Source organism: Mirounga angustirostris, unplaced genomic scaffold (genome assembly GCF_029215605.1).
Source record: "Mirounga angustirostris isolate CCGP_5_RB_7025 unplaced genomic scaffold, mMirAng1.0.hap1 SCAF_14, whole genome shotgun sequence".
NCBI lineage: Eukaryota > Metazoa > Chordata > Mammalia > Carnivora > Phocidae > Mirounga > Mirounga angustirostris.
In genome coordinates, this window is record NW_026991722.1 from 14,482,569 (window position 1) to 14,770,926 (window position 288,358).

Below are 288,358 nucleotides of genomic sequence, written 5' to 3' on the forward strand. Positions count from 1 at the left end.
AATCTACAAAAATAAACTCAAAATGGATCTTAGACATTAAAACCTAAAACCATAAAACTCTAAAATAAAACATGGAAGAAAATCTTTCTGACCTTGGGTAGGCCAAGATTTCTTAGAGATGACACCCAAGCACAATCTATAAGAGAATAAATTGATGAATTGAGTTTTATTAAAATCAAAAACTCCTGCCCTTCAAAAGACATTGTTAAGAGAATGAAAAGCCACAGACTGGGAGAAAATCTTTGCAAAGCATGTACCTGGTAAAGGACTTACATCTAGCAAATATAAGGAAATCTCAAAACTCAACAATAATGGAACAAACAACTCAATCAAAAATGAGCAAGTACATCTGGATACTCCACTAAAGAGGATATATGGATAGTGAAAAAGTGCACGAAAAGATGTTCAACATTATGAGTCACTAGGGTATCAGAAACTAGAACCACAGTGAGATACTATAATACTCCTATTGTAATGACTAAAATGACAAAAACTGACCATGCCAAGGGGCGGTGAGCATGTGGAGGAAATAGGAACTCTCATATACTGCTCTTGGGAATGTAAAATGATAAAAAGACTGGAAAACAGTTTGGCAGTTAAACATCACAAAACGTATACCCTCATGATTCCAGCCATTCCATTTCTATGTATTTATCTATGAGAAGAAAAAATATTTATCTGTACAAAGACTCGTAAGCAAATATTCACACAGCTTAACTTGTAATGGCCCAAAGCTGCAAACAATGCAAATGTGCATCAACACGTGACTTGCTATGGCTTGAATTGTGTCTCCCCCAAATTTGTATGTTGAAAGCCCTCATGCTTAATGTGACTGTATTTGGAGTAAAGAGGTCATTAAGGTTAAATGAGGTCATAAGGGTGGGGCACTAATCTGATAGGGTTAGTGTCTATGAGAAGAGAGGCTGGAGAGCTCACTTGCTCTCTCCACCATGTGAGGACACAGTGAGAAAGCAGTCATCAGCAAACTAGAAAGAGGGTCCTCCATCAGAACCTAACCATGCTGGCACCCTGATCTCGTACTTCCAGCTTCCAGAACTGTGAGAAAATTAATTTCTGTCGTTTAAGCCACCCACTTTATGGTATTTATGGCAGCCCAAGGAGACTGATAGATGAACAAAAAAAACAGGTTGTAGTGTATCTATAAATAGAATACTGCTCAGCAACAAAAAGCAATGGACTACCTGATACACACAGTGACCTGGATGAATCTCAAAAAATGCTGAGTGAAAGAATCCAGATCTCCCCCACGCCCACACAAAAAAGTACACACTGTATGATTTCATTTATATAAAACCCTAGAAAATGCAAACTAATCCATAGAAAGCACAACAGTGGTTGATTGGAGTTGCAGGGGAGAGGCAGGTGCAGGAAGGATGTATTATGAAAGGGTGTGAGAAAACCTTTGGGGGTGACAGATATACTCACTATCTTGATTGTAGTCATGGCTTCATGGGTATATATGTATGTCAACACTTATTAAATTATATACCTTAAATATTTTTATTGTATGTTAATTATACCTCAATAAAAATATATGCTTGTTATATGTTGGATATTTTGCTAGCTGTTTTCATGGAATGTTCACTTACTTCTTAGAGTACTGTGTGGTAGGGATACGACTTAATTTCAAAGAAGAATAATATAACCATAGAACAAAAATGTAGTCTATAGAGAAGAAGAGGAGTAGAAGAGAGAAAGGGAATAGTGACTAGAACCAAAAATGATTCCTGGGATTCAGGGAGGAGGCAGGCGGAAAAAGGGGAAGGACAACGTGGCTGATCACTCTTTCCAACAGTGGGCATATTATTTCTTCTTGCAATGTAGCCCTGACATTCTTCCCGTTGAGAGGTGGAGTTCATGTTTCCTCATTTTCAACATGGGGAGTCTTGTCACTACTGTGGAAGTAACGTTATGTGACTTCTGGTCATAAAAGATGATTCAGTTTCTGCCTTTTCTTGGGACGTTCACTCCTGGAATTCAGCACTGTGATGTGGGAAAGCCCAAGGAGCCATGAGGAGGTCTTGTTGGCAGCCCGGTCAGGTCTGGATAGCCAGCACCAACCCCCAGACATATGGAGGAGGTTGATGAGTCACCTCCAGCCTTTGGTCACCCCAGCTAAAGTCCTGACATTGTGGAGCAGAGAGGAGTTGTCCTTGGTGGATCCTTCCTGAATTTCCACCTGCAGAGTCTGTGAGCATGATAAAGTCATTGTCTTTTTACACCACTTAGTTTGGAGGGTCTTTTTATGCACCAATAGTCACAAAACAGGGATTCGGGAGGAAGGGGAAGACATGGAAATAATAAAAGAGAAGCTAGGATTCAGCCTTTCTGAAAAATTAGAAGAGATTCATAGGTAGTTTTAATGGCTTTTGAGAGTCGATACTCCCAAGAAGTGTCCCAAGGCTTTCTGGGATGGGAAGTAACCCTTGTCATCATTTGTACCAGAAAGGCAGCCGCAGTAGCAAAAGTACTGGGGTGGAAGAAACACCCTCATCATCAGCCCTCTGACAATCCTTTCAAAACCAAAAGTGTAGCCAAACACATGGGGTAGGATTTGCAAGCTTCCTGTCTCAGGAATAAAGATTTTAGAAAAATTTTGTTTGGGGCTAATGTTATCGTTTATTTTTCTTAATTTAATTAATTAATTAATTGATTAATTAATTAATTAATTTATTTATATTTGTCAGAGAGAGAGAGAAAGAGCTAGCACAAGCAGGGGGAGCGGCAGGCAGAGGGAGAGGTAGGCTCCCCGCTGAGCAAGGAGCCCGATGCGGGGCTCGATCCCAGGACCCTGGGATCATGACCTGAGCTGAAGGCAGACGATTAACTGACGGAGCCACCCAGGCATCCCATTAATGTTATAGTTAATTGCACATACTGTAAGTTAGTACTCACGGTTTTTGCAAAACACGAATCACAAGAGACAGGTATGTGTCATTAGTAGATCATTTTAAAAAGAAGATTCCTTGATGTAATTTTGTCCACTCCCAATATCAGAACTTTGACCCTTAGAATTAAACAAAAGCTTCCTAAATCCAGGCTCGTAGAGTGTATCCCATGTTAATGTAGTCCTACCACTATGAAGAATATATTATGAGTTCTGACATCAAGGTCCAGTTCTGCATCACTAGTGAACTAGTAACAAGCTGTAATCAATGTGCCTGCACTGATTTTGGCTTGTCTGAATTTTGATTCCAGGATTTATAGACTTTTTTGTGTGTGAACCATTCCATCTTTGTCTTTGCCATCTGCCATGTTGGGATAGTCTGTTTGTTTCAGAAAATTCATTGATCATTTTTATTTGCTTGTGTTCTTGTTCCAGAATGGTTTCAGGCTGTCTTACTGATTCCTACCGATGCTCCTGTTTCCCCCCAACATGTAAGTTATACACTAGCTCCTTTACCTGTTAACAAAGCAATGGCTGAATAATTTTACAGCTCTCTTGCCTAACCTGATCACATTCTGCCTTCCATCTGGTGGTGATAATGTTTTCTTTTCAGAGGGACCAGCATCTCTGGTAAACTGTGGCAGTGGAAAGGAAATTTTAAAACTCATTTGGAGGAAGAGTCTCTTTCAGCTTAGAGTGTGAGCTGAAATGGATCTCTTATTCTGTGCTTCTCTCACACTTCCTGTATCACACCATTAAACATCCTCCCAGGGACCAGAAGCTCCAGGAGATTGTTTAATCACTGCAAGCCCAGTATCATGGGTACCACATTTGCAGGATGTGGGGCATGATAACCTCCTGTGGTTAGGATAACAGCTGTTCCCAGTCCTTAACACATGCAATACAAAGTGAAATAGTCACAAAATTATCCTCAGGGCTAGTGACAGAAAGGAAAAATGTTATAGGGGTTAATTTGCTCACATTCAAATAACTGGTATGTTGTAGAGGCTGGTTTGGACTCAAGTTCATGCTTGCTTTCTTTCTTTGCTAAGTTTATTTATTTTTATATCACACCTTACCCTCATAGCAGATGTGTGAGAGCTGCCTTTCATGGGAAGAAAGGGTTAGTCTACTGAAGTTTGATGATAAGAATTTGCTTGGCTGTTAGTGTACCATGTAATAGACCATCTGGCTCCTGGACCCTCTTCAGCCTTCTCACACACTTCTGCCAAACTGTCCTTTATACTGGGGGAAAAAAATCATAGATTCTACGGATGGGACGGGCTCCAGTGCGAGCGGGCTGATAATCTAATCTTCCTGTGTTTGAGAGAGAGTGGCCCATACAACAGAGGTTCTCAAAGTCTGATTCCTGGACCAGTGGCATTATCACCACCTAGAAACTTGTTAGAAATGCAAAATGCCCCAGATCAAATGAACTGGAAACTCCAGGGTGGTAGCGCCCAACAAGCTATTGTTTAACAAGTGTTCTAGGAGATTCTGACACCCATCAACATTTGAGAACCATTTTTATAAACAAGACCCACAGAAAACTATCTTGTTCACAATCAATTATGGGGCAAGGAAAGATGAATAAAATATGGTCCCAGCCTTCTGTGAACTCGCCCAGTGTCGGTGAGCTGTACAGATTTCGTATATATTTGTACACATGTTTGTACATATTTGATTTGCCAATAGAGATAAAAGTAGCATAGTGGCCTGTCTTTTGGTGGCTATGTGGAAAACCCTCTCACAAAATGAAAAATATGGCACAATTCACCATTATATCATTGATATCATCAAACCATCCTTTACTCTTTTCAGAGATGGGGGGATGAAGACGGTTCATGAAAAGCTTAACAGCTGGAACCACAACATTCGTGTGTTCAGCGACTGGAAAAGAATGCACAGCGTCATACTTCTCTGCAGCCGCCTTTGCCTTATGAATCAGCTCCAGCCCCAGGAACCTGAGGCTAGGTCAAGATCACAAGGCCATCTTTGTGCTCCGCAATTAAACAAATGTGCAATAGACTTTCCCTTCTATTTAACTTTTATTAAAAGAAGTGCTAGGGTACTGAGATGCAGTACATCATATTTATTACCAAAATTATTAACAAATATACAAAACTTATACATGTAATTTTCTTACATCCATTTATTCTCTATAATACCGATTTTTGTTCAAGTAGGTTATCTACAGTATGTAAACATCCCTTGGATTGACCTCACACAGATTAGGAAAGCCCTCTAACCCATGCTTTTATCAGATACTTCTTTTTATTTGGCTTTCGTTTGTAGCATCTAATCTTCACATTTGGCACATGGAAGAGACATCTACAGTGCAAAAGAGGCAGATTTTCTGGTTTCGTTCTGAACAATTTTGCAGGGGCACAGTTAAAGAGCCAAGAGAACAGAGCACTCTAACTTGATGGAGTTGGATTCGTTGTAATGCCAACAACTCTTGGTTCAGCCATTAAACTTGAGCACAAAGTCAATGCCTCTTCCTTCTCCCACCCCCACCCCCCAGTCATGCAAGGCCGATTCGCCTTAACCTTGTCTCAAAAGGGTTAAAAGAAATTCCATCCATCCCAGGACAAGTAGGTTAATTTCACAGAGTAACAATTTTTCAGTGTTCTTTTGTGTGGGTTGGTTGTGCGGTTTGATGAGCCAGCAAAACACTTAAATGGAGAAAAAAAAAAAAGGGAGGTAAAAAGAAAAAGGATGCGAGAGTCAAACTTCCCTTCAGTTGCCACCCGTGTGTGTAAGGCCAGAAACTCTTCAGGGGTGGCCAAGTGACAAAGTGACAAAGGCCTTGACGAATGGGAGAGAAAAGCCAAGCTCGCCGTAACTTCACCTTGGACTCCAAGCCCTTGAATGCAGAGTCACAGAAATTAAAAAAGACAAAAGGAAAGAAAGGTGATTGGAGTGTCTGCCCCCCTCTTCCTGCGTTTCCTTTCGATTACCGAACTTAATGGAACCAAGTAAAGCTGATCCAGAGAGAGCTCTCCTCGCCGCTCACCCCCTTCTCGCTCTCCAGCACAGTAGTGCTCATGCGGTTGGCCGCACCGACCGCGAGCCTGGCGAGCGTCCGCCGAGAACGTCTGCGTTTGGACGCGCGCCTGCCTCCAGGCTTCCGTCACCACAGGGGCGCCGGCCCCTCCGACGCCCCGTAGAGCTCCGCCAGCTTCCGGAAGCGGGGCCCCCAGTCCGTCAAGAAGTCGAAGCTCTGCTCCGAGTCCGACGTGGCCGACTGCAGGGAGCTCAGCGACCCGGCCACGGAGCCGTCCCCCTCGAACATGTACGTCTGGAGGGAGTCGAAGGGCGGGGCCCACACGTCCATGTCGGCCTCGTAGAGCTTGGCCAGCACGTAGCTGTGGACCGTGCTGTTCACGGCGCACGTCTGAGGCACGTAGCGGGAGAGGCTCTCGATCTCGGGCAGCATGTCCTGCCGCGTCTTGGGGGCGCCTCCCCCCTGCGCCTCCCGGGGGTTCCACATGGCCGCGATGTCAAAGGCCTCGGTGTCCTCCTCTCCGCCGCCCTCGTCATCGTAGCGGACGATGTTCTCGTGGATGTTCTCCTCGTCGTCGATGATGTACGGCTGTTTCCGGTGCCGCCTCATGGACAGAATGAGCAGCACTAGCACTGCGGGAAACAGAGAGGACAGGCTCTTTACCCGGGAGACCTGGCTGTGTGTGCCCTGACTTGAAGGAGCGGTGATTAACCAGGTATGGGAAGAGTTCTTTGAGTGCTGAGCTCAGAGACAGCATTTGGGTATTTTATTTTATTTTTTTTAAGATTTTATTTATTTATTTGAGAGAGAGAATGAGACAGAGAGAGAGAGCATGAGACGGGGGAGGGTCAGAGGAAGAAGCAGACTCCCCGCCGAGCAGGGAGCCCGATGCGGGACTCGATCCCGGGACTCCAGGATCACGACCTGAGCCGAAGGCAGTCGCTTAACCGACTGAGCCACCCAGGCGCCCCTTATCTTTTTTTTTTAAATATTTTATTTATTTACTTGAGAGAGAGAATGAGATAGAGAGAGAGAGCATGAGACGGGGGAGGGTCAGAGGGAGAAGCAGGCTCCCTGCCGAGCGGGGAGCCCGATGCGGGACTCGATCCCGGGACTCCAGGATCACGACCTGAGCCGAAGGCAGTCGCTTAACCGACTGAGCCACCCAGGCGCCCCTTATCTTTTTTTTTTAAATATTTTATTTATTTACTTGAGAGAGAGAATGAGATAGAGAGAGAGAGCATGAGACGGGGGAGGGTCAGAGGGAGAAGCAGGCTCCCTGCCGAGCGGGGAGCCCGATGCGGGACTCGATCCCGGGACTCCAGGATCGTGACCTGAGCCGAAGGCAGTCGCTTAACCGACTGAGCCACCCAGGCGCCCAGCATTTGGATATTTTAAACCACAGGGTCCACCTCGTTCTTACTCATTCTGCGCGGTCAGATTGAGAGTTTGTAGGCAAATGAAGCCCTGTATTTTTTCCAGGTGGTTCAGTTAGAAGAAGCTGCATATAAGGTCTCTTTGCATCAGCTTGCTGCTTTAAAATTGCGTGGGTGTATGTGTACACCCACCCAGACCCCCCCAAATCAAATCCCATTTAACTAAGCGCAGAGCACTGCGGCCTGCCATGGAGTCTATGCTGAGCATCAGACAATGTCTCCTGACCATATAAGGACGAGTATACATTTCTGATTATGTGGAAATCTTGTTACGTAGGTGGAATCCTACTTTTTTTACATTAGTATCTTAGTAGGATTCGACTCTGTAAATACAACCACATATTAATACATACGCATAGAGACATACAGGCTAAGTATGAATCAGAGTCTTAGTCTTTCTATACCTCTTTCAAAAAATAAGAGAGTATAAGTGATCGCCGTTTTCCAATAAACTCCGATTCCTCAGAAAGCCTTCTGTTAGAGGGGTGGTTGTGACTCTCTGGATCCAGTGATGTTCATGGAAGGGAGGGAATGAGCAGGGACATTTTATGTAATTCACCATGTTATCAAAGAAGCACCACACTGTTAGATGTGCCCTTGCAGGCTTGGATAAAATTTTATCCCAACAAATTTATTTTTTCCCCAGGATGTGTTCACTGGGGTTTAAAGGAGAGGTAGAGATAATCCCGTTGAACTGTTTATCTCTGTGACTGAAAATGTTTTCCAGGAAGTGTGTTGAGGTTTTAGCTGTAGAACTGCTATTGATTTTTTTTCTTTGATGTGCTTTGTTACACCTAGTGAACAGTAACAACTTGACACAACTACGAAATGAAACTGCAGTTTACCAAGGGGAGAAAAATGGAGTTCAGTCTTACGCCTAGTAAAATTATGAACGGACTTAAAAAATTCACAGTAATGATTTAAAAAATTTGAACGTAGAATGTGCTTTTTGTAAATTGCAGTTAATGATGTTAATACCTAGTATTTTTCCCAAATAGCTAGGGTGACAAAACGCACACACAGGAAGCAGTTGTATACTCTCGTATATTTTCTCTGTGTGCCAAAATACGACCCATGAACTGCCTGATTGTGGGATTTCAGAGAAGTGGACTAACAGGGCTCTAAGGAAGTTGGGGGCTTAAACTGGGTGTGGGAGGCTGGGGTGTGATGCAGGCTGGACAAATGGGATTTTAAGTGAACATGCTGTGTTTGTGGGGTTCAATAAACAGTTACTAAACTCAAATATTTTTAGGCACTATGCAAAACAGGAGAGAATATTGAATATGACATGATTTTTGGTCTTATAAACTTGTAATCTAAGGAGATTATAGACTGATGATTAATACAAGTCAGGCAGTGATAAGGGCTATCCTAGGGTTATAAGTGTTGCAAAGAGAATACAGAGGCAGGGCTGGGTAATTCTTCCTAGGGGAGAATGAAAAACCTTCACACAGATGATATTAGAATGGTAGGGGTGGTATTTAAGAAAATGCTATGAAGCAAAATTAGAAAAGTCTTTGGATATCTGCTGGGAAGAATTCTGATGATAGAATTAGGCAGTTTATAGAACTGGTCCATCTTAACATTTATCTTACAAATACCTTACATATATCTTGTTTTTTAGATAATCTGATTTAAATAACAAGTATTGGGTAATGCCCCGAAAATCAGATTCTGGGAAACATGGTCCTGTTCAACTGAAAGTCTTCCCTGACAGAAAAGAATCCGTTTTAGGGGTGTTTGTTCTTTAGGTATTACGGGCACAGTTCATAGGGCCTATGAGATTTTCTAGGAACTAGATATATACTAAAGACATGAAAAAAAAAAAAAACCCTATAAAGTCAAAATTAGTATGTTTATTTAATTGTCCACAAAATGTAGTATTTTGTTGGCGAATCAGCTATAATTCAATCTTATGCAGTTTTATGAATTATATTTTATTTGGGATGTGCATTCTTAGAAATAAGAGAGCCTAAAACTATGAGGATTTTATATAAAGTTGCATATAAAGCTCTGCTCGGTTTAGCTCCTGAAAATTGTCTATTTATTCTGTGCAATTCAAAAGATAAGACATAATGGGTTTGGGAGGCACAATATAAATTGCCCCTTGCACACCATTTCTAGCTTGAGAGCCTCTCTGTGCCAGTCTTTTAAAATCAATCTTTCTGTAATGATGGCTTTTTTTTCTCTTTGTGGGCAAGGGTGAACTTATAATGTAGACATTTTCCAAAGATAGAAGTAGGAACAGCCAGGCTGGAAATTTCTTCAAGGAGCTAGTTTCGTTAGAGGCTGCTTGTCGTTTATCCGGTTTTGCACTCAAGGACTCCCGACGCCATCTTATGGACATTCAGGGAATTGCAGAGGGTGTTACTTGTTAATGTAGACAGGGACCAGAAAGCATAACAATTCTCTGATCCAGGGATCTGAGGATTTAGAAAAGTTACTTATTTATATTACTTCTCTCTTCATATAGCATTGAACTAAAACAACAAAATCAAACCACATGTGATATTTGTAAATATTTTTTGAAAGGCATATTTTACAGACCTACCTAGAAATTCAATCAAGTGCTGACATTTTACAGTCGGGACCTTTCTTTCTTTGGTCTGACTCAGTCTCCTGGTGCATAGGTAAACCTGGGATCAAGGGGTTCTGTGGATATCTGCATGTCTATTCTAATTTAAATCCCCAGGGCTGTATTCTTTTCCTTCATAGAATGCTAGGACTTCTTCCATATTGAATGATATCACTATCTTAAGTCTGCTTTTTTCTAAGCAAAATATGTGTGCAGTGAATGAATTCAATCAGAAGAGTTGGGATATGTGTACAGATATTTTTGGTGGTTTCCAGAGTTAGTTTAGGTGTTTCATTGTTTTTGAGTGTTGAGTTCAAAAACGATTGCTCCAATAGCCTTATGTACAAGGGAGGTGGGTGGCTGCCTTGCTGTATGATTTGAGCAGAGGACTAAAGGATCCTTTCCCTCACTAATGCTCTCCCACCAGCCTGTCAGCACATCTTTTTATGTCACCAGCAGTAGGACACCAGCCCTGTGTAGTCACTGCTCCTTGTTAGATGGCCACAGGACCTCGGAGGGGTGCTAATGCCCCCAAATAGCTTATTCCCCCAGATAGCCACGGGGTTCACTCTGTCACTTCTTTCAGGTCTCTGCTCAAAGGTCTCCTTATCAGGGAGGCCTTCCCTGACCACCTTGTTTAAAATGGCACCTACCCTTGTCTCCTGTCCCTTCGGGATACCCTGTCCTTCTTCTCGTCTCTGTAACACCTACCACCTCCAGAATTTGGGGGATGAACATTTAGGAGAAGAGCCTTACCACTCAGATACAGGGATGCACAGTGTAGGCTCTGCCTGCATTTCACTTCTGGCTCTGCCTCTGACACTTGGCTTTGGGCCTGTCACTCTGTCTTTGTGATTTAGCTACTACTTATCTGAAATGAAGGGGTTAGAAGAGGTGTTTATCATATCCTGCCCCAAATTGTCATGTTGATTCTGTGGTGTCAAAATGAACTTGCTTTGCTTGAAGTAAGCTTCGTGAAGGCTGGGACGTGTCTGTCTTATTAATCCCAGCACCTCGAATGGTACCCCGGCCCGTAATAGATGCTTGATAAATATATTTGCTTTGGTCTGGCCAAAGAGGCCATGAGTTCCTTGAAGGAAGGGACTATCGTCAGTTTCTGTGTTCTTTCCCCGCCTTACTCTGCCACCTTTTCCATAAGCATGGTGTAGAAAACCGGTTCTGAGCAGCCGTGTTAGAATGGTAGCTATGTAAGCACTTGCGGGGCCCCACAGAAGAGAAGGGAGGCACCTGCTCACCTAAGAGGACAAAGATGCAGGCCAGGATGGCGATGAGAGCGCCCCGGCTCAAACTGACGGGGAGCATGTAGGCCTCGGGGCTGCAGGACAGGACGTGGCCGAAGTCGTCACAGCTGCACACCTGGATGGTCAGCGTGCCCGTGCTGCTCAGCGCCGGCTGCCCGCTGTCTGCTATCAGGATGGGCAGGTAAAAGACGCTCTGCTCCTGCTGCCGGAAGCCAGACCTCCTGGTGAGAATCCGGGCAGTGTTATCTGAAGAAGACAGGGATTCCAGGGTTGAAAAAAGGGAGAGGAAAAGTGGGAGGGAAGAAGAAAATGGAAGAACCCACAAGTGAATTAATTTCTTGGGCTGAGGAGAGCAAGAGGGCAGGGATGAGAGGTGGGAAGGACGGAGAGGGACCGTCAAACGTTCCCCGGAGGCGGTCAGCTACAGCCAGCCGCCTCTGCTCTGTCTGGATCAGCATTTGAATTCAGAAACCATGGATTTTTGATTTTTGCTCGCTTCTAGGCAAAACCCTGAGGCCTAGGAGAGAAACCCTTTATGAGAGTCTGTTTTACCCTTTGTGACATAAAGTGCCCAGGGCGAACTGTTAGACTTCAGATCTAACTGAAATGTTCCTGTGAAAGCTTGATAGGAATGAGCAATCACTGGCCACTTGTGGTCCCTGTTTGTTCCCTGCTCATCAGCTTTCCAAGGCCCTGGGGCTGCTTTGTGCCTCCAGGAAAAGAATGCTGAGGAGCCCACTTGGCTGTGGCAGATTGCTTATTTTTGCCACTTTGGCTGGAATTCACGGCTTTTGCTGTTTTCTTTTATTCCTCTCAAACGCAGTCACCAACTCCTGTGCTTTCTGAAGGACCTGCTCATTTAGCAGAAGCTTATTTGAAATCCCCTAATCACGTGATACACCCTGTTATTTCCCCCTACTTGTGGTCTGAGATGACACAGTAAGAACTTGGAGAAATTCATTCCTGATCAGCAATACTAGTTTTTTGGGTTTTTTTTTTTTCCCTCCAGCTTTAAAGGGAGTAGCAAAATTATTTGATGTGTTTCCACAAAGGTGGGGTGTGTGTGTGTGTGTGTGTATTTATATTTGTATTTGCCTAATGTAATGTTCTGGGATCTTTTATTTTTTTAATTTGTGTTTTCAGGTGTCTTCCAGTGGGTTTGAATAATAAGTCATATTTTTTGCACAGTTCAGATCATTTTCAGTAGAGGAAAAGGTTGGGAGATGTGATAGGACATGCAAGCAGTGACTCTCAGAGCTAACATCAACATGGAAGGTCCTCTGGATGTGGTTTACATTTCACAAGGAAGAGTCTAGAACTTCACAAAAACTTCTGAGAGCCTAACCAAAGTAAACATTATTAATTATCAGTATTTCTGGTTCTCTTTCCCTTCTTGGACATAATAAAGGATTATACTTTTCTACCCTCTTGAATTTTGGCGTGTCCGTATGATTTGCTTTTCATCATGAAAAATGAGCAAAAGCGATTTGTGTCACTTCCAGGCAGAAGCATGTAACAGCTGGTATGTGTTTCTCTGTGTTCTCTTGCCTTGGTGTGATACTGTACAAGAACGTTTAAGAAGGAGAACCAGGCAGCCTGGGACACTGAGCTACATGGACGGACACCAGCTGTCCTTGTTGCTCAGACCTGCGGTTGGTTTTATGTGAGCAAAGAAACTTATTTTAGTTGTGTTAAGCCACTGGAATTTTGGAGTCATTTGTCCCGCAGCATCGGCTAGCCTGTTCTGATGAATATGTTATTCCTTCATTTGCTTTTCCACTTTCTCCTTGCCCTGCCTTTTCACAATTAGCAATGATTGTTTACTGAGTGCTTATGTGCACAGCAGCTCATTTAATTTTCACATTTGATGAGAGAGTGATAATCTGACCCTTTTACAGGGGGTAAGTTAAGCCCTAGAGAAATGATATAATTTGTTCAAAGTTACTAACTTAGTAGCAGAGCTGAGATTTGAACTCTGGTGTCTCTGACTCCCAAGTATACATTTCTTCCATTTTGCTGTGTAAACTGCTTATTTAGTGTAGTGATATTAACTCTTGAAAATTATCCAGCCAATGGAAATCCTCTCTTGCTTTGGTACGGGCCCCTTCTTGTATTTGCTTCTCTGTGGAGGAAGATAGCAACAGGTTGCCGACCTGAGGATTATATTAATATTTCTACCTACTGTACGACCCACCTGTTTTTCCAGATTTAGTAGCTAAGTACTATTAATTCTGTTCCACAGTGTTAATTTTGCTTTTCCAGAAACCAAGTTTTTCTCAAACAAAAATCTGTGTTATTTTTTATTTTTCAGTTTAATTGAGGCCAGGTTGTAAGACTTTTAGAAAGCTTGACCAGAGCTGAATTGCATAAAAGTATTACATCATGTTTTTTGATCTCAGAATTATTTAAGGTTAAAGAAAAAGAGAAAAGATCAGAGCATTGCCTTGCTGATTTCTTCTTAGAAGGGTTCTGGCCACTTGCAGAATAGCCACTTGCAGAGTTTTTGTTGAATGTGATGAGTAGGGCTTTAGTAACCCATTTGGAAACAACATTTGTTTCCAAGATGAGACAAAACTTCTTTCTTTTGTGTATGTGTGTGTGTGTGTGTGTGTGTGTGGCTAAAACAGGCTCCATCTTCTAGTCCCAGCATTAATGCTTACTCACTTTCTGATTGTGGGCCATTTGCTTTCTTTCCTTATCTATCAAGCGAGACAGTGAGAATCAGAGGGGTTAGTAACTTCCTCAAAACCCTAGAGGGTTATTATAAATATCAAATAAAGCAAAGTGTGGGAAAATGTGTTTGAAACTGCAAAATGCTTATATACACACAATCCTTTTAATAATGCTTCGGGGATTAAAAAAAAAAAAAGAAACACTCTGCTTGAGATAGTGCCTTGTTGTGTTCATAAAAGGATATCATGTTTTGGGCATGGGAGTTGGGGTCCTGATAGTAGATCCACCAAATCAGATGTTGGTCAGTTTTTTAATGAGCCTCCACAGAAAATACTCATGGGATAAATTGTCATGAGGAGATTAAGGGTTCATTCTTCTATTGAAGATGTGCTGACTTTCGTTTTGGAAAACCTTCCCAGAAATGAGTCGTTTCTTTTTATAGTATCATGTTCCAGTGGCCCATCTTTTTAAAGCATTGGCTCCATGAATTGGTGTCCAAAGTCATCTTTAATAAATTTGCAGCATTTTGCTGCATATTGTTTCTGTGTTGATTCTGACAAATATCAGAGTGAAGGAATAGAGTGACACTTGACTAAAAATTTGAAGAAACAGTATAATGTATTATCCCCCCGACCCCCCACACCCTTGGTTTCCACTGTAAAACCAGTCCTGAGGGGGGCTGAAACCACTTTTTGTAGGAAGGATTGCCCTGTGAAGCAGATAAATGAATAGTTCAAAATTTGACCCAATAAAAAGATCGGGTTGTTTAATTGTAGTACTTCTGTTGTTATGATTTATATTACCCTCCCTTCTAGAATTAGCAGAGTGATTTTATGATGACATGTAGAAGGTTAAAGGAAAGACTTGGAGGAATGTTTTCCATTGAAAAGAGAACAGGTTTAATAGTCTCAAGTGTTAATGGCAGGATATCATGTGGGGTGAAATTAATACCTTAAGTCTCAAATAATTGATGTTTGAGACTAAGACCAGGCAGGCCTAATCATGACTTTTTGTTACCCTTTGTTTAGATTGTTACACAGTGACAATTAGTATTTTAGAATTGGAATAAGAATGAGGCTAGTAGAGCCCAGAGAAGTGATGACCTCTCTCCCCAAGGTCAGACAGCAAGTAGCAGAGTTAGCAACAGAGGGGGGTTCACTTAGCAGATTTAAATGATTTTTTTCTGATCTTTCTTTGAAAATTATTTGATGCGAGAACAGAAGTCCCTCCTTTTGCCATCTCTGCCCAGTGAAGAGTATGCTAGGTCTATACATTTCTTAGCCAATCAGAATGCTTATTGGAAAAGAGGGGTCTAGAATTCCATTCCAGCAAAGTGGTAGTGGGGAGTGCTTTCTGGAATAGGGAACCCCACCTGGCTCTGTCTTTTTAAAATCATTCTAAAGTGATAAAGTTGTTTCAGTGCCAAAGCTACACTTTGTGATCCTGTGTTTGTCCTTTGTCATCGTAGCCTTTCTCTCCCTTTTGTTCTGCTAGCTTTTCACTGTTATCCCCTTTGATGCTTGCTCAGAAATGTTCCCTCAGGTTTTTCTCTTTATCTAGTTCAATTTCTGTCATTTTTCTCAGATTCTTCCGATAGTTACAGAGCATACAGGCATGGCTGTTATCTGTGGGAGTGAAGGAAGGCTTTTGCCTGTGTGCCTGGCATGCCGTCTCCCACAGAGCCAACTCCAAAACGTTTGTGAACTGATTAACTGAAAGTTTCAGAATCAGCAGAGGACATTCTTTGTCTTTGATCTGTTGAAACAAAACTTTTAAAGACATTACAAATAAGCATTAATGTCTTCACTGCTACTACAGAGCAGGTGACCTTTGACACCGTTTGCATGGTGTAGTAACCAAAAGTATCTGGCCCAAGCTATAGAAAAGCACTGGTAGTCGCCTCTCCACCTGATTACCTTGGTTGTCCCTAACGGTGAAGTTGGGGTTGTTAGCAGCGTCCGGAGCCAAGCTGTAGTAGAAGTGCTGACCACTGTGTGGGTCATCTTGGTCCACTGCACTCACTGTCTGGATCAGCTGTGGGAGTGACATGAAATCATGTGAATCGGAGTTGAAAGAAAAATCCTCAGGGCCTGGTGAGATCCTAAACCCTGAAATCCAATAATGGATTGTTTTCCCTAATGAGAAGGACATCCTGAAACTTACTGGAAAGTACCGTGCCATCACGCAACTCAGGGTTGAATTTTGGTCTTTATTGCTGGGCCTGAATACATTGACAGGCACATGGTGAATGTTACCTGAATACCTCAGGGGTTAAGCCATAACATAACAAATTCCCACACCAACACCAGTCATTTTTAAGCAACCTAAATAGAAGATTGGCTAAAAGAACTGTGGGATGCCACAAGGTCCTGCTTGTCTCGCAGTTTTTCCTTCTCTCACCTCAGCCACTTAACCTCATCATTTGGGTTAATGTTTTCAGGGTCAGTTTGCTATCTTTGAGAAGCCTCTATTTAAAAATGACCAATACCTAGAAGAGAGATAGACACATCAACATCTACTGTGTCAGGTTAATGGAACACAGATGGGAGGGCTTGGGTCACAGGCTGTTGCTTTTTGTTGCCTGGAAGGGGAGCTAGGAAAGGTACAGAGCTCAAGACCTGTGGTGGGATATATGAAACAGACTAGAGTCAGAAGCAGAGCTTGAGGTTTAGGAGAACAAAAGAAGGGATGGCTTTCTCTTAAGCTCTTTGGCCCAAACTTTGCCTTTTCCACAGTGCTTTTCAAAGTTAAGTGTCCTGACTCTTGATTTCAGCTCAGGTCATGATCTCAGGGTCATGAGATAGGAGCCCCATGTCGGGCTCCACGCTGAGCATGGAGCCTGCTTAAGATTCTCTCTCTCTCTCCCCCTCTGCCCCACTTCTGCATGTGTGTGTGTTCTCTCTCTCTCTCAAAAAAAAAAAAAAAAAAAGCTGCTAAAGAAAGCAGTGCAAAATACACAATTTGAAAAATTAGTAGGCCAGCTGGGAGGGATATAGAAAAAGTGATGAGTGGGTGGTCACCTTCCTGTGTGTTTCCTCCTCTACCAACCAATAGCATGGACACCTCCTACCCCTCTTGGGCCTGGCCCTGTAGACTTGACATTCCTGCCAGAACATCAAGGATCAGCTGGAGGGCCTAGGTGAGCTTGCTTAGTCTTTATTTCTTCATCTGTAAATTAAGGGAGGTAATGCTACCGCTCAGTATACCAAAGGTTAAATAACAGAGAGGGAGACTCCCAGCTAGGGGCCTTCTGGTGGACACTGTGTTGCTCAGATCCCTGTTCTGTGAAGGACTTGATGCCCCAACCTTCACTCATCTCTTTGAGTATTGCCTCATTTGCTGAGAGTTACCTACCCACATTTACCACATCCTTTCAGGGCAATCCACATCCAGTGACTGTGATGTAATTGTATAAAGGCCTGGCCATCGCATCTTAACTTGGGAAAACCCTAGTTCTAGAGCTCTCTGACATCATCCAAGGCTTATTAGTGGGTCTGCATCATAGCTGGACTTCTCATTTTACCTAGTCCTGCAAAAGTCCTTCTGTTCTACAAGCATTGGGTCCCAAGGGCATTCCTTAATAAACATCTTATACCAGAACTCCACCTCCGGGTGTGCCTCCTGGTGAACCCAGCTGGCAGCTGGCTTCTGTTGAATCTAAAAGCTGGGAGAGGGTGCCTGGGTGGCTCAGTCGTTAAGCGTTTGCCTTTGGCTCAGGTCATGATCCCAGGGTCCTGGGATCAAGTCCCACATCCGGCTCCCTGCTCGGCGGGAAGCCTGCTTCTCCATCTCCCACTCCCCCTGCTTGTGTTCCTGCTCTCGCTATCTCTCTCTCTGTCAAATAAATAAATAAAATCTTTAAAAAAAAAAATAAAATCTGGGAGAATGGAGTTGCATAAAGGAGAGGGGTTGGTAGAACACTGAAGATGAACTTGTCCCACAGCCTAGCCTAGTGTTGGCACTGCTCACACATGAGGGCCACCCTACCACCCCATCCCTGCTGAGACAAATCCTGCACTTTCCATCTTGCCCATAGTGCCATACCCATAAAGACAAAACATATTTTTTTTTAAAATTTTTAAAAAGATTTTATTTATTTAACAGAGAGCCAGAGTGAGAGCATAAGCAAGGGGAGCGGCAGGCAGAGGGAGAGGGAGAAGCAGGCTCCCCACTCAGCAGGGAGCCCAATGCGGGGCTTAATCCCAGGACCCTGGGATCATGACCTGAGCCGAAGGCAGACGCTTAACTGACTGAGCCACCCAGGCGCCCTGACAGAACACATTTCTTGATGAATGTTATAAATAGGTGATTATGTATAATGAGGCAATCATAGTTGGGGAAGTCATTTCAGAATATCTGACCTGTGAAATCACATATGTATTGGTGAGATGGGGGCTTGAGGCATAGGACTGGTTGGTTACAGGACTTTTAAAGAATGAGTGAGCAAAGACACTGCCTTGCTGGGTTAGTTTCTGGGGTCTGAATTTTTTTGATGGCATATTTGGTTGCAGCAGTTGGGAACACCATGGCCTGCCCTCCTGCCCTGCACTCTCCTGGCAGGTCAGATACCATTCTCAGTCCCACTTTCCATGCAATATTCTGCTCAGCTGGTTTCATTCTGCTTTCAGCCACCGCCAGGTATGTCATCTGATTTCTTTATGGGCCTCCTTCGTGGCTGCTTGCTAGGAGGAAAGCACATATCCCGACTTGGCAGACACAGCTGACGACAGTATCTGACACATCTAACACAAGGAGGCCTGCTGCGTTATAAACCAGACATGCCTACTGAGCCTGTGTGCTTTTGAAAATCTTTAAAACATATCCCAGAGCCAAAATCAAGGGGTAGGATTTTTAGTATCTTGGGCTAAAGATGATAAATGTGACAGACTTGGGGCGCAGGACCTGAACTTTAAGTCACAAATAAACCGTGCTCCAAAGGACCGCCTGATAAGCCATTAGCAGGTGTATTTAGAGAGGCGCCTGCGTAGCTCAGTCGGTTAAGCATCAGACTCAGTCTTGGGGTCTTGGGATCAAGCCTTGTGTTGGGCTCTGCTCTCAGTGCAGAGTCTGCGTGTCCCTTCCCCTCCCCTTCTGCTTCCTTCCCCCTGCCCCCGTCCGCTCATGCTCTGTTTCTCTCAAATGAATGAATAAAATTAAAAAAAAAAAAAAAAAAGATGTATTTAGAAATGTAGAAATGGGAGGGGGAAAGATGGCGTAGGAGTAGGGGACCCTATTTCAACTGGTCCCCGGAATTGAGCTGGATAACTACCAGACCACTCTGAGCACCCACGAAACCAGCCTGAGATGTAAGAAGATCTGGATCTCTACAAACAGAATATCGCAGGCAGTTGGTTTTGAGGTACGAAGCGGAGAGCCATGATTCTGAGGGCAGATATCAGAGGATAAACGGCGGCGGGAGGGTGCCTGGCCGTGGGGATCCTACACCGCCGGTGAGTGACAGCCGCAGCGCGCGACTTGAAGCGGCCACAGACTCAAAGACCGGTAGCGTTGGGAAAGGACTTTAGGGCAGCCCCCAGGGTGGAAAACCAGATCGGCGGGGTCGCGCGCACGCGAACTGCAGCCCCCCTGAACAGAAACCGGAGCGACGGTCGCGCGCACGCAAACTGCAGCCTCCAGGTCGGAAACCCGGTGCGCCGGGGTCGTGCCGGTGAACTGCAACCCCCGGGGGTGGAAACCCTGAGCGGCTGAGTCACATGCACGCGAACTGGGAGCGGCTGGCGGTTTTAGAAGCACAAAGGGCAGAGATGCGCTCTGACCTGGAGGCAGGACTGGGGGCGCTGCGGAGGGGCGCACAACCCAGGATGCTGCAGTTTATAGCAGCACGGACAGAAATGGAGACAGTGTGGCCTGGAGAGCTCACTGAAGAACAGACTGAGGTCTTTCTGCTCTGAGGCAGAGGGTTGGAAACGGTCTCTTCTGCTCTGACTCGCGGAAGAGACACAGAAAGCCGCCAGGGAAAGGCGCCAGAGAACAAAAGCCCCAAAGACTGATTCCCACTGAGCCCATCCCCTGCCACAGGGGCGCAGGGCAACTCTGCCCAAACAGGGTTGCCTGAGTAACAGTGCAGCAGGCCCCTCCTGCAGAAGACAGGCTGGGAAAACAAGAGGCCAGCAACCCTAAGGTCCCAAGAAAACAGGTGCATCTTGCTTGGGTTCTGGTCAATAATTTGGACTCTAAACATTCCCTCAACCACCCATCAACAGAATGACTAGGAGGAGGAGCCCCCAAAATAGAGAAGACTCAGAGATTATGACTTATGCTGCAGATTTACAAATGGATGCAGACATAACCAAGATGTCAGAGATGGAATTCAGGCTAGCAATTGTGAAGACAATGGCTAAAATGGAGAAATCAATGGCAACATAGAGTCTCTAAGGGCAGAAATAAAAGGGGAATTGGCAGAACTTAAAAATGCTATCAATGAGATCCAATCCAATCTAGATAATCTAACAGCTAGGGTAACTGAGACAGAAGAGAAAATAAGCGACCTGGAAGACAATGTAATAGATAAAAAGGGAAAAGAGGAGGCCAGGGAAAAACAACTCAGAGTCCATGAAAACAGAATCAGAGAAATAAGTGACACCATGAGGCGTTCCAATGTCAGAATAATTGGAATCCCGGAGGGAGTGGAGAGAGAGAGGGCTAGATGATGTATTTGAGCAAATCGTAGCTGAGAACTTCCCTAATCTGGGGAATGAAACAAACATTCGAGTCCTAGAAGCAGAGAGGACCCCTCCTGAGATCAAGGAAAACAGGCCAATACCCCGGCATGTAATAGTAAAACTTGCAAATCTTAGAACCAAGGAAACCATCTTAAGGGCAGTTAGGGGGAAGAGATTCCTTACAGAGGGAGGAACATCAGAATAACATCAGACCTATCCACAGAGACCTGGCAAGCCAGAAAGGCCTGACAAGACATATTCAGAGTACTAAATGAGAAGAACATGCAGCCAAGAATACTTTATCCGGCAAGGCTTTCATTTAGAATGGATGGAGAGATGCAGAGCTTCCACGACCAGCAGAAGTTGAAAGAATATGTGACCACTAAGCCAGCCCTGCAAGAAATATTAAGGGGGGTTCTATAAAAGGAGAAAGACCCCAAGAGTGATCTACAACAGAAATTTACAGGGACAATTTATAAAGACAACGTCTTCACAGGCAACATGATGACAATTAATTCATATCTTTCAATAATCACTCTCAACGTGAATGGCCTAAACGCTCCCATAAAACGGCACAGGGTTGCAGATTGGATAAAAAGACAGGACCCATCCATATGCTGTCTACAAGAGACTCATTTTGAACCTAAAGATACATCCAGACTGAAAGTGAAGGGATGGAGATCCATCTTCCATGCCAGCGGACCTCAAAAGAAAGCTGGGGTAGCAATTCTTATATCAGACAAATTAGATTTTAAACTAAAGTCTGTAATAAGAGACACAGAAGGACACTATATCATTCTTAAAGGGTCTATCCAACAAGAAGATCTAGCCATTGTAAATATCTATGCCCCCAACATGGGAGCAGCCATCTACATAAGCCAACTGTTAACCAAAATAAAGAGTCATATTGATAACAATACGTTAATTGTAGGAGACCTCAATACTCCACCTTCAGCAATGGACAGATCATCTAAGCAGAAAATCAACAAGGAAACAAGAGCTTTGAATGATACATTGGACCAGATGGACCTCATAGATATTTACAGAACATTCCACCCTAAAACAACAGAATACTCATTCTTCTCGAGTGCACATGGAACTTTCTCCAGAATAGACCATATACTGGGTCACAAATCAGGTCTCAACTGATACCAAAAGATTGAGATTATTCCCTGCATATTCTCAGACCACAATGCTCTAAAACTGGAACTCAATCACAAGAAAAAATTTGGCAGAAATTCAAACACTTGGAAGCTAAAGACCACTCTGCTCAAGAATGTTTGGGTCAACCAAGAAATCAAAGAAGAACTTAAACAATTCATGGAAATCAATGAGAACGAAAACACATCGGTCCAAAACCTATGGGATACTGCAAAGGCGGTCCTAAGGGGGAAATACATAGCCATCCAAGCCTCACTCAAAAAATAGAAAAATCCCGAATTCACCAACTAACTCTACACCTTAAAGAACTAGAGAAAAAGCAACAAACGACGCCTAAGCCACGCATTAGAAGAGAAATAATTAAAAGTAGAGCAGAAATCAATGAATTAGAAACCAGAAACACAGTAGATCAGATCAACGAAACTAGAAGTTGGTTCTTTGAAAGAATTAATAAGATTGATAAACCACTGGCCAGACTTATCCAAAAGAAGAGAGAAAGGACCCAAATTAATAAAATTATGAATGAAAGGGGAGAGATCACGACTAACACCAAGGAAATAGAAACAATTATTAGAAATTATTATCAACAACTATATGCCAATAAACTGAGCAATCTGGATGAAATGGAGGCCCTCCTGGAAACCTATAAGCTGCCAAGACTGAAACAGGAAGAAATTGACAACCTGAATAGGCCAATAACCAGTAACGAGATTGAAGCAGTGATCAAAAACCTCCCAAAAAACAAGAGTCCAGGGCCTGATGGATTCCCTGGGGAATTCTACCAAACATTCAAAGAAGAAATAATACCTATTCTACTGAAGCTGTTTCAAAAAATAGAAACAGAAGGAAAACTTCCAGACTCATTCTATGAGGCCAGCATTACCTTAATCCCCAAACCAGGCAAAGACCCCATCAAAAAGGAGAATTTCAGACCGATATCCCTGATGAATATGGATTCCAAAATCCTCAACAAAATCCTAGCTAATAGGATCCAACAATACATTAAAAGGATCACCCACCACGACCAAGTGGGATTTATCCCCGGGATGCAAGGGTGGTTCAACATTCACAAATCAATCAATGTGATAGAACACATTAATAAGAGGAGGGAGAAGAGCCATATGGTCCTCTCAATTGATGCAGAAAAAGCATTTGACAAAATACAATATCCTTTCCTGATTAAAACTCTCCAGAGTATAGGGATAGAGGGAACATTCCTCAATTTCATAAAATCCATCTATGAAAAACCCACAGCGAATATCATCCTCAATGGGGAAAAGCTGAGAGCCTTTCCCTTAAGATCAGGAACACGTCGAGGGTGCCCACTCTCACCACTGTTGTTCAACATAGTACTAGAAGTCCTAGCAACAGCAATCAGACAACAAAAAGAAATAAAAGGTATTCAAATTGGCAAAGAAGAAGTCAAACTCTCTCTTTTTGCAGACGACCTGATACTTTATGTGGAAAACCCAAAAGACTCCACCCCCAAATTACTAGAACTCATCCAGCAATTCAGTAATGTGGCAGGATACAAAATCAATGCACAGAAATCAGTTGCTTTCTTATACACTAACAACGCAACTGTAGAAAGAGAAATTAAAGAAACGATTCCATTTACAATAGCACCAAAAACCATAAGATACCTCGGAATAAACCTAACCAAAGAGGTAAAGGATCTATACTCTAGGAACTACAAAACACTCATGAAAGAAATTGAAGAAGACACAAAAAGATGGAAAAATATTCCATGCTTATGGATCGGAAGAATAAACATTGTTAAAATGACTATGCTACCCAGAGCAATCTATACCTTCAATGCTATCCCGATCAAAATTCCAATGACATTTTTCAAAGTGCTGGAACAAACAATCCTAAAATTTGTATGGAATCAGAAAAGGCCCCGAATCGCCAAGGAGATGTTGAAAAAGAAAAACAAAGCTGGGGGCATTACATTGCCCGATTTCAAGCTATATTACAAATCAGTGATCACCAAGACAGCATGGTACTGGCACAAAAACAGACATACAGACCAATGGAACAGAATAGAGAACCCAGATATGGACCCTCAACTCTGTGGTCAAATAATCTTTGACAAAGCAGGAAAAACATGCAATGGAAAAAAGACAGTCTCTTCAATAAATGGTGCTGGGAAAATTGGACAGCCATATGCAGAAGAATGAAACTCGACCATTCTCTAACACCACTCACAAAGATAAACTCAAAGTGGATGAAAGACTTCAGTGTGAGACAGGAATCCATCAAAATCCTAGAGGAGAACATAGGCAGTAACCTCTTTGACATCGGCGACAGCACCTTCTTTCAAGATACATCTCCAAAAGCTAGTGAAACAAAAGCAAAAATGAACTTTTGGGACTTCATCAAGATAAAAAGCTGCACAGCAAAGGAAACAGTCAACAAAACAAAGAGGCAACCCACAGAATGGGAGAAGATATTTGCAAATGACACTACAGATAAAGGGCTGGTATCCAAAATCTATAAAGAACTTCTCAAACTCAACACCCAAAAAACAAATAATCAAGTCAAAAAGTGGGCAGAAGAGATGAACAGACACTTCTCTGAAGAAGACATACAAATGGCTAACAGACACATGAAAAAATGTTCATCATCATTAGCCATCAGGGAAATCCAAATCAAAACCACACTGAGATACCACCTTACACCAGTTAGAATGGCCAAAATGGACAGGGAAAGAAACAACAAATGTTGAAGAGGTTGCGGAGAAAGGGGAACCCTCTTACACTGTTGGTGGGAATGCAAGTTGGTACAGCCACTTTGGAAAACAGTGTGGAGGTTCCTCAAAAATTTAAAAATAGAGCTACCTATGACCCAGCAATTGCACTCCTGGGTATTTACCCCAAAGACACAGATGTAGTGAAAAGAAGGGCCATATGCACCCCGATGTTCATAGCAGCAATGTCCGCAATAGCCAAACTGTGGAAAGAGCCCAGATGCCCTTTCAACAGATGAATGGTTAAAGAAGATGTGGTCCATATATACAATGGAATATTACTCAGCCATCAGAAAAGATGAATACCCAACTTTTACATCAACATGGATGGGACTGGAGGAGATTATGCTAAGCGAAATAAATCAAGCAGAGAAAGTCAATTATCATATGGTTTCACTTATTTGTGGAACATAAGGAATAGCATGGAGGACATTAGGAGAAGGAAGGGAAAAATGGGGGGGGGAATTGGAGGGAGAGATCAACCATGAGAGTATGGACCTGAGAAACAAACAGGGTTCTAGAGGGGAGGGGGGAGGGGGGATTGGTTAGCCCGGTGATGGGTATTAAGGAGGGCACGTAGTGCATGGAGCACTGGGTGTTATACGAAAACAATGGATCGTGGATCAGTACATCAAAAACTAATGATGTTTTGTATGGTGACTAACATAATATAATAAAATTAAAAACTAAAAAAAAAAAAAAAAAAGAAAAAAACCAAAAAGAAATGTAGAAATGGGAGATGTGTGTGTGTGCTCCCAAAACAAGAGAGGTATTTAGGGGTGACTGGGTGGCTCAGTTGGTTGAGTGTCTGATTCTTGGTTTTGGCTCAGGTCGTGATCTTCGGGTCATGAGATTGAGCGCTGCATTAGGCTCTGTGCTCAGTGGGGGGTCGCCTTGAGAATTCTCTCTCACCTTTACCCCCTCCTCCCACTCGCATGTGCTGGCTGCACTCTCTTTCTAAATAATAAATAAATGAATACTTAAAAAAAACCACACCCAAACCCAAGATTGCTAGTTAAAGTGCTCTTCACCTGTCAGAATGCAACTTCTACTCTGAGGACCTTTAAGAAAGTAAGTGCTTCATTTTCTGGGGGAGAGGAGCTTTAATTAATGTGCTGCTTATCACCTTCTTTATAATGTAGATTGATAATTATTAGCTTCACTATATATATTATAATAAGATCTTATAAAACAAAATATTGTTATACTTTATGTAATATATATGCAATTGTTATAATATAAAACAAAAATTATTAAAATAAAGGTCCAAACCCCTCACTCAAAACTCAACTACCATAGCACAATAACTATTGCTGTTTTTGCATCCTATCCCCTATATGTCTTAGTTCACATGTAGGCATAATTTTATGTAACTGCAAGCATGTACATGTAATTTTTATATCTTCTTTCTTTACGTATAATAACACAGATCATTTCTTACACCATAAAGTCAGCATTGTAACTTTTATTAGCTGCATGTTTCAGGTCTTCCTAGAAATTCAATAGATGTGGAAGTAGAATTATTCCAGACTTGTTGAAAAAATTTTAGGAGTGCTATAGACCATTGTGCTGAGTTTCAAAAATCCATGGATGAGAGGATTTAGATGAGAATCATCATAGGACATTTTTTTCCCCCTGTGGCAGATGTGAATCACTTTTTCTTTTGACTGAGTTAGAAAGGTGAAGATGTGTTGACTTAATCTTTGGTGAATACAGGATGCTAATATAAGTTTTGATTGTATAAACTAGTCTCTGTGCAGCAAGATGCCATGTTCCAGGTGAGTAAGAGAAGTGAAAGCAAAATCTGCCTGCATTACCAAAGCATGAATCATTGCCTTATAGATACGCACTTCACAGACTCATAACTTTCATATTAAAACTATCCTGACCCATTTGCCTTACCACCAGAATCCACAGGACCACAGAATATACTTTGGGGGAAGAAATTAGGATTGTTAGGGGATCTGTTGGGTCACAGGCAGAGAAGAAAGCATCTTACAAAAGCAGGAGCAGAAACAGGACATGGCGTATGCTCTGAGGTATGGAAGGGTGGGTACAGGGTGGGCAGCAGCCCAAAGCATGCATGAATACATGGCCACTCCAAGCAGAGTTCTGGATGTTTCTCAGTTATACCACTTGGGATTTGATCAGCCAAATTATTCATTTACATTTAAAAGTATACTTTAAAAAATACACAAATATGTCTTTGCAGATTATAGAACTGTGGTTATTTCAAATTAGTAGAAATTTGTGTCTTCAAATTACTTTCTTCTCAAAATTGACCTGACAGGAGCAACATTATGAAAATGGTGTTTTAATTGAGGGAGGAGATAGTAGGTATTCTAGGTTAACAAAGCATTCTGAGAATAGGGCAGGTAGTCCCTGAACAAGGTATCTGTTGTCAGAAGTTAAGAAAGGGAGGTGGGAAGATACAAAAAAATAAAGCTTCCCTACTGCAAGTATTTTCAGGTATTAGTGCTAAAAAAGAGTTTTCTGATCTTCATGGTCCCTTGCTCCTCAGACCCAGAGCACATAAGACTGCAGTGGTACTCTATATACAGTTTAGTTACAAGATGGGTAGATAACTTCATGTCAGCCTGTGAAGCAAGCTACCATCAAAGCATTGTTGAGATCATAAAATGTTATGGGGACTCAACATGCTTGTCCTAACAAACTGTTACAACATGATGCACGGAAGTCGGGGACCCTTTCGTGAGCTGTTAGTTTCTGTAGTCTAAATTTCTTTGATGGCAAATTTGGTTATCTGTAGCAGTCATTTATGTTGGAGGTGAACCAACGTGCACATTTCACAGACTGCCTTACCTGCCCTGCTTTGGCATTTTCACACACAAAAGCTTCATAGAATCTGGGGAATTCTGGAGCATTGTCATTCACATCTAAGACTTTGATTGTGACGGAAACACTTCCAACCTGGGAAGGATTGTCTAAAGAGAACACAGAGAAAACCAAAAGGTGAGGGTTCAGTAGTACAAGAAAGCAGCTCTTTGCTGGAAAAGGTATTTACCTTGTCAGTTTGGTTTTTTAAAGGAATGGATAAAGAACTTGGAAATGGCGAGAGAAACATAGGATGCGTGTGCTGCCTAGTAAGAGTGCGGTCAGCACACAAGATGCGTGGGCGGACTGCGGTGTGTGTCTGAGGGAGTGTGTGATGTCAGGAGGATGAAGAGAAGAGTAGGACTCTGAGGCGGGTGGGGGGGCAGGTATCATACAATGCAGCTTAAAAAGGTTTGAATCTCTCACTTGGCTCACGCTTCAGTTTCTGAAATTAAAGACAGGTCAGTTCCGTATTCTGGGCTTGAAAACAGCCCATTTCGGACTGGATGCCTACTGCGTGGCATTGCTTGGCTTTATTCTTGTGGAATAATCAGTTCTTTGAATTATATTTCAGAAGGTTTCAAGTTATTCCTGGGAATACAGATAACACTGCACATTTATTTCTGCTTAGGGACTAAGGGGTTATTCTAGGATCAAACACACACCAAATCTGTATCTTTGGCTGGGGCAGGAGAAGTTATTCATAGTCACTCATGGGGAAATGTGTCTTTTGGTCTGTCTTTTGCTTGGCATTGCCACACAAGGACAATTTCACAGCCGCAGGATTGCCCCTCCTGTCCTTTTTTGTTTTGGCCACATCCGAAGAAGATAAAATAGAAATTAACAGATTATTCTTAGTAAATAATTTTATAAAATCTCAGAATGTCTTATTCTTCTGATTTATTTTTTCTTTTCTTTCCCCCAAATATCTATGCTCTCCTATGTTATCCACTTAAATATTTCTGTTGCCTGGTTATCAAAAGTACTGACCTATTTAAATTTTTTTTTCCATTATAACAGTGGTACTAGTTTATGGAAGGAATAATGAAAATCCCCCAGATTTTCAGGTACATATGATCTCTAATCCTACCCCAGAGATATCCATTATATAATATATGTAATATTACATGTGTCCAAAAATATGGAGAGACACACACACATACACTGCAATTAAGCAAAATTAAAAAGTGGGATTTAAAACTTTTAGGGCAATATTGTCCTGTGTCATTGAAATATACTTGAAAACATGTATATTAATATCTGTTTGATAGTCTCATTTCATTGTATGGTTGTACCATAGTTTACTTAGACCCCTATTACTAGACTTTTAGGTAATTCCCATTTTTTCTCCTATGTTAAAATAACACTGCAGGAGACATTTTGGTACATGGGTCTTTGTTGGTATCTGTGATTATTTCCTTAAGATAGTTATTAGAAGTAGAACTCTTGGGAAAAAGACTGAATATTTTGGAGAATCTTAATACAAAAGCTTAGTTGCCTAATTGCCCCCCTCTCCCTGAATGATTGTACATAGTTCTGCCAGTACATTAGGGTCTGCATTTCCCTGAAACTTTACCATCACTAAGTGTTATGAAAAAAAATTGAATGTAGTAGTAAATAATCTAATTTTTGTAAAGTTTGTAATAAATATGGTAATCTAGTTTTTAGTAGTTTTTCATTCTATTTTTATGTTCATAAATCTGCTTTTTAGTGTTAGATGCCTCAAAATTTTGTATCCATGTTTCTGTGTATGTATGTGTGTGGTAGGGGTGATATGTTGTAAATGTTTTCTTTCATCCAGTAATAATATCTTATACTAGAGGGGTTCAGGACAGCTCCCCCACCCCCAAGTACCACTTTGGCATGTGGATTATTCTGAGCTGAAGGCACTTGAGGCCCTGAGGGTTCAAGAGAAACTTTTGTCACTCCCTTAACCCACAGAGAAAAATCTAAATTGAGTTTTTTTTCCCCCAGAATAAGGGTTATTAACAGATAAATTTTATCTGAGTGACCCATCTGTACAGTAGGGCAAACTTCTGATTACCAAATATCTGCTCTTATCGTCCTATGAAATGCATTCCTTTCCTTTGGAATCCCAAACTCCTACCCCCTTCTTCATAGTTCACAATGACATATATACCTCATTTTGTCTGTCTTTGTAATTTTTATGTCTGTGTGCATTCCTCATATGTATGCATATTAAATTTGATTTTCTTTTGTTAATCTGTCTCATGTCAATTTGATTCTTAGTCCAGCTAGAAGGACCCTTGAAGGGGACAGGAATTCTTGGCTCCCTGACAATACTATTTGTGCATTCCCAAGCTTATTAAAGATTGAAAACCTCGGGGTGCCTGGTGGCTCAGTTGGTTAAGCGACTGCCTTCGGCTTAGGTCATGATCCTGGAGTCCTGGGATCGAGTCCCGCATCAGGCTCCCTGCTCGGCGGGGAGTCTGCTTTTCCCTCTGACCCTCTCATGCTCTCTCTATCTCATTCTCTCTCTCAAATAAATAAATGAAATCTTAAAAAAAAAAAAAGATTGAAAACCTCTTAGGTTTCTCAGGAATTGTCCCTTTCCTCAGATAAAAGTCTAGCTCCTTGATTTAAGGGTGCTATTTTTGGTACTGCTTTTGCATAGTGTTTTTTTTTTTTAATCTCTAGCACAGAACTAGGTATATAGGAGATAGTAAGTATTTGAACTGAATGCATTCACTCACTTGCATAAACCATAATTTCTTCCTGTAAAGAATATAACAAGCTCTGGAAGCTTTCACATTCTACAATGCTTATATTTTGTCATGTTATGGAGACTAGTTTATTGTGTTACTTACTCATTTCCATAGCAAGGACAGTGATATTATGCCAAGAAAACTCCTCCCGATCAAGGGGTCTTGCAGTCATTAGGGCACCTGTTGTAATGTCAACATAGAAGAATCTTCCAGGGTCACTGCTTCTGTCAATGGAATATCTGCAAAAACACAGATTAAATACACTGTTTTATTTGAATAAATATACTATAGCATATTACTTGAGAGAACTGAGTGCATACTATGTGAAATATGGCTCAGCCAGTTCTGAGTTGTAGACACTTGGAAGACCGCATTTGCTGTTTTATCATGTCCAGAAACAGTCCCCCACCAAAACCCCCTTAAAAACATAACCAACGACAAACTATTACTGCTTGAATTTCCACATTCATAAAATGAAATAAAAAAGAGTGTCAAAGCCTTAGGGCAGTTTTAGCCAATTAAAGATCAACTTCAGCTATTTAAAGCTTAATACTGCCTTAAGGCTTTTGGGACATTCTGAGAAGCAACCCCTGAGTGTCTTAGTTCAAAACAAATTTTATTCACATAAGTTTTGAAATGCTAGATTGGAACTGGAAAAGGTATAGTTCAGTAGTTCCAATCCCTGTAATTAGTATCACCTATTGAGAAGGGAAGATTTCCATGAGGTCCTTTATAAACATGCTAATGACTGACCTGCTGGCAAACACAGTAGTAAGTCCTTATCTATGGAATATTTTCAGCAGGATGAACCAGGTTTGACTACATTGCTTAATGTAAATAAACCTGGGATTTATGAATTTATGGGGCACAGCTTGCTGGAAAATATCATGTGAGCTATGTAATTAATGGGGTATAAAAAGCAGATGTTCCATAACCAAAATGGCTTCTTTTTTGTTCGGACAGTGCACTTCATTGCTTATATCTTTCATGTTCGGTATGGACCAACATGCATCCTTACACAGGAAAAGAAGGATATTTACCTCACGGTTTCAGAACTCTCCAAGGACAGACTGCTTGCCTCATATTTTGCTTTTGTCTCTATCCTTCGAGTCATTATTTATTTTGGGTACTAGGTAAGAGCCACAGTTCCTGTTGAACCTGATTTGGCAATCTAACTCTCTGTGTTCTCTCACCTGGTTCCCATTTTGGGAGATTCAGTAAGTGTGGAGGGAGATTCAGGCATCTGTATATTTAAAATCTTCCATGATATATAGCCATGATTGAGAATCACTTTTTTTTTTTTTTTTTAAAGATTTTATTTGTCAGAGAGAGCATGAGTGCACACACAAGCAGGGAGCAGAGGCAGAGGGAGAAGCAGGCTCCCCGCTGAGCAGGGAGCCCGATGCGGGGCTCGATCCCAGGACCCTGGGATCATGACCTGAGCCGAAGGCAGATGCTTAACTGACTGAGCCACCCATGTGTCCCTTGAGAACCACTCTTGAGAATCTGTGTAGTCCTTGGTAACAGCCAGTAATTATAATAGGTGCCACTTATGGAATACCACATATTTTATAGCTTCTTTTTAAATTTTTATAAAAATTCTAGAAGGTAGGTGTTACCTCAGTTAGCAGAAAAGAAAACTAAGAGAAGTTACTTTCATACAGTTAAACAGCTAATAATTTGCAGAGGTAATATCAAACTACTGTTCAAAATTCTATTTAAAGTTGCCAGTGATTGCAACCATGTCTTAAAGTTGTTGAAACTAAGGAAACTGCCATTTTGATGGGAGTAAGAAGTTTCTTTAGTGCATTATTTTTCAAAATGCAGGTTAGTGAAATCAATAGGCTGGTTATGACTAGTGTTGAAAGAAAATGCAATAGAACATATGCATGCCAGACTGTCACATGCAATAAGGGTAAATATTGATGGTACAACTTTTGTTTCAAATAGGTACAGGTGTGTAGGTATATATCCATCCATCCATCCATCCACACACACACACATAGTATATGCATGTGTATGTATTATCGGGTAAAATATTTGTTCCAGATAGGTATTTTTTTCCTGTAGGGATTCTAGTTGGCTGTTCAGAGAGGAATTAAAGGAAAAAGTGATCACTAAGGGCTGGAGAAATGGAATCATTTCAGTTATAATTCTCCAAGAGTTGTGAAATTTAAGGAAGTACATTAATGCTTTTCTCTGTGACCCTATTTAATGAATACTTACTGTAGCCAGGCACTGCTTCCTACACCTTACATATATTGGTTCATATATTCCTTACAGTATCCCTAGGAGGGTAGGTACTGTTATCTTGGTTTTACAGGTGAGGACACTGAGGCCTGGATTGGTTAAGTCACTGTCCCAAGATTGGAATCAAGCCTAAGCAGTTTGGGTTTAGGTTCCTGCTCCTAACTGCCACTCCGTGCTGCCTTATTGCGCATGGAATGTATGCAACTGTTTAAGGAAACAAAGCCTTATCTCTTCTTGAAATAGACGAAGCCATGATGGCAAACCATTGACTTCTTAGTAAAGAACAAACACATGCCTACAAAGTTCATTTAAAATTAATTGGAGCATTTTTTTTATAGGTATAATTAGCGATTTAGTTTTGAAGTTCACTGGCTATTTTAAGAGTTGAATTTGTCTTTGGGAAAAAATGCAGTCTTTTCTTTCAGCCAGCCATTCAGCGCATGGAGCCATAACCCCGATGGCAGCTCTCCAAGCTGTAGGCATAGTGCCGAGGGGAGAGGCAGCCCGCAGCCTCTATGATGAACCAGCTTTTCACACTCAGACCTACCGCACCATAGCAAATGTCACAGATGCGAGATGGGAGATGGGGTGATAGAAATAGGCAGAGCCCATGACGGTACTGCCTGGTGCCACAGCGAGAGGAAACTCTGCAAGCTTGCCTCCAAGCAACCGTCCTCAGCAAGTGGAATCCCCTTCTGATTTCCCAAATCAGAAGTTCCTGAATTGAGGCAGTCACGGCATTCACTACTCTGAATGAGACACGGGGCTAGTTTTCAGGAGGCAGGAGAACAAATTAAAGGTGTAGATACAGATGGAAAATGAGGAAATTGGGACACACTAGTGAATTATGTAGGTGGTTTTCCTTTCTCTAACCATAATATTCTCACCTATTATGGGAAGAATAGGCATGATATGCACATACAAAACTGCCTTCAGGGAACGATAGCTAGTGTTTGTTGGGCTCCCTGCTTACTTGCTTGGCTGAGGACATACTCTGAATTTGGGAGCGATTTGAAGGTAGGGCGTCATGGGCAGGCTTGCTAAATCCACACACATACACTCTAGGAAGGCACAGGAAAGCAGGCTGTTTCCATACCAGCAGAAGCCTATTTCATTTGCCAAATGGTTTAGTTTCCTGCTTGCCAGAAGTGCCTTGGGCATTTATTAAAAATTTAGGAGATCCTAAATTGTTTAGGAGATACTACACATCGTATTTTTCATGTATATGTAACTAAATCTGGAGATTTAGTTTTGGGATTTACTAGTAAATCATGGCCAGCTTATATGCCTGAACATGCCATAAAGTTTCTAGAAAGGAGATGATGAAAGTCCTTATAATCTTTTTAAAAAGTTAAGTGGCCTTTTATCCATAACATCTTAACTTCAGGTGATATATTGATTTTGGGGCAATTTAAGATGTGTGGTTTTTTTTTAGGAATATAAATCTCATTTATTTCTAATAAAAATGCAGAAGATGAATTAGATAGCCAAGCAGCATGTAACTTGCAGATTATTTTAAAAGAAAATAACTTTTATAGGAAACATAAGGATAAAATGAGCAATTTGGGGAAAGATAACATAGGACAGTAATTTCCAAATGGGTTTATTAAATGATAGCCAAGGATTTGCCCTTTATGTGCTTTTCCCTGTGAGAATTCAGGACTCCTGATGTTCTACTTGAGTCTAGGGACCATTCTTCATTCCTGTCAGACAGTACAAAGAGTCAGGAACCCTCTATCTTGGCAATATGAATTCTCCTTTGCAACCAAAAGGCAGAGGGAGAATTGTCCCCAGGTCTGATAAGTGGAATTCTTTGCCCCCTCTGTCTGAATGCTTATCTTGTTATCTCCAGGCCTGTGGCTGTCACCCTGTTCTTGCCAGTTTCTCTCTCAGGACCTAGAGTTCTGCCCCAGGATAAGCAAGGGGACCTTGCTCCCTGCCTCTGGACTGTTCACTGGTGGATTCCTCCTGACTGGGGTCTGTTGGAATAGAAAGCCTCTCTATTGTGTACCTCCCTGATGCTGGCAACTGATGATTTTCAAAGGCCAGGCATCTGAAGCAGCATTTTCTGTTAGCCAGACAGGATTCTTTATTTTGTGTACCTCATTTTGCTCCATGGCAAGAGTGGATGTGGGCCTGTTGGTGTTTTGCTTTCATTTCGGCATGTGTTTTGAGATAATTAATGACTTTAGTCTTGAATACTGCACATACACTCTAGGAGCGTGTGTGTGTGTGTGTGTGTGTGTTTTCTGACTGCAGTCTCTTTTGCTTGTCATTTAGCAGTGTGACTCCTAACAACTGTATTTCCAGTGCTTACCATGTGGAAATCCAGATTCAGAATCGGGAAAGAAGATGTAGAAGTATCCACTGGATATTTGATTGACTATTTTAGAAATGGTCTCTAATTTTTTCAAGCTTATGCCTGTTTTATTTCTCTCCCTCCATAAAATTTTCCCCACAGTATCTTTTCCAACATGAACAGATTAGCTAATTGATCAGAAGATACATATATTTTTTTCTTGGCTTCTGAAAATATGAATTTATAGAATCTGTTTCATTTATCTTATGGTTGTTCTGGGGATAATATGGTTTCACTTCTTCCCTCCTATTATACATTTGAAAAGCTTAAGGTTGAAATATCATTTCTATAAAGTTGGTATAATTCATACTAGAAAGATTAGTTGACTTCTAAAAATCAAATATCAGAATTCAAACACAATCATTTTAGCCATTTTAATGCCTTCAAATGTGAAATGTTTACTAGTTGGTTAGATGAAGCAGATTCCCCCAGTATAGTTATTCTCAGGAGAGAAGCATCCTTGTTAAACTGAAAAAGCACATTTTCATTAAATGCAAACACTAGGTGAGGGAAGTACCAGTTGATGGGAAAGGCATTTGATAAATTGGGGTGCATTTAAGATGTGTTATATGCACTAAAGCCCCAGATCCATTTTGCCATGTGACTTTCAACAATTAATGTGACAGATGGCCTCAAACAGCCTTGGAATCCTGATGTTTTGTGTCAAGCTTCAGAGGCTTGGCAGTTGCTCTAGAAGGTTGAGGTGTCAACCTGTCCACCAGCTGTTTGCACTTTGGTTCTAGAATTGAGGGGAGGAAATGGCCATGGCTATAAGAGCAGCTCTCCTCCCTGCCTTGATGGGGAAGCATCTTGATTGGAATCTTTAAGTTCAAAACACACTTTGGAAAGACTCATATGTAGGCTTGAAATAGAAAGCCCTATCAGGCCATTCTACATGGCATCGAAGCCATTGACAGCAGGAGTAGTTACCATGTTCTTTTGTAGTATATGGAAATATATATAATAGAAAAATCAAAGGTTCATAAAAATTGAAAGAATGTGCATTGATCACTTTTGTATTCATCACTGAGATTTGACTTTTTTTTTTTTTTTTTTAAGTAGGCTTCATGCCCAGCATGGAACCCACTGTGGGTCTTGAACTCACAACGCTGAGATCAAGACCTGAGCTGAGACCAAAAGTCAGATGCTTAACTGACTGAGCTACCCAGGTGCCCCAAGATTTGACAGTTTTTAACTTTTTGGTGTCATGTGTCTATGCTTTATCTGAATTGGTAGTTGTCAACTGGGGATGATTTTGATCCCCCCATCCCTTCCTCCTCCTGAGACATTTGGCAATATGTGGGACACTTTAAGTTGTTACAACTCAGGGTGCTACTGACATTTAGTGGGTTGAGGCCAGAGATGCTGTTAAACATTGTACAATGCACAGGACAGCCTGTCACAATAAAGAATCCATCCCCAAAATGTCGATAGGGCTATGATTGAAAACTAAGGTAGGGGTGTGTGTGTGTATGTGCGCGCATATGCGCATGTGTGTGTTTTTTCGCTAAACAAATTGACAGTGAGTTGCAGACATAATGATAACTTTACTTCTAAATAACGTGAAAAGGCCATCTTATTTAAACAAGAAGAACTGAAGAGGAGAGTCTTCAGAGAGGGAAGAAACAAAGGGAAAAAGTGCTAGAAAATTAGATACCAGGGAAGGGAAGATTCTAAGGTATAAGAAAGGTGAAATCTGTGGAAAAACCTGATTGAGTTGTTGGTCACATCTGGGTCCTTGGCAGAAATGATCTGTATGGTTGTTCCAATCGCCACATCCTCAGGAACCTCCACAAAATAAAAGCCCGGCTCAAATATGGGGGGCTCATCCACATCTTCCACACTGATGTGCACTGTTGTTGTGTCCTGAAATGGGCCTAGGTTCAGAAAACGCATCTCTAGGTGAGGATTGGCTCCTTCCACTTTTAAGGTGTAACTTTTCTTGCTTTCAAAACTCAGGGGCTGAAAAGTAATGACAGGAAAATTGATTAGCAATGAGCGTATATGTCAAGGTTTTAAAGGCTAGGGGGTACACTTCCAACTTCATTAAAATGGTGGAAAAGAGGCAAAGGGAAAAGCAAGGAGAATTTTTCCTTTGTTCGTAGTTCTTGGTCTTAAGGTCATTTTCAACAAATGGGGTAAAGAAAGTAAGGAAGATCTGGACACTTCAGAGAGGGTGAAGGCAGCCAGTGTACTGATCAGGGAATCCACTGTTACTCTGGGCAGGCTGTACTTTAACCTGCCTACTCTTCAATCAACCTGGTCCCCTTATCTTTAAAGCTGCTTGTTTATCTGAAAAAATGTCATGAGAACTAGGCGTTTCAGAATATCCATATAACTGAGGCCTTGTCTTTTCCATTTTCTTCTTTTAAAAAAATTTTTTTAGATTTTGTTTATTCATTTGAGGGAGAGAGAGAGAGACAGAGAAGCAGGGGGAGAGGCAGAAGCCGACTCCCCACTGAGCTGGGATCCGACATGGGGCTCGATCCCAGGACCTGGAAATCATGACCTAAGCCGAAGGCAGATGCTTAACCATCTGAGCCACCTAGGCACCCCCACAAAAATTCTTCAGTACAAAGGCAATAGTCATTTTTTTTTTTTAAGAAACTACCATAAGCACCTTACAAGGGTTCTCAGAGTACTGTGTCAGATCAATGTTTGTGTAAAGTTTACCATAGATGCTGTCCTTTAAAAATCTCTTTTAAAGACCTAATCCAATGCCTCATTTTGTAGTTGAAGAGACTGAGACAGAAGGCTTGGAATACTGGGTGAAGCAGACATGGTTACATAGTGTTAAAGTAGAAATGCTCATCTAGATTTTTAAATTCTTCATTCAGAGGTCATCTACAAATCTTTAACTTTTTCTAGTAAAATTCCGTGTCATACATAAAATTTTGTGGTTGCTCCTTTTTTTTTAAATCTATTCCTACCTTAAAAATGTTTTATGCCAAAATAAATACAACATTTTAGGGTAGAAAGTGAACTTGAATGTATCTCTTAAGAACAATCCATTTATTTTTTTAAGCTGACAAAATGTCTAAGTGTTTTGAGCAACAGTTACCTCAGAACATCATCAATAATAAAAAAAAATCATGGAAAGTTAGTCCTTTAAGATAATTATAGTGGATAGCAAAGCAGTTATTAAAGCTTAAAAGTCACATATCTACTTGGTAGTGAACTAAATATTCACTGTTGCTTTTTTTCATAAAATAAGCTGAATGTCAGCACATTTTATGTTAGAAAGAGGCATGTTTCCATTTAATAAACTGCTTTGCTTTTGAGAAAAACAGCAGTAGAAGTTGCTTTAACTAAATTAGGTATTTTCAAATCTAACAAAGTGTTTTGTGTTGTTGCTGTTTGGTTATTACTTGTTTTGCATGGTTAGACCCTACATTGTATTCCTTGTTTTGTGGAGTCAGCCATTCCCATTTAAACTAAGCAGCCATTTTACCAGCTTGACTGTCTCCCTAGTTTTTAGTCAAAAGGCAAGGTTTTAGGGACGCCTAGCTGGCTCAGACGGTAGAGCATGTGACTCTTAGTCTCAGGATTCTGAGTTTGAGCCCCACATTGGGTGTAGAGATTACTTACAAAAATAAATTAAAAAATAATTTTAAAAAGCAATTTTTATTAACAGGGAAGTCTGCCACTCAGATTATGATACTCTTGAAGGAATAGTTTTACCAATTTATTTTATTTATACTTACTCTCTAAATCTAGACATCCACTGTGTCCTGGTAAATTACATAATGTTTTCTTGAAATTTTTCCTTAAATATGGGTAACCCAAAGTGGGCACTGTTGTTTATGTTAGGTTTGAGCTAGGTAAAGTTTATTTTCCCCTTAATTTTAAGTCTTTTTTCTAATTTGGTGTAAATTTTGTATTTTTTTTTTAAATTAAGGTATAATTTACATTAAAATTCATCTTTTTTAGTATAAAGTTTTGAAAGTTTTGACAGATTATATAGTCATGTTTCCACCATGATAAGATATAGAACAGTTCTATCACTGCCATTACCCCTTGCCCTGTGTCCCTTTGTGGTCAGCCCCTCCCCACGGCAACCACTGATCTATGCTCTGCCCGATTATAAGAATGTCATATAAATGGAACCATTCAGTATATACTTTTACAAATCTGGTTTTTTACTTGGCATGATGCATTTGAAATTCATCCATGTTGCTTTGTGAATGAATAGTTTGTCCTTTTTTATTGCCAAGTACTATTTATTGTATGGGTGTACCACAGTTTATTTATCCATTCTCTACTAGAGATACAGTTGGGTTGTTTCCAGTTTCTGATGGTTATGAATAAAGCTACCATGAACATTTGCATACAGGTTTTTCTGTGACATAGATTTTTATTTAACTTGGGTAAAAACCTAGGAATGGGATTGCAGGATTGTATTGTTAAGTATATTTTTAACTTTATAAGAAACTTCCAAACCAATTTTTAAAGTGGTTATACCACTTTGCATTCCCACCGGGAATGTATGAAAGTTCTGGTTGTTTAACATCCTTGTCATTATTTGATTTCATCAGTTTTTCTGATTTTAGCTGTCCTAGTGGGTATGAAGTAGTATCTCATTGTGGTTTTGATTTGCATTTCCCTAATGCCAAATGATGTTTAACATTTTTATGTATCTTCTTGAAGAGTTGGTTACGTGTTCTATATTTGAGTCCTTTATCAGACATGTGTTTGCAAATATTTATTCCCAATCTGTGATTTGTTTTAACAGTGCTTTTGAAGAGAAGAAACTCTTAATTTTGGTGAAATCGTATTTATCACTTTCTTATTGGGATTTTGGTGTCATATCTAAGAAATCTTTGCCTAGTAACGGTCACAAAGATTTTCTTTCATGTTTTCTTCTAGAAATTTTATGGTTTTAGTTTATTACATTTAGGAAGGTAGATGATCCATTTTGAACTTACTTTTATAGTGAGGTATGAAGTGGTTTTTTCCACATATGGATATCCAGTTATTCCAACACTATCTGTTGGAGAGACTAAAACGAGTTTTTAATTAAAGTTTTTTTAAAAATAAGTTACCTAGTGATGATTACATTAAGATTATTGTCTCTCTCACTTAAATAATTGTATTATTTAAAATTGAAAGAAGACATTGTCCTTAATACTCTAAGCTTTGAGTTGCTCACAAATGAAATACGAGTTTAACTTTTCTCTCAGGAAAAGTTTTTGTACTTATTTTTTAAAATCAAAGAATTATTTCCATAGTCATAATAGTAAATCCAAGAATAGTAATCTCAAAACCTAAGTTCCAAATTCAAGAAATTTCCTAGAGTTAGAGCACATAATAATGAAGAGGCATTATAGCCTTGAAAATTGAGTCACAAAAATTGTGGCACAAAATAGTAATGCAGCTTTTTTAGGCAGGATTATTTATTCCTTCCTCTGTTCCCATAGCGCTTTTGTCATACTTACATTATGGTTCTTTTTTATTTTGTTTTACAAATGTTTCTTTGCTTGTTGGTCCCTTTCACAGACTCAAGGGCAAAGGCTATGAATTAGATTTTTATTTCCCAGTGCCTAGCAAGGGTCTAAAACCCGAAAGGCCGCAAAAAAAATGTTACATTGAGTAGCGCAAAAAAGCTTTTCAGTGCAAGTATTAACAAGTACTGGTTAGGTGATAATATATACAGATTTTATGTTACAGTATTTCAGTGATTTTAAGGTGTGCATCTTTTCATATTTTGACATTTTGGAAATAGGGTTGCTTCTCCAATTGATGGCATCTTACAATTGCTTTACACCCAATAGGAGACAGGATGCATGCATTTCAGTTGAGTTCTGCACATTGTGGATACTACATGTGTTGAACTTCACTGCCTTCTAAAATGTCTTTAGAAAGATTGTACTGTGATACGACATTGAAACAAGAATTGTTATATGGGCAGAATGGCATGGAAACAACAGCAGGGAGTAAATCTGGTATTAGTGAAGCACTTATGTCTGTGTCAACAAGAGCTTTTTCAAAAACTATAAACTAAGGCAGAAGAAGGCATTGTATCAATTAAATTGCAAGAGGTTTTTTTTTTCTTTTTTAAGGTAGTATCTAAAACCGTGATGTAATTTACATTTCATGGGCATCTTAGATTTGATGAACTATAGAAGTGTTGCTCTGTGGACTAAGAGGAAAATGGAGTCAAACCAGTTGCTTTTATTGTATGCTGGGAGATGGAAGACATGCTGAAGACTGGAATATGGCATAACGGCATGCTCATCTAGAGTAAAGAGCAATCTGCAAAATATGTATTTCAAGTTATCTTTCAAGTATTTGACTTAAGAGACTGAAAATCAATTGATTGATTACTTAAAAGCCAAAAAGACTCAAGGTACTGGGTAGTAATCAGTGTGGTTTTATGAAGACCCAATTCTATCAATTTAACTTAATTTTTCTTTTTGAAAAAGCATGTGCTTTTTAGACAAATAATAGGGCTTAGGGAAATAAATCAAAAACAGAACTTCTGTTTCAATTTTATACGACATTATTAATGACAAAGTAGAAGATGGGTGTGGATCAGGCATCTGAGTGAATGTTGTTCCAAAAGTACAGACTGAGCAGTCAATAGCCTCTAAAGTATTTATTATATTTGACTTGTCCATCTACCCAACTTATTGACCTCTTTTTTAATTCCATTTTCTGTCACCTCCTAAGTTCAGAAGAGAAATCCAGATGACCTTGCCCAAACTGATGTCTGTTTTGATTAAACAGGGATATAGTTTTAGTAATGACAATGAAAGACAGCGTTGTATCTTATGAGGTTTAATCTTTTCTCCACTTAAGGGAGCTGGAGAAAACAGCATGTCGAATTTCCTTTCAGATACAAAATTATAATGGTTAATATTTTAAAAAAAGGAATGGCTTGTAATAAGGTATAAGCTATATTCTAATAATCTGACATAAATTAATATTATTTAGCATTATCTTGTATATTAAGATACAGAATAACATTTAAAATATATTGAGAATCCCAAAAACTCTTTTTCTGATTGCTTAATTGTTTTAAAGAAAATTTTTGCATTAAAGAATCAGTAATTATCTGAAGCTTTGAGCATTTATCTTGTTTACAGTTAAGGCATACCACATAGTAGGGGAATGTTCTTAATCCTATGTCATATACCAAATTTGTATTATTATTTCTAGTCATCTTTTATACTTCTAACATGTTATTAACTCTAAAGGGATGAGAATAAAATAAAAAACTGTAATATTTAAATTATATTCAGATTTATTTGATGATTGTGAAGTTAGTATCAGCATTTTACACTGTTTTGAGGTCATTGGGTGCTGGTTGTAAAGATTTTGGGTTGGTGGAATGCTGAATATATCTGTTCTTTTGCTGTATTTGTATATTGCTTAAGTGAATACAGGACAAATATGTGAACTCTTCCCTTCTAAAGTAGTGTTAATTCAACTCTGTGGAACAGCATATAGTAAAGTTGTTATTAAACACATTAACTTGTGCCCCATTCTAAGTTATGACCGTTGCTTTCATCAAGGTCATTAATGGTCTCCATATTCCTGAAGTCTGCGGTCAGTTTTCAGTGTTCTTACATGAATTTCAGTAGCCTTTGTCTTTCCCTTCTCCTGGAGATGGTTTTTCATGCCTTCCAGAACACCACACTCCCTTGATTTTCTTCCTATTTCCCTGATCTCTCCTTAGTCTCCTTGCTTATCTTTGCTCTTCTCTCTGACCTCTTCATGTTGGGGTGCTGTGGGGCTCATGTCACTAGCATCTCCATCTATGCTCAAGCCCCTGGAATGTCATTTTCTTGTATTTGCTTTACGTACCATTTATATGCTTGTGATCCCCAAATTTGTATTTCTAGCTCAAAACTCTTCTCCAACTCCACACTCCTATAACCAGCAGCTACTACACATCTCTACTTGGGTAACATGTCCAGAACTTAATCCCAATATTTGCCGCCACCTGCCACCTTTTTTACCTGCAGACTCCCCCGTCTCAGAGGCAGCTCTGTTCTTGTTGCTCATTTGACTTCTGTCTTTCTTTCATGTCCTCATCCAGTCTGTTAGGAAATCCTCTTGACTCTACTTTCAAAATTTATCTGGGTTCTGTTTGCTTCTCACTGTCTCCATTCCTACTACCCTAGGCCAGGCTACCATCATCTACCTAGATTATTGCAGTAGTCTCTCAGCTGGTGTGCCTGTTCCCATCCTTGCTCCCCTTTTATGGTCTTTTCTCAACACAGCCGACAGAGTAATTATTTTATAATGAAAGTCCAGTTATGCCATGTATGTTTTATTTTTTATTTATTTTTTAAAGATTTATTTATTTATTTTATGGAGAGAGTGCAAGAGCATGAGTGGGGGGAGGGGCAGAGGGCGAGCGAAAGAAACAGACTCCCTGCTGAGTGTGGAGCCCAGTATGGGGCTTAATCTCACGACCTTGAGATCATGACCTGAGCCCACATCAAGAGCTCGACGCTTAACTGACTGAGCCAGCCAGGTGCCCCACATCATACGTGGTTTAAAGCCCTCCAGTTGTTCCCTGCTTTATTGAGAGGAAGAAGTACTTACAGCAGCCTATAGGGTCCTATGCAGTTTGGCTCCTTTGTTACTTTTCTGACTTTTTTCATCTATTGGTCTTCCCCTCCAACTCAGCCTTATCAAACCCTTTGCTGCTTTTGAAACAAACTAGGCAGAGACCCGTCTCTGGGCCTTGGCACCGGTTGTCCCTTTGCCTGGAACACTTTTCCGCAGTCACCATGCCCATTCCCTTGTCTCCAGGGCTGCATGTGCAGTTCTCACGGAAAGTCATTTGTAAAGCACCTCCTGGGGTTGTGCACTGTCAGCCTGCCCAGCTCTGTGCTGTGACTACCCACGTTAAATCTTTGTATAAATGTCACTTCTTTGTGAAGCCAATCCCAAGCACCCAGTTTAAAATTCGAAGTCATGTTGGCTTTTCTGATATCACTTTTGTTCTGTTTTACTCCTCCCCACCATAGCACTTACCACTTTCTAGTATATTACTTTGTTGGTTTACTTGGTATTTTGATTGTCTTCTTCCCTTTATTAGAATGTAGGCTCCATGAAGGCAGATATTTTTGGTTATTTTATTTACTCTGTATATTAAATGCCTAGAATAATACCTGGCACATAGGGAGAAGCTCAACAAATATTTGTTGAATAAATAATTTAAGATACCTTGGGTTTTTAGATGTATTTAAAATGGAGGAGAAAGAAGATTAAATCAATGAGTTTTTAAATTTCATCACATATATTTACTAGGATATTAAAACTTCAATTTTTTAAGGTTTTATCTTCCACCCCAATATAGCCATATGTGCTTTATGCTACAGAAAAACTTGATAGCTTACATTCAGAAAACTTGGTAATTTATGAAGCAAAGGAGTTGCAAGTGATAATACCACTCAGCAGCTATGTTTGACAAAGCTTTTCCAAGTCTAATTAGCATCTATGAGATCTTTTAGTAGCAATTAAAAAATCTCTGTGTGTTATTTATTGATTCATAAATAATATCATGGCTTGGTTTATTGTTATTTATGGTACAATAATAGTAAAAAATGAACATTATTCAACTGAAAATATTGATCAACTCATTAACATCATTAGTGAATTAAACTACAATAACTTTTTTTAGTGGTTAAGTAGTGAGCTAGGAGAAAGGAAGTATTTATAATATATTTTTATCATGACATGGTACCCTCTCTGTAAAATGATCACACAGCCAGTGTTTACATGTAAGCAAAAGGAGTAAGAGGTTTGTTTTTTTTTTTAAGAAGTGGAAAGAATGTTTATCAAAGGATTTGAAGCAATATGTATTAATAGCCCAACAGCCCTTACTAACATCTCATATATATTCAAAGCCTCCATTAACATGATTTGGAAAGAGGAGTTGGATTACCTTCTTCACAGTTATGATGCCAACTTGGAAATTGGGATCTGTGTTAATGTCAAAGGCATCTGCACCATCTCCATCCACAATGGTGTATTTCATCTCTGCATTGATTCCTTCGTCCAAGTCCTTGGCAAACACTCTGCCCACAGTGGAGCTAACTGGAGCTGATTCCAGCACACTCATCTGATAATGTTCTGTGAAGAAAGGTCAGAACATGCATTCTTGTAATCTGTTGCTATAAAAAATGCCTTGGCAGTATAATCATATCATATCAGGCATGCTGGAAAAGATGTCTTTCTCTTGCTTGGTTCAAGAATTAAAACTTGAGTTTTACAGAAGAAAAACTGAGATCCAAAGAGGCTGAGCCGACAGTAGGTCGTCTTAGCTTATACTGGATGTTTGATAAGGAGGGGCCAAAATAGCTTGACCTAATCCTAAGAATACGACAGAATAAAAACAAAAATATTTCTTATCTCAGTGAATCCACCTTCAGAGTGGAAGGAATTACCTTGCTTTCCAATCTTTCAGTCCCTCCTCATGAACTATCTCCCCAAATGTTAATTCCTTCTGAGAAAGAAAAAAACATTGTGATTGCAAAGTACATATTTATTCTGTTCAAACTTGAAATGCCCACATTTTCCTTTGTGGCCAAGCCAGTGTATGGAGTTTCCATCTCTGTGGCCACCTGCCCAAATTGAACGGCCATCAGTGATCTGTAAAGGAGGAATAGCCACAGAGAACAAGCTCCCGCCAGCTCCATGTGTCCATCAATGTGTCCTTGCACTTGGTTCTGCCCAGTGGAAATCTCTGTTGTTTCTTGTTCTCTTGTTCCAGAATAGAATATGCCAAAAGTTCTCACAAATGTAAGAATCTCAGGGTTGGTAATGTTCTCCTTCTCAGCTTCACAATTAAATTTAGGTCCTTTTCATCTCCACAGAGTTGTGTCTTCGCTCACTTACCTTCTCTGGGGCCCAACTTTTTGACATTCTTCATTATTTTGTCAGTCAAAATGTGACTGACTAAATAGCAAAGAAAATCACACAATCACATTTTCAATATGTTCATGGTCTCTTTTATTCTAATATGTATTGCAAGCTACAGGGAAGCCTGGGATGTGAGGGCTTGATTTGGGGAGGTTGACAGCACCCAACCAGCTCACAGCACCCTCCCTTGCACAGGAGGAGAAGAAATAATGCCTGTTCTTTGCAAATACGAGCCAGGAAATTGCTAATGTCTGTAGTCAGCTGGCAGGCACTTGGATTTCATGATCTCTTTCCATTCTCTTCCAAAATTGTTGATGGATTAGACTTTGCTATTGCAGAACTTTTAGGAAAAATAAACAAGTATTTTTCCCACACCAGGAAAGCTTTGTGTTCTGTGTTTAAAAAAGCATATACATAAAATTTCTACATGTGATGCATTATATTAGAAATAAATAGCCTGAGATCTTGATATTCCATTAAATTTGGTTCAGTTAAAGGTAACTAAGCTTGTTCAATATAAAATAGTAGGAGTGTCATTTTGCCAACATCCCATGATCAGTTATGGTAAGATTTATAACAAGGAAGGAAAATTGAATTTTTAAAATGAGTAATTAGAAGATTAGTAAGGCAGAGAGTTTATCCAAGGCAGGTTTATGGAATAGTGAGATCATTTAAACTTTGTTTTAGCAGACAGATGGGGAGATATTTAATGGTGAGATAAAGGCAATTTTTTAAAAGTCCAAAAATAATTACGGTTTTAGAGGAAGCAGAGATGATGCACAAAGAATACTTGCAGGCAGATTACTTTTATACATTTACATTTCATCTTCTCTGCAACACAGTCCTTGCTTCTGCTCTATGCTAGATTCCCCATTATCTTGAAAAAGTGGTAACTCGAAATGTTTGCTTTAGAATGGGTGTTAAGATGTTGGTTTGTGGGGCAGGACTAAAACTTACCTGGTTATCATTGTGTTGTGTTATGCTGTTGTAAAGTTGTCATGTTTGGGGTGATTTGACTTTCCTGCAGTTTGTCTAAATCCACATACTTACGAGCTCTGTAATAACTTGCTGCTTTTGCTCTTTCTGTCTTCATCAGAGATACTGTCGAGTGTCAAATTTAAAAAGCCGAATAGGGTAGTTCAAGGATATAGTCTATAATGTATGCAATGTGAGCCATTCATGAAGTGATAAAGATAGAACCCACACAAAGTAAGAAGCCAGTCCATATGGCATTTCACAAACTGTTCCATGATGCACTGTATTGTAGAACTGAACAGCTTAGTAGCCTACTTGGTTGCACCACTTGTGAAATACTTACCTAGTATTCTGCCTTTTTGTTTGATGAAATATCATGGGGTCTTTGTGTATACCAGTTGTATGAGAATATTTGAATTCCCTTCCTGTCTTTACGTAGATAAAAGAGATGACTCACTTGGTCTGGCTGACTCAGAAATTAGCTGTTCAGCTGATAATCTGGTTTGACTCTGTGTTTAGTTTCTTTTCTTTTTCTTTTTTTTTTAACCTGATTTTCCTGGTCAGGTCTTTCACGTGGAATTGTGTCTACTATTCTCATTTCTCCAACTGCTCCTTGTAGGCATCTGATTCTCAAATTCACTTCTCCATTCCTGGGCTCCATCCCACAGGTATAGCTCTGTATTTCCACCTTCCTTAAGGACATTCAGTCAGATTGTCCTGCTGTCACTTCATATTCAAATGTGAATTTGTCTTCCTCCTTCCCTGCCACTGGTTCCATTATGCATCCTCTATTTCTATCAGTACTACAATTCTATCCCTGTCACCCAGACTTAAAACATCATAGTCATCTTTGACTCCACCCTCTGTTGTGGTTCCTTCAGCCAAGAAATCAGGAGGCAGAAATCTATGTTTTCTTATTTGTCCCACTGCACTCTTTCTGCTGTTTCCTTAAGTGCTTATCAGTTCAAATCCCAACCATTCTAAAAGCCTCCCTGATGGATTCCCCAGCTTCTAGTCTCCACTCCTGCCAACACATCCTGTACATGGCTATCAGATTAGCTTTCCTTTAGGTTTCTGTCTTGCTCAGAAACTTTTCAGTGACTTCCTTTAGAAATAGAACACATTTAAAATATAGAAATATTTAGAAATATAACACATTTAAAATACTAAAGAGCAGGTCTCCATTTTTAGGGGGTCTTTGAACATAAAAATCACATTTGCTACTTTATTTCCAGGTCTTTATACTGTAGATACATATTTTTCCCTTACATTATATTTTCCCTTACATTCATGTTCTATGCGAATGAGTTCTAGGAGAGCAGACATTTTGTTTTGTACACTGCTCTATATGCCATACCTAGATGGTGCCCGAAACAAATATTTTTTAAATGAATGAGAGGTTTCCCCCTTCTGGAATGTTTTTCTTTCTTCCTATTTAAATATTCTATATTTTTTAGTCCCCTGTGAAAGTATCATCCTTCGATGAAGCCTTCATTCATCTTAGTTTATTGTGAAAGTTTCATTCTGTACTAAAGTGGTACAGCAAATGCTACTTCTTGGTTAACTTTTGATGAGTGTGGAATATGTACTCCCCAGCTGGATTTTAAGCTTCACAGGGACAGGGACTAGGTTTCAAGAATCTTGTATCCCTCATGCCCAGTGCCATTAGAAAGCAGGTGGTTGGTACTCTTGTGAATTGACTGGTTAAGGTAGTCAGATGGGCCACTATGTGTTTACCTTCAGTTTGGCTTATTTTCTATGTGTGCGTTCTCAACAGGGCAGTATTTTATCCTAGGGGGCAAACATCAGTTTGGGGAAGGGAGAGATAGGAACATAAATCTTAGATGCTACAATGGTTTGTGGCTCTCTAAAGTTCAACCGTACCCAACAAAATCTTATTCCTTAGTATTTAATTTTATGGGGTGGGGTGCAGGGCGTGGAGATCAAGGGGAAAAAAAAAAAGTCTACAAGAGCTCCAGAGAGAGGTGATAATGAAGGAAGTGAGAAACACTGGCTCAGTGCTATGGGATGTTGGGACCCAGAAGGAAAATGGTGATGTGAGAATTGCATGATAAATGTAGGAAGGGAACCCATGAATAATTGAACTTAAAGAGGAACCCAGGCCTGCCTTTTTCTTTGTCTTCTGTAATAGGTGCATTCCTCTGGCTGGAGAGCTATACTCTCATTGGTTAGGTACTCACTCTGGGGAAAGCGGGGTGGGTTATCATTGACATCCAAGAGGGTGATGTTGACTGTTGTGGTCCCAGCTAATCCTCCAAGCTGCCCTCCCATGTCCTTGGCTTGGATAATCACTTCATAGTATTCTTTGGCTTCTCGGTCCATGTTCATGAGTGCTGTCCTAATTACACCTGCAGGATAGAAAAGACTTTTTTAAGAACAAATCCACCAATTCAGTGTTTAAGATCAGCTTCTAGGTTTCTCCCTTGTGCATTGCTAATATCTAGAGTCGAGATGCAAATCATTTATATTTTATTAAACTTGAGGTCAGAATTCTAGCTTCAAAACAGTACTGTGCTTAAACAAATGGTGAGTAAACACTGTTCCAGCAGGAAGAGCTGAGGGCCCATTTCCTTTGGCGACATTACCGAGAGAGAACAGGAGGTGGCAGCAGTGGTTCCCCAACAGAGTTTGGGACTCGCAGTCCAGGCCAATTTCAAGGGTCTCTCTTGTACCAAAGAAAACTGGGGCTTCGGGTCCCGGAGAACAAAACCTCGTATGTCTGCAAATCTATGATTTTAGATAATTCTCTTTCAGCCCGCTCTTTCTTTAGCCCCTAGGGCCCTTGTAGCGTGAATGACTTTTCTTGAGGCAGCTCACTGCTAGGCTGCTTGTCCCTGCCTCCTCAATACCTGTAAGCAGGGTTGCAATTCTGATTTGATTTTCCTTTTGTTATATATTCTTTCAATTTTGTTACGTTCTGCTTACCTCTGTGCTTCACTGATTTCCGTGAGCTGGGACATGAAAGATGCTCTGTTGAGTTGTTCATTTTTAACATGCATAAGGGCTGAACTCCCCCAGACAGTAAGTAGCAGTATCACAGTGTGATGATACAGTTTCATTTGAGAAGAGGCGTCTAAGTCAAAAGCCAGTGAACTGCGCTGTGTTGATCCTGCCAAGGATGTGCTGTAATGTTTTATCCCCCTTTTAGCCCTGCTACGTAGAAAAGTTGGCTTCTCTACACTCTAGGCAAAGATTAAAGGCTTATTTACTGCAAGTTTACAGCATGACCCTTGGCTAAATAGACCTTTTGCATGCAAAGAGAAGAGACTGGGAACCACAAACCTGTCTCCAGTTTACTCCTACAGTGTATATATTGCATTATAGTCATAACATTCTAAAGTGAAATATGCAGCATTTTCCTTTTTTAAATGCACAGCAATAACTATCTTTTCATGTATTTTTGACCTTAACACTAAAGATGCCCCCTGGGAGCTGTCAAAATAATGTAAGGTTCCTCTTAGGATATAAAGGACACATTACCCTCTTCCTGTCTGTATTTGTCTTCCCTGTGGGCATCCCCCCCCCCCCCCCGCTTTCCCTCCCCCTCCCCCTCTGTAGAATTGTTAAAGTTACTGTTTTATAGAAGTCCCTCACTGCAACCTTTTTTCTTTACTCCTAATAATTTACACTCCCTCACTTTCTGATTTTATGATATAATTTTCTGAATGCCTGGTTCCCCTTAGGACTTTTGGAAAAAAAAATTCTATCAGGTTGCTAATAGAAATGTATTTTTTCTCTTTCAAATGGAGAGGTGACTTTGAGTGTTAACCATTTACTTTACCTCTGTGGCTGTAAGTTTCTTTACTCAAGTTCCTTGTTAATTACCCTTAGGTCTTCAATTTTCCTGTATGGAAATGGGAGTAACAGTCCTCCCGTGTATTTCACAGGTTCACAAGAATAATGGGAGGCTCAAATATGGTAATGTCTGTGAAAGTATTTTAAAAGGAAGAAAGCTTGGCACAAGTGCAGGATAATCATGATAAAACATAAATTCTGTAGTCAAAGCTCTCAGGTAAAACTGAAAGAAGCAAAAAAACACAACCAAACTTCTTTCGATTTGTCCTTTTTTGTCACATTCCTTTTTACCCATCCAGTTCTTTATGCTTTCCTCCCTGTGAGAGCTTCCCACTCAGCACCTGCTTTTTGGGGGGGGCACATCCCATGCTGTGAACTCTTTACCCCCTCAACAAAATCTGTGTGTCCCAGCATCCATTTATTCTGGCCGTGTTCTCTATTTAGTACAGGGTGGTTCAATGGGAAGAACATCAGACCAAAAGTCAGGGGACACATCTACAAATAGAAGCACTTTATTAGGCCTCAATTCCCAATTTCCTTATTTGTTAAGTGACCGGTAATGGACTGGATGATTCCCTTAAGGCTCTTCATAGTTTCAAACAAAATCAATGATCTTAGTTCTCTAGTGAGCGAGCCCAGGTTAATGTGTCAATCCTCTCAGGTCTTCTTGGAGTGATAAAAGACAATCCCTGGGAATAAATTCAACTGTAGGAGTTATTGAAGGCTGGTGAGGATGTCCCTTTGTGTAGGCAGGCCTTTTGGCCTCTCCAGTCAGACTCTGGGCAATGTCTAGACATAGTGCTGCTCTTACCCACCAGGGCAGTGCTGGTTTGCTGTCTTAATCCTAACACCTGTAACAGTCTTCTTTCGTTAATACAGTCCCTAGAGAGTCCTTGAAAAGGAGAGTTGGGTTTGTCATAAGTACCAGTTTTGAATTAGTAGGGCATAAAGCAACCACCTCTGACGATGTGCATCACATACCTGTTTTGGAGTCCACAGAAAAATATGGCTGTCCCTGGAGAATGCTGTATACTACCCGGGCACTGTTGCCGTAGGTCGGATCATCAGCATCTGTGGCTGTCACCTGGATGACAGAGGTCCCTGAGGAAGAGAGATGGTGGAAACCTGTTCAAGTTGAATTGGTAACGGCTTGGAAGCAATGCTGAATAGGCAGTCGTAATGCATTTGCAATTGTTATGTTTGGGAGAACCCCTTTTGAGGTCAAGCTTCCATAGCTCCTAACTTGTGCCTCTCTAGTGAGACAGGAGTTATTTGTGTTTTAAATTCTTAGTAACCAGTGAGAACAACACAGCCTTTGGGTTCTTCATTGCTCTTTTATAATACCAAAATGCTTCTCCCTTATGAATCATTTATCTATCTGTCTATCCTCTATCTTTTAAGAATCAGAACTGAATAACAATGCTAAGCTTATTATTACTATTATTTTTTACTATGGCTGATTTCATTGTCTAGTTTCCTGCCTAGGGACTTGGTTGTCATTTTCGGTCCAGGTTTATAATTTGTGAGCTGTCCTGCACATTCTCTCTTTCTTTGCATATAGAGAGGAGGACCTTCTGTAGAAGAACTGCTGTCTGTGAGAATCAGTGACTCTCCACCTTACCCACTGGTGACATTTCTGGCACAGTGGCGACATAAGGTCCATCCAGGAACTTGGGCTCATTGTCATTGATGTCTTGGATTTTGATGATGAACTCTGACTCTGGCTCCATTGGTCTGCCGGTCCGCCTGTCTAGGGCTTGAGCCCTTAAAGTGTACTGGGCCCTTTCCTCTCGATCAAGCCTCTGAATGGCATGGATGTCTCCCGTGGTGTCGTCAATGGTAAACACGACACCTGCACCTTCTCCTGAGAGGATGTATTTGATGGATCCATCTCCCCTGTCCATGTCTGAATGAAGCTAGGAAAAAAAACAAACCCGGAAAGCTCATGGATATGAACAGGTGTGGGAAATAAATTGATTTTCACTTTGGTCCAAACTTAAGACCTTCTTTCAAATAGGAAGAATTTTTTTTCACTCAAACGTTTTAAAATGTTGGTCTACAAAGAATTAATATATATTGAACATGATTGTATCAAAGACCAAATATAGATTGATGAATAAGTAAAATTTTTTCACATCACATTCAGTATCCTGAACTTACTACTGTATTTTTAGGTGCCTTTCCCTGAGAAGTATAGAAAACAGGAGTTCTGGGAAGTATAGGCCCCCACCCAACATGAGAATAGGAGCAAGTCTAATAAGGAGGAACCTAGCATTTCCACTTAAGAAAAAAAAAATGGACAAACCTAACCTTTTAAAATAAGTATTTGACATAAACTGAGTTTTAGAGTTTCAAAAACCTTGTGATGATTCAAGTTGCCTGAAAAACTGATGAACTGATGAATAAATAGGCTATGGCCACTGTCCTGGAAACTGTAAATGACCTCCAGGGACTCCTGCAACTCTCTGATTCTGTGGTCCCAATTCAGTAATTTCATTCAGTAGGACTATGTATGCGTGCCTCTGTTTCGGGTGTCAGAATGGATTTCACGGCCAGTTGTTGGTATTTGCATCAGTGTATCTCTCTTTGGTGGGACCAGTTCCTGGGCTTGTAATTGAATCACTCAAATCTATATGTGGATGGCTGAGTTAGGGGCATGCTTTTATCTGCCCATCCAACTATGTTATCTCCTGGATTACTTTGTAATGAATGATAAGCACTCTCAAAAGGAGTCCAGGGCACTATTTTCATATTACGCCTGGAAATACTTTTTTGCATCTCTAATTACAGATAATGTTTTATGGCAGGAATCCTGAAATTTTGTGTTATCATATAAGTAACAGTCTCTCTCTAAAGTGGGTTTTAGCACTTTGCATAGTTCAGAGATTTAGTTTATAAAATGGGCAACCAGTGTTAGCCTTAGACTAGTGGGGGCAGACGTATCTGGCCTAAAACATGATGTCAGTTGTAAGTCGAGGGCCTTTGACAAAGATTTGAACATTTATTACTCTCAAATATTTAATATTATAAATGTGGAGAACACCATTAATACTTTGAAAGGTTGTTGGGATCATTAGAAATTAATGTATGTAAAGCACCGAGCACAGCGTCTTTCCCATAATAGGAATGCTATAAATGGGGCTGATTATGATGATGATAATAATGACGGTGATATGCATAGAGAAAAGGGTATTAGCATGCCCAGCTCTTCTCTGCTCCCTTCAAGCTTTCGGGAATGTAGCAGAGACTATACAAACAACCTGTTGGCTTTTTTATTATGCATAGTCTAACGGGGAAAGTGCTGCCTGAAGCGTTGCTAGGACAGTGTTACTCTGAGGATTAAATGGCAGAGACACCAAGAGGACACCTGAAAATGTATTCACAACATCCTCAGACAAGGATGGATTTGGAAGTTGTGGCTGGCTTTGAGTTGATCTCAGATTGACTCATGGCCAAATCATGCAGGCAGCGATTTTGCCGCCTAAAGGAATTCAGCTGTGTTGTACCTAGAGAGGGGAAATAAGAGAATAACATTGACCAAAAAAATTGCTAGTGGATTTTTTTTTCTACTTAAAGAATTCTATTTAGAATACGAAATTCTCACATTTCCTCATTCCATATACAGTATTATTATTTTTTGCGATCCGAATCTTTTATTTATGCAGTTAAAAAAACCAGAGGTGCCCAACTCTTACTGTGTAGAATAGAAAGCCATTTTATTGGGACCCAGTCATAAAGAAATGAAAATCCATTCCATCTGGAACTGTTTCCAGGCAAAGGAATGGGATTGGGAGGAGGAGGAGAGGAATCTCAGGATTTTTTTTTCTTTTTAAGATTTATTGATTTATTTGAGAGAGAGAGGTAGTGTGTGCACAGTGCAGAGGGGGGACAGAGGGAGAGAATCTCAAGCTGACTCCTCGCTGAGCTTGGAGCCAGCAGGACTTGGTCTCACGACCCCTGAGATCACAACCTGAGCCAAAGCCAAGTCAGACACTCAACCAACTGAGCCACCCAGGGTGCCCTAGGGTTTTTTTAATATAAAAAAAAAATGCTGTGTATTTATATATGTAAGACATGTAATCCTAAGGCATGTGGCATAGAACTTTTACTTATAATGAAATAGGTTCATTTAGGGCATGGCAGATTATTTAGGGGGAAGAAAACAGAATAGAAGCTGACATAAAGTACCCAGGACTGTTTTGAGGTGTTCTATTTATTATCTAAAAAGTTTTGTCCTGTGGTCCTTAAAAAAACTAAGCGTACTTGCTGTTATCACAGGCCAAACTTAAGTGAGTATTGTGCCTATGGAGAGTGCTTAATAAGTAATAGAAGGCTCAAATTGTTGCTGCTGCAGAGGTCCTGGTTCCTTAGGAGCCATTCAGCTGACTGATGTTAGTAGAGTGTGGGCTGAACATCAGATCTGTTATCTTTTGTTTTTGTCTGTATTGGGAGAAGAATTTGAGAAATTCTCTGGATGGTAAGTTCCTTGAAGGCAGGAACCATGTGGCTTTCATCTTCATGTGGATTTTCACATGTAGCAAATGCTCAATAAAATTGTATGGGATGAGTGACATAGGGTATAGGATTAGGGTTAAAGCTTTTTGTGAAGTGTTACCTTTGTTTAAAAAGAGCTAGCAAGCATCTTTCAGATAGCTTCTGTGTGTGTGTGTGTTTGTGAGCTCGTGTGTAAGAAGGAGAGAAGGGAGGGAGGAGGGGGCGAGAGGACATCCACAGAGAAGCATGATGAGCCTTTTATGAACAGGGACAAATGGGGACCAGCTATGACAGGGACCAGAATCTGCTTACACAGAACTGTTTCCTGAGGAATATAATTGTATCATTTCAGGGTCCAGTCAGGGAACAAAACCTAAACCAGTTATTTTAGCAGAGCAAATTTAATATGGAGAATTGGAAAGGCAAAAAGGGAACACTGAAGTTTTGGAGGGTTAGAAACTCCAGGAAACAGCTAGTGTCCCTCAGGCTGGGGGCAGAAGGCAGCAGTTGGGGCTCCTGGAATCTAGATGTTTGGAGGAGGCTGGGCCTGAGGCCTCCGAAGAGGGAGTGCTGTCGCCTGGGGCTGCGGCTTCAGGAGCTTGGAGGAGGTGCCCCCAGCACCCACTTCTCTCAGACTTCAGACCCAGATTTCTGAGAAGGGGCTGCCATCCAGTTGTGCTGATCCTTCTGTGGGGGTGTGATGAGGCTGGTGCTGGGAGTGTGGGGAAGATCCAGGACCTGGAACCACCTGTTGGCTAGGTAATAGGAACAAGTCCCTTCTCCCTCCTCCTGCCTCTAGTTCTCTCTCTAGTACACTCTGCTGTCTGAACCCAACGGGGAGCTGGTCGGAAAAGGAGAAACTGGCTCGCAGAGTCCTAGCCCTAACTGACATCACTACGGGGAGTATGGGAGGGTGAATACAGAGCTGAGAGACTCTAGCTTAATAACCAGCATGGTAATGTGCATTTAATATTAGGGTTTACCAGCAGTAGAATACACATTTGGTTACGACAATTGCAAATGCGAGGCATTGATAACTTTCCCTTAAGTCACTCAGCAAATTGGCAGTGTAATAAAATGTTTTATAATTTATCCATATTTAATTCAGCTCATGTTGACTGAGTACCAGCTCTTCAGAGGAAGGGAAGGAGCTTCTGGAATGGAGCTGGCAGCACATGGTTATGTACATCTTGGGAAAACATTCTTCCTCCCAAAATCTAAACAGAGTAAGATAAGTGGATATCCTACTTATCCTAATAATGCTTTAGTTTATAAGATCTTCAGCCAAAGGAGTAGTGAAAGATGGAAAGTCCAGGTAGTTTATGAAAAATCTTAGTTGATTTAATATCTTAAAAACAAGGGTGATTTTCACTCTTTTTGTCATCTTTCATAGTGCCTTGTACAATTCCAGGAGCACAGTAGTGCTTATACTTTGTGGTTAGACAGCTTCTGTGTAGCTGTTAACCTCAGCATGCCTTGGAACCACTGCTTCGTGCCCAAGCACAAGCTCTCTGCATCCCACTCTTTGCATATGTCAATATAATCTAGCTTTAACTCGACACTGCCTTGTCCCTGGAAAGCCCAGTGTGGATTTTATAAGGCCATACCAATTACAGCTGATAATTGTTGCCATACGCCTCTGATATAAGCAAATACTCAGGCAGGCTCTCTAAAAAGACATCTTCCAGAGCTCAAGGTGACAAGCTAAATGCCCCTGGGAGAGAGGGAATGAAAGGTGGATGAATTCTCTTTCAAAACAAAGTAAGGGGGGGAAAGTGCCTGGGTAAGTGAATATATAACGTGGAGTAACACCCCACTTCACTGGCTGCTCAGTGTTGGCTGGATGAGATGGCTGTCGAGATGCCCAGGGTGTTCTGTGTCCTGGGTTGGGGTGCTTAGGAAAGAGTGGGCTCTGATCATGAGTACTGGAGAGAGGGTGCTAGACAGCTAAGTTCCCAACGTCGGGAAGCAGTTGGGCTTGGTTGGATTCCTGGTGCCCTAACACCCTTGACTCTTCACTGTATTTTTCAGGGCCAAGTCTCAGGGCAATGGAAAGGGAAGCCTGTGGCTGCAGTGTCAGATTTTCTGTTACCTTCTTTGTAACTTGGGGCAATAAGCGTAGCCTCTCCGAGCCGTGTTCCACAGGCTAATTATCTGAAAGTGGTGAGTCACACTTACCTCACAGCACCGTTGTGATGATTAAATGATCTGCTCTTTGTGACTGTGACTGCCACATAGTCCTGTGGTAGCCCAGTAAAATGTTAGATACCTTCGCCTTTCTGTAGGGTCGTATGTCCAGCCTTGTGCTGGGTACTCAGTGTTGGGGAAGTGTAGGGAAGGCTAAGGATGGAATCTCAGCTTCTACCCCTGGGAGAAGTGAAGAGGGCTCTAGATTGTACAAGTACACAAAGCCATTACTGAATACAAATAAATGTATTTTCTTAAACTTATTTTAGCAGTAGCCATGTATGTCTAGTTGGAAGAAAGATTTTACAAATAACGAGTAGCTAGAAGTCTGTGGAACTCTGAGCAGATAGAAGATGTGTTCATGATGGAAATGGCTTTTAAGCTAAGGCCCTGAGCAACTGGAATGTGATTGAACAGAGAGGTGGTGACAGTGTGTCCTGGTCAGGGCAGTAGCATGAGTACATGTCTGTGGTGGGGACAAACGTGGTATGTGTATCAGGGCCAGTGAGGACACCAGCATGACTGGGATCAGGACTAGATTTGTGAAATCGTAGGGGAGGGCTGGATAAGGGAGGAAGACTCATGTTCTGCAAGTCCTTGAACTGAGCCAAGAGCTCTGATAAGCATTGGAGCTCCCACGCGTTCTTAATCAGAGGAGTGACGTGATGGAAAGTGTGCTTTGAGGAGATGAATGTCCTGAGTCCTAGGGAGTGGGGACGATTCTCTACCGGGAGACGGGCAGTGGCTGCTTAGTTAATCTAATCATGAAGAGCAGAGGGACCACGGTAATGACAGAGCCTGGAGAGGATGAGGTGAATCTGAGAGAAACTGGCAAGGAGATTTTGACAGGATGTGGTGACTGGTTGTACATGAGGGAGGGAGAGAAGGAAAGGAAGAAGTCAAAGCGAAGTCACAGATTTTGAGACTAGGAGATTTGTGGCTGCATTAGGTTACACACATTACTGAGCTGCTGAGTTCCCACAGCAAAATCCCTATCTACCACTATTACTCCCACTATCACTACTATGCTTACAGAGTAATGATCATTAAGATCTTACTCTTGGACCAAGTCCTGTGCTAAGCACTTTACATATGTTAGCTTATTTAATCCTTATGACACCAGGAAGTATTAAATATCTTTTTAAAGCACCTTCTATGTGACAGGTACTGTGTTAGGCCTTGGGGATAAAATGGGAGCTTATAGTCTAGTCCAAGGCTTCAGACAGTACTCATGTAAATAAACAAATGAATTAGATATTGTAGGTTGTGATGAGAGCTCTGAAAGAAATAATGGCCGTGAGAGAGTCTAACAGAGGGGCCTACCTTAGGGAATGGTCAAGGAAGACCTTGATTCAAAATGAGCCCTGAAGAGTGAGGAGAGGCCAACCACAAAAGAAGCCAGAGGAAGAATATTTTATTTTGGGGGAAAAATCAGGCAAAGCTTGGCAAGTTGTAGGAAGTGCCAGAAGGCTATGTCCCTGGAACACGAGACGAAGGGAAAGAAAGTGTGGCTTGCGATGTGGTGGGAGGACAGGGGGGAGCCTGGGTCAGAGAGGAATGGTGTTGGGAGCTGTGGGGAGGAGTCTGGGTGATTCAAAGTACAGTGGGAGGACATTGATGTAAGCAGAGTGACATGGTCTGATGCTCATGTGTGGAGAATGGATTGGAAGAAAGTGTGGGTAGAAGTGTGGAAACTGGTTGGGAGTCCAGGTGTTTGCCCAGGTGAGAGATATCAGTGGAAATGGAGGTGGGAAAAATGAAGGATTTGGGATGTATTTTGGCAGAGGACTGACAATTTGCAGGTGGAGAGAATGTGGGGGCAAGAGAAAGGGAAGAATGACCACCTTGTATCTGGTTTTAGAAAGTGAGTGATGGCAGTGCTAAAAGACTGGGGGCAGACCTGGTTTGGGAGAAAAACCAAGAATTCCTTACCAGATATGCTACATTTGGGACGGCTTTGAGTCATAAATGTGGAGCTGTCACATATGCGTTAGGGTTTATGAGTCTGAAGCCCAGACAAGTGGCCTGAGCCAGAGATGGAGGCTTTGGTTTAGAGGTGGTGTTTAAAACCATGGGGATGGCAAATCCATCCAGAGAATGAATGTGGGTAGAGAAGAGGCCCAGGGCAAAGTTGACAAGCTGGACCTCTAATGGATGGGGTCATGTGGAGGGAGATGGCCAGCAAAGGGGCTGAGAAGGAAGGAGGGAAAGACGGGATTGTGAAGGTCATGAGGCAGAGAGAAGAAAGTGAGTCAAGAAGGAGGGACTGGTCAGCAGCATCTGAGGTGGTCGGTTCCATAAAATGAAACATCAAATTTGGTAGTAGGGAGGTCCTTGGGAGCACTGAAAACACGACTTTAATGCAGGGGACAGAAGTCAGATCTGAATTCAGAAGTGGGTAGGAGTTGAGGAAAGAGCTTATGCAGACAACTCTTTGAGAAGTTGTAGTTCTCTTGTTATTCCCATTTGATGTTTGAGGAGACAAGGCTAATGCGGCTTCAGTGCCCTGTCCAGAGTCGTTCTGGAAGCAATTGGCAAAGCTGGGTTTTGAACCCATGTGTGTTTGACTCTGAAACCCACATTCTTAGCCTCTGTGCTAAATAAGCGTTTAAGTTATCATTTGAATGAGTTATTTATTTTCTAATTAGGTCCTTGTTTCCCATTTTCTCTCACTTGGTTGCTTTCACAAAATGGTCTCTGATTAACATCCAAATAAAGTAAACACCGGAGAAAGCCTGGATTAAAAATGAAATGATGATAGATAAATCAAGGGAATTCGAGTGTAAAGTTTATAAATATATTCATTGATTGTCTCGAACTATTCTAAAGCACATGCTAGGATCTTCTAGAATGAAGAATGTTTTATTCTTTGTTTTTCCCCCCATTAAATTTAGGCCCCAGGCAATACCTGTGGAAATGCTTTGGGGGAAAAAAAAAACCCAAGCAAAACAAAGGGAAAAACCCCTCTACTTTCTCCTTTGCATTTTCTGGTTTTTTTCTTCCCCATTCTGTTATTCCCCAAAGCTGCTGCCGCTGCCTCTCATGGGACTCTAATGGCTCTTGCAGGGTCCCAGGCTTTTTCTCCAAAATCCCAATTCCTTGTTTTCTCCCACTTTAGAACAGAGGCTTGAACAAGGGGATAAATCTTTCCTTTTCTGACTGGTATCTGACAAAGCCAAAATTAGATTTCAACTAGCTGTTAAGTAACATACCACTAGTTATAATTGTTCTCAGGACTCCCAACACAGGCTAGGCGACCTCTCTTATTCAGTTCATATTTGTATTCCCTTTCAATATTTGATACCCTGATAATTAGTCTGTGTGGCCATTCTTACCTTGCCGACATACAAAGGGTCAGTTCCAGTATACTCTTCCAGAACAAAAAACTGGTTCCAAACCCAGCTCCTCTTTGTCCGCGAGTGTGACTGTGGCTTGTCTGACAGGAGTGCTTCTAATTTGCCTGGTGGTGTTGGTGTGCCCGAGAGAACGGCGGTCGTAAGGTCCATCAGTCCCCAGAAGTACAAGGACATGCCAAGTCCCAGCCAGCTCTTTGCATTGCTCATTCTACCCGAAGTCCACATGGGATTGCCAGGTTTTCAGAAAGTAAAGTACAGGATGGTAAAGCCACTGGAACTTGAGTATTTTCCAATGCAGTAAAAAAATACCAATGCAGTTTACCGGACACTTACGCTTCTCAAAGGAGATCTCGATTCAAGTCAATCTGCTTGAAGTTGACTTCCTGTCAAGTTAAGGAGAACACACTGTGATGATGTCAAATCCTCTCCTGTGGGCTTATAGCAAGTTCTCAAGAAATGTCAGTAAATATTCAGTTCTCTACTCAACGAATTAAAGAGTCATAACATGTTATTGCTTTAGAAATGTTTGAGTAACAAATAATATTTTAATAAAAAGAAGACAACCTATCTTGCTATAATCAATCCCAAACCTTTGGATATGGATTTCAGTGGGAATAAAACTGGTGAATAAATTTCTTCTCATTGGTAACATGGCTGGAGGGTTATGCTGTATTATTGATTGGCTTGAATTAATAGTGTGTTCTTTGAAATATTTATGATCAGACAGCCTTCTAAACTTTTAAAAACAGCATTCATTTCCAAAGTTTACAGCTAATAACTAATATTTTCATTAGCCCAACTGTTTTTCTTGGCTCATTAAAAAGCCCAAAGCAAATCTAACTACCTTTTTTTGCTACCCACAATTATCTTATGTCTATCCCATGTTATTGATAATGTTAGGGATCTCGGACTTCATTTATAAGCAGCCACAGATCACTTCTGACTTAATCATTTTCTGAGCTCCTGGTAGAATTTGAGTTTCACACTCTACTGCTTTGGCTCTGAAGCACTGAGAGGGGCTGCTACTGTGACCTTTCTAGGGTTTGAATGGTCAGTTAATCATTATATCACTCACAACAGACTTTAAAGTGCTCTTAGTCACATGCTACTCTGGGCATGTTAAGAGAGGCTAGCCAACACATTTTTTTTTCCTGATCTGAAAGACTCATTTAGACAAAGGGATGTTGACTTCTACCCTAGGGACACCTTTTCATCAGTCAAACTTCTTTTGTTGCTATGAAGGCAGATTAGCTGGTGACCTCACTCCTGGACTGTGACCTCATCCACCTTTTCTTCCTTTACTTTGGCTGGGCGCAATGAAATGGCATGGTGCTCCCACCACTCTGTCAAAACAACCAAAATGACTTCTGTGGGGTTGATATTTTCACTGTGAACCTGGAGAACTGTCATCGTCTCAGAACAGATGTGTATATTTGGGGATTTCAGACCCATGCAACTAAATAATGCTCCGTTTCTATAAGTGGTTTAAAATGAATGCGTTGATGGCATCTCAGTTACCACCTTCTACCTGTCACCATCAGAACTCGTTTTAGTGTCCTCGCCAATAGTCACTGTTGAGATGCACAAAAGAATTAAAAAATATATAATCATTTCACACAATACGCCGTTTCATTTCTGTGTGAGAAATCACTTCAATGAGGGCGCCTGGGTGGCTCAGTTGGTTAAGCGACTGCCTTCGGCTCAGGTCATGATCCTGGAGTCACAGGATCGAGTCCCGCATCAGGCTCCCTGCTCAGCAGGGAGTCTGCTTCTCCCTCTGACCCTCCCCCCTCTCATGTACTCGCTCTCTCTCATTCTCTCTCTCTCAAATAAATAAATAAAATCTTTAAAAAAAAAAAAGAAATCACTTCAATGAGAACTGGGGGACAAGCTGGGGCAGGCTAAAGAATTTCTGTAACCGAAGGGATGGCTGTGCCTCAAGTTCTAGCTCTTAAACTCAGATTGACTGTTAAGTAAAAGCAAGCTAGGTGTGCCTTATTTAGGGTGACGTGTTTGTTAATAAAGAACAATAGTGTGCTAGAAGGTCAGTTACCAAGTATTGGCGGTTTTCCTCTTTGGACTGATAGACAGAAACCCAGCTCATGTTTCTCTCATGCTTGTCCAAGAAGAGATGGTCTGAAAGAAGGAGTCTTAACCTTCTTTTTCATTAATCCATGCAACTAAATAATGCTCCGTTTCTACAAGATTAATGAAAAAGATTGGTAAGAAACAGCTATGCTGTTTTACGGACTTAGAAGATGGACTAAAGGGCATGACCCCAAATCTATCACCAGAATACTGTGATGGATGGTCATAAGGGAATATTCCATGTGTTGCAAGGCACAAACCTATCTGTAACTTCCCCAAAGAGCACTAGGCTGAGTGTCCCACAGTTTGTCCCCTTGGTTCTATTTTCATTACCTCTTACTTGTTCATTCTATAAACTTCTGTTCCTCCTGGTAAGTAGGGACTGATAATTCTCCTGCCTACTTCACAGGACTACCTGAGGATCTCTCTGCTAGGATAATGTGGGTGAACATACTCTGTAAATGACTGAGGTGCCAGCCAAGCAACCATGGAAGGAGAAGTTACTTGGGTTGTGTGTTAAAAATGGTGAAGCTGAGCCTGAACCACATTTCGTGGGCACTTTTTGAACGAACATTCTGAAAGGGCTTAATGAATATATATTATTTCACAGATTTCTACATCTGGGTTAAGTACTTGGGGTATTAGAGTCTGGCCTAGCCTAATTCTGTAATAACCACAATTATTTTTTTCCCTATAAGGGAACTTAATGAAGGACTAGCTGTTAGAAAACTGTAGAATAGAGAAAAATTCTTTTTTTGGATTGCATTTATCAAAGCTAGAACTCAATATATATACTTTTTAAAATATATTTCATGTCCGTGTTTCACATGTGTACATTTTGCCTGAGCATTATTTTTTTTAAGATTTTATTTATTTATTTGAGAGAGAGAGAGTGAAAGAGAGAGCACGAGTGAGGGGCAGAAGGAGAAGCAGACTCCCTGATGCAGGGCTCAATCCTGGGACTCCGGGATCATGACCTGAGCCGAAGGTAGATGCTTAACTGTCTGAGCCACCCAGGTGCCCCACCTAAGCATTATTTTTGACTATTTTGTGTTTTCTCTGGCTGATTTCAGCATCTTGCTTTTGGATTCTAAGTGCTCAGGTGCAGGCGTGTTTGTGCGTGGGGGTGTGCAGATATCCCCTTTCCTGCTTGTACTGGCTAAATTTTCTGGACAGAATGAGATTTGAGGAAATTTTGTGGGATTTTAAATACTGTCCCTTATATTCTCTCATCTCTTACAAACTAGACATGCATTCTTGCCAATTAAAAGCCCCTGTCTTCACCTCGGTGTGATCTGAAGAGCTCAAGAAAAAAAAAAGGTGTTCTTTGGAATCTTTGTGATGAATATTTTGTAGGCAGTGCGGCTGCCTGAGCTTTCATCTGTCTCTTCTGCCCACTTTGGCCTCCTACACATGAGTGCAAAGCCCTCATGTTCTTCCCTTTCGCTGAACACGTACGAGAATGGCTTTAGATGTTTAGGACCTGTGGAGCCCTCGGTGACCCTGTGAAAGCCCAGGTGGTCCGGGTGCCCCACTCATATTCCCCCTTACACACATCAAATATCAAAGCCCGCAGCGCCTGTAAACTCTTTTTGTGTTAAATAACTTGATAGCTACAGTTGATGGAAAGCACTTTATTCCTGCTTCCTCAGGGCAGAATGCATGAAAAATACTCCCTGCCTAACTTTTCACAAAGTAAAATCTGGGTTATACAAAAGTTACATTATTCTTTTCACAATTAGAGCCATTTATACAAGCGAAGGGAAGTCAGTTCTATCAGAAATACTAACCAGTTTTCAGCTGTTGTAAAAAATACGGTTCTCATGTTCATGTTTTTCCTACGGGATAATAGTAGTGATGATCTGTTTGAAGGTAGGCTAATTCTGTTCTTGTAAAGGAAGAAGCTAATATATGTATATTTGCGTGTATAGATCTGCTTTGGAAGACCACATACACCACACAAAGAATACATTAGTGGAAATTGACTTCTGTGTTAAATGAGTCTTTTAAAAGTTTTTCCCCCATCCTGCCTGAAGAAAGCAAACAGCTTGGTAATGAACACAGTAGGAAGAAATTAAAGTTGTGGATAAAGTGTGCTCTTGGTGAATTGTTTATTTCATTACTTAAATTCGTTGTGATATTTAAAATGTAGGGGGAAGGGAATGTTACCGCTTTCTCCTTGAAATGAACTGGGCTTTTATGGTCTCTCTCTGATTTCTTTCTTCATTATTCCAGTTTTCCTGAGCTTTTCATGGTTAATGGAAGTACTGCTCAGTAAAGCTCAAATGACATCTCTGTAGAAGCAGAAAGTCAGTTGCCTCTGCTGCTGACTCCCCCTTTAGAGGGAAGGTGTTTTAATTTTCTGATGCGGCCTCATGCCTTTAAGAGGTTAGTATAGACAGTGGTGGTGTGGTTTTGGGTAGCTAAACTTCTTAAGTTATCACTTTTACTTATAGAAAGAGCCTTAAAAATGTACTTAAAAAGAAAAAAGAAACCTTGTGAAGATCCTAGATATGGCAGGGGGATGTGACTGCGTACCGGGACACATGGCAGCATTCAGTCAGAATGCATCTCAGCGTCACCATGCTATCCTGCCTCTCAATCAAAGGTCTCACCTGAGAAATAGGAGCAAACACATTTTACTTAGGAATCACAATTCTTCAGTATAGAATATAGAACCCCTAGAGAACAGAGCAGGTGGTTGTGGTATAAATTGGAGTGAAAAATTCATATGATGGTAGTATCTTTGAATATGTACATTTCACAAACAACAAGATACCCATTGTGGAATCCTATAAAGAAAATATTTTCATTGCTCCTATGAACAGACTTGCAGCATTCCTGAATCTGGACGTGTATGTCTATACTACTGATGACCAGAGTCCACCACTGGGGATGTGTTTCGGGAAGGGTGTTTACTATGGTTTTGTATGCTGGAAGATGAGACACTTCTCTGACCTGAAGTCTTTTCCATTTACTACAGATGTGCCATCTTCAGTTTCCTCCTGGGCAGTCTGTCATTAAGTGAGTAGAAGCTTCATCTCTCTTTTGTGGCCATCAACATACCAGCCTACGCAAAGCTACCCATCTGTGGAGGCGACTGACCCTTGGCAGAGCCAGAAGAGGTTGTCCAGGTACTAGATTTCTTGGATTTGGGTTGTGCTCTCACTTCCACTCCCCTACTCCACGCTTTACCTGCCTCATGATACTGTCCCCAACCCCAAAGTTAGCATTTGTGAAATGGATATGGCTTAGAGTCAGTGTGTACATTTAATGTGGTCATATTTCTTTCCTCTACCCCTCAAAGAGGCTGTTTATAAATTGATGGTGTCTAGAATTGAGGAATTATGGTATTGCCTTTTTTTTTTAATTGAGCAGAAGAAAAACAAAGCATACTTAATTTCCATGAGATTTCTTAGAAAAGGTGGTCATTATTCTTGCTTATTCTAATTTTGCTCACCTATATTTCTGTGAATTCGCACTTCTCCAGGTTCCTCAAAAACTGGAAATTCTGAGCCTAACGGTTCAGTTGTTAAAATGTTCACTCCTCTGTTATCGTCTCTGAAATTGTCATTTTCTCACCACTTATTCTTTCTCCTCTCCTTTTCTTTCCCACAACCAAACTAGTTTATGAGAGGGAGTGCTTTTAAGAAGCTCAAAAATGGAAGCGTGGGGCTGACGTAGCTGAGGGGGAGGTATAGGGTGGTTAAACCAAAGAGTTTAGGAACAGTATCTGGTTTTATATGAGGGTGTGTGCATGTGTATGTGTGTGCGTGTGTGTATGTTTGTGTCCGTCCATCTTTCCATCCACGTGTGGGTGAGAGGAGTAGAACAAAAAAAATGGGAGAAAGTATGAATTATGTAATTAGGAGCTGGCTCTGAAAAGCCTGACTAGGCCCATAATAAAAACCGCCTTGTGCATCCTACATATATGCTGATCCTCTAGCTATAAACTCCCTAGCTCAGGTCACAAATAAAGGCATTTCTACTTTAGAAATCCTTTCACTAGAGTTCATGCCCAATTCCTCCTTACTTTCATTCCTATTATAATTATTTTTTCCATTTGAGGATGCCCGGTATTTCTTTCCGTATCTTCCAAGAATGGCAAATACATTCTTACGGATCTTTTCACGCATACTTAGTATCTAGTACATGTCTTAATCCTAACGGAGTCAGGAAGTTTTTGACCTACTTTATGCTTCCTCTAGTTTTCACTTTTAATCAAGCTAATGAAAGTACAGTTCAGTCCATGGGCAATTTCTTTGACTACAGTTAGACAAGAATGATCAGTTTGGATTTTTCAGAGTTGTCTCACATGCTCACTAATTTTTCTAGTCTTATGTGGCATTTATAATTGCACTAAATTGGTGCTTGTTCATTTTAAAAAAGCATGTGTTTTAAATTAGGTAATTCTCTGGCTAAAGTTCTTCTTTGAAAGAAGTTGCAAATAATTGCTACTTACTGTTTTTTCTTTAATTTTGCCTTTGCACAGAACGTTAGGAAAGCAGGACAATTCTGTAGTCTTTCCTGGACCATAAAGGTTAATCCATAGGAAGAAGCGTTTTGGCAAAAGTCCGTTTGCTGTCTAAAATTAAGACTTAACTTATTAATTTGATAAGTATTTGAGCATCAAATATGCTTGATCAATAGTGGTTTGTGAAGCCAAACGAAATGGAGTTTCAGTTTTAGCCCTACCACTTCTTACCTGTGCTGTCTTGAGCAAGTGACTTAAACTCTTTGAGTCTGTTACTGACTCTCATGGGGTGATTGTCAGAATTAAGTGAAAAATGTACATGAAGCTCTTAGCACGGTATTCGGCGGATGGTTAAAGCCTTGTGTTGGAAAAACAGTAGGTGCTTAATAAATGTTAGTCCTCTCTCCCTCCTTCAAGGAGTTTACAGTTTAGTGGGGGAGTGGTAATGGTAGTGGTAATGGGAGTAGGAGTGGGGCGTCGCTCGTGGCAGTGATGATGGTGGTGTAGCAGCAGGAATCGCAGAAGCAGCGACAGCAGGAGCATCCGGCGTGGCGTGTTCACCTCATGCCAGGCTGTGTTAAGTCCTGTACCTCTACTTTGTCATTTAGTCTTTGCAAGAAGTCTATGAAAAGGTATCCTTTCCCCATTTTACACAGGGACAAACCAGTAGTGGGTGGTGTGCTGGGATGGCTCCTAGGCTCTCACCAGCTCGCACGAGAGCTGATTTGCACGTCTCTTTGCAGCTCCTTCAACTGGCCCTGGTGTGAGTGTTGACACTGGTGTGAGTGTTGGTGTAGGCAAATGCTGTGGGGAGAGTGAGCGGGTCAGCTTGGATTCTTCCTCTGGAGCGACTACACCACGCGTTGCGTATGTGACTGACTATGACACGGATCTGTTTGTGATATGGGCCGCCAGACCCCTACAGACAGTGCTGGGCCAGGTTAGCAGAGATGACAGATGATTTCTGTCAGGGAGGGAAAGTTTAAGGTAGCCTGTGAACTAGACCTTGAAGGATGGAGAGGAGGGAAAAAAGTGAAAGCAAATGCAAGTGCCAAGGTGCAGAGGCAGGATGCAGATGCCTGTCAGAATAGTACTTGAATTCGCTTGGAGAACGGGGCCTGTTCAAGAGAGTAATGAGAGATGGGGCAGGGGAGACAGGAAAAAAACAGTAGCTAGGAGCTGTGAACATTGCTGGACTGAAGTGTTTTGAATCCGTAGTTGTTTAGAATCCGTAGATTAAAGGTTTCTGAGCATGCAAACGAGCCATTCCCATCACTGTTCAGGAGTGTTGCTGGAGAGGGGCGGAGAGCAGGTGCGAGAGTCCGTCTAGAGTCCAGGGGAACCTGTAAGGGGAACTTCAACCAGGAATCCCGGGGTAGGAAAAGGATCGGGGAGGAGTCTGAACCCTTGAAGAGGCAGAGTGTCCATCACTGGGAAACTGAATCCATGTGAAGGGATGTGGGTACGGGGGTGGGGGAGCTAATGAAACAATGACAGGAAGGTTCTGTGCTTAGGTTACAGATGGAAATTGGGAGGAGGCATTCGTTAGAGGCAAGGTAATAAATTTGGTTTTAGACTTAGGGATAAAAAATTCATCCTTCTATGCCTGATTATTTAAAGAAGCAAGAACTTTCCTTCTCTTTTTAGTCCAAAACCTCAAAGCAGCTTTGGACATAAAGAATGTGAGCTCCTTCCTCTCCCTGAGAGTGGTTCTGGCTGGCCGCTTCCAGAGCACACACTGCATGCAGGCCCCCTGCTCCTGACCCAGGGCTGGACCTGCTCTAGGTGCCTTCCTGTGGCCGACTTGGTGAAGCTGATCCGGGGCTTCAGCTCAGCTAGGGACCTTTTGACCTGTCAGCTCCCAGATGTTGTCCCCTTTACACAATACCCACTCTCACGTTGGGAGTCATGCGTGTTTTATCTTTCATTTTTCTAATGTGTAAGGAATGTGTACATAGAGGACAACTGGATACTCTGTTCAAGGAAAAGAAAAATTCCTGGTAAAACAAAAATCACACTGATATTTATTATTTCTCCTGTTAAAAGAAAAGAGAAACTTATCTTCTAAAATCTGTTTTCAAAAAAATACCTCTCTTTTGGAAAATGATGCATAATTTGGACTCAGGACATCTTGGCTTAAGACTTTCTAGCTCTGCCCTTCCATGTGTGATGCTGGGTGTTTGCTTAACCTTGTTGAGGCTCAAATATCTTCTTTCAAGGGCTTAAAGGTTTAAAGGTTGTCGAAGATTATCTTGACCTGATATAATACTATAGATCAAGTTCTGTTTTATTTTATTTTTTGACTTCTTCTGTGTTTCCCATCTCATCTCTCTTCTCAGAGTGCCTCATGCATTTCCCATTGGCTCTTCCTTATTCGATATTGTAATTATTTACTTGTCTTTCTCTTCCCCATATTGTAAGCTCCTTGAAGACACAGATAGTGTCTTTTATCCCTATAGACTTGATACCTAGTGCGGTATTTGACACATCCCAGGTGTTTAGTAAATATTAACTGAGTGCCGATGTGTTTTTATTTTTTTATTTTATTGTTTTTTAAAAATTTTATTTATTCATTTGAGAGGAGAGTGAGAGAGAGAGATCACGAGCGGGGTGGGGGAGAAGCAGACTCCCTGTTGAACAGGGAGCCCGATGGGGGGACTCGGTGACCTGAGCCAAAGGCAGACATTAAACCGACTGAGCCACCCAGGTGCCCCATGAAATATCTATTTTAGATATTAGCAGTTGATTTCCCAGTAGGATAGTTGAGGATTTCGTTCTCTTTAAATATATTCCCACTCATTCTCCCCTCCCTCACCCTCTTAACACAGTTCTTTCTCAATTTTCGCTAAAAGAATAGTCAAAATTTACTGTTTTATGAATGAACGTTGTTTCCTATCAAGCAAAGTTGTACGTTAAGAGTCTAATTCCTGTTTTCTAGAACAGTTTTGTTTTTCTGGATTAACAACTGCCTAGTATTTTCTTTTGTCCTCTTCTTTATGTATGTGTCACTATTACTTTTTTCAAATGTTCCAAAGATCTGTTTCATGCTTATCGATAATTTTTCCAAATACTGCAAGAATTTCTCAAACCCTCTAATACCAGTTTCATTTCCGCCCCCTCCCCCAGGACCCTCCCTCCCTGGCCTGGCTTCTGTGTCTAGGCCTAGTATATAACTGTTACTCTAGGGCTTCTCCTCATGAGTCCCCTGTGCTGGATCTCCTTTCTCTAGGATCACATATCTTTTTCTTATTTTCCTCTATCATTTTGCTAAAATACATGAAATTTCTCAATGGTAATACCGAGTTCTAGAAGACAGTAGAGCAATTTTCATCATAGACTTCTATTCATAACCAAACTAGACAGAATAAAAATATTTTAAAAGGAAATGTAAAGGAATGAAATCTTGCCATTTGCAATGACGTGGATGGAACTGGAGAGTATTATGCTGAGCGAAATAAGTCAATCAGAGAAAGACATGTATCATATGACCTCACTGATAAGAGGAATTCTTAATCTCAGGAAACAAACTGAGGGTTGCTGGAGTGGTGGGGGGTGGGAGGGGTGGGGTGGCTGGGTGATAGACATTGGGGAGGGTATGTGCTATGGTGAGCGCTGTGAATTGTGTAAGACTGTTGAATCACAGACCTGTACCTCTGAAACAAATAATACATTATATGTTAAAAAAAGAAGAAGAATAGGGCGCCTGGGTGGCTCAGTTGGTTAAGCGACTGCCTTCGGCTCAGGTCATGATCCTGGAGTCCCGGGATCGAGTCCCGCATCGGGCTCCCTGCTCGGCAGGGAGTCTGCTTCTCCTTCTGACCCTCCTCCCTCTCATGCTCTCTGTCTCTCATTCTCTCTCTCTCAAATAAATAAAATAAAATCTTAAAAAAAAAAAAAGAAGAATATAGCAGGAAGGGAAAAATGAAGGGGGGGGGAGTCGGAGGGGGAGACGAACCATGAGAGACGATGGACTCTGAGACACAAACTGAGGGTTCTAGAGGGGAGGTGGGTGGGTGGGGGGGATAGGTTAGCCTGGTGATGGGTATTAAAGAAGGCACGTACTGCATGGAGCACTGGGTGTTAATACACAAACAATGAATCATGGAACACTACATCAAAAACTAATGATGTAATGTATGGTGATTAACATAACATAATAAAAAAAAGAAAAAAATATAGTCATATGGTGAAGACTGGACTAAAAGAGGGTCTAGATTCAAGAAAGAAGGGACTGTCAAAGTAATAGGTATATACCCTTTCCCCTGAATTAAAGACATAAAATGCTAAACTACCAGAGATAACTTCATGGTTATATCCCTTTAACTAGACAACTAAAAAATACCCCAGAATTTTAGACCACTGTAATTTTTTAAACCCCAATTCCCTCATAAGGTTTCCTAGCATCTCTACAAAGGATGCTAACTTCATATTACAACAAATGATGCCAAAGTCTAGAGCATTTCTGACATATCAGGGTTTATTTTATCTGCTGTCCAAGAACAAAACTATCACGTGTAAAAACTCATTGTTTTCTGGACTTTTTTGCCTCTGTACTGTCTGATTATACATGCCTCTTAATACGTTGGTGGATATTAAGTATGAGAAAATATTAAATAAAATTAAAAGACTGAAGGCAGAAAGAATAATAATATCCAAACTGTTAAATACTTTTTTACAGATTAAAAATACATGGGCAAGTACTTGGAGAAAGAACTTCTGGGGTTGCCTTTGGGGATTGGGTTTTGGAGGGGGGCAAGGAACTGCTCTTTCTTTTAAGCTTTCCAGTACTGTCTTGTTTTCTTTTGACCAACGCATATATTTTACTTTTAATAAAATAAAGACTGATTTAAAATTTAAAAGCATTTTAAAATAAACAAAATAAATATTGAGGAACTAAATAGAAAAGAAAGCCTCCAAACAGACCTAATGAATATATTTTGTGTTTTTTTAGGACTTTTAAAAAACTTTTAAGTGTTTCTGAGATCAGAATGTATCTTACAACAATTAAAGTTATTAGTATTTACATTATTACCACTTATGTGTTAGTACCTTTCTCCCCCAACCAAAACTTGTAACTATTATATTTCTGGCACCTTTTGATTATGTTTTCATAGGATCAAGGAAGTGGAAATCCTTAAGTATAGGATTTTTCAGAACTCTGCTCTTCTAGGCACTAGAAGTTCTGAAGCTTTTTCAAGGTGAAATTGCTAGGCTCTGCCTTCCTCTTAGTTCTCCTTTTCTTTATTTCTATATCCTCTTTACGAAGCTCCATCTTAATCTACATTATATATTTGGCAAGGTAGACTTCTTCAGTAAGTTGGTTAACTGTGGTTGGAAAAACTATATCCTGTCCTTCACCATCCACCATCCACCACTCTTTATTTCACTGGAGAGTCAAATGGGAAAAATCAAACTAGGCAGGTTAGTAGAACATTTAAAAAAAGTAAAAAAAAACTAAGAGAAGATAATAGGTGAATATTGTTTTTACAGTACTGGGTTGAAGAAGCCTTCTCAAAGTACCATCCAAGGTAGTGAAGGATAATGTTAATAGATTGAACTAAATAATTACTAGAAATTGTTATATTTTTAGTATAAAAATCAAGCAACATACATGAGAAAACCCTGACCATATTAAAGAGTCTTTATGCTCATTGTTAAAAGAGGTGATCAAATGACAACAAGAGAAATTCATAAAAAAGGAAATAAAATGACCTATAATATATGATAAACATTTTACTTTTGCGAATAGCTGAAGAAAATGAGTTATTTCTAGCCTCTTAAATTGGAAAACATTACAAAATAAGCTAACCCATGTTGCTGAGAATGTGGGGAACTAGACATTTTCATATACTTCAGATAGAAGTGTAGGTTGACAAAAGCTTTCTTGAAAGCAATTTTGCAGTATGTGTCATGTCTTTAAAATGAATATGTAATTGGTCCTAAGGAAATAATTTTGATACATATTTTATTTGAATTTAAATCTATTTATATTTATTATGGTATTCTTATTGTAGCAAAAGACAAGATTAATCCAGATTTCCAACAATAGGTGATTTTAAAAACTATGATATACCCATTCAAAGGAATATCATGCGGCTCTGTCTTTGAGGGAAGGTCGAGAATTGGTTTTAAAGCTGTTCTCAAAAAAAGCATTTATTGTCAACTTCTAACACATTTTTGCCACATATGCTTCAATTGGAGAAACAGAGTTTATGTACTTCACAGTTTTATCAGAAAGTGGGAAATCTACTCCAGAAATACCTCAAAATGAATTAATACTGTGAGTCAAGTTATGTTAGAATTAGCTGATCCTGGGCTGGTATTGTCCATTATTTATAGATCCCAGTTACCTTTATAGGAGGTAATTGTAGAAGGCATTGCCTTTAAGCCTGAGATTCAATATTCTCTACTCCTCCTTGATACCACTGACTCTTAGCTGTCCCCAATAGAGCATGCCCAGCCATGCTCAGACAGCCATGTGCATGTGACAAGAGTGCTTATTTGATCTGCAGGCTGTAGCAGCAGCTTCCTTCTAATTATATCATAGTGATACAATCATGAGGCAGAGATTGGTTCAATATCCTCACTTTCTGGGCTGTGTTTATTCCCTGATGGTTCTTTGGTAGTGTTTTCTGGCTCAGTAATGGAACCACCTTTCAAGCAAATGTGTGGTGTCTTAATTTGAACCCTGAATGGACTCCCCTTGCTTCCCAAAAATCTAGTCCAGTTTGATGGTTCTAATGATTCTAATAGAATCATTGAACATATACTTAAGTTTATGTTCTTCTTAAGGACATTTACCATGTTAACAAGGGATATATAAAAAAGGAGATTCCTAAGTGGCCCAAGCGAAACAAATTGGTTTAAAACTAGCGAAGTGGAGCCATGATGGGTTCCAGAAGTGACCAGTGGGGTCATGAGGAGTGAGAACTGTTCTCAAGCTAGGATCTTCTAGTTATTTCAGGGTCATCAGAATCCAGTTTAATGTTGGTATCAAGGTCACTAACTAGCTTCAGGCCTGGATCAAGAGGCACAAATGTAGCCTCACACAATGAGGTAAGGGGAACTTACCCACTGATCCTCCATATCTGACTTTGTACTGGATCATTTGGCACTAATTCCTATTTTCTGGCTAGCTATTGCTATGAAGCAAATCAGCTCAAAATGTAGTAGCTTAAAACAGCAATTATTTTATTAATTTTTGTGGTGTCTGTAGGTCAGGAATTTGGATGCGTTTTGGCTGGATGATTCTGGCATGGGGTTTCTCAGGCATCCGCAGTCAGATGGTGGCTGGACTGGGACGGCAGGGGTCTGGTGCCGCCGGAGCCCCTTGGGCGTCTCTGTTCCTTCACATAGTCTCATTTAGTATGTTCACATGCGATTTACACATGGACTAATTTGGGCTTCCTCAGCATGGTGGCTTCCATGAGAGCATTTGGACTATGTACGTGGTCAGGGCTCGCAGGTGAGCACATCCATTCTCAAAGCAGACAGTGCATTAGCTTTTATGACCCAACCTCAGAATCCTCTCAAGCTTCCCTTCTGCCATATTCTGTTGGTTATGAGCCACTTCCAAGTCCACACACTCAAGGGAACGGAATTAGACTCTACCTCTCGAAGGGGAGTGGCAAGGCTCCAGGAGAGCCTGTGGGATGGCACATATTATTGTGACCATCGTTAGAAAATACACTTTGTCGCACCTGGCCCATCAGTCAAGCTCTCCAGGGCCACTGAGTTCAGTGTGGAAGAGCTTTTGTAATCTCAGATAAGCAAAGGCAAGTTTTTGTATTTGGAAGGGGATTTGGGGAGCGTGGGGGATAGTCATTCTTTGATTAAAAAAAAAACATATATAGAGAGCAAGTTCTGTTTGGCCTAATTTCCATGTTTGCTGTGATAGAGATGGGTGTATGTAAAGGACAGGTGTATCTATATAAGCGATACCTGCACAACTTATGATTACTCCTGCTCAGGCTTAACAAATAAAGAAATGTGGTTCTGACTCTTTATTACTGAGTGACTAGAGAATTGTTATCAATGGATCATTTTCAACTTTAGTACAGTGACAAGTAGTATTTTTAAAGGAGTAAGTTCTGTATCAACTGTTTAATATTCATATTTTAAGGATATCTAAAGTCATGATCACTAAGCATTGAGATTTTACCGAAGTGGAACAAAAGTAAAGTGAAATAATGAATAAAATAAAATCTAGTGATATCTGGAAATAAGAGCTCACTGAACAAATACAAGATTGGTGGGTCATAGTGGATATCATTTCCTCCCAGTTTGACTCCTAATTGTTTTCTCTGTTGGGTCTCTTGCTCTGCTTACTCTAGCCATGGAACAAATGGCACTTCCAGCCATCAAAGTAGGAATCCAGAAATTAATGGAAGATTCCTTCTGTCTCCAACTCCCCCAGTAACTTCCACACCTTCACCACTGTAGCTGCTTCCTAAATGGTGTCCCTGTTCTAATCTATTCTCTTGTCAGCCAGAGAGATCTTACCAGGTCACTCTGGTAAAAGGTCTCTTAACGGCTCTTTGGCTCTTCGTTTCTTAACTGATAAAATCTGAACTCCTTGACAAGGTACTCAGGGACCTACATGATCTGGTCCTGCCTACCAGGCATTTCCTGTCCCTTCTCCTCTCATATTTTTTGGTCCATTAAAATAAACTACAGACCCTTTATTTTAACACCTTCATGCTTTTGTTCAAACAGGAATGCTTTTTCTAGGCCCTTTGCTTGGCAACCTCTCTTCCAGGAAGCGTTTGTTAATTACGAGACCTGTCTTCTGTGCCCCCATGCCACTCTGTCCATCATACCAGCCAGCCCACATGGTCTGCTTTCCCCACTACCCTTTGAATTCTCTGAGGGCAGCGACTGTCACCCTGTGTCTTCAGAATTAGCACAGTGTCAGCAGCAAGCAGGAATTTAATAAAACTTGGAATAGAATAAAATTAAACAAAAAGTGAACAATGAATGGTTCAGCAATATGACATTCTCATTTCAGTGAGAGTTGTGGTACTTGTATAGCAGCAGTATTAAAAGAGTAGGATCCTGAGGATCTGCCAGGTGGGACTGGGTTCCTCACCAGAGCTTTCTTGGTTTCTGAGAGCTGCAACCCAAAGGGGGCTGCAACCCAAAGGGGGCTGTGAAGTGAGGGTGGAAGCTTGGATCAGGTTCAGAGGAGTCCTCAAGGCTCTAAAGATGAAACCTACAGTGTCCAAGGAAAGGAAATTTTTTTTAAAAAGATTTATTTATTTATTTATTAGAGAGGGAGAAGAGAGCACGTGCACCAGTGAGAGGCAGAGGGAGAAGCAGACCCCACCCCTGAGCAGGGAGCCCAATGCGGGACTCGATCTCAGGACCCTGAGATCATGACCTGAGCTGAAGACAGGTGCTTAACCAAGACTGAGCCACCCAGGCAACCCTTAAAGATTTATTTTTTATTTTTTTTATTTTTAAGTAACCTCTACACTCAACGTGGGGCTTGAACTTACAACCCCGAGATCATGAGTTGCACGCTCTACCGACTGAGCCAGCCAGGTGCCCAGGAAAGGATATCTTTTTTTTTTTTTTTAAGATTTTGTTTATTTATTTGACAGAGAGAGATACAGCAAGAGAGCGAACACAAGCAGGGGGAGTGGGAGACGGAGAAGCAGGCTTCCCGTGGAGCAGGGAGCCCGATGTGGGGCTCAATCCCAGGACCCTGGTATCATGACCTGAGCCAAAGGCAGATGTTCAATGACTGAGCCACCCAGGCGCCACCAGGAAAGGATATCTTAAGGCTAGAGAAGAAAAAGTCAATGTAGCTTGATAATGGCATCCAAATTTTAAAAATTCATCTTCACTGAAGACGGGCATCTCCTAGGGATCAGGGGCATGGACCATGGCCTTAATCAGTAGAGGAAGAGATTTAAACAAAGATTTCCTGACAGTGAAGCTTATAAAGTGGGGCAGATGGCTTATGGAAATTAAGAAATCTGCCCTTTTTTGAGCAGGGGAAGACAGGAGCAGGAGACTAAAGGGTGGGAGGAAGCTTCCACAAACTCAAGTAGGTCTGTCAAACGTGGGAATGGCTTTTTGCAAATCCCATAAATCAGTGATTTTTCAAATGCTGACTTTACATCATAGTACAACATTTACAACATTTCACTCATTTTTGCCTAGAAGAAATGCTGAATTTATGAGCATACAGTGAAAAGAACCTTCTCTAAAGTGCAGTCAGTTGGTGATGATGCTTGATACTAGCTATTTCTACTTTTACTTGCTGTAAAGGATCTGTTAAAGAAAGGAAAAAACTTTTTTTTTTTTTTTTAATAACTTGCTGATTGATCTTAGGTAACACTTGTGGCAAGATAGGATTGTTAGCTCTGCTGTCTGGAAAAATTGTGTGTCTCTGTTCGTTGCTTTTATGCTGGCACTTTCTAATATTTAAATACCATATAGCAGCACCACAAAGATGTTCAAATGTTACTAGTGGAAACTGCATTAGCAGTTAAAATTACTGTATATTTCTTTTCTATGTCAGTAAAAGGAATTGGGTTTCTTTGGAATGGAAAATGCTCTTATGTATCTTTTGCAAAATTTAATTTATTAGCTCTTTGTCTTATAGTCCCTTTCATTTTTTTTTCTTATATAGTAAAGAATCATTAAAAGAAACACATATAAACTCTTCAAGGTTTTGTTCTTATACTGTAAGGCTAAGAATAGTTTAAGGGGAGCCAATCCACATGCTTTAATCCATATGAGGGAAAAAGATTTTGTAAATGTTTCTCTTCAAAGTACTAAAAGTAAATGAAAGTTAAAGGGGGAGGCTAAAAAGAAAGCCTTATTAATGGGAAATACATTCTGATAAATCAAACTGATTCCAATCTTAATAGTCAGTTTAAATAATAGAATTGATTAATAGTATCAAATTAGGATTAAAGAAAGGGATAAAAATCTATTTCCACAAGTTGTTTCAAAACAAGGCATTCACTGGCTGATGCCATATGATATCAGTCTGATTATACTGTACACAATAAAGCATGCCCTACAATAAAATCCTGCTGGGAGGTGTGTTTAATCAGATGCCTTTGATATTATTTGAGCGAAAGCTACTGTGGGCTCAAAAGAATCAAAGAAAAAATCTTTAGCTCCCGCAATCAATCTTAATCCACTGTGGATGCTGGTGCTCTACACATACCCTATCCTAATCTACTCTCAAACATAAGCATGAGCTAACTGGTTGGGATTTCAGATTTGTCTTTTCAGAAGCCACAAACAGAAATTTGTTTTGCTTAATAACCATGTTCTACACTGACTGTTCATTCCTAAGCTTCTCACAAATCAAGTCAAGATAAAGATTTTCTGTTGGCAGGAATTTTAGTGGACACTGGTGAGTACAATTAACAGCCATCCAATAATAATTTAAAATTACTGTCTTAGCTAGCTTTGTTTGGCTCCCACAGGAACTAAATCAACACTTGCACTTCCCAAGACATTCTTTATGTGTCATTGCCCAATTTTAAACCAGATTTTGTGAAGCTATGTCCTGGAAATAACAGACGAAATGAAAAGTTTTATAACTTACTTTTCTCCTTCTTCCACGGAGTGCACTATATTTGCATTTTCCTGAGCTTGTCACTGTAGTTGTGGAGTTCACTTCAAGTTGCCAGCTTCCAGTGTATGTCAGAACAACTTAAAGTGGTCCTCCCTCTGCCAGTTTGAAATTGGTCCTTAAATTATAATCAGCTCCAACGGAGGCTGCTGGAGGTAGGGAATTTAGTTCAGTAACTTTGAGGGGAGAAGGCTGCTCCAGCTAAAGCTTTCTTTACCCCTCTGCCAGTGCCATGGGGTTGGAAGACATCTCGGGGGAGTAAGGCCCAGCCAGCCACCAAGTTGCTGATGCAACCTAAAGCTACTTGGGAAGGGAAGGAGAACAAAAGGCATCACTTATGTTAGGTGATTAGCGGCAAATGATGTATGGGGGTGGGAGGGAGCCTGGCGTACACAGGGGAGGGGGGCTGGCAGTTGCCCTTGTCTAGAAGGGGGAAGGACAAAGAATGCTGTCCCTGAGCATTGGAGGCCCTGGGGGATTTCTTAACAGAATCAAACGGCAGAGGACTATTAGCAGCCTGGTACAGTAAGAGCTCAAGTTCTTTGGACGTGTTGGCCTCACAGACAGCTGAAAATACCTAGTGGCAAATACCTATCAGCTACTTACGTATTTCAGAAACGAAAGATAATGGGAAGGTGAACAAATTGCACATCTTTTCCACTACCATTGCTCAGGGTTTCCAGTAAGTACAAGCAGTGTCTCAGCTGAGCTGCTCTTTCAAATTATTGTTAATTAAATAATACTCCCTAAGAAATCTGTCATTACAGGCAGCCAGGAATGGGTTTGTTTAGTTTGCTTGAGGCTATTAATGCTCCAGCAAACGGGCTCTTAATTGCCAGACGAGGTAATTTCATTGGGGGTTGTAGTTCACGTTTCCCAACAATTTTATGGTATATTTTATATCTTAAACTTTTCCTTTTTGTTTCTCTGTCTGGAGTTGAGTTCTCTAATGCTTCATCCATTGAATTAGCCATTCTCCGTAATGGAAAAAATGCATGTTACTGAATCTGTAATTTTCCCCCCTATTTCCATTATGACTAAAGAGAAGCAACTAATAACGGATTTTAAAATTAATTTTCCCCTGCTCATTTCATTACTTATCCTTTGAAATAAGTGACTTTTGCTGGGAGAAATGATTTCTGGGATGTCACAGATGCAACTCTGACATTCCTTCTTGTCAACTGTTTTCCTAGTAGACAGGAGTGTTGGATGGGTAGAACAATTATCATTAGACATAGTTGAAAGGGGGAAAGATGAGGGCATTCGGCTCCAGAGAAGAGATGTGCTGTGGCCTAGAATTTGAAGTGACCTTATCGTCAAACATTTTCTTTCTGTTCATAAGCAGAGAATAAGGACAAATATGAAGAAAAAGTCACCTTTTTTTCAGTGTTATAAAAGCCTCCATATGCCATTTCAAAAAGAAGTGCTTTTTCAGCCTTTTCTTAAATGACCTCTTTTCATCATAATATAATCTATTTTTTTCACCTTTTGACCAGTACTTTGGTTTTCTAATAAAACTATGTACTTGTTTCAGAGGAATTACACTTTAGAATGCATCTTGGTGGTATTTCATCCAAGTTTCATTTGGTTGAATTAATGTGCAGGAGAGAGAGCGGGGGGAGAGAGAGAGAGAATAGTAGAAGCGAGAGTCACATAATCCAACCTCCAGGCGTAACTTTCTTCAGTTTCATATTTCAGTATCATTAGAGTAACTTTTATCTGTGATAAAAGCATAATTTAGCTGGATAGTACTAAAACATATATATATCCACATTTTATCAGTGATTTACTGTCCTGTGGTCAAAATAGTTTGCTTTCTTCCTCTTCGCCAAGTTCACGTTTTGTTATCTGGTGTCACTTGATAATCTTTCCTTCTCCTGTTTCCACCCCCCCTAGGTTCTTGTCTCTCTCTTTTTCCCATTAAGATGTGAATGGGCAGGCATCTCAGCCAATATGTCTATACATGGCTGAATACACTTGGAGAAAAGCAGGGTCTCCTTTTGTCTGGACCCTGGATGGCTGCGTGTCATTCCGCACCAACGGGCAGGGCCTCCCTCACAGTAGGAATTTTGTAATAATTGCCAGAACAAATTGAGCTAGGCTTATCAGTTCCTTTCCTTTTTCAGTTGGAAAATGGAGGGAATGGGAGAACAAGGCCATTTTTGACCAATGACAATACAGCATAGAAATAGATTGGATACAGCTAGTGCCCAGTCGTGTTGTAGACAACAGTCATCCATGTACACAATATATTGTGTACAGAGATGATAAGATGTTACCCCCACAGTCATCAAGCTAACTGAGCCTTGTTTTCCCCACATGCTCTAGGCATTCTGCTATGTACGATCTGCATTTACCGCAGTAGGCAGGGGGAGTGAGTGGAATTTATATGCAGACAGTTGGCAGAGGCAAGCAAACACAGATGTGACTGGTTGGTGCTTGTGTTCTTTTTGCACATTGTATAGACCAACAGAGGTAATATAATACTCAAGTTGTTTTACAGTAGGGAGCAATAAGAAAAACAGTCTTTGGGAAGAAAGTTGAATATAGGGGAAAAAAATTCATTTAAAAGTCGATATATATTTTTTTCCTATACAAATTTTTTATCAGAATCTCTATGAACTATATATGATATGTGATACCGTCACCGTATCTAGATACACTGATATCTGATACCTGATATCATATATGAGATCTGCAATGTATCTAGATCCTTCTCTGTGTTTGCTGTGTATTTATGTGTGTGTGTTTGTGACTATGTGTTTTTATTCATTAATTCCACATATATGGATGTAGCTGGAAACTATAATGTACATATGGAGATGTAAATGCAAACATGCAATAGCAGAGATGATTTTAATTTTATATATATATCTATGTAAAAATATATGTATATTCATACTCCAAAGCTTGATTCTAAATCTACAAGTACCACGTGTTCCCTTCTGGAAATCTTTCCACCTTAACAAGAGACTGCATTGGGCTTGAGGGTATCCTGTGCACCCATGGCTCTGTATGGGGTTGTCACTACAGGTCGGTTGGGAGGCAGGGCCTTTGGTAAACTGGGCAGCCAGTCTGGTGTAGCTGAACTGCTAACGCAGCCAGGCCACCTGGCCGTGTGACAGCCCAGCCTATATTTTTAAAAATACTGCTATTTAAATAAATTGTGTGTGTGTGTGTGTGTGTGTGTGTATGAGAGAGAGAGAGAGAGAGAGAGAGAGAGAATGAGAATCCCCATTCAGTGGGGTTAAGCTTTGCTCAGCTGCTTCCAAAGCAACTGGAGGTAGACAAGACAAGGCGTCACAGCCAACTGAATGGCTTTCCATCTGCCCTCTGCTTTGCTTGGAAATAACCAGCCAGACCAACGGTTTTTGCTTTGTTCATTTTTTTCCTCTGGTCTGAAGCGGAGGCTGACATGAAACAAACATGGCATTTCCTTTTGAAAATTGGATTCTGAAATTGGCCTCATCTTTCCAGAAGCACAGTGCTATTGCAGTTTCTTCCCAGTTTTGTAAATGTCATAAACAATTTGTATATAAAGCTCCAAATTTGGAGGCAGTTACCACATGAGGTTTTTGCGATTTTTTCCGGGGAGGTGTTTGGTTTTTGGTGGTCATGAAGGGATACGGTGTAGCGGGATGCATGGAAGTGGTTTTCCCTGCACAGAGAGATGAAGAAAATGGGGTAACAAATTAATAATAAAGAACACATTTGCCGGGCTTTTATTAGCAGTTTTAAAGGAGACACGGTAAAATGTGAAGTCATGCAAATGTGGCTTCTTTAAGAACTTCATTAGCATCACCCAGAAGCTGTAGTTTACAATAAATGGCCACTGGGGCCCCCATAGGTCATGGCTCGTGGCCAGCTCACTGCAATCGAAGTGATGCTTACTGTAAGGCAAGTCCCCTGGACACGATGTATGAGGTACGGATGACAGTACATTATCTAAACCACTTGCACTGTAGTGATTTGAAATTGGAAGACTTTTAATGAAGCAAGCAGGGAAAAAAAAAGCTGCTAGAGGAATGCCATCTATTAAGGTCTCCTGGCAGAGACACCACATATGCTTATCTTTAAAAGGAGAGGTAAGGAAAAGAACGTTTTTAGATGAGAGTTACCAATATTCTTTAATACCTTGCTCTCCTCCTCCCCAAACACACACACACACACACACACACATACATGTGCACGCACATGCACCCCTGTACACAGAAGTGAAGAGATTTCCCTCACCCGTAACACCTTTAGTATGTCTTGATGTCTTGAATCTTTAGGGATTATAAGGAAAAAGAGCTGTTTTAGGGTGAAATAAGGGTGGGAGAATCCTGGTTACCAAGATTGTCATTTCCGTTCTCCACGCACGCAGTGAAAAGGCAAGCTATGCAATTTTAACTCTATTTTACTTTGAACTTGTGATGTAGTCATGGCTGGTCTCACAGACACAGTTAAGGCATATCGACTTAATAATGAGAGCAATCAGTAAGAAGGGCCATGTGCTATCTACAGGATCGGATTCTCCAGAGGAGGCAACTGGACGTGACGTGCAGCCGGATCACCTGGGTTCTAATCTCAGCTCCGCCATTTACAGGCTGTATGAATTTGGGCAAACACTAAACCTTTTTGTGTTTCCCTGTCCACACGTACGAAACAGAGCTGATGGTAGCTAGTTTATAAATCTGCTGCCTAAGTCATTGTAAGTGAAGTAAGGGAAAGGCCTTGGTACACTGTAAGTCCTAAATAAATACTAGTTATTAGTACTAGTGGGAGGAACACCATGGACTGTGGGATCAGGCAGAATCGGGTTTACATTTATCTCTGTGGGTTTTTTTTTTTTCCAAATTATTTCATCTTTCTGAGGCTCAGAGAGTTTTTCCAATCTGTAGAGTTGTAGGGTTGCCCTAAGGATTAAATCATCTCCTGTCTGCAACATGCGAAGCATAGTGTGTGGAACAAAACAGGTGCTCAATGAAAGTTTCTTTCCAAAAGTAGGAAAGACAACACTCCTGCGGTGCAAACTATAAAGCCTTTTCTCATAATTGCTTGCATCTTTTCCTGAGGTTTTTTTTGGGGGGCGGGCAATTAATCTGTCCAACTGCGGATTTCATATTACTTAGTCAGGAGTGGTGATTTCCCTAAAGGTATTGAAGTTGCAAATCCTATATTTGGTGGATAGGAGAAAATGGACACTTGTAGATAAGATGTAAAGTTCTACCTGGCTTGTCAAAAAGACACTCTATTCTTGATACATTTTTTGGGAAAAACAGACCAAAATACCCCAAAACATGCTTCTTCACTGTGACTATGTAGAAATTGTCAGATTCTCACGAGGCGAGGAAGGAAAATTATGCCACAAGTCTCTCCAAATATAGAAAAAATATGAAACATATTTTCCAGTGAAATAATTTGCACATAATTCTAACAGTAGAATCTGAAGGGGGTGTCTTAGCAGTATGTCTCCCAAATGGCAGACTCACCACTATGAATGGAGCCTCTTATTAGAGACTGTCCCAGATGCCTTTTGGGGTCCCTATGTAGCATATGTCTGTCTTGTTTAAGAACTGCTCCTGGGTCCCAAAGCCTGGGACCCTCCTGCGGCCTTGTTGATAACAAAAGACTATGTCCCTCTCCCAGGCTGAAACTGCTTAGAACAGGGTGGACATCTTGAGTCAAGGTGGGCCATACGGCTTCTCTTTCTTGGGAATGTGGACCTGGGATGTACAGGGATGGATGGGATGCTGTGTCCTGCAGAGGCTGTGCAAAGGAAGAATGGCAGAGAAGAGAGACACAAGGAAGGCACAAGACCTCTCTCTTCCCAGTTCCTGTCCCTTGGGAGGCTGAGCTGAACCTCCTGCTTTTGGATTCTGTGAGATACCTCTGTAACCATGCACTCACTCATTTCCCCCATTTCCTTAAAACTAGCTTGAGGAAACCAGTTTTGGTTATCTGAGACCAAAACTTTACTAGCAGGAATTATATCTGTCTCATGGAAAACTGTCCTCAAGTTGTGGGAAGAATAGTTCAAGATTTTCATAGAGTTAATCCTCTCTCCCACCCCCTCGATTGTTTTGAGCACCTTTATTACTAAGATGACCTGCAGAAGGTAGAGTCATAACAAGACGGCCTTGATAGAGATGGTGGTGATGTCATGAGCTACATATTCTGTAACTTTGCATGACTGGAACATCATGTCATGGAAAGATTTATGAATACTAATTTTTAAGAAATATACTATGATGCAGCATTTAAATAAAATAGTAAGTTTCTATTGTTAAATGTTAGATAATAAGTTTGAACATTTGTGAGATAACTAGGGTAGAATTTTTTTTTGTAAAAAGATGGGTAGACAATCACTCTCAGGGTTGTTTACGTGTTGTAAATCTTGTATTTGTATTTATTTCAAAAAGTGATTCATTACTCTTCAAACAGTGAAAAGAACTGCTTTGCAGTTCCTAGGGAATATGTCTTTATTCAGCTTTGTATTGTTTAGGTGATGAGTACACCTTCTTTTTAGGGCAGATCCTCATGTATGTGGGTGGGTTACTGAGATTTTCTGTAGAATTAGAATGAGGATAGTTTTTATTGACTTCGCACTCACAAACATCACCTTCCATTTGTTTTTTTTGGTGCTTTGATCTACTGTGCTGTTCAAACTTCTTGTTTCATTTCAATATTAATTTTTAAAATGAGCCATTAAAATTCACCTTAGTTGATGACAAAATTCCAAGCCATTAATTCTCTCTGAACATTAAGAATCGTTTTATTTCCAAAATATGAAAATTTAAAAATGCTTTGGAAATCTAATGTCAATTCAGTCTTGCAAACCTGGTAACTAAACGATCCAGGGTTCTTATTGCCATTTCTGTTTTATTTTCTTCATTATGATGGGAAATAATGTGCGTTACTAGCAAAAGGTCCACACAGAAAGTGGGGAGGGTGCCATTCTTTGTAGGAAGATGGCAGTTGTAATTATCAGATGCAAAGTTATGGTTGAGAGAAGCCCGAAGGCTAGAGGATGAGTACAGTTAATAGATTTGGTGCTTTTCTTTGCTTTTTATGCCTTGCTTTTTGGTAGCTGTAGGAGTATACATGTGGAGAGTAATGAGTGCCAGAGCCTGTTGACAATGACCCTATTTTCAGTTTCAATTTTAAAAAATACCAGGTGATGTTTTGGGCAGCCAGGCCAGCGAGCATCCTGACAAAATCTTCTCTCGGATTTACTTTGGAATTGATGTTGTCTTCTACGACAAGGCTGATTTTGAAATGATTGATCCCATTTGTGGATATTATCATTTCCTCAAGTTAGTTACAAATCAGAATTAGTGTGCTACAGTGGTAAATACTGTTGAGATTTTTCTAAATAGGTTCAGTGGTTCCATAGACGTTTTAGTAAGAATAATTCACATCCAGCCCGTGATGGAGGTTGCAGCTGCTTTCCCCTCAACCTCAACTTCAACTTCAGTTCTGTGCCTGGTTCATTAATGTCTGCTTGCAAATTGGAGGGCTCTGGCTATTTTTCACTCTGATGCTGATGTTTCCTCCTAGTCCCAGGTACTGGTAAATGGGTGTGGTGGCTTTCAGCTCCCATGTGGTGTCAAGTGACCGCCCACATTCATTCTCCACCAGTGTTTTGATCAGGGACCCAAGTGAAGATAGTTTTGACGGGTAACTGTCAGTTCCTGTGGCACGCTGTGCCCTGGCTGGTGTTCCCAAACTGCTAGGGTTGAACAGCGTATGAATTGAAGCATCCAGAACACACATGGAAGGGGATTGTCTGGTCTTTGCTGCAGTGTAATGAGGACAGAGGGAGGGGGTGTTGGTGGGGGGGTATCAGGGTTGAGGGGTGCAACTGGGTTAGCACAGGAAGAACAATGAGGAAAGTGATATTTCACACTTCAGGAAGATGTTAAACTTATTTTTTACCTTGTTAAACCACTAAACTGTTCTTCCCTCAGATGTTCCTTTGCATTTTTTTTTTTTTTTGAAAGTTAGGAATAGTTGACCATGCTGCATAAGCAGAAAACTCTGAGCTTATATAAAGCATATAATGATGTCATCAATAAAATTAAAAAAAACGAAATTGCCAGAGTGGTACATACTTAATTACGCACGCCTCTCGCTGTGCTCTATGGTAATAATGGCAAGCAAATCACAGAAACAGTGTAGCTGGTATTACTTTTAATAGGGAAGGGAACTAATATTTATTGAATTCCTAATATCTGCCGGGCTCCATGCTGGGTGCTTTACATATGTTATCTCATTTAATGTGTAGCTACACAAGGCATTTCCAGGGCCCAGTGTGCTTAGAGGAGGCAGAGGTTACACTTCCAGGCCCTTCGGAAGACCCATGATTCTCTTTCCTTTGGCAGAGGCACTTATTTTCCCAGTGGTCCAGGGTCCTTTTGCCTTCTCCCCGATTTGGGAGTTTGGACTTCCTGGGCCCTGGAATCTTAGCTCCAGGTGGATGCAGTGAGGAGGACACAGCTCCTTCCTTCCATACCGTATCTCACCTTCAAGTTTCACTAAGGGCTGGGTGTTGTGCTCCAGCCTCCAGATTGGAATTCTCTGTGAATACAAGGAAGCAGAACCCAAAGTAACTCGTTGCCTGAGTTTGAGGGAACGTGAATAGGAAACTCACTGCAGTCCCCAGCTCCGCTGTCTCTTCCTTTCCCGTGAACAGCTTCACAAAGTGAAAGGAAGAAGGCCAAGTTGTGTGCCTCAGGCGGAGGCCCCTCCACCCTTACCCCTCTGTTGCCCTTCCAAATAGGTTTATTAACAGTACCTGACATTTTACTACTTAAAGGGATTAGGGAATTCTTTGAAAGTCTGATAAACAATCTTGACTCCCCTTCCCAGAAAAATGTACCAGTGTTTATACTTCAAGTGAAAACTACTTGATTTAGATATTCACACAAACTGCCAAGGAAAACTTCTGAGAGGGTGGGGAGGGGAGGGGCGGTAGGGAGAGTGCATCATCCATTCATTCTTTAGTAGGATTATTTTATTCATTTGAGTACTTGAGATGTACTTAAGGCAACAGGAGCTGATGAGAGGAGGTGGGTAGTAGTGGTGAGAGATCATTTTGAAGTATGAGCCCTTGAGGGAGAAGGGAGGCCCAACTGGGGATGGTGGTAGGACTTATAGTGAAGGCCTTGGAGGGCCGTCCATCAGGGTGTACAGCCTTGCTGTGGGGGTCCATGGGCCAGTGGCTTGGTCATCACCCAGGGGCTTGTTAGGAATGCAGGATGGCAGACCCTTCGCCAGACATACTGAATCAGAATCTGCATTTTAACAAGATCCCACGTTCAAGTTTGAGAAGCATGGGTGTGTATCAAAGATACTAGGATAGAAGTCGGGAGCAGAGGTTGAGATGAGAGGAAGCTAGCAAGCAGGACTGGTGCTGAGAGGTTCCTGTGAGGGTGCCTATGAGTGCCTACAGGGTAGAGAAAAAAAGCTCACACAGGGGAAGAGCCAAGGGAAAGAGTCCTTAAGTAGTACTACAAGGGGAAGGTGGGAATATTCAAAGTCTGGGGAAGAAAGTCACATATTTAAATACTGTAACAACAAAAAGTCATTTACTATAATATGTTACATGATGAATGGTACATCATGACTTAGTGTGAATTATGTTTTCTGAACATTCAACTGGTATCAGAGATTTGTCATGCTAAATTATTTATGGAGTAAGTAACTTTAGGTAGTCTTCTATCTCTTCCCCTTGATGAATCTTTTGAACTTATCATTATCGTGTTTTCTTAAACCCTGTGTCACCCAGGGAGATGAGATCTCAAGGATCTTAAGTCATCAGCTCCTATCATTGGCACGGCCATCCCTGACATGCTTTGGATGCCCTTTTCTCTTTTCTAAGAGAACCTTTATCAAATACTTGTTGGACACATTACGTTAGCAACTGTTGCTTGATTTCTAACCGTTCCTTTGTTTTGTGAAGGCATGTGAAAAGAAGTTATAATTTTTGGAGCAGAGAGAGAGAATAATACTATGATTTTATGATTTAGAGGCTATATTCCATCACAGAAATGCTGGCCACATTTATGGGTTGAATTTTGTCCCCCTCCAAAAAAATATGCTGAAGTCCTAACCCCTGGTACCCGTGAATGTGGCCTTATTTGGACTTCTGGCTTCCAGAATTGTGAGACAATAAATTTCTGTTGTTTTAAGGCATCCAGTGTGTTATGGCAGCCTAGGAAGCTAATATACCATGCTGAACTATTTTTCTGTAATTAGTAATCATTTTGATCTAATTTTGAATGAGGTCATTAGTTTTGTATACTACTATTTGAGATGGAATAGTCATTAAAGAAACTAAAACATTTTCCCAATTAATAGTAAATTCAAATCCCCTACTTGTATAGGCACTTGTATAATTTTTATAAAATCCGTATATGCTGTGGTTCAAATTTACCTTTTCATGAAATGACAAAATTGCTATTTTTCTTTTAGAATTAAAAAACTCATTTGTGTATCTTAGTGGAAAAAATATAAGTAACAATGTCCTGCATCTTGGTAGCACTTACTACCTGAGATACTTTAAATAATTTTGATTAAAAAATATTGAAAGATGTATTTACTCCTAAATCAATAAATTATTTGAAAAAACTGAAAAACATTTAAATATTGTCTGATGTTAGCAGCTGGTGGTATCTAAGATATCATTACTTATTGAAAGAAGTGGCAAAACATGAGAAAAACACAAATGGCTAAGGAAAGAGGAAATTCAGCAAAACAGCTAATGCAATAATAGACTATATGGTCAAGGGCTGTCAAAAATCTCAAACTTACTCTGAGGCCAGAGGCAGTCTGACCCTGCAGATTACCTTTCAGGGAAGGCTGGTGTTGCTGCCCATGTCACTGTCATGGATGGCTGTCAAGTGGGAAGGCCAGGACTGTATCAGACTCAGAGGAAGCCAATTCTGAGACACCGTTAGCTGGGTAAGCACAGCCTTTGTGGTGGCGGTGGCCTGTTTACGTTATGACCTCCCTGTACTGTAGGAGTTTTCTGCGACCGGCTTCTCCTCTTAGATTAGATGTGGTCCGGATCCTACTACACCTCCCACTTTTGGTTGCTTGTCTGAGGGAAACTTAGCATAAATCTGTTGTTTTGAACTCAATGCCAGGAAGACTAGTGACAAAGGTACCCCGAGGAGCTTATTCCAAGATGGCTCTGAGATGTGAATATCATTGCAGAATTGTATCAAGGTCACTTGTATTTATATTTTTCCTGAACAGTTGCTTGACTTTAAAATGCCTTTGGAATTTCCAACTCAAAATTCTAATCCCTTTCAGTGAGCTCAGTCTCTATGCAAAACTTGCTTCCCGCCTGCCAAATTGAAAGCATCTGGATGGAATACTGAATTTAGGTCATTTTTTTTTTTTCCAATTTGTCCTTCTCTAGATGAAAGGAAATCAAATCCAATAACATCATGCAGAGAGGAAGGTAAGAGTTCCAACAAGAGCTTTTTCTTTCAACAGTTGGTTGGACTTAATTGTGTGACTCTTTCCTGCTTCCCTGTCTCTACCTCTCCCACCACCAGATTTCAATGGCTGATTTGATTTTTAAAGTGTTGCTGCTTTTTACTTTCCATTATCTCTGTAGCACCATTGTCTGCTGAGGGGAATGACTGGAATATTCCTAGTTAATTCCTGAGGCTAATCAGTGTGGACTTTTCCATCTTCTCCCTGGAGGCTCTGGGCCAGGTAGACGAGGCTTCTCAGACTTGCAAGTACATAGGATACGTAGGAGTCCTGCAGGGTCTGGTTAAGGTGCAGATGTTACTAGGGCAGCCTGGGTTGGGGCCTGAGCTTTTATGTTGCTGACAAGCTTGTAGGTGTAAACATGCTAATTGGTGGACTACATCTAGAGTAGCAAGGGGCTGCTCCCCCTTGGGGAATATCTAGCTTTACATGGCCCTGCCTCTCTAAGAACTTAGATTCTGGCCTTGATATGTTAAATGCATTCGGATTTAGCACATGGATGTAATTCCACCATTTCCCCTTTCTCCATTTTATTTCTCTCCCCGATTAAGTGCACAAATTGAGTTCAAAAAATCAGTGCACACAGAAACTTGCCATTATAGAGAAAACATTTTTAACTGCGTAGAGAGAGGGGAAACAAAGAAAGATGTCTATCTCCAATGAACTTGTATTCCATCATGAAAGAATTCAGAATATAATTGAATCCGAGGTGATAGAGTTTCATTAGTATTTACTTAGCACTAAGGTAAGTAATAGAATGATAGCAGATTGAGGCATATTTAATTTTTAGCTTTCCAAGTGCTCTAAATAAAAGAGATTATAATAATATGACCGAAGCTATTATATCCGCAGCAGCACTTAAGACTGATAGATATAATGTCCCACTTAGGAGCTCTCACGGTACAATTAACTGGATGGTATTAAAAAGAAGTTTCTTAAAACACTTAAAGTTGTAAAGCAATTCTGAAATAGATCTGTGCTTCTCTAGTAAATACAAACAAGGAATGGAGTCATTTTAGTGGCTAATAAAAGAAATCAACAAGCCCAATTCTAGCTCCCTGTGGATGAGATTTAAAGCAACAAATCTATGCTACTTTATGCAATTAACATAAAATATACTTAAATTTGGAAGATTTACTCTGCCATCACCTTCCTACACAACAAACACAAATCCCAGGCTAATTTGCCTTCATTAATTCACATACCATTGCAGGGCTGACTTCTGCTCTCAGATGTTTATGCACAATCTACCTTCAAGTTAAGTTACTGCATATGGGCCCTTTAGCTTCTGTTCAGATCCTGAAGGAATCACAGGTTATAGACATCATGAGCCTCTCAGCCTGATTCTCCAAGCCCGAGGGAGGCTCTATTGATGTATGCAAAATCAAAGACGTTTGTGGAGAACAATTTTTTGCCTATCGTCTGGCAGAGTTCAGACCCAGATGCTTTGCTCTGAAAGGGAAGGGGCTTTGGCAGGCCTCATGTGGGAAGAGATAATGTCCAAGATGCCTCTTTGACGGACTACTTTCCTGGCCCCCCCTTCCCCAAATATTGCAGGAATGGGCCCAATAAATCAGGATCCAGGGCTAAATAAATCATTGACAACCTAAGGTATTTTGGAATTCTTTTTGAAAATGGATATTTAGAATATTTCACTATTCTCCTCAACTAAGGAAAACCCTATTCTGAAATAGAGTAAATAATAGGTAAAATGTTGGTTCAATATTCTAACATAGTAAACTAAGAGCGTGGGGTGGGGGTGGGTGCGGATGACAAAGGGAGGAGATTTTAGAGAATGAGAAGGCAACCAGATGGAGAGGGTGTCATACCAACAACAGGGCAGACAGAAGGAAAAAGAGAAACAGACATGGAGAGAAGACGCAAAGAGGCAGAGCAGAAAGACACTCTGTTGTGTTTGTTTGAACACTTGTATTATGTTCTATGTGTGTTTTCTTTAAAAAGTGTTCAAAGGAAGTCTGGTTTCTTTGCTTGTGAAAAGAGTTGACTGAGAACCCAGATCATCCATTGGAGGATCTGCATATAAAATTAGATCTGTTATACAGAAGAGAGGCATCAGTGTGAGGCCAACCAGGAAATGGCAGTGGATTGCCATGCAGTGGGAGCTCTGGGCCTGACTGGATGGAAAGGGGGAAGGGGACAAAGGGACTGAAGAATCCTTAGCTTCCTGTTTTCAGTGTTCGTTTGGCTCTAGAAGGCACTCAGTTTCCACCCAAATAGTCAAGATCTTGCCACATATGTTATATATTCTGTATTCAGTATTTTTGTAACAGCCCCAAAGAAGGAAAAAAAAAACCCAAACACATTGCTTTGCCATCATATTTGATCTTTCCAACAAGTCTGTGAAGTAGATGGTACAGGCATTAATTCTGAGGCCATCTAGTCAAAAGGCAGATAAGGAAACAGACTGGGAATTTAATTACTTGGGGAAAGTGACCTCACAAGGAAGGATATGAGTAGTATTCATAGTAGCTGAATGTGGGGTAGCCCTTCCACTGTACTATTTTGGGTGAGTAATTTAACCTTTCTGTGCCTAAATTTCCTCTTCTGTAAAAGGGGGAGGATAATAGGAATACCTGATGTTCAAGATTGTTGTCAAGATTAAAGAAAATAGTACAACAAGCACTTTGAACAGTGTCTGACAAAACTCTCTAAGTGCTAGATAAATGCTAGCTATCATTATTATAATTATTAATGCTAGATAAGCTATTCAGACCAGATTTTCTGGATTCACAGCCACTGCTATTTCAGTAAGCTGTGGTTAGGCAACCACTGAAGCATCAGTGGATAATCAGAGGTCACCACCTCTTTTTAGATTCTGGGAATGCTTCACAGACAAGGCTGATGTTCTACAGTGGAAGCAAGAACAGAGTTTCAGAGAGAGCAAGGATCTGTTTAGGAGGATCTCTAATTGGAAGATGTTCTATCAGAAATGGCTTTATCAATCAGGGGTCTTTTTTAAATTAAAAAAGATTTTATTTATTTAGAGAGAGAGTACACACTTAAGAAGGGGGAGGGGCAGAGGGAGAGGGAGAGGGAGCATCGCAAGCAGATTCTCCGATGAACACAGAGCCTGACGTGGGGCTCCATCTCACCACCCTGAGATTATGACCTGAGCTGAAATCAAGGGTCAGATGCTTAACTGACTGAGCCACCCAGGTGCCCCTCAAAGGGCTCTTTTTTTAAAAAGATAAACTGTTTCCATTGTAAAATGTCTCCCACCCAAACCTTGTGGCTACAATTGTCTTGCTCTCAAGACATGTCCTCCCAAACCTTGGTTTTGTTTTTTAAATGTTATGTAATTACATAACTCTGTTTAGACATGAATAGTTTTTATATTTTAAACATAGAAACAGCTCTATTAAAATAGATTAGAAGTCTTTTAAGCATTGAAAGAGATTTGGTTTGCAAGTCTTAATACCAAACATGAAAAGTACATCATCTAGTGGTATTACCCATGAACAACAAATAACGACAGTAATAGGTCTGGGAAAACCTCAGAGAGGTATTCTGCAAATCCTATGGAGAACACAGAATACCAAGACCAAGTTATCCTTTGCATTTGATGACCAGAAAGATGGGAAGAAATAGTTTGAGCCTATTGCCAAAATTTATCATCTTGCAACTACTCAGATTCCACACCCACCTTCGAGCAAATAAGAGGAATGGGGCCACACAGGGCTTAGGATAGAGGATTGAGGTTAGCAACCTGCCATGGAAAGGGGCCAATCCAAGCTGTAAGCTTATTAAATGATAGGGTCATAAGAGTTCATTTTTTAGAACTCTGTGGGGGTAAATCTATAATGAAGAGGGGTCTAGCATTTAAACTCATGTCAGTGTGTTTAAACATTTTTCAGTAATTCATTAAAAACTCTAAGGGGTGCTCATCCTTGAGATGATGTTAACTGCCCAAATTATGTAACAAATGCTAATTTGAGATAAGATTAAAAATAAAATTAAAGGGCATCTTTGATGCCATTTAGCACAGAATTATATGATTTTTGTTCTTAAAGGTAAAGCTATGGGGTTGCTTTGTTTGCTTGTCTAACTCAAGTTCTCATAAACCACATTCCTGCATTTGACAAATAATTGTATACTTGTAGAATCTCCTAGAAGATGACTGTGTGGCCAGAAGAATATTAAGAGTATAATGTAACCTTCCATTGACATAATTAGGCATATCGAAGAAACCCAAAACATGGAATAAATTACTCAAAAGCTGCATCATTTTAAGATTATTTAATATGCATTTTCACACTTAAAAAGAAGGTTGACCTCTTTTTGAAAAAATTATTTCATTAATGGCTCCAGAACCTTTATCTTGCAAACTGTCCTATTAAAACTTTTACCCATCAATCATACTTTTTAATTAACTACAGACTTTATTTAGGTTTCCCCAATTTTTCCACTAATGTCCATTTTCTATTCCAGGATTTAATCCTGGATCCTACATTGCATTTAATTATCATGTCTCTTTAGTCTCCTTCAAGCTCTGACAGTTTCCTGAGCTTTCTTTGACTTTCATGATACACTTTTTGAAGAGTACTGCTTACATATTTTGTAGAAGGCCCATCAGTTTGGGTTTGCATGATGTTTTCTCAAATCATACTTTTTAAGTGAAATTCTCATACTTTTCTAATGGAAATAATAGAATTAGGACCTGGAAGAAACCTTAGGAGCCATGTTATTGATTAATCCAAATTCCTAATTTCATTGGCATCGAAAGCAAGTCCTCTGTGGTTTAAATGTCTTCCCCCAGATCAGCTACAGGGACAGGACTAGTACTCGGTTCTCTTACCACATACTGATCGTTTTTTAGGGCACCATGAAAATGATGCCTCTATTTTGCCCAATCAACACCTTAACACATGGAACCAACAAACCCTGGTGATGCTGTTTATGCTCCTGGGACAGCGTTCACATAGTATGGAGTTACGCAGTTCTGGTGGTACTGACGTGTCTACCTGGACTATTTATAAGATGTTTTGAGGTGGCTTATAACAAAAGAACAGAAAAAATACGAAATCCTACAAAATGGTTCTTTGGGTATAATGTGATTGGCAAATGTTCCTGGTGCTCTACCCACATATTGTTTTTAGAAGTTGGTGGCTGAAGGGCAGACATTTTTATTTTTTGAAGGGATGAGGTAGGAAGTGACTCCTTTCACTTGGGACTTTCTCATTTCAGGGTAGAGTGCATGTTGTTTTCTGCAGTAATCATTTTGTTTCCTACATGTCTAATAAATGAAAATACATTTTTCTTTCCCCACCTCCAGCTCCCCACCCACCGCCCCCAGTATTGGAAGGCTGACATGAAATTTACTGATTTGCATTAATCTTATAATTCACAACTCTGCATTTTATGTAATAGAACTTTTTGGATTTCCACTTACTGTGGGGTTTTGCTATAGTTACCAAAACAAAAGATAAGCCAACAGATTGGGAGAATTGATTTCGTAAACCACATCTCTGACAAAGGACTAGTATCTAGCATACATAAAGAATTCTCAAAACAAGACAGTAAAGAAAGCAAATAGTTAAATTAGAACATGGGTAAAAGACATGAAGAAACATTTCACCAATGTGGCAGATGGCAGATAAGCACCGTCATATGAAAAGATGTTCAACATCAGTATCCATCAGAGAAATGCAAATTAAAATCACAATACCATAGTACTATATTGCCCTTCAGAATGGCTAAAATAAAAAATTCTGGCAACACCGAATGCTGGTGACGATGTGGAGAAATTGAATTACTCATGCATTGCTGGTGGGAATGTAAAATGGTACAACCATTCTGGTAAAAACAAACAAACAAACAAAAAAACCCCAAAAAACTAACCATGCAACTATCATACTATCCAACACTTGTACTTCAGGGCATTTCTCCCAGAGAAATGAAGACTTATGTTCACACAAAAACCTATACACAAATGTTTATAGCAGCTTTATTCATAATAACCCCCAAATGGAAACAACCCAGATATCCTTAGTGGGTGAATGGTAACAAACTGGCACGTCTACACCATGGCATACCACTCAGCAATAAGAGAAAACCAGTGATATATGCAATACCCTGGATGAATCTCCAGAGAATTATGCTGAGTGAGAAAAGCCAATCCAAAAGTTTACACACTGCATGAATCAATTAATATAACATTCTTGAAATTCCAAAATTATAGACCTGGAGATTGGACTAATGGTTGTTAGGGGTTAAGGAATGGGTGGAGGCAGGAGGGAAGTTGATGTCCTGTAAGAGGGCAGCATAAGGAGTTCTTGTGTTGGTGGAAACTGTCTGTACTTTGTTTCAATTTCAGTACCCTGCTTGGGATCTTGTACTATAGTTACCAAGAAGTTACCATGGGGGATGATGGTGGAGGAACTGAGTGATACACAAGATCTCTCTGAACTATCTCTTACAACTTTATGTGAAACTATATTTATCTCAAAATAAAAAGTTTAATTTAAACTTAGACATAGCCAGCCATTAAAGAAGGAAGGGAAGTGTGTCTACTTTGTTCCCAAAATATTTTTGTTTGAATTTTTAAATCAGTAGATATTCATGCATTACTAGTGCATTAAAAATTACCAAAAGAGGGAGGGAAGGAGAATGTAAAATAGTGTGTGCATCTTAACTAAGAAACTGTTCAGACATAAAATTTGGCTTTGTGCTGCCTTTTAGTCATGGCCAAGAGGGAAACATGTTAAGTAGAAGAAAAATACAAGAAATTCAAGTGCTAGTACATTTGTAGGGCTAATATTATTTTCATATTCTACAGTATAGAAAGGGTGAATATTAGAGATGGCTTATTTATACCTATTTGTATATGACCATTCCTGGTGCAGGCAAAACATTCATGCTTTAATTGGTATTATGAATATTGGTTGGCATTCTAGAACTCCACTTCTAACAACTCATACTTTTCTTTCTATATGAAAGGAATTTTAAAGAAATAACCATAACCAGTTTCTTGAGAATTCCTGGAAGGATAGTAAAAAATGAACAATGATCCAGCCATCATCCTGTTGGAATTGGTTTGCGACAGTTCTTTTAAACTTAGTTTTTTGTGGAGGAGTTTTACAATAATTCTAACTAGTGGTATAACATCTGTGATAAATAACTTTTTTATTTCCATGTAATTTTTATTTCCATGTATGTGTCATTAACATACAGTATTATATTAGTTTCTGGTGTACAATATAGTGATTCAACAATTCTGTACATTACTCCATGCTCATGTGATAAGTAATTTCAAAAATATAAAAATCCCATGTATGAAGTACATAAAAACCAAAGATGTAAAATATATAGAATTATGAATACTAGAAATGTATAGGGTATATATGAAGCAAATGATAAGATCCTAACAATGAATATGAAATAAGAGTTGAATGAAAGGAGATATCACTGGTGTATTGTTGGAAGGTATTGTTGGAAAGAGTTTATTAAAGTTCTGGTATAGACAGCGGTGGAGAAAGTAGTGAGTGGATTTGCCCTTCCAGGTATTTAATGTGTTTTATTTATTTTTATTATTATTTTTAATTGAAGTACAGTTAGCACACAATATTGTATTAGTTTCAGGTATACAACATAGTCTAAATGCATTTTACGTCTAAATGTCTATCACAGTCTAAATGATTTAATCATTACAGTACTGAGACCATAAATACAGAAAGATCAGCTTCTCAGTATATGACCCTAAACAGTAATGTGCCATTAAATGTTTAACAACCAGCTCTTTGAAAAAAAGTATGTATATATATATGTACATATGCTTATTATAGATTTTACTAATATAAAGGATGCATAGCACACAACTTAAAAATAAAAATTTACAATTCTCTTTATTGTAAATAAGTGTAATTCCATATAGTCAATTGTTTTTCTCAGAATGCCTTTCTTGATTTTTTTTTCTAACTTTAAATCTGCAGTCATATTCAGCCATGATTTGACAAAGGGAGTTGCATCTCCATCTGCTCTTTTCCCAGTAGATTTATTGCCATTAAATCTGATATGTGGTTTATTGTTAAACTTCTTCTCACCCTCATATAAATTTTTAATTAAACTGAAAAGTCTTTCAACTTGAACACTAAATCAACCCTGATACATAGCACTTACTGATTTCCAAGGTAAATAACTCCTATCATGACCAATTTTAAGCTACCAACATAAAGTCACTGAACATGGATTTGGAAAGAGATTGGAGTAGTGCACACCACAATATATTATTTCCACCCTCCAGATATTGTGAAACGTGAAATAAAACGAAGTCACTTATGTCAGGGGGTTTTAGATTTTTTTTTTTTAATTTATTTATTTGAGAGAGAGAGAGAATGAGAGACAGAGAGCATGAGAGGGAGGAGGGTCAGAGGGAGAAGCAGACTCCCTGCCAAGCAGGGAGTCCGATGCGGGACTTGATCCCGGGACTCCAGGATCATGACCTGAGCCGAAGGCAGTCGCTTAACCGACTGAGCCACCCAGGCGCCCCCTGTCAGGGGGTTTTAAAATGGAGCTGAGGGGAGATGGGCTTTATGCATGTCTTCACTGGGTGAAAACATGAACTTCTGAACTGGGCCAAACATTCCAAGGACTCTGTAGGAACATCTGCAACTTGCTACAGTAACAGGCTTTTGCTTAGTGATAGTTTTAGCAACCAATTATGTTTAGCCAAGATTAATTTTCTGCTACAAACACCAATCAAAATTCTTTGTAAACAACATGTACAAGCATTCCCTTTTGTGTTAAAAAAAAAACAAAACAAAACCCTGACTTTTACTCCCTAGTGGGACACAGTTTAGGTTGCTACCTAAACCTGTGCTCCCTCAACTGTAATTCTGAGACCCTAAATGAATGCTTTTGTTTTATTTCAGTTCTGCCTCTTTTCTTGGTTGATAATACGATACTTACAACTTTGAGAGTGTAGATAATAGTAAAATATAGAAAAATAACTAGGAAGTAGTGCACTGGAGTATTTACTACCCTGTTTTATTTTTTTTTAATTTTTTAAAAGATTTTATTTATTTAGTTGTAAGAGAGCGACTGAGCACAGGCCAAGGGGGAGCGGCAGGCAGAGGGAAAGGGAGAAACAGACTCCCTGCTGAGCAAGGAGCCTTATGTGGGACTTGATCCTAGGACCCTGAGATCATGACCTGAGCCGAAGGCAGACGCTTAACCGACTGAGCCATCCAGGCATCCCATCTCTATTTTAAATATAAATTATTTAATTGTAAGTTTACATAGTTTTAAAATAATGGCTACATTTTATAACTGGTTCTCAAAATTTCTGAAAATTCACCAGTTGGCTTTCACAAGATGTTGGGCTCTCCTACACATCACTGTCCCTAAGACAGAACCACAAAGTAGAAGATTTGAAACTTCCTGAAATATTTAAACCATAAACAAAGTTAAAACAATAAGACATAAATAACAGAAGATGGATTAATTGCTTTCAAGGAGGTAATTTAGCTATACATATCAAAATATAAGATTTACCAGTTCTTTGGCCAAACCATTTCACTGTTCATTCGTCTATTAATTCAACAAATTTATTAAGAACCTATTATGTGCCAGGAACTTCTAAGAATTAATTTTATAAGAATAGAAAGATGTATAAGATAGGAAATTTGCCACAATGTTTTTATGGTAAAAAAACATAAATGTTCATCAACAAAGGATTGGTTAAGGAAATGATGGTTCATCGATACCATGGAGTACAATGTAAACATTAAGAATGAAGCTATAGATAAATGTTTATTGAAATGGAAATATGTCCATTGTACATTTAAAGAGCAAAATTAGTAGGTTTTAAGAGTGTATGTAGTATGATTCCATCTTGTAAAAAATAATTGTATCTCTATACATGTATATGTCTGAGTAGAGAAAGTCTAGAAGGATTTGCACAAGCTATTAATAGAGGCAAACTTTTCTGAATGAATGTCTTTTTAATCTTTTATTTTTTAAAGTTTTGTTGATAGATAATTAACATACAGTATTATATTAGTTTCAGGTGTACAATATAATGATTCAGCAATTTTATACATTACTTAGGGCTCATCATGATAAGTATATTTTTGACGCCCTTTATCTGTTTGACCCACCCCCACACGCCTCCCCTGTGGCAACCACTAATCTGTTCTGTGTATTAAGAGTCCATTTTTTTTGTCTTTTTTATTGTTGTTTGATTTGTTTCTTAAATTCCACATAGTGAAATCATATGTATTTGTCTTTCTCTCTCTGACTTATTTCACTTATCATTATACCCACCAGATAAATCCATGTTATTGCAGATGGCAAGATTTCATTCTTTTTTATGGCTGAGTAATATTCCATTGTGTGTACATACATATAAATAAATATATATATATCTCACATCTTTTTTATCCATTCATTCATTGATGAACACTTGGCTATTGTAAAATTGACAATTTTGGCTATTGTAAATAATGTTGTACTGAAAATAGGGGTGCATGTATCTTTTTGAATTAGTGTTTTTGTATTCTTTGAGTAAATAGTAGTGGAATTATTGGATCATATGATAATTCTGTTTTTAATTTTTTGAGGAACCTCCATACTATTTTCTTTTTTTTTAATAGAATTTTTTTTTTTTAATTTATTCATTTGAGACAGAGAGATACAGAGAGAGAGAGAGAGTAGGAGCAGTGGGGAGAGGCAGAGGGAGAGGGAGAAGCAGACTCCCCGCTGAGCAGGGAGCCTGATGCGGGGCTCGATCCCAGGACATGGAGATCATGACCTGAGCCGAAGGCAGACGCTTAACGACTGAGCCACCCAGGCACCCCCATACTATTTTCTATAGTAGCTGTACAGTTTGCATTCCTACCAACAGTCACAAGGGTTCCTTTTTCTCCACATCTTCACCAACACTTGTTATTTCATGTCTTTTTCGATGAATGGTTTTATAGTGAACATGTATTACCTTTAAAATTAAAAACAGCAGTGAAATTATTTCTATGAAAAATTGATGTGATAAATACTTCTATCTCATAAATGAAACATGTTCCAGGAAAAAAAAGGGCTTTAGACTTGGAACTAAAAGTCTTGTTTGGGGTTCATAATACCATTCTCTCTAGTTGAATGTCTATTTCAGTATCCTCATAATAAAAAGTTAAAAAAAAAAAGAGGGGTTTGAATTTTAGTTTGATTGCATTTCTGACTTTGATTGAGATAGTTGTCTATTCTGAGCCTTATTTTCCTTATTGAGAGGCAGAATCAACTGTCTTCACTGGTGATTTTGAGCCAGTTACTTAGATGTTCTGTTGTTTGGTTTCCCAATCTGAAAAATGGGGATGATGATGATGATGAAGATGCTACAATAAATTTTGAACATTTGTTGTGGGGATTAAATAAAATACTTGGCAACTAGTAGGTATTCCCCAAGTATGAGTTGCATCTGCACTGGAAGTGATACAACAAAAACACAGCCTGAGCTAAGTTTTCTTTGAGAGAATAGCCAATATAATTTGTCTCCTTTTGTAGCTAGAAAAGAGATAATGGAGGATTGAATGCAAGACTCTTGATTTTGACTCATTGAAGAAAATACCTCTTCTGTGTTCATTTATCTAACATATTTTCCTGTTTTAAAATTTGGGCTGTCATATTAAACAACACAAATATTTCTATATAATTTTATTTCCAGAAATCTCTATTGGATTATCGTAATTCTTTATTATTCCATTAACTCAAAACAGTTTGTACTGCCTTGCTTGATATTCTCTGTAAATGGAGGTGATACAATTATGGTATTTTAAGTAATTTGAAGACCATGTTCCCTACCACCTATCCATTTGTATGGTATATTATTCTGTATGCATGGCTATCGGACGCCAGCACACTGCCTGGTCTTTTAATAGCCATTAACCATGTGAGGATCAGAAGTGATGTATATATTAATGATATATTTTAATTTAACACATGACAGCAAGGGAAGGCTGAGTGACAGATCATATTTAGTTACAAATAAGGAAGAACTCATTGCTTAGGAGTGTTCAAGTCACAGGTGAATAGCACAAGGTTTTTATTCCTTCCCTGACAGAATAAATTTATCTCCTTAAAAGTCACCTTTATGCTTTCTACTTACCATCAGGAAGGCTGCATTCTGTATTTCAATTTTATGTGGACAAGACATTAATTTTAAGTGAAAGACATTGTTCTAGCTGGAATTAAATGAGGTCGTTATTGGTTTGAGTGGTAAAGGTGGGGGGTTCAGGCTCATGTTTGGCTTTAATGAGAGAAATCCTGTGTGAATATGGTCCTCTTGACTTTTTTGGCACTGAAAGCAAAATATAAATGGGGCAGTGGAATTGAAAGCCCATCAGGAGCCTCTCTAAGTACCTGGCATCAGGGTGCACATCTGATACCATCAGAAAGGGAGTATAGTGTAAGAATATATCAGTCCTTTCTCAGTGAAGAGATAGGTAGGGCTACTTAGAATTGATTTTAGATAGAGGAGCTTGAAGAAGAGCATTAACTTCTGCTTTTGAGAAAGGGACTTCAGAGGTCACCTAGTTTAAACCAAAGTTTAATCCTTTCAGCAATAACGTCTATCCATTTCTTAAACACCTCTAGAAAGAGAGAGATTTAGCCGCTCCTCCTGATAGAGAAATGTCATCAAATTGGCAGGATAGAGAGAGTTGGTGATTAGAAAAGGATGAATATTTAAAACAACCTTAACTTGTTGCATATCTGAGAGAAAATAAATGAGATTTTGTTCAAATAAGGCCAAGAAGACCAATTCAGCTCTATTTAGGGAAGGTTCAGGTGATTTTAGAGGAGCACAAGCTAATTAAAATTCAGTAGTGCCCAGTTCTGCTGCCGGCTGTGGCCACACTTCCTGAAAGGGAAGTTTATATAACTTTCATTTTCTCACTTCCCATTCACTTTGCAACTTACTGATATCTGGCTTTGCCTTCCCTAGTCAATTGAAATGGCTTTTGAAACTCACCCAAGGTGTTCTTGCCTAGTTGGCGGACACTTTTCAAGCTTATATGATTTGACCTCTCTCTTGTATTTGAGAGAGGAGGAAGGTTCTCACAAGTATTCCAAAATACACAGTTTCCTGTTACTCCCTTAAATGTTGTGATGGGGGAGGGCTGGGCTTTCTGTAGCTTCGGCCCCAAATCAAGGGAGGTTGAACTGTGCTAACCACATCTTAGTCTTCTTTTCCCTTTTTGTTTTGATATTTAACGAGCATTCGGCCAAGCATTGTGTTCTGTGCTTTACAATACATTTTCTGATTTAATGCCCTGTGATATCAGCAGGAGGGAGATAGCATCACTTTCAGTTTACAGATGAGAAAACTGAAGTTCATAGAGGAGGTTAAGTACTTGCTCAGAGTTACTTAGCTAGTGAGCAGTGGAGCCTGGATTTAAACCAGCACAGAGCCCTTGTCAGGTATAGAGTGACAGAGGACTCTGAGAAGGTACTCACGTGGGCAGGAATCGGCTGCTCAGGACCTATGTTGTGGTGGCAGGTATAAGCTGAGGTGGCAGAATATTACTGGGATGAACAGGTAGGTACCTCTGAAAGTTGGTGAGCTGGCTTCAGACTGGCTGTGTAGGGAAGCAGAGAACAGGAATAGAGTCCTGATGTGAACTTAGATGTAAACCTCTCTTCCCAAAAGAGCATTGTTGGTTTAGCTCATCACACTCAGGATGACTAATTAAATGTCTGTTCATCCCATAGGTCATGGACTTTGCTCACCTTTTTTACTGCTGAATCTTCAACCTATAAGACAAAGGCAATTATTGAATAGTTACTGAATGTTACACACCCCTTTCTTTTTGAAATTCTCTGACATCTATGAAAACCACTCTCTGTAGGTTTTCCCCTTAACTTATTGGCTGCTCCTCACCAGTCTCTTTGTGTGTTCTACTTTCTCTTGACCTTCTGTTGTTTCCCAGGAGTCTACTCCTAACATACATGTCAATCTACCATATTTATGTTGTAGGGGTTATGAACTCCACCCAGTGATGTTAGCTAGCCTGTATTTATTGCCTCCAAAATCTCTAGTTTAGTTTGAATTTCTTTCCTGAGCATGTAACTCTATGTCCAACTGTTTCCTAGTAAACTCCACTTTGGAGTCCCACGGGCACTTCAAATTCAATAAATATAATATGCCCCAAATGAACACACTAAGCCTCCTTATTCAAATATTTGTGTGTCTCTGTCTCTAGATATTTTTAGTCTAAGGGGAAGATCTAGAGCTTTCATTAGACAATATAAAAGTTCCATGGCTCAAGAAAAGTTTAGAGCCACTTTACATTCCTCCTTAAGATAGAACTCTTTCCTGTGAATCATGATCCCAGTGGTTGGGGCAGATACTTCTGTGCAGACTTACAAATCCTGGCCATTGCAATATTTTCATCTCAGTCTCATGCCCCTCGTGAGGATAACACAGTCACTTGGTTTACACATATGGCAGCTTGCTTTGCTGTGCTAGCATTCATCATATGCTTACCCTCGTTCTGCTTTTAGGACTGGCCTTCCTGTTAGTGTTTGGGCTCCTCTATTAAACTGAGATGAATTGAGGCAAGGCAAACGTATCGCAGGATACGAAAAAGGGAAAAACTTAAAGACAGAGTAGACAACCATATCAGGTGATGCAGAATTAGGAAGGAAAATGAGAGAAGAGAGCAGGTAATTAGGGGGATTAGGAGGTAATTGGTAATTTCTGAGTAAATAATTTGAGAGGAATTGTGGGAAAGGAAGACAGATGACAAGGTGATGGAAAGGGTGTAGATAATGAAGGAGATGTGAAGAATTATAAGATGCCAGAAGAGGCATCTTATGTGAAATTCCTGACTCTGGAGCCCAAATTGAGAGATGAAGGACTTGAAGAATGTGAAGAAAGGGATTAGAGTTCTTGATGAAAGTTAAGTTCAGGAGCAGTAAGGTAGTGGGAGAGAGTTGAGAGTAGGAAACAGTTTAAGAGTGTGAGCCCTAGAGTCAAAGTCTTGTGTTTGGTGCCTTCCTCAGCGATGCTGAGGTGGTTGAAGTGCATTATTCTCATGGCTAGTTTAGCAGAACAGAGATGAAATGGGTGAGAGGGTGGGGGGCAGTGTGTGTGGCGATTTTAAAACAGGTGTGCATGTTCTGTGATATTCTTCTCATAAGAGGCGCAGTTGAATACACTTCCCCTTAAATATGGGCTGGTCCCAGGGACTGGCTTCTAACGATGTGCTGGAAGTGATGCTGTGTAGCTTGTGCGACAAGGTCGCAAAAGGCAGTGTCACTTCCATCGGGCTCTCTTGAGAGATGCTTCTCTTTGGAACCCAGTGACTGTGCTCTGAGGAAGCCCGGGTCACATGGAAAGATCTATGGGGAGAGGCACTGACAGTGTGAGCCAGCTCTCAGCCCGGGCCGAGCTCCCAGCTAAAATCCAGCAGTACTCTGGCAGTCCCGAAAGGAACCTTCTGGGAAGCAGATCCTCAAGCCTTTGGTTGCACCATCCAGGCTGCTGCCATGTGGAGCAGAGAGGAGCCTTTCCTGCTGGTCCCTGCCCAAATTGTGGATTTGTGAGGAAAATGTGCGATTATTACTGTTTTAAGCCACTAAATCTGGGTGGTTTGTGTGCAGCAACAGAAAACGGGAGCAGGGTTTCAGCAAGGTCAACAGAGAGATGTTTCTGTATGTCAGTGTGGTCTGTCCAGAGAGCAAAAATGTTGGACACAGGGTGATCTGAGTTCAGATCTTTGACCACCTGTGTGACTTAGAATGTTTCTGAGCTCCATCTGTCCTGTCTTGAAAGTGTGGATGATATGGACTTCAGGGATTACTGTGCAATTTAGAAATAATTGGTATAAAGTCAGTCGCTGTCCTGTGATAGTCATTAGCAAATGGTAGCTCTTTTTTTTATTGTTGGGGAAGCCTGGGAGGAGCTTGGGCTGTGGCATCAGTTATATTTGTGTTTACCTTCTGGTTCCATTGGCTAACTAAATGTGTGGCTTTGGGCCAGTTATGGAACTGGTCTGAATCATGCATTCTTGTGTAAATGGAGGATGAAACCTACCTTGCAGGGTTGTTGGAGATTAGAATCTGTCTGTAAGACAGACTAGCACTAGCATAGTGATTGGCACATGGTAGGTACTCAACAAGTAGTAACATACTAATTATATTTGTGATCATTACTATGATACCCCTGAACTTACTATGGCTACTGGCAGGAGTAGGGCAGACTTAAAAATTCTGAGATAAGCACTGAAACCTTGGATGCAGTTAGAGGAAGGTTCTGGTAGAGATGGTGATGAAGTTTCAGGAAGGATGATATTAATAATTAATATAAGTTGCAATAGAAGAAACTTTTGAATGATGAGAGTAAGAAAAAGACTTCAAAAAAAAAACATTTAGAGCAACCCCTTTCTTCCACTAGTACTGAGAATAGGAGGAAATAGGCTTAGGAGATTAGAAAAATAATGAGTTTCTAAATATTAGAAAAGGCTACAAAACTCCACCATAATGGATTTGAAGTTGTGAGAGAACAAGGAAGGTAGAGAGACTGAAAGGGATGTAATATGATTGATAAGCAGGATTAGTTTTAGGAATTGCACTAAAGAAGGGGGAGATGAAAATCTCTCCATCATTCACATGAGCCGCACCCTTTGGCTTGCATAGACTTGTGGTCCTCCACTGGTCCTCCATCTTTGGGCTGAATCTCTCTCAAATTTCCTTAGATAGGAAATTATTCTTTTCTCAAAAGATTATCAATCAATCATTTACTAGCTCGATGTCTGGGAACCCGCATCCTGAATTCTTCCCATATCTACCAATGTCAGTCTTTTCAAGGATCTTGCCCTTTGAACATGTCCCATTCCATAATTAATGGCTACTGAGCATCTCTTTTGGCCTGGACATAATAACAAGGTATATACTTAACAGCTCCTTAGAAAGGTATATGTCAGCCTCTGGAAACTTTTTTTTTTTTAATTGTTTTACCTATCTAATTAGCATGATGTGTTCACCTGTCTTCTGTACCTTTGCTATAACATCAGTCATTCATTTGATATTTACAGAGTATCTACTATGTACTAGTCACTGGTCTAGACCCCCTATCTTCCTGGAGCTTATAATCTATGGTGGGGCCTGGGGAAGGGGTGGCAGTGATGAGGAGATAGACAATAAACAAATAGACAAGTCCCACTAGAAGGAGCATCCATGACATACAATATACCTTGACTAGATACAAGTGCAAAACTCTTATGTGCCTAAGAGAGTGCAGGTGTTGGGTATGTTAAGAGAGGGAAAGGGGAGCCTGGGAGGCTGAGACAGTTAAATGTCTGACTCTTGGTTTTGGCTCAGGTCATGATCTCAGGTTTGTGGGATCGAGCCCCACGTCAGGCTCCACGCTTAGGGCAGAGTCAGCTTGAGATTCCCTGCTTCTCCCTCTCTCCCAGCCCCTGCCCCTGCTTGTGCTCTCTCTGTCTCTCAAATAAATAAAGAAATAAAATCTTAAAAAAAAGGGTGGGGGGAGAGAGAGGGAAGAGCATAAGTGGCCTGGGAGGCTGCCCACCATCCTGCCTGCCCACACTGTACACTCAGCTCCACTGGAGAACAGGCGGGTCCTACTTGCCTGGCTTAGTCTTGCACCATCCATATGCAACTTCCCAGACCCTACTGGAGTTTTTGTCTCCCCTTTCTCCTTTCCATCCCTTACAGGGTACTGGGCTTTAGGGAGCCAAGATATGGGTCCATCCAAGTCTTTGAGACTGCACCATGATAAAGGTCCTTGAAAGTTTGTCCAGAGAGTAATGCTAGCAAAAATGCCACCTGCAATGAGATAAGGGGCTTGTGCCGGAATAGAATCAGTGCCCTGTGTCCTCTATAAAGAAAATCTCACTGTGGAAAGGATGTCAGCTGAACTATATGGTTTTCTTAGTGATTTACATGATTTACATTCTAGTGTTGGCTCCCTGTCTTGTCACAGATTGGGAACAAATAGTTCGTGGAGAGGTCTGTGGGTCACACTTTGAGTAGCTTGCTCTAAAGCGTAAATTGCAAATTAGGGAACCATCTTACTGTATCCAGCCTGCAGATATGTTTTCTTTGGCCTGCGCACTGTTGTCAACATTTTAAGTGGAAAGATTTTTGCATAAATTTCTACATTTCCAATACCTCTTAATCACGCCTTTGTTTTGTGTTCCTTCAACATCTGATGTCTTGAGGTCCCATATTCCTACATGGCAACACTCAGAGGGAACTGAGAAGTGACTATCCCTTTTATATTGGGCATATACCGTTAGGGAACCCAAGGGACCCATTTGGGCCCACTTTATTTATGTTGCCTACTGGCCCCTAGGGGCATTTGGTTTGATATCCCCTTAGAATCATGGGGGTCACTGAACAAGCATGATTGTAGCTCAGCCCTAGGAGGAAGAAGGACTGGTTGGGGTGTGATTAAGAATCCTCCTCCTTTTCTTTCCTTTATTCTTCCATCCATTCATGGAGTCTTCTCTTATATCCTCTCCCTCAAAAATCACTAAAAACTTGGTGTGTTGAACCTGCTGAGTGATGAGATTGGGAGAGGAGAGTGGAGGACAGGTGACTATGCCAAAGTTCTTTCATGCACAGCAAAGCCACAGTGCCAATCTGTCAGGCACTGTTTTTCCAGGAACCTGGGGAGCCATTAAATCTATAGACCTGAGAACAAACCAGCGAGGGGTAAGAGGGGTAAGAGGGTGTCTCAGAGGCCCAGCCCTGTGTACCACTGCTTACTGCTCAGAGATGAATTACCATTAACCTAATCCTGCTTTAGAAACTGCCTTTTGGTTTTCTAATGGTTCAGTGATCTTCTTGTTACAAAGATTCTCATTTCACTGCTCCCTCTAATCCTTACAAATTTTACAAAATGGTTTTTGATCTGACTTCTCGGAAAGCACACACTAGTCTCCAGTTTTAGTCAGATTTCTTGATGCCAGGTTTTCATTGGTTTAAAGCCTTGAATATATTGTGTTGTACAAAGTACACTAATTGAAATTGGGAATTATAAGACAGTACTTGTGATGCATAAGACTTGGTTTTGAGTAAGACTTCAGTTAGACAGACTTGGGTAAAGTTCTGGAAACCACTGTGATATTCTAAAACAGAAACCCTGCCTGGCAGATTCCCATGACCACATGACCAGGCCTTTGCTTGGTGCTTTCTGAGTTTTGTTTGCATTTTGCTTGGTTTTTATTTATTTACTTAGCATAAAATAGCATAAGATCTTATGGCTCTTGAGCTGAGAGAGATGGGATGCTGGTGTCCTCATTTCTTTAGTCTAAAGCCAGTTGAATTTAGAATTTTAAGCAAGGCATGATGGGTGAGAGAATATAAGAAGAACATAAGTGTATAAGTGAAAAATAAGGCATTTTTACTAAATGTAAAATATTCTACAGTATAAATAGAATATAGGAATGTTGAAGAATTCTGAAGGCAGAATCAAAGTTGGGTACTATTAAATACTTAAAAGGCCGTGGCTTTACTGAAGGTACTAGGTCCCATTCCTGTCAGCATGGCCATATTTTATGGGCACGAAGACCATTCAGTGTTTCTTTGTCTCACCAACTTCAGTGTAATTTATTGAACACCTGTGTCCAGTTTATATTTATTACTTATTTAGTTCACCTAATAAAAAGGATAGAGTACCTGGATGAGCCCAAGCCCTTAATTTGGTTCTTTCTAAAGTTCCACCCTTCCCTGTATCCATATCTTCGGTAATCTGACTGTAACTCCGCCCATTAAGAGGTGTAGTTTTCTTCCTCTACTTGGAATCCAGGTGACTTTATGATCTGCTTTGGTCAGTAGAAAGCAGCAGAAGTGAGAGCGGCCTCAAGCAGAAGTTCAAAGGCTGGGCCTTGTATGCTTTCTCTCTCTCTCTCTCTCTGAACTCAACTATACTGTGAGAACAAGCCTCGTCCGTTGGAGGGTGAGGGGCTTTGTGGGGTGGAGCTGAGTAAGCCCATCCCGGCAGCCAAGCTCCCAGATAAACTGAAGAGTCTAGCCAGGATTAGAAAGTGTTCCTAGCTGGCTTGAAGCTGACTACAGATGCATGAGTAAGTGTCATTGAACCCAGCTGAGGCTGGATCCATCCAGCTGATGTTAGTCTTATGAATAACAACAAATGGTCATTGTTTTCTCTGTTTTGTATTGCTTTGTTATAGAGCATAGTTGTAGCAATGGAAAGGTGATACAGAGGATATGTATGTTAGTCAGCTTTGGCTACAATAAAGCTTGTATAACAAACAATTCCCAACTCTTAATGGTTTACAATATTTCTTTTTTATTTTTATTTCCCTCACAGATAGGAGGTTGGCTCCTTCAGGCTGAGGGTAGGATTCAGGACTGTTCCAAGTGTCCCTCATTCTAGGGTCAAGGGCTACCCTGGACATGGCTTTCTCACAGCAGGTGGCAGAAACACAAGAGTCAAGCTAAAATATGTGAGCAGATTTAAAGTCTTTGTTCACATCATGTCCACCAATATTCTGTTCTGTAAAGGAAGTTGCGTGGCCAAGCCAAAAATCAGTGTGGTGGTGTGGAGTTGACCTAAACTGCTGGAGGCCCAGCAAAGTCCTAAGGCAAGGGAATGATGTGTAATCCTATTATAGGAAAGAAATGAAGAAATAGGAATAATATTTGACCACAGGGAGAGCTATTCAGAAGGCAAAATGGGGGAAACTCTTCTGAAATACTTGATGAAACTCATTAATGCAATGAAGAATTTGTTGCCGAAAAAAGCCCAAACAGCCTATTAAAGACTCGTGGCAATTGATATGCTGGGATGAATATGGAATTACTAATTTTTTCTTGAAACATACATTATTTGGAATAGGCATATGCTGAAAATGTTTTCATTTTTTTGTTCAGCTCACCTGTCCCTCTTTTTGTTCACTACATTTGGGGGTTATGTGATATTTCTCCTTCTCTTGGTTTTATAACTTTATCTACTTCCCTTTTAGTAGGGTTACCTTGGGTTTACAGTGTTGTAGAAATAGGAAAAAAACATTATAAAAATGGTTTTTAGTTTGAGCTGTAAAATGAGTTGAAACAACTAAACAAGAGAATAAATTAATTTTATTATAGAAATGCAGGACTCTGCTTGCACATAATAGGCTACACAGAAAAGTGTTCTAAACACCCTATTATATATGGTATGTCACCTGTGTCATATACATCACACCCTTCTCTGAGAGTTTTAGAATCTAGACATTGTTTTTTTGTGGTTGGTTGTTAACATAGCTCCTTTCTTTGATAGGTCTTCCCTTGAACACTGCCACTTTATTATTTAGGAAGTATGACAGTCACAGAATACTTTTTCTTTGTTAAAAATGAATATATACCACTCTCTCAGTATCTACAAGCACTTATCAGAAAAACTGATTTGAAATAACATACCAAAAAAATGTGAAATATGCTGAATAGTTTTGGTTGGCTTGCCCTATGGATTTGTCTGTTAAAGGTGACCTCTGCCTGCCTGTCTTCCTGTGTCAAGTGTGTTGAAGTCCCTCAAGCAGGAGCACACGTGCTTGGGGGAGGGCCAGGACCCTCTCCAGAATTATTCTCCACCTCCCTGTCTTCTCTGAATCAGCCCCTCTCTTTTTGCTGTCTCCATCTTCACATCTGAGCACATACAATGCCAGGGAATAAATCTGTTGTGTCCATTGGGAGCAGTCAATGTCAGCAGAGTCCAGGGGAAAGAAAGCAGGAGATCCAGGCGGAAGGGCACTCAAGGATGGAGCCGTAGTGCAGAGACCAGCGCCCAAGGGAGATGGAAGCAGGCCTAAGCACGTTTGAATATGGAGGAGCTAGAGACCTGCCAGCTGAGCTGAAATGCTCCTGTTGAGATACCACTGATGGGACTTTCTAGCTTCAGAATACTCATTCTTGGTCATCCACCGCACCTCACTCTCCTGCCCCGGTCTTCTGTGCTTGGTTGGGGCAAGTGTGCCAAGTGATAGCAATTTAGGCAGCTCTGCCTTGAGGTTCTTTGTGTTTAACATTTCATCAACCCTGTCCCAAAACACAGTGTGGATAAAATGAATAGAGAATCCACTGAAGGGAGAAAAGAGTAGTAGAAGTAAATTCTCCATTGAGTATCTTCTGTTAAAGAATGCCAGAGCTAAAAGGACCCTAGAAGCTGTACTGTCCAGCCTCTCATTTTATAGATGAGACTGAGGGCTAGAGAAGTAAAGTGACTTGCTCTAGGTAATGTGAATGCCAGAGCCAGTAGCGAACCCGGGCTCCTGACCCCAGGGCTGGTGCTCCTGACCCTGAACTTCCTTTCTGCCTGGCCCCTTTGAACCAGTTAACAATGATTTCTGTGCAAGGAGAAATCAAATGTCACAGTTACTGTCTGTGGCATCGGTGGGGTTAATGAATCCTTTCACCATGCAGTCATTTTCGTGTGCATATTCAGTTCTTCATTTAACAATATTTAATAATGTCTATTGTAAGTTCCGTATATGATACAGTAAGCACACAGGGCCAGTAATATTTTATGCATTCTCATCAAGAGTGAAATTGCAAGGGCCATAAATGGCCAGATGGAAGAGGATGATGGGCATGGCGGCTCACAAATCACGTTTACTTGGCTGAAAGAGCTGAGAGACTGTGGACGTGAGTTCTTGCTGTCCGACAGGCCCACAGGGAGCCACCTGCTGGCTGGGCAGGACATATAAAGACATCTACCATTCATGTCTCGTTCTGGTCAGAGCATGAGGGTAGCAAAGGAACGGTTGCCCTTGCTGCACATTAATCTTTATTGCTCGCACATATGGCGAATTAATGGTAACTGTTGAATACTTCCTAAGTGCAGGACACTGTGCTGAGTACTTTTCATTAATTAACTCAGTCATTCATTCCATTTTATTCACTGATTCATTCCCTCATTCATGCATTCAACTTTGAGTGCCTACTATGTGCCAGGTCCTGTTACTTTATTTATTTATTTTATTCCTCACAGTAACCTTAGGATGTAGGTACAGATGTGTATTCCTCATTTCCAGCAAAGGAAACAGTCTTAGAGAGATTAAGTAAAATGTCCCGAAGTCAGGAAGCTATGTAGTGTGTAAGTCAGGATTTAAACCCAACAGGCTGAGCTTTTAACCCCTAGCTATGCAGCCTTCCCCACCATCAGGAAGTCTCTAAACATAACACAACACAGGAAAAGCCTGATTATAATTTGTTTAGATGAGGCTAGTCTTGGGTGTGAGTAGAGTTAGTAGTTATCCATTGTGGTACAATTTGTAATTCTTGGGAGAATCCCATGTCCCATATAGTTTCCACTTAATACCATAGTGCCTGAGTCCCACAAACAAAAATGCTTTCTTTTACATTATTACACTGATGACTTCCAAGAGTAAATACGGCATCTATCTTCAATTCAGACTTTCTACTAAACTTAAAGCTGCATTTCCAGAAGTTTTCTAGATGTTTCATAGGCGTCTCACATTCAAGGTGTCTAAAACCAAACTTCATCATTCATTTGTAAATGCAAATCAAAGCAGTGAGATAGCTAGCACTTCAGCCTACCAGGATGTCTAGAATAAAAAAGACAGACAATAACAAGTGTTGGTGAGGATATGGAGAAATTAGAACCCCCCGTACATTGCTGGGGGATGGAAAATGCTGCAGCTACTTTGGAAATGAATATGGCATTTCCAAAAAAGGTTAAATGTAGCGTTGTCCTGTACCCCAACAATTCCACTCCTAGGCATAGTCTCAAGAGAATTTAAAACCTATGTCCACACAAAAACCTGTACATGAATGTTCATGTTCATAACAGTATTATTCATAATAGCCAAAAGGTGGAAACAGCTCAACTGTTGGTCAGCTGATGGTGGGGCAAAAATGTGATATATCCATACAATGGAATGTTACTCAGCAGTAAGATGGTATGAAGTACTAATACAGGCTACAACATGGGTGAACCTTGAAAACATTATGCTAAGAGACACACAAAAGACTGCATATTATATGATTCCATTTATGTAAAGTGTCCAGAATAGGCAAGTCTATGGATACAGAAGGTAGGTTAGCAGTTGCTCAGGGCTGGTGTAGGAGGTGCGTGGGAATGGGGAGTGTTGGCTAATGTGTACGGAATTTCTTTGGGAGGTGTTTAAAATGTCCTAAAATTCACTGTGGTGATGGTTGCACAGCTCTGTGAATATGCTAAAAAGCACTGAACTGTGTACTTTAAATGGGTGAATTACATGGTATGTGAATATATCTCAATAAAGCTGTTAGATAGATCTTAAAAAACTGACCTTTTTCCACCTATCCCCCAATGTAGGATAATAGTATCCTTGCTGCTTTCCCTGGCTCTACTGTGGATTCTTTGCAAGGGCCAGTTTCCTATTCTTATTTGTCCACCTGCATCCAGCATCATACCTCAACCATATTTGACCCACTTTACGTGGTGAATTATCCTGGGGAGGGCAGTGGCATTTTCCTGCCTGCCAAGGAGAACCTGGACAGAAGGAGACCCCTGGGAACCTGGGAGAAATGGGAACGTTGAAAGGAGGAAAAAGAGCGGGGTTTGGACTAACGGGAGGCACTGAAGGCATCACGCCCACATCACAGTTTTGTTTGTGACTGGCCGGGGTGTGGTAGCACACAAGAGGCAGGATGGTATCTTGGGCAGAATGATAGCTTTGCTTGAGGTCCCAGAGATAGTAAATGATGAGGCCAGGCTCTGAACCCAGCTGGGGGATTTGAATAATTATCTGTCCTCTGTGAGTCTCTCAATTTCCTGATCTGTAGAAAAAAGATAGTAACACTTCTAAGAATTGTAAAAATATAATGAGAATGTATATAAAGTTGTCTAATATGGTAAGAGAGTGCTTCGTTGTTGTTTTTATATTACTGTTTTGACTTTTAGTCCCGTCCTCAGCCCCTATCTCAGTAAAGGGGTAAACATAGGACCTCAGTTGTGTTTTCTTTCTCAGTCCTTATTGTGGACACCTAAGAGAAAGTATTAGTGAAAGAACTGTGGAATTATACAAACACTGGGATGAATTCAGTAACTGTTTACTTTATGGGTCAAAATGGCCTCATATGTCATGATTTTCATTTGTGTTACATTAATCCTTTTCATCAGTCTTAGCTCAGTAACTAGTGAACTGCAGGAAGAAATGGCATGACACTGAAGACTGAGAAGGCAGGGTCTGATCCTGGTGCTTGGGCTGCCCAGCGATTGTCCACAGACAGCGCCAGGCCAAGTCCTGCAGCAGAGACAAGTGGCCGAGGGTGGGGCTTTCATGCCAGTCTGCCACTTGCTTGCTGTGTGGGCCCTTGATCGGTGATGTAACTTCTCCAGGCCTCAGTTTCCCTGTGTGTGAGACTCACGTCATCATAATAGCTCCCTCACGGGTGTCTGGGGGATGAAGTGAGGACAGCGTGTGAACCACTTTGAACAGTGTCTGGTGCTTAGTAAGCCCTTCATAGATGTGCTTCATGCTGAGGGATCCTTTGAAGACCCTTTCTCCACATGACTTGTAACTGAATATAGAGTTTCATACCATATTTTATAGCAATTTACCTTCAAATCCCAGTTCAACAGGTCTTTATCATTGCCTAGAACACCAGGGACTCTGTTAGGTGTCGCTTTTGGGGACTTCTTCTAACAGATGAAATGGACCAGTTAACTGATAGGAGGATTTATATCATCAAGGCCCCTTTAATTGATTCATACACTTTTTTAATACATAGAATGCGATATGAAAAATATATTCAGAAACATACAGACTACTTATGAAATGTATTGTATGTCGTAGTGCAGAGGGCTGTTACTATTATGTTGGAACCCTGAAAGAATACACATACATATCTGTGTCCCCAAATAATTAGCCTGCCCAGACTTTTCTCTAAGGAAAATCTAGTCAAATACTGAGGAACTCAATACCTTCTCTTTGTGTTGTATTGATTCCACTCCTGAATTTGTTTCCAAGGTTCCATTTTCTAAGAGTAACCAGAAATTACATTTCTCTACTGTTTTCTGGTTTCTTATTTCTCAATTATGAGAAATAGGCCAAACCCCTGCTCTTGGACAACACAAACAAAAACAGCAAGGGCAACAAAAAACCACACTTTCCCAGACAGAACAGCAAAAGCAGAAGAGACAGTTGTTCAAATCAAATTACAAAGACCACCTTAAATTCTTACTTTGGTGATCGATACTGGCTCTGGTTGTTCTTTGGAGCTCATTTGGCCTCTAGCTCAGTCCTGGCCCTGAGGTGCATCTGGTTTGGAAGGGCTGTTGCTCACAAGAGCAAGAGGCTACCAAGGACACCGCTGACCCCGCCTTTCTACCCTGTGAAGTGGCTCTGTTTTCCTGTGAGACGGAAGTGAGAGAAAGGTGATAATTCGTGGGGAAATGATAATCCTCCGGGAGTTTCTAAAGTAGTGGTACTCTATCCTGTCCAATCATTATTTTTTAACATACAGTTTTCCTCATTATATTTCATTTATTTATTTGTTTTAGAGAGAGAGAACACACATGCGAGCATGAGCGGGGGGTAGGGCTGGAGGGAGAGGGAGAAGGAGAATCTCAAGCAGACTCCCCGCTGAGCTGAGCACAGAGCCCAGTGCGGGACTTGATCTCTTGACCCTGAGATCATGACCTGAGCCCAAACCAAGAGTCGGGCACTCAACTGACTGAGCCACCCAGGCATCTCCCTCATTATATTTCAAAATAAAAATGCAGCACAAAAAAATAAATACGCAAAATGAGAATGTAGACCTATATTTAGTCACAAATTTCCATGTTTTCTTGAGCAAAACACCAGGGTACCAAATTTGGAATGTTGGTATGATCTCATGTTTGACAAAACATGTATTATTAGTAGAACCTACCATTTATTCAGTACCTGTTCTATTTTTGGCACTGTTTTAAGTGAGTTACATATATTGTCTTGTTTTCTCCCGACATAAATAATAATATGATGTATTTTAATAATAAATAATACACCATTTATCCTCATTTTACAGATGTGAAAACTGAGGCTTAGGTTAAGTAAGTTACTCAAGGTCACATGGCCAGTACGTGTGAGAGTCGGGAAGATCCTGACTTCAGCAGCGCTTTGCACAGTGGTATATACTGCCCCTAACAGATACATAGAGAGATACATAAAAATGTTAGTAATTGTTATCTGTGGATGTGGAGGTTTTTTTTCTTTTAGCTTATTTGTATTTTCTCATTTTCTTCAGTGAGCTTATTTGCCTAATAAATAAAAGGGGGAAGAAATTGAACCATTAAACAACTTCCTTTTTGTCAAAACAAAAGGAGATAGAGGGAGAAAGGAAAGAAGGGAAAGTAACAGAAAGAAAGGTAAAAAAAAGAAAGGAAGAAAAATGGAAGGGAGAGGAAGGTAGAAGGGGGAATAAAGGAAGGAAGGAAGGAAGAATGAGAGGGCAGGATGTCTTCCTAAGGTGGCCGGAAGGGGGACTAGATGGGTGTCCACAGCTCTGTACCATCATGCCTCATTTTGGGCATGGCATTGAATGCAGTCCAGCTCAGAGGACAGGAGCGGAGGAAACTGTCCTTCAGAACACAAGAGTGTGGGAAAGGGACCTGCACGCATTTAGAACACTGTTCTTGCCAGTGTGGAAAGTTAGGTATTGCAGTACGAAAATGAGTTGTAATTAATATTGAGATCTTACCTTCTATAAAGTGTAGTTGAAGCAGACACTATTAGCTACCAAAAACTTGCCCCGTTTGATTGTCAAGGTATATTTTGGGCACCAGCCGCGGAAAGGGGCAGAGTAAAGATTAGCAGCTGGAGTGGTAGCAGTTCAGTGGGAGAATAGTGAGGGCAGCAGTGGGACATAGGAGGGTGACCATACAATTTATCTTTCTTTTTTTTTTTTTTTTTTAAAGATTTTATTTATTTATTTGACAGAGAGAGACACAGCGAGAGAGGGAACACAAGCAGGGGGAGTGGGAGAGGGAGAAGCAGGCTTCCCGCGGAGCAGGGAGCCCGATGCAGGGCTCGATCCCAGGACCCTGGGACCATGACCTGAGCCGAAGGCAGACGCTTAACGACTGAGCCACCCAGGCGCCCCACAATTTATCTTTCGAAATTAAAAGGGTTCCTATTAATCATTAGCTGGGACAGCAGACATAATTTAGACCTGTCCCTGACAAACTGGGAAGTTTGATCACCCTAGAGAGGCCAGATAAATCAGAAGAAGCAAGAAGCTACAAAAACCACATAAAGGACATGAATATGAAAAGCAACGACAAACATTTTTGCAAGGCCAGCCTCATTAACAATCAAAGAAATTAAAATGACAACAACAAAAATGTTTCCTTTCACTTCTCAAAATTGCAAAAATCATTTAAAAAATAATAGAGCTACTATTTATTGAACTCCATGTACTTTCTACACCTTTTAAAAAATTTAATAAAGTTTTTTACTTTAAAATAGGTTTATATTTATAGAAAAGTTGCAAGACTGTTACAGGAAGTTCTCATATACCCTATATTCAGTTTCCTTTTACATGACTGTGGAACATTTGTCACAGCTAATGAACCAATATTAATACATTATTTTTAACTGGAAGTCCATACTTTATTTGGGTTTCCTTAGTTTATACCTAATGTCCTTTTCCCATTCATTTCCCATTACATTTAGTTAGCATGTCTCCTTAGTTTCTCACACTTCATTGTTTTTGATGACCCTGACAATTTTGAGTCCTGGTCAGGTATTTTGTAGAATGTTCTTCAATTTGGGTTTGTCTGATGTTTTCCGTATGCTTAGACAAGAGTTACGGTTTTTTGGGAAGAAGACCACAGAGGTAAAGTACCATTCTTATCGCATCATATCCAGGATACGTACAATCAACATGGCTCATCACTGTTGATGTCAGCCTTGGTCAGCTGGTAGTATTCTCAGGTTTCTCCACTGTAAATAACTCTTTTCTTCCCTTTCCCATATTCTACTATTTGGAAGGAAGTTACTATGCAGCCCACATTGAAGGAGTAGGGAGTTATGTCCCACCTTGTTGAGGGCGGTGTATCTACATAATTATTTGGAATTCTTCTGCACAGAGAGCTGTCTCTTCTCCATTATTTACTTATTTAATCATTGATTTATATTAGTATGGACTTGTGGATATTCATGGTATACTTTGGGTTATAATCCAGTATTTATTTTGTCAGTCAAATTGTCCCAGCTTTCTTTCAGGTTGGCTCCTATGACTCTCCGGCAGGCTCCCATCATTTGTTTTTTAGCACGCACTTACTTTCTGGCGCTGTTAAGATGCTCCATGCTTTTCTTGTGTATTTAATGCCCCAGTCCCAGAATCAGCCATTTTCTCAAGAAGTCCTGGTTCCTTTTCCTGGAGAATGGTATTAGAAACCAAGATCTGGGCCCTAGGTGTACTTCTTGCTACTGGGTGTTGTTATTTCTACGCCCTCTTAGCGGACAGTGTTATGAAATATGTATCTGTAGTACCACATATGTACCTATATATCGGTATTACTTTTCTGTCTATATCCATGTCTGTAATAAGCTAAACATGAACTCATACTTAGGACTGATTCTCACCCAGTACTGCATGGTTCATTCTAGCTTCTCACTTCACTTATCTGAAACCTGTCAGTCCAACAACCGTGAGAGACTTCCACCACCCACCATACATTTCCTTATACTCAGTTTAGGTGAGAGTGCCAGAAAATTGGCACTGTTGGTGCTATTGGTGGGAATGTTGGTACATCCTTTGTGGAAGGCACTTAGGTAGAATATGTCAAAAACCTTAAAAGTGGGCTGCCTGGGTGGCTCATTCATTAAGCATCTGCCTTCAGCTCAGGTCATGATCCCAGGGTCCTGGGATCAAGTCCCGCATCGAGCTCCCTGTTCCACTAGAAGCCTGCTTCTCCCTCTCCCACTCCCCCTGCTTGTGTTCCTGCTCTCTCTCTGTCAAATAAATAAATAAAATCTTTAAAAAAACACAAAACACCTTAAAAGTATCAGTTGGTCGAAGGTCAGAGGATCAGTTCAGTCTCTAATCAAGAGGGACAAAGGCAAGGAAAGTAAGAGCCCTTTGAACTAAGGCCTGAGTTCTGGACAAGGGAAATGAGGCAAGCACAATGGAAGAATAGGAGAAGTTAGGAGACTTGAGATATTGAGATGGAAAGCATCAGCCTTGATGGCATTCCTCTTTGGTGATGGGAAGTGGAACTCTAGACCCTATAGCAGGGCCTCAATATTAAGTGCAGGAGACTCTAGAGGCCATCGGTTGCTGAGCTGTCACTTACTTATATGCAACACACAAGACGTCATCACAGTGAACCAGATCAAGGTAGGAAAAAAAAAAAGGCCCGTGATGTGCCATGGTGTCAAGACGATTAGTTATAGGGTACATATAGATATCTGGGGCTTCGCAGACCTCATTGGTGGTAATGTTAAGGAGAGAGAGCCAGAGTTGCTGTAGCATGGAGAAGGCTAGAGCCCAACTGACGCTCTTACTTGATTGGAAATTCCATTTTTATACCACCCTGACACCTCCCCATCCTATACTCAGCTGGTGAAAAGGATGACTTGAGAAGGAAAGCTCTTACAGCTTTAAATGTCTTCAGCACTTGGGGCAGTCTTGTATCATCTGGGATGTATTTTTTTGTCCTCCCTTTTAGAGTCTGAGTTCACGGAGAAGGCTGTATCTTTATCCTTACATCCTTCACATGTGATAGAACACCAGAAACAAAGCAATTGCTTGTAAATCAATGGAAGATATCTAACCTAAAGCAGGCACCTGTGTTAGGTGCTTTATTCAGGTTGAATTTTAACCTCTAGTGAAAGCGAGTTTTTGTAGAGAAGGGGGATACCTGGACAGCTTTGCAAAATTTGCCTTTCACAACCACAGAGCTGGAGTTTAGAGACCATCAGTCTAGGACTGCATGGTTGATGGACCGATCCTGTGTCATGGACTGTTCATTGGTTTGCAATAAGTACAGAGATGGAAAGCACTTAGAAACTTTTATGGTATTTGACATCACAGAAACATCTAGTCCTGTGATCATTTTTCTAGTACTTCCTATTTGTAACAGTATTTCAATAGTATTGGTTTATGAAGGGTTGGAAATGAAAGAAACAGAATGGTCTGTCTTTTTTCCCCTCTCAAATTACTCATTTATAGTTTGGTTCTCTACCTTTTCAGAGAGGCAAGGTGGTATAAACATGGGCTCTGGAGGTAGGGTACCCAGGTGGGAATCTGGTTCTTCTGCTGTCTGGATGGGGGACCTTGGGCAAATTACTTAATCTCTGTTCCTCAGTTTCCACTTCTGTAAAAATGGGCTACGATGATGACAGAATTTTTTGTAACTATGTCCTGAGGCGGTTGTGATAATAGAGTCCACACATGTAAAGCAGATAGAACAGAGCCTGCCATGTAGTGAATGTTGCACAATTACTGGCCACTGTTATTTTTATAGATGAAAAGCAGACCCACAGAAGTGGTGAGAGGGGCTTGTGGTTACAAGGCTACTCAGAGAGAGACCTGGATCCCCAGACATACCAACGGATTCTGTGTTCTCATTTTTCTCTTAATCGCAAATCTCTGCCTACCAGCAATGATCATACTCTCTGAATTCTTGCATGCTCATCTCCCACTCTGCTCTGACCCCTCATTTGCTCTGTGCCCTCACACTGTTCGCTGTAAAACACGTCTCTGTCATTGTGGTCTCAGTTGCGTCCCTGCCTCCCTGACCACGATGGAATCACTGCTTTCCTGTGTTCTGGGGCTTTCGTTTCTCTACTGGAGTCATCACAGGGATTACCTGGGCTGGCTGATGTCCCGACAGAGCAGCAACTTTGCTGCTTAACAACAATGAGGACGTGTCACAGGATGACTGCAGCAGAGATGAGTGGTGACTGCAAATGTTTATGAAAATGATGACTGATTTTCCTGCAAAGAAAAATGAATCACACAATATGCTGCTGATGCAGGCCATTAAGTCAGTCCTTGCGGGACAAGCAATATTGACCTGTCGTGGAAAGAACAGTGGGCGACAATGGACAAAATGTTTTAATTCTCATCAGACCCTGCCCATATGAAGGAACTGATTTACTACAAGACTGGAGTTAGTCTTACTTATGTTTTGTAAAACATAAACAAGCAAATAAAAAAAATATGCTCCCTTGCCTGTCTGCTAGGCCTCCTAAAAAATTCTTTATTTTGAGACAATAAAGAACACCATTCTCCTCATATAATGCCTCTCCTCCCTCAAGGCTTTAAAAAATCATTTTCGAACCCTTTCTAAATTTTATGTCCTTGGACTGCTTATATACCATACTGTATTTCTTAAAAAATGATTTAGTGAGGATTTATTGTGTGCTGGGCCCTTTTCTAAGAGCTTTATGTATGTTAACTCATTTGATCCTCACAGCCACCCTGGGAAATACATTCTCTTTATCCCCTTTCTAATTTGGGGCACAGAGAGACGCAGGGACTGGCAGGGTGAATGTGCTCCTGGCAGGTGTCTGCTGGGGTCACCCGCTCACCACTGCATGAGGAGCAGTGAGGGAGATGCCATTCCTGCCTCTGCCCCTCAGCCACCCCTCATGCCCCTTCTCCCTCATTCTGTCTCCTTCCAACCTTTCCCCTTACCTGAGAGCATAGCATTCTACTTTCTGTCCTGTGGGGCAGTGACTGGGTCATCACTGGAAGTTCCCGTCACTTCCTGTCCATCTTCCTCTGCTTGAGAACAAATCTGAATAATGAAGTTGGGGAAATTGTAAATACAGACCCTACAGTCTGATGTAAGCATCCCTAGGACCTTGGCTTTCTCCTCAGAAATACAGTCCTTAGATTTGTTTTGTTTTTTCAGTAACATGTTTTTTTTTTTTTTAAAGATTTTATTTATTTATTTGAAGAGAGAGACACAGCGAGAGAGGGAACACAAGCAGGGGGAGTGGCAGAGGGAGAAGCAGGCTTCCCGCCGAGCAGGGAGCCCGATGTGGGGCTCGATCCCAGGACCCGGGGATCACGACCTGAGCCGAAGGCAGACGCTTAACGACTGAGCCACCCAGGCGCCCCTTCAGTAACATGTTTTTAGGAGGGAGGGAGAGAGAGAAAGAGAAAGGGACTGTGGAGTAATGAGAGGTATTTTAGAAGCTCTGGAATCTAATTGTTAATCCTATCATTGATTAACTTTCCATTGCTTGAACAGAAATTGGGGTGAGAATATTGAGGAATTCCCCAAGATGGTTTGTGACCAAGGGCCAGATTCTTTTTTTTTTTTTTAAGATTTATTTATTTATTTGAGAGAGAGCTAGCAAGCAAGTGAGCATGAGCAAGGGGGGTGGGGGGCAGAGGGAAGGGGAGAGAGAATCCAAAGCAGACTCTGTGCTGAATGTGGAGCCTGATGCTGGGCTCGATCTCACAACCCTGATATTGTGACCTGACCTGAAACCAAGAGTCAGATGCTTAATCTACTGTGCCACCCAGACACCCCCAAGGGCCAGATTCTTATACCATTTCTTTTACTGTTAGAAAGCAAAAATACTAAAGGAAGAAGAAATATGTGATTTAAAATTACATAAGCAGCAAGTAGGTTCTTATATCAGGTTGGATTCCAGTATTATTCCAGTGTTCTTAACTTAAGAAGGCTACCTCAAAGCAAATGTCAAAAAAAAAAAAAAAATTCAAAGACTAGACTGACTAATTTTAAACCAATGCTATTTGAATTAAATAAACAGTATATAAAAAGTCTAGATGGATGAGATCTCAGTAATCTCATCCATAATATTTTATGAGATTCTGTAGTGTGACGTATACTGTATTGATTGGGAAGGGCATCTTCTCTTCCTAGAGCAAATTAATCTGGACACAAATAATAATCAGTGCTAATACTGCAATGCTGCCCAGTGCCCAAAGAAATAAGATTTTTATGCTTTCAACTGGCCTCCCATTTAGTAAATGTTGTATAAGATAGCTGGTAAGACTTCTGTGTCTCTAGCATGCTGCTTGTAAACATGAGTTGAAAGACCCTGGCATATATACTCAAGTTTGCATTAGAGAGAGTTCTGGAGCTTGTCTTGCCTGCCATTTTTTGACAAGTATGGGAAAGCTAGGCTAAAAAAGGTATACTTGCCAGAAAATAAGAGAAAGATAAATTGGAAAAAATAACAAACTTTTAGAAATGATTAGAATCTTTGAAAGAAATCATTATCTTGTACATGTTACGTTCTTTAATTTTGGTACTTTAGGAAACAATAAAGCACTGTCAACTTGAAAGAATTTAATGTAGCATCTAGAAATGAAACACAGACGGCCCATTTTCTAGCTTTGGAAGTGAAATATAGGCAATTTATGTTAAGTAGAAGAATTTTACAGAACTTCGGATTTATAGAACCAGATTGCAGAGCCTTGAATTTAAGGATTTTTTATGGGAAGAAAGGTAGGGAAGAGCAGGGACTGGGGAGTCTAAGACACATCATGATTAAACAGTGGCTCTTACTGGCTAGATCTTATAGTATAGTACAGATCTATTAAGTTAGAAAGAAAAAGAAGTTTCCAGAGAGAATCAGTGTGGACTTAGTAGATCCTTAGACTTGTGATACATCAAATTCAGGGGAGTCAGTGTATAGGGAAGACAGGGCCTTGGCCCTGGTGGGTGAAGCAGAGATTATATACATACATTCATATATATTATCTCTGGTGGGATTGTACTGTCTGAATATTCAGAGAATAGTGAATTCTCTACACCGAGGAGTGAGTCCTCAGACACAGAGAAGCTCAAGATGGAAGATCTGGGTTGTGTCACACAACACCAAGTGCTCTGATGAAGACTGTCTTGGCAGGGCTGACAAGAGGGACAGTGAGGAGGCAGGGGACCTCCCCAAACCATTCTCCCTGTGCTCCAAATACCTCCTTCCGCTGTTGCTCTGATGCTGACCCAAGCCTGTTGACCGCGTCTCTCGTGGTCCACTCTTCATGTGATGCTTGGCCTGCTCAGGATTTGCCCCTATACCTACTTCTCTGACTGTAAAAAGCCATTGCACATCCTCGGTGCTTGCTGATTCAGTTTGAACAGCTGCCTGACTTACCAGACATTGGCTTATGCATTTTCCAAAGTAAAAACATGATCGTCAGTTTCATAGTTTTGCTTAAGATGGATGCTGTGGGTGACCATTGTGTGTAGTAGCTAATGCTGATTGTGATGTTAGATAAAAGGAAATAGCAGGAAGCAATAAAACCGAATGATAATTATACAGTTGTGTTTTTAGTTAGTAAGTAAGCCAGTTATCTACCCATAAGATTTATCCCAAGTTACAAAATTAACCATTGTGTTTTTCCTCTGTTTTTCTCCTGCTACTTCAAGAAAGTTAACCTGCTTAGAAGAAGGTAAAGAGGAGTTGTGAATGTTTAAAATTCACAGAAAATATTTCCTCCTTTGCTAATTGTTAATGTTAAAAGACTCTGGACAATAAATAAGCAAAAGTAATAGAAAAGCACATTGCTCTCTGTGCTGAATATAGTCAAAGGCAAAATATTATAATTGTTGGAACATATTTTCTCTACTGTTTCATAGAGTTATGTTTATGTTAAATAGATGAGTCATGGGCAATTTTATTTATGAGTTATATGCTCTTTCACATTTACTAGTTATATCTATAAAATATGGACATTTATATAAATTTTAGAAATATATTCATGTATTTGATACATGTTTATAAATATATAAGTATCTACATATTTACTGTATATTTATATAAATATAAGATTTAACAAATAATGTATTTTTGTTCTCATTTATGATGTGTGCTACGAATAATTTCTGTTAAATCTCATGTAATCAAAAACTCACAGTGTGCTGATCTTTTTTCAGAATCTTGGCTCCCATGCTGGGTAATATTATTTCTCTGAGATGTACAAATAGTTTCAGTTTTTTAAAAATGTAATTTGCAGCTATGTAGTTTTCTTCTAATAACAGCTTCTCTCAAAACCACAGAGCAGGGGTCAACAAAAATTCCTGGCTAACTAAAAAGCAATTAGAGAAATCCTCATTAATTTGACTATTTAATTTTTGTTTTTACTTGTAGCAACATTATTTTCCCCAGTAAAACACTAATTTCTAATTCAACAAATAATATCAAGGCAGAGGAGGATGAGGTGGAGAGAAAAAAAGAGAGTTTGAAAAGCCATAAAGTAGCTTATAAAAAACCGATAGTTTTTCTTTTGACTGGCAGCTGCCAACTGCTTTCCCTGCAGCTGTATCAGACATGGTCACAGAATATTCTTGAAAGAGAAATGAAATATATGTTTAATTATGTCTTTAAGCTTATGTAGGAAATCACTTTTCTGTCCTGCAGAACTAAAGAACTACTCGTGTTAATTTAACATTGTACTTTATGAATTGTTTTTATATTACCATGCTGATGAAGGTCATGAATGCATGGGCCTAAAACCATGTTAATCCCAAATCAGTATGCCTCTTTTGTTATTTTAGATATTAGGCATAGTAAGCAAGGTAGTGTATAGATTTTTGAAAAGTGACTTGGAAAATCAGCTCATTTTATGATATGGACTATTGAAAATGGAATTTGTGACTATTCAGATGAAAACTACTTTAAAAAAAAAAACCTCATTGACACGAAACAAACCAAACTCAGTTTTTCCAGTGGAATTGTCAGTTCTACAATACCATGTACCCTTTTGATGGACTACGTGATTAAATGTGGAAGACATTTCAGCCTGGTTGCCAGAGACTCATATTTAGATCCAGGGCTTCCCTTTTGGAATATGCAAATGGGATTTATGCCTCTGGTGAGAATAGTGAATTTGCAAAGATAATAAGAGAGAATAATATGAATTTCATTAAGTGAAATTTATCTTCATGTTCAGTAGATTAAATTACACTACTTTTTAATGTTTGGAGTTTGCTGCAATCTTCCTGATGGCCTCTGTTTTTCTGCTCTGCTTCCTTTACTAACAAAAAAACTCTTGACTGTTTTCTTAGACACCATTTTGGTAGTCTACACCACTGTTACTGTTGATCAAATAATGCCAAACTTAATCACTAGATAGCTATTTAAGTTTGGAAAGAACAATACCCCTAACCCTTTGTTTTTTAGAGTTAGCACAGTATTAGAATGGATTATCCAATAGAAGTTTCTGAACACTGGGCATGGGGTGTGGTGATGACATGGAGCCAGCATGAGCATTGTGATCCCTTACCAGACTGCAGGCTCTGTAAGGGGGGCATCATTTTGTTGTTCGCACCATTGTAGTTCCTGCCCTAGAACAGCACTTCTCACCTAGAATACATTCAATAAATCTTTTGAAAGAATGAAAAAAACAAATCAGAGCAATGCAAACTAACATAAATTCCTGTTTTGATGTTTGTTACTAATTTGGTAGACTAGAGGATACTACCCATAAAGTATATGTGGATTTCAGCAAGATATTGATCAATTTGTACATGATATCTTTCAGGGAAAGATAAGTACATGTTCAGTCACAGGTTAGTTACTTCAGAGCCTGGCCAGTGGTCACTCAAAAAATACCTGTTTAAAAAAAAAAAGAAGCCTCTGGAGAGTAGCTGCATCATGGCATGCTGTGGTGCTTCTACTTAAATCTTTTTCGGGGAGATGAATGAAGACATTCATAAATTAGATGACAGCAGACTTCCAGTTCACAAAGAACACAATGGGCTGATAGAGTAGGTAGAAAGTAAAAAGATGAAACATCAAAAGAATAATGCAAATGCTTATTAGCACCTAGGTTCAAAAAGTATAAAAAATATAGGCTGACAAAGATGTAATTTTCCAGTAGTTAAATATATAATGTAAATTACACTTAAGATGTAGTTTGATTGCAAACTCAGTGCGAACCAACAATAATCTGATATGGTCACTAAAATGTAAATGTGATTTGGGGCTGCATTAATACATATTTAACCTTGGGTCTCTGGTTCATGAAACCTCTGATACTGTATGCGTCTTGTACCTATGTGTACTTTTTAAATTTTTTTTAGGAGAAAGTGTTCATACCTTTTATTAAGTTCTTAATGAGAACAGTGACTCACAAAGTACTAAGATCTACCAGTGTAGAGGATCGGTAACAGTCCTATTTGTATACAGGTCAGGTCAAAGTATAGTTGTACCATTGTAATCAGTTCTTGGAAGTACATTTTAAGAGTAACAATGATAAATTGAAGCATCTCCAGGAGGCAAGGTGGCATAGTGAAAGGTCTGAAAATCATGACCTATGAGAGTAGGACTGAAGGAACTGGAGGGCTAGGCTTGGAAAGAAAAGATCATAAAGCTATTGCATGACTTCAAAAAAAAATAAATGGTTATTTCCAACTGGGAAAAGCTATAAATACTGAGAGTATCTAGTACTGCTGAGAATGTGAGGAAATGGAGAGTCTCATGATGTGTTAGTGGATGTGAAATGCTATGATTGTGTTGCATGGCAATTTGGCATGATTGATTAAATGAATATTTATAGGTAATTTAGAGAAATTTTGTGCACAAGTGCATATGTGAAAAAGTACATATACAAAGAAATTTACAAAGGTATTTGGCAGTTTTATTAATTGCCCCGACTTGGAAATATCCTAAAGATTTATCATAGGTTGTATCCTCGATACGACTGTGGAATACCATGCAGCAGTGAAAATGAAAGAGGCAGATCTATAGGTTCTGATATGCAAAATATCATCAAGATTTATTAAGTAGAAAAAATAGCATGCTAAGTATAATATGTATGTATTATAATTTACAGAAAAGTCCCACAAAAATGATACATTTCCCTATGTGCATAAAGAGATAAATATCTGGAATAATTCATAACAAGCTGACAATAATGGTTTCTTCTTTGGGATTCAGGGAGGGTCAAGGGGTTCCTTATTTGCATAAATAGTAATTTTTACATAAAAATGTATTCAAGTGGTTTAAAAATAGGAATGAATAATAAGTGGAAGTTATAAATGAATAAAAGTGAATAAATAAAATTTTAGAGGATTTATACATGGAAAATGATTAAATTCCTTTTTCTATATAGTTTCAGAGAAGAAACAGGGTCAATTGTATTAGGCTTATTTTAATTCTGTATAAGGAAGCATTTTCTAGGATTAGAAATGTTTTAAAATGGAATTGGTTGTCAATTATTAGCTCCATTCTCATTGGAAGGGTTGAAACAGAGCTTAGATAACTATTATTAACTATTCCCAAGATGTTCTAAAAAGAATCATCCTATTCAGTGGGAAAGATTAGTAAAATAATTTTCAATTTTGTGAGTTTATGACTTTGTGGCTACCTAATGTCTAAGTGCCCTTTTGCTTATATATTCTACCATTCTCATTTAGAGTTCCTTGACCTAGCAACCAGTCTTTTATCTCTTCATATCCTCAGTTTACCTCTAGGATCTTACTTCCTTTCATGATTTCTTCCATGCCCAACCTTTCCTAAAGTGTGGGATGCATACCAGTGGTTCGAGAGGTGATTTTTAGTGCTTACATAAATATGGCATTAAAGAATACTGAATCACAGAATTATCAAATTAGTGGGGGAAAATAGTTTTCACCCTTTTCAGTGCTTTTGGTTGGAGTCAAAGAGAAAATTGTTAACATTTTTCTAGTACTTGATACTTTCCCTTTTTAACCAAGTGGGAGAAGCTTTTAAGCTTTGAACTTAAGTTATTAACAAATACATATATGTAGCTAAATAATATTATTTTGTTTTTCTTGAATGTGTTGTGGTTACTATCTGTTTTTGGTGGCTGTAGTGTGAACTGCTCATTACCTACTCAATATACATTACTCCCTTCTTCTTTACTAAAGGAGTCTCCTTGTTATTGATAGTGGTAATGTGCCAGCTAAAGGACTAAAACCCCTAGCTTTTTTTACAGCTAGGTGTGGTCATGTGTCTTAGTTCTGGCCAGTGAGATAAACAGAAATGCTATGTGTGATATCCAGGAAGGATGCTTAAAGAGCGCTTATTCATCTGAGAATTGCACACTATCTGTGTAGGCCCATTCTTCCTTCCTGCTTCTCATATAGATGAGATGGCTGGAGTAGCAGCAGCTGAGCTGGACCATTAAGCAATCTTGAGAACAATGGACTCGTACTAAGAAAGGCAAAGCAGAAAAATAGGATACTGGTCCCTAATTACTAGGATGCTACCATAGCTAAGACTGGATTTCCTGTGTCTTGACTACTTTTGAATGAGAGATTTATCTGTTTAAGCTGTTGTTATTGTAGGTGGGTATATGAAGGAACACAACCCAAACTGATACAGCAAATATTATTGGTTTTTCTAATTATATCAGTGATTCAAAATTTACTTATACAACAAATTTATTTGACTGATGGGCATTGGAGACAGTCTAATTTTGGAGTTTATTTTTTGAATAGGTTTAACTGTTTGTAAGGTCTGATACTTCATGATTTTTATTCTTTCTTCAAAGTCTTCCAAAGAACAAAGAGAAATTTGCTATTTCTCTCTTTTTAAAAAAGGTTTATTTATTTATTTTAGAGAGAGGGCATGCACACATGTGCAGGAGAGAGTGAGGGTAGGGGCAGAGGAGAGAGTCTTCAAGCAGACTCCCTGCTGAGCGTGGAGCCCTACACAGGGCTTGATCTCACGATCCATGAGATCATGACCTGAGCCAAAACCAAGAGTCTCACTGAGCCACCCAGGCACCCCTGCTATTTCCCTTACTTAGAAAAAACATTCAATCTTGCAGTTACTATATGGGTCCATCAAACCCTTTGGTAAATCTAAGATACATTATGAGATTTTTTTTTTTTTTTAAAGATTTTTTATTTATTCATTTGACAGAGATAGACACAGCGAGAGAGGGAACACAAGCAGGGGGAGTGGGAGAGGGAGAAGCAGGCCTCCCGCAGAGCGAGGAGCCCGATGCGGGGCTCGATCCCAGGACTCTGAGATCATGACCTGAGCCGAAGGTAGACGCTTAACGACTGAGCCACCCAGGCGCCCCTCACATTATGAGATCTTAATGACTTTGTTATTATCACTATTTTTTAGATCCTAGAACATGGTGCTAATTCATCATGTGAGGAATTATTTAATTATTATTTATCAGTTAATAAGTAGGCCGAACAAGATTGAAATAATAAGAAAATATATGATAGAATCCCCTAAATTTGAGGCCCTCAAAAGAATGATATAATAAGTAAAATCACCATTCTTCAGCTTTCTTATTATGTTGTCTAAAGTATTACATTGTATTTCTTTTAAAAAATTAAAAATTTTTTATTTTTTAAAAATTGTTTTGTTGAGGTGTAATTGACTTATGACATTATATTAGTTTCAGATGTATAGCATAATGATTTGATATTTTTGTGTATATATATAGTGAAATGATCACCAAAATAAATCTGAGAATTTAGATTTTTACATTTTCTTTCCAAAATGGTGAACGGATGAAATAGAGGAAGCTGGTTCAAAATATAAGACGAATCCAAAGAGAAATGCAAAGAGGCAAAGAGCAGCATTCTAGTCTTGAGTGATGGTGGTGAAATTGATCATATAAGCCAAATTTGAGATTATGAGTTTTCAGATGGAGATGTGCATCTTGAATTTTTTCAAACTTGAAAAGCTAGTTTGATGAGAGAACAATATATTTCTAAGGACACATTAAAAAATATGGCATTCTCATTCAGTTTGTCATTCAACCAGGAAGGACTTCGATATACTGATATTTTGTGACAAGACTCACAAAAAGGATGTGTTATGGCACAATTTCAACTTCTATGATGCTTGTGCACCAAAATTTGTTTGTTTGAGGTTTGCTGTGTTTAAATTTTTATGAAATTTTAAATAAAGTTTTTCATTTTCTCTTTATTATTCTCTAAGTTTTTTATAAAATGACTTAAAATATTAAAAGGCCTATTCAACTCCGATGATAAATGATGCTATTTTTCCTGGTGTACCGAGGGTTAAGTGAAATAGGTAGTTAGATGATAAATACTAAGTTCATAAAAAAACACGTTAATAAAAGTGCTTGATTATAGCAAAAAAAAAAATCACAAAAGAGGTTATTACATATATGGTTTGGGAAACATCACATCAAAGCTATTTTCTTTATTCGGACTTTGACTTGTTAAATGATGTTTTTGTACGCTTGTTGATATTTTTCCTTTATTAAAATTTTTACACTGTGAGAAGTTACTGTTTAATGAGTATAGAGTTTCAGTTCATGAAGATGAAAAAGTTCTGGAGATGGAAGGTGATGACATTTGCCCAACAATGTGAATGTACCTAATGCTGCTGAGGGGTACCTATAGAGATGGTTAAAATGTGTTACTTAGATTTCACCACAGATTTAAAAAACTAAAAATTTTAAAAGATTTAAAAAACTAAAAATTAAAAAATTAATTAAATTAAAACACAAATTGCCTTCAACAGAATGCTTTCCCTAATGACTGCTTTCATTCTTACTCATGCCTTTATTTTGGGTGTTCTACATGTTTTTGGACAGAATTGCTTTTCTATGGATATTGTACTAGATGGACATGCTCCTAGAAGAAAGCAGATAGAGCATAGAGAATCCTAAATCACTCATTTTGACACTTTTATACAATGGAGCCCATATCGATTTGAGCACACTATATTATATTTTTCAATTAATACCAATCTGTAATTAATATCTAACTAAGCTAGCAAATGATTAAGTACTCTGATTCCCAGAGTTCTTTTGGAGCTACTGTTTTGTATAATATGAGGGTCAAACATAGCACAATGTGAGGGTCATATACAGGGCTGCGATGAATTGCTTTTGTGGGGGCCTTCCTTTGTGTTTCTCCAGTTTCTGAGGCAAGCTGCATGTAACAAGATTCTGAATTCTTATACTTGAATGTTCAGTATCCAACACCCACTGGGGTCCAAGCTTTGCATCAGTTCCTTACTTGTCTGGTTTCCCACTGGTTTAATTGCTTTCTACACTATCCATATTACCATTCACACCTACATCTGATAATGTTTTATTTTTTAGTTTACAGAATTTGATGGAGGGACCATGAAGTCCACAAGAAGGCTCATTTATAAGAATTCAAATAAAGGCAGATTTTATTGTCTCATGTCAGGAGGCATGAGAACAATAGAGCACAGGGAGAGATAAAACCATGTCTACATAAAAACTTAGTTTCTCTTGATCTGCTGAGGTTTATTATGAGCAAGCTTCCTGATAAACTGATTTTCTGAAATATATTGCATTATTATACTAAGATGTATGGAGTTTGCATAATGAACTGTGACACAGGAAAAGTGTTTATATGTTCCCTTTGAAATTTCTTTCTATTTGTATGCTTAATGTTACTGTCACATTTTTAAGTAGACTCTGGTTTTTCCTAGGAAATTGAGATGCTTTTGTGCTCTATTCATTGCAGGGATTTTCCTGCAATTTTTTTAAAAAAAACATTTCCACCAATGGGGTCCTTTCAGAACACCTACAGAGGATATAAAAAATATATTGTAGTGCATTGTATTGATGTCAACAGAACTGTGTGTTTTCACCCTGGTGTGATGTCAGAACAATGCAGTGCATCTTTCACTGTGCCAACTCACTGGAATAAAAGACCCATTCAGAGAGAAACCCTTGGATGGTCACAGTTTTTAGGAGTTTTTATGCATGGCCACACAAGCTTATAACTTTAAATTTTACTTACAATGCATTATATTCTCTTCCCATTGCAGCTGAGCTTTCATACTGAAAAGTGAATATTTTTATATATAGCAGCTGAAACATGTATTCATTCTTTGGTTAAAAAAATAAAAAATAAACTCTTTTGTGGAGTGATTCTATCCTAAGGCCAGTGTTAGCACATTTTATTCATGCTACTTTCTAAAACCCCTGGTGTTAAGACTGACAGCAGAATGTGGAGTTCATAGATCTCACCATGCAAATTCCCAAACCCCCCTGTATAAGGGATTGACAGATGTGAGCATGGATGGAACTATGGATGCTTTGGAGATGAAATTAAAACATTTTGTATTTAGATGGACAGAGTAAACATAAAGCATTTCATTCTAGGTAGTTAGGATTTGGAGAGAAAGACAGAAATAAAGCACTCTGCCTTAGTTCTGGAATTCTTCTGACTCTTCATTTTGTTGTTTTTGTTAAACTTTTATTCCCCCAAATACAAAATTCAGGTGAGGAAATTGGAAAGTACAATAAAAAGAATAAATTAAGCCACTTTGGAATGCCCTTTCCTGCCACACCCAGAAATGTCCATTGTTGATATGTTGGTGTGTGTCCTTCCTTTAGTGTCTGTGTGGCAAGAATGGGTCATACTAAACTTGGGGTATTGTAACCTCATTCTAATCAATAGATAATGAATCCTTTCCTATTATTGCCTAGTAAATATTCTAAAGCATCATTTTTTAATGACTATAAAGTATTTCATTATAGAGGAACCATTTGTTTTAAAGCAATAGCTTGATTATGACACATTATTTTTAGTTTTTTTTGGTTTATTGCTATTTAATTTTTTTTTGATTGTACTACAAGCTGAGTCACTATGTGCGCTTATTCCCCAACTGATGGACTCTTGGGCTATCCCTGTTTGTTTGTTTTGCTATTATGAACAAAAATAGTGTAATCATCTGGGACACGTCTCTTTGTACGGGTGTTGAGTATGTCACATAGCATAGCTTTCTGTAAGAGAAATGTTCTAGTAATAGGATGTGTGGCTTTTAAAATTTTAATATGTATTGCCAAAGTATTATTTAAAAAGTTGTACCAGTTTACACCCCAAACAAGTGTCAATTTCCATTTTTCCACATCCTCTTGAGCATTATAAATAACAAAATTTTGCCATTCTTACAGGCAGAAAATTCATATATAACTTAATTATTATTGCCTTAATAATTAAAAAACTCTTTTCAAAATGTGTTGACTGTGTTTCCATTTCAGTGAATTATTTTCTGTTTGAATCATTTGTGTATATTCCTATTAAATTATGTCTCTTTTCATTGATTTACAGAAACTTTTAACCCCTTTTTAAATACGTCTGGGAAATGTGTTCTTTCAATCTTCATTTATCTTTTTTTAAAAAGATTTATTTATTTATCTTGGGTGGGGCGGAAGGAGAGGGCAAGAGAATCTCAAGCAGACTCCACACTGAGCACAGAGCCTGACATGGGGCTTGATCTCACGACCCTGAGATCATGACCTGAGCTGAAACCAAGAGTCAGATGCCCCTGTCTTCATTTACCTTTGAATTTTACTTGTGGGTTTTTTTTTCTATATAACTATTTTTAATTGTCCAAATTTTAGTCATTTTATGTATGACTTCTAGGTTTTATGTCTTTGCTAAGAAAGGCCCTCTCTTCTCAAAGGTTACAAAATAGTTTTCTGTGTTTTCTTCTAGGGCTTTTATGTTTAGATATTTAATCCATTTGAAATTTGTGTTTGCTTAATGGTATGAGGAGGGAATCTAACTTTTTGCTTTCCCTCCAAAATATCCAATTGTTTCCAAACCATTCCTTTTCCATACAATCTTTTGTCACTCATTTCAAGTGCCAGCTTAATATAAATTTTCATATCTATTTGAATCTCTTTCTCTGTTCCTTGTTCAAACAATATCTGGTTTTCATTATTGTAGCCTTATAATATGTTTTGCATCTAAGAAGGAGGCAAAAACTTTACTTGCTTCGTCAAATGAAATTGTTGGGTATAATTTCTATTCATGGTTTGGGAGAGTCCAGAAAAGCTGTACCAGTTTACACTCTCACTAGGGGTATATGCAAATGCTTATTTCACTTCACCTTACTAATACTTGTACATATGTATTGCATATAGTTTACATATATTTTTTAAGTTGCCAATTTGATAGATGAAAAATAGTATCTGAAAACTTTATTGTATATATCCTTGATTACTAGTAAGGCTGAACTCTTTTCCTATGGTTATTCAGAATAGTTTTGCAATTATTTTTCAGTATTTTCAGGTTAGTTAAATGTGCTCATGTTTCAATAACAGCTTGCCTTAACTATGGAGAAACACAGTGTTTGATCAGGTGCAGGACAATTCTGGAACCAAGACCTGAGGAGACTTCTACCACTAGGGGACCAAGATATAGTAGCCAACCTTTATTCAGCTCTATTCTGAAAGCTTTATATTCCGTGGCTTATTAAATCCCCTTAGCATCACTGTGAGAGAGGCATTGTGTCAACCCCCACTTTCTAATGAAAAAGGGGAGCTTAGATTGATACACAACTTGTCAAGACCACATAGCTAATAAGTGGCCGGGCCATGGTGTGAACCCAGGCAGTGTGACTTTGGAGTCCAAATGTTTCCACTAGAAAGTCTCCTGAGTTGCTATAATTTCCCCAGGACAGCCATGGGCACCTGCTGAAGGAGTCTGCCCCACAGTCAGGACAGCAAGGACAGAAACAGTTGCCTGTCCCTTTAAAAGTCAGGGTCTTAAAGTCTTTGGAAAAGTGGAGGTAGGGAGGCTGCCTCAGATGCACTGTGGGGACTCACTTTTCTGCAGTGAAAACTTTTAGACTCACATGGTTTTTGGTGACAAAAATCTTGTATAATGAAACCACTTCTAAGTAACCGTTTTAAGATATTCAAAATGCTGTGGAGGCATAACATAAGCCTCCTGTGAAAAGTAGTAACATTCTCAGTCTCTGTGAAAAGGCATCCTCATCCGGAAGGGGAAGATTGTAATTACTTATTTATTTTTTTAAAAAAATGCAGGATAAGAATGTTACTGCTTTATCTGATTTAATTGCCTTGACTTTTAAGCTTGTAATGTGGTAGATGAAGAACTGATACTAGAATTAGAAATGTTAGTCCTGTCATTTTCTTACTAGTATTATCTTTCATCCACATTTACTGATTTTGTGAAGTTTAGTTAAAACTAGTTAAATTTTAACTGATGCAGTATGACTATTTAAGTAAAAAATTGTCAGGTGGCAGTTTTCTTTTGGCTTCCACAGTTGGCTAAATTAAGAGGAAGAAAGGCTTCAGTTGGGTTCTGGTTACCTCTGTTTTCTTACTAGATTGCTATCTAAGAGCTTAGGCGGGGAGTGGAGGGAAAGAAAACGAATCTAAAACCAAGGCAGCTTGTGCCTTGGCCATAGGTCTAAACTAGGGTCGGAAGTATCTGTAGCCAGCTGTATGAGTAGTGTTATTAGAATCATATATTGATCATTATAACATTGATCAGTGTCCTCTCTTTGTTCACAGGGAGCTGGATTTATGAGATGACCTCTTAGAGGAGAGGTTGAAACCACAGATGATCTTGCCAAAACTCTGGGTCTCCCTTAGTTCTATCTGAGCAAATGACATACTCCCATAGTTACTTACACCAAACTCCTAGAAATAAGCCCTGTCCTTCACTTCTCACACTCAGTAGATCTCCAGATGCTGTCAATTCTGTCTTAAAAATACACCTTCATTCCCAGTTTTCTCCTTCTTTGTTGACACCATCTTCAAACTATGATCTCTTACCTGGACTTTTTTTCATTAGCCTCCTAACTGGGCTCACCACTTCTATCCCCAGCTCCCTCCCCCATCAATTTTTCAGTAGCCTAAATGATCTATTAAATTTTTAAATATGTTAATTTTGAAATAATTTTAGACCTATAGAAAACGTGCAAAAATAGTGCAGAGCATTCCTGTATATCCTTTACCCAGCTTGGAAAGCCAGGAAATTAACACTGATGCAATACTATTAACTAAGCTTACAAACCTTAATTCAAATTTTACCAGTTTTCCCACTAACGTTTCTGGTCCAAGGGTCCAGTGTGGGACCTCACATTACATTTCACTGTCCTATCTCTTTAGCCTCCTGCAATTTATGATGGGTCCTCAGTCTTTGTCTTTTATGGCCTTGACATTTTTGAAAAGTACTTGTCAGTTCTTTGGTAGAATGTTCCTCAGTTTAGGTTTTCTGTTGTTCTCTTCAATTAGATTGAGGTTATGCATTTTTGGCAAGAATCATCACCAAAGTCATGTTGTGTTCTTCACAGGACATCATGTCAGAGGGGTTAAATGTCTTGTAAGAGATACTAGATCTTGTCCCAAACCTTCAGTGGGTTTCCATCTCTCCGAGAGGAAATACACACTGTTTTCAGACCCTGCGTAATCTAGTCCCTGTGTACTTTAATTCATGCCTTGTGGAAGGGTGAAAACAAATGAAAAATGAGGGGCTTATTTCTCAGTGTTGAAAATAAGGGAAGAGACTTCCTTCCATTCCCTAATCTTAGAACACTTACTTTAAAAAACTTGTAAGTTCTTTCACTGTCTGTTTGAAATGTATGTAAATCTTTATAAGAGCTAAAATAAACTCTTGCCCACTTTAGGACCCAGGACTGCGTTTCTCAAGGCCCTGGAAGCATCTCTTTGAAATGTCCTCATTAAGGAAGATAGAGTCCCTACCCCACCTCCCAGTTTCTGTGGGAGGATAGAACCTAACTGAAGCAGGCACCTCATTCCAAGTTACACAACTACTTCTTGTCATAAAGAGAAGTTTATTTTTCCTTTGAATAAAGCCAATTAGCTTACACAGATGGTCACCCCACTACTAAGTAAATTTAGGAGCAACTGTGTGACAAATGGTGCTGTCAAGTCCTCTTACTTGGCTAGTTGTTTATCCTAAGAATATGTATGTAATGGGTTGTATCGACTTGGCCACGTAAAGGGGTGAGATGTCTTTCAGTCTTTGGAATCACTTAGTGGATTGCTTGTGATGAGTGGTACATTCTGGCTTAATGCTTATTCAATAATAAAACTGTTTTCTTTCTCATCTACATTTGTGGAGAGGTTTCACGGATTGGGAGAAGATTTTGTTTTTAATTCTATTTCCCCAACACTTTTCTCCGTTAACTCACTGTGGCTTTCTTTCATGTCTTGGAAAATCCCAACCTGTTACTTGCTCTGATTTCTGCCTGAAATCCTCCACCCTCCTCTACCTCTTTATAAAAGTGGTTCTTTCCATTCTTGACTGAGCTCCTATGTTACGTCCCTAAAGAGTCTTTTCTCAACTACCCTGTCTAAGGTAGCCCCTCCTTACACAGACTATCACATCATCCTGTGTAGATCTTACAGAGTACTAAACACAATCTATACTTACTGTATTTATTGATTTGTTGACTTTTCTGTATGTAGCGTGCTTCCCTTTACTAGAGTGCAAGCTCCAGGAGGTAGAGATTCTCCTCCACCCGCAACCAGTCTGTCTTGTTCACAGCTGAATTCCTTATCCCTACCTAGAACAGTGCCTGGCACCTAGTAGGTACTCGATGAATATTAGTGGAATAGAATGAATAAGATGGGCAGGATCAGCAGATTAAGGTGGTTATACAATGAAGATGTACATCTGCTTTTATGGTATTTCCTTTTTTAAAAAATATTTTATTTATTTATTTGACAGAGAGAGACACAGTGAGAGAGGGAACACAAGCAGGGTGCATGGGAGAGGGAGAAGCGAGCCAATGTGGGGCTCCATGCGGGGCTCCATGTGGGGCTCAATCCCAGGATCCTGGGATCATGACATGAGTGGAAGGCAGACGCTTAACGACTGAGCCACCCAGGCACCCCAACTTCTTTGGTATTTCTTTTCAACTTGTAGAAAAGTCTTAACAAACTAGTTTTAGCAGTGTTTGTATTTGATGAGCCTGTAACATGATTATATAGAGGAAGGAACACATGAACACACCTTCATAGTTGAATAAAAATAGGCCCAAATACTTGTTTTTCAAATAGGAAAATAAACATTTTTTTTTTTTTTTTTAAGCCCACTCAAATATTTTAGGAGAGCTGCATGTTAATTTTGGCTCCGGCTGGGGCTATTTGAATTGTAGCATTGACTGACTGGCCAGTGTGAACATCAATTAGTCCTGAAAAAAGAGCAAGAGAGGAATGCCAAGAGAGAGAAAGTGGGGATTCAGATCCTTTAGCAAGTCTACTAGGAATCTTCACATCCTCATAGAGGAAGCCTTAAGGGTTATGCTGACATTTGCAGGAAGGCTTAAAAATAGTGTTTCTCAAACTTGAGCATGCATTGGAGGGCTTTTTTAACACTGGTTGCTGGGCCCCACCCTCCAAGTTTCTCATTTGGTAGGCCTGGAATGGAGCCCAAGAATTTGCATTTCTAGCAATTTTTCAAGTGCTGCTGCTGCCACCGGCCCAGGCGCTGTATTTTGAGAGTCATTGCTTTAAAGTGTTGTTTGACTAGAAGTTGATGGGGTTTGTTTATAACAGTCTTTTGGGGAGTTGATAATGCCTTAAAAAAATTAAACAAATGTTACATTCTTTTTAATTGCCGAGAAAAATGATCTCTTTTTGCGTGCTCGTCTGTTTAGGCTCCCATGTCTCTATTTTGGCTCTTACTTACTGAGTATGTCCTAGTTATGTGCATCTTTTCAGTTAATTCTTATGGTTATGTACCAAGTTAAATATTATTATCTCCATTTTACCCAGGAAGAATTTAAGCTTCAGGATGGTTTGATTGCTGCCCAGCTGTTCAAGCCTAGTCAGTGATAAAGCTGGAATTTCAACAGGGCTATCTGACTTGAGGATTAAGCCTCTTTTCACTGTGCTTCTCAGCTGGAAAAATTCAGACTAGTTTTAATTTCAGACTAATTGGTAAACCTTGAGGTGTTATATGACTAAGAAGGAAATTACTCATTTGCTTGAGGTGAGCCTGCTCTGATATAGAAGGTTGGTTAAGATTAAAAAAAAAAAGTCCCAACACGAAGTATAGCATCTAGGTGTATTACTCAAGAAAGATGGCGGGGGCACCTGGGTGGCTCAGTCGTTAAGCGTCTGCCTTCGGCTCAGGTCGTGATCCCAGGGTCCTGGGATCGGGCCCCGCATCGGGCTCCCTGCTCAGTGGGAAGCCTGCTTCTCCCTCTCCTACTCCCCCTGCTTGTGTTCCCCCTCTCGCTGTGTCTCTCTCTGTCAAATAAATAAGTAAAATCTTTAAAAAAAAAAAAAAAAAAGAAAGATGGCGGACTCACTTACCCAAGAGGGTTGGAGTATCTTAAAGTTAACTCTAACAAAACACTCATTTTCTATATGAGTCTGAGTAATTTATCTAAGTTGCAAAAACAAATTGACCTTTTTCGGTCTAATTGCCTACATGAGTCAATGAATTTTTTATCAAGAGACACTGAAACCAAAGAGGTTTTCCTTAATATTCTAGGAATGCATGGATCACCTTGAAAATCTCTGAAAAACTATAACAAGAAGCAAACGACTGAGTTCATAATTGTTTCCCTTTCTCTAAGCCAAAATTGATGGCCAGTAGGAAGGCATTGAAATCCAGTGCACATTGACACTATTTATAAGGTCTTGATATTTTAGACTTGTAGTGCACCATTCATCCTAGGATCATAAAAGTGGTTGTTAAAATTTATACCATATTAGTCTGATTAACACTCAGATGGGTAAAAATAAAGGATTGAGGAGAAATATTTATTTCACAAGGGTAGGGACTTTAATATACAGAAAGCTGCATAAATCTGCAGATGTTCTAATTAGATTCAGCTGAACTGCTTCAGAATGCAGGATAACATGGATTTACTCTGCCAACAACTAAGAATAACTTTTCTGATGCAAAAAAATGTTCAAGTTTCAATATTGAAACATAAAATACCCCAGCCCAGGGGATAGATTCTTTTCACATCAATTTTTTCATTGGCTCAGATTCCTCGGCACTTAAGTTACTTCTTTATTGTAAGTCTTAAACAGAATTCACTAAATGGTCCCCTAATCATACTCTTCCCAAGCCACAGAACCTGGAATCCTATTTTCTGTTAATAGTTAAACATTAACCTGAGATCACTAGAATACTGTCAAGCAAGTTATCCACATGGTGTTTAATTTACAATCAGGGAGTAGTTTAGGCAGTGAGAAAATCTGGCTCTTAAAGAGGATGACATTAAGGAATCAAGGGATGTATTTCATAGGGTATTTTTGTCAGTCGATTTCCATTTTTTTCTTGAATATATGTCATTTTTTAATCTCAGGAAGTTATTTCTGTGTGCTGGGAGGGTAAATCTATGTCGTTCTGCATTTAGAAGTAGTTCAGCAAATCTAATCAGAGAATTTGTTGGGGCCCAAGTCATAGCCAGGGTGGGGCATGAACCCTTCTCTAGCATGGGCATCCTCCTGGATCCCCAAAGGCCTGGAGATCCCTTTGGTGTCTACCTTCGAAAAGTTCCTTCAGCATCAGAAGGCTTTATACTTCCAGAGAACCTGGCTGTCAGATCCAGATGGGCATTTTGATTTAACTGTTTCAGCCCTTGGAAGGCCAAATAAAGGAGAATGTTCCTTTTCAAAGGATGTCAAGGGGGAACCGGAGAGAGGCTGTGTCTAGAACCTCATGTTCCATCAACTGCCTTTTAGACAAACCAAACTTTGGTCAATATTCTCTCACTTATATTTGATAAGTCAACCTATTCTCCTTAATTAAAATGTTGGCAGGCAGTCTTCATGTGAATTTATGCCAAGGATTTGTTATAATCTCCTTGTTTTGCTATTTCTCATTTTTAATAGTGGAAGAATAATTTCATAAACCCTTCTGAAGGAGAGCTTCTGTAAACAACAGTTTTATCTCCTACATAATCTTTTTGGATCTCTGCATATTTGTGTGGAACAAGAAAAATAACATTCCCCAAGTATGCTGTGTTTTAATTTATTAATATAAACAATATAGTTGTGAAAGGCATTTGCAGGAAATTGATTTGAAATAGATGGTACCATGGCATAAGCATTAGTTTGCAACATTAGAAACAATGAACATAGAAAATCAACATTATTTATAGGCTTACCAACTACCTACTACTGTAAAATCTGAGTCAGGAATATTATAAAATGTGGATTACCCATGTCCCACGTTTACGTTTAACCCTTGGCTGTCCAGTACCGAAGTGACATGACCTTGTTTCCCTGTTAATCCTACACATAAACTGATATTTAAAAAAACTTAACCAGTGATATAAAAAACAACAACAAAACAAACAAACCCAATACTAGTCACTGATGTAAAAAAAAAACACAACAAAAACAAAACCAAACAGTGCTTAGGACATAAAAGGAACTTGATACCTTTGAGTTCCCACAGTCCACTCTGCGTCCCTCTTCTCATTTCTTAGGCATTTCCTTTCTCTCCTCTCTTCCATCAAAGGGTGAGTTGGGAATAAAAAGGGTGGAATTGGAATAAGCTTATTAGAATGCTTAGCAGTGCATCATACAGGGAAATATTGGCAGATGAGTTTCAACATGGGTAAAATGAGTACAAGAATGATTAGTGCCTCTTCTCATTCCAAGACAGCTTTCTCTATTAGCATGAATACTGGAGATGCAGCTGCACGGGTGGCAGAGTCTGATATGTCAGAGCTAGGAGATATTCCAGGGAGAGCCAGCTCCTCACCACCCATCAGATATTCTCAGCCCAAGAAGGCCAGTCCCTCAACTCTGGGGATACGTCCGAATGGCAACCACTTCCTCTTCCCTGACTTAGGCCCTGGTCATCTGGGCTTCCAAGCTATGATAATAATCATTCAGTCTTTATTTACTCAGTTCATATGGAATGTCATTGGAACATCAAAGACTGACCTTAGGTCATCCCTGGACTCTCAGTTCTGAGATTTATTCACCAAACTAGGTTTCTGTTGGGACACTGTCCCAGCTAGCTGAAAATACACAATTTTGCCTTTATCTGTATACTCTAAGATAAATAACTTGCTCATTACTCATTATCATTTGATACTTCTAGACAAAAACATCTGGCCCCTGTGAATTGAACCTTAGAAATAAAAGTGTGTTGATATCAGAGTGATGTGTGTACTTGAATTTGGTAGAAGCACTTAAGAAATAGCCAACATCCTTAAGGGAAGAGAGAAGAGTAGAGGTTGTCTTCCTTTTGCCTCTTCTGAATTACAGGCATTACATCACAGTAGCGGGGTATCCTTCAAATCTAGGTTCTACACTTACTCCATCTTCCTTTGTTCATTTTTACTTGCATATAATCTCAGTTATGTGGTACATATCAGAGAAGAGAGTCCAGCTTTTGCCTTGAAATCTTTCACAAGTTAAAGAGAAGAGTGAATTTTTAGATTATTATCTCACTAACTGTATTTACCCCATGTTAAACAGTATCTGCTTCACTTGGTACTGCCTAGACCTGACAGTCTAGACAGAGTTAATGCTCATTAGCAGGCTGGAGAGGTCCTGGATCTTCTTTGCTGGACAGTATGATGTCACGGTTTCCCTCTTGTGATAGAATTTGGAAAGAAGTTGAGACCAGAGGTCGGGGAGAGGGACATGCAACAGGAAGCAGCCCTATTGTCCCCTCACTTGGTAACAGTCTCACAGTACAGCGACACATTCAGCTCCTGCGATAAAAGCAGGTGTTTTGCTTTAATTAAGACCAACAAAGACTTTTCTGTTCTCAATAGGCTTATATTTTTAGACACTAAGGTGAGGAGGAAGAGTACATTATCCCATTCTGTGCATAAAAATAAAGATTCAGCATGAACTGCATAATTAAGAACTGAAAGGGGGAAAATGCAATTCAATTAAAACTGACAGAATAATACACGGAATCAATGGTTTTATTTGGTGTTTAATGATGATACTGTTTTCATTTCATTATACATGAGTCATAACCAGCTTTGCCTTAGTTTAATTGTATTCCTTACAGAGTAAACTGAAGTATGCAATTTGCAGTAGACTCATCAATTAGAAAGAGGCTTATTTAAGATTATCATAAATTGATCCCCAAGACTGAAACCAAATTTTTTCCATTCCAGTATACCACTTTATTGGAATGGTGAGCAATTTTAGGCAGGAATGGAGGGAGCTGTTGGTAGGGGAGATGAGGAACAGTGTGCAAAGGATAAAGCCTGATTTCCATGAAAAAAAAATAATGATAGTATGTTTTCCAGTGGAGAAAATGATATGGCAATATATTTTTGATCCAGTGAGCTGAACAAAACATGAAGAGATTTTAGGCTGGAGAGGAAATGCTAGATTGAACTGCCTGTATAAAATGAATCATGGTACTGGCACAAAATCAAGTGTAACAGGGAGATAGCATTTCTATATATGGCCTTATAGCCATAGAGATTTTAAAATTGGGGCATGAGACCCAAGGAAAGCAGAAGAGAGAGATAAGTATTATAAATTAGGCTACTTGAGTACATCATGGATTTAGTGGTAGAATCTAGAGCATTTTGCTGTTAGGCACATCAGTCACAGAAAACGTCTCAGGTGTTCCACTCAGTAGAGTTTCATACCATTGCCTTTGGTCTGTGAATACAGCTGGGGACTCAACAGGAATTAGCAGCGACTACTGAATGATTCTAGGGTCAGAATCTGACAGGTGGGTCGTAACGAAATGTGTCTATCTTATGTCTTTATTCCATTAGTTGCGTGGATAAAAGTTGCATGCTTGACTAAATTTCAAGTGTACTGTATAAACAAACAGATTAAGGGACTCGCCTTTATCCGTAATAGCTCTGCCCTCAGGAACTGATAATGAATTGGGTCTGGGGAAATAGTAATTTTTCTCCTAGTCTGAGAGTCAAGGGGACTATCGTGTTCTCCTTGGATGATGAGTGCCAGCTCCCCAGGACATACTTACGTAGGCTGGATCTTGGCATAGTAAGCTTAGCCTTCTAACTCATTTCTACTTTCTAATATAAGAATTCTCTTTCCGACTGGGCGGTGCTAGACCAACCCTCACGCTAATGATTCCTTTCTTTCTTTTTCTTTTTTTTTTTTAAAGATTTTATTTATTTATTTGAGAGAGAGAGAATGAGAGACAGAGAGCATGAGAGGGAGGAGGGTCAGAGGGAGAAGCAGACTCCCTGCCGAGCAGGGAGCCCGATGCGGGACTCGATCCCGGGACTCCAGGATCATGACCTGAGCCGAAGGCAGTCGCTTAACCGACTGAGCCACCCAGGTGCCCATAATGATTCCTTTCTAATGACCTGGAATGGACAGTGGGAAAGCAAAGGAAAGAGAAAAGTACATATGCAAGAGCCTTCAAGCCCACAAAGCAAATAAAACAGGAACACTTACACCTTCTGGATGTGGTAGATAATCTTAAATTCATAGTAATGACTCTTCTTTAAGGTTCATTTTTGTGTCTTCTTATATACTTTTGCTTTTCCTTTCCTTTTTTTTTTGTTTTGGACATTGAAAAAATGTCAACACGTGGATCAGTAGAAAGGTTTTCAGATACTTGCACGGACTATTCTTTGAGTCAAATACTTGACTCAAATTTTGATTACACAGCCAGATATAGAGTTAAATATGCACTTGTAGATATATTAACTTTATACATATGTAAATAATCCTAAGGAGACCAGAATTAAATTGCTATTACTCTTTTCTTTAAAGTTCTAGGATTATTGTCGGTAAAATGACACAGTTTTCGTAGGGTGATTAAACACAAGAGCTAGCATTTATCAAGCAGGTGAAGCTGTGAGGCTGCCGTGAATAGGATATGTCCTGGGTATGATTTGTATGCTAACTGTGACAAGCAAACATTGACCCATTCAGACTTTCTTACTCATTCTAGCTGAAGACAGCATTATTCAATTGCTGGACAGCTACACAGGTTTAGAGATGTACTTAGTTGCAATGGAACAATAAACTTTGCTGCCCTTTTTAGGATTTGAGCAAACTACCTTGATCTTGTTGCACTGTGGTTCAGCTAGCAGAACAAGTAAATTACAGATGATATGTTTGGCTCTGTGGTATTCATTCATTCTTTTCTTTTTTCTTTTATTTCTACATTCAATAAACATGTTCTGAGCATCCCGTATAATCTAGGCATTATACCAAGTGTTAGGTACTTGGTGTAATAAACACTTGATAGCACTTACTGTGTGCCAGGTATTGATTCATTTGATTGTCATAACAGCTTTATAAGGTATTACATTTTACAAAAGAGGAAACTGAGTCACAGAGAGGTTGAGTGACTTGCCCAAGGTCACACAGCTAGTAAGTACAGAACTGAGATTAGGACAGAGGCAGGCTGGCTCCAGAGCCCATGCTCATGCTCTGACCCCAAGTCTCTTCTCTCCTAGAACTTACAGTCCAGAGGGGACACAGATAACAAACAGGTAAATAAAAGAGAAACAAAAATTAAAGAGTTATGATAGGTCTGTGGGAAACAAACGGTAATGGAGAATAATGGGTAGCTGCTTAGGGTCATCAGGGGAGATTTCACTGAATGGGGGACATTTAAAATGAGGCAGGAAGAGTGAGAAGGAGGCAGCCAAGTGGAGGGTTGAGAGAGTTTCCGGGCCCAGAGAAGGTCGAGTGTTCAAGGAACTCAACAAGGGCCATGGGGCCAGAGCAGCCAGATGGGTGTTTGTTCCCTCAGGGGTAGAGTGAGCCAGAATGGGATTTGAGACAAAATGCCTGGAAGAAACTATATGAGACAGAGAAAACTATTTGCTTAGATGAGAAAAATATTTCTTGGAATATGGGGAGTTTGGATGGGGATGGGGAAACATATGGAGGGGAAGTAAGGAGGACAGAAATGTAGGTGCGTCCCAGAGAAAGTCTTAGGGGTTTGGCCAACCACCAAGAAACTCAGAGATGCTGAGATCAGGGCAGTCTGTTCCTGTGTCCTGGGTTGATGCCCGTGGAAGCAACAGTCCCTTTCCCAACCAGAGGATCTTAGAGCCAGGCATATGGGGTCATGAGTAGCGTCAGGGAGGCTCTGGTGTCCCAGCATATGGCTCCAAAGCTAAAATAGTCCCCAAGTCTCCAGGAACACAGATAGTGGAGAAAACGGCTGGGGTTGAAGGAATCACGCAGACAGCCCTCAGGGATGTCTCGGGAGACTTTGTGTAGGTGAATGGCAAACGCCCTCAACAATGTCTTGCTACCATGAAAGCTCTCCCTTCTTCCCAGAAAGTTAGGCCGATCCCAGGAGAAGGAGGTTTGCTGAATGCCAGGGAGGAATTCCCAGCTACCCCTGCAGAATGGAGATTCAGAACAGAAGTGGAATAATGGAAAAATAAAGCTGATCTCTTGCACATCTGAGTTTGTGGAGTTAGGCTCTTACGTGCTTCACATGGAAGCATCTTCCAGGTTTGGTAAAAATTCACCTGCAGCAAATATTCACACCGCAGGTTGATTACAAACCCTAGAATTAATGCCAAGTCGCTTGGAGGCAACATGTGTAAACTGTGGGAGAACTGTCAAACAGAGAGGAGGTCGACTCTTAGAAATCACTGCAGATTTTGGAAATAACTGTGGTGTGTGATGAGGTGGAGCTTGAAAAAGCACAAGAGAATGTTTTAAACCCTCTGGGCAGATTAAAGGAGGTCTTCAGACGAAAGAGAGAATGGGTGAAGGTACTCAAGAGTTTTAATTTTTTTCTTAACTTTTAGTAAATTAAATTATTGGTTTTAAGAATACCTAAAAGAGGTGCATTCTGAAAATGATTTTTATGACTTCTAACTTGGACTGTGATTTTTCTAAATGAACCCTAATAGTTATATTTTTAGCAGTCCCAGCTAAAGTGAGATTACTGTTCTTTAGTCTAAGAAATGGCCATCAAGGTAAAAGTGAATCAAATACCCCCTCAGTGGTGTTTGCTCCTCATTTGCCAGTGATGCCTGTACCTGTGTACACACGCACACACCACACACACACACACACACGCACTGGCATGGGTAGAGATACTCCGCCTGGGGGGAGAGTTGGGAACCAGGCTTCACTGCAGGGCTGGTGCACAGTCTCAGAGGGAGATGGATGGTTTCGAGGACTATTGGAAAAGTACCTGTTCTTCTTTTGAAAAAAAATGTCTTGCTTTGCTTTTATAAAAAGAAATTAACACTTTTTCATAGAATATCCCCATAACTAGATCCCATATCTAGCAGTAAAGACATAAATACGTTGTTTGGGGGGAGTGGGAGTCTCAGGAAAGAACCTGGGAGTGGAGGTTAGGCTTGGAGGGTTCCCATGTGCCTCTTGAAATGGCCATCCATTATCGAGATTAATGACTATGACTAGGGTTGAACTGGGAACCAGCAACCAGAGACAGCTGCTCATGCATCCAATTGTGTGAGAGTCAACAGAGTCATGCCTATCAGCATATTTAAAAGGAGCAGCCTTACTGTTGTATGGATAACTAATGGAAGGGGGGGGGAAATATTTTAAAGTGCCAAACCCACTGTATCAGTTTAAATGGTTTTATAATTTTCTTTAGCAGTATTTACCTGGTTGACTATCAGCATGGAGAGGAAGAATGTAGAGGCAAATGAAGATGGAGGAGACTGATGAATACTGAGAATGGTAACTCTGGGTTGTCATGGGAGGTGGTAGATTTCTTTTTTATAGTTGAGAGCACTTGTGCAAGTAAGCAGACAGATTGGAGGTCGTGATCAGAGAATGGGGTCTTTTTAATTTCAGAAGTTTTGATGATACAGATTTTGGAGTTGATGAGGCTGGAATGTGATCAGGGTCATTAGTGGCTCAGATAATGTGAAGGAGAAGGTCACTGGAAGTAAGGAGATCAAGGGATTGAAAGCCAGAGTTGGGAAAGCTCATCCCCATGAATGTGGGAGGAAGCAAGAAAGAAGATAAGGTAGAGATAAAGAGGACAACTCAGATCTAGAAACTGATATAATAGTAGCTCATATTTATTCAGCACTTACCAGGTGCCATGCGCTGTTCTAAGAGCTTTATATATTACCATTGCCCCATTTTATAGATGAGCAAAGTGAGGCTCACAGAAGTTCACGGACTTGCGCAAGTGACATTGCTAGCAAGTGTCAGAACTGGTTCTCAGATGAGGGCAGTCTGGCCCCAGCAACCTACATTCTTAACCACCTTGCTCTGCTGTATCAGTGAATGGTAAGGTAACATGGCAGGTAACAGGGAACCAGTGGGTATAGCCTGAGACTTAAAGCAGCAGGAGGGTATGCAAAGGGAAGAGGGAGGAAGTAGTAGTTTCAGGTAACACAAACTCTTGGCTTGGAGTTAAGAGAGGCACGAATGACAGACCAGCCTCCACTTAATAAAGTGGTAGCTTCCAGACAGCAGTTCCTCCTGGGGGAGCACAGGTATCGTTAAGGCAACGAAGTGGAAGGAGCATTCTGTGGAAGGGTAAAGCATATTGGAAGTCTCCCAGGCCCAATGGGAGGGTGGATAGATGGGCAGGGTAAAGGGGGTCAGATGTACAGACTGTGTGGAGATGAGGATTTGGTGAGATGGGCCAAGTGGGCTTGGGTTCCTAGCAGCCCAAGGGTTCATTTTTGTAACTGCCAGTGAGACAGCTATTGGTAATGCAGTGGGTATCCTCTTTGCTAGGGCTGACATAACAAAGAACCACAAACTGGGTGGCTGAAGCAACAGAAATTTATTGTCTCATAGTTCTGGATGCTTGAAGTTTAAGTTCATGGTGTTGGCAAAGTTGGTTCCTTCTGGGGACTCTCAGGGAGAATCTGTTCCATGCCTTCCTCCTAACTTCTGGTAGTTTGCCAATAATCTTTGGGGTTTCTTGACTTGTAAAAACATCACTGAGATCTCTGCCTTCATCTTTGCATGCTGTTCTTTGTGTTTGTGTCTATGTCCAAATTTCGTCTTTTTATAAGGATACCAGTCATATTGGATTGGGGCCCACCATATTCATTTTAACTGATTCTACCTGCAACAACCCTAGTTCCAAATACAGTCATATTCTGAGGTACCAGGGATTAGGACTTCAACATACGAAATCTGGGTGGGGGGGGCACAGTTCAACCCAGAACAGTGGGTGTCAGGGGCATTGCTCACTTCTGACCTCTCCCATTCATTCAATATCCATTCTGAGCACCTGAGCATTTGAGACACTTTACTAGGTATAGTAGGGAATATACTGATAGAATGAAACAAAATCCCTGGCTTCAGAGACCTGGAGTTGGTAGTGGTAGAAGGAGAGGGTAGAGTATGAAAAACTCAGATAACTAAAAAAAGTAGAATCTGATAAATGCCATGCATGAGATATGAGTAGACTGTTACATAAATTAAAAGATTATTTGAGGGGCTCCTGGGTGGCTCATTTGGTTAAGCGTCTGCCTTCAGCTCAGGTCATGATCTCAGGGTCCTGGGATCGAGCCCCATATCAGGCTCCCCGCTCAGTGGGGAGCCTGCTTCTCCCTCTGCCTGCCACTCCCCCTGTTTGTACTCTCTCTCTCTCTATCAAATAAATAAATAAAAAATCTTAAAAAAAATGAAAGATTATTTGAGAAGGGAAGTGAAGTCTTGCAACTGATTTGGCTTATTTTTTATTGTACAGGTAAGGAATCTCATTACCAGAAATGTCAGATAACCTCCTGGAGGTCTACCTACCATAATTCTGCTCTTTTAATTACACCATGGATATAAACACACTTGCAGACCCATTTTCTAGTATGTCAAATTGTATTGTAAATGTATTATTTAAAAAATTATTTTTATATAACTGATTAGGAAAAAGATTACATGAGCTTGTAAACACAAAGGGAAAATAATGTTTGGAAGAAGTCATAGACATTTATATCCAGAGCAAAGTGACTGAGCTGTTGACTAAATATTGACTGTAAATCTTCAGCCACCCACTATCGACAGGTGACCATCTGCCTACCGTTATACACAATTTATATCATATGTATTTGATGCCAAAATGCACAGTTTCTTGAATCCTTTAAAAATAAAATCATTAACCACCTTGAACCACTATGGTCTTCTGCTCCCTTAGTAGCTTTCATCTTCCTAAGTGAGATCAGAATGACCTAACTGGGAGAAATGGGCTGGGCTCTACACTTAGGCCTGGATTCTGTATTGCTCTGACAGATAAACACTGATTATTATCAATGCAATTCCAAAATTTAAAGATACAATGTTGAGCTGGGATCCATGGACTAGAACTTGGTAACCATGGGAGCAAAATGTTTGCCCTGAGTTTCATACGTGGTTAGGGGTGGATTTGGTGGGTATTGTGGCTTATGGTGTGGAAAGCGTAGGAAAAGAGAGAAGATGAAGAAGAAATTGGTCTTATCCTTTTGGGTTTATAGTGAAATATCCCTAAGAAAGTGGAATTATCTTAGGAACTATCTTAGGGCAAGAGGGAGTGAGAAGTGGAAATCTGGAATCATTAATTCAACATAGAATTTCTGATTTATTGTATGCAAATGGAAAATAGAATTGGCTTTGTTATTGACAACATTTAGGATATTAGGGTTCTGGATTACAGATGGGTCTGTTTCTTGGCATCAGAATTCCTAAAGTCCCGTAAACTTGACCCGACAATGATCCTACCACTAGAGATGAATTTGCCATCTTGTTTGTGGCAATGAGGAACAGTAACCAGAAAATGCATCATTGAGCCTCTGATTTGGGAAGGATAAATAGTAGGAAAAAAAAGCCCTTTAGTACTTTTTTTAAAGAGACTATTTTTAGGGCAGTTTTAGGTTGATAGCAAAATTGAGTGCAAAGTAGGGAGTTCCCATATCACCCGTGCCCCCACACATGCACAGCTTCCCCCCATTATTGGCATCCACCACTGGAGTGCTCCATTTTGTCACAAGTGATGAACCTGCATTGGTACATCACTGTGATCCAAAGTCCATAGTTTACTTACTGTTCACTTTTGGTGTTGTATGGACAAATGAATAATGACATGTATCCACAATTATAGTATCATACAGAGTATTTTCACTGCTCTAAAAACCTCTGTGCTCTGCTTCTTCATCCATCCCTCCCCTCAACTCTTGACAACTGCTGATATTTTTACTGTCTCCATAGTTTTAGCCTTTTCCAGAATGTCATTTGGTTGGAGTGATACAGTGTGTAGCCTTTTCAGATTGGCTTCTTTCACTTAGTAACATGCATTTAAAGTTTCCTTCATATCTTTTCATGACTTGATAGCTCATTTCTTTTTAGCACTGGATAATACTCCATTGTCTGGAAGTACCACAGTTTATCTATTGACCTACTGAAGGACCACTGTGGTGGCTTCCGAGTTCTGACAATTATGAATAAAGCTGCTGTAAACGTCTGTGTGCAGGTTTTTGTGCAGACCTAGCCTCTTTTGGGTAAATAGCAAGGAGTGCAATTGCTAAATTGTATGATAGGAGTATACTTAGTTTTTTAAGAAACCACCAGACTGACCTTCAGAGTAGCCGTACCACTTTGCATTCTTGCCAACAATGAATGAGAGTTCCTAGTACTTCACGTCCTCGTCAGCATTTGGTATCGTCAGTATCGTGGATTTGGGCCATTCTAATAAGTTTGTAGTGGTGGTATCTCATTGTTTTAATTTTTATTTCCCTGAGGACATATGATATGGAACATCTTTTCATAAATTTATTTGCCATCTGTGTGTCTTCTTTGCGGAGGTGTCTGTTTACTACTTTCATGGTTCAAAATCTATGATGGACATTTTTAATCATAATAATCAAGAAGTGGAGTTAGCTTTGGTTTTAGCTCTATTGATTTTCAAGTAACAGCACTGAATCCTCATTCTCTCCTCTCCTCTCACCCTCTTTTCCTTTCTTCACTCATAAGATATCTTAGTGCCTGATACATGGCAGTCTCTAAACTGTGTTTAATACATGTCAGTGAATATAATGATGAAGAAAATGGACATGGTCTTTGTCCTTGGCCTTTGGAGGGAGATGGATAGTAGTGATCTAATCTTCAAATAAAAAATTGCAAACTGTGATAAGGTGAGCAAGGAAAAGGTAAGAGAGCTATGAGAGTGTATAAAGGGAGCACTGACCAACAGTGTATGGAAAGGGAAGCCTTTCCTGAGATGCTGGCATCTGTGCTGAGTGCTGAAAAGGCAGGGGCATCAACACGCATAGTGTGGAGACCGGAGGTGTAGGGTGGGTGAGAAGGTTCCAGAACAAGTGCAAGGGACCAAGATTGGAGTAGGCCAGGGGTAATAGAAGAACTGAAAGAAGGCCATGGAAGCTGGCACAAGCAGGAGAGAGGCAAGAGGGCTGGAGGAGGAAGCCAAGGGGTAGGACAAGTTTTCAGTGAGCAATAAGATACACAGGTATTAGCCTTGTAAAACTGTCCCATAGCTGCCTTTGGAAATGCCACAGAAAGCAGGCTGGGGCAGGAAAGGGAAGAGCATGTTGGCTTGCGCCAGAGTAGCGATGGAGATGAAAGAAGAGGATTGATTTCGAGAAATACTTAGGAGGTAGAATAGTTTTATAATCTGCCTTTTCCACTTGACGTACTGTGGATGTCTTTCTACATTTCAAAAATGTAGGTTCACATATTTAGGTTTCTGTAGTAGTTCTTTGTACAGATCAGTAATGACATATTCAATAATCTATTGATAGACTTTTTTTTCAATTATAAATGACTCCACAAATAATACCCTTTATGTATTAATTGTTATTCTCTTAATGGATATTTTACATTAGATGCCAAACTAACAGACTTTTATGTCAGTTTATTCTCTCATAATAAGTGTGTAAGAATTCTGTTTTCCATCCCCTTGCTAACCCAGTGTAGTGTCAGTATTTTTAATTTTAGCTGGCTAAGATAACAGTTAAAGGAAATTTAATATCTTAACTTGCATCCTTTTGATTACTGATGATACTGGCTATCTTTTCATATGTTTACTGACCACTTATGTTCATTCTTTTGTGAGTTATTTATTTCCTTTCCCCATTTATCTTTCAGGATGTTCTTTCTGTAGATTTAGCATCACTCTTCTAAAACGTTTTTCATATGTATATGATGCAAAAATGTTTGCTGGGTTTTGTTTGCCTTTTAATCTCGCTCAGGGTTTCCTAGTTTATTTTGTTTTGTTTTTACCACATATATTTTTTCACTTTTAAGTATTGAGTCTGTCATCAGTCAGTGTTTTTCTTTGTGGTGCTAGCTTTGTTGATATGCTCAAAAACCATTCCTCACTCCAAGGCTATACAATTATTTTCCAATCCTTGCTTTCTATTATGAATTTGGTTGGAATTTGGTATGAGGAGTAAGGAAGGGTTACTTGTTTAGCAAGTAGCTAGGCAGTTGTCCCAAGACCTTTTATTGATAACCACCATTTCCCTCCCTGATTTGAAGTGCTATTTTTTTTATTTACAAAATCCTTAGATACGTTTGAGCTCAATTCTGAACTCTGTGTTCTGTTTTTGCTCCCTTACCCTGTGCCAGATTCACACTGTTTTAATTACTATTATTTTGTTACACAATTTTTATATCTGGTAGTGCAGTTTTGCCTGCATTCTTCTTTGTCAAATTTTCCTAGTTATTTAAAAATATTTATTCTTTTAAAATGGATTTTAGAATTATTTTGCCAAGTTACAAAAATATCCTATTGCAGTTTTGGAAGGGATTGAATTACATTTGTAGATTACTTTTACTCTAGCATTATGGGTCATTACAAATTTTTTCAAATAGTGATTGGAGTGTTTTAATTTTGGAGCAAGTAAAACTTAGCATATATTGTGACCCATCCTTCAGAAATCTATGAGAAATTGGCAAGCTGTATGTTATATAATTCACTAAATCACTGTATGGTTCTACATGATTTATTCATACAACAAATATTTACTGAATTTGGCATATGATAGATGTTGTTCTAGTGCTGGGGATAAAATAGTGAGCAGACAAGGTCTCCTTTCTCACATTCGGAAGGAGAGCAGCCAGGCAGCTTGCTTTCTACCAGAGATGTGGGCAGGGGGAGAGGGGTAAGCTTGGGAAGGCTGTTGTAGCTGCAGGTAACTCTTTCCAAAAACAGTTGCTTTGGAACTAAGAAAGGAAACTGAGTTGCAGCTGGTCATGAGGGCAAAGGTTTTTGTTTTGTTTTTAATATGGGAGTTACTAGAAGATATTTATCTGCCACCGAATGATCTCTAGATAGGGAGAAAATAAATACACAGAGGAGAAAGGCAGTGCCTGCAGGTTCCGATTCCTTGAAGGTGAGAGTACAGGAAATGTACTTCTCAGGTGGAGTGTTAGCTTTTGATAAAAGGAAAGACATTAATAAGAGGAAATTCAGGGAGGGTGGCCCCCAAAACAAGTAGATTAGTGTTTATTTCATTACTGGAATTAGAGGTGCTTTTGGATAGGCAATCATTAAATTTATACTACTTTGCCTGTCTTTCATCAGTTTCAGGCAAAATGGAATGTTTTATTCCAGTGTTAGGCTGGGGTGTCATAACTTCTTTCTTTGAAGCGGAATTGCATTCAGCGTTTAAACCAGTGCTTAGAACAATGTCTGGCACGTATCTGACATTTAATATTTATTGAATAAATATGCAGATTAGTAAATGAACTACAGTTTTGTATTGCAGAACAGAATTTTCATAGCGTACAGGTGATGTCCTATCTCCCATATACACTTGTACTTCCGTGTTAGTACGTCATGTTTATTTCACTCTTCCATGTGGCTAGCAGAAGAGGCATTGAGCTTGGGGATGGATGGCTCAATTGTATTTTCTTATTTGCCCAGCCACTTTATAGTTAGTTACTTAAGGTTGGGGAAGTTATTCAGCTTCTCTGGATTTTACTTTTGGCATTGTAATATGAGGCAATTGGAATAAATCTGTGGTTTTCAATCCTTTTAAACCATTGGGCATTTTCTTCAAATGGAAGCTTTTCTGGAGCCCAAAATGTAAAGCAGATAATCTCAGACTCCTCAGCTGAAAATGGGGATGTGAGAGAGTGGATCCCATCCATTCGCAGCAGTGTCCTTCATCCTGTTTCCACTCTTCCTGCATCTTGTAGGGGCCCCCGAATAGAGCAAAATCTAGAAACCTTATAAGGTTATCTCTAAGGTCGTTAACAATTGCATAAGTGATGAATATACATTCTCATGTGATTTTTAATAATCCTGTGAAGTAATGAATACTCAGGATTATTATATCTTTTATGGATTTGGGAACTGAGGTTCAGAGTTTATCATTTGCTGTTACCTCATGACTGATAAATGAAGGAACTGGTGCCAGAGCCCCAGTCCTCTCTTCCTTGTTCGGGCAGTCTTTCTGTCACTGTCAAATGATTTCCCCCACTGGCTTTATGTTGATTCAGTGGAGTCTCTGGTTAAACTATCTGAAAGGATTTCTGCCAGAAACTAGTACTGTATATTTATATTACAGTTCACATCCTCACATATGTCATAAAACCACTTAAATATGTTTTCCTAAATGTTGTTCTACACCTGAATTAGCTAAGTTACAGAACCTTTAATCAAATAGCTAAGAAATAATGAGCTGTGAGGAACCATTATAATTTCTCAACAGAAATCTCTAAAATGCAAATTAAATGAATTGACTAAACACTGAAATCTGTTTAATTTTGAAATCAGTTTCATTTTAAAATGATTTTCACATTGAGACAGATGAAGCACATAGTTTTATTTAATGTGAAACACGTAAAAATAAGATCAATTTTAACCCGAATGCATATTGAAGACTTAAAAGTTATTTAAGATTAATTATTGGGTTGGAATAGGGTGACGGTTTGGGTGGCCTCATCAAATAAGGACTATCATTCCGGATTAACTTCCCTAGAGTGTTCTGGACTTTCATGTCTGAGCTTTCTCATGCTGACCTTTCCCTTGGAATGCTGTTTCCAATCAGATAAAAATATTACTCATCCTTCAAGGCCTCAGAAGCTGCTTTTTCTCTGAAGCTCCCTCAACATCATGGCTCCTCTTTCTTCTTGGACAGAATTAATCTTCTTCTTTCCCTCGGGGCTCCCCCAAAACTTTGCACTGTGTGGGTAGCACTCTTTATACTGTCATATAGCCAGTTGTAAAACTCTGTCCTCCTTGCCAGAGCAGAAACATTAAGCACTTTAAAGTTGTCCTCCACCCCCCACAACTGTAAAGGTACTATATACTCAAGGAGAGAAAATTTGGAAAAATTACAAAAAGTTAAAACAAAAAAGAATAATTTCTTTGATCCATTGCCCTAGTATAACCAGTGTCTAGAATCTGAAATAATTTTTTCTAATGTTTTCCCCACCACGGACAAATAGATGTTGACTTTAGTTGGGTAGGCATTGTTGATGCTAGAAGGTGGTAGAAGACTATAAAACTATCTTGTCTGACTCTTGATGTCCAGTGTAGTCACCTGGCAGACATATATTTATGTCTGTTCTATGTCTGTACACATTATTCTATGTATATTTAGAATAGAGAGGGGGCATTTGCTCAGAGGATGGACAAGCTTGTCTAGAAAGTACTCTAGGGATGCCTTGGTGGTTCAGTCGGTTAAGCATCTGCCGTCGGCTTGGGTCATGATCCCAGCGCCTGGGATCAATTCCCTCATCAGGCTCCTTGCTCAGCGGGGAGCCTGCTTCTCCCTCTTCCACTTCCCCTGCTTGTGCTCACTCTCGCGTTGCTCTCTCTCTCTGATGAATACATACATACATACATACATACATACATACATACATACATAAAATCTTTAAAAACCCCAAAAGGAAAGAACTCTAGAAAGTCTAGAAAGTACTGTGTGAAGGCACTTGACTCTGGAAATCTCAAGAAATTTAGCAGAGTTTTATGAATTCCAACCTTTTTGCCAAATGAGAACTGCTCTCCATTGAACTGAGCAAATGGACATGTATCCCAAAGGGAGAATACATGCTCCTGTAGGTTCGCACAGTTAATGGTCTGAGGGTGACTGGGGATAAGAACCATGACTTGGTGGCTTACACTTTGAGCACAGACCCTGCCGCTTGTTTACCTCAGGCCCCCACTCCTCCTTCCCCCCACTTCTTTTGGCAGAACTCATAGTCTGCTGAGGTTAAGAAAGCCAGGCTCTGGAACACTGAGAGAGCTGTGCTTGCCGTAGGGACCACCCTGATGGTCATCAGTGTTCATTTACTCTAATGAATATCAACAATGTGATATTTAATGTGATATTTCTTCTATATATTTTTTAAGAGCAAATATTAATGTGGGGCTTTTAATAATCCTTTAGGTAGAAGTTAGCAACTTAAACAATTGAGTACTTGGAGTTAATCCCTAAATGCTGAGAGAATCCTGAAGATTCTATAAGAAAATAAAATCAATCTTATTGATTTATGTGTCAGATATTTATTTAGTGCTCACAACTACAGTTGAAAAATATTGTCAGGCAGTCTTCTTGGCCACAGTGGCCTAGCCACACTTTTGTTTAGATTTCCTAACTTATTGGGAATAATTAAATGAGAAAAGATGGCACACTGTGAGGGGTGCTCAGACTCTTTATGTTTTCATGGCAGAGGGTAGGCATTTCTCTCTACCTTCAGAAGATTTGTTTCAAAGATTGAAATATTGAAGACTATATGAACTTATTGTCAAAATTAGACTGCGTTAGGATTTCTGTTTTCTTTCTCCTGATGAGATACGATGAACAAGTTCTGAATGATGATGATAAATGACTTTAATCTGCTTTTGGACTGAAAATTGGGTACAGCATTTTCTGAGTGATTTACTATTTAAAAAAATCTCTAAAGTGAACATACCTACAAGCCTGAGAAAACATACTGGCAAAAATCTGGTAAGTGATTTTCACCCATTCTTTATAAAATGCAAGAACCATTGCTCCCAGCTTCTCTCAATTAGGGGAATAAGAATAAGTAAATTTCTTTTGTGGTTTCTTTTCAGAAAAGAGAAGACATGCCTCTGTGACAGATTTGTGTGCGAGGTAGGGAGGCCTTGTTCCGAGATCTGGCAGTCTTACAAGCCACAAGGCTGGGATCTTTATATCACTTAGAAACTTGTGGATGGAGTCCAGCTCTTTCCCACTGGGGAACATCCACTGAGGCCGGGCCCTCCCATGGCCATGCTTGGGAACTCCACTCAGAAGAGCCTGTCTTTCTCCCTGTCTCTCTTTTTAGTTCCACAGGCGTGGGGGAAAGAAGGACTTCTTTTAATGTACTGAAAATAACATCCACTGAAAAATTCTGCATCTCAATGTAGTATCTCATTTTTCTGGTAGTCTTGGAGGAATTCCAGACATGTAAATATTTCAGATACCTAAAATTTCCTACCATAAGCACCAGACTGTTTTTAGAATGTGACATTTTTGATTGAACTAATTATCAAAGGTATTGCTACTTCTCTTTAAAAGCAGAGGATACAGGACATAATATATGATGATCCAGTCTTTCTAATAAGCACTACTGATGATACCATGTTGTAACAATAAAAACAATAAAACAATAAAAGCACCAGAGTGCTTCTCTGGTCATTCACTATGGGTCAGGCACTGTTCAAGGTCCCCTATAGCTTCAAGTGATTTACTTCCACATGTATTTCCATATAACCCTATGACATAGGGACAGTGATAATCTTCATTTCAGAGAGGAAACTGAGGCACAGGGAGGTTGAGAAACCTGTCTGAGACTGTAAGGTAGCTAGCAGAAGAGCTGGGGTTCAGACCCCTGCAGCGGGGTTCCAAATCTGTGTCCTTAACCACCACATGGTGCTCTTCTCTGGGCCTTTCGTGGTGGGTCCCTTTGGGCTGGTGAAGGCTGTTTGCTCTACTCTTGTGCATTCTGAGAAGGTGTCTCCTTAAGCTTCCCTCCTGTCATCTACTGTTTCTCTCCGTTTTCACCCTCTCTGCCTTTCAATTTGCTGCTATTCGTTGGATTTGGACTTGGGAAATCAGCCTAAGAAAGCTTATTAGAATTGCATATTGTCACCACTTGCTGCTCTCTTAGGAGAAAATTGTATGAGCAATAGTACATGAATCTGTGGATTTTATTTTTTTAATCTCTGCAAGTCTTGGTTCTGGATAAGGAAGAAAATCCAGTATTTTGTCAGTGCCTAGTAATAAGGACAACACTAATAGTTATTTGTTGGGTATCTACTGTCATTCTGTACTAGATACTTAACCTCTGTTTCCTTATTTCAAACCCTTGTCAGCTCCTAAAGTGGGGATCATGCTCCCCATATTCATAGAAGAAGGAAGGAGGTCTCTGAGAGGTTAAGACACTTAACCAGTTTTCACCCAGCTAATAAGCTAAGACTCAGGTGCAGGACTTGCTGACTCCAAAGCTCTTGCTTTCTCATTCTACCCTTTTACCCTAAGTATTACTCTGTTTTCTTTAGCAAGGATTATTTCGATTTAAATGACCTTGCTTATTGTTAGCTTAATTACCATGGTGCATTTAGACACATGCTTTGAAGTGTGGACTGAGGGAACAAAGTGGTCTGAGGCTTTATATTAGAAACAGTATAAGACATTTTTGAAGGGTTGTTTTAAACATCATTCAATCATGTTTGTGGTCCCAATAGATATGAAATGATGGAGTTTAATGTGTCTACACTCTGGAAGTCCAGCTAGGTATTGCTGTGGGGCATGGGACATGGATTAGGAGGAAATGGGAACGAACTGCAAAAGATGAACCAAGAGACATTTTGGATATGGAATGAACAGAAGTTTGGCCTTATTGGGAGGTGGTGATGAAGGAAAGGTCAGGAATGATTTTCAGGTTTCTAGTTTATTTGAATTGGTGAAAGAGATCTTATGCCCTGAGATGTGGAATATAATAGATGGATGACTTTTGAAGGGGGAATGTGAGTTTTATTTTAAACATTTAAGTGTGATGAACTAGTGGGACACCCAGGAAGAAGTGCTCAGCTGAAATCTGACAAAGAGGGTCTATTTTCTGATTGTCTTCATAATTAACGGGGATTCTATAGGTTCCTGATGAGAAACTTGGTGTTTTTGATAAAGGTGGATTGCCATATGTATCAAACATTTTTGGATTGCTTCTCCAGCATTCATTCTCCCTTTTGCCTTTCTTGAATCACTCAGATCTACTTCTAGAGAACTCTTTTTCATTCTCAGCCAAGCTCTTTGAATGGGACTAACCTACCCATTGGGTAGGCCTTCATGATTTAAGCTCACCACCACATCCTCTCCTGACTCCTCAGGATTGGTTTTATCAATTGAGATACTTTGAGCTGCAAATAACAGGATATCTGAGTTAAAAGTGTCATAAGAACCAGGAGGTAATCCCCCCAACAAGATCTCTGGAAAAGGCGCTCTAAGGTTTTTTCATGGCTCAACAAAGTCAGTCTCTAGATCAGCCTAAGATTCTCATGGTCACAAGATAGCTGCCACAGTTTCAAATATCTCTTCCTTTTATAACAATATCCAAAGAAGAGTAGAGGAAGTAGATGTCTACTTATATTTCTCTCTATTATTAGAGAGGAAAGTCTTTTCCAGAGGCCCCAAGTAGACTTCTCTAAAGGTTCTATTGACCAGAATTGCCCAGGCCCTGATCCAGTCACTGGAAAAAAGTAGTGTTATTATTATGATTGACTTAGTCCAGTTATGGTTTATCCCTTAAGATGAGGGAGTGGCCCACTTCCCTGAGCCCACTGCTGCTCCATACTTGAATAAAAATCAAGGTTTTGCTATCAGGAAGGAAGGGGATAACAGCTATTGAATAGGCAACATATAGTCTGTTGCACTGGGCCTCTGATTCAGTAGACACAAGTAGATCTTTGCAGGGGTATCCTTCTGGCAAGAACTTCCTTGCTCTTCCAAGAGACCTGTAAATACCCTTTTTCTATGAACCATGTGATAATGTGGCTCTGAGATCTACAACTGCTGCAGCCACTATCGTTGCTCTGAAGGGAATGCACCTGAGGACTAAGACAATACACAGATTAGGGCATAGCTGTGAGAATCACAGCAGCACATAGTGGGAGCCTTGAGTATAGGGTGGACTTCTGGATCAAACTGTAACTGAAGCTGGTTATACCTCCAGGTGTCCAGTTATAGAAGAAAAGCCATTCTTTATTTTTACTTAAGCTGTGTTAGGCTAGATTTTCTGGTACATGCAGTATGAACAATTTTTATAGTAAAAGGGTTGGGGGAAAAAAAAGGTTGGGAATTTGAGCAGTGAGGCCTCCTCTGTTTCTTTCTGTCCTAATGAGGAGTCCTGATCTCATTTTCAGTTAGTTCTGAACATGATTGGTAAAATTCTAATATGCTTTTTATCTTTGTAGCGAGGAACTTTTTTTTTTTAATTTTTTTTTTTTAAGATTTTATTTATTTGCGAGAGAGAATGAGAAACAGAGAGCATGAGAGGGAGGAGGGTCAGAGGGAGAAGCAGGCTCCCTGCTCAGGGGACTGGGACTCGATCCCAGGACTCCAGGATCATGACCTGAGCCGAAGGCAGTCACTTAACCGACTGAGCCACCCAGGCGCCCATGTAGCGAGGAACTTTTATTTACTCCAGACAACTAGAGGGATACCTCTCTATTTGAAGAAGGCAATGAGGACAAGATAGCTAGAGACACATAACTTCAAAGTTCTGTGAGAAATATAAATAAATAGACCCCCTCCAAAATCCTCTGTATTTAGTGAATAGAGCAACACTATTGTTCATGTTCCCTGCCCAAATGATTCTTCCAAACCCTTCCAGATTCAAAGTAAGCTGCCCTATCAGAGATTAAATGAGGCATTCATAACACATACCCTCAAATCCATGATCTGCTCTTATTAGGCCTAAAAAGTGGTGCCTTACTTATGAACACAAATGTCGGTGTGTCTTATAACCTCTTATTTCAGCTCTCAGCATCTTTGTCCTCTTCGAATAGATGGCAACTTGGTCATATTTAATTGTTGTCTGTCTTTTAAGAGTGATTTAGTTTAAAATAAGCAAATAGGTAAGCAAAAAGTGCTTTAAGCCTGCTTCTTCAAAATGAGCAATGCCCCTGTCCTCAGGGGCTGTCAGATTTATGTCCTTAGATGAACAATAATTACATTAATAACTTTAAGGGCTAATTAGCATTTTATAGTAAACACATTGTTCATCACACTAAGGGGAGGGACGGCTGTATCCTTTCTGTAGAATAATTGCTTTTCAGAATCAGAGCCCATTTATCTTACTTCAGCAATACGTGCCACCAGCTGACCAAGAAGTACCTCTGTGCCGATTCTTCCCGAACTCCAGTCTGATTAATTCTTACAACGACCATTGCAGAAATTCAAACAGGAAAATAGGAATTAATTTCCCTTTCTACTGTGTGAGCCAAAAAAAAGCGACCGGTACCTTGTCATCTCTTCTTCACATCATTTTCCAATGCTTTTCTCCCTTCGTTTTGCTAAAGTATTTATAGAATATGTTCAGTCTGAGACCACACTCCCTCTCTGCCTTCCCCGGGCTCCGTGCAGTGCAGGAAAGTGCTATGGTACTTCTTTCTTGCAGCAAGTCCTGGGAGCACACTTTGATTTCACTTTCGATTTTGCAAGCTCAAAGCTAACTGTGGATAAATTTAAGAAGACTTTTCATCGGATATTGCCGCTCCTCCCCAGAAGCCCCCTTTTGGAGGCTTTCTCTGCCTGCAGCCACTTTTAGTACTTCCCTTAACTCAGGGTTGCAGCAACTCCAAATCGACAGTCTTGTCAGAACGAATGATCTAAAATAAACATCCTCTTGTCTGCCTGTATTACTAACCTTGACAAAGATGCTTGGCCCGTATCAGCCATGAGCTGAAAGTGCTTAGGCGTGCACTGCGCATGATTCAGCAGCAGGTGGAGGACAGATAGAAGGCCTGCGAAGGGCTCATGACATTACAATCCAGATGAAATCCTCAGAGGACACCCACCTGCTTTCTCCCTCCTGGCAGCCTTCTTGGTGGTAAGGGTTACCTCATTTAAACAAAACCCTTGGAGTCAGTCAACAAATCACATTAGAACAACCCCACAATGACCATTTTATGTACAAAGACATGAGATGAGGGAGAACATGTAAATCTCAAACCCATAGTTTCATAGTCGAGGCTCCCCTCTGATGTTTTCTTTGCTACTCAGAGTGCTCTATAACTTTGATATCTCTGGGATTCATACTGGGAACTATCTAACGTACTGACAACTGTCCGTTAGTAATAGACATTCTGTCTCTTTGGACCTCAGGAATATTTTGTAGGTTTTTCTTTCCTCTTATTAAGCTTTATACTGTGAGCCTGAAGAATAGAAAGAGAACAGTTGCTAAGTTTGTATATTCTAGATCTCAAAACCAGGGAAACCAACGCAATGCTATGAAGGGATTTTTCTCTTAATGCTTTAAGGTTTGGTGTCCTATTCTATAAAGCCATTAAAATTCGACATTATGGTTTTCCAAAGAGCCTTAACAAAAATTTTCAGGGAGCATAGTGATGCTTCAAAGCTGCTGAAATTATATGTGTCTAGCACAAATTAAGTAGAAATTGCTTGATTATTAGGCTTATCTGATCAATTAAAATAGCCAATCGGAATAAGAGAAATCCACTTTTGTGCCATAATTACCTGAACTGATTGTGTGTGTCACACTGTCTGAGTCATTATCATTTTTATACATCATTTCAAGAGACACAGACAGCTAAAAGCTTGCAAATTAGGTTTTTTATAAAGAAAAAAACTAATTGTGGATGTTATTCTTAAATTTTCATTTTATATCATATTTATCCAGGCATCCAAGAAAGTCTTTAATACTATGGGAAAACTACTGAGGGGGAGAAAAAAAGGCCACCTTCCAAATTTATCACAAGATTTTCTTAAATTGCTACATGTTCTCTCTTAGACTGACTATTTGCAGTATATATTCTATTCCTGGTAAGTAGCCCTGAATGTCTCATATTAATTCTGCCTGGAATGTGGTTGTTTCCTTAAAATACATCCCAAGTCATACCTAAGCTCAAGTGCCAAATGCCAGGCCTTTAGAAATTAAAACAACAACACAGAACTCTTTTCCTCACCATCCACCTGATTATTTTGGTCATACTTGATCTAATTCAGAGCTTTTACTAAAGAGAATAAGGACATTCATCAGCCTTGATGGTTAACCTGATGTGTTAACTTGACTGGGCTACAAGGTGTCCAGATATATGGTTAAACAGTGTTCTGGGTGTGTCTGTGAAGGTGTTTCTGGATGAGATTAACATTTGAATCAGTAGACTGAGTAAAGCAAATTACTCTTCCCAGTGTGGGTTGGCATCCAATCCACCAAGGGCCTGAACACAACAAAAAGGCTGAGTAAAGAAGAGTTCACTCTCTTTGCCTGACTGCCTCTGAGCTGGAACACTGGTTTTCTCCTGCCTTCAGGAACTTGGACTAGAATTTATACCATTGGTTTTCCTGGGTCTCCAGTTTGCCAAGTGCAGACCTTGGGACTTATACAGCCTCCATAATCATATAAGCCAACTTCTTACAATATATACACATACCCTGTTGGTTCATTTTCTCTGGAGAACTGTGTCTACTATATCAGCTAACCAAAGTCAACATAATTTTGAAAATGAAGCTATTTCATCATCCTATTGTGTTAAGATTTAATTTTTAATACTCATAGAAATACTTAATCTGTTCTTGGTAGAATGAACCAATAATGAGCAAACTGCTGTTTAGCATTTTAGTGTTTTCTGATGTAATAGAGCCCTGTTGGCCCTTGCGGATCTGCAAGGAAGGCAGGGACATCAAATATGTGCAGGTTTCTGAGGTGAAGAGTAACATAGATGCAATATATAATTTCATCCCCCAAGATTTAGACCCGTGGACTAAAACCAGATAAATGGCAATACTGGGGAATCCGAAGTAAAGGGCTCAAATAAGCACCTGCTGGTTATCTCTCAGTGTTGTTCTTCCCTTTTTCCATTATAATAGAGTTTATCTGCATACATAATTGCCCTGTTAGAGATTGCATTTCCCAGACTCCCTTGCAGCTGGATGTGGCTACGAGACTCCGTTCTCTCCAGTGAAATGAAAATAAGGGTGCCAAGTGCAGCTTCTGCAAGTGATTGTCTAGAAGGAAATTACTTGTTCCCGACTTCCTTTTCCCACTTTTCCCTGTGAGAGCCATAGATTGGAAAAGGGATGTGGGGGTGAACTCAACTTTGACTATGTCAAGTCTAAGGGTTCCAAGTTGGAAGGAATGCCAGTCTGTGAATGGCCTCATGGAGCAGTGCTGCCTCATGTTCTATATAGAAGAGAAATAAACTTCTAGCCTGTATTTCTGTTGTTGTTATATCAGCTTAGCTTTTACTCAGCCTTGCTAATACAGCTTACTGTCCTTAATGAAACCTTAGCAGAATCTCTAGGTTTACCTGATACTTCTCCTCTATAAATAACTTAACTCCATGCCTGCATTCACAGCTATTCCTCACCACTGTTGCCCTGATTGCTGATCTTTTGGGGGCTGTTAATACCCTGAAGTAGCTCATATATTATACAGAAAACCGTGTGAGTAAGCGAAAGCTACACCTCCAAAGAGACATGTATATATACTAAACTTATTTTACTCATAAAGAAACAGTCTGCAAAATGTGAAGTTGAAGGCTTAAGGTTTTTAGTGTATTTATTTTCTCATTCTCCTCTGTCTCTTACACACACACACACAGTATGTATTTTAACAATAATGAATTAGAACAGCTAATCACAAATTCAATAAGAGGCAACATCTTTTTTTAAAGGAAAGGTCAGATTGGAAAACTTAAGTTTTCAAGAGAATCAGCACCTAAGAAGCTATGCATTTGTGTTTCATATTAATGCTAGAAATCTTTATCTTAGATAATCTAAAAATAAAACTGGTAGTTTGACAGAAAGTGACTTTCTGATGGAAAAATAATGGAAAAAAATAATATGGATGAGGGTAGTTTATAACCAAATGTACACCAGAACCCATACAAATGTATATGTAAAAATTCAGCGTAGCTATACAGCCTTGATTCTTTTTCTTTAGAAAGTAATTGGTTGTTTTTTGTAAAAATGCTGCCTATAGAGAGTTGAGTACTCTTGCCTTGTATCTTTTATACATTTGATAGGAAAATCAGGATAAGGAACCAACTGCTATGTGTAGATCTGTGCATTCCTTTGACCTGTGAACAGGATCTGCTGGAATTGATTTGGAGGTGAGTTGATTTTACACCTCATGATTGGCCCACACAGAATCTTGGTGGCCCAACTCTATTTTAGGTATGGAGAGCACATGTCATTGTGCTATTATTAAACCTCTTTTAAAAATATTTGCAAGCCAGAACTGTATTCAGAAACTTCATTATATTAAAAATATATTCTGTCAATGGGGTAACAGTTGGTATCAGATCAAAATATGTTTATGTGCTTTTGTGATCAAATGAATCATATTTTCAGCAGATACTTTTCTTAAGTCAGTAGGTAACTCTTTCCTATTTCCTCCAGATCTGATTTAAGACTAGACTGCTTCCCCGTTGAAAAAAGAGAGGTGACAGAGTTACAGAAAGTACTTATTGGTTTATGACCAATTTATATATTACTTGATTTATATATATATTTATATTTGTTAATAAATTATGCACTATATATCCTACACTATGGGTTTAGTCATTCTAAACTAATCTAATGTTTTTGTTGTCCTTATAAAGGCTTACATTAAGATAACCTCTTTTTTTTTTTTAAAGATTTATTTATTTGACAGAGAGAGACACAGCAAAGAGGGAACACAAGCAGAGGGAGTGGGAGAGGGAGAAGCAGGTTTCCTGCCGAACAGGGAGCCTGATGTGGGGCTCGATCTCAGGACCCTGGGATCATGACCTGAGCCGAAGGCAGACGCTTAACGACTGAGCCACCCAAGCGCCCCAAGATAACCTCTTTATTATTGCTGAAGACACCAAGAATTGAGTGGGCAAAACTGATAAATAGTAAAATAAGATGGATTATTTTATTAATAATAACAACAATAAGACCAGAGTGGATAAACCAAGAAAGGAAAACCCTCTACAAAATGCATAAAACCTATGTCTTTCACCCGTGTTTGCTTGGTGTAGACAGGTCCCTACTGACCTACACCTGAAACTGGGAGGGCATAGTCAAACCTTCAGTAGATAACTGGAAGCCCCAATCGTCAAGTCCAGGAGAATCTAAAAACTCTGAAAGTATTTAGAAATGGTTTAAACAGAAAATTTTTCATGAGTTTAAAAAAGGGTGGGTAGATAATTAAGTATAAAATGCTAATTGATCTCTTAGTGTCTTGAAAAACAGACACAAGCAGAATATAAAAATATTCCTCTCCAAAGAGGTGTTCAATTTTTTGAAATTCTAATATATACCAGTGTGCTTCTATATACCTTTTTGAAAAGAGTAATATTTTTGGTTACAGTTTCAAACTAAAACCTAAAGGTTTACGGTTTTGTTTTTTAGATTGAAAAATTACCTTTTAAGGAGTTATGGGAATTTCTCCCCATTTGGAACAGACCATCCTCTTATTCTTGGAGGAATATATAATATACAGTTGTGGAATATTCCACTATGGTGGATATTATTAGTTATGCAGATATAAAGCAAAATCCAACCCTTTACTCTCAGGATGTGTTGACAGTGAGGCAATTCAATAAAAATGCTTTACACTGAATTGTTAAGAGTTGTGTTAAATAGTGGAGGTTTGCTGTATTATTTAGGCTTTTATGGAGTATAGTTGGTGAATACCCTCCTTCCCAACACACACATTCTAAATTTAAATACAGATCCTCTATGCTTGAAAATTATGATTTGATCTAGATAGGATTTCAAGTTAAGATAGGACTCAGAGAGAAAGATACATCTGATTTTCTTGTCACTTCATCTTAGAGAAAAGATTATAGCAGAGAGCAGAAGACAATTCAGAATTTTTGGGAAAACTGTACTGACAGACTTGGACTTTTATTGTCTGGGCCTTGGTGCCAAATCAGTCCCCAGTCTTTGAGGACATGGTTTCCCTTGAGAAGAAGGGATGTTTGGGCGAAAGGTTAATGTCCTCAGACTTGGAATAAGACAGAAAGTGGACCTTGGATTGAGAAGGGCAACTTCCTTCACATCTGATGGGGGCTCATTTGGTCCCAGATACCAAGGCGAGGAGGTGGGTGGTGACTTCTTAGAAATGGGTGGTTCTGGTCCTGCAGGTTTGGGGCCCTAGGCTTTAAAAGCAGCCACTTTAGTAGAGTTGTCAATTATGTTTTGTGTTATACTTTCTTCCGTCATCCCTAAGCCTTTATTAAAGGCTTGGTTTCATACGTACTGCAGGGAATCAGGGTCTGTCCCACGTTTTGGAAAAAGCAGCCAAGAGAAGAGCAGTCAATAGCTCAGTCATGGTGGCGGCAGTTGCCATGGAGGGCACATCTGGTCAGCAGGATGGCTCTCCTTGGGGTGGAACGGAAGTCCCTATGGAATGTACTAGGGAGCTCTGAAATTAAGGCAGCAGCCTGAGAAATGGTAGGAGAATCTGATGGGGGCAGATTTCTGGCAGTTGGGTAAAGGAATCTCATGCAGTAGTAATTAGATCTAAAGTAAATATGATCTGCTGGAGTCAGGGATAGGTGGGTTTTATGTACAATAAAAGTCATTCCTATTAGAGGAATTTAAAATAACAAAACAAAAATACCTCCCAAAACCCCCAAAGCAGAAGAGTTAGACAAACTGAGTTGGGGCAGGACAAGAGAAGAAAACACAAAGTAAAATCCTGCCTTTGTATGACATTGCATCAATGAAGAGGGATGGACGTAGATTTGCTCGTGGGATCATCACGGACAGGGCTGAGAATGTGTAATTTGATGTATTGGGGGATGCTGCAGTGTAAACCAAGGGTTGGCCCACTTTTTCTATAAAAGGTCAGATACTTGGGGACTTCAGGCTTTGTAGGCTGGCCAGTGTACCACGGCTTCTCAGCTCTGTGGTCATGGCATAGAAGCAGCCCTAGACGAGCCATCAGTGAATGAATGTAGCTGTGTGCCCATCAAACTCTATTTATGGACACTGAAATTCGAATTTCCTATAATTTTTAATGTCTCAGATGTATTCCTTTGATTTTTTTCCCAACCCTTTAAAAATGTAAAAATAATTCTTAAGCTGCAGGCTGTATAAAAAATAAGCAGTGGAAATCAGTCAGAGAAAGACAAATACCATATGATTTCCCTCATATGTGGAATTTAAGAAACAAAACAGATGAGCAAAAGGAAAAACAGAGAGAAAGAGAGGGACAAGCCAAGAAACAGACTTGTAACTACAGAGAACACACTGATGGTCACCAGAGGGGAGATGGATGGGGGGTGGGGGAAATAGGGAAGGGGGATTCAGGAGGGCACTTGTCATGATGAGCACCAGGTGATGTATGGAAGTGTTGAATCACTGTATCGTACACCTGAAACTAATATAACACAACTATATTGGAACCAAAATTTTAAAAATGATAAAATAAAAACCATAAAATTTACTATAATTTTACGTATGATTGCTAATGGACAAAATGTTTAATCTTCAAACCTTAGATGAGAAGACTTAGAGTAAAACTTTGATTTTAATAAAATAAAGTATTATATATAAGTATAAAAAAAATAAGCAGTGGGCCATAGTTTGCTAACTTCTGGCCCCAATTAGAGGTGCTTGATGGGGCAGATACTGTCCCTGAGGGAGCATTTGGGAAACTTTGGGAGGCATTGTTTTCTAGTTGAAGTCTTTCTAGAGCATTTACATATTTAAATATATGCTATTTTATTATAAAATATTTTTCTTTTACTAATAAGGCATTAGAGATGAGTTGAACATTTGAATGGATCAGAACATGCAGAAAATGTTTTAGCATGAGTATTCTGTGCAACAAAGCAAAACAAAACCTAGGACACTGAAGTTATGGGGAAAAGAGATCCTGAGAAATTTCTGGGGAGCTAGGAGAGACAAATGAAAATTAATAGTATAGTACCCATTATTTTAAATTTTAAAACGAGTGAAACATCTTTGTTATCTTTATTTAGTGTGGATTGTACACACGTATTCAGACACATACACATAAATATCCAGTGAATGAAAGCATAAGGACTTCTATAGATTCTTTCCTGACTTCCAGCCTTATCTTTTCTACAGTGATAGTTTTTCAACTTGCAATTTTACTCCTACAGGGATTTTTAAGAACATGACCTTCAAGTATGAGGAGGAAATGACTGGGATTGAAATACTGTTCTTGAAGTCAGTGCATTTCTGAGTAACCAAGCGGTTTACAGGTAGCATTCCTCTACTGGAATCATCTAGAAGACATGCTGACTTGCAGTAGTGTGTATTTCTGTGCTGTAATGAAAGAAGGGAGACCATTTGGAAAATGTAAGGCCAATAATCATGTTTGTCACAAATTTAGCTGTAGGATATAAAAAGTCATTGCTTTCTAGCTCCTAATGAGCTATTTTCTTTTGGTCATTCATTAGCCTTTCCTGAGACTAAGCCCTCTGGGCAGCTGTCAATCATTATTGTGTAATGACACATAGGGCATGGGTATTTTTGGAAAGAAAATACCTCATTTTTCTCTTTAGTTCTGTTGAAAAGAAGTTTTTTCTCCTTATATCCAAGCAAATGTATAATTTATATCCATGCATATAAATGGATTACAAAATATGTGTGACCTCATTTCCTCGAGTCTGGCCTCCTCAATTTAGTAATGTCATGTTCCAATAATATGGATAGCACTCCCGAAGAAGGTGTAGTGATTCACTATACAACACCTGTAACAAGACAGACACCATTTCATTATCACCAGTTAATTTTTTTTCAGTAGGAAACAAAAACCAAAAACAAGCCAACCAGCACTAATGAAGAAATATTGCCCCACTGCTCCTTCTCATTGGTTACAATGGAAAGCATTTTGATTAATGAGAAGTGCACAAATACAACAGGTTAATTGCAGGTTACTAATGCCCATATTTTTTCAAAGTTAGGAAACACAAAACAAGGAAATATGATCTCGCTCTCTTTTTTTTGGATCTCTCTTTTTAATGAATATTTCTTGCTCTTAAAATTCATTCTTAATTCAGAAGATCATTTTGGAGGTCATGACCATATCAATAAAGAGTTGTATTAAAAGGATACTTTTATTTTTCAGTAGATTTTGCTATCCATCAATAATTATTGCTCGAGCTACCTGCTTCATCTAATTTTTTTCTAGCTGGAGAAAAATTCCACTGTTATTTTAAAAGAATATCCTGATTATTGTTTTCAAGTTAAAAATTGCTCTTTTATTTGAATCCAAACCCCAAAGTAGATACTGTTATTATTATTATTATTATTATTATTATTATTATTATTAAGTAGATACACTGTTGGGGCAGCCAATATTGCAAAGAAAAATTTAATACTGGAAAAGTACTATTGTGATCATATAACATCAGTTATGAAAACTATCCTACATTCAGTAGGTATTTGACTTACCTGGACCCAAAGCATAGATGTACCTACTCTTAAACGATTAGAATTACTACATCAGTGACACCCGAAATCTCATTTAGAAGAGAATATGCCAGGCAGCAAGCATCCCATCAACCTTAGAGCATCCTTGTGACAACAATGCTGTGCTCAGGATGAGAGCTTGTGTAATTTTATTGCCTTAACACAAAGAGCTTACTAAAGAAATCAAATGGACAGAACAACAGAACGAGCACCCCATAAAGTTCTAACTGTCCTGATGAGAGCAGAAATCCTTAGTTATAAAAATTCACAATTAAGTGTCAACTCTTGGAAATGAAAATTTGAACATAGGATTTATATCCCTTTTAAAATATATTACTTAAAACTACTAGGCTCAACCCATAACCATTAACATATGAGCTGGATATTGTTTTTTAAAGATTTTATTTATTTATTTGAGAGAGAGAGACACAGTGAGAGAGGGAACACAAGCAGGGGGAGCGGGAGAGGGAGAAGCAGGCTTCCCACCAAGCAGGGAGCCCGATGCGGGGCTTGATCCCAGGACCCTGGGATCATGACCTGAGCCAAAGGCAGACGCTTAATGACTGAGCCACCCAGGAGGAGCCCCAGAGCTGGATATTTTTCTTAAAGAGAATACTTAACTTGAATATATATAATATGTAAAGTTATATACTCCTATTAAAAGTATATCCTGTAACTAAAGAGATTAGAAATCCATATAGGATATTTATTTTGCATGGAGCAGAACATGAATTTTGCAAGTGAGACAAACCTGAGTTCAAATTCCAGTTCTGCCCTACAGGTTGTTTGAGTTTGGATAAATCATATAACTTCTTTGAGCCTGTTTCCACATTTTATTTATTTATTTATTTTTTAATTTATATTTATTTATTTAGATCATATAACTTCTCTGAGCCTGTTTCCACATTTTATTTATTTTTAAAATTTTTATTTATTTATTTATTTATTTATTCAGCGAGCATGAGTGGGGGGAGGGGCAGAAGGAGAGGGAGAGAGAATCTCAAGCAGACTCCGCTCCGTGCTCAGTCGAGCTCAATCTCATGACCCTGAGATCATGACCCGGGCTAAAATCAAGAGTCAGGCATTTAACTGAGCCACCCAGGTGCCCCTGTTGCCACATTTTAAAATACTACCTACCTATCTTGTAGTGCTGTTCGTTGAAATGTGTATCTATGTCATGCATAGTAAACCTATATAGTAAGTTGTACTGCTGCTTTTTCTCTTGCTCTTCTGTTTGAATCCAAACCCCACATTACAATTTTTATAGAACACTTCCAGTCCCAGGAACTATTTGTGTTTTATGATTTGTTTTCAATACAATTATTATTTATTAGAAATTAGGCTTTTAGGGCGCCTGGGTGGCTCAGTCGGTTAAGCGACTGCCTTCGGCTCAGGTCATGATCCTGGAGTCCCGGGATCGAGTCCCGCATCGGGCTCCCTGCTCGGCGGGGAGTCTGCTTCTCCCTCTCCTGCTCCCCCCTCTTGTGCTCTTTCTCTCTCTCACTCTCTCTCTCAAATAAATAAATAAAATCTTTAAAAAAAAAGAAATTAGGCTTTTATATTATTAAATGTCAGGCCCAGCTTTTCTATGGGACTAGTAGAATGGGTGAATGTGATTTATAGAACTCCCAGCTAATTTGGAACTTACTTTCTTTCTGAAAAAGAACTAGTTCCTACTTTATTTTTTTCTAGGATGGCTTTATGTGAATTCCACAACTTGGTTATAAATTTTGACTCCTTGACATTTGAAAAAATGTTTGCCTTCTTCCCCACAAGAATGTTTTTAGAAGTAAAGTTTATTAAATGGTATAGTTATGCTTTAAATGCAATTGGCTACTGATTTGTTTTTAGGAGATATGGTATGTAATACTAACATAATAAAAATTTTTAGGTATTGTCTGGTTTTTAGATACAATACTGTCAACATAAAACAAAGTCATTTCTAGGATTTTTTTTACTATGGCTACACGTATTTAAATTTTTAATTATTAAAAAAAGTATATATATTACATCTGTGTTTATAAATTCTAGAATTCTCTATTTAACCCTAAAATGTATGTGGCTCTATGTACATTTATCAGTTGTATCACCCCTCACTAAAACAGCATTTTTTTTTCCTAATAGTCCGCATTTATCAATTATCTAAAATATTTCAGGCATCAACATATAGCAAATACACCAGATTTCTTAACAAACAAAACTTGACATTAAATAAAAAAAGATAGTGAGTGTGATCAATAGAATAATGGCTCCCCCAAAGGCATCCACGTCTTTATCCCTAGAACTTGTGAAAATGTTACTTTATACAGCAAAGAGGGCATTAAAGAAGCAGGTGGAGTGAAGGCTGTTAATTAGCTGACCTTAAAATGAGGAGATTGTCCTGGATTATCCAAGTGGACCCAATGTAATCACAAGGGTCCTGTTATGGGTTGAATTAAATACCCCCACCCCATTTATAAGTTGAAGTCCTAAACTCCCATATCTCAGAATGTGACCTTATTGGGAAATAGGACCTTTGCAGAGGTAATCGGGTTAAAATAGGTGTGTTAAAGTGGGGCCTAATCGAATATGACTGTGTCCTTATAAGAAGAGGAAATTTGTGGACACAGACAGGTATAGAGGGAAGACCATGTGAAGACACAGGGAGATGTTGTTTCCTAGCCAAAGAGAGGGGCTTGGAGCAGATCTTTCCCTCACAGCCCTCAGAAGGAAGAAACTCTGCCAACACCGTATCTCAGACATCCAGCCTCCAGGACTGTGAGACAGTGCATTTCTGTTGGTTAAGCCACCAGTCTGTGGTACTTCATTGCAGCGGCCCTAGTGAACTAAAGCAGGTCCTTTAAATGTGGAAGAGGGAGGCAGAAGAGTCACAGAGTGGAAGTGTGAATAAGAGGTGACCTTCACGGCTGACCTTGAAGATGGAAGGGGCTGGGAGCCAAGAATGAAGGCAGCTTCCAGAAGCTGGAAAAGGCAAGGAAACGGTTTCTCCTATAGAACCTCCAGTAAGGAATGAATACAGCTTTGCTGACACCTTGACTTTGGGCCAGGGAGACCCATTTTGGTTTGTTTGCTTGTTTGTTTTTTAAAGATTATATTTTTAAGTAATCTCTACACCTGACATGGGGCTCAAACTTACAACTCTGAGATCAAGAGTCACATGGTGAGACCCATTTTGGACTTCTGAACTCCAGACCTATAAGATAATAAGTGTGCATTGTTTTAAGCCCCTAAGTACAGTTGACCCTTGAACAACATAGGTTTGAGCTGTATGGGTCCACTTATATGTGGATTTTTTGGGGTAAATACAGTGTTGTACTATAGATGTATTTCTCTGCCTTATGATTTTTCTTAGCATTTTCCTTTGTCTAGATCACTTTATTGTAGGAATACGGCATATGATACATATAACATACAAAATATGTATTATTTGACTGTTTATGTTAGTCGGTAAGGCATTTGGTCAGCAGTAGGCAGTTAGTAGTTAAATTTTCGGGGGGGGTCAGAAGTTATTTATGGATTTTTGACTGTGCGGGGGTTGGTGCCCCCAGCCCCCACATTGTTCAAGGGTCAACTGTAGTAATTTGTTATAGCAGCTGTAGAAGCCCTATACAGTGAGTTTAATTTCTCTTAGGTATGAAATGTGATTTTCTTCGGATTCTGCTTGGCTTTCTTTTGTTCTGATTTTATCTCTTGTGGGTTCAAAGCTTTTGGGCTCATTTTTTCCCTGTCTGCTATTTTAGAGGACATGTAAAACATTTTTAAAGGAACTTGTCATGCTTTTCTTCTCCATTTCTTAAGAATTGCAGACTCTTTTAGGATATTCCCTTGCTCTACATAACAGGAAATGTTTTAAAACTTGTACCTTTTCTAAAAAGGCTGGAGAAGCCCTTTATAGTAAGACATACAATAGACCCATTTTTTTATTCTTCTCCTCTTCTCTGAAATTACTTTACAATCCTGGATGTACCTCTTAAGTCACACCACAGATGGCCATTGGTATACTAAGAATTAGGAATTGACTTTATTGTTTGAGTCCTAATATATTCATTTTGTATCCCCACAAGTCTCCTCTGTAATTCCACAGTTTTTCACAGTAATTTAGCATTATGTAAAGTAACATCTAATAGATAATCTTGAGGTAAAATACAACTATGCAAGAAGAGATTTTTTTTTACACACTCTGCTTTGTTTCACTGTTGGAAATGAAATTAGAAAAAGGAATTATGAAAAATTGTGTGTGTGTGTGTGTGTGTGTGTAGCAACATTATAAATCTCCAAGTAACATTCAGATTTGTCTAGAATGAGCTGTATAACAAACGCTTTAAAATTATAATTAAGGCATGACTAAATCAGAGATACTGGTTACTCACTATAGACTTAATTAAAAATTAAGAAATACAAATCCCATTATTTTTATAACTTATACCAGCTGCTGTTCTTTTGGCTTTATAACTTATACCAGAAGATGAGCTTTACTACTAGTACTTTCTTTTCCTTCTTTCTTTCTGTCTCTCCCTCTCTATTTTTTTTTTTTCCAAACAATATTAAGAATCAGCCAGGGGAGGACTATCTGTATCAAATACCTGTAATAAAAACTGATATATTTATGGACATGTCCAGTTCTTCAGTATATATCTTAGAGAAGTAATGCCACATTCATATTACAAACATTAAATTTTCCAAACGACATAGTGATGTACATTAAATAAAGTCTAGGGAAACTTGAAATGGTCGAAAGAAGGCCATGAGGGGAAGAGAAGCCTTCCTTCTAACTTTAAAACCCATCTTCAGTATTTGCAGTGCTTACCACCAGCACTGACTACACTAAGGTTGTTGGTTTAGATTCCTTGCTTCATACCAAATGGCAGAATGTGAGTTTGTTTTTCTCTGGCCCCTGACATTTACACAAGAAATGAATAATATCTAGGAGAAGAGAATTCAGGAGGCCAGTTTTAGAACCAAATGAAATTTGAGAATTTAGTATTACAGATTAACTGATAAAGATCTCACACTAGCCTATATTTATGAGTGGTCAGCATGAGGATCAGCTTAGATAATGTAGGGGAAAACCATAAGAGGCTTAAAATGGGCATTGTTACAAGTAGTGTGTTTTTTAGAGTTATAAATGTCACAATAAAATTCCAATATTTCTACCAAAAATTTTATCTAAGGAGTTTTAAATACTTTATTAACATAAATCCTCAAGTCAATTCTGTTTTGTAAGAAGACTGAAGACCTGTAATGTCTAGTGTGTGGCCAAAAATTGTGTCATGCTGAAATACGACTTTCACTATTCTGGTAGCTTACAAGGTTGTAGAATCTGTGAGTTCCAAGGAAACATTTACCTCCAAAGAGCCTCGATTTTCAGGAATCTGTAAACCTACAAGAGTTTTTAGGTTTGGAAAATATGACATCTCAACTATGCAATCACCAGACTCATCTTTCCGAAACATATCAGTTTAAAAACGAGGTGGGAGAGGAAGTTCTGAGTTGTCAGGAGAGAATTCACAAAATTCTTTCATTACGACTCACATTTTCACTCACTGGTCCCTTTTTACTCCTGGCTGTCCCTGGAAATCATTACTATGTCAAGGCACCTGAAAAAAATGTTGTGGTCTGTTTTGTGTCCCAGCAGATCAGAAGGAGCCAGAACTCCGAACTTTTTGAATTAAAAAACCCACAGAGTCTGGGACCAATTAATATGGAGGCAAACAGTCCTACAGTCCTGAGTAGGACCTAAGGGAATGTTTTCTAGTCCAGCCCAATAAAGGTTATTCACGATGATGTCTGACTCTTGAAGGCACTGCAGTAGTCATGGCAAGGGTACTGCTGACTCATTCCACGAAGCTTAGTGATCATCTACTCTGTGCAAAGCAAAGGTGAATGAAACACACTTCCCGTTTGACCTACTGGGTTGGCAGACAGATGTGAAAAGAAGTAATTTGTAGATAGTGTGCTAAATGCCCTGAAAGTGGACACAAAATGCTATGGAGGTACATGCATTCCTTACTTAAGAGAATGGGATTTCTATTCAAATTAAAATAATAAAAATAGTTTAGATGCTTAAAGATAAAAGGTGTACAATGTCAGCTCTAGCTTAGTGACTTAGAATAACTTATTTCCCAGATATTCCCAAAGCTTTATCATGTTGTTCTGTTTTGTTTTGTTTTTGTCTAATAGTTTACTAAATTGAAGGAATTGTAATTTACTTAAGCTAGTGCTAGAGATGGCCACCGTGTGTTGTAGTAGAGATGCACTTGATCTGAGTCACCCTCAACCCCATGTCACTTTGGCACTGCACTGTATGAAGATGAGCTTTACTACTAGTACTTTCTTTTCCTTCTTTCTTTCTTTCTCTCCCTCTCTACGTTTTTTTTTTTTTTAATTTCAAACAGTATAAAGAATCAGCTAGGGGAGGGCTATCCATCTCATTTCATTTAGGTCATGAAGTTAGACACCATCGAAGGCCAATTTTTCCTCTGTAAGCTACTACCAGCTTTGATGTAATAAAAAGCTGTTACTACCATCCAGTGGGATGAATTCCCTGACTCTTGTTTTAAGTAAGATAAAATAAAATTTTATAGACCTCCTTCATAAATCCACAAAGGTCATTATTCTCTCTCTGACATATAGCACAAGCCCAGAAAATAAGCATCACGTTAAGCCACATGGATATTAAAGATTTACACTCTTTCAGCCAAAAGAACAAAAACAGTTCAAGTGTATCAAGGCATGGATTCTTAGTTGTTAATTAAAATAATACTAAATGTGAGGTGCTTGGGTCTCAGTCGGTTAAGCGTCCGACTCTTGGTTTCGGCTCAGGTCAAGATCTCATGGTCCTGAGATTGAGCCTTGCATGGAGCTCCATGCTCAGCGCCGTGTCTGCTGGAGCTTCTCTCTCTCTCCCTCTGCCCCTCCCCCCACTCATGTGCACGTTCTCTCTCTCTCTCTCTCTCAAATAAATACATCTTAAAGAAATAAAATAATACTAAATACATTAAAGGAATGCTATGGTTTTATTTTCCTGATGTCTCTTATTCATCTTTTCTTGGTCTTAGTTCTTTTTTTAAAGATTTTATTTATTTGAGAGAGAGAGAGAGTGTGTGAGGTGGGAGAAGGGCAGAGGCAGAGGGAGAAGCAGACTCCCTGCTGAGTTGGGAGCCTGGACCCGGGACTCAATTCCAGGACCCTGAGATAATGACCTGAGCCGAAGGCAGATGCCCATCTGACTGAGCTACCCAGGCGCCCCTTGGGTGTTAGTTCTTATCCTTGAGGAATACTTCTGCCTCCCCATAAATTAGCTACAAAGGAAACATGATATTAGAGCATGCTTGTTACATTGTTTTTTGATGGGCGGTGGAGTTCCTTGGTAGGAGAATTTTGGGGTCCCCTAAGAAGTACAGTGCCCAGTAGAGATTCCCACCCAGGGCTTTTGTAAACAGCCTCCTCGATGTGCCCTGCAGCCTTGCTCCATCTTCTAGCCACTCTTGCTTACTTTCACCCCATATGGCTCTTGGAATATTTTAAGTATGTTCTTTTTTATTTATTTTTTTATCACTCAAGCTAGATTGTAAACTCCCCAAAGACAGGACCAAATATCTTCTTTTTTTTTTTTTTTTTAAAGATTTTATTTATTTATTTGAGAGAGAGAGACACAGCGAGAGAGGGAACAGAAGCAGGGGGAGTGGGAGAGGGAGAAGCAGGCTTCCCGATGAGCAGGGAGCCCGATGCGGGGCTCGATCCCAGGACCCTGGGATCATGACCTGAGCTGAAGGCAGACGCTTAACGACTGAGCCACCCAGGCGCCCCTTCTTTTTGTTTTCTCCACAATTCAAGCACAGATCCAAGCATGTTAGGGGAGCAGGATAAACACTCGTCAATTAATCATAAAATAAGTGCATCTGCTCTCTTTCATTTTTGTCCCTTGGATCGTGAAGATGGTAAGAATAAGACAGAACTTCTCCAGGGCATTTAAATCTTCAGAGTCTCTTGTTTCAAAGGCTTTACCTCCTATGAAGGTTTGTGAACTATGATTTTGCTCTGAACGTACTTCCATCATTGGCTAAAAGCAATGACATTTTTGAGAAACTCTGAATAAATATTACATATATATAATATAAATGTGTATATTTGAGCAAAGACTATTCTATGTCACTTTGATTACTTAAAATTCCTGCTTCCCTTCCTCTCATGGCTCCCTTCCTCCTCCTTTTTTTTTTTTAATCCTCATAATACTAACTGCTAACATGTTTAATTTACTTATTTTGAATGTTTGTCATTGTCTGTCCCCACTAGAATGTAAGCTGCAGGAGGGCTGGGATTTTTGCTTGTTTGTATCTTTCACACTAGGCTAGCCCTTGGGGCACAGTAAGTGCTCAGTGAATAAGTGTTGGATAAATCAGTGACAGAGGCTGCACTTCCAAGTGGAAAGGGCATTGGGCCAGGAGATGTAGCATCTCTCTTGCCTGACTCTGTTGATAAGTAGCACTTATATTTTTAGGTCTGTTTTTCCCATCTGTATCATACGAGGGGTGGTATATAAGTTATGGATCCTTAATGTCTCTGTATCATTAAAATCCTCCATAAACAGAAAAGCATTTTTTGAAAACTACATTGAACCACGCCCTAGAAGAATTTTAAAACATTTCTTCCTAATGTTGGTAGATTTTCTTAAATTTTCTAAAATTTCCTTCTGTAAGTGATGGTTTTGAGTTATGGCAGGAGAACAAAATGTCTTTCTTAAAGAGCCACAGGTCAGTCCCAGGTCTACCGCAGACTTGCTGTGTGACCTTTGGATGATTCACTTAACCTCTCTGGAGATGAATTTCTTCTGTGAAATGGAAATTAATAATTAACAAGGTTACTATCAAGTGAATGCTACCAAGGGAATGTTTGAAAAACAGAAAGCTCTGTGCAACTGTAAATTAATACTGTAATTATTATTATTATAGGTCTGAGGATAATCTTAGATCTGGGCATCTCAAACCATCTGTGCTGATAGGCTGGCTGGTTTTATTTTCTAATCTGTTATATTGTGAGGGCGTTTATAAAGCACAATAAAAGTGACTTGATAGAACAATTAAAATTTAAAATTTATTTTTATATTTAATAGGAAAAATATTTCTCTGTCAAATTGCTATAAAAGTTTGTTAACACTTTCTCCCAATTTCTGTCCTTTCTGGTTATGGAACAGCACTAGCTGACATGTAGGTGGCCTGTGATGATTCTTCTAGTTTGATTATATCATCAATGAGTGACTGATCAGAGAGGTGTATTTTTTTAAAAAATTATTATTTTCTGTCCTTAGCTCAACAACTGTTAGATTTTCTTTTATGTATATGTCAAGAGGTTAATTGGCTGAAAGAGATGATAAAATTCATAAACAAAAATTAAATAAATTGAATAAAAAAGAAAAGCACGGATAAGAACAACAACAACAGAAAAAACACTGCAATCTTCTAGGAAGACAATTTTCCCCCTTGTTTTAAAATTTCACTCAAGTGTACAGTACTGATAATGTTGGAACCTGTTAAATATGGTGTGAGGGATGTCTTTGAGTGCACGCATTTACCTTCTTCTCCTTAGCTTTTTTTTTTTTTTTTTTAAGGTTTTATTTACTTATTTGACAGAGAGAGACACAGCAAGAGAGGGAACACAAGCAGGGAAAGTGGGAGAGGGAGAAGCAGGCTTCCCGCTGAGCCGGGAGCCCGATGCGGGGCTCGATGCGGGGCTCGATCCCAGGACCCTGGGATCATGACCTGAGCCGAAGGCAGACGCTTAACGACTGAGCCACCCAGGCGCCCCTCTCCTTAGCTTCTTCTCCAAGCTTCTGTTACTACCTTACAGCATGCTGCAAGGGGAAAGGTAACCAGGAAGCAATGGGAAAAAATGAGTGGAACTTGCTTTTGCAAACTAACTGAAGTACTTGTAGTCACCCCACAGGGCTTGTTAGAGACTTTCAGAGGAAGAAAGAGTCTGCCTGAATAATAAATTAATTGTCCACCTTACTGATATTGTGCCAAGGACACAGACTGAGATTTATCATGCACACTTGCTGGAAAATTCTGAGGCATAAATTATGGTGGTTTCTACAATTGCTAACACGAGTGTGGCAAATATGGTGTGATTTCTGCAAACTGCAGCTGACGCATAAGAAAAAGTTTTGAGCATAGAAAAACATTCATGGCTTTGATGGCATCTTAAGGAAATGGTCTTCCACCATTTCTCTCCTTGCATCCAGCCCTGGGGCAAGCAGAATTGGAAAGGTGTCGGTCGGATCCTTGTGCCTGGCTGTGCTTTGGCGCTCTGCTCCTTCTCCCTCGAATGTGCCCACCTTAGTTACCAGGTAATATTTATTCTTTCTTCACCTGTCATCTCCCTTTTGAGGCCTGACTCAGTGCCACTGGGCAGAGGATGTAGGGCACCTGTCTCCACGGTGCTTGACACAGCCTCACTGCTCAGTAAATCTGAGCTCTCCGCTCGCCACAGCCCCTGCCCTGCTTTCCTCCAGGGTATACTTACCACTGGGGATGGTGGCTCTTGTGCTCTGTTCGAGACTGAGCACTTCCGGGGCATAGATTCTTTCTTTCATTTTGTATTCCCTCCATAAATGTTAGTGAATAAGGGCTTTCATTCATTCATTCATACATCCATGCTCGTGTGTGTTTGTTTTTTCCATTCAACAATCTAATGTCTGTTTTCATCAGTTTTGGAGAACAGGCTTAATTGTCAAGACCTGAGCCATATCCCTCCCTTTTGCCCATTAAATAGTGTGGGGTACCTTTCCCAAAGTGTTGCCTATAGGTTATCTGCATCAAGATCGCCTGGGGAGCTTGTTAAATATAGGTTCCCAAGTTCCACCCCCAACCCATCAAATATGGAGTCTTAGTTTAACATTATTTTTACTTCCAGTTAGTTGCCTGCTCTCACCATTATTCAGTGAAAGTAGAGTGAAGAGGGGGCGCCTGGGTGGCACAGTTGGTTGAGCATAGGACTCTTGGTTTCAGCTCAGGCTGTGATCCCAGGGTCATGAGATCGAGACCTATCTTGGGCTCCACACTCAGTGTGGAGTTTGCTTGGATTTCTCTCTCCTTCTCCCTCTGCCCCTCCCCTCTAAAATAAATAAACAAATCTTTAAAAAAAAAAAAAGTAGAGTGAAGAGAAAAAGTGATGCATTTTCAACAAGCTTTCCAGTGACTCTGGCACACCCTAAAATTTGAACAGCCCCTCTTTGGGATGTTGCTAATAATTATTCTATAATCTCCTGAAAGAGTTTACCTTGCTTGAGGGATGGCTGCCTTGTCTGTTGTCACTGCACAGGGACGGAGCCAGGGCCTGATGTTAAACCCAGGCCATCGACAGGGCAGCCCAGCCCTTACCATGGAGTCAGGGTTGCCAGAGGAATAGCTGTGGTGATAGATGATGAGTGATCACCAGGGACTAGGACCCAAGGTTGGAAAGATCAATTTTAGTTCATCTATAGGGCCCAGCCTTCATTTTCACACATGTTTAACTCTCCTGTTCAGTGTATCCAAGTGTTCTTGTCTTTTTAGAAAAAAAAACCCAGGATGGGACAATTTGATGATTTTTTTTTTTTTTAATATACCATGCCTCGGGCTTCTCAAGAAGAACATAGTTTTAGCACTGTTTTTACTTTTACTTTACCCAGATAATCCGTGCTCCCCACCCTTATTCAGTGAAGCTAGAGTGAAAAGAAAAATGAGTTCTTAGAAGATTGGTCATGAAAAGGTTCTCATTTATGCCCATGAGGGAAAGGGAAAAAGATTTCTAAGCTTGGTGCATTTTTTCTTTTCTTTTCTTTTCTTTTCTTTTCTTTCTTTTTCTTTTTTCTGCTCTCCTAGCTTTTTGTCCCTGCAGCAGGACAAATGAATATAAAGGAAAAATCTACGTCAAAAAAATCTTTAGAAGCTTTGAGCATAATAAATGTTAAATCTTTGGGATAAGGAAAATTGAATCCTTCTGTAATGCTCTGCAAAACGTATTCTAGGGGATGCAAAAAGAGATGGAACAAGAAAGTCACATTAAAGTCATTTACCAAGTTTGAAGCAGGAACAAAAATCAGACAGTCAAAAATATTTGTATTCAAAGATTTAGAGATTTGTCTGAGAGAATGTGAAAATTGTTTTATTGTTTACTTCATAAGGGGTCTAGAGATGTTTCTGAGAAATTGTTTAATGTGTGCTCTTGGACTTTAAGAAAGAAAAAGGTACAGGATCAGTTTTGAATAATGGTCCCTAGAACACAGAAAGGGTGACTCAGAAAATATGAAAAAATTGTTCATAGCCCAGATATTTAGAATAGTTAAAACCAGAGGCTTCTAAATGATAGGGAAATCAAAAGTCCAATGCATATATGAAACAATTGGAAATCATTTCCTCAAACACATTTTATGACCAAGAAAATCATGCTTACAAAAGCCAACTAAGTGATATGGAAATTTAAGAAAACATGAAATGTAATTAAAAAATTCAAATAGAATCAAGCACCATTATGCTATTACTCATTTCAGAGTCAAAGATGAGTGAGTAATGCAGTGAAGAAAAGGGTTGAAAATTTGGGATAGGTCAGGAAAACCATTGATCTATTCATTAAGTCAGAAGCAGGCTCTTAACTCAGCACCTGCCCTGTGCCAGGCGCCATTGAAGGCAGAGAGAAGAGAGGGAAAACCTTACTATTAGGAGGTTATATTCTAATGAGGGTAGACAATAGTAAGCACATAAACAAAAACAACAAAATATTTCAAATACCAAGGCATGCTACGAAGAAAAGAAACCACGCCAACAAATGTGGAACAAAATAAGAGATGGGGAGGGACTGGAGATGGGGTGGATTGTGTTTGCTAGAGAGTCAGATAAAGCAGCTTGCAGGAGTTGACATTTGTGCAGAGGCTTGAATGATGTGAAGGCATGACCCATGCAGCCATTTGGAGAAAAGAAGTTAGGCAAAAGGAACCACAAGTGCTAAGATCAAGAGATAGGAAGGAGGAAGAAGTGATCAAGGGACAGGCCCATTTATTGCCGGCACCCCTTCAAGTGGTTACCTATTCAAGACTAGGATGGCTGGAGCATGGAGAATGGAGTGAAAAGATTAGGAATTGAAGTAAAAAAAATCACAGCACTTGATTTTCTTGGGTTGCAATAGCCTTGTGATACTGTCTTGAACAAGGAGATGAGGACTACTGGGTGGGGATCCTGGAAAAATGATTGTTTTTCTGATTGAAAGTCACAGACTCAACTGGCATGCAGTGCTTTCTTGCTTTGTTTCTTTTCCTCCCTGCCTGGAATATAGACATAATGCTTGGAGATAGAGCAGCCATTTTGCAACTATGAGGACAAAAGCCACATATTAAGGATGGCAGAGCAGGAAACCAGAGATTTAATGATTTAATGAGCCTTAATGATTTTGTTGAGCAGCTGTACCAGCCCTGCACTGCCAATCTCTAGACTTTTTGTTACATGAAAAAAAAATGCCTTACTTGGTTAAGGGTAAAGTGCTTATATCTCTTGCTCATTTAAGTGTTAGTGTTCAAGCCATTATAACTGGGTTCCTAAGTCAGGAAGCTAAAAGTGTAAGTGGTCATGGTCTATGTCATGTAGGGTTTGTTGCCACAGTAAAGATTTTTGCACTTCATTCTAATTGCAACAGAAAATCTTTAGAGGGTTTTAAGCAAAAGAGTGATACCTTCTAGTTTGTTCTTGGAGAATATTCTGTCTGCTGTGTGTAAATTAGACAGCAGAGAGGCAAGATGGAAGCAGAGAGAATAGTTAGAAGACTGTTGCAAGAGATAATATTGTTCTTTCTATTTGTTTTACAAGTATTTTGGTATAGTTACGCCTTCAAAAATTAGATGTTGTAATAGTATTATTAGCTAAGCTGTTTGACAAGTTCCTAGTTTCTGGGAATATAGGATTAGGGGCTACTTTTTGTAGCACATACTTCAAGGACTGACTTAGCAGCAGCACAGGGATACTTGGGTGTCTCCTTTTAGCTTCCAGATGTTGAAATGATGAGAGTTAATTAGTGGTTATGTACTCTGTCTCCCTGCCTGATCGAGCTTATCCTCACCATTGTAAATCTCCCTCCACCTTATTTTTTTCTCTTTTTTTGTTTCCCTTGCTAGGGATCATTAAAACATTAGCCAGAGCTGTCCACCAAGCTAATTGAAGGCCACCAGCCCGAAGGATTGTCCTAATGAAAAACAAGGGACTTAGAAAATTGATCAAATTGGGTTTCTTAACTGCCTGTGAATTGCTGTTAGCTTGGGAATTAAAATAAGGACCAAAATAAAAGGATGACATATACTCAACTCACAAACTAATGATTAGAAAGTTCTTTTTCCCTATCTAGGCTGCAGAGGAAAATAAATATTTTCCTAAGACATAACATAATCTTCATTTTAGTATTATAGCTCAACTAGAAGTAAGATTTTGTTGAAATAATATTTTACTTATAAACACCTAATTACAAATATCTGATTTTGAGTTTAAGGAAATACAATCTATGTGAGAAAAACATTGAAAAATAAGTAAAAGACATAGGTGCAATAATACTATATAGTGCCCTAAAAATGTGTTAAAAATAGGAAAGATGGATTGTAGACACTTGCTACACATTGTGGAGATCCAAGAAATAAGTGACAATTTTAAGAAGTGTTCATTTTAATTATAAATGAGAGCTATATTTTCAATGGGTATGAGAAGCCCTAAGTATTTCTTTTGACACTTATATGTAGCATTGCAGGATTTTCAAGCCAGAGAACTTGGGTTCGAGACTGTCCCTGTGGACTTTGAGAGGTGGGGTCACTCCTTCCCATCGGCCCGGGGCATCCCAGGGCCAACAGCAGTTTCCTGAGTGAATGAGGAATCATGCTCAGGGGGGATGAAGGCCTGGACAGTGTGGCCAGGGCTGGCTAGAGGGGGCCCGGACTCGCTCCCTCTTCTCTGCTCTCCATCTAGTATTACTCTTTTCTCTCTCAGTCAACTTATGCTGTGACCTTTATCTGACTTTTAGCTACATTAATTTATAAGAAGTTTTGTCCAGTTTGGGGTCCAAATTTATTCATATTTCTGTACATAAAATCCACTAAAACAAACTTCCACATAAATCTTTATTTTATCTTCCTTTTTGGGGGTTTGGCAGTGTGACATCCACTTCTTCATGTTGTAAGCATCCACACTTGTTTTTGTCTTTACTGTCTTACAAAATCTGGGAACCATGCTCTGTTAGGATTTTACCAGGATTTTGTTGGCCCAGTTGCCATAGATGAATGGCAAGTACTAGTTAGTGACCACCATGAGCTGTAGGTTTTCTTTAAATTGACACTTTCAGAAAAAAAAAAAAAAGTAATACAAGATGGCTGTTCTTTTGTTTGAATCTGAAAATCTAGCTTCAAGTCATTGTTAACCTATCATGTATAAGGCAGGTTTTTTGTGGACCTCTGGAGTCCTTATATAACAACAAGGAAGATACTATATCCAAATTTTATAAGTTTGTTTATTCCGCTTATATTTACCTAATGTATACATAAATTTTATTTCCACTTACATTATGTTTTCTTCTTCTGAAAAAAAAATGTCACGTTGATGCATTTATTGAAGGCTGAGAAGAGTAAGATGATTTGAACTTAAGATATTTTATTTCTCATGCTAGCTTCATGAATTAAATGGAGCAATATGGTCTGAAATTTGATAAAATTTAGTCAACGTATTAACAGATTTTTAAATATTGGTTCAGTCTCAATCAGGAAGACTCTCTCTAGTGATGGTCTGGATATGATCTTTCATGGGCAAAGTTCCCTCCACTCTGGTGTGCCTTGGCGAGTCCCAGTTTAGTGCCTGTGTCCCAGCATACTTTTTTATAGCACTCCATTTCACTCTGAAAAGTGTCCTGGTTTGGATGACATATCATATAGTCCCCCTATTTACAGGCAGCGTTTTTATCAACTAATGTGAAGTTAGAAGTACTTAAAATGTGTAGGTGACTCAAACCTAGGATAGGATAGCCCAAAGCATGCCAGAATTAAAAACCAAAGATCTTGATAAGCTGGACAGATAAAATAGAAGAGATAAAATGTATTAGGGTTTAATGAGGTGTGGTGGAGAGGAAATTACCTTTAGATCCCCAGAATTAATTGTCTAAGTACAGTATGAAGGGAGTTGAGCTTAAAAGCTGTTCAATCAGAAAAGACCTGGGGATTTTAATTAGCCAGAGGCTTGCATGCTGTTTGGCAAGTGTGTGATGTGGCTAATCACACAGCAAGGAAGGTAGTGCTTCTATTGTTGGAATAGTATCTGGACCCACACTCTCCAATAGAACCGTCTGTCTGATGGAAATGTTTCATATCTGTGCTGTCCAGTATGGCAGTTACTAGCCACATGTGGCTACAGAGAGCACTGGGGATGTGGCTAGTATGGCCGAGCAACTGAAGGTGTAATTTTGTTTAACTTTCATTAATGTGAGTTTAAAATTAAATAGCCACATGTGGCTAGTGGCTACAGTACTGGACAGTGTGGATTGAGATCAAGAGAGATCTTAGTGGGGTCTGGGCTTGGCAAACTGGGGAATGGCAGTTGAAGGGTATTTGATAGGTTGTGTGCATGTGAGGGACCATTTAATTAAACAGAACAGAATTTTAATGAACATTAAACTAAGTGCAAAGCACTGTGGTAGACACTATAGGGTATTCAAAAGCAAGTGAGGCTGTCTGTGCGATTATAGATCTTATAATGTCCTCTTGAAACCAAGAGGAACACAAGTAAATGAATCATTAGTTCTGGTATTGCAATATAAAGCCCCTTTTATGGGAATCTAGGGGATGGAGAAGTGAATACCAACCTATGGGTTTGAGAAGGTTTTGTGGAAGAGGTGGGCTTTGAAGAGTAAGTCAGGCTTGGAGAGATAGAGATCATCATTTAGAGGAGAAAAGGCCCGGGGTTAGAGAGAAGGATGTGTACTGGTGTGGATTGCACCAGGGGGAAGATGGTGGGAGTTTCCAGAAAGCTTGTGGTGGAAAAGCTTGTGCCACTCTAAAGACTTCGGGCTTTGTTCTCTGGACAATTAAAGGAATATTTCTAAGTTTTAAATCGATGTATCAGACCCTTCTTTTATAGGGGCACAGATCATGGAGGTGACTGGAAGTTAGGGACAGTGGTACTAGGATCATCATGAAGTAGAAACCATGAGCAGCAGATGTGGGTGACCAGATTAGAGGCTAACTGGGAGACTACACTGGCTTTCTTTATCCATTTGAAGAGTTGTTCTAACAAAAGGAATGAGGGTTATTCCATGTAACACTAGAGGACTGAGGGTTGCAAACATATGAAGGCAGATTTTGGATCCATCCAGTGAGTACATTTCTTATCATGAGAGCTTCTGTGAATGGAACCAGATACCTTGTAAAATGGTCAGTAAGCCCTAAGCCACCTGAAGATTTTGTGCTGGGATTATAGGAAAGCGTCCGAATGGTTTACAGGTTTTGAAATTTCAAGGGCTGGTCAAAATAATGCAATAAAAGGGTTGGAGTTGCTAACTCTTAATTTTGTCAAGTGAGAATATTAACTCTCCCCAAACAGCATCTCATGTTCACACCAGTTAAGAAAGTTCATCATAACACTCCCTGCTCCCCAAATAGGAAGAACATCATTTAAAAATAAAGAATGGTCCATTCCCAAGGAAAGACAGTGGCCCCCTCATTTGGCCACCCACTCGTCTCCCCCTCTGATGTGTGCTTTGCATCTCTGAAAACTTTGGCCTCCCTATAGCTTGGCCAGTACTAATAAGCAGTGATATTTAAGTTGAAATAATAACTAGTGTTTGTTTAACTCTGATAGGCAGCTAATGTGGTCTAGCAGCCAACGTAATTATTATTTCTTAAATTTAGGTTGGGAAAAAAAAGTCAGTTGAAACAGTATTATGAGAAGCCCCCAGGAATTTGACAGAACAGTTACAGAAATGAGATTGTGGTCCAGGTACAGAATGATCTAATAATTAGTACAACAAATATCATTTATAAAGCCTCCAGAAATAGAAAAAAGAGAGACATACCAGCCACAAACAGTTATCATAGAGGGCAAAACTTTCCATTTCTTTATTATCATAAATCGTGAAGCCTCATTGATGCATATTTTATCACAGCACTCTTGCCATATGTGATCTGAAGTTTCTGAGCATATCCCCAGGGACCACAATTCCTGATATAGATAATCAAGAATTCCTTTTATGCTCCTCTCAACACTGCCACAGCTCAGATTGAAATTAGCATCTTTTACAATGAAATACCAGTTGCTGTCACAAACATTCATGACAGCTGGAGAGAGAAGCCTGTTTATCCAGTGATTCTTCAGGTCTTCAGTTCATTATGGTTTATTAAGATGTGTACTGTAAGCTCCTGAATGGAGAGACATTAAGTTTTTGCACAGTGATTATCATTTGAATAGAGGCATCAAGAAGCTGTTTCTCAGATGGGGGTGGGGGGTGATAAGGGTCAAAGATCAAAAAATCACCATAATAAGCATCTGCTTGAAACCAATCATTTATTCTCTCCAAACATGTCTTTCTAAGATGATATTTTCTCACTCTCATTGTTTGAAATGTTATTTTCTGATGGAGAACCATTTGAGAGGAACTTGGTAACCCATACTCAACTTGCTTTTGGTACCTAACTATGTTACAGGCACTGCTAGATGCTTCTTTGTGTTACCTCATAACGCATAGTCATGACGTCAATCTCATGACATGGATAGTAGGAGTATATTTTAAAGAAAGATGTCAAGGTACTTAGTCAAAGTCACACAGCTTACACACAGATTTTAGAATTCCAAACCTGCTTTTTAAACTATCCCATACCACCTAAAAAACTGTTTTTTTAAAAAATTTGATTTTGCAGTTATTTTTATTGGCTAGAGGTATTTATTTTTATTGGCTAGAGGCATGTGGTCCCATCTTCTGATAGTATTTGCAGTTACCATTTATTGTGTGTTTCCTATGTGTTAGGGAAGGTGCACAGTGCTTTATATAGATAATCAAATATAATTCCTTCGAGGTTGGCATTATTACTCTCACTTTTCAAATGAGTGAACTTGCTCAGAGAGCTGAAGTAACTTGTTCAGGAATATAAGTAACTAGCTCAGAAACAGTCAGGAACAGTGATCTGAAGCCAACCAGACTCCAAGGTCTGTTGGTTAAACCCCCAACCAGTGCTCCAGGAGCTAATGGTCAGATGGGGAGAGTGACACCCACATCCACAGAAAGCGGGGTGGGTTATGATCCTGGGACCAGCAGCCGCCGTACTCGGGCTGTCTGGTTCCAGAGATAATGCACTTAACCATTATACAGTACTGCTATGTTGTGTCTCCTGAGATTTGTTAAGGAGTTTGCATTTCACATCACAGATAAAGTGGAATTACTGACAATTATGTGGTGTTCTCCCACCCTCCAACCCCCCATTCTCCTATCCCCAGTGCCGCCAAACTGGGTGAGTTCATCTAAGCAACAAGATGCTTCCCAGTAGTTAAGAAAAGGGTGGGAGCTGTGTTCATATGCTGAAGAGTCCCATTCCTTCTTCATGGGCACATAGGAAGAGTACATTTCCCAGTCTCTCTGCTGTTAGCTAGGGGTCTCATGACAGGGTTCTGGTTGATTAAAGGCAGTTGGAAGTAATCTCCATCATTTTCATGACTTAACTATAAAACATTCTGAAAGACCCACCACATTTTCTGCGAGCTCTCCTCCTTGGCTGACTTTAAGCAAAGATTTCTGCCCCTAGGTGAAGCAGACCCAAGAGATGGAATCTATACATTTCTGAGTCATTTCTTGGAGGAAAAGCACGCAGAAGGACTGCGTGATAGGCAGTTGAACTGTGATGTGAGCGAGACCTAGACTACCAGCATGTGAAAACTCTGACAGCATGTGTTTTTGTTCTCGCAGCTAGCAGGTGTTACCCTAAGTCCTGCTGATAGTAAACGTTGCATCCTTTCTCTTGCCAGCACACAAGGAGTTCAGTCATCCGCTTATGGTTCCTTTTGACTGAGGAAGGGCTCCTGCTTAGACTCACCCTCCATTTGCATAATGCCTTGACACATCAACTGGAGACCCTGGGAGTCTAGTCCTAGAACCAAGGGGATCATTGAAGGGAATTCAGTCTTGTCAGAAAGTTAGGGGTCCTGCTGGAAGAAATGAAAGTTTTGGAGACCAGCAATAATTTCATGCTAGAAATGTAAAGAAAAATGACAAGGGCTAGAACATAAAGCCAGAAGAATAGAGAGAAAACCCTAGATTCTTTCGGTATTTCTTAAGACTAGGCAGCAAGAGACATTACCAAACACCATGAAATGCAGTGGCCACCTAAAGCCCTGTGGCAGGTGGAACACTGTATCATCCTGGCAGGACCAATGGCACGGGCCCTGGAATCCAGTTTCAGGTTAGGCAACTACTGTGTGGCCAATGGGAGTCACTTCTTCCCAGTGGATTCAAACAGTATTCCGGGATTCCTTAATGCCTATGTCGATCTAAATGTGACAAATACATTAATAGCTTTTATTGGTTGAAACATCACTGTTATGGCTCAAATGTATGTATCTGCTTTGAATTCATACGTTGAAGCCGTAACCCTCCCAGGGTGACTATATTTGGAATAAGGAAGTGATTAAGGTTAAATGAGGTCACAGGGTGGGGCCCTGATCCAATAGGACTAATGTTCTTACGAGAAGAGACAACAGCGTGCACTTGCGAACGCACTGTCTCTCTCTCTGTCCCCCAACCTCGCATGCACAATGAAGAGATCAGATGAGCACACGGTGAGAAAGTGGCCATCTCAGTCCCAGGGGAGAGTTCTCCCTAAACACCAACTCTGCCGGCAGCTTGATCTTATACTTCCAGCCTCCAGAACTGTGAGAAAATAAATTTCTGTTGTTTTAGGCACCCCGTCTGTGCTGTTTTGTCTTGGAACCCCTATAGACTAAAACACCACCTTTGGCTGTGATTCTCTAGTCATTCATTTAAATCTTCAGCTGTTGTTAGTTTATGGAGATATGTGCCAAATTACATTGTGGCAAGCTACAGTTGTGAGATTGATCAAAACATCCAATTTTAATACTGTTTACTCTTCTCTTTTCTTTTATCATATGTACTTGGCAATTTAGGACTCTTATATAGGACTCTGGCCTAATTCGGGATGTTGCTGCGTTTGATTTTTAGTCTTGGTTTGGAGAGATATGGCTTGAATGAACATGTTCTAATTCCCAGTGCAGGGCCTCTAAATGCTGAATCTGTAGATATCCATGGAAAAATAATTGCTATTGTACTGTGTAGGAGTGAATTTCTAAGCCGTGCATGCTAACAACAGTGAAAAGGGTATACTTCTTTATACGGCAAAAACAGAATAGAGTCATTATGGAATCTGTAGGAAATATTCATTAAGAACTTAAATTCCCTCTAAATTAGCCTATTTCCTGGATAGCTCATAGTCATGCATCTCAACCTGGGAAGACATTCAGAGAATGACAGTATTTTAGGTTCGACTTGCAAATGAGTACTTCAAACTGCTAACAGTTAATGAACTTCTCTAGGTTTCCCTGGGAAAGTACCCATCTCTAGGACCTAATTCCACCCGTTTGTTTTGGATTTGGGCTGGATTTGCTAGGAGGCAGATGGAGAAAGTCAAACAGAAGATTTTTTAGCAGGTAGGGCACAGAGAACAGATTTGCCAAAATACCACCTGGTGCCTGGAATTCAGAGATGGAGACATGTTTAGTTGTTCTGGTAATTCCTGTGTTTCTCGCAGCCACTCCTAAAGAGTATACATTTCAACTCCTACCATCTTCAACCTTTAAAGCACAGCCCACGTGCACTTCAAAATTAATTTACTTTCCCCAGTATATCACAAAGCTACGCCTAGATTCCAAGGAGCAAACAAAATGTAATTATTCATATTTTAAAAAGCTGAAAACTTTCCCCCTTTTCCGCACAGTGATGCTTTACAGCTCCCTCCCAAAACCCTTCCTAACTTCCCGTGTTCCTTTCTTAGCTCTGGTTGTGCTCTTGTGCCCCTCTCCTTCCACTTTTGCAGCTCCTTTCCTGAAACCGCAGTGATGATATGGAGTTCCCATCTTTCTGTGGTTGCATAGGTCAGACAACCACCTGACAGGAGGGCAGCCTTAGAACAGCCCCAGCATGGAGCTGCCGCAGGGGAATGTTTCAGGGGTAAAGCACCAAACCAAAGCACCCACCATTCAGAATGGGGAACTCTGTGCCATAGAAAAGGAGCACATCCCCTCTCTGCCTTGAAGAAGTTATGATGCCGTTGAGAAAATACACCCCTGAGCCAATGACCATCACTGGTAGAAACACCATCAAACATGGTGCCCAAATGTAGGTTAGTACAGGGAGAACAACAGAAGCTTGTGGGTGGGCAGAGAAATCGATGGCTAATTGTTTGAGGTTTCATCCAGGAAGAGATGTTTTGAGTCATCTTTTGGGGAAAAGGATCAGAGATGGTCCCAGAGAAATGTGATTTCCTCAAGAAGTGGGAGTGACATGAGCAAGACTGTGGTAGAAACAGTTCCTAAGAGTGGACGAGTAAGGAAAGTGACTTAATTGGCAGGGGGAAGTCCGTACTTCCATTTAAAAACATTTGAGATCTAAAATGTCCCAAGTAGACCAAAATAGTATGAAATCAATTGCAGCCAGGAGAAGGGTGGTTGGCAGATGGTGCTGAAAACATGAAATAGCACATGTGCAACTAATTTGCAAAGACAAGACTCTATTCATTCACCCAGCAGGTAATCTTTATTGCTCTAGTCATTGGCTAATGAAACTACAGGGTTCTTTAAATGAATGGAACACTGGAGGTAGGACAATTGAGAATAACTGGTCCAAAACACATCATGAATTTTAAGAAAACAAAGCAACATGTCCATCTGAAAAGGAAGAAGAGTGTTGTCTATGAATTTCTCAAAGTCTCTAAAGAGCTACATAGGGAGTTCCCCCTCCTAAATTATATTGAGAAAACTCTAGATGATCCTGGAGGGAGGCCATATGAGAAGAGGGTTGGGAACAGATAAGACACAGTGTGTCTGCTCCAAGGAAAATCATGATTTCAAGTGTATTGACAGCATCTCATCTCCTTAATTATAGCTTTGTTGACAGCTATTCACTTTGCATGCATAGAATCCTTTTGAAACAATTCATATTTCAACTTGCCTGGAAACCAGGGAATTGTTTAAGAGAGGTGGCACTTTGTTTTTGTGTACCTGATAGTGGTGAACAGTTTGGGATGTGAGGTCTGGAGTTGTGTTACTGGGGCAGAAACTTCCTACGTTAACCTTCTCAGCACCTCCCCCCATTCCTTGCCGTCTGACTCATACATTCATATAGTGACAGGAGCTATAAGGGAACAGAGAGCAAGAGCAAGGACACAACCAATGGCCCATCGGGTTACCTGGCATACCCAGCAGAAAGTAAGCCCGGCACTCATCTGGGGTGTATGGCCCACTGGCACCCCAGGACAAGTTAGGGAGGAGCTGAGTTAAGAAAGGAGGGAGGAACATGAGAAGTTTTCAGGCTTGGGCATCTGGACTTCACTTATGAGACTTGTCTTTCTAAAAACTGAATTGCTAGATAGCAGAGCATACCTGTATTCAAGTCAAAGGCCCCAAACACTTCCCTAGTCAACTGTAAATGATTTCGGACCATTTACAATTTCACATAATCCTGACTTCTGTTCTCTCAACTAGTGTAGATAATGATCATTGAATTAAACTATGCAATTAACCTCCTGTCTACCTAGATTCCCCTTTTTGGCCAACCCTCAAAGAAAAATGTGTGTGTCAAACTTGCATTTTATTTTAGTATTTTTGTGTTCCTTGAAAAATTCTACTTATACTCATAAATAAAGAATACTTGTCAGAAGCTACGCTTTTCAATTTTTTAAAAAACAATTTTTTTCTGGGCTCCTTCCATAAATTGTTTATTGTTCAATATGGCTTGACTTTTCAGTGCAGTTACTTATTTTTGATGCCTTCAATTTGTTTAAATATTTCTTTTTCTTAGCACCAAATGTATGGAAGTTTCTTTTTATCTCAAAATGCAAGAGTTCTCTTTGGTATCTTCCATAGGACATTAATAATGGTGGGGTTGGGTGGGAAAGAGAAGGTAGCAGATCCCTTTAACTTAAAGGCTGCATATCATAATGAAACTCCTAATAATGAAACATTTCCTCTCTACCCTTATGATAAATAAGGCCATGCCTTAGTGGTCACTCCTTTTCTCCTCTCTACATCACTAACTCCTGCCCTAGTTATTCAGATCCCTTAGCCAGTGACTTCTAAAGGTGTCATGACTAAAGGGCAATGACCTTCTTAGAACTATGAATGAGGGTAGAGATTGATGCCATATGGCTTTTGACACATATTGACTCAAGAAGCTGGGAAGTCTGGGGTCCAGGTACTAGCAGCAGCTCTTGCCTGGTATGTTCCTCAGTGTTCACAGGACATTTCTCTCTCAGGCCAATTCCTGGTTTATTCTGTCTGAATCCCCTGAATAACCTGTCGGATCCTACATTCTGGGCAGCTCATGTGTGACTGGGGATGTGCCTTCATGGTTTGGTTTCATACTCTGTGCTCCACACTGCTTTGAGTTGTAGAGATATTTCCTGTGACTCATGTTTATTTAGGAGACATCTTCGTTCTTGATTTAGAATACTTCCCACCATGAAGTACATTGAGAACACTCTTTTTATAAAGGTTTCCCCCTATGGAATAACATAAAAACCCAGGGGGATATCTGTGAATAAAGCATCAGTGCGCTAACTAATCTCTGTTCCACTTCACAAAGTCTTAAAAACATTCTTCAAGCCACAGTGTGACATGGCAGAATGGTACCCTGATGAGTGACTGTTATAGTAAGAGGCTCAGCAAGGCAGTTCTTTTAGACATGTGCTGGGTGGCCCGTGAACATACATTTCATTAGCAACAGATGACCGCTGTCATCGACAGAGCCACGGGGCCTAGCAAAGCCTTCTGCCTTTTGACAGAAGTGCCACCTACAGAGAGCTGCATCGGATGCCACCTTCAGTCTTATGATAAGTGCTCGGGCCCCTTTCTACAACTGCCTTTATGCTTTGCAAAAATGATAAACCTAGAATTATGGTCTTTTGTTGCCTGCTGAAATGCATGTAAACACCAGGGCAGCAATAAGTTTAGAAAGAGAATGCTGAACCATGTTTGAAGTCTTGGGCTGATTCTTGTATGGAGTGGTGGACATGAAGCAGCACTTCCTGAGAATAGGATGTGGCCAGATGGAATTTGTAAAGTTGAAGTTATTTTCAGGAAATCAGAATCACAAATAGGCTGAATCCGGTGCTGTCCGGCAGAAGAGTTTAGAGCTTCTCAGCATCTTTTTGGCAGTGAAATAAGAAAGGCATAGAAAGTAGTTTTAAAAATTGGTTTGGTTTTACAAAATAGCCAATAAGATAATCATAAAATAGAAGATAATCTAACAAGATAATTAGGATCAGAAGAGAACACAATCTCTAATGATATAACTGTCTAAAAAACTTGACCGTGAGAATATCCTGAATTGGTGGAAATCAAAGTTATCAATCTTGTTTTTATACTAGTACTTTTAGCCTGGAGGCCTGGGTTCTAATTCTTTAATTTACAGAATGGTATCTAAAGTGCTATTACCAAGTCATTCTTCTATAGACATTAAAAAACAAAACAAAACAAAAAAACCCCTAAAAACCCTGTTTTGCTCATTTACTTAAAGTCAACTCATAGCAATTTGCACTATTTGAAGGGGGCAATATCATGGATGATAGAAAATAGCAAATAATTTTTTAAATGTTGTATTTGAGTCTTCGGAAAATGTATTAGGTATTTGCATTTAAATAGCCATATGTCTCAAACTCTAGAAATTGCCAGCATTTCAAACAAAATAGTGTATCCTTGCTGAAAGGGTGAAGCGGTATGCTATATATTTATAAAACAGACTTTGTAACTCTAGACTGACTCAGTTTCACATAGTAAGGCTAGAATTAGTAGCTGTTTAATCTTGGATAAGTTATTTAACTTCTCTGTGACTCAGTTTCTTCAGTTATGAAGTGGTGATGAAATCAGTTCTTGCTTTATGGGGTTCCTATCAGGAGTAGATGGGACAAGATGGGGGATACACTTTGTACAAGGCTTGGCATCTTATTTTATGATGATACATGGTAAGATTCTCTCTCCTGCTTATTATATTTTATTTACTCCTGTAACTCTAGATATGTGGGTTAGAGAAAACATAGATCTTGGTTTTATTAACAGAATTACACAGAGTAGTTTACAAGGTCAAAATAGCCTATAAGAAATAGTTCCTGGGGCACCTGGGTGGCATAGTCGGCTAAACGTCTGACTCTTGGTTTTGGCTTGCGTCATGATCTCAGGGTCATGAGACTGAGCCCCATGTTTGGGCACTGTGCCCAGCCCAGAGTCTGCCTGGGATTCTCTTTCTCCCTCTCTCTCCCTCTCTCTCCCTCTGCCTCTCCCCCTGCACTTGTGCACACTGTCTCTCTCTCAAAACAAATAAACAAATAAAGAGTTCCTATACACCGAGAACTAGAAAGGACCCTGGAGAATGTCTGGTACATTCTCCCATCTGTTTGGGCTCAGATTCCCATGGACCAGTCATCTGCATCTTTCTCCTCTGATGACTGAGGGCTCACTACTCCCCAGGGGAGCCCGTCCCAGTGTAGGACAATTCATCATTAGGAAACTTGTCATTATGCTGGGATAAAATTTGCTTCTCTGTAGTTTCCATTCAGGGGCCCTGGCTCAGTTGTCCGTGGCGATTCAGAATAAATTTAATTTCTATTTTACGTGAAGATATTCCAGATACTTGAAGATGACTATTATGTCTTTTCTATGTCTGGTCTTTTCTGTGTCGGGTCTGCCAGTTTGCAGACCTTCAACCATTTCTCTCATCTCAAAGGCATGTTTGTGAGCCCTTCATAGGCCAGTGGATATATTCTGCAGACGGGACTCAGGCAGAGTGTGATGAATGGAACAGAATGGGACAGCTTGGGTGCACCCTGACCAAGACAAAGCAAAGCCGGGGAAGAGTTGTTATCAAGAGGTCTGGGTTTGAGGGCTGGCTCTGCCCTTCCTTAGCCGACAGAGGCCGTGGGCACGCCACTCAACCTTCACATGGTCTGTTGTCCTCTCAGGCATTTGTTCATGTGAAAATTCATCTTCTTAGATCTAGCCCATCTTATCAACCTTCTTCATTGAACATGTTATCTTTCCCTTCTGGCTTCTTTAAATTTATAAATATGATCGGCCTACTGTTATGTGCACATCCATGCCACTGATTAAAGTAAAATGTAAAACATGCCAAGTCCAACAGAGGCCTACAATAGAGCATTTGAAACCTATACCAGATTATCCATAATTTCATTTGTTTAATAGAGAAGTATTTATTAAGTGCCGACTCTGGGCTAAGCATGATGTTGTGTCCAGGGGATATAAAGATGAACAAGAGAGTTCCCAGCACTGTCCTCCTGAAACTGGAGTCTAGAGGGCAGCCTGTTAATTGGCATTTTTGGGCACTGTGGTTTAAAATTTTTTCAACCATTGTACCGGTCTTTGTTGGTACAAAGATAAAATCACAGCAATGTCTTGGTCACCCAGTTTAATAGCAAAAGATATTAATAATATTTACTTAATAATATTTACATAATAATTTTTTCTTTGAAAGTTTGTCTAGTATATTTTTAGAAGTCATGTGGCTAACATAACTATGTGAATTATCTATATTATTATTTGGGAAATGAATGACATGCCCTTAAATTGAAAATGTGTGCTTTGATAAGCAGTTCATGGACGTTGAACTTTGCTCCTCTGGTGGCCGTTCTCTATCTGGGGGAATTTTGTTCACCAGGAGACATGTGACAATGTCCAGAGACATTTTTGGTGTGTACAGTTGGGAGGAAGGAAGCTACGGGCATCTGGCAGGTAGACATGCTGCTAAGTATCTTACAGTGTACAGGTCAGCTCCTTTCATACCTGTCCAAGAAAGAATTAAGAATTATCTGGCCCCAAATGTCAGTGCGGAGGTTATAAAGCCCTGCTCTAGGGGATGCCTCGGTGACTCCGTGCGTTAAGTGTCTGACTCTTAATTTCGGCTCAGGTCGTGGTCTCAGGGTCATGAGATTGAGCTCCGCATTCAGTGGGGAGTCTGCTTGAGATTCTCTCCCACTCCCTCTGCCCCTCCCCACCCCATGCTCTCTCTTTCTAGAATAAATAAATCTTTAAAAAACAAACAAAACAACCCTGCTCTAGGGGAGGCGGTGTAACTGCATGGTTAGAGCTACAAACTGGAGAGTCCCAGGTTTGAAATCTGCCCTCAGTGACCACAATCTTGTACCTCAGGCTTCGCATATGCAAAATGAAGATGGTAACAATGCTGCCTTCGCCAAGAGGACTGATGAGGTCATGCATGGGAAACACTTAGTGTAGTGTCTGGCACAGAGGCAGGGACTAAAATAAATGGTGGTTATTTTTATTGTTCTGTCTGCTTTCTCTCTGAATACTACGCATTTTAATTGACACAAGCGAACTACTGTATATATAGATGTATCCAAAGAAATGGATAACCCTTCTATATCATGAAGAAATCTGCTGTTTTCCTGTGTTTAAAGAAACAACCCTCAGCAATTTGGTCTCCAAATGTTCACCAGCCCGTGAATCGGATGATAACCTCTGTGCTTAGCTGCCTGAAGTATTCCACCGATACGATGAACTGCCAAATGGATTAATTTTTTAATGACTACTTGAGGATTTTATTTCCAAATGCCAGTATGCCTCCCATTTTTAGACAAACATAAATGTTCCCAGTGTTACAGAGGTGAGAGCACAGACGAGGGGTAAAGGTAGATAAAACTGTAACACTTCAAAACTACAATGTGAATGAAAATGTACTTTGATCGCTAGATACTTTTTGCTTTAAATACAGTTGGTAGTGGTATTAAGGATAGCACAAAAAGTGTTGTTTAATATTTATTTATAAGATAACTCCTTGGGAGTTCTTGCCAGTTTGTGCAATTTATGGGCACAGATTTAGATTCTTATTTAATATCCAAAAAAAGCTTATAAGACCCATGCTCTCCAGTGTGGCTGCTTTTTTCAGTGATGTGATGATGGTGGGCCTTTGCAAAGTCATACTCCAGATGGGGCCTTGGACGCAGCGAATGGAGGGATTTGAAGAAGACAGAGATTGGAACTTGTGTTGTTTCTTGCGTTAGAAAATGAAGACAAGGCAACCTTTGGGCCTGTGTGTGGGTGGCACAGAGATGGCTGTAATGTCCAGGTGGTTTTTCCCTGGCCTGAAAAGGTGGCTAGTAGGTGATACTGTGCACTCTACACGTCTGTTCAAAACATTTTCATGGAAAAAGACCTTAGATACAGAGATTTAAGTGTTTACTTCCATCTGTTCTGATACTTATATCAGAGTGCTAATAATCTTTCAAATTAAAAAACATGTATTTGGTTGCCTTTCTAAATGAAAGTCCTTTAGCCAATTTCTAATTAAATTGCCAAATGAAATTACTTCTGTTGGTTTAAAAACAAACATTGGGAAGTTCATTGATTATTCATGATGTGTACAAATTAACCACATATTAGGACTTGATAATTTTACAAAGTCAATGACTTTATTGACTTTATAAAATAAAGTGATAATGAGTATGATATGAAATGTATAGTGTTCCTTCAGGAAAATATTATGTGTACAATAGTTTTAACTGCAGATTTTTATAAATACATCTAAAATACGTATGTATGCTCAGGTGCACACTTAAAATGTCTATCCAACAATTTATATCAACTACTGTTTAAAAAACTGTATAGTAATTTGTTGGTGGAAAGTGGAAACCAAAGTTTGGTTCCATGCAAAGATATCCACTAGAGGACAAGAAAGCTGCGCTGTTCATTTTTTCAGGCTATTTTGACCACAACCTTAACTTGAATCCTAGTAAACAACTCTCTCTGGGAACAAGGGGTAATTGAATCTTCATGCTAATTCTATCCTCGTTTTCTCTTGACTACTAGCTCCCAATTATGCCAACATATTACACTATGTACTGTTCTCTAGGAAAACACTAAGACCACCTTGTTCGTTCAACTAAGGTCAAACCTAAAAGGAAAGAAAAAAAAAACCAAACAGGCTGATGATTTACCTGTAATTTAGGACATTTTAGTTCCTCATGGGCACCTGTTTTTTTTTTAGGTTCACTTAGCTTATTTTAGTTATAAATCAGGTGCAAGAGCAGATAAGTGTAAGCATACTGACCACAAGTAATTTCAGTGTACGATTCTGTCCTCCTGCCAGATGTTGAACACAGTGTTACAGGTGCATGGTTGGCTTTGACCATTTGGCCATACGTCAGACAAACTTCAGTGACAACCAGAAGTAGCCATTGCCATGGAGTAGAATTATAATTTTATTAATAACCCTTTAATTAGCTGATACAGGAGGGAACATGTAGTCATTTAGTCATAATTGGTCTGGTGAATCCTCAGTACTTCAAGGGTAGAATTTGTGTGACTACTTGTTGGGAATAATTACCATTTGGTGAAGTGTCATCTTTATTCTGAAGAGTTATTGTGCATTTTTAACAACTTACATATGCATAAACACATTCAGTATTTAGGTAAAACTCAAAAACACACCAAAACAAATGGGAAGCCTTTAAAGTTTTTCCTCTTTTCTACCTTCCTCCTATCCACACCAGAATGAACATGCCAATAATAATTATTATTATTGGTCACAGGCGTATCTTGCCAATTTAGATAAATAATTTAAAGTAAGAAAGACCAAGTATTTCACATAAAATATTATAAATTCATCTAACTTGGTAATTCCATTAATTTTCTTTTATTTTCCTTCTAAAAAATGAAATCATCCCATATTTATTGAGAATCTACTACGTGTAAGATTCCAGCCAGGAGCTATTGAACTATAAAGAAATATCTCTTCCATGCAAGATACCTCCTTGCTCTCAACACGGTCGAGGCATTAGTTGGAATAGGGGCCAAACTTTTAATTAGATTGTTAAACATTCTTATAAATAAAAAAATATGCCCATTTCAGGCAGTGCTGTGTGCATGTATTTGACATTTGTACTTTGTAGGACATGACCTGCCCTTACTGCTTTGGAAGAAGAAATGAGTGGTACTGTTACAACTTTACTTTGCATATTTTAAAAAGATCGACCAGTTTATAGCTTCCCTTACTCTTTTATTGTAGTTATTAACTGATGTATTCCCATACCAAATGTGTTCTCTTTATGATTCCTTAAACTTCAAAAAAAATTGGATATACCTTGAGGGGAATTGGACTGTTTCTAGTTTGCATTGCACTTGAGTAATGCTTTGAGTTGAATATTTTTAGGGTTCTAAAATTAAGTTAATCCATATGTAATTATGAACGTTTTTAACCAGACAGTCCTGGTTAGCAGGAGATTGGCAGGTTATTCTGAAAAACTATTTAGCAAACCATGAATAGCAATTAAATGAGAAAAGACTAAATTTCTCTTTAAAATGGGTTGTTGCCATAATTTAATGTGGTGATATGATTTTCTATTTTTAATTGCTGTAGACAGTGCGTTTTGTAAAGTAGATTTTGTCATCTGCAAGCTAGATAGTTCCATAATTTTGTACCACTTACACTTTTTAATACTCAGTAAGTATTCTGCCTTTGCAGTCCCTTTTGATTCATGATGGGTAAAAGAAACAGGTTGGTAAAGGTCGTTTTTGTACCTCTTTAACAAATTGAGACCAAATGCATATCTTGGAGAAATGAAGTACTTCTTTTCATGAGACTTTATGACCTTATGTAATTTAGTATGCTTACTTTATAACATAGTGCTTTTATTCACAGAACAATTATACTTAATGTTGACATTTAAGATTTTTTTTTTTTAATTTGAATAATGAGAACTTTGCTCCATAACCCATGTCAATATGAGGATTCAGGGACGGTTTAAACCTGATGAATAAATACATCGTTCTTCCTTCCCACCCCCCGATACCAAGTACTAATGCTCTCCACAGTCCCTTACTCATTTCTTACTTGCAGAAGTCATTTTAGAAGGAATTTATGACAGTGCCATCTTTTAGTAAGTAACAATAAGTCACAGTCTACTGCCTATAATAACTAGATGTTCAGCTGCTTAAAATCACCTTTATCACTTAAAATGTGTTTTCTTTTGTCTCTAAATTAGCATAAAAATACAGAGGAGGCTATTTCTTCAATTAAATGTGAAAGATTAATCACTAGGCAATTTGTTTCACAATAGAAAATAATTAAATGTCAAAAATGGAATATTTACTTTTTACACTTTAAATGCCTGTGAAAAAAGGGGGAAGCACAAAAATTTGGTGCTATTTGCATATATTTTGACTGAGTTGCTACTAAGGTTTGCACCTAACCAAAATCTAGTAACTGACACCGGGATGACCTAATGCATTCATTCCTACTATAGTTCCTCATGCTGTTTTAGAAGATGCCATATTTTGTCCGTAACCAGAGTAGAATCTGGAGGGGGAGGAATGGCAGCAGTGGGTCGCAGATGCAGTGTTCCCGGTGTTCTGGGGATATGAATATTGCTTTTTTTTTTTTTTTGGAAAGCTAACCAGGATTTCCAAAGTACCATCACAGTGAACCAAGTGAAGATAAAAGTGATGTTACTTTTCTATTTCTCCCTTGCTCTTCTTTTTGCTGCGCTGCATGACTGATTCCAACACCACCAGATCAGAATGAACAATTAACTGTCTAATTATTCTAGCCACAGCAGCCCACAATGAAATCTTTATTCCGTGTTTACAGCAATCTTTGGCAGAGGCTGTCTTGCTGTTTCTAAACTAAGAAGAACTGCCCTTTGGCTCCTCTGGGCATCAGCTGCCTTGGTTTCAGCCTCGGATGCCAATAATCAGACTTCTTTTTCTTCCAAAGTGGACTTTTTTTTTTTTTTTAGGGTGAAAAGACCTATTCTCATCACCCCCCCATATATTCTGGCTGATTTATGTTCTAGCCCCTGCAGCTCTTCCTTCCGTCTCTCTTTACATTTTTCCTCTCTCCATAGAACACCACCAGGCAAAACCCCATTTTAAGTCCAAAATTGTAAAAAATGCTTAAGCAAACAGTGCTCACTACTATGAGGGAAGTAAAAGTACAACTGCTGGTTTATGGGTAGAGGGAAGTCAAGGAAATCCCTCCTGCTTTTCTAAACTGCTCATTTTCGAGCTCAAAAGGCATTCAGTAACTTCTCCACTAGGGGAAAACATACCCACTTTTCAGTGGCTCCCTTGATTACTTCCAACTATTTACTTAAATTCACCAACAGTTGCATGTCTTGGAGAAGCTTCAGAACTTGGGGAATATTTACAAATATATAAGGGGCTAAGAGAGTACGTCTGAATCTCTTTGAAATGGCAAGAGAAGACTATTCTACTGTACAGGCAGGGATAGAGAAATTACCGCCAATCCTTAGACAAGAGAAAGGCAGTACCTTAATGGAAGGAAGGAGGATAAAGCACCTTGGTTAGCCCTTTTTGGACTGATGGAGTGTCCTTCCTGAATGTGAGAGCAGACGAGAGCCAGTGCTGGGTCCGCTGCCCTGGACTGCTCAACTTTTTTTTTTTTTCTTTCCCAGAAGAACATTTCCCTGCTCTGCGAGGATGATGGCATCTTTTTTTTCCCATTCCAGTCTCCAAACCCTATGTGATGGTTCCCCTAACAACCCTTGGATCTCGTCTCTCAGCCCCCAGCACTTACTCCATTCGCATTGCCTTTCCTGTGAGAACTGGGTCATAAAATTTTACAGGGGAGAAAGGTAGAAGGGGGCGTTTCAGTAGTATAAACACTGATTAAATTCCCGGGCAACTCTCCCCAAATGAAAGATAATTTTTCTACAAGTATGCACAAGAATGTCAAGAATGCTAAGTCATTTTTATGTTTATACTTTCCTTTTCCATTTTAATTTTACACTGCCACATGGCACACATGCTAAAAATGTATCTCCGTAACCTGCAGTGTAGCAAACTTTTAACAAAACATTAAAATCCCGTATTTTAAAGACTGTCCTTTCCCAGGATGCTCCAAGCATTTTTTGGATACGAAATTAGATCATCTCACGACAACTGTCCTATTAGAATAGCATGGCTACTCGTGCATTGGCAAATAGGGAGAATCAGAAGCACTGGAAAGGAAAGGTCACACCAAAGTCAGTGGCGACAGCCTTAAGTAGACTCGGAGAGCTTGGTTTTCCAATTTATACTACTTCCCACTTGCTCCTCATTTGTCTCTTTTTTTGCTCTGGCAGGAAGTGATGACAGTTGACCTCACCTCCTCTACTTGGCTTAGCTCTGACACACTGTTCTCCCGCACTCTTGCCCTGTTTTCTCCATCATCAGCTGGCCAGCTCTCACCAGGGGCCAAGCCAAGAGGAGGCAACCGCAGGTGCCCTTGTGGCTGCCTCCAGTGTTGGGAACCGAAGCCTGCCCCTGCCAGGTCACATGGCCAGTGGGGCTGCGAGGGTCACCCGAAAATAAAAATTAATTTCCAGATTGTATAAATACATGAAAGGAAAACGCTGGGTCACGGATGGGGTTCCCAATTGGCACTGTCTACCCTGCTCCCCAGCCAGATACGGCTGGGCAAGGTGAGCTGATAAAAGTACAGTCTGTAGCATTGGTGCAATCAGAGTATACAGTTGCGACTTCTTGGTTCTGTCGTTTTTAAGTCGCTCGGATTCCTTAGCTGTGTGTCCCTGACACCACCACAGCTCTGAGAGGTAATTTTCTTTGGTGGAAGGACATCAGAGACTAGCAGGGATTGGGGGACATTTTATTTGGGGAGGGGCAGACTCAGTTTCCAGGCGACCTATTAACAGTCCGAAGACAAAATACTTCCTGGCCCTTGTGCCAGTAACAACAGCAGCAATAGTAATAGTAATGACAATGGCAATAATAAAGGCATAGTAAAGCCTGAATCCACCAGGATTCAACCCTCCCCCCAACCCCCAGGTGTTCTGCTGCCAGCCCTCTCTCTCTCTCTCCCTCTCTCTCTCTCTCTCTCTCTCTCTCTGCCAGGTCTCAGCACAAAAAAGGCTCTGGCAATGCCTCCAGGCTGCGCTCCAGGTTCCACCCCCCACCGCCCGCCCCCGAGGTGGATAGCCAGGCCGCGTCTCCTGCTTCAGCGTAAGTCCAGCCCACAGTCTCTCCTGTTGCTAAGGGCGAGCTGGGACTCCGCGTTAGCGTTTCTTTTACAAATCTGCAACTTTCACCCTATCCGACCTCCTAGCAGCCTCGTCACCCCAGCTCTCACCCCACGGCCACCACAACGAGCAAAACCCAAACACCCCGCGCGCAATTCAGAGCTTTCCCTGGGAGTGTCAGGGCCCGGAGCCAGGAAATCCGGGCAGTTGGAGATGTCCGGCAGGTGGCGGGGACCCCACCACTACATTCTCCTCCCACGGCTGAGCTCGAGCGGGGACGCGGCGAGAGGCGCGGACTGCGATCGGCCCCGCAGGCGCCTGAGCCACCCCCAAGCCCTGGTCTCCGGTCCCCCTTCCCGGCGCACATCCCCGAGTTGGGGACGCAGCCAGCCCTCGTCCATCGGCAGCCAGAGGGAGGCGTTGCCGCCCTCGGGGCAAATGAGAGCGAAGCCGGGGCCCAGCGCCGCCGCGAGTCGCGCTCTTGGGTCATCCGTCCCCATGCCCCCGCGCGCGCAGCCCCCGCCACCAGCGCGCAGCGTCCTCCGTCTGCCCCGCTGCGCCCCAGCTCCCTGCCCCGGAAAGCAGCTTCCCAGCTCGGGAAGCCCCTTCACATCCCCTTCCCCCAAAGTCCGAGGAAGTCCAACTCCGACCGGCCCGCAGGCTTGCGCGGCGGCTGGTACCTGCCGGGAGAGCATGGCGCGGAGAGGGACCGAGCGCAGCGCCGGGGGACGGCTGCAGGGAGCGAGCGGGCACCCGGAGCCCTGCGCCGCCCCGCTTCCGGAGCCTGGGGACAAACGCGCGGGGCCCCACCCGAGCACTCCCCTTTACCTGGTACGGCCGGCGACTCTCCGGGGACGTTCGGTCCAGATTGCTTCGGGGCAGGCGTCCAGCTCACATCGGTGCCAACCCCGCCGGGCGGCAGGTGTCCCGCTGGGTCCCTTCGCCCCCGCTTGTGACGTGCCCCCGCCCCCCACCCCCCTACCCCCTCTATCAAAAGTGTCACAGCTTTTCTGCCTTCAGATCTTTCGCAAAGTCTCCGCGCGGTCGCCAGGAGTTGGGCGGCAATGCCAGGCGCGCCAACCCCGCAGATGCCCTGCCCCGCCTTCCCACGGCCCCCCTGCGCTCGGCCCGGCCGGGGAGAAGAGCCGCCTCGTCGCGGTCACCGTCCCCGGAGCGCGGCGCGTGGTCCGCCTCCCCTCCCTCGCGCCTTCCCTAGCCCGAGTGGCTGCCGCCTGCCTGTGCCGCGGGTCCTCATTCCCCTGCTCATGAATATTCTGACAGAGGCTAATGCCGTGGAAGTAAATTGAATTAGCCAATTGGTGCCAGGAATGTGCGCTCTTTCCTTCTGAGGAGCTGTCTGGAACCCCACCAGATGAAAGCAATTAGAGTCCGGTTGGCACCCTGGGGTTTAGAGCAGTGAGGGGCAAAATGGGTTAATTCTTCAAATGCAGTTTAGATACCACATTTAAATGTTTAAACTCCTCTATTGGCTGAGAGAGTAAGGAAATGTTGAGAAGGAGCAAGAGGAAAGGAAGTAGGTAGTCCTGGGGACAGGAGGGATGTATCTACCCCCAAACTCCCCCTGAAGTTGAAGTGACTTGTTCTGCGTAGATTATGGATTCTGGAAGAGGCAGTTAATGAGAACTGGAAAAGATAGGCAAACAGGATCAGAAAGAAGATGAATATCAACCTGGGTTTAACCTTGACCTTGAGGATGCAACAGACATAATTTTCAGGAGGAGGAGTGGGGAGAGATGGCAGAGGGAGAGGAAAACCTCTCATTTACTTTTAAGAATTTCTCCAAATGCTGTCATTTTCTTCCTTTGTCTTCATACCAGTGGGGATTTTAAGCCTTTGGGTGAAGTAGAGATGGGACAGAGTTCTCTGCCTGGCAACAGTTTCAGAGGAGGAAGCTGAGACCATCCTCTGGTGAAGAGAGCCTTCTGAATCACACAGTAACTATGACAAAGTCATTCCAGAAGGCAGTTTCTCTTTACAGTCCAAGCTTTTTGGTTGTGGGGTCAGATAAGGTCGACAGGAGAGACAGCCTCTCCTTTGTCCTGCCTCCTACCCTCCAATGCCAAGTTCTTCCCAAGTTATTGACCACAACTTAGATTTAGTCAGTGGGTAGAGGGGAATCTCTGCCCAGTTCTGCATCCACATCTCTCTCTCTCTTTACAGTCTTAAGGGGCATTGCTTCTAGGATTTCTAACCTCCCCCCACATCACCAATTTTCTAAATACAGAAACTTATTTTGATTGAATTGATTGGTTACTAAATGTTTGACTTGTACTTGTGGCCGAATAATCTATGTATCCACAACTGATAAAAGTATGTGTATAAGTAACTGATACAATTCCCAAATTAATAAATACCCCGGTTAAGGCAGTTGAGCCATATTTGATAGGTTTCAGCGAGGCCTAGAATTGGAACTCACAGTTGTAACAGTAACTATTATTTCAGCAGTCAGTGTTTATTGAGAACTTGTTATGTGACAGACAGATGCATTACAGGAATCATCTCATTTAATCTTTCCAACTACTCTATTGAGGACACACTATTATTTTTCCATTTTAATAGATGAGGAAGGTGTGGCTCAGAAAGGTAAGTAGTATATATAATGAGGGGAGTTGGGGAAGATGAACTTTGATTCAAAGCATCCTAATCAATATGCCAGAGTCTTCAGGTCCCCAAGAGCTTATACTGCCTTCTTCTCTAAAAAAAAAAAAGAAGAAGAAGATAGCGGGAGGGGAAGAATGAAGGAGGGGGAAATTGGAGGGGGAGACGAACCATGAGAGAGGATGGACTCTGAAAAACAAACTGAGGGTTCTAGAGGGGAGGGGGGTGGGAGGATGGGTTAGCCTGGTGGTGGGTATTAAAGAGGGCACGCTCTGCATGGAGCACTGGGTGTTATACACAAACAATGAATCATGGAACACTACATCAAAAACTAATGATATAATGTATGGTGATTAACAAAACAATAAAAAATTAAAAAAAATAAAAAGAGAACCGGTATCTTTGTGTTTTGTTGAAGTGATTTCTCCGTGGTGCTTAATTTCCTACCAAAATTTAGAGAAAAAAAACAAAACAAAACAGGGTTTTTGTTTTGTTTTTGGTGGGGGGGCATGGTGTGCTTAGCTTAGTGTGTTACCGTGTTGGGCCACAGGGTGCCTGAATATTTGGTCAGCGTTATTCTGGGTGTTTCTCTGAGGGTGTTTTGGGTGAGAGTAACATTTAAATTGGTTGACTAAATAAAGCAGATTGCTCTTCCCAAAGTGGGTGGGCCACTGAAGTCCGGAATAGAATAAAAAGGCTGACCCTCTGAATAAGAGAATTCTCCTGCCTGATGGCCTTGGAACTGGCTCTGCAGGTTTTGGATTTGCCAGCCTCCATAATTGCATGAGTCAATTCCTTATTATTTATCTGTCACCTATTGGTTCTGTTTCTCTAGAGAACCTTGACTAAGAGATGGATGCCTTCAGAAAATACTGCTATTTCTGAATTTCCCATGAATGTCTGAATATTTCCATCTACCAACACATGCTGTATAATATACAAAAATACACATTTTTTTACTTAAGATTTTCTAGACCCATTATTAATAAGGGAGGAACAATTGTATATATACGTATTTATATGGATGAGACTTCATCAGATTTAAATAAAATATAATCTTTGAAGAACTCAACAATGGACTATGATAGGTTTGCTTAAAGCAAGGTTTATAGATACACGAGGGGAGAAATTTTAATATTACAGTGTTAGGAGTAAAAATGATCAGGCTAAATCTCTCAATTCAACAGTTGTTGAGTACCTATTAAATGCAAGGCACATTTCTATTCAGACATTTTCTATTGAAGTTCACAGTCAAATCACTTAAAACAGTTGAGTGTCTGCCATATTTTATTCTCTGAAACTTTGGGTAGTTTAAAATCCTTTGTAAAAAAAAGTATATACTGTTTTATCCCTGTATTAAATATTTAAGATTTTCCCCATCATGATTCTTCCCTTACAATGCTCTGTTGGATCTTTCTTTTATAGAGTATCCTCTTAGGATTTAGAGGCAATATATCACAGAAAAGTCTTCAGATGTTGGAATGTTTATTTATATGAATATGTTAACATGATTTTAGGGCCCATCAAATGTTACCAGGATGAGTGCTTTCCATATGTCCCCCACAGTTCAGTGGGCAGTGTTGGGGGAGGACTTCGAGAGTCTGAGGTAGGACAGTGGTTTGGGAGTGTGCGGCAGTCTTGGGCAAGCCATTCACCTTTTGAGCCAGCCAAGTTAGCACCTCTGCAAAGTGGAAATAATAATACTGTATTTATTGGGTATTTGCTATTTACAGATTGCTCTCCCATATGCTGTCTCATTCTATCCTCCAAGTAATTCCATCCTCCTTGTAAATTCAGCATTGTTTCCATATTTAATTGACGAGGAATATCAAGCTCACAGAGATTCAGTAGCACTCTGAGCTTCTCCTAGAAACAGATAGAATGGGAACTTTGATCCAGTGACAAAGTCACCTTCTCAGTAAAGCCAACTTTTACATCTCTCTCTGTCCAGCCTCCCTACCCCCTCCACACACACTTCTTTTTCCAGCAGAAATACAATCCTCTTCTTTGTGTTCCCCTAGGACGTCTAAGATGCACAAAGAAATAATTAGAACACAATGTGTTGTCTCTACCACTAACCAAGAGCAACCTGAAATCAGGAACCTTGTCTTAATCACTTTTGTATCCCCAAATTTAGCTTAGTGGGAGGCACTCAGGAAGCCTACCAACACCAATCGTGCACACTTCAGAAAATGTGTCCCGTTGACTTTCCTGGGCTATTAGGATTAAATGAAATAGTTAACAGGGGCTTTGGAAATTTAAAAATACCATGTAATGATACTATTATTATTGGTCAAAAGTAGATTCAGAAATAAATATAGTAACTTTAGCCTTGACCTCTGGCTGATAAATTCTATGGGTGAGAAAGCAGGTTGATCATTTTTATGTCAGCTACTGTTATTTAGGACACGGATGGATAACACTTGCTCAAATTATAATCATCTGGTTTAGTAGTACTAAACTGGCCCATTAAGCAAGGAGGTATTAGTCTGGGAAAGGTGAGTGAATGTGGTGTGTGTGTGTGTGTGTTTAATCTTTCTGCATTTTAAGGGTGTTTTCTGTGAATGAGCAGCTTCAGCGGAGAGCATGGTTGTATTTCTCTAAGGAAGGGATCTGCTTTTTTCCTATGGGATGATCTTTATTAAGAGCTCCCAAGGTCACCAAGCTAACGACAGAGCTGGGGTTCTTGACCCTCGTTCAATGTTATTTTTGCTACCCCACCCTGACCCTGATTGGCAGCCACTGCCCATCCAGTGTGGTTTATGGTTTTACAATTGAGATGAGTGGTAAGCAGCTCAATACCTCCTTATAATTAGTCTCCTGAGTCAGCTAATACTCTTCCAATGCAATTCCATGATCTAGATTATCAGTATTATCCATTCAAGATATTTTTTGGATTTGTAATGGTAATTACTTAGTAGAACTGATGACAGTGACACATTAAAAACACTTTTGCGGCTTCATAGCCTGTCTTACCTTAAATATTCATTACAGAACAGTTGTTAAAATAAAAACACGCACACATATTCACAAAACCAGCAATTCCTGTTCATCTACAGGTTCGTTCTTCTCTGGAGCATTGATGTACGAGTCAGATGATTCTCTGTACTGATTTTACTAAGGCCATTTGCAGTTCTGTGTTACTTTACTTTTGTTTTGGTGTAACATGTGCATTTATCTGTCCTCTGAATTTGTAGGTTAATCAATCAGTGATTTTCTGTCATTCTCAGAAGAAATTGGTTCCCTCACAGTTGATGCCTGTCAGTTCCTGTCTGTTTCACTGTGTTTGTGATTCTGGTGGGAGGTAAACGCACCCCACCACCATCACCTCCAAGGAGAACTAGCTGTAGAAACATTCAGTGCTTGTGACAACATTCTGGAAGTTGACGCTGCTGATCCATTCAGTCGAATCTGACAGACTTGAATACAGTATCCTTGCTGTGGACAAGATGCTGTGCTAGTTATTATAAATAAACCAGTGACTACTCTCAGGGAGTTTATAATCTGGGAGAAGGGCCTTGATATTTAGCAAAGTAAAAGATCTAAGGCAGAAATGGATAGTTTCTATTAAAAAATAAAAAATGGAGTGCTGTGGGAAGCCCAATTAGAGAGAGATTTTTTTTTTTCCAGTGGAGATAGAAGAATGGGACAGAAGAATGCTTAATGGAAGGGGTGCTGGTTGGTCGGGTTCTGAAGACTGGACATTGCTTGGATATGGGGGAAGGGGGGATTCCCAGTGGTCAGAGGGAGAGGCCTGGGAAAGCACAGGGTGATTTTGAGGGACTGCTGTGACTGCAGTTAGTCCAAGTACACATGACATTAAAAGGAGATACATCTAGAAGGGTAGGTGGCGTCCAGAGGGCCTCAGATGCCATGTGGAGAAACGTATATGTTATAACATAGGCCAGGAGGAAGGTGTTGCTTTTGAGCCAGGGAGTGACCTAACTGCGGCTGTGTTTATATTTGTGTGTGGCGTTTGGAGGTGGGGGACTGATGGGATGGGGACAAGCTGGGAGACTTGCAGCAGCTGAAGCAAGATGTGATAATGGCCTGAGCCAGGAATGTGGCAGCAGGACCTGAGAGGGGAGGAGAGGTAGAAAAGCAGTGTGGCAGGTGTGTCAACATTACATTGAAATAATGTCTTTTTATCTGCCTCTCCTGCATGTTTCTTGTCTCAGCAGCCTTCCCTTTCTGTCTCTCTCTCATAAACACACACACACACGCGCGTACACACACACAGAGGCATAGTGCAGTACATACATGGATGCACAGATAGGTACATGCATATACACATACACACCTTCATGTACACACACATGCATATGCATGTATGTATGTGATACACACACATTGAGCTCCTCAAGAGCATAGTTTGCATCTTTCTCTTTGTGTCTCCATACCTAGCACGGTGCCAGGCATTTTGTTGGCACTAGATAATTGTTTGCTGAATGGAATAAAAAACAATTGATGTGGGGTGTCAGAGAAGATGAGGAATCGCAAAATATTGATTCTGGCTTGTGCTGGAGTTTGGTAGGCAAAGTATGAAGATTCTCTATGTCCCTTATTAATTGGCATCGGGAAAGAGAGCATGTCTGGGGTTGAAGATGACTTCTGGTTATAAAATGTCTGAGAAGATAAAAATCTGGTGGAGCCGATGGTGGGTACAGCTGGAAAACCTCATGGCTAGAACACATCTCCTCTGAGGTCTGAGTAAAACACACGTGAACTTTAGGGCATTTTATCAAGGTTTCCTTTTAACTGTTTCGAGGATGGGCTGGCCATGGTCCCTCAGAGGCATTCGGGTTCTAATCCTCAGAACCCATAACTGTGTTAGGTTACATGGCAAAGCGGAACTCAGGGTGCTAATCAACTGACATTCGGTTGGGGGATTATCCTGGATTTGCCAAGGGGGCTCGATGTCATCACAAGGGTCCTTAAAAGTGGAAAAGGCAGACAAAAAAGGCAGAGGCAGAGTAACACGATGTGAGGACTCTGCTGGCCATTGCTGGCTTTGAAGATGGTGGAAGGGGCTGTAAGCGGAAGAATGGGAGTAGCCTCTGGAAGCTGGAAGAGGCAAGGAAATTCTCTCTCTGGGAGCCTCTGGAGGGGAGCACGGCTCTGTTGGCACCCTGATCTTATCCCAGTGGGACACAGACCTCTGACAGAACTGTGAGATTGTGAATTGGTGCTGTTTAAAGCCACTAACGATGCAGTAATTACAGCAATAGAAAACTAATCCAGAAGGATAACCAGCATGCTTACTACTTCGGCTTTATTATCATATATTGGAGTATGTGATGCCCCGGACTCCATGAGCTATGTCTTGTGTGATGTCCTAGATTCAAATATAGAAATAGGTTTTGTTATAAAATTCCACCTCTTGGTCTGAATGCAATAGATGTGACCGCATTAGCGGTGTGAAGTTCAGAGTGTATGTTCTTTGATTATGTCACACTGTGCAGTGAGGGGGCTGATGGTTTTAAATTAAGCTTCCTCTGCAGTCCCTCAGACTGTACTCCTCGACGTGACGCTAGCATCTCAAGAGTTGTGAAACGCAGCATGAATGCTCAAAAATCACAGTGTGTGTCTATAACCTTGTTCGAGTCACCCAGTTTGTGCTTTGCTGAGACAAAACAGTCATGTTTAAATTGTCATTTTTATAATTCATTTTCAAGGGGCATATCTTTTAGAAGAATGCATTTAAATAATTTCTCTTCCTTTCGTTATTATTTGTATGACGGGTGTCATGTGAGAGGATTAATAATTTAAAAAATGAGGGTAATATAATATTAAGTTATTTTCACATAAAAAATGTAAGTTGCCAGTAACTGGAGTGGGAATTTCTTTGTTTTAGCAGTGTGTGGGTTTGGCTTATTATTTTCGTTTTGATGCTTCCTCATAGAGTAAATGACAGAAAAAAATGCTTGAAATATATTCACTGTTAAATTCGCATGTACACTCAGCATGACACATATGCGTAATAATCACTTCTTATTCATAACAAATCCTTTAAGAGCTGGGCAAGGTGCATGTTATTTAAAAATACACTAATTCCTAAAATTAGCATGGAGTATAAATTAATTTTTGAGGCTGTGGTAAGTCCTCACATACAGATAGATTGCTGTGAATTTTGATGTTTAACCAAATGTTAAGAGAACATAAAGCAGCCTAAAAATAAAGTATAAAATAGGATGACTAATTTTATGTGGAGAGGTTTTGCAGATGATGGAAACTCAGTTTGCAAGTCCCTTTGTAAGTAAAAACTATTTGTTATTCTTGACGTTATTCTGAAATCCTTAGGCAACAAATAAGTGCACGAAACAGCTCTAAATATGCTTATTGATAACGTATTAAAGGGAAGTTGTAGATGACTTAAATGAGAGCATTAATGCTGTATTACACTGGAAAATTAATAGCCACTAATTACATATTTTTCTCTCTCTAAAAAACATTAAGAAAGCAAAAGCAGGAGAGTGTGGTGGCTAAGGGGGCGCCCTGGGAGTCTTGGCTCTGCTATTACCCAGTGATTTTGAGTAAATTATTTAATCCTGTTGTATGCCTGCATTTCCTCATCTGTAAAGTGGGTGTGAATAGTACTACCTACCTCACAGGGTTCTTATGAGGATTAAATTAGAGAATCCATGACAATTGTTCAGCACCATCGGGCACATAGTAAGCATACCTTAAAGATTACCTACTGTTATTAGTAAGAGTTATGAATATCTGTGTGTATTTATGCTTTTTAATGTTGTCTTTGTCAAGAAAGGAGATTGAAATATTTCCTTTAATATCGTCTGTACAATTGTTAAAAGAAGAAAATCACAGAATTTTTTGCACATAAGGGATCTTAGAGACAGTCAAATCTGGCCCTCTCATCTTACTGTTGGAGAAAAACTGAGGTATATAGAGTCAAGGGAACTTGTCCAAAGTCATACCATTTTTACTCTCCATGTGCATTTGGGTGTTTCTCCTTTTTGTGTGGATTCTTGGAACAAATCAGCTTTTTAGAAGCAATTAGTCTGATTCTCGCTCTTGTGGGGGGTGGGGGCTGGGGAGCTTTGTCAGTGTGGGGGACACAGAGGGGAGAGAGACAAAAGCATGGAAATTGCAATGTTTTTTACACAAGAGCGGTGTGCCCAGAACAGTTCCAATGAGAATATTTGGAAAGGGCCCCCTCTTTTCTTATAGGAAATGTGGGGTTGTGAATTTATCCCTGTTTCTACACATTGAATGGACCCCAGGCAAGTTCATTTCTTTTGCTTGCATTTTTCTCATCTATAAATCTGACATCTGATCAGACTAACTCCCAGGGTTGTCAGGAGCTCAGAATAGAGTCAGCTGTGAGAGATACCAGCCCAAAGTTGCCAATGTGACTTCTGTTATGAAAGCGGTCTAAGATCAGGTGAGGGCAGTTAGAGCTGGGGGTGGGTCTGGTTCTTACAGCCTCTCAGGGTCAGTAATCAGCACAAGTACCCTGTTTAGTGACGGAGGGTTTTGGGTATGACTTGTAAGTCTGATTAGAGGCCACTGCAGTGTGAACTTGGAAGGAGCAGAAACAGCAAAACGTGGAGGAGCTGGGTACGTGCAAAAGGTAAGGGAACAAGAGACTAAAAAGGGGAAAAGAAGCCAATGAGGCCTGTTTTGCCTTTCACACAGCTCCTAGGTAGTTAGGAGTGAAATAAACAGAGAAGTAAAGAACGTCTAGGAAGTCTGTGAGAGAGGGAGCGCCATAAACGTGCCATCAAAAGCGCGTTCGCTGCGAGGATTCTTTTTACAGGAGACAGGAACACTTGTGCAACAAGAGACTATTACAGGGCTGGACCCCCTGCCTGTCAGTTCAGGTAGGATGTACCCAAGGGAAATATAGTTCGTAAACTGGATTCTTCCCGGGAAGAAGTTTGTTGTTAAGCTTCAGACCAGTAGAGAAAATGGATTTATTTTGGAGATCTTCTAGGAGAACAAGGGACAGGACCCTTAGAAGAAGTTTGTTGTGATTTTACTTAGCATGTTTAGTATGAAAAATGCTCACCATTCTTTCCAGAAATAAAATAGTGGGATTGAAGCAATCAGAGCTTCTTTTGGGATGGTGATCTTTTTGGAAAAGAAAAAGACATAATTGGGGATACAGAACTATACATACCCCAGGGAAGATGGTGTTAAGCCACATTTTAGGGGTTTTTTCCCTAACGTACAAAGGGCTGTATCGTTCGTGTATGGCAGATCTGCTGCGGCTGATGACACCAACAATACTAATCCCAGCATTTATTGCTTGTTTACTGTGGGCCGGCATTTGCATATATTATGTTATTTAAACGGCATCACCACAGTTGAAGGTGCCTACTATTATTATTATCCCCACAGATGATTACAGTGAAGCTTTGAGAGGTTAACAGATTTTTTTTTTGAGGTTAACGGATTTTTACCAGAGTCCAAAGACAAACAGATTACAGGTGCAGCTTAAGAAATTATTCCAGTAAATATGCTGTTAGTGGAAGTCTTCCAGGTGTGGAGAACAAGGGCACAGCAATGATCTCTTTATATAAGTGGTGTAGCATCTTTGTGAGGAGGAAGGGCCATATGGTGCCGGGGCCTGAGAGGGCAGCTCAGGATGAAACAGGAGAGGACAGAGCTCGTCCTAGCTGCCCTTACTGATGCAAGGGCGCCACCTAGAGGTGGAAGCTGAGATAGTACGAGGGGCCACAGAAATTGGGGGAAAATGCAGGGTTGATGAGGAGGGAAGAGAGAGTAGTGAAAGGCAGCACATACTGTAGAGAGAAGCCAGATGAGCTGTCAACAACAGCGTGATGAAGAGAGGTCCTGCTCAACAAAGGAGATGAGAGTTGATTGCCCCAAAAAAGGCAGGTCCAGGGTGGAAGAAAGGAAAGGAGGGGCCTTTGGCAGTCATGAGCTGGAGAGAACCAACACAGTAAAACAGATTAATCTGTAGAACATGGGACCTGAATCCCAAAGGTCAGAATAAGGGAGAAGAGGAATAAGATATGCCCTGGAGTAAATAGGAGAAAAGGGAGGAAGCCTTGGGGACCTAAGAAGGGTCATCTGTGCGTTTATACAATGTGTAAAGCAAGTAACTCACTGCTACCGGCTCCACCAGGCGTCAGCAGGCAAAGGTGTGGAATAAGGACAGGGTTCAGTAGTGGCATTCCTGCATATTAAGAAATTAGATGTGTGGTTTTATAACACTTGTCAATAGGATTAAGTTTATGGTTAGGGATGGGTTGGTTAGGTTCAGGGTTAGGATTAAGTCAGTGACTGCTCTAAAGGTGTATGAAGTGAAACCTGGGGTGGAGCTTACATGATAATGAACTTCAGCCAAGGAAGAAGAAGGTCAGGTCTGTAAGTGTATTGAATAAGGAACTGTTCCTCAGGGGAGAAAACATGATCGAACTGAAAATAAATGAAGAGTGGCCAGTGGAGGTGACGGTTTAGCCAATGTGGGAATATAAATTGACCTCTCTCTCTCTTTCTCTCTGCACGTGCCCGCACCCACAATGATAATAGCTAATGCTGACGGAGTACCTGCCGTTTTGAGAGCGTGGCTTGCACTAATTCATGTATTCCTCCTCGTAACCCTACAGAGGCTTTACTACCCTTCATAAGAATCAAGGCCCCAGAGCCAGAGAGGTAAAGTCACATGCCCAAGGCTTTGCAGGAATCAGAGGCATAGGAATTTGGTTCCAAAGCCTGTGCCCTTTACCACTACACTGTACTGCCTTTTAGTGCACATCTCTGCGCTACGTACAGGCCAGGAGCTACTACCAAAATGATGAATGAACCCTCAGAATTGACAGATGTACGCATAACAAAAATACAAGTTGTGTCTGCTAAGTGAGCAGGGGTCCTTTTGGTCCTGTCTTACTTTTGGCTGTATTTGCAGGGTGATTGTATTCATTATCAGTAGCTACACAGCAAACTATCCCAAACTTAGTGGCTTAAAACAACACCTATTTATTATTTTAGTTTCCGTGCATCAGGGGGCCAGAAACGACGAAGCTGGTGGTTCTGGTGCAGGGTCTCTCCAGAGGTGAGAGTGAGGCTGTTGGCTAGGACAGCAGTTATCTTAGGGCTCAACGGGGGGGATTTGTTTGGAAGTGTACTCCCAGTGGCTCCTAGCAGACTTTGCTACGTCACCACGTGGGTTCTCCGCAGGCTTCCTGACGGGGCAGCTGGCTTCTCTTTCCCTAAGGCTGGGTCATGACATGGCAGCCGACTTCCACCAGCACGAGTGCCACAGATGTACGTGGCAACCTTTTAATAAACTAACCTCCCTCACCGTTGCTGTTCTTTTAGTTAGAAGCAAGCTGCTGAATTCAGCCCACACTCAAGAGAGAGCATTACACATGCAGGATCATTGGGGAGCATCATGGCTGCACCATTATCATGCCCTCTTCCCTAGGAACCGCTCCTCTTTGTGGGTCTCCAGCTCTGCCCTCCTCTTCTCATCCTACATTGATGGTGGCCTTTAAGGTCCTTTAATGACTTTCCTTCTTCTGCTCTATTCTTATATGTTGCCCCCCGCCAACTTTGTATGCTTTCTAGTCAGCGTTCTACATATCCATGGCTTCAAACATACACTGATTACTCATTTTTTATCTCTAGCTCTGACCTCAGTCTTGAGCCCCCATCTGATTTGAAAGAGGACATCAGCCACCTCCATTTTGACCTCAGTCTGTACTTCCTAGTTGATTAAGTTCTTCTTTCTAGCGTATCTCTTCACTCAGGCAAAAGCCTCGGGGGGAGCATCCCCTGATGGGAACTGAAACCACCCTCTCCAGCCATAAGGACTGCCCTGAGCCAGCAAGACCCCGTGTGATTGACCCCAAGACAATGATCGACCTGACCTCCACTGCCCACCTGCATGTACCCACTGACCTTTGTCCCACATTTTCTGTATAAAAACCTGGAAGTATTTTCGGCACTTTGGAGACTGTCTTTGAGACACTAGTCTGCTGTCTTTGCCATGTTGGCATCACTGAAATAAATTCCTTTCTTGTTTTACCACCCCTCCTTTCTCTGCCTTTGGATTTTGCTGCGGCGAGTGACCGATCCTGGTCTGTTTGGGACCCCCGGAGCCAGATACTCTTATACCCTTGTGCCTCAGCTACAGATTTCCTGCCTGCTGGACACCTTGGCCTGGCCCATGCATTGCCAGTCTGGCGAAAGAAACCAAATTCATAACCCACATTTTCTCACCCATTACTTTTCTCTGTCTCTGAGGATGATACAACTGTTCGCCACATCATAAGGTCAGAAATCCAAGAGACATTCCTGAAATGCTTTCCTCTCAGTCATCCTCAGGGCTCAGCCAGTCATTATGGGCTCTCCATCCAAAATCCTAACTGTTTCTTGAAGTTACATCCTCTTTTCTACTCTAACAACTACCTATCCCAATTAAGGTCCTCATCATCTCCTCCCTGGGTTATCAAAATAGTTTTTGTTAAAGGACTCCCTACCTATAATTCATCCCTCCTCAAACCAGTTTCTCCAAAAGGCAAATCTGATCAAGTTCCTCTTTTATATAAAACTGTATTCTGGCTCTCCAACAACTACAGAATGGAATCTGGAAGAGATGCTGGTGTAGTGGAAGAAGTGTGGGCTGTGGAATTAGACACAGCTGGGTTCATTTCTGACTCTACTGTTTAATGGCTGATTGAGGTTGGATACATTAAAAAAAAATCTCTAAACCTTAGTTTCTTCATCCATAAAATGGACATAATGCCTTTATTGCAAAGTTGTTAGGATGAAATGAGGTAACAAGAACTGCTAGGTTTTCCACAGACAGGTGTTGTTGTGGATAGGCTGGCATAGTTGGCTTTATCTATGTTAAGGCAGTTAGCACATGTAGTACTCTAAATACATTATTCTCTATGCTTCTTTGATTTTGAACATGATTTTTTTTCTTTCTGCTTAGAACGCTCTCTCCCTTCCACTTTCCCACTTGCTCTGTGCCTTGCTGATTAGCAAATGGGCTCCTCCTTCAACACTTTGCTTTTCTCTTCTGTTGGAACCTCTTTGATCACTTCTACCAATGGAGACCTCTTGGACCTACCTTCATGACGGTACGTGCTTCATTGGATGTAGTTGTTTCTTTGCACAGCTAGCTCCACAGGTAGATGTTGAACCTGTGAGTGTGGGAGAGTAGTGTCTGTATATCCCAAATGCCTAGTACAGTATTACAGTGTAAGCTCTGGCGGTGGCTTTTTTTTTTTTTTTTTTTTTTTTTGGTAAGGCAAGTGCCTGACTTAAGCTTGATTGCCAAGGCATCCACTTCAAAGAGGGATATCTTGAATACACACATTGCCAGTCACCTGACCAGATAAAGAGCCAGGTCAGCTGCACCCCCCCCAACCTGCCCCCGAACTCCTGCTTTGTTTTAGAGATCTTGGTTGATTTTGATTAACTGACCATTTGGGCCACTGTTTTTGTTTGTTTGTTTGTTTTTCTGGCGCCTTAAATTCCCACTCTTGTGTTTTAAATTCACCAATAAAGAGTGAGCCTGAGAAACCCTAGGTCCTTCAACCCCAGTTAAAAGCAGAGCCCTAGGCCTGTGTGCTTTCTACCTGTGACCTCACTGTGTGGCCCCGGGTGGGCTGTGTCATTTCCAGGTCCTGTAAGTAATAAACCTTTTATTTTTTCAAAGTTTCCTGATGGCTGTTGTTGAAGGGCATCCAGCAGTCATCATACGAACCACAAGGGCTGGTCCAACCACAACACTGGTAATTGATAGGTGGAGACCAGCACAAAACAAGTATGTTCTGACAGAGATAGTAAGTAAATATTGTCTGAAACAAATTTCCTGACATCTGGGTGAATATTGCTTTTTCCTTATAATTTTAAGAGAATAGCCAAATTAATTTGTAGAATCTGGAAAATTTAGTTAGTTCCACCATAGTGGAATCATCTCACTTTAGAATATGTCGAATTAAAAAATATAAGCCAGAATTCCATCTAAAGGGTTGTGGAACGATAGAACCTGTAATGAAGCAGGAGAGAGAAAGCTTCCAACACAAAGACATGAGACTAAAGGCGTTCAGAAAGACACTTATTTGTATAGGAAAGCAGTGAAGAAATCAGAGCATGAATAACAGGAATCATCAAAGAACAAGTAATGGAAGAATTTATCTATAGGATGAAGTTGATAGAAAAGAAGTCAAGCAATGGCAAATCCATCTGATTTGCGAGAACAGAATGGGTGCTCAACTGTAGAACGCCAGTAGATTAAATGGTGCTGAAAGAGATCATGTGAATAATGAAGTACTTTTAAGAACTGTTTCCAGAGCAGGAAGAGCTACATTCTGAGATTAGAGGATGTGGAGAAATGACAGGATTAAGACCAAAGAAGTAAAGCACTTAATGGCAAAGAGACCTTCAACCTCTGAGAGCCGGAAAGAATAGATTCTTCACAAGAGAAGGGCCAGCTGGGCCTTGTCCTGACTCAGGTAGCTTGTGAGGCACCTGTTCCTTGGGATTCTCCTGGTCATCCACTGTTTTCACTGGTCACACCCAGCTCACCTCATAATGTCAAGCCCAGATACTCCAGACTTAGAATACTGGCATTAGCAGCAAGAGAGAATAACCTGAGAGGGTCTGACTGTGTAGAGGATGTGTGTGTGTGTGTTTTAAAGGAAGCCAGTTAGTTTTCTGCCATCAAAACAGTTCTATAAGGGCGCCTGGATAGTTCAGTCAGTTAAACATCTGCCTTCAGCTCAGGTCATGATCCTGGGGTCCTGGGATCGAGCCCCATGTCCAGCTCCCTGCTCCACGGGGAGCCTGATTCTCCCTCTCCCCCCTGTTCATGCTCTCTCTCTTTAAAATAAAATCTTAAAAAAAGAAACATTTCTATAAAGAATGTTATTGATAGTATCTTCTGAAATATCATTTACTCACAGCTCAAAGTTAGCAGTGTGATCAAGTTCTTAGGGATGGCAAACAATTCCAACTTAGATGGCTTCTCTCTGCATTTTTGAAGCCCGAGTGGCCAAATGTTCACAGCCCTTCATGGCACACGGGAGAGAATTGAGATGCCCAGTAGAGAGGAGGAGGAGAAGGCAGGTATTGCAACTTGATTTTGTTGATATTTTGAGTGCTGATTGAAGAATTTGTGGGAGAATTCTGCCTATGGGAAGCTTGCCAAAACCAAAGACTGTTAAACAGGTTTCTAACACTTCCACAGATCCTGTTTATGCGGCAGAAGACCGATGACTGATGTTGGTCTTATGGAAGAAACAAGGGAAGGTGCCAAAGGAGGGAATTTTATTAGGTTTAGACTGAGAACAACGTTTGGATCAGCAAACATGGTTTTTCTCTAAGAACACTCAAAGGGTGGGTACCAGCCAAGTTACTGTATTGTATGAAGAGTCTATACAAAAGTGAAAGACATCCATCTTTACTCTCAATAGTGGAGAGGAAAAAAACTGTAGCAATAAGAGGTTGTCATAGCCCTTGTCGTATTGTGGATTTTAGATTTTTTTTTTCAAGGCAATAACTAGTTATTTCAGGCTGGTAGATTTTAAAGATAGAAAAGAAACAGTAGGATAGCATAAATCCCATATTAACATATGTAGACAGCGTCCCACTGGTAATAAGGCAAAAAAGAGTCAGTATTTGAAGTGTAAGAATTTTGCCAGAGAAACGGACTGTGTGATCCCCAAACAAAGGGGAAAATTCTAAAAAATGTAAGAAAATGGAAAGCATCAGAGATGCATCCACTGAGGGCAAGGACAGTAAGAGTTTGGGTGTGTCATTTAAAGTGATTAAAAGAGGCAAAATTAAATAGAAATGAAAATAAAGATGTAGAAATAGAGAAATAGCGGACATTCACACGCCATTATTAGAGAACACATAGTTAATTTTGTTTGTTGAAAATTTTACGTTGAGCCTTATGGGAAATCTGGGCAAATGTAACAAAACGTTTTGCTACAGGCTATGAGTGGTGGTGAGTTGTTACTGGATTTCATATGATTCTCTGTGAGGAGAGTAGTGGGATGTGAAAACTGGGGGGCAAGCCTTTCGTTTTACCTGCCTGATGGAAAGGAATGTCTGCAGGAGAACTAATGTTTTGGAAAGCTGGAAGAGACAGAGGGCAGGAGGAATGTGACCAGAGAGATGATGGACGGGGAGATCAAGGCTGAATTTCTTACAGGGAAACCAGCGAAGTTTCACAAAGAAGTGTCAAAGAAGGTTTGTGTTTATAAGACAGGAGTTGAGGGATTTAGAGTGAGGACATTCAAATCATCCTTTAAAAGCTGCAGGAAATAGAAAAAAGTAGGGCAAAGTTAGGGATGTCACATGTTGTTTTATACAGCAGGTTTCTGCATAAAGCGAGTGTAATGTTCCCAAGGAGATCCCATTCATCCAGGACAGTGTTGGGAAAAAGGATGAAACATCTCATCTCCCCAAATACCATGCAGAAAAATATTTTTGGACTCAAGCAGGCAAGATTATCAGGGAAAGAAGAGGCACAGAGAAGTGACTTGAAAGAACGTTCTTTTTCAAGAGAAAGACCATGGAAACAAGATGTGAGGTTAATAATGTCTTGTTAGCCTGGTGTAGCTTAAATGTGGGAAACTATGAGTGATTTATTAGACTCCAGAAGTACTAGTAAGATGGATGAAACAAATAGAAATATAAAGATAAAACAAGTGATGATTTAAATAAAATGGAATATGAGCATATGGATTTTATAAGACATTGATAGGGCGTATTTCTAGAAATACAGTTTGGGGAAAATATAAATCTATGCATTGAATACATTATATTGATAATGTGCATTCAGTGGTAGGAAATTAACGGAGTCATTTAAATAAAAACTTAGAAACATGAGGAATCCTCTTATATTTGGAGTTAATAGGATCCTAGGCATCCTGTATAGTCTCTATGTGACAACATTTCTTTGACTCTAAGATATGCTTAAAAGTAAGATTGTTCTAACCACAGTTTTAATTAGGCTTCTCTGAAGACTCAAGATGCTCTGGGATGGATGGAGATGCAGCAGGTCATTCTGGAGACTCCAGGAAACCTGTCAAAGTTAGACATAAATGGAAAAAAAATGAGTGACCATTTCTATAACTCCAACTGTATCTGTGTCAAGCCAAAATAACAAGCAACAACAAAATCCTGTCCACCAGTTATTTATACGACACCCAGACCATGGTTGACTAATTTTTTTCCCCATCAGAATCAGCCAACTCTTTAAGTATCATATAGAGAATATTTTTGTCTCCACTTGGATATATGCTCTGGTGGTGGGATTAGGCAAAGAACAAAAACAAAAACAAACAAAAAAGAGAAACCCCAAACCCAGTAGAGAGTTTGTTCTTTAATTAATATAGTGACTAGCAATTCCAATCAAGAAAAAACACTGGACTGCAGTCTGGACAGACTGTCTCTTAGAGGAATAAGTAGCTGAAGAATAGAGCATCACAGGAAGATACTGTCTTCAGGAGGATGGACCTCAGGTAATAGGAACAAAAGTCGACTGGTACCTTTGTGACTTCTGGTGATCGCAGGGGACAACTAGGCAGCCTGTTCATCAGGATGAGCAGGCATAGGTACCTGCCGGTTGTTACCACTTAGCCAGCTCTTCTGTCTGAGCCTGCAGAGCTCCAGGTCAGCAGGATGGGGACAGAAAGCTAGTTGCAAGAGTCCTGGGCTGCTTACCCTGTGGCGGTCGTTGGCTGCGCCGTGTTGCTCTGGTCGGAGGGCTCTTCAGCAATGTGGAGCCCCTTTTATTTTTTATTTTTTAGAGAGAAGGGGGAGGAGTGGCAGAGGGAGAGTATCTTAAGCAGGCTCTGTGCCCAGCTCGGAGCCTGACGCAGGGCTCGATCTCATGACCCTGAGATCATGACCTGAGCAGAAATCAAGAGTCGGACGCTTAACCCACTGAGCCACCCAGGCGCCCCAATGTGGGGCCCCCTTTAATACACCAGCTGGTGGGTTGCGTGTCAGGCTATGGCAGGAAATGCACACTCAGCATTTGAGGGCATTGTGTGTGGTCATCTTGGAAAACATGAAATCCAGAGACAGCACTTTCTTCATGTTAGTGTGAAGGGCAGGAGCCACGGGGCCCTGGAAAACATCTCCAGTCTCATCCAACCCAGGCCCTGCCATGAGATTCTCTTGTAACCATAGGCACCTCTGTCAATTAGACTCTGTCACTTGATTGTGCTTCCTGGCATTGTTGGAAAAGGCCAAATCCTGCATTTTTTTTTTAAAGAGAGAAACTGTAAGAAAAAGAGTCTTTTCAATAACCTGAAGTTCAGTATTAAAATACAAGGATGGTAGCAATAACTACAGAGCTCTGCAGAAATCAAAATTTAATATACTCCCTGCAAAAAAGTAATCATTCAAAATCCTTTTGTGCATCTTTTCGTGATATAGGATTTGGGATGTTCAGACAAAAGACTCACCAATTTTTAAGAATAAAGGATTACTGTAATAGGGACAGGAGAAACAACAAAGAATGAATATGATTAAAATATTAGTTAATATTTTTTACTCTGGATATCATTGAAATACTGCCAACTGTATATCTATCTTGCTGGTGAAGCAGATGAATGTGATATTATAACACTGGTCACTGCCCAGCAATGATTGCCCTGCATTGTTGGCTCTCTCTCGCAGCGCCAGGCAAGGATTTTTCATTAAATGCATCATTTACAGCTCGCTGCAGTGGTTCCATGAAGTCAATACATATCCTTAACAGAAAGCAAAGAATGAAGCATGTGGAAAAAAAAGAGAGACACAGGGTATGGGTCCAGCAGTTGCAGGAGCCCTGGGCGTGCATTCCATCCAGTCCTGGCTCACTGCCAGAGGCTTTGATTATAGGCAAAGAGTAAGAGCATGCGTATCCCCAGATCTGTCTCCTCTGATCTGGGTGCCCTCAACCATGGGGCTCTGAATCTGGGAGTCAAATGGGAAAGAGCAGGCGAGTGCAATTTGGGGGGAGGTTTCAGAGGCCAGCTAAGATATTCTCACTGTATCTTAATCCCAAAGATAACAGGAAATATTTTGCTGAAATGGAGTAAAATGATCATGAATGACTTTTCTCTTTCCCATCAACTTTCGAAACCTACCAAAAGGAGAAGCATAGTGAAGTTCCCTTCTCAGTGATAATTTGGGCATCATTCCATAATAATTTGTAAGGGAAGTTGCCTTAATTGGTTAGAGATCTCTGAAATGACACCACGTGTACATTAGGAACTCAGGTGGTATAATTCACTTATTTCACAAATAATTTCTAAATCCATACTACGCGCCAGACACTTTGTGAGGTAAGAAGGATAAAAATAAATAAGGGGAAACAGTCACTTTCCTCAAAAAACATTGGGTTGAGCTAGCAAGCTATCATAAAGCTGAAGCCATAGGAGGAAGGCACTTGTCAAGAATCCTGAACAAATAACTGTATTCAGGTAAACGTGATTCTGTTTGCAAGGACATAGTTCTATCAGTGACACAGGAAAGTTAATTCATCAAAAACTTCACATCTTAATAGAAGGAACCCCCCCCCCGGGATTTTTATTACTATATTATTGTTATTACTTTGCTTTATATAAACTGGTCTGTCTATAAAAATAAAACTAACAGTTTTTTTCTATCAAGAATGTAAAATTTTTACTGATTTAAATTCACTGTGTGATTAATATAGCAGGCTAAGTAAGTTAGCCATGTGTTTAAGGAGAAGAGAAATGAGTGTGATCCTCATGGAAAGTTGCCTAGAGACCTTGAGTCTATTCCTACTCTTTGAGTCTTTTCCAGTTTCTTTCCTTTGGTTTGCTTCAGAATGTGTGCTTGGGAAGGAATCCTGAATATGCCCGGAAGGAAAAAGATACTTCCTAGGATCCTTGATTTTTAGGGCAATTTCCCTCCCTTTTGCAATGGCTTTTGATGGTTAGAACACAGTGTGGATGAACAAACCCATGGAGTGTTTATGGAGAAAGTTGAGGACAGTGGCAGAGCATTATTTTAAAATAAAAATCCTTCACCAGCACAGACTTACTTTTCTGACCTGCATTCCAGCCCCAGCAGCCAAGATACCAATGAATCTAAAGGAGAAACTGGGTGTAACAGATGGCTTCAGTGCTTTTCTGTTCGGCCCTGGTTTCTGAGAATTTAACTAGAAAGTCAAGGGAGCATTCTGGTGAGCAACCTATCTGATCTGAAACAAACAAACAAAAAACCCAAAGGAGTTTGGTTTCACAGCGGGAGTCTGGCTGCTGGCTGCTTTGTCTTTTAGTTTGCTTCTTTCTTCTCTCTCATGCTTAGTGTCCCGTCCCAATTATGGTTAAAACAACCAGCTTTGCATAACCCAGCACCATTTAAATCTCTGCACTTGCTGAAGCAGATCCAAATGTCTTTTTTTTTTTTTTTTTTGCATTTAGTCATTATGTCTTTTTTGTTTGTTTGTTTTAAATTTTTTATTGTTACATTAATCACCATACATTACATCAGTAGTTTTGATGTAGTGTTCCATGATTCACTGTTTGTGCATAACACACAGTCCTCCATGCGGAACGTGCCTTCTTTAATACCCATCACCAGGCTAACACATCCTCCCACCCCCCTCCCCTCTAGAACCCTCAGTTTGTTTTTCAGAGTCCATCCTCTCTCATGGTTCATCTCCCCCTCCGATTTCCCCCCCTTCATTCTTCCCCTCCTGCTATCTTCTTCGTCGTCGTCTTTTTTTTTTTTTTAACATATATTGTATTATTTGTTTCAGAGGTACAGATCTATGATTCATCAGTCTTACACAATTCACAGCACTCACCATAGCACATACCCTCCCCAATGTCTATCACCCAGTCACCCCATCCCTCCCACCCCCCAACACTCCAGCAACCCTCAGTTTGTCTCCTGAGATTAAGAATTCCTCATATCAGTGAGGTCATATGATACATGTCTTTCTCTGATTGACTTATTTCGCTCAGCATAACACTCTCCAAGTTCCATCCACATCATTGCAAATGGCAAGATCTCATTCTTTTTGATGGCTGCATAATATTCCATTGTATATATATACCACATCTTCTTTATCCATTCATCTGTCGATGGATATCTTGGCTCTCTCCACAGTTTGGTCCAAATGTCTTTTGTAAAAGAATTTCCCATTTGGATATAGATCTTTAGAGTCCTGTTTTTTCTTCTCTTTTCTCTTTTTTTATTTTTTTGCTTACAAATCTGTTATTTTACCTGTTACCTGGAATCTTTGGTGGAAGATGGAAATGAAGGTGCTTGAAAATGAAGGGCAGGAGGAAGTGGAATTTGGTTGTTTTACAAAAGTCATGGGAAGTGTAGTAGGGATGGTGGCATTTGTAGAGCTACTTAGAGTAATTGATGTCTTCCGAAATTCAAATATGGCTTTTAGATTTTGTTATTTGTCTTAAACCATTCAATGCAGATTTTTATTTCTGTGTTTCTTAAATATGAAATGCTCAAATCCACAGAAACATGGAAACTTGCTCTCTGCTCTGCTGTTGCTAAATTATGTATTTCTCGTTTGGAAAACTTTCTAAGTTGACTATAAATAAAATAATTCTAGTTTTGAATAAATGAAGACATTTTTTATTGGTATCCTCAAGATGTCTATATGGTTTCAGGGTTTCAGTGACTTTTTCTCAGGTAAAAACTTTACACCTAAAACATTTTATTCACCTAAATTAATTTTATCTTTTCAAGTGAGGTATTTTAATCATAATAACATTATGGAGTTTTCCAGCACTATTAAAGTTTAAAATGTAAAAATGGTATACAAACAATAATAAGAATGAGAACAAGAACAGTGCCAGATTTATAATAGGAACTTAATAAATATCTGTTGAATGAATTAATAAACGATAATCACTGGTATTCTTTAAATATTAATTATGTGATAGGCCCTGTGCCAAATATCTTTTAATTTTAATTTTTTAATTTTTAAAAAAAATTTTAATTTAAATTCAATTAATTAACATATAATGTATTATTGGTTCCAGAGGTAGAGGTCAGTGATTCATCAGTCTTATGTCATACCCAGTGCTTATTACATCATGTGCCCTCCTTAATGTCCATCACTCAGTTACCCTATCCCCCCACCGCCTCCCCTCCAGCAACCCTCAGTTTGTTTCCTATGATTAAGAGTCTCTTATGGTTTGTCTCCCTCTCTGATTTCATCTTGTTTTATTTTTTCCTCTCTTCCCCTATGATCCTGTTTTATTTCTTAAATTCCACATATGAGTGAGATCATACGATAATTGTCTTTCTCTGATTGACTTATTTCACTTAGCATAATACCCACTAGTTCCATCCACATCCTTGCAAATGGCAAGATTTCATTTTTTTGATGGCTGAGTAGTATTCCATTGTGTGTATGTGTGTGTGTATGTGTGTGTGTACCACATCTTTATCCATTCATCTGTTGATGAACATCTGGGCTCTTTCCATAGCTTGGCTATTGTGGACATTTCTGCTATAAACATTGGGGTGCAGGTGCCCCTTCGGATCACTACATTTGTATCTTTGGGCTAAATCCCTACTAGTGCAATTGCTGGGTCGTAGGGTAGCTCTATTTTCAACTTTTTGAGGAACCTCAAACTGTTTTCCAGAGTGGCTGCACCAGCTTGCATTCCCACCAACAGTGTAAGAGGATTCCCCTTTCTCCACATCCTTGCCAACATCTGTCATTTCCTGACTTATTAATTTTAGCCATTCTGACCAGTGTGAGGTGGTATCTCATTGTGGTTTTGATTTGTATTTCCCTGATGCCGAGTGATGTTGAGCGTTTTTTTCACGTGTCGTTGGCCATTTGTATGTCTTCTTCGGAGAAATGTCTGTTCATGTCTTCTTCCCATTTCTTGATTGCATTATTTGTTCTTTGGGTGTTGCGTTTGGTAAGTTCTTTATAGATTTTTGGATACTAGCCCTTTATCTGATATGTCATTTGCAAATATCTTCTCCCATTCTTTCGGTTGTCTTTTGGTTTTGTTAACTGTTTCCTTTGCTGTGCAAAAGCTTTTTATCTTGAAGTCCCAATAGTTCATTTTTGCCCTTGCTTCCTTGCCTTTGGCGATGTGTTTAGTAAGAAGTTGCTGTGGCCGAGGTCCCAGAGGTTGCTGCTTGTGTTCTCCTCTAGGATTTGATGGATTCCTGTTTCATATTTAGGTCTTTATCCATTTTGAGCCCATCTTTATGTATGGTGTAAGGAAATGGTCCAGTTTCATTCTTCTGCATGTGGCTGTCTAATTTTTCCAACACCATTTGTTGAAGAGACTGTCTTTTTTCCATTGGACGTTCTTTCCTGCTTTGTCAAAGATTAGTGAACCATAGAGTTGAGGGTCCATTTCTGGGCTCTCTCTTCTGTTCCATTGATTTATGTGTCTATTTTTGTGCCGGTACCATACTGTCTTGATGATTACAGTTTTGTAATAGAGCTTGAAGTCCAGGATTATGATGCCACCAGTTTTTGTTTTCTTTTTCAACATTCCTTTGGCTATTCAGAGTCTTTTCTGGTTTCATACAAATTTTAGGATTATTCGTTCTAGTTCTATGAAAAAAGTTGATGGTATTTTGATAGGGATTGCACTGAAAGTATAGATTGCTGTAGTTAGCATAGACATTTTATCAATATTTGTTCTTCTAATCCATGAACAGGGAACATTTTTCCATTTCTTTGTGTCTTCCTCAATTTCTTTAATGAGTATTCTATAGTTTTCTGAGTACAGATTCTTTGCCTCTTTGGTTAGATTTATTCCTAGGTATCTTATGGTTTGGGGTGCAATTGTAAATGGGATTGACTCCTTAATTTCTCTTTCTTCTGTCTCATTGTTAGTGTAAAGAAATGTAACTTGATTTCTGTGCATTGATTTTATGTCCTGCCACTTTGCTGAATTCCTGTATGAGTTTTAGCAATTTTTGGGGCAGAGTCTTTTGGGTTTTCCACATAGAGTATCATGTCATCTGCGAAGAGTGAGAATTTGACTTCTTTGCTGATTTGGATGCCTTTTATTTCTGTTGTTGTGTGATTACTGAGGCTAGTAGTATGTTGGGCTTCTAGTAGTATGTTGAACAACAGTGGTGAGAGTGGACATCCCTGCCGTGTCCCTGACCTTAGTGGAAAAGCTCTGTTTTTCCAATTGCGAATGATATTCACTGTGGGCTTTTCATAGATGGCTTTTATGATATTGAGGTACTTTCCCTCTATCCCTACACTGTGAAGAGTTTTAATCAAGAAAGGATGCTGTACTTTGTCAAATGCTTTTTCTGCATCTATTGAGAGTATTATATGGTTCTTGTCCTTTCTTTTATTAATGTAGTGTATCACATTGATTAATTTGTGGATGTTGAACCACCCTTGTAGCCCAGGAATAAATCTCACTTGGTCATGGTGAATAATCCTTTTAATGTACTGTTGGATCCTATTGGCTAGTATCTTGGTGAGAATCTTGGCATCCATGTTCATCAGGGATATTGGTCTGTAATTCTCCTTTTTGGTTGGGTCTTTGTCTGGTTTGGGGATCAAGGTAATGCTGGCCTCATAGAAAGAGTTTGGAAGTTTTCCTGCCTTTCTTATTTTTTGAAACAGCTTCAGAAGAATAGGTATGATTTCTTCTTTAAATATTTGGTAGAATTCCCCTGGGAAGCCATCGGGTTCTGGATTCTTGTTTGTTGGGAGATTTTTGATTACTGCTTCAATTTCCTTGTGGGTTATGGGTCAGTTCAGGTTTTCTGTTTCTTCTTGTTTCAGTTTTGGTAGTTTACACGTCTCTAGGAATGTATCCATTTCTTCTAGATTCCCTAATTTGTTGGCATATAGTTGCTCATCATATGTTCTTATAATTGTTTGTATTTCTTTGGTGTTGGTTGTGACCTTTCCTCTTTCATTCATGATTTTATTTATTTGGTTCCTTCCTTTTTAATATTTCTTGCAGGGCTGGTTTAGTGATCACAAACTCTTTTAGTTTCTGTTTGTCCTGGAAGCTTTTTATCTCTCCTTCTATTTTGAATGACATCCTAGCTGTATAAAATATTGGCTGCATATTTTTCTCATTTAGTACCCTAAATATATGATGCCAGTCCTTCCTGGCTTGCCAGGTCTGTGGATAGGTCTGCTGCCAGTCTTCTGTTTCTGCCCTTGTAGGTTATGGACCTCTTGTCCTAAGCTGCTTTCAAGATTTTCTCTTTGTCTCTGAGATTTGCAAGTTTCACTGTTATATGTTGGGGTATTGACCTATTTTTATTGATTTTTGAGAGGGAAGCAGAAGAGTGTCTTAGGTATTCCCTATTTTCATTGGAGCTGTCTTGGGAGAGAGCAGGGCCATAATGGGGTCCCTTGGTGCTGGTTGAGCCTTCATGCAAAACGTGAAGCATGTTCCAGATGCCCTTTGGAGCACAGGTATGGTGAGGAGAACCATAATAAATAGGTACTAAAACAGTGGTAGATTCTTCTCTAGATTAAGGTCAGAATTTTCCCCGGGGTGTTGCAAGTAAACACACTTTGGGGGACCAGAGACTTCTGGTTTGCTGTTAAGGTGATGTGAAGTGGAAGGAGATGGTTCCCACTGGTATGACATCTGGAGCCCACACCCCCACATTAGCTTTTATAAATCTCCTTCAAATTTTCCTTTTGTGCTTTTCCCCCCCCTTAAGTCATTTTGCTGATTTAAAACTTATTTTTATTTTTATTATTTTTAAAGATTTTATTTATTTGAGAGAGAGACAGAGAGAGCATGAAGAGGGGGAGGGGTAGAGGGAGAGGGAAAAGGAGAAGCAGACTCCCTGCTGAGTGGGGAGCCTGATGTGGGTCTTGATCCCAGCACCCTGGGATCATGAACTGAGTCGAAGTTTGACTGAGCCACCCAGGTGCCTCTAAACTTTATTTTTTTTTTTTAAGATTTTATTTATTTATTTATTTATTTGGGAGAGAAAGAAAGAGCAAGTGGGCTGAGGAGCAGAGGGAGAGGGACAAGCAGACTTTGATGAATGCAAAGCCTGATGCAGGGCCTGATCTCATGACCCTGAGATCATGACCTGAGCCAAAATCAAGAGTCGGATGCTTAGTTGACTGAGCCACCCAGGCACCTCTGATTTAAACTTTATTTTACTTGTGTCTGAACAGTAGGTTGAAAAAGGGGTAGAGAGGACAGTGATGCCTGTCCAGCTCTGTGAAGGACCTATAATATCTGGTCGATGTTACCTGTTTGAGCAAATTGAGGAACTAAACAATCAAGGTGGTGTAGAAAAGTCCTCAGATATCATCATGGGCTTCAGAGGGAGAGAGGGCAGGTATTCTAGCTCTGAAATCTCTGCAACTGTGCAGGTGGTAGATGTAGGCGGAATGTCTCCTCTCCGGACATACCACCTTCAAGGAAAACCCATGCCCACTAGACTTGGGTCATGGTCCACTATCTAAGGTCATGTTCTGGTGAACTTCTATGGAGTGCCAGATTTCCATGTGTGGCATGTATCTGCCAAATGATTCTCAAAAGAGAAGAAATTTATGTGGTCTTACCCACAGCAGCTAGTCAGTTCTCAGTGGTAAAGGATTGATTGTGCACTTTGTTAATTCCCAAAAGCCCACTGGGTGCCTTTCATGTGCCAAACACAATTCCAGACATGTGGGACATGTCAGCGAGGTAAAGATCCCTGTTCTTACGGAGCCAATATTCTTGTGCTGTATGAATGTCTTTTCCCTTTTTTTAAATTCCTTTTAAAATACTCCAGTGAGTATGTATTTTTTAGGCATTTCACTGATAATTAAAATCTTCCATCAGAGTGAAATTTGGACAGATTAAAAAAAATTGAATTCATTTTGCTATTTCATAGTTCTTTTAGAAAAGAAATTATATGGAGTTGTGGTTTCACCTAATAGACAAAATGCTGTTTTTACATTATGCTCATATTTCGATTATCTATGCTAACCCTTATGCCTATTTCCATGGATAACTTTGAGCTGGCTTCACTTATGGAGCTTATTCGGAATGGGTTTCATTTTTGTTTTACTTCAATATCACTGTCAAAAAAAGAATTGGGAGATTTCCTCAATACATAAATAGAGAGGGGAATGTATTTTGTAGTCTTTTTCTTCAGAAGGATGATCTAGATAAATTCGTACACATTTTATTTCTACCCATCACAGCACAGCACAACACAAACCACTGCAATTACCTCAGCAACAAGCTAGCAGTGCAACTATATCATTTCAATTTTTCATCTTTTCCCTTTGACTTGATGTGTGTTCTACACAGTATATCAGCAAAATCTCATCAACCCCAGCCTCCTTTAGGCTAATAAATCTCAGTCACAAATTAATCTCACACAAAAGGGTGGGGGGAAGGAAGATCACAACAGGAAAAAGCTAATGGCCACAATCAGTCACCACTGTACTTCCCCAAATAAATACTCTCAAGCCATGCTAGGGAAATTCCAGATTTTTCAGCCAGTGTCAAACTGTTATCATATTGGGCTGTTGCTTTCATTTCTTTGGCTATTTTGATTCTGTGGGAGTACTGTGACCTTTGGGTCATTGCTTATTCAACCAGTGAAGTCATCGGTGTCTCAGTGACATCGGTGAAAATTGTTCACACAGCTTAAACGATGCTTATGTTTCTCACTGAACTTGGTTTATCTTTGTTTACTTCCTAATTTTAATGTAAGAATTAGATGCATTTCTGTCATTAAAATGGAAATGTGCCCTCAAACACCTAGAAGGACCCCAGAATCTACTCCCTTGGCAGTGTTAGCATCCTCCCACTTTTTCTGGAGTTGGAACCTGGTTGATGTAGGCAAGAGCCTACATCATCATATATAAAGAAACAAAAAGTCATATTTTGCAATCATGGCAAATGACTCAATGTCAGAGGAAACAAAAAAAAAGTAAGATCTGGATTGTTTGTTTCTTTTTTTTTCAGTGTCCAAAGCAGAGGCCAATGTTATGAGACAATACCACAAATGAGGACATTAAAATACAGCCTTGATTGTACCAAATATGTTTTGTTAAATGTAAATGATCTCTCTGGAGAATTGTGCCAAATGAGTGTGGCACAAATGTCACTATAACCAACGGCACATGGTTACCTTTTCAATAAATCTTATGCCAGAGTCACCAAAATGTAACTCTTACTTTTAACACATTTATCTTTTTAAAAGCTCTAAAGTGGGTTGTGTCATAGTGTATTTAGATGTTTGTCACTCAAAGTGCAAAATAAGCCCTGAATGCATTCTCGAAAATATTGGAGAAATCTGGAAACTGATTAAAATTATATGAAATCTGAGGGGCCAATCTTAGTTTTGTTAAAAATCTTTGAAGTTCCTAATTAAACATGAAAACATCAAAATATAAACACATGGTGTTTTCTTTCTTTTTTGGTTCAGAATATGAAGCCATCACATGAATTCCTCTGCCTTCAGTATTGTATTCAGGGTTAGCACCTGCAATTAAATTTTCTGCCATTTATTTCTTCAGGTCTCCTATTAATTGTGAAAAATGATTCAGTGGTGGCCCAAAGGAGATGGGCCCAAAAGAGATGTCACAGCCAGCTGTTGACGTTGCAGAAGGGTTTTGTTCATTTTCGCATGCCTTTGTCTCCTCTGTCTCTCTCTCAACATGGAACCGAAGCAGGTGGTGACAACCAGTTCTTTATATCTTCTCCTCTTTGTTGTGGCTTCTTGGGTCCCCTCTTTAAACAAGATGAGACTAACGATTTTTAGCCTTTCAAGGAACAGTATAGCAGTAGATACCTGATCGGGCCAAACAGTGCATGAGAAGAGCAACGTTGGGAAACACAGATGATTCCAGGATAAAAGTGCAACAGAGCTGCTACATGTTAGCCTCAAGGTGCTGATCCGCTGTCTTCAATCCCCAAATGATGAACCTATAGTTCCACAGGATTTTTTAATTTATCTATTTGGTCCTCTCTTTATTATTGATTATTTTGCTTTCAAAATTGGAATTTGAGGTCTGAAATAACAAAGGCACAGGGATTTCTTTTTTTACAAAGCCAGAATTTCACATTCTTAGTGCTACTCTAGGATCATGAACCAGGTACCACATGAAGGGTTTTACTTACCCAGTGAAACTTGGGCAGGGCCTTTCTCTGGGATTTCTCCAGATTTCCCTCCTGCCCATCTGTGTTTATAATCCAACACAAAAAGGATACAGGAAAGTTATCTATGTGTCCATGTCAGTTCTCTATTGTTCATTTAGATTATTTCACACTTTTAACTGATACAGATTATTTCACACTTTTAACTGATACACATACATATATGTAGTCTGTGTATTCTGTATATAGTCTCTATAGTCTCTCTCTGTATATAGACTGTATGTATAACAGTCTGTAATTAATAACTTTTTAATAAATATTTTCCGTATTTGGGTTTCTTTAGGAAAAATTGCTGTAACTAGCCGAACAAATAAAGGATATAAATATGTTTTACTTTTATACATTCTGCCCAAACCCCCTTCAGAAAATCTGTAGACATTTACTCTTTAAACAGGATACAGAAATGTCTCTGTAATATTTTTTGTTCTGAAAAATCACCAAAATTCCAGTAGAAGGAAGAAGGTGAAGAAGTGGGAGGGAATCATGCCTCTTTTGTTGTACAAAATTTGTAAAAACCAGAGGCCAAAGGAACTCATTTTTTTTCTATAAAGTTTTCAAGAATTCCTCTGTGAAATAAATTTTCTTTTAAAAATTTCATTTTGATTTATTTTTTATATTCCTTTCTCATCCTTTCTTTTTCTTTTGGGGCATCCTTTAGGGCTTTTCCTGTATCAGAAATAGCTGTTGTCAACAGTTTTCCACTGTTGGTTAAAACTTGCAGTCAGAAGCAGTTCTTAGACACCTGTTCACATGTTTCGCCCTCTCTGCAGAGTTGGAAGGAAGCACTTGTGGGCCTTTGCTCTTGAGCAGGGAGTTTAGACATCCAACAGTTTAGACATCTCCTGAGTACTAGATGTAATCAGGTTTAAAGTACAAAAGATCTTCAACCACTTCTGTTTTTCACTCGGGCACAAAACCTTGAATTTCTTTGACCATCTGGCACCATCTCCACTGCCAACACCCTAGCCTAAGCCACCATCTTCTCTTGTCTGGACCACCATAGAAACCTGATAATGACTCCTCTTGCTTCATTCTTGTCTGTGGGCCATTCTCTACACTGAAGCCTGGGTGATCTGGGGAGAGCCCAAATGAGATCATGTCTCTTCCCTGCTCTACATCCACCACTGAATTTCCATGGCAATTAGAATAAAATCCTATCTCCTTTCCATGGCTTTGGCAGCCCCACCAGATCTGACCCTGTCCAGCACCCATCTTCTCTCCTCTTATCTCCCCTGGTCCACTTTTCTCCAGCCAGGTGATCTTCTGTCTTGCTCCTCTGCCAAGCTTGTTCCTGGTTCACTTGCTGGTCCCGTTCCCTGAACAGCTTCTCCCCCAGATCCTTATGTGGCTGCTTCCTTCTCACCGTCCACCTCTTAGCTCAAGTGTTAGCTCTCTGAAAGGCCTTCTCATACCTCCTTATCTGAATAGCACCTTCCACTCACCATTTTCTATGCCATGAACACATTTTTTTTTCTTCAGAGCATTTATTAGGAACTGAAATTATGTTACTTATTTTTCAGTTTATGTGTCCCTCTTTCATATTCCCCAGAAGAGCATGAGCTCTATGATGCAGACATCTTGTCTGCCGTATTCACTAATATCTGGAACAGTAGCTGAAACAGAATGAATGCTTTATTGGATGAAGTATCATTGAAACCTTCCTCTCCTGTATCCAATCAGTTTCCCTATTCTATTGATATTTCTTCCTAAATATTTCTTGGCATCTGTCTAATTTTCATTATCCTCCTCCATTTTAGTCTGAACTTTATATCTTCAGTTCTATGCTGCTGGATGAGCCTCCTAACTGGCCTCTCATATTCCTTTGCCTCTTCCTCCAATTCATCACATAAACTTCTTAAGACTGTGTTTTGGTCATGTGAATTTCAGGTTTTAAAACCTTCAGTTGATTTCCATAACCTGAAGACACCTGGGTGAGCCACCGCAATACCTTCCTTTATTGTGAGAGCCCAGTGCACATACATCATTATTGTTAATAGGCCCACTTTCCTCTGATCACAGTAGTTAGCATATCCTGGACTCACAATCCTTCCCTTGAGCTCATAAATGAATATTCAGAGAAAAAGGGTCTTTCTTTCTGCTGGGCTGTGAAGCTGCAGAAGTTGAGGCTCCTAAAGGCCAGGATCCCTGATCTCATGGTGGTAGCCCATCTTTAACAAGACAGGATAAAAAACCAACACATGGAAGAAATTAGAAGTAGTTGCATGAGTGAGAAGAGGAAAAATGCTGATAATATCATTTGAGTGCTTGGACCCTGCTGTGTCTGAATTTATTTATCAATTGGGGGGAGTCAATAAATTCCTATTTTTTAATAGACTACTTTGGCTTGGGTTTCTGTGACTCTCTGTCAAGATTTCTGATTATTATGACTTGGCTTTCAAACCTTTTACAATTAGATCAAATCTTACTTCCCACTCCCACCTTTTTCTTCTGCTTTCTTCTACTCTTCTCAGCACCTCTTCCCAGCTGTGGTTGTGCTTTCCTGCCCTTGACTGATTTCCTGTCATTATCATGTGTGGGATGGCTTCTCCTCTTTCTGCTTGTTTCAGTCCTTTCTGTTCTTTAAAACTCAGATTAAATTTTCCCTTTTTGGGGGCGCCTGGCTGGCTCAGTCATTAGAGCGTGTGATTTTTGACCTCAGGGTTGTAAGTTTGAGCTCCATGTTGGGTGTAGAGATTACTTAAATTTTCCCTTCTCCATGAAGTCTTGGAGAAGACTCAGCTCATACTGACCTTTCCCTCCTCCAAACCTCTCTAGTATTTCTTGTTTGTGACTTTTGTTGAAAAGTAACTATGTACCATCTTATGCTATGCTATTGGTGCCATTAATCGTTTATATTATAAATTAGGATCTCAAAAATGCCACTGCCTGCAGGGGTCAGTTGATGTAAATATGTGAATTGGGCTGGTATAACATGAGGAGTGGTGGCATGGTGAATGGAGAGGTGTATGTCCTGCCTAATTGCCTAAATTAAAAATTTTAAAAAGTGTGTTGACCAAGTGAGCCATGGAGGTTGGATCTAGTCCCTGCTCTTAATCGGAAACTACGTTTTAGAGAAGAGAAATTGGGGTTAGATAGTGGTCTTTCCTCTCTTCTAGGGGACCATCAATGTCACATTCCTTAGAACGCCATTTTGAAAAAGAGATCAAAACATTTTTTTCCTTAAGAGGACCAAATCATTCTCAGATTCACAGCATGTTTTCCCTGTCCACGTCACATCTTGGAAGTAGAAGGGGACCTTGCAGATCATGCATTCCGTTCTTTCTCCCAATGCAGAAATGCTGTTTACAACCCCATGACAGATGGCTTCTACTTGAGCATTTCCAGGATTTAGAAGCTCGATCTTTTGTTGAGAAAGCCCATTTATTTGTAGAGCAGCTCTAATTAGAAAATCCTTTCTCATAGCTTGACAAAATAGACCCCTTTAAACTTGAATTTATTGTTTTTAGTTCTGTTTAACAAATATACAACATCTGCTTATTGCAAACATGCAAAGGTAGTCAAGAAGACAAATGAAAGGGTAATAAAAAAAAGTTAAACCAAACCAAACTTCCTTTATGACTTGAATTATCACAACTTCTTAAGAGATTGAGTGGGATGTAGGAAAGACGGACCCTGTCACAACTAACTTCTAATTAAGCAGTGCTGAGGTTCAGGAGGCACTTTGAATACTTAAAGTTGTATGATGCTCATACTCTGCAAGCTGTTTGTCACTGTTCTTATTTGTGGACCCGATACCATTGTTGCCTCAGGTTTTTAATGAAGGAGGCACCTTCTGCAGCCCTACAAGGGGGGAGTACTAGAGTCAGCTTTTCACATTTCTCTCAGCCTTTTTATTCACCCTTCTCTGTAAATACTTAGCCTGGGAGTGCAGGAGGTGCTGCCCTGTGTCCTGAAGTATCTCCTGTTGAGTCTTTCTCAGTTTGTTCTGCTTTTATTACGATAGAAACAGACTGAGATCTCCTAAAAGCCCATTTTCTTTGATTGTCAATAGCTCTAGATAATCTCCGTATTTATCTATTTATCAAGGCCCACCTGTTCTTTGGAAGTAATTTAATAATTGGTATAGAAAATGTTATATGGTAGGTTGTGATATGAGATGAGATGATATAATACTTACTGCTAGTTTCAGATTTTATTTCACTAAAAGCTTCCATCTTATGCATTGTTCTTTTGTTTATTCACAGCACAGGTGCCAAAATGCTGGGCTGCCCCATAAAGTTTCTCCAGATATCTGGGCTGAGACGTGAATCGAGGGACTTGTGACACATCATAGACAAATTAGGGCACTTATTCCCTTAGTCACTTCTGATAAAAAGTTTACAGCTAGTTTTACATGGATAAGGCTATAAAAGATTTGTTACCAGTTTTTCTGCTGACAAAAATGCTGGACTGAATAGTGGGAGTAGAAATTGCTCTAATCCTAGTGTACTCTATAATAGTTCATCCAGTTGATAATGACCATGTGTAGTATATTTATTTTTATTTTTATTTTTTTAAAGATTTTATTTATTTGACAATGAGAGACACAGTGAGAGAGGGAACACAAGCAGGGGGGTGGGAGAGGGAGAAGCAGGCTTCCCACGGAGCAGGGAGCCCGATGTGGGGCTCGATCCCAGGAACCCGGGATCATGACCTGAGCCTAAGGCAGACGCTTAATGACTGAGCCACCCAGGCGCCCCGACCATGTGTAGTTTAGGTGGAGCTCGTTCTGGTCTCCTGCACAGAGTGTACTCTTCCTCTCACTCAAAATTTGGTTCTGATGTTGAAACTTACTGATGCCAGGGCACCTGGGTGGCTCAGTCAGTTAAGCGTCTGCCTTCAGCCCAGGTCATGATCTGGGAGTCCCAGGATCGAGCCCCACATTGGGCTCCCTGCTTAGCGGGGAGTCTGCATCTCCCTCTCCCTCTGCCCCTCCCCCCTCTCGTGCTCTCTCTCTCTCTGAGATAAATAAATAAAATCTTAAAAAAAAAAAAAAAGAAACTGATTGAAGCCACACATGCACCAAGAGGGTATGAGAAGGCTTATTACTCACACATCGAGGCTTCTGGGGAGAGCGGGGCAGGCTTCCAGGCAGGTCTGAAAATGGGGTGAGAGAGCTGGGAAAGGAGATTGGCTTGGCTTATATTGTGGTTGTGGGGGTGGGACTGGGGTGAAGGTTTGCTTATGTGGGCTGGGGCTGACACGTTTGAACTTTTTGCTGGCACTAAAGGAGGGTGCACCCAGGCTTTCTTAGCAGCTTCCTCCAATGTAGAGCAGAAGGGGAAGAAGGACTGGTGGAACATGGAAGCTGTCAGCAGCCAAATATAAAACCTGGAACCAAAGACTTTACTATAGTGCTAAGTGTGCTTTTAGGTAAAATCGAACTTTTCTGGGCAGGTGCACTGCACCTGGGATGAAGAGCTCACAGACCTCTCACTACTTGCTTCCCTTTTATTTCTTGCTACCCTTCTCTTCCCTGTGAGATCCTTCCTGTACCCCACCCTCAGCAGAAATGTAATAGTCTTAAACTGTTGGCTCAGATTCCTGCTTCTCTTACTAAGTTTGGATTCCTGCTTATATACATTCATGTTGGGCAAATGTTTGTACTATGTATATGTGAATATAGACTACAGGGAATTCAATTTCCTTTTCTTCCTCTTTGGGTTAGGAGTGTGTATTGACTTTGCAGAACCATGGCAGCGAGTTGTAAATGATGGATGAGCAGAACATCTCCCGTTCTAGAGGAGGTGGGACTGCAGAGAGCTGTGGGAGCGCAGGTGTACTTGGCCACTTTTTCCTACATCTACATTATTGGCGTGTAAATCTACTAAGTCTTCTCTACTAAGGCTGAGTTCCTTAGTGATACAGTTTGGAAATTGGCCATTGGTGTAATGGAGTCATTGTAGGGACTCTCATGTGATTGAAAAGAGCATCATTCTCGGTAAGTATGTCTGTACAGGTAGAGCTCAGAATCAAATGCTTTCCACATTTAGAAGTTTGGGAGACTCTAAAAGAGGCATGAGTAGAGAATTTGACTTATAAAGAGATTATCTGATCCTAGATTTTCTTTTTTTTTTTTTTTACACAGATTTGTTGTTTTCTGTTGTTGTTAATGCTTGCTTAATTTCAGGTTTCTTATCTTCCTCATGAAAAAAACCTCTGGATGAATGTTGGGCAAAGAAGCTACTTCTCACTCATTCCTTACAGTCCAAAAGGTATTAAAAATAGAAAAATTTTGTTGAGACAGATTTTACAAAGTGATTAAAGGCATTTGAAATTAAAGCTTAGTGCAGTCTTACTAATGATTTTGAAATATTGAAATTAGAATCTGTCAGGTGCCAAGTGCCTAAGGAACAGAACAGATCACACAGTTAGGCAAAGTCTCAGATAAAATTCACTCCATTTCAACTCATTCACACACGTTAAATGTATCTGCTGGGCTTAAGGATGGATTGTGGTTGAGAGTGCCAACTTCAGAAGTACGTAAGACATTCTGCTTTGCTTCAAGATTCAACGCAAGCCCTTGGCTGACTATTGTTACTTGCACAAAGATTATATGCCAACATTATTATTCTTGCCAGTGTAAACACCAAATGTGAGAGGCTGTTACAGTCTTTACTACAGCACACTTTTCACCATGATAATTTAAAATCATTCATGTGTTTTTACTTAGCGTTGGTATGATGCTTTATCCTAGGAGAACTCTTTGAAATTTCCATCATTAATCTTTCAAGCAATCTATCTAGGGGGATAAGTTAGGACTCCTGGCACTGTCTGACACCTGAGTATACAGAGCAGAAAGAGGTCATTGGACTTGAACCAAATCATAATATTTTAATACAAGAATGAGAACTAATAGCCCTGGAGTTTCCAATTTGTTGTTTAGCCAGTTGGCTTATGCTCCTGCAAGTCATGTTACTTGTATGAACTCAGGAGAACCGTTAGGCCCCTGAAAGGTACATCTTAAATAGGAAGCAAATTAGAGGAATCAGTTGAGCTCAGCGCTCCTTCAAGAGAAATACTCTGCAACTGCCCCCTACTATAGAGTTACTTCCCCACTTCACTCCTATTTTATATTTTTTCATATATAATGAAGAGAAAAACTTCTGTGGGAAGTTAGCCAGAATTTGCATGGTGTTTCAGAGAAAAAAGTTTCTGACATATCTGTGGAAGGTCTTCATTTTGACAGCTCCAGGCCTTGGATTTGCGAGCTAGAGAACCAAGAAAGAATTTCTTCAAACTAGGAGTCAGGCAGAGGGAAGACCACTAGCAGTAGTGATAGGAATTATCCAGAGGAAGACTTTTTGTGGTACAGACCTTGGCATGATTAGAACATCAGGCAAATTTGGACCAGATTATACAAATAATTTACAGAGCTTTTTCAGAGATATGAACTAGAAGCTTTATTAGGAAATCAAATGTCCACGATAGAACATTTTTAGCTGCTTGGCAAAAAGCCTTGGTCAAACAAAAAGAATTCAGATGCTTTTGGTGACAGCTGACATGGAATAACTTTTTATAGTACATGTTTTATCATGTGGCACAATTTGTGAATTTTCTCAAAAAAAAAAAGTGACAGTCAGCGGAGGCCTGTGTTTGTGGGTTTTATCTGTAAAAATAAAAGATCCAGGTTCAGTGAAAAATAAAATTCACAACTTATCAACATTCAAAATAGAAAAAAGTTTCAGTTCTGTTTTAGGGAAGCTGAATGAAGTAGAGAATTGTTCATGATTAGCTTCTAAACTAAAGGAACATAATTTAGAAAACAACAAAAAAAAGTGTAGTTTTGTGTTATTTTTTGCCAGGGTTAGAAAGTAGTCGTAAGGAGATTTCCAGGAAGCCAAAGACAGTCCAAAGGCTTCTAGATGAGTGAAATTCTTTATTCCCTTTCAGGATTCTTTGCTGTGGTAGAGAACTTTCTTTTGCATGTCCAACCTTGTCTTGAATGATCTATCTTTCCTTAGGATGTCTACCCACCTTTCAGGACTCAGTGCACATTTTACCTCATCTGTGTAGCCTGATTGCTCCATGGGTTGGGGAACCCCAAGACCACTCTCAAGCTTTATGCTTCACTAGAAGGAGTTAAGGGGAACAGAAAAAATTGCTATACTCATGGTTATAGTTTATTACAGTGGAAGGATGCAGATTAAAATAAGCAAAGGGTAAAGGCACATGGGGCAAAGTCCAGAAGAAACCATGCACAAGCTTCCAGGTGTCCTCTTCCAAGAGAATTACATGGATGTGCTTAATTCTCCCAGCAATGATGTGTGACAACACATGCAATGTAGCCAGCAGGGGAAGGGCTGTGCCTTGGTGTTTCGGATTTTTATTGGGGTTTAGTTACATAGGCAACTGACCTCAACCACTCAGGCTCCAGCATCCCAGAACAAAAATAGGCATCACCATAAATCACATTGTTAGCATAAGCTATCTGATCGAATTGGTACTGGGTGACCCAAGACTTTGGGCATGCAAAACACTCTTATCAGGCAGAATATTCCAAGGGCTCAGAGCTTGTCTTCTAGAAGCCAGCCAAGGACCAATCCTAAAGTAGACAGTACTTGGGAATGTGCAGGGTTTGAGCAACACAGGCCTACTGAGTTATCTCTCTCCTGCAAAGCTTACACCCCTGGCCCCTGGCTTAGGCTCTCTTCCTAAAATGATCATATTTTTATGAGCATCTACATTTAGTATAGCATTTATATAACACATGCAGCAATAATATCAGCATGAATATACCTAACATTTCACAGATCATGTGTGGGCTAGGGATAAACTTAAAGAAACAACCAATCCATCCTGTAAAGGCATTATATGCATTTTTATATATTTGTGCTAATTTGATTACTTGCTGTCCTCCTTGATCTGTTACTATTTGTACCTTGTGATAAATGTGTGCAGAACTATTTAGCATAGTAATTAACTAATGTTTAGCTAAATCCAGTTCTTCTCCGGCCAGTCATTTTCCATCAGTGCTATATCGTGAAGAGGCTTTCACTACCGCTTCTGAAACAGTTGATCATTGATATGGGTATTATTATAGACCTTATTTATATAAGGCAGTTGAATCTTACTGACAATGGAAGTGCTACACTGTATTAAATATAGTCATGGTACAATTCAGTTTTATTACAAAACAAATCAGTTAAGAATTATATTGGTATTTGCAACGTCTTCACAACAGAACTGGCCCTTGTCCATATACCAGATATTATTATGGACAGGAATCATTAAAATTGGCCATGGTTTGGTTATTTCTGGGTTCTAAGTCAGTTAGGGACAAAACCAGCTTGCCTTAGTTCGAAGTTTTATATTGAGACAGGTTTCCATTGTGTACTCTTCTATAACCAAGCCTACTTCCTTCTATGGAGAGGACGCAAGTGTTACTCAGAATAGTTCTTATCCCTGCTAGCTGTACCACAGGTTATATTTTATTCTGATTTATTCCTGGAGTGAAAGCAGTCAGTGTACATCCATGTAAATTAAATTGCCTCAGAGAGAATTCCTAGGTTTGGAGATCCATAACATCCCATAAGTGCATCTCTTAAGCCTCAGTAGCAGGGTGGAAGGCCATTGCCCCATAGTTACTTTAGCCTTAATCTGTATTAAAATAGTCAGGAGGGGCACCTGGGTGGCTCAGTTGGCTGAGCATCCAACTCTTGGCGTTGGCCTAGGTCATGGGGTTGAGACCCGTGTCGGGCTCCGTGCTCAGCAGGGAGTCTGCTTGAGGATTCTCTCCCGCTCCCTCTTCCCCTCCCTTCCCCTCAAATAATAAATAAATAAAATCTTAAAAAAAGTAGTCAAGAGGTACTGGTGCGTCAGGATACAGGCCCTTTCTCAGTGCTGGGTCCTAGTATTATCTAGCATTATTTATCGAGTTGGCTTTACTCACTTCACTAAATCCTTGTCATCTTTTCAGGCTGGCTCCCAGTCCTTACCTTCCTCCTGGAAGAGAATTCCCTCTAATCTGCTTATTCTAGTTCATACATTTAGTTCATACATCATACATACATCTTTGAATATTGTTCCTCACTAAAATTAAATTCAGCTTGTCCCATGATGACTAGCCTGGCACCCATCTCCTCTAAAACACTTCTGTCTTGTGGGCCAGTGTTGTTTAACCCACTGTGCATGTTGTTGCCGTTGTGTGCTAATGGCCTGAGTGCTGTTAGGATGCATGTTTTGTACCCCAAAATTTAGGTCTCTCAAATGTTGGGTTAAATGAGTGGTAGTCATGCCTAGATGTAGGATGTAGTTTGAATATGCCCTGAATAGGCTTTCCATAGCTTTCCTCATTTCAGGGTTGGGCTGCTCCCCAAGGGAATTTGGACCCACTTGTGAAGCTTACTGCTGAATTCTCATCAGAAACACACTGGTTCTTCTATTCTGGTTAATAGCTTTTCACCCACAAACATGAGAGCAGTACGTACTTGTACATAGTACATGGTGGCATGTCAGGCATGCAGCTGTTTTCTCCATTATGACCAGGGGCCCTCCTAAGCCTTTGCTTATCAGAGTTTACAGTTACACAGTGATCAGTCTGGCAGAAGCTGTATACTACACAGTTGCTGGAAATTTCTTCTCAAGTGATATCATTTATAGTATATGTTACTGGAAAAATGAGAGTCAAAAGATATTGGCACATTACTGGAGTGCCAACCTCATCAACAATTTGTCGAGTTCATCATCACATTATCTGACTAGAATGTTTCCCAGAGTGATACCATTCAGGTTTGCAGGCTGCCATTAGACCTTGTCAGATTCCAAAAGCAGGGGTGGTCTTGGCAACCATATGTCTTCATCGTTTTGGGCATCTGGTATAATTATGCCATGAGACAGTGTCATTCTCTTGCTCTGACTCTTTATCGGGGCACTAATGTGATATTGGATCTCCCTTGTTCCATATCCACCTATTCGTTCATTCCTTTACCCTCAGCTCCTATTTTTTTCCCTTTACATTTGTCATCGATTTTAAACTAAACTTTCCTATCTTTAGAAGGCACATTAGTTTCAGCAACTGTGCTGGTCCAGACACTTCTCAGGAATACCAGTCTAGCAAGAGCCTCCCTCTTAGCAGATTCCCATATATAGGATAGGGTTATGCAGGTACAGAACTAGTGAGGTATCTCCACTCCTAGGCAGTGTAGCTCTGTTCACTGTCTACCCCAATTTTGCCAAATGGGGTAAAGGCACTATAAGTTATTTGTGTGGGAGCATGCTGTGTCTCACATCGTTTGTGCTCAATAAAAACTTCCTGATTGATTGATTGATTATGGGAGAGTCTTCGACAACTATTAGAAAATGGTGTTATTATTTTTTCAACCCATCTAAGATGTTCTTCACCTCTTGATCGCATCTTAAGCAGATTATATAATGTTCTGATCTCTTTTCTATAATGAAGATCAGCCCCTTTTCTGTAATTGGGCTTTCTGAAATATTAAAAAAAAATCCAGTCTAAATAAAACAATTATTTAGCACATGCAGTTGGCAGTATCTCTTCTCTTCGCACTGGGAAAAAGATACACTCTGTTATATTTCATTCCTCCTCCTGTTCTTGCTTTTCTGATTTTTGGATAGGTAGGCAGTTAGAGGAACAAGAGGATGAAACATTACCTAAGTGGTGCTGTTCTGCTCTGGGGGTGGATGCTTCATGCCTTGTGGGCGACTACATGGACAAGGTAATTTGTTGGTTAATCTGGAAGTCCTTCCAAAGACTCTACCACACTGCTTCCAATATACTGGCTTCACATGCTCTCTGGTTGGCTAATCCGGAAACACTGTGGCTTTGTGCCCCATTGTGTTCTGTAACCTTGTATTGTGCGGTCTCCTCATCCTCACCCCCTCAGATGAGGTATCTGTGGCAGTGAGGGCCCAGTCCCGCCACCCTCCGAGTACTTTCTTGACCCAAGGAAAACAAGACCACCCTTGCTGTACTCCACTGGGGCAGTTGCGACTGACCCACTGCTGCCCTCTATTTCTGTTTTGTGGTTAGGAGTTGTTGCTTCCCTTCAAAATTTGCCAGACAAGGGGACCCATGTGTCTCTCTGCTCATCTATGTGCAGACTCCAGAGCATCCCTGTCAAGCTAGCTCAAGAACTCTGTGCTGCTCTGATGACAGGGTGGGGAGGCCTTCTGCACTTTTCCAAGTGTTCAGTTTGGGGGTGACAGGCCAGTTTCCCTCCTTCATACCCAGTCTCCTTGAGTGTTTCTTTTGATCCTCACCTCTTTGTCTTGTGCACCATCCTTTCTCCTCCCAAGGCCACTACACTCTCCCTTTAGGCTACAGACTTGCTATTTCTGCTGCTGAGTAAATTAGCATAGAGAATTCTTAAGCAGTTTGGAACTAGCAGTTACAACACCCCAACACTTGGTCTTACAGAAGGATTCTGCTCTTGCAGGACAGTTACCACGAAAGAGGTATTGTAACATCTCTTATAGCAAATGGGTTTGTCTGTAGGCAGGGAAAGGTTGCTGAGGAGCACAATTTTGTGTTTCCTTTAACTTGGTTCTCAGATACTAACATCTGTCACAATTTAGCACATTTGGACATTATGATATTTGAAAGAAATGACTTCTTATGTCTTTGGAGATTGCAGGTAGGAGGCTTATTTACTATGACCCTGTCACAGCTTTGGTTGGTGCGGTCATTTGGTAAGCCTATTATGGAATAATCTGTAAACCAATCCCTGAAGATAAGTGGATTTCAGTCATTTTCATTTTTGTAATTACAATTTTAATAATTTCAAGGAGGGATGTGCTGGATTCAGAGGTTTCAATCACGTCATCTTCCCTAATTTAACTTAGCAGCTTTCTTTCTCTAACTATGTTAATCAGAGCTCTATGTCTGAATCGAGGGATTTCTCCCATCGAAGCTGGATTATGTGAAATTTTATCTCTTTTTCTCAAGACCTGCACAAATTTTGGGTTGATATACCGATTGCCTTCTGTTTTTTATAAGTTCAGGTGCAGTGAGAAATTGGCAGCTGTATAAAGAATTAGCATTTGAATCCCTGAACTTGGTTCATAGATTCCTCTGGAAGTAGGGACTTAGAAAATTCTCCAAGTGACTAAGGTGAAAAACATTTGGGTCTAAATGAAATATTCTGTAGTTCATTGATGGGCATAAATAATAACTGCAATTTTCCCATTTGCTTTCAAGATTTCTTATGAAAAAGGACTCATCTTTTTCATGGTCATAGTGTCCTAGAAATAGTTGTAGTGTTTGTGACAGATTGCCAGGTGCTTAGATATTATTTTAATATAAGAAAATAATCTCCTATGAAGCCATTAGACTACAAGCTTTTGGAGAACAGACACTGTGTCTCGTTCACTATTATATTTCCATTTCCTAACACACAGCACTGTATTTGTAGTACAGACTTAACAGATATTTCCTGGATGGAATCAGATCCCTGTACTTACTGAGCGCCAACCTCTATTCTGGGTGCTCTACGTGTATTAACTCATTTATGTGTCACAAAAACACTTTTAAGTAGGTGCTACTGTTATCTCCATTTTATGACTGGGGAAATTGAGGCAAAGAGAATTAAGTAACTTTGCCAAGTAAGCAACAGAGCTGGAACTCAAACCTAGGTTCTGGGTCGAGAGCTTGCACACTTAACCGCTATGCTAACCTACCACTCTTCTGAAGGACTGGCTGTCATACTGACGTTGGAGGGCTATAGAGATGTGCTTTCTTGGTGTCCCTAGGGGAAGGAGGGTGAAAGGTACAAACTTCCAGTTATAAAATAAACAAGTCACGGGAATATAATGTACGTCATGGTGACTATAACTAATAATACTGTATTACATATTTGAAAGTTGCTAAAAGAATAGATCTAAAAAGTTCTCATCACAAGAAAAACTTTTTTTTTTTTTTTTTTTGGTAATTATGTATGACAATGGATGTCAACTAGGAAAAAAAAAAAAGATAGAGATTTTTGGTGGATTTTTGACAGCCTAAAGTTTTCCAATGCAGGGTCTCTTGTCAATAGATATTTTATCAACAGATATTTTTCCTAACAAGTAAAGCTTTGTACTGTCAGCAAGAGGCTTTATAATCCATTCTTAATTACTGGTTAGATTTATGTGTTTTCCTCCGAATTGTCACATTTAGAACGGTGCAACATTTGGGTTCGTGTGCTATACAGTTATTGCCCTCTCCATTGTTTTAGAGGGCTGTCTAGCTTGCCAATAGTCCTGTTGACCATGGAACCTGGTGTGAACCAGGGCTTACTTGGGAAAGACTAGCTGCCAGAGGCCTAAACAAAAACCCATAGCTATGGGCCAGTAATGCAGTGAATACCTCATGAAAAGAAAACCCCATTAGGATGGGCAGATGACTGGCTAACTGACTGAGAGCAGAGCAGAGATCTTAAGGAGATAGAAGGTAGAGAAGATTCAGACTTTCGCATCAAAATAAGTAAAATAGGAATTAGAGGACGGAAAACTGAAAAAAAAAAAAAAAAGAGAAAAATGGCAAGTCCAGGAGGTTGAGGAATAAGATAGCCTGAGTCTATGTGGGGAGCTGGGAGGAAGGTGTACATATGAATTGTAGGGAGAAGCTAAAGTAGGGCCAGGAACCACCCACATCTCTACTTTGCTGATTTTGTAAGCTTCAGTCACACCCCAGAGTGGATGTGTTGGTGCAGAAGTCCTCAGTGAAGTCGCTAGTTCCAATGGATCCAGTTCTTTGATGTAATCTTTTGGCACATCAGGTTTGAGTCCTCCCCTGTTCATAATTCCAGAGATGTAGTCTCAAAATAATTCAAAACGACATTGTTATCTCTTTCAACTGCCATGAAAGGACCAACAGCTATAATCTGTCTAATCAGAACTGCAAGCATTTACCCATTTATTTACTATTCAGCAAATATTTATTGAGAGCCCTGGTTACATACATAAGTAGCTGAAGCCAGGGCATATTGGAAAGTTATAGCTCTGCTATGAAAAAAAAAACAGCTACTTCATTTTTTAGAGAGGTTGTTACGATCTGTAGAACTATTCAGGAAACAACTTTTGGGTTCAAATAAATCTAGCTCTTAAATCTGTGCAAAAACCATCCTTGCAAAATTCCTGGATCTGTTTTCTGCTACTCTAGGCCAAAGCCATCTTGTCCTTTACTTCTCTGCCCATAATTCAGTTGGCCTATTTATATCTGGATTCCATCCTCAAGCCTAGGACGATCTGGATGGGGAACTTTCTGCAGGCAATCCTGTTTATCCAAGACTGTGGGTGCTCAGAAATGAAGAAGGAGGGAAGCTAAAGTGAAGTGAGAACTGAGGTCATCACTTGCAGATGGATCGTGCTTGAACCTGAAGGAGAGGAGGAGCACAATTATAGGAGAGGCAGGGCCCTCAGAAGGTGTGGGGCTAGAACAAATTGTTATATATTCACCACCACCCTTGTAATTCCAAGTGAACTTCTGGTGTGTACGTGCGGTGTGTGTGTGTGCATGTGTGTAGGTCCAGACTTCCACCTAGCAAAATACCTCATCTGTTCTGCATAGTTCTGGAAGGCCAGGACAGCCTGTACTCAGTACTGAACACTTTAGATAATCTTTTCTGACCTTCATGGCAGATGATGGGAATCTGAGGTGAAAAGTGTGATCTATTTGAGTCTTGCTCTCTCCTTGGGCTAAGGCACTGCCTGATGTTAGAATTAGCTAACCCCTGGTGTGTGTGTGTGTGTGTGTGTGTGTGTGTTGGAAGAGCTCTTTTATTTCTGATTTTGTTATATTATCTTCTATTTTTATTGTCTGTGCTATTTGCACTGCTGACCCTATCAGTTTCTTTCTTTCTTGCTTGCTTTCTTTCTTTCTTGCTTGCTTTCTTTCGTTTCAATTCCTTGAAAATCAGACAACCCTCTCCACAGTCCTTGTCATCATCCTGGCCCCATACCTATTCCATACATCGGGCCCCTTGGTAGTCCAGTGCCTTACCTTCTACCTGTACCTCATCCCAATTAACTGCAGGTGAAAGTTCTAGACATTGTGGCACCATTGCATGTCAGGAATCAGTACCGTTGCTTTCATCATCCCATAGGCATGTCTGAGTCTGTTTAAACGTTGCTCTCTTATGGGGCGCCTGGGTGGCTCAGCCGGTTGTGTCTCCTTGGGCTCAGGTCATGATCCCAGGGTCCTGGGATTGAGTCCTGCATTGGGCTCCCTGCTGAGCATGGAGCCTGCTTCTCCCTTTCCCTCTGCCCCATGCTCTGCCAACTTGTTCTCTCTCTCTCTGTCAAATAAATAAATAAAATCTTAAAAAAATAAATAAAATAAATAAACATTGCTCTCTCACTATGCTCTTAGCTCTTTGAGGAAAAGGACTTTTTTTTTTCCCCCCAGGAGGTGGTTGTCTGTTTCCCATTCAGGTAGTTCAAGTGTTGTGCATAGATTCTGGCACACAGTGAGGGAATCAATAAATATTTGTTGGATGATGAATAAAAATAAATAAATAAATATTCTGGTAACTTAGAAATTGACTCTTGTTAATAAGAGGAAACAAAAACTAGAATGAGAAAGTTCACTATACACTGATATTGAAGATATCAAAAATACACTGTTAAGTGAAAGATCATGGTGCAGGATAATAGCAAATAATAATAATTATTACTATTACTACCACCCTGTCCACCAGAGAGGTCTCCCTATTATTTCCAGACAGGTTGCTGATTCAGCTTTCTGTGAAGAAATCCCACTGTGTGAGTGTTGAATTCTAGAGCCACTCCTGGTACCAACTCTCTGAGCTTGGTTCCCTAAAAAAGGGGCCTTATTGGAAGGGGGTTGTCATCCCGGAGAAGCAAAAATGAAGGAAAAAGGGAAGTGAACTGAGGAAGAAATCGGAAGAATTACAAGGGAGTGTGCTGCTAAGGAGGCCAGAGCTTCTCAAGAACACAGCTGGAAACAGAGGTGGCATTTACAACTCTACACAGAACAGTCCTCCGCGAAGAGAGGGTGGGTAGGAGGTGGACAGATGACCAACTTACCTTCCTGCTTCTTCCTGTCTTGTTTTCCATTGGTTGGGGTATGCTCTTGGGGACATTAACTCCCTCGCATTTCTGGGTTGAATTACTAGCTGCTTTAAGTAGCTTCTGGAGAAGCTAATGCAAGTCCAGTATAGTCAGGATGCTAAGGTGTCTCCTTGTTGGTTGTTCTTTTATATTTACTCACATATCTGCTGTTCCCAGTATTCTTCATTCTTTCCTGTGGACATGAGTTACCATCTAGGGTTATTTCCTTTTAGCCTGATGGATTTCTTTTAGTATATCTTGTAGGGCAGGTTAGCTTGTAATAAATCTCACATTATTTTTATTTTATTCTGGGAATGTCACTATTTCATATTCATTTTTGAAGGCTGATTTTGCTGGAGATAAAATTCTTAGTTGGCAGTTTTTATTCTTTAGCACTTTGATTATGTGATTCCTCTGACTTTTTGCCCCTATACTTTCTGATGGAAAGTCAGCCATTATTCATATTATATTCCCTTTAAATGATAAGTTGATTATCTCTTCCTACTTTCAAAATTTCTTGCTTGCTTGCTTTTTTTTTTTATTGTCGTTGTCTTTCACAAGTTTCGTTATGATGTGTCTAGGTGTGAATATCTTTGTGTTTATCTGAATGTTGTCGAACTTCTTGGCTATGTAGATTAATGTTTTCTAGCAAATTTGAAAAGGTTAAAACCATTGTCTCTTCAGATAGTTTTTCCTTCCTTTTATCTCTCTTTTCCTGGGATTCCCATTGCATATATGTTGACATGCTTAATCTTGACCCTCAGGTCTCAGGTTTTGTTCATTTTTCTTTAGTGTTTTTCCTTTCTGTTCTTTGGATTGGGTAATTTTTATTGTTCTATTGTTCATTCATACTTTATTCTCTCATCTCCAATCTGCTGTTGATCCCATGTAATGAATTTTTCATTTTGGCTATTCTACTTTTTTTTTTTAAAGATTTTATTAATTTATTTAGTTAGAATGAGCCAGGGGAGGGGCAGAGAGGGAAAGGGAGGGAGAGGGAGAGAATCTCCAGCAGATTCCACACTGAGCACAGAGCCCGAATTGGGGCTCAGTCCCTTGACCCCAAGACCATGACCAGAGCCGAAACCAAGAGTTGGATGCTGAGCCACCCAGGTGCCCCTTGGCTATTCTATTTTTTAACTCTGGAGTTTCCATTCTTAAAATATGGGTTATATTTCCTATGGGTTCTCTATTTGTTGAGTTACCATTACCATATTTTTAAAAATTCTTCCAAGTATTTATAATAAATGCTTTGAAATTTGTTGTCTAATAAATCCAACGTCTTCATCTACCTGGAGATTTTTTTAAATGATTTTTTTCCTCTCAGTATGGGTCACACTTTCTTTTTCTTTGCACGTTTGTAATTTTTGGTTGAATGAACCCTAAACAGTTTAATTAACATTGTGTAGCAACTCAGGATTCTGATTTGTTTTGTTTGTTTCTTTTTTTTTTTTTTAATAAATTCCCTGAACTTAATTTGTGGCATCTTATTTCCCCCATTGTGTGCAGACACTTTTATATCTGGTCAGTTTATTTATTCTCTTTTTTACTTGTTAGCCAGGCTTTAGAGAGGTGGCTCCTGTGTCTGCATAGTTTATTGGTCAGCCAGTGACTTGGGCAAAAGGCTGTGCTCAAACACTGAGCCAGTAAGACTTCAACCCTCTGCTGATGTTGGAAGTGCAGAGGTCAGCCATTTTTAAATCTCTTTTGGTTTTTCTTTATCACTGGGCTTTCTTGGGTTTTCCCTGCATATCCCTGTGTCTTGCAGGCCAAGGATGTGTGGAGGGAGAACTTATTGAGCCCTTCTGTGACTCTCATTTCCAGCATTTATTCCATCTTGAGCACAACATCAAGCTAGAAAAGAGATAGTTTTTTCCTTATTACTTCCTATTGAGGCCCATGATTTTTAGGGAGAAAGCCATGAGTTCCCTACCCTTACCTCCTCATCCCCAATCCAACCCTTTTCAGATCAGAGTGGCTGATTTTCCAGCAGTCTCAATGTTGGTAAGACCACTACTCTTGTCTGTTGAGTTGGGGTTGGGTATACAACCAACCCCAGGAAATGAGGCCATAGACTGTTCTTACCTGAAACTATAGTAGTTCTTCAGGATCAAGTACTCTTCCAATGTGTTGTCTGAGTTAGGTCTATTTCCAGAGCCCTGGAATAGTTATTTTTGACAGTTTTGACCAGTTAAGATTTTGTGTGTGTGCATGTGTGAAGATTTGCTAAACCTCTTCAGCTAGCCACAGCTGGACGTTCATCTACCAGTATACTTCTGCCCATTGTTTTGTTTTCAATCTTTCTGTCTCATTTTGTTTTAATTTATCTTTCATAAGAATCAGGGGTTGGGTGTCCCTTTGTGATCTAATGTTAAAGAGTTATTTTTTTCCTTTTTCATACGTGAATTAAACTTATTTACATTTACAGATTGGACACAAAAGTTGTATTTGATCTTAGTTTTGTCATGTTACTTTTTGTAATATTTTCTGTTTTGTAATGTTTTCAAAGTCTTAACTATGTTCCGTCTTGACCTTTTAGCTTGTAGGGGTATACGGTTTTTTCTTACAGAGTTTAGAGGAGTTTATATTTTTGTTCTAGTGGTTATCTTTATAATTAAATCTTTATATAATAACAGTCTTAGTCTTGTGTTTCTTTCGTCAATATTTATTGATTTCTACAATGAATAGCCGTGTTTCCTTTTCCATTTTCTTTCTTTTTTAACAACTCAATTTTAATTATTAGTATTTTCTTAGTGTTTACATTGTATTGTTAACCATGCTTATATTTTATCATTTTAATGGCATTATTGAATGAAGTCCTTTGACTGTTAACTACACAGGTGAAACAATGAACTTCCTGTACATCCTACCTTTTAACCTATTTCTTCTCCTAATATAGTTGTATGATTACTACATCGTGGGAAGATGTAATATTTTCATTTTCTTTTATCACCTTAATCCTCACATTTGTTTTAGTCTTAATTTTACCATTAAGTATATTCGGTTCTCATTGCTAGCTGTTACTTTCTCTTTCCTAGGCATTTCTTGGTTGACTAAAGTTGGTTTTCTGCTCACGTGCCCAAGAAGGACCTGTGTGTGTTGTGCCCCTTGCACACTTGCGTGTTTGTCTGCAGCTTTGCACCTCAAGTTTCCATGAGCAGATGCACACGTAATCCTCAATTCACACTCTTTTTCTTGACTACCTGTTAGTGTTGCCCCACTTCTGGTATTGTATGTTGCTGTAAAGAAATTTGAGATCACTATGCAACTTTTTTCCTTTGTGAACAACTTCATCTTTTTGCCTGACTGCCCCAGGAGTCTGTCTTTATCTTTATACTCCAGTAACTTTACTGGGATGTACCTTGCTAACCATACTGACAGGTACATGGTGAGCCCTTTGGTGTGGAGAGTCAGGAAACTTTCTCGAATTGTGTGCTTTACCTTTATTGTGTTGAATTGTCTTGGTGTTCTTTAGCATCTCCGATTATGCACGTTTTAGATTTGCTTTGACTGCTTTCCATAACCATCTTCTCTCTAACCCTTTAAAACCTTTTCCTTATTTCCTCTGAATTTTGTTCATCTTATTATTTCTGTCCTATATGTCCCTAACAGTGTTTTCTGTAGGTTCTATTTGTTCATTGTTTTTTGGTTATTCCACTGTGGCCTTTATCCCCTCCCTTTTTCTTATGGAGTTCCATCAGCTCAAATTTCAGTTTCTTCTGTTTTCTCATCATCTCTTACCTGAGTTTGGCATTTCTCCCTTGTGATCTTTCTTCTTAGAGGTGAAGTTTTAGTTTCCTAGGGCTGCCAGAACAAAGTATCACAGACTGAGCAGCTTAAACAACAGAAATTCACTTTCTCACAATCAGGAGGCTAGAAGTCCAAGATCAAGGTGTCAATAGGGTTGATTTTTTTCTGAGGCTTCTCTCCTTGGCTTATAGATGGTCATCTTCCTCCTCTGTCTTCACATGGTTCTTCCTCTGTGTGTGTCTGTCCTTATGTCCTTTCCATGTAAGGCCACCAGTAATATTGGATTAGGGCCCACCCAAGTGACCTCATTTAGCTTTACCTCTTTAAAGGGCCTATCTCCAAACACAGTCACATTCTGAAGTACTAGGGATTAGGACTTCAATGTATGAATTTTGGTGGGGGACACAATTCAGCCCATAACAGGTGATTACTTTATTGAATTCTTATTTTTTAAATTCTTGTCAAATTATTATTTCATTATTTTTATCTGCTCATTTTCTGGGAAGTGTTCTTCACCTAATGGTAAAATATACTCTCCCCTCCCCCCACCCCAGATTTTCCACTTACCATATTTTCGTATTGATTCTGTGGGAATTTCTTTTATATTACTCATTGAATGATTTTCCCTAATTGTCTCCTTGTATAGGGTTTCTGTGTGTGTGTGTGTGTGTGCATGTGCATGTGTGTGCATGCATGTGTGGGTCTGGTGTCATGGCAGCCTTCCAGGCTTCTCAACCCAAAAGCCCTCACCTGCTCTGCTGCCACTTTTTGCAACTGTAGCTCCTGAAAGTGAATCATTGGGGTACCTTTCTCCCTATTTCTCAAAATAAAATGAAAGTCATCTAGGAGAGTTCATTTTGTCAGCTTCCCTCGCTTCCATTTCTGCACCCATTTTCACAAACCAAGTATTTCCTTTTGCTCTTTAGTGTGAGGTTTCATTGTCAGCACTTTATGTTCCACCATGTCCTGTCTGCCTGACTTCCTCTGTGGCTTGCATTTTATTTGTGCTAATTTTGGAAGGCTTTATGCGTGTTTATGAGTCAATGGATTGTATATTTCTCTTAGTTTTACTGAAAATGGAGTTTTAAGTTTTTGTGTTCTTTTTTTTTTCTTGACTTTTGGGATGAGAAATGGAAAGGTAATTCTTACTCAGCCAGATTTATACTAAAAGTCAATTTGTAACTGACTGAATGATTGCTATCTGCCAAACAGGGGACTAAAGGCTGTCATTATATCCTGATTGTGACCCTATTGATAAGAGATAGGATGATAGATACTGCAGATTAGCTCTTTTATTTCCACCCCAGCTCCCTTTTAGAATGTTAGGTTGCTGCTATCGCTGAAAAGTTAAGTCTGCATTTTTCAGTCTTTCTTACAACTCAGGTTTGTGGTGAACTGAACTGATGGTCCCCCGTACTGTTTGGAATCCAGATATGAGATGAAGTCTACCTCTGTTGCCTTGGCAAGTACCGTGGTGGAGACATTTGTTTTGCAGCAATGACAACAGGCTCACTGTAGAGACGTAGAATTTAGGCACCCATTTTCTGGTGGTATGTTCTGGAAGTCCACAGTTATGCTAGCAGGTTAGGATTTCCAGATCCTAGCGAAGTGGTGCAGACTTAGCAGTTGGGACAGTGGGTTCCTGATTCTCGATCCCAAATTATGCCAGAGACAGCAACTCCAGTGGAGGACCAGTGGTGTGATACTATCCTGAGAGCTCAGTCCAGAACGTGCCCTTCCAGCCCTCTCTTACAGACTTTTGTAAACTCCTGATGCCCTGTACTAAATCTGCAGTTGATTATGCTGGCCAGGATGGTTTCTGATATTTGAAACAGGCTTGACGGGTAGATCATTTCATCCCCATTTTATAGGGAGGGAGAGGTCACCTAACTAGTTAGCAGTGGAACTTAGATTTGCTCCAACTTTGTCTGACCCCAGAATCTCTCATCTAACTACTATGATTGACCACAGATATCAAACACTTCTGTAGTGTTTACTTTGTGCCAGGCACTGTTCTGAGCACTTTAAATTTGTTAACTCACTAATTCCCACAATAATCCCAAAAGCCAAGTACTTTATTTATTTATTTTTTTAAAGATTTTATTTATTTATTTGACAGAGGGAGACACAGCGAGAGAGGGAACACAAGCAGGGGGAGTGAGAGAGGGAGAACCAGGCTTCCTGCTGAGCAGGGAGTCTGATGCAGGGCTCTATCCCAGGACGCTGGGATCATGACCCGAGCCGAAGGCAGACGCTTAACGACGGAACCACCCAGGCACCCTTATTTGTTTATTTATTTATTTTTATTTTATTATTTTTTTAAATAAGCCAAGTACTTTAAAAAATTCTCTTCATTATATAGATAAAGAACCAAGACACAGAGGGGCTGGGAAATTTGTTCAGAGCCACACAGGTCTGCTCTAAAGTCCATGTTCTTAATGGCTAGGCTACCTTCATCTCAAAAATGAGGTTTGCCTTTATTTTACATTTTGAGGTTTTATTTTTTGAAGTTACTTTTAAGATGCCGTCTTTTTTTTTTTTAAGATTTTATTTATTTATATGAGAGAGAGACAGAGTGCGTGAGCAGGGGGAGGGACAGAGGGAGAAGCAGGCTCCCTGCTGAGCAGGGAGCCCCACACGGGGCTTGATCCCAGGACCTTGGGATCATGACCTCAGCTGAAGGTAGACACTTAACCGACTGAGCCACCCAGGCGCGCCTTAAGATTCAGTCTTAACTTTGTGGTACAGGTGTTGGTTTTAAGATTTATTTTTATAGATCTATCAGTTTGGCCCTATTCAAATTCTTCCTACGAGAACATTTTGAATAACTCTTTAGTATGTTGCCAATGTAATGGAAATGGCAGTGTCATAGAAGTATGGATTATCAGGATTGGAAGAAGGCCTATTAATTATCTAGTTCAAGGACTTGAATTCTCTCTATAAATTCCTTGTCTATTTATCAGTCAGCCTGGGAGATTCAGCATTTCCCCAGACAGCCGTTCCATCTTCAGCCAGGATCTATTAGGAGACTTCCTAAGATTGAACTAAATGTGCATTGTTAGGACCCCCCATTCATTAACTCTTGGTAAATACATACCAGCTGTTGTATTTGTTTCACACGATGGCCCTTCAGATATTTGAAGGTAGTTATCATGCCTCCTGGAATCTTCCCTCTTCTCTTTAGGTGACCTACTTCCAATTTCTTCAACAGTTGGGCACAGATTTAAGCACAGATTTAAAGTTGGGCGTGATTAGCAATGAGCACAACAGGACCTCACTGTCCTTGTCCTGGGTATTGTATCGTTTGAAGAACTACATTTCATTATTGAATCATACTGAAATTAGAGTCAATTAAACCTATAACCCTTTTTGACTTATGCAGCTGTTAGGATTGTCTGTTACGTCCTATATTTCTTTGGGGTTGTCTCCTCTTGCTCTCTCTGCTCTAAGTATACTGGATTACCCTCAGCTGGTGACTCTGCCAGGGCCATGTCTGCTTAGGGCCTTTGCACATGTACTCCCTCTAACAGGCTGGTATATTCTTCTTTTTCCAGCTCAAATTCCCCTTAGCCCTCCATTGTGATGCCTTCTCATTTGATTGGTTATTCCCAGAGCACCCTAAAATTTTCCATGCATGCATTGCCTTCGGCAGCCTTTCCTGATTTTCTGTTTCTATTCCGTCTCTCATACACCCTTCCAAGGCTCTGTGCTTCCACTTTCACGAACTTATCTCACTTGTAACTTTTTTTTTAAAAAGATCTATTTATTTATTTGAGAGAGAGAGCGCGCAGGGGAAGGGGCAGAGGGAGAGGGAGAGAGAGAATCCTTAAGCAGATTCCCCGCTGAGTGCAGAGCCTGACATGGGGCTCAATCTCAGGTCTCTGAGATCATGACTTGAGCCAAGATCAGGAGTCAACCACTTAACTGACTGAGCCACTCAGGCACCCCTCACTTGTAACTGTTTTAAATGTAAATTTTCATGCGATATTAAGAGTTCCATGACCTTTTTGTTTACCTTTTTATTTCCAGTTCCTGGCACATGTTCAAAATGCATGTATTAATGACTAATGGATAATAATGGAACTTCAAATATCATGTTGGTTTTGACCCATTTAGTCCATCAAGATCTTTGGGGTTCATAACTGTGTCACTGAGAGTTATTTCCCATTATCACTAACAGGCTTTATTACCATGCCATTCATGTTCTTATCCAGTTAATGGCTAGAATCCTGTATCTTAATTGTAGGAGCTCCCTACAGGCCGATGTCAATCCTTTGAATTATGTCCATTCAGATAAGATTGAATTCACTCTGCCATATGACCATTCAACTCATATTTCTTTAGTTTGTCTACATGATAGTAAGATAGACATTAATTGTCTTTTTTGACTTTTGAAAAAAAAACCCCACTAAATTCTATTCCATTTCCCTGAAATATCTTGTCTTCTAAGCTTTCAAAAATTAGTCCAACTTAATTTAGTAAACATGGAGCTGGCTTCTAGTAAACATGATTTCTTCTTCTAAGTTCTTGCTAACTATTTTTAAAATAGAATTTTGCTTAAGGTTATAATGCATAATGTCCTGTTAAAAAAACAAAATTCACCTGAGTAAATTTGAAGTTCTAATTGGCTTTATTGCATAATTCATGAATTGGGCAGCATACCATCTAGCAAGTAGAAAGGATCTCCAAAGAACTGTACAGAATGGAAGGTTTTTAAAGGGGTGGGACAGGAAGTCATAAACAAAAGAAAAGATTATTTCAGGCAAAGTCACCTTCCTTTCGGGGAAGGCAGGGGTCTATGAGGTAGATTACCTCACTAGTACTAACCAGAAAAACTATCTTTTCTCATTTGTACTTAAAAAGTACTCTGTGTAGGGGTGTCTGGGTGGCTCAGTTGGTTAAGTGGCTGCCTTTGGCTTGGGTCATGGTCCTGTGGTCCTGGGATCAAGCCCTGCATGGGGCTACCTGCTCAGCAGGGGAGTTTGCTTCTCCCTCTCCCTCCGCCCCTCCCCAACTTGTGCTCTCTCACTCACACACGCACTCTCGCTCTCTCAAATAAATAAATAAATAAATAAAATCTTAAAAAAAAAAGTACTCTGTGTAGTGATATTTTGACTGGTTAAAAGCGACATTCCTGGGAGAGGCTGAAAACAGTATTAGGTTAGGTATTAAGTTTTGGTTTGTTCATGTGGGGCTTAGAACAAGTGACTTTATTTTGGGCCTATTACTTCTTTTTTTAATAATACATCTATATAATTTTGCAGAACTATTGAGAATGAGGAAGACAGTCACAGAGAAGGGCATTTTTTTATGTAACAGTATGTTTATCACTCTCAAGAAGTTATCATTGCCATATTATTTAATATGTGGTTTGTATTCAGATTTCACCCATCACCACAGTAGTGTTCTTTGGAACAGGATCTGAGTAACCTGGTATGTTGCATTTAGTTGTCACACCTCTCTGGTCTAGAAATTTCCCTGCCTCTTACGTCTTTCATGACACTGAAGATTTACAAAGAGATCAATCCCATTGTTTTTCAAAATGTTCCTCCATTTGTATTGGTCTGATTGTTTCCTCATGATCACATTTTGGTTAAACATTTTTGGCAAAATTGCTGCATAGGTAATGTGTCCTTACATGACAGGACAGGCATGTTCGTTTATCCAATTGTTGGTGATTTTATTTTATTTCTTTTAAAGATTTTATTTATTTATTTGAGAGAGAGAGACTGAGAGAGAGAGAGCACATGAGAGGGGGGAGGGTCAGAGGGAGAAGCAGACTCCCCGTTGAGCAGGGAGCCCAATGCGGGACTTGATCCTGGGACTCCAGGATCATGACCTAAGCCGAAGGCAGTCGCTTAACCAACTGAGCCACCCAGGCGCCCTTGTTGGTGATTTTAATTTCATTTCTTTGTAAGGTGGTTTCACTCTGAAGATCAATCTCTTTTGTGGAACAATTGTAAACAACAGAATTGAACAGTTTCTTTTTCCCTCTGTTATTTGTTAAAATTTCACTATCAGCCCAAGCTGCGTTCCTTTCTGGGTGTGTCTAGTTCTGTCCCACTCAATTATTTTACCAATCATTTTGTTACCTCTGTTGTGTGTAAACTGGCTTGGAAAGCAAAGTGCAAAGTGTCCCACTTTGATTATTAGTTGCTACATTTGGAAATATGTGCCATGCTTATCCATGTGAAGCTCATATTCTGGGCACTATTGTTCAGACCTATAGACCCAAGACAAAAACACTAGATTCATCATTAATTCAGTAGTTTTCATGGGAAGTTGGCTTTTTCCTTTTTTCCCTTTCTCTCTTCTTCTGTCTTACATTCAGTAGCACCATTTAACTGGAATTGCTTTTGCAAAGGTCACCCCAGCAGTCACTTTCTGCCTTATCTTACTGGATGGTTCTATGTATATGACCCTGTTGACCTCTCCATCTTTCTAAAATTTCTCTACCCCCTTGGCTTTCCATAGAGGACACTTTTTTGTTCTTTGTTTTTTGTTTGTTTTTTTGGTGTTTTTTTTTAAAGATTTTATTTATTTATCTATTTATTTATTTATTTGAGAGAGAGCACGCGCTTAAGTGGGGGGAGGAGCAGAGGGAGAGGGAGAGAAAGAATCTCAAGCAGACTCCATGCTGAGTGCAGAGCCAGGTGTGGGGCTTGATCTCATGACCTGAGATCATGACCTGAGCCAAAACGAAGAGTTGAACGCTTAACTGATTGATACACCCAGGCACCCCCAATTTTCTGTTCTTTGATAGACATCTGACCATCTCTTATACTTTGATTGTAAGTTTTCTCAATATATATTAAAGTAGTTATTTTTGTCTGTTAGAATTTTGGCATGAAACGTATTACTGCAGATATATTTTAAATATTTTTTGTTTTACTCAATTATGGAATCTTTGAACAGGACAAAGGACCTCAAAGTAACTCATTAGAAATCCTTCATGTTGTCCAAGAAAAACTGCACTGGACAGAGTTAAACAAGCAAGGAAGACTTTGCAATAGTAAAAAAATAAAGAATATTACAACAGAGGAGAGAAATTGAACTGAACTCTGCCAAAACTAAAAGGTGAGATGGTTTTTAAGCCGGGGGGTGGGGGGGTGGGCGGAGAAACATGGAAAAGTACTGGAGGATGTCGGGGGAGGGGGGTTGTTTAATGCAGCCGGTCCATTCGCATTGGCAAATTATCTCTTGTTTAAGTTAGGCTTCTCTCCCACAGAGATTGGGGCGCTATCGTTCTTGATGATTACATTTCAAAGGGATTGCTCCCAGGTCCTTGAGAAAGAAATTCTTGAGGCCAGGACAAGATTTATCTACATTTCAAAGGGGCAGAGAAAGAATTTGCAATTACAAGTTTTCTAAAATAAATGTTCTAAGAAAAGGGAGGTCAGGGGCCTACAGTTAGGACGAAGCCTTTCTGAAGTTTGTCAAGCTGAGGGGAATGTTAGGGCCATTTTGATCAATGCGGTTTTGGCTTCTCGCATGTCTGCCAATGCAAAAATCATCATTGATGTTTTGCTCATACACAGAAGCCAAGTTGAAAAAGAGAGCAAGCCACCTGAAGGGAACGTTAAAAAGTAGCATCCAATGGCGTGGGCAGTCAGGAGGTTCTATGCTGGGAAGACAGGGGCCACCATGGCCCAGAAATTGAGTTTGTAATGATTTTGTTTCTGAGCCACGGAAGGTTTTAATCTGGCCTCTCTATATTATGTACACAAACAAAACATTTTTATATCTTCTAATTAATTTAACTTTGAGGCCAGAGTGTTGGGGCTGAGAAAAAGCATAGCTACCTCTCCTCTCATAACTTCCCTGCTGTCCCATCTGTAGGGTTTGTATATATCACACTCCTGTCTTGGGATTGCTGTTTTAAAATCCTGCTTTATACTAGAAAGCTCTCACATTGCAGGTATAGTTCCATTATTTTAGCTTTTGTTCGGATGACCTTGAAGTGCCTGTAGAAAGAGCTAAAAATTAGTAAATATCTTAAATGTTTTAGGATTTTTCTAGTATTCTTTTATTCTTTTGAAGCCTTGATCTTTATCCTTCTTCATTTATAAATTTCTGTGTCTGATCTTACTCAACAAAATAGTTAATCTCCCTGATTTCTGGTAATCTGCCGTTATCTTGAGCATCTGATAGGCATGTAATTGCTCATTGTCTTCATCTGGAGCCCCAAAGAACAGAGGTTATGCAATTTGGGGATATAATTTACTGTTTCACGATTCTTCATTTCCGCCCAGATGCTGGCCCTTGTCTAAATTCAGAACTTGTCTAAATGCAGATCAATGGGCATTATGGGGCTTGTTTAAATACGAACAAGTCTAAAAATCTAATACTGTGATAATTCTTTTCCTTATATTTTGAGGACAAACTGAAGTTTTGTGCAGAATGATGTATCGGCTCGTTAGCAAACACTGATTTTTTTCCCCTTCGTTTTCAAGGCACTGGTTGTTAGCTGTTTGTTCAGTGTCTTTTGTTTCAAAGCTTTTGTTCTAAGTTCTTTGTTTGAAATTGATACATAAGAGTAAATATCTAATCAAATACTTGATTTGCTGATACTAAAAAAGCTTCAGTGCACTTAATTATTCGGAAGACGACTCAAAACATTTATAGAGAATTAGTGACCGACAGATTTTTTTAACCAGCGTATTGCATTAATTACAATAATTGTTTTGGCAGGCTTTTCAAGAATAAGAATACTCATTCAAAATGCTTTTTTTCTTCCCCCCCATAAGAAACTGGAGAATTTATATAAGGATTGGTAGGAGTAGACTAATTTCACTGAGGCCTTGCCTATGAACAAATACATGGAAGAATTTAGGATTAGCTGACATCACTTTAGTGCCTACAAGTAACAAGTGATATAGTGTTTTACTTATGTTATTTCATTTAATGCTTTCTTACACCATAAGCAGTGGATATTATCTCTATTTTATAGATAAATAATCTAAGGTTGAGAGGTTAAGCAAGTTTTCTCACATTTACACAGCCAGAATTAGCTAGAACATTTTAGATGTTTCATAAAAAGCTATCATGTATTAAGTAAGCTTCTTCTATTCCAGATAAGAGATCTACAAAATGCATTATTTAACTAGTGTAAGTAACTCCACCCCCCAACAGGAAGGGTGCTAGAGTAATGAAGCAAGAGCTCATAGTCCAAACAGTATGGGTGTCCATCCTTCCTCTGAGATGAAGTGGTTGTGGGGTTGGGTGGGCAGGATTTATATGCGTGCAATGCCCTGCCAGGTGATTTACTGTCAGCAGCTGCTCCTGAGTGCCCCCCTCCCCAGGCTGGACTGTGTCCAAGGAAACATGCAAAGATGTTGGGAATTTGGATATAACACTCTGATCCTGAAAAGAAAGTAAACACTTTGGGGTTATCTACTCTGCTCAGACATTGTTTCCTACTGCTGTAGCCCCGGATGAATTGAGTTTTAGGGCAGCTGGTCAGTGGGGCTGCTATCGCCCCCCGTGTACTGAAGGGGTGAGCATTTTGATTCAGGGCCCATTATTATTGGTGTCTTTGCTTTCTCTATCATGCCTGTATCACCCAGGTTATTGGCACCTGGGCTGGAATTGGAACGATTTTATCTGATGTAGGTTTATGGATCTTCTCTCTGTTAGCAATGTGTCTTGTTTCCCACCAGCGCCAGTCCTCAAGTGACCATACTTTGTTCACTGCAGCCTAAGCCCCTACTTGGCAGGATGGGATGGTGGCTACAGGTGTAGACGCGGACACCTGACTGCCTGGGCTCAAATCCCAGGGCCCCATGTGACTTCATGCAGGTTATTTAAACTTCTAGTCTCTCACTTTCCTTGCCAACAAAATGAGGGTAATACAGTAAGAGTACCTCATAGGGCTACTGTTGGGTCTAAATCAGATAATACGCATTAAGTGCTAACGAGCGGGTTTTTATGAGACCATGGTGGAGGGAGACAGGAGTTACTTTACGCTGGTACAATGAGGAAAGCATCACAAGCAGGATGGGGAGAATTTCAATTGGTGGCATTTGGGTTTTGGTGGAAGATACCCGTGGTAGAGGAAACCATGTAGGCAAAAGCATGAGGCAATATGTGTTAAGAGAATGATGCCTTCTGCTAGGGCCCTGCTGGAGAGTAGTGAACGGTTAGGGTATGTGGATTAGGGTATGACTGGCCTTCTTGGGTGCTGGATGCAGAAACCACCAGAGCCAGGTGCTCCAGACTACTCCCCACTTCTCTACTCTGCTGTCTGTACCTTTCTGCATTACCAGGTTTTTTCTTCCTGCTCATCATTTCTTTTCCCTTCCTTCACTTTAGCTTGCTTTTTGGGCTCATGCATCTTGAATTTATCTCTTTGGATCCTGTCAGTTTCAACACCTGACGCCAACTGCTTAGCCTCTGGGCATTGAATAATCACATTCCTTGGAGGAATCTGCTTGGTCATCCTATCTTTTCTCATCGGGACAAATCATAGGCCACTGCCAGCCTATGGATCAATTGCTTTGGGTCAGGTGCCATCGTTTTGTCTGATGAGCTATGAGTAGAGGTGGCAGGATCATGTGGTATAAAATATAACCTTCTAAACATCAAGCACACTTTCCCTTAGAATTGCTATGGGCCTGACAAAATGCTGAGGCTTGCTGTGGCTAATATACTTGGGAAAGTTATCAGGGCTATAGACAGTCATTTGAATAATTCACAGAGCCATGTGACTTGAAGTCATGAGAATGGTTAGCATCACTGAAAAAATGAAAAAATAAATTTAAAATGTGTACATGACCTCTTAGGACTTGCTACATTTAACGGGTGAGAAGAGACAGAGGTTTTAAGATATAGGCTAAGGTGGTGTAACGGAAGGGTCCACTGCCCCTGAACAGTGGCAGGAGAGTACCTGGTAAGTTCTAGCCGCCTCTGCAGCTGCCTAGAGGGCCAAGGCAACACAAGCTGGCCCTGCTGTGGACTTCGACCAGCAAGATATGGAAGAAGAAGAGAAGCCAGCAGATCTATTTCTTGCCCTTCCTTTCCATCAAGGACTATTTCAAGAAATAGTAGTTTCACAGGCTCTGTGGAGACAACTGGCGAGATTGAGCAACCAGCTGTGTTTGCCGTGAAGTTGTGACCAGTGCAGGAACATATCCCCATGTTTTTGCTCTCTCTCATTTCCTCCGTCACTTCTCTTTTTCTCTTATTTTTTGCTTCCCTGGGTTTTCCCTCTTCATTCCCCAAAGCATTAGCTAATAAGTTTTTCCTAGAGCTCAATTTTCAAGGGAACCTGGGATAAAACACCTTCATTAAGTATATTGCTCGCAGCACCCAAAAGCCTGGACACCCAAAGCCTCTATAGTCTGGTGCTTCTCACAGGGTGGTCCTTGGATCAACAATATCAGCATCATCTAGAGATTTGTTAGAAATGCAACCTCTTAGGCTTTAAGAGACTTGTTATACATACTGAATCAAAAATTCTAGTTGATTTCGATGCACGCTAATGTTTAAGAATCACTGCTCTAATCTAGAGGTTGACAGATTATTGTCTGTGGGCCAGCTACTTGTTTTTATGAATAAAGTTTTATTGAAACGCAGCCACACTTATTTTTTTTTTACTTATAGCTGCTTTTGTGTCACAGGCAGAGTTGAGTAGTTGAGATGGTCTAAAATACTTCCTGTGTAGCCCTTTAAGTGATGGTTTGCCAACCTTGTTCCAGTCCAACTCCGTACTTTTTTCCCCCACAGTGAGTTATACCCTTATCAAGAGCCAGTGGTTTTCCTTCCCAAACTTGTTTCTGTCAGCTGTTCTTGTTACTGCAGTCATTTAACCTAATTGCATCTCTGTATCAACCAGTGTTATGAATTCAATGAGGAAATAGCGATTTGGAATTGTGTCTTCATGAAGACCAAGTTGACTGTTTTGTAGAGTTGTGGGGTGAGTAGCTAGAACATACTGGTGTGAAAGTAGGTATGTTTAATATAACCATAAAGTACTAGAAGGAAATACTAACAATCCAGGAGGATTTTGCATTCATTTTGAATTTAGATTTAGACTCCACTTTAAAAAAAGGTGGAACTGGGAATTACAAAGTACACTAGGGATATGGTTTAGGAAAGAGTGGTCTTTTAGAACATCTTTAGAAGAACCATAGGCTTAGCCCCATAATAAAAGACTGGTAAATAAATATCATACTTTAAAGTGTATATTTTTTAATGATTTTTGTGATTTAAGCTTTAAATAATTTTCTCGATCGAGTAGTCAGGATACTGATTGAGGCAGGTAAGTGGGCTTCTTTAAGGCATATGGAGGCACAGTGTTCACGTGTCATGCCCACAGACACCTACAATTCTATTTTTGTCCTTCGCCAGGGTAGTAGCAGACTTTCTCAAATGGGTTCTTTGAACTCATGCAACAGAATCACCTTATTAAAATCTAGATGTTTGGAAAGATCCCCTGGAATCTTAATTTTAATGGCCTCCATGTGGTTCTTATACATGCAAAAGAACCAATGGTACAGAATAATCACCTATTTAATTATTTCTGTTCAAGTCATTAAATATAATGCGACCCAAACTCAGAGGATTATATGAAATCACTTACTGCTTACTTTCTCCTAATTTCACCCATGAAAAACGTATTACTGCATTCTTTGCAGCCCTCTTTAAATTCCTTTGGTAGGAAATGATGGATAAATAGGTAGGCAGGTTTTAGTCTTACTCCTGTTTACTTTACAAAAGCCTCCACGGACAATGATTTTTAGTCGTTTGGGGGAATCCCAGAGTTGAACTATTTAAACCCTAAAGCTGTATAAGTATAGAGTATAAAATGGAATATAGATGTATGCATGAATGTACATGCGAATGTATCTTCAAGTTTGGTTCAAGGCACCAATGTAGAACAGATCTGAAATTTGAAAATGGAGCACCAAACTCCACGCAGGAATTTCAGCGTCAGTGACTGAGAGCTGCCGCGATGGTGGAGAGGGTGAGGAGCAGGGTTCCTGACTCCACCTCTCTGGAGAGCTCTATGACAATCCTGTGCCTCCTCTTGCAAGTGCAGAGTAGGAAGGGGCCGCTTGAAAAGCCCAGTTTCCTGGGGCTGGGACTTTGGGGTCTGGTGCCTGACTGACATGTGAGAAAGCAAAAACAACATGGAGCATGGTGTGTGTGTGTGTGTGTGTGTGTGTGTATGTATGAAGGGGGCAGAAAATGAGAGGAGGTGGGGGGAGGAAGCTGTATTGGGGATTAACCACCTCTCATGGGAAGGGCTCCCTGAAGAGCCCATGAAGCTCCCAAGAGAGGAAGAGTGAGCCTCACAAGGCTACAAGGCTACTGGGGGGCAGAGGGCTCCGAGTCTGTTCCTGCTGCAGCAGTTCTCAGCCAGAGAGGCTCTCCTGTTCTTTCCCTCCTTGTTTCCCCCATGTGCAAGCTCTCCCCTGTGAGTGGGGAGAAGATGAGCAGGGAGAGAATGTAGAGGCGTACAGCAGCTCTCTCCCTAAGTAAGACTGTAGGCCTGCCTCTGACCCCAGAGGGATCGAGAGTCCTGGTCCCCTGGAGTTTTTAACCCCGGGCTGGGGAGGATCACCCTACTCAGCAAATCCAAAGAAACTTTGGGAAAGAAAAAAATAAGTTGTATTTTAACTGTATCTACCACGTGCTTGGTCAGCATGCCAATTACATGTGTATGTACATGCTGGTCCCTGAAGATAATGGCTAAGTAAAGACATTCACAAAGCAGCTTCAGTACTAAGGCCCTCAAAATTTGGAGGGGGGATTTTTGGAGGCATTTGGCGATGTTGCTGTCACCTGCATTTTTAACCAAATCGCTTGAAGAAAAACCTGAAGCTAGAGCTTCTTTGTAGCCATTTGGGCCACAAGACTGTCTTTTGGATCACCTTTCAGGGCAGATACAATCAGTTGTCTGCCTGAGACAGTCTTTAGCTAAAGGTCAAACAGAATTTTCCTAGACACCCCAGGGAGAAGTATTTAAAAACCTAAATCATTGTCTTCTGATGTCAAAGATAGTATTTGGAGTGCTTAGGGGCTTACATCATTTTCCTGAACTTAACACCATATAAATTGCCATCTTATATTATGTCACATGTTAAGTGATCTGTAATCCATGGATGAAAATTACACTAAAATATTCACTTACCTACAAATCAGGCAAACTGTGCTGCGTTTTTCCTGTTTATTGTTCCAGATCTACTTTCTACTCTTTCTCCTTTCTCGCTGAGGGTCTGTCTCAGGGTTTCTTGTCTTCTGGCTTCTGGATACAGGAGAACAGAGGGGAATCTGAGTGCGATCGGGGTATTTTTCTTCAGCTTTTAGCTGAAGAAAAGGGGTCTTAGCTGCTCCCCAGCTAAGACCCCTCTTCCTGTGGGGGTCTCGCCTCACAGCCCAGGGATGGTGCCTCCTGCCTATTCTAATGGGATTCCCTGTTCTCTCTTGTGGTCTCTCACACCTTTGAACACATTTATTAAGTTTTCCTCAGATTACCTAGTCTGAATCCCATCTGCCTCTTGCCAAGACCCTGACTGATACCCTGTCTGTTTTGTCATTTAGCACATAAAAATATAATACATATTTGAAATACTATTTTTCTTAATGAGAAAAGGGCTGCAGGAATCATTGGTTTACCTCTCTTCTATTTCTTTCTAACTTTCATGTTAGGATTTGGAAAACTCTGTTTCTCGCAAACTCTCAAACTTAATTTTGAATTGAGGCAGAACTCCACGTTCCAGAAGGATAACTTTGGAGGGGTTGGGGGGTAAAGAGCAGAGTGGATGAGGCTCAGGACGCTTCACTGCAGCTTCTACCAGAATACCTCCCTTTTCATCTGTTCTCTAGGTTGGACGTCTTTGTAAGAATAAGTTTGTACATTTGATGAAAGGGTTCTACTGTGTAAAAATCAGTAGGTTAAGGCATAGAATATTCCATTCCCTTTAAAGTATAAATCATTGATCTGAAAGGGCTAATACCTTATTGGCCATTACCAATTATTCAGATCCTTCCCAAGTAGGGCTTGAAAGTGTCTAGAGCTGGGTTGAAGGCCTTGGTCCTTGTGTTTGTGGAGACTCAAGGAAGGTGATATGGTCAAACTCAGGAGGAAAGGTGAAAAGACAGGTTTGAGTTCCCCATGTAAGGACAAAAAGATCCTGTACCCATTTTTTCCTGACTCTTAGTTTGGCCAACCTATCTGAAGACGAGGGGCTGCATCACAGGGCAGAGAATGGCCTCGAGAGGAAGCAACGCCTGGTGACTGGCATTCGGGCATTTGTTATGAAGAAGGAGAGTGTGTGGAGAGAGCTAATCACCGTCTGCTTATTGTTCATAGCTGAAAGCTGGGAATCATCCCTTAGGCTTCCCTCTCCCTCAGTTCCACATCCATTCAGTCACCAGGTATAGGGATTCTCCTTGTGAATCAATCTCAATAATGTTGCTTCTTTCCACGTTACTTCTTCTGCCTTGGGCATTCTTCTTCTTCTTTGTCACTTGGCTCAGTCCTTCAGGACTCAGCTTTTAAAGGTTACCCCTAGACAAGTCTTCTCTAATCTTCTAGTCTAAACCAGTCCCTTGTTATGATCTCTTACCATATTCTTTACTTTTCCTTTATACGTCTTGACGTGAGTTTTAATGATACACTTATTTTGAGGTCGTGGGTTTGCTATGTGACTCTCTTAATACTTTTACTTCAGTGAGGAAGTATGACTCTGGTTACCCTTGTATTCTTGGCACATGACCAATGTTTGGCATAGAGTGGGTGCTCAGTAAATATTTTTTAGAAAGAGAGAGAGAGTGAGTGCAGGTGCATGCGCCTGAGCAGAGGAGGGAAGGGGCAGAGGGAGAGGGAGAGAGAGAATCTTAATCAGGCTCCATGCTCAGTGCAGACCAATGCAGGGCTTGATCTCAGACCCTGAGATCATGACCTGAGCTGAAATCAAGAGTTGGACACTTAAGGAACGGAGCCACCCAGGTGCCCCAACTCAGTAAATATTTCTTAAGTGGGTGGATTAATCCTAGCCCCTCACCCTTTTTTTTTTTTTTAAGATTTTGTTTATTTATTTAATTGACAGGGAGAGAGAAAGAGAGAGACAGTGTGGGAGGGGACACAAGCAGGGGGAGTGGGAGAGGAAGAAGCAGGCTTCCAGCTGAGCAGGGAGCCCAATGCGGAGCTCGATCCCAGGACCCTGGGATCATGACCTGAGCTGAAGGCAGTCGCTTAACCAGCTGAGCCACCCAGGCGCCCCAGCCCCTCACCCTTTATGGAAACTTCCAGTCTTCTAGTTCTGTCACTTCTCTCTGCTGCAATTCTCGAATCCCTCCCCTCCCTGCCATCTGCACTGTCACTACTCTAGTTTATGCCCCATCGTCCCTTCACCTGGACGGCTGTCACTGCCTCCATGCTGGACTCCCTGATTCTACTTTTGCCTCTGCCAGGGCATTCTCCAACATGAGTAGGATGCTCTTCTTCTCTTGCTTAAGCGCTCCCATTGCCCTCAGTAGGAAGCCCAAATTGTTTGACTTGGCTGAAGGCCATTTCTTGGTTTTACACCTGCTTCCTCCCCAGTCATAGCTCCTGGTTTCTCTTCTCTAGGTATATCAAACTAATTTCTAAACCTTTGGCTCCTTTTTCTTTGCTTCTGAACTTGTGCACAGGCTATTTTTAAAGCCTGAAATCCTTGTTTCCTCATTTTTCCTTCCTTCCCTTTTTGTCTCTTCCTTCCCTCCTTTTCATGGATGACCCTTGTTCTTCGTCTGGGGTTGTTTTAGATGTCACTTCCTTGGGCCCCTGTCGCCATGCCTGGGCTTCACTGTCCCTTCTATGGCTCTGAGAATTCCCCATATATTTCCCATCAGAGCACTTTTGTGTACTGTCTTGCATTTCTTATTGACTTGTCTCTTTCTCGCTAGACAGTGAAATCTCAGAGGAGCCATGTTGGCCCTACACAGTGCTGAGTACACAGAAAGTGCTTGGTTCATTCTTGTTGAATGACTGAGTGGAAGGGTGATTTTGGTGACCAGGGGTTCGGGTGTTGTTTTAGAGATAGTAGAAGTAGACAAGCTGTGATTGTTACTGAGATATTTGTTGGTTGGTTTGTTTATTATCTCATCACATTTCTCCCTCCTGCTTTTTCAAGTGGGTATCCAGACCTTGCAATTTCTTCCCTCAGGCGAAGTTTAAAGTAAGGGGGCAGAAAGAAGGAACTACTTGGAACCCAGGGCTAATCCTATTATTGGGTTTTTTGTTTGTTTTGTTTTGTTTTTTGTTTTTAGCCAAAGCTCTTTGAAGAAATGATGCTGCATATCTTAAAGAGGGAATGTAAAGAGGGCATTTTCAGGGGAAGAAAGACCAGAATGGAGAGATTCTTCTAAAATGGGCAAATGGGAAATATCTGTGAGTCCTTGGGGTAGAACAGGGCTGTGAGGAAACAGCAAGACCTCAGGGAGAAGACTGTCTAGTATGCCTAGGAAGTGAGCCTGTAAGGATGCTAGCGTCTCCAAAGACGGTGGATGTGCTCTTTGTGGGACCCCGTACTCAGGGGTTGGGTAAGGAGATAAAATAAACAAACAGAATATATATGTTAAATATATTGTTAAATTAGACTTTGTCTTCTAACAAAATTCTTTTAGGGCTTAATATTACGGTATCCATCCTTATTTTTAGTTGTGATATCTGTCTACTGGAATGCCTTTCCCAGGGTTCTGGGTGTGGTCTTAAGTAGGTAGCAGAACGAGTGTGGGTTTTTTTGTTTGTTTGTTTTGTTTTTTTATCATGGACATCTCTGATACAGTAGATTTGCCCTGTTTCCCAGAAGGAGAAATTACAGATGGGAGCTGTTCAAACATAAAAGAAAGGCCATAGAATAAAGTGACTGGAAATAAAAAATATCCAGGCTTTTCTAAGTTGTTTTCTTACTGTGTAACTCTTATTTGCTTTTAGATAATTAGACTCATTTGGCCTATTTCAGTAGTTCACTCATTTATTCATACACAGTTATTTTATGTCTCCTAGTGCTGGGCTAGAAGCTGGGGACTCATAGCTGGAGAAAGCAGGGGCATAGTACATTTGAGACCAGAGATGGATATTTTAGTTCCAAACCATGTTTTCAGAATGGACTTTCATACATTCTGCTTTGTCTACAGGTGTTTATTTCATCTAGAGTGCATGCACTAAACCAGGGGCCTGTTTGGGCAAAGGTAGTGCTCTTTGGTGACACATATACATCTGGATAATCCTACTTCTTATGTAGCAACATCAGCAGTGTTGCAATCATCATTACCATGAGAGCAAACTCTTCTAATCTGACTTTGAATACTCTCCTCTCTTCTCACTCTACTCTGACAGGAGTGAGTATGGGCATGCCTCCATTATCACCCCCTTCCTTGAAATAGTATCCGCCATGCTGAGGAAAGTGATGAACTGTGTATATTTAATCTTCCAATTATTGAAATAGATTCATATATTGATCAAATTTACATTATGGATAGTGAATCACCCACTGATAACTGATAGGATTTAGTTCTTTGGAGAATTGATAAAAATAATCCACAAAGGCGCATTGAGAGATCCAGATATGGAAGTTTCTGGATTTTAAACAGGACAGTTACAGATGATACTTAAAATACCATCTGATGTTAACTTTGCACAAACCCTGAAATCCAAACTACCTGATCCATGTAGAATAGATTTGAAGGTAAGAGTTCATTTTGGCTTTACACTTCAATGTCTATAAAAATTGGTTTACCCACTTTACAATCAGGCAACTGGAATGCTAAGCAAAGGGACGGGAACAGTCCTTAAAATTTGAAGAACTGGACTGAATTTGGCCTTACTTGGAAATCTCTGGCTTGATTAGAACCTTCGCCCCCCGTGTCAAGTCAGACCCTACAGGTACTAACTTTGAACTTTGTTAAGACCATCATCATTTTCCTTTTTTATTTGTTCCCTTACAAACCCTGTCAAGTAAAAACAGAAACAACAAGCAAGTAAGCCAACAGACCCAACAACAACAATAAAATCAAGACCATGCTGGTTCTAGGGTACTTTTATGCTGATAACAAGAACGTTATACACCATATAGCATATATATCAAATAACATTAATATTGTTGTCTTGTTAGACAGAACATTATATAGAACGTCAGGATCACTAATGACTAGATTCATTTTTTTCTTATTAATTCCTTTTTAAAATAGACTTAATCAGGGGCACCTGGGTGGCGCAGTCAGTTAAGCGTCCAACTCTTGGTTTCAGCTCAGGTCATGATCTCTCACGGTCTTTATACTGAGCCCTGTGTCAGGCTCTGCTCTCAGTGTGGAGTCTCCTTAAGACTCTCTCATCCCTCACCTTCTGCCCTTCCCCATGGTGTACTCTCTCTCTGTCCCTCTCAAATAAATAAATAAATCTTGACAAAAATAAAATAAAATAGATTTAATCAAAATACAAATAAAATTGACACTATTCATGCCTGCTTTTCTTACGTCTTATAGTCGCACCCTTCTGCTGCAGTGGGAAATACTAGTTGCTGGTAGCATCAGTGTCAGATGAAAATAACCCAGTGCCTTATTCTTATTTATGAATCACAAGTAATAATATAATTTAAAATAGTTCTTTTCCTCTGGAGGAAAAATAATGTACTGTAACATTAAGCCTAAAAGCACTGCTCAAAATCTAAGAGTGTTGATTCATTGCTTTCCTTTTTTTTTTTCTTTTTTTCAAGCTTTAAACTCCTGTAATTCTCCTTTAACTGGTCTTCCCAGTGGGCAAATATAACCTAATGGTATAAAACTCTGCAACTCATCTTTCCATTTGGAAACTCGCTAAATCTGCATATATTCTCTTCATGGGAGAATTTACCTTGCCTTCCAGGAAGGCTCCATGGTGATTTGAAAGCATTATCTTTCAGTCTTTAGAACTCTGAGGTCTGGCTTCTACCTCCAGGACCTACAGAGAGTACATACCCTACAGCTGCCACGCCAAGAACCCCTTAAGTGCTCAGCATTAGATTAGATAGGCTTTAGTGTTAAAGCTTTTGCATTTGTTGTTCCAACACTTGGACTATTTATCTTTTACCCAGGAAATATTTGCCAGTCTCTTTTAAAATTTCAAACCGAGATGAGAGACAATTTTTATTTGAGTTATGTTACATAAAAGTGTCCTGAACTAGTTTCTTTCTTTTTTTTTTAAGTTGGAAACTCTATGGAAATAAATATGCTTTAGAGTTAAGGAGTAGTGTGTCAAGCTGGAGCCTAGATTAAATTTGTGTGGGCTGTTGAGGCTGATACTCCAAGTGCTACCTTAGCCAGAGTTACAGGGTTTGGTGAATAGATCGCAGAGTTTGGGATAAAAATGGATTGAGTTCTTGCAGCTCCATTCAATTCAAGATGAGAAGTGTGCTCAAACACTCCTAAAGAAAACTTTGCCACTTTGCTTGGGGTTTATCTCTGATCCCTGGGATTGTAAACTCCCATCCAAAGACCCAAATTAATGATCACATGCCTCAGCTCTTCCTCCACATGGAGCTTGGCTGTAACCTTTTAGTGCAGCCTTCCCCAACCCAACCCTTCTCTGATTCCACAGAACCCTCAGGTCACACCTCTTCTGTGACACCTTTCGTGATGCCTAGCTTAGCTGTTTGATTGCTTGTTGCCCATCATCGGAACATCAACATTTTGGGGATGTTGTAGTCTTGTTTATCTCATCTCTAAAGCCCAAGAACCTCTATCATGGTTTAAAACAAGTGCTGGTTGTTAAATTGATAAATGCACAAATAAAGTTGAAGAGGTACAATGTTTGAAATATGAATTGGGGGCCAGTGCTGCTCATGAGATGGAGGGGAAAATTATTCTAAGACTTGTGTGCATTCATGGAGGAGCACAACTGAACCTTGTTGTTACCTAGCTCCTCTTATTTCTGTTCTTTCTGATCAGATAGGACCAGTTTGGGTCATGTTTATTGGCAGGCCCAGGCAGAAGTGATAATGACTCCGGAACATCTCTGTTACCCAGAAGCTCCCAGTTGTTTTTGTAATGCCGCTATCAGAACTCCCACTGGCTTATCTTTGCAATAAAACATTGCCCTGCAGAGGTTGTGCTCTTCCTAGGAGGTGGTCTTATATTGTGGAAAGAGAGACCCAGCTGTGCTACTGAGGATCTATGTGGCCTTGACCACACTGCTTATGTCTCTGAGTCTCTTTCTTCAATAAAATGTGGCCTGATCTATATAATTCAAGGTGAGGATTAAGTGAGGTTTAATATGAATCACATCAATTACATTGCTCTGCACATTGGGATATCTCCAGAAAAAGCTCCTTTCCCTCATGCTGCACCTCCTCTCACATGCTCACTCTCTGTGATGGTCAGTGTTTCTTCGCGAGCTATATGTGCCTTGGGAAACAAGAGCTCCCGAAAGGAAAGGCTCCTTCCCTGGAGTGACTGCAACAGAGCTAAGAGCTATTGTGTTTCTTTCTATCTGGGCCCCTTCTTCTGTATCCCCATGTTTCTGAAGAGTTGGGCTCAGGGCAGAGGTCACCAACTTCATCAGACTCGTCTTTGTGGGTACCCATGATCCCAGATGATAATGATGGCCTTTGAATCAAGGTGGTTCATTGGGCTTGGGATTGAGGGGAAGGCAGGTGGGTGAAGGCGCCATCATAAGCAAAATCTAGTGCTTCATAGAAGAGGAGGAACAATGGATACATTCAGAGGTTTGGAGTGATTTGGTGCCATCAGGCCAGTGGGCAGATTACACTCATGTTTAAGCAATTAGTGCCCTGGTCCCAAACTTCAGGAAGTCTGAGTAGTCTAGACACAGAATAGAAAGCCACATTTGTCCCCCATGTACATGGAGTCTGTTGCTTGTCTGTGAGGGCACTGAAGGGGACTTTGACTTCTTGGAGGAATTGCAGCAAGTTAGTTGGACAGATTAATTAAGACAGATCACAGAAGCAAGCAAAGAAGGGGTTCTGGATAGCCAGTCAGAGTAGGAGGATCTGGGGTTAGTGCCTGGTAGCTATCTAATTAGGAGGGCAAAGCCCTATAGGAAGAGACTTGACTCCATGTGTTGGCTTTTTCCTTTCCATACCACTGAGTCTAAACCAGTCCCTTTAACATAATAAATGCTAAATCAATATTTGGTGGTTGAAGCCATGAATTAACGCTAGAGAAATAAGCAGAGAGTGTCAGGAAGAACTTGAAACTGAGCTAGGACTGATGAGCAATAAGGCTCTCACTGTGTGAGGCCTAAAGGATAGGAGATGTTCTGGATCTAAATGAAGGCAAGAATTCAGATTTGGAGGAGTAAGAGATACAGTTACTAAAATGGAGAACAAGACTGAATCTTACACATGATGTGTTAGGTATGATCCTGGTTACGGGCACCTGGGAACAGCCTCAGTGTAGGTTCAAAATTGAACCAAGCAAGAAGCTTGGTTCCTGCCAAATATTAGGCAGAGTTAATATTGTATATGTTTAAAATAAAGTCAGTGATTTCATAAGTGAAATAGTTTCTATTCTGAGTTTTCTAGTCAGATGCATTAAAGTAGAAAAGAAATATGTTTTGTATTTAAAAGATCATGTACATCTATTGGTCACAAGAACATTACGTGTATTAATTGACTTAATCCTTGCAACTTTGTGGAACAAATTCTGTTATTATCCCATGTTACAATGAGAAAACTGAGGCCAAGAGAGCTTATATAACTTTGTAAAGGTCTTAAAGGCTTATCAGTGGCCATGGTGGGATTCAAATCCAACAAGTCTGGCTCCTTCATCCACTCTTGTGACCACTGTTTGTTCTGCACTTCCTGTGGAGAAATGACGCACCATCTTCCTTGGAATTAGGAATTTACAATAATTTTTTTTTTGAAATATAATCCCTCTGTGAGTTAGATGCTTTTAAATCAAGCAAATAATTGGACAACTGTCTACTTTGGCTGTTTGACACAAGCAATAATTGATCACCATGTACCAAGAAGACGTTCTAAAGTCAACAAGCCCAGGGATATATTGAACTCATGAAACTATAACATTTATATTTGACTTATTTGATAAAGGAACTAATAAAAAATAATGCTATCAGTTGCTCTCTCTATTGCAAGTAATATTAAACCTTTATGGCATTCTTTGAAGGATCAGTTTTGGAAACCAGGGAACTCTCCCAAGCTTTAATTACTGTTGCATTTTAAAACAGGAAAAAAATTATGTGGTTACCTAGACTATCTTAAGGATAAAAGACATTTACACTAATTTGATCTTTTGCAGTAATTTATTTTAGAATTCTCGGTGGTAACATTAATCTTCAGTAACTTATTTGAGGTGATATTGGATTCCAAAAGCATTTTCAGAATTTTATTGTAGTCCAGTGTGAATTATCTATCTTTATTTGAATGTTATAAAATAGGTACTTTTTACAGAGCAAAAAGCATTTCTGACAGCCTAGACAGTGAAGCAAATGGCTGGCATTTGCTAGGTTTATTTTATTAATTTTCATTCTTTTTTGGTGACTTTAAAAGTAAATCTTTTAGGGGCACCTGGGTGGCTCAGTCGGTTGGGCGTGTGCCTTCGGCTCAGGTCATGATCCCAGGGTCCTGGGATCGAGTCCCACATCAGGCTCCCTGCTCTGCGGGGAGCCTGCTTCTCCCTCTCCCACTCCCCTTGCTTGTGTTCCCTCTCTTGCTGTATCTCTCTCTGTTAAATAAATAAATAAAATCTTTAAAAAAAATAAAGATTTAAAAGTAAATCTTTTATTGTAATTTAGATTTTTGTATACAATTCTAGGATTGAAATTAGCGTTAATGAAAATGAAAACATGTCCTAATTGTTGACATTATTTATTTCTGCAGTAGCATCATTTCTACATTTGAATTTTATGCCACGCAAATATCACCTGAAAAGGAAAGGAGTTAGCCATGGATTTATCACTTAGATAATATGGGAACATGGAGATCATTTAGGGCTAATATTTCCCACGTATAATAATTGCAGTAACTGGTTGATGAATAGGTCCTAATAGTGTTGGGCTGAAAATCTAGACTTAAGTCATTTTAGGCTCCTTTAGAATTTGTAGTGATTGCGAGAATTGGAGTGCCGGGAGAAGTGTCATATCACCTACAAATCACCCCTTCATGACAGCAGGTTAGGGTTGGCTTTGCATGCCAAATAACTCCATGTACTTTCTTTTTTTTTTTTCAAGTTATATATGTTGAAATGTTACTCTCTGTGAAAAAGATTCCTAATGAGAACTTTAGGTATAATTCATGCAGGCTTATATCTGGGCAGAATTAATCTGCTCACAAATAGTGAATGATGGATTTTTTTTGTACCCAGTGTTGGGAAAGCTTTTGTATTAAGACAAACTCCCGTCAATAGAGGTGTCTTTGGGAATAGTGTAGTTATAATAAAGTGATTGGTACAAGGTCTAACCTATACATGGATCTGTGGGATTCAGCCTCCTACCCCCCCCCCACCCCCGACTCTTTTCTCCCTTTAATTGTGTTGATTACCTTGGAAGGTACAGGGTGAGCTTGACCTTCTTTAGTTATATAGGTTATAAAATATCTGACTGTTACCTGTTTTGGAGAGACATGGCTTCATCCTGGAGTGAACAACTTAGGATACCTTTGGATAAACCTAGGGTTCAAATCAGAGGCGCCTCCGACACCTAAAACCTCTCACTTTTAGCCTGCAGTAGTTTTGAGTGTCCATCTGAACATAGGGGTTACAGCGAGATGAGAAAAGCTTCAAAGCCATTGGTGGATTTTTACTGCTTTTTGATTACTCAAAACTCTAACAGTTATAGTTTACAAGTATGATTATATGTTATAAAACAGTTTAAAAATTAAAGTTATACATATCTCGATTTATTACTACAAACATTATATATATTTGGTTTAAATAATTTGCAGGAAGGGTGCTTGCTTTGTGATCATGTGTAATCTTTAGAATCTGGAAACACTGAAGACTCATGTCTTCAAATCACCGATGGCAACCAATGATGTAGGGAAGAAAGCTAATAATCTGATTTTAATTTGTGCTTTCATCATTGCTCTCACAATTATGCGGGGTTACAAGGTGCAATTTCCTTTCCAGACTAAAATCATCTGGCCATCTTCCAAATTTTGAGGGCTTATTGATTATTCACTCAAGAAGCAGAGTGAACTTAGAACTCTTTCTTAAGAAAAATCCTGCTTTTGCCTGTAGGTACTTCCTTGTCCATCCATGCCAGTGGGAAGCTCGATGAGATTCCTCAGTGGCCATCCATGAACGTTTATCTTACTCTTTTATTGTTTGTCTACAGTGTGTGATCTGCCCTCAGTCACCAACATAGAAATGCTTCACCCAGGCTGTTGGCAAATTGCCAAGTTTTATCAAAGTCAAGTGGAGAGTGATAATGATATTTGTTTTATATTCATTCAATCTCGAGTGTGCAGAGTCGGATTGCAATCCTTGTTTCAGGATGTAGGGTAACCGCCTTTAAGGGTATTTTTTTAGAGAACATACATTTAGTATATCCATGACGTAGGCTCATAATGATTCAGAAAGTTTCATGTATAGTCATACAGTTGCTTTGACTAAGTTCTGTTTTGGTGTTGATCTGAATTTTTCAGGATACTGCTGAAAAGCCTGACTATTGAAACTACTATTAAATTTGCTATAGGGCTGTTATTAGACCTATTATACGATTTGAAGCTCAGATGGAGACCCAGCTCTAGCACTTAAGACTCTTTTTAAAAAGTGAACACTTTTTTTTAGTTTAGTTTTATTTCTTTTAGTTTTATTTTTAGTTTTTGCATACCTATTCCTCCTACTTCTGGAAATCACAACCATTTCAAATATGAATCATATCTAATCAAGTATCCATTGAGCAATTCTACACTTAGTTTATGTGGCTGGAGTAGAGCCGATTCTACTTTCCCATGTGAGGAGGGGCCTGGCCAATCAGAATATCTCATCTACCTTACTATAATATTGGATTCAGGGATGGGGATGTGACTCAATTAAAGCTAATTTCAGTACTTTTAGAAAAACAAGAGGCACTGGCTTTTTTTTTTTTTTTTTTAGTGATGAGGTTATGACATTTGGGCTGCTAGTAGCCATTTTGTCACTTTGAATGAAGATTCCACCAATATAGCCAAAAAGGGGGAAACGGAAGTTAGACACAGAGAAATACTAGATCCTGATGACATGGTGTGGAGCCTTGGCTCCACCTGTCCCTAAAACTACTCTCTGGCCTTTCAGTGACACAGTAAGTTCAACCAGACAGTAAGTGCTCCCTCCCCTTACAACAATTTAAGATAAATGTAAAGAATTGTGAATCCCTTTGTTGCTGGATCTTGGGTCATCTAATTTCTCTATGCCTCAATTTGGCATTCTGTAAAATTATGTGTATTTTATGGCTCTGTTAAAAAACTTCATGGTCTGCTATCAGTGTTACTTTTCCTCTGTTTTCCATCCTAATTTATATGTTGTCTGGTCCCTACATATGTATGTGTGCTTGCAGTAATGTATACATGTGTTTATGTATTAAGGTATGGCTTTCTTGAAGACCACACCAAATGCTCTGTAGAATGAATTGAAGTATAACTAAATAACATGCATTTTCTAGTAACATTTTAAAATAGAGCTTGTATTCTTATATCTACCTGGTGTAATATCTGTCTGTCTATCCATCCATCCATCCATTCATCCATCCTATCCTTTCCTATCCTACCCTTGGATACAAGAATACAATAAATTCCCAATTATATAGTAAAATCTCAGTTAACTAGGAGGCTCTTATCTGTGATGATAGTCAATCAATGGCTCCATGTCCACTAAGCAGTGGCATTGATAGGTAGTTTAAGCAGAGGAACTAACATTTATGGGGCTTCTGCTCCCATAAGCCTGTTCTAGGTCTTTTACGTAAGTTGTCCTATTTAGTTCTCAAAAACCACCCTAAGTTATCTTATTTATATATCATGGAAACTGACTAAGAAGGTTTTCATAACCTCTCAAGATCCCATAAATGGTAAATTATAGAACGGGGATTAAAACCTGAGTCTTTCAGTTCAAAGCCCAAGTTTGTGCTGCTCTTGCTGGTGTAGCCATGGAAGCTGCCTCATCCAAAGCCAGCATTTAATTGCTGCTGGATAATTGGACATGCTGCTAATAACTCTGGTGTTTTCATTAGTCCCTTTTGAGGTCCACTGGTAGAAGAGATTCATGTTAAAGTTACTCTTGTGGGTACTGTTGGGCACCACCCTGTTCCCCCTTCAGAACCAAGGCATTCATTCTTTCGCTTCTGGGAGCATTGGTAAACCCAGTTGCCTTTCGGCTGAGTCCTTCTCTGGGACTTATCCTCCACTGAAGGACCTGCCTTGTCCAAAGTTATGGCCCCTTCCCTCTTGGTTAGTGTGGGAAGTAAAGGCCCATGCTCTGTGCCTCAACATGGGATGACTCTGAAGGTCTGTCCCAGCTCCAGAGCTTCTTTTGGGACCTACAAGGAGACCTCTATTGAAACTACAACACGGCTTAGCTCCTCCCTCTTCTCATGCACTTCCCTCACTCCTTCATGAGTGAGAGCACATATCAGTCAGTCTCCTACACACAAATCCCTGTCTCCATCTGTACCCCATTGACACCTGACCTATGACAGCACTCATTCATTTGCCTATTTATTCATCTGTTTACTTATCTATCCATTTATCCACCATATATCATTCACCATTTATTCATGTACCAAAGGCTTATTGGTTTGTTTTTTTTTAAAGATTTATTTATTAGAGAGAGAGCACGAGAGCACGGGGGGAGGGGCAGAGAGAGAGGGAGAAAGAGAATCCTCAAGCAGATTACCCACTGAGCACAGAGTCCAATGCTGGGCTCAATCCCACGACCCTGAGATTATGATTTGAGCTGAAATCAAGAGTTGGATGCTTAACCGACTGAGCCACCCAGGCGCCCCAAAGACTCATTGGTTTCTCATATGTGCCAGGAATAATGGAAGATTTGGGACATATTGTTTTAGGATTAGCTAGCTAGTCATGTAGTAGAGATAAAGGGAAAAAAGAAGGAAGAAAAGGAAAGGAAAAAAATAATGAATAGTTGAAAACATCTAAGGTGTGAAGTATTGCAAAACATTTATTAAAATCCTGTTTAGGCATCCACTGTGTGTCTCGAAAAATAAGAAACTATATTTGCTCTGTAATTGCTTGAATCATACATCTTTTACCTTGATTAGCAATTTCAATCAACCAAGACATTACTGAGCATTTTCAAATAAAAAGCTGCATATTTCTTAACCAGAAGTCCTCTATTCAACCTTTTTACGTTTTAAACACTTCTGGTTTCTTAGAATTGGGTGGTGTCATTTCTTTTCTTCTTCTTTTTCTTTTTTTTTTTTAAAGATTTTATTTATTTGACAGAGAGCACAAGCAGGGGGAGCAGCAAAGGGAGGGAGAAGCAGACTCCCTGCTGAGCAGGGAGCCCGTTGCGGGGCTCGATCCCAGGACACTGGGATCATGACCTGAGCTGAAGGCAGATGCTTAACTGACTGAGCCACCCAGGCACCCCGGTGGTGTCATT

General features: G+C 40.1%; 1 protein-coding gene across 7 annotated transcripts; it reads right to left on the bottom strand.

The window, feature by feature from the left end:
* Positions 1-5,042: 5,042 nt before the first annotated feature.
* On the bottom strand, positions 5,043-209,325 carry CDH20 (cadherin 20). Of its 7 annotated transcripts, XM_045886612.2 has the most exons (18): positions 209,175-209,315; positions 122,592-122,694; positions 121,762-121,889; positions 103,716-103,739; positions 103,443-103,564; positions 78,465-78,640; positions 60,664-60,713; positions 60,310-60,538; positions 51,915-52,209; positions 51,275-51,394; positions 48,679-48,846; positions 44,526-44,713; positions 36,333-36,586; positions 30,118-30,254; positions 27,278-27,399; positions 15,778-15,895; positions 11,183-11,434; positions 5,043-6,547 (listed from the first exon to the last, which is right to left on the bottom strand). In XM_045886612.2, the coding sequence occupies exons 8-18, from the start codon at positions 60,535-60,537 to the stop codon at positions 6,042-6,044; spliced, it is 2,388 nt and encodes a 795-aa protein (XP_045742568.1). In that variant the 5' UTR covers position 60,538; positions 60,664-60,713; positions 78,465-78,640; positions 103,443-103,564; positions 103,716-103,739; positions 121,762-121,889; positions 122,592-122,694; positions 209,175-209,315; the 3' UTR covers positions 5,043-6,041. The 7 variants fall into 7 exon arrangements, with proteins under 7 accessions (XP_045742568.1, XP_064434873.1, XP_064434869.1 ...); XM_064578803.1 differs by lacking the exon at positions 78,465-78,640; XM_064578799.1 differs by lacking the exon at positions 78,465-78,640 and having other exon boundaries at positions 60,310-60,713.
* Between the last annotated feature and the right edge of the window lie 79,033 nt (positions 209,326-288,358).

Bases quoted from the DNA above. Each gene is read 5' to 3' on its own strand.
- CDH20 (XM_064578800.1), bottom strand. From the start codon at position 60,555: ATGTGGACTTCGGGTAGAATGAGCAATGCAAAGAGCTGGCTGGGACTT. The intron at 51,395-51,914 runs GTAAGGTGGAGA...TCTCTTCCTCAG, and splicing joins GCCAGAAATGTCACCAGTGG to GGACCTCTGTCATCCAGGTG. The intron at 48,847-51,274 runs GTATGTGATGCA...TCTATCCTGCAG, and splicing joins TTCTGTGGACTCCAAAACAG to GTGTAATTAGGACAGCACTC.